Source organism: Stegostoma tigrinum, chromosome 19 (assembly GCF_030684315.1).
Source record: "Stegostoma tigrinum isolate sSteTig4 chromosome 19, sSteTig4.hap1, whole genome shotgun sequence".
NCBI lineage: Eukaryota > Metazoa > Chordata > Chondrichthyes > Orectolobiformes > Stegostomatidae > Stegostoma > Stegostoma tigrinum.
The window spans coordinates 11,099,708-11,364,583 of NC_081372.1; the positions used below are offsets into that span (position 1 = coordinate 11,099,708).

Genomic DNA, 264,876 nt, shown 5'->3' on the forward strand with positions numbered 1-264,876 from the left:
AATTAAGTGTGTAGCTGGATGAACACAGCAGGCGAAGCAGCATCTCAGGAGCACAACCTGAGATGCTGCTTGGCCTGCTGTGTTCATCCACCTAAATACTTTGTTATCTAAGGTCGGCAGATATCCTTCCCTAAAGGGCATTAGTGAACCAGAAGGGTTTTTCCAACAATCAACAATGGATTCATGGTCATCATTGAACTCTTAACTCCAGATTATTTTGAAACTGAATTCAGATTCCATCATCTGCCAAAGCAGTATCAAACCCAGGTTTCCAGAACATCCCCTGGGTTTCTGGAATAATAGTCCATCAATAATACGCTAAGCCATTGTCTCCCTTAAAATCTGTTCACTTTTATACTTTAGGGAGTATGTCAGGTGAACTAGTGCATCAACCTCTCGCATACAGCAATGTATTATTGCCCAGGGGGATAAACAGCAGGCAGGAGGAGACTTGGAGTAATTCTCCTGCTGTTCTTAGAAGTAGTGCCAAGCGATCTTTTTCCACCTGAGCGGGCAAACTGCAGCTCAGTTTAATAGGAAACAAAAACAGGCATTGCTGGAAAAAGCTGTTATGGGGAAGAAGCAGACTTAACATTTTGGGTCAGTGATTTTCCAGCAATTTCTGTATTTGTTTCAGATTTCCAGCATCTGTATTCTTTCCATTTTTTTCTCAGTTTAATGTCTCAACTTAACTCAACAGAGCAATGTTCTCTCAGTACACCACTGATTTGTCAGCCAAAGTGTGCAAACAGAATTCGCCGTCACTCCCTCGTCCGCTCCACACTCCCCACTAGCCCCATCACCCCGGCACTTTTCCCTGCAGCTGCAGGAACTGCTACACCTGCCCCTACACCTCCCCCCTAACCTCAGTCCCAGGCCCCAAGAAAAGCTTCCACATTAAACAGATGTTCACCTGCACATCTGCTAATGTGGTATATTGTATCCGCTGTTCCTGATGTGGCCTACTCTTACATCGGGAAAAACAAGTGGAGGCTTGGGGACTGCTTTGTGGAACACCTACACTGTGTTCCTGACAAATGACAACACCTCCCAGTCGTGAACCACTTCAACTCCCCCTCCCACTCCTTGGACGACATGTCCATCCTGGGCCTCCTCCAGTGCCATAACAATGCCACCCACAGACTAGAGGGAACAGCACCTCATATTCCCCTCAGGAACCCTGCAACCCAATGGTCTCCATGTGGACTTCATAAGCTTCAAAATATCCCCTCCCCCTACTGCACATCCTTTATGTTCATTGCTGCAATCTGTAATTTGGGAAGAAATGGTTTAAGAATGTAATACTTCTGCTAAAGTCTTCAGTCACCTATTTTTAATTTTGGTTTTACATTATAATAGTTCTGAAGAAGAGTCACACCAACTCAAAACTTGTCATATGAGGAATGGTTGAGGACTCAGGGTCTGTACTTAATGAAATTTAGAAAGATGAAGGGTGATGAACTCACTGAAACTTACAAAATACTAAGATGCCTGGATAGAATGGCTGTGGAGAAGGTGTTTCCACCAATAGGTGAGACTAGGACCCCAAGGCACAGCCTCAGAGTGATGGGACAACTTTTAGAACTGAGATGAGGAGGAATTTCTTCAGCCAGAAAGTGGTTGTCTATGTAACTCACTGCTACAGAAGCCTGTGGAGACCATGTCTTTGAATGTGTTGATTCTTAATTTGTAAGGAGATAAAAGGTTACAGGGAGAAGACAGGAGAATGGATTTAAGAAACATATCAACCATGATCAACATGGGTTCAATGGGTTGAATGGCCTAATTCTACTCCTGTGTCTCATGATCTTTTCTCTCCATTGATAATTCCAGACCTGCTGAGTTTTTTAAGCATCTTCTCAGTTTGTTTCAGATTTCCAGCATCTGCAGCATTTTGCTTCTTTTTAATATTTATCTTTATTTAATATTTAATTTTTAATTTTTTAAAAAATTAATTTAATCTTTGGTTCAATTTGATGTTTGTCCAATTTTGCCGCTGTAGAATCATCTTGGAATTCTTCTGACTTGAAGGGTGCTACATGAATGCTATTGGAAAGAACTGAAAGTTAATGTCAAAATACTCGAACGTAATCTAGCAATGTTAGAATACAGAACTTTCTGACAACCAACAGTCTTTCAAAACTTTTCAACTTGCGGTAATCGGGATGAAGAGACATGCATGATCCTGCCCTGATGAATGCAAGATGAATAGTTTGACAGCTTGGCTCATTTCACTGTAATATTCCAGTTCTGTATTACCATGGACAATAAACTTTCCTAAAATAACTTTCAGGAATGCACCACATTGGCACAGTAATGGTTAAAAACAGACAAATGTCACAATCCATAGTTGGTTCCATTTGAAGGTGCAACTTGATTTAACCAGATCAGTCAGGCTGGAGGCCTGTGTTTTTAAACGACCAATGTCCCTAGATGTTTTGCAGGAAATGATTCAAAGTTTCACCCCATGCCAGATCAAGAGATGACAGACGACCAACAGGGAGTTAGATTTGACAAGTGCCTTAAATGAGGAGATAGAGCAATAGAATGTGGCCGGTTTAATGTCTTATTCGAACAATGGCATCTCCCAGGTATGTAGCACGCCCTCAGTACTGCACTGGAATGTGAGCCTAGATTTTTACACATGGGTCTCTGAAGTTCCAATTGAACCATAATCTTCTGGTTAAAGTGCCACGAGTGCTATCACCCAAGGCCTGATTAACATGGCAGGCATTGCACTTATTAATGCTTCTGAGTTCAGATAACAGATGACACTAATGTAACCAAGTCCAAATTTCAGGTCTGAAAGAGAGGCATAATTGAAACCAGAAGTGAAATATTAACTCTTTCTCTTCATAGATGCAGCCAGACCTACACAGTTTGACTAGCATTCCCTGTGTTTATTTCAGATTTCCAGCATCTGCGGTATTTTGCTTTTATTCATTCTTTAATGAGTTGAAAGCATGGTTTTCCTGTTGGTGCTCTAGTTACTTCACTCAGTCCAGGTTAGGTGGATTGGCTGTGCTAAACTGCCCCATAGTGTTCAGGGTAGGGAGATTCGCTATAGTAAAGGTCGGGTGATGGGGATGTGGATGGTGATAGGGTGGGGGAGTGGGTCTGGGACAGATGCTGTTTGGAGGGTCAGTGCAGAGCCAATGGGCTGAAAGGTGTTTATCTGCAGTGTAGGAATTCAATGGAGTTAGTGATGGGAGGACTACAGCAATAGGGGTATATGTAGGGGGGCAAGAATATGTGGCCATGACCATGGGACATTGTGTTTGAAGGAGCTCCTAAGGTAATTGTGTGTGGGGAAGAAGCCAGCAGGAATGTAGCCAGCAAGAGTTAGCAACACAATTTTCCACAGACCTTCATGAGGGTATGGAATCCACTGCCTGGAAATGTGGTAAAAGCAGGTTCAGTACATTGGATCGTTACTTGGATTTAAAAAAAAATGTGCAAGGGCTATTGGAACAAAGCAGGAGATTTGGACTAGATAACAAAGTGTGGAGCTGGATGAACACAGCAGGCCAAGCAGCATCTTAGGAGCACAAAAGCTGACATTTGGGCCCGGCTCATTCCTGCCTCCCTAACCTGTTCTTCCTCTCACCCATCCCCTCCTCCCACCTCAAGCCGCACCTCCATTTCCTACCTACTAATCTCATCCCACCCCCTTGACCTGTCCATCCTCCCCGGACTGACCTATTCCCTCCCTACCTCCCCACCTATACTCTCCTCTCCACCTACCTTCTCCTCTATCCATCTTCGGTCCGCCTCCCCCTCTCTCCCTGTTTATTTCAGAACCTTCTCCCCATCCCCCTTTTCTGATGAAGGGTCTAGGCCCAAAACGTCAGTTTCTGTGCTCCTGAGATGCTGCTTGGCCTGCTGTGTTCATCCAGCTCCACACTTTGTTGTCTCAGATTCTCCAGCATCTGCAGTTCCCATTGTCTCTGATCACGATTTGACTAGATGCCCATTTAACATGTTGGTGCAGGCAATATAGACCAAATGTCTTTCTGTGGTTCAGTAAAGAAAACTACAGGAACAGATGGCAGTAGTGGAAGGGGGTGGAAATGTCAGCAGTACAGAGAGTTTTGCTAGACAGTTTTGTGCATACACTTGTGGAGCAAAAGAACAGATTTTTACATTCAATTAAATAACTTGACTGATATATGTCAAGATAACTCACTTGTTTAACAGACTGAACACTGGCATAATAAAACTCCAGGTTAATGAAGCATTCAGCATCCAGACAGATCAAGGACACACTTTCAATCCCTAGCTTTTCAATCTCCTTCCAACAATGGGTCTCACACTAATCAGTATATCCCATTTACTACGTATTTCCTAACTGCCAGCCTTAGTCCTCATATCGCTGACAAAGACATGTTTATTTGTACTAGTCTTTGTTTTTAATACATTTTCATCTCTTTTGATCTACTTCCTCCCAAGTCTGTTAGCAGGAAATCGTTGAACAGAAAATATATGCTGAGAGCAGATCTTTCTCCTGCCTGCTAAAACTGAAGCCTGTTAGCTTGGCATGGTGGCTCAGTGATTAGCACTACTACTATTCTGGGTTCAGTTCCAGGCTTCGGTGAATCTGTGGAGCTTGTACATTCCTCTGGGTGCTCTGCTTTCCTCCCACAGCCAAAGGTTTGCACATTAGGTGATTAGTCATGCTTAAATTGCCCTGTAGTGTCAGGGGATGTGCAAGCTAGGTGCATTAGCCTTGAGAAATGCAGGGTTACAAGGATAGGATGGGTCTGGGCAGGATGCCCTTCGGAGGTTTGGTGTAAACTGGATGGGCTGAATGGCCTGCTTCCACACTATGATCATAAATCATAGAATCCCAACAGTGTGGAAACAGGCACTTCAGTCCAACAAGTCCATACCGACACTTGGAGCATCCCAACACCCTGCCCCACCCATTCCCCTGTAACCCACCTAATGTGCACATCCCTGAACAATACAGGCAATTTAGCATGGCCAATCCACCTAGCCTGCACATCTTTGGACCTTGGGAGGAAACCTGAGCCCCCAGTGGAAACCCACACAGACACAGGGAGGATGTGCAAACTCCACACAGGCAGTTGCCCAAAGGGGGCATCAAACTGAGTCCCTGGAGCTGTGGGGCAGCAGTGCCAACCGCTGAGCCACTGAGCAAGGAAGAAGAATTAGTCAGGGATAATGGGATGCTGCTTGGCCTGCCGTGTTCATCCAGCTCCACACTTTGTTATCTAGAATTAGTCAGAGTTTATTTTGAGTCGTGGCTTTGCAGTAGCTGCAGGGGTCATGGCATGAGAGGATGTGGTTGGAGTGTGCAGTAATGGGGGGGTGGGGGTGGCAGAAGACAGAGAGCTGGGACACAGTCTTATGTCCTGCCCCATGGTATGTTTGGTTGGGGGGGGGGGGGGTGATCAGTTAATCAAGTGGAAGAATGCGAGACCTCATTTTCTTCCTACGTCTACTTCCAATTGGCCTTCCTTTCCCACTACTAACAGAGTCCATTAAGTGAACCATTGATAACACTGCAGGGCCTTGACTTTGCTGCTGCTTTACCCAGTGGTGAAGGGGAAGGGTATGTGTGAGCGGATGCAATAATTACAGGCTCACAGTGGGGGCAGGTCCCTCATTCAAAGGGACTCAGTGCCTGATTGAGGGACCTGACATTGGGAAGTAGGGGGTTTGGAAATCCATGAAAAGCAGTACACCTGCCCTTATTACCTAGCCCAGCACTCAATTACCCTAAGGGAAAGGTTTGCCTGAAGGACTAGGGCAAAGCATTTCTGCTGCTCTTGTCCCACAAATAGTTTAGAAGGGTACCAACCTGAAACATCAACTTTCCTGCTCCTCTGTTGCTGCCAGGCATGCTGTGTTCCTCCAACTCCACTCTGTATTGTCTCTGACTCCAGGTTCTGCAGTTCCCACTATCTCTGAACAACACTTATAATCAGTTCTGATAGAGGATCTGTGATCTGAAAGATTAACTCTGTTTCTCTCTCCCGCTGCCAGGCCTGGTTATAATCATATTGAAATATAGAACACAGGAGCAGGATTACACCATTCAGCCCCTCAAGCCTGCTCCACCATTCAAAATTATCATAGCTGCTTTGGTTGTTGTCTCAACTCCATTTTCCTGTCAGCAACCTCGCTTCATAACTAATGACTCCCTGGTCTATGGAAAGTCAATTGAACTTAGCCTTGAATTATTTTAAAGACCCTGAAACCACTAAATTCTGGGGAAGAGAGAAGAAATCTCCTCACCTCTGTCAAATCAACGCCATTGCAGCTGCCTCTCGACAGTGTCAAAACTCACAATTCTCCGCAACCCGTTAAAACCTTAGATTACTTTAATAATAACATTGACATACCAGCTTTTGCATACTAAAGCATCGCCAGGCACCACACAGGAACCTTATTAAACATAATTTGACACAAAGCCACACAAGAAGAATACAACACGCAAGCAAAGCCGTGGTCGAAGGAGGATGTTTTAAAGAACATTCTCAAGGAAGACAGGGGTGGAGAGGTGTCAGGAGAGAATTTCACAGCTCAGGTGTCTGAAAACTGTGGAGCTGAAGGCAATTGTGGAATGATCCAAATTTGGGATAACATGGTGTGGAGTTGGATGAACATGGCAGGCCAAGCAGCATCAGAGGAGCAGCAAGGCTGATGTTTCGGGCCTAGACCCTTCATCAGAAATGGGGGAGGGGAAGAGGGTTCAGAAATAAATAGGGAGAGAGGTGGAGGCGGATAGAAGATGGATAGAGGAGAAGATAGGTGGAGAGGAGACAGACAGGTTAAAAAGGCGGGGATGGAGCTAGTAAAGGTGAGTGTAGGTGGGGAGGTAGGGAGGAGATAGGTCAGTCCAGGGAGGACGGACAGGTCAATAGGGTGGGATGAGGTTAGTAGGTAGGAAATGGGGGTGCGGCATGAGGTGGGAGGAGGGGATAGGTGAGAGGAAAAACAGGTTAGGGAGGCGGGGACAAGCTGGGCTGGTTTTGGGATCTGGTAGGGGGAGGGGAGATTTTGAAGCTTGTGAAATCTTAGGTTCACCTGGACTATCTCTAACACCTCCCTCACCTTCCTGGACCTCTCTGTCTCCATCTCGGGCAACCACCTAGAAACCGATATCCATTTCAAGCCCACCAACTCCCACAGCTACCTAGAATACACCTCCTCCCACCCACCTTCCTGCGAAAATGCCATCCCCTATTCCCAATTCCTTCACCTCCGCCGTTTCTGCTCCCAGGATGAGGCATTCCATTCCCGTACATCTCAGATGTCCTCGTTCTTCAAGTACCGCAACATCCCCCCCGCAGTGGTCGAGAACGCCCTCGACCCTGTCTTCCGCATTCCCCCGCAACTCAACCCTCACACCCCGTCCTCACAATAACAACCAAAAAAGAATCCCCCTTGTCCTCGCATACCACCCCACCAACCTCCAGATCCAAAGCATCATCCTCCGACACTTCCGTCATCTACAATCCCACTCCACCACCAAAGACATTGTTCCATCCCCACCCTTGTCTGCCTTCTGGAGTGATCACTCTCTCCGCGACTCCTTTGTCTGCTCCACACTCCCCTCCATCCCCACCACATCCAGCACTTTTCCCTGCAACCGCACCTCCTCCCTCACCTATACCCCAGGCCTCAAGAAGACTTTCCACATCAAGCAGATGTTCACTTTCATATCTGTTAATGTGGTATATTGCATCCGCTGTACCTGTTGTGCCTTCCTCTACATCAGGGAAACTAAGCGGAGGCTTGGGGTCACTTTGCAGAACACCTACGCTTGGTTCGCAATAAACAATTGCACCTCCCAGTCGCGAACCATTTCAACCACCCCTTCCCATTCCTTAGACGACACGTCCAGCCTGGGACTCCTCCAGTGCCACAACGATGCCACCGAAGGTTGCAGGAACAGCTTCTCATATTCAGCTTTGTACTCCTGCAGCACAATGGTATGAATGTGGACTTCACCAGCTTCAAAATCTCCCCTTCCCCTACTGCATCCGAAAACCAGCCCAGCTCATCCCCCTCCTCCCAGCTCAAGCCGCACCTCCATTTCCTACCTACTAACCTCATCCCGCCCTATTGACCTGTCCGTCCTCCCTGGACTGACCTATCTTCTCCCTACCTCCCCACCTACACTCACCTTTACTGGCTCCATCTCCGCCTCTTTAGCTTGTCTGTCTCCTCTCCACCTATCTTCTCCTCTATCCATCTTTGATCCACCTCCCCCTCTCATCCTATTTATTTCAGAATCCTCTTCCCCTCCCCCACTTCTGATGAAGGGTCTGGGCCCGAAACGTCTGCTTTCCTAGTCCTAAGATGCTGCTTGGCCTGCTGTGTTCATCCAGCTCCACACCTTGTTATCTCGGATTCTCCAGCATCTGCAGTTCCTGTTATCTCTGATGCAAACTTGGGTCTTGCAAAAGGCCAGAACTATCATAGGAAATTAAAGTGCTGGAAGAGGTTACTAATATTAGGTGAGGAAAACCAAGCAAAACTTCTGAAAAAAATTGAATGAGAACTTTTAGAAGTTTCAAACTGCTTTCAAGAAAACAGGCATGTGCCTGTAGTCTACAACAAAATGTCATCAAGAACTCTTTTGGGCAATCCAAGGAGGGCATTTGACTGAGTTGATGGGTCCTCCAGCGGCAGTTGACATTTATCTTGGTGTGCATTCCAGGGAAGAATGTAGCGAACCCAGAGTCATGTGTCACAGAGTTACTCAGAGTTACACAGAGTTACTTCGCCAGAATGCACAATAACTGATTCCAGACTGACTTTGCAAAGGATACATTCCAGAAGCAGGTTCCCTCCCAAAGCCACCTTGAAGGCGAGGTCACACTCTGAGAAAGAAACTGATGGGGAAGATGCATTTTTACCAAATAAAAACCGAAAGAACTACGGATACGGTAAATCAGAGACAAAAGTAGAAATTGCAGGAACAGCGCAACAAACCTGGCAGCATCTGTGGAGCAAAGTCAGAGTTAACATTTCAGGTCGAGTGACCCTTCCTCAGAACTTGACCCCAAGCATTAACTCTGATTTCACTCCACAGATGCTGCCTGACCTGCTGAACTTTGCCAGCAATTTCAATTTTTGTCCCTTTTTTAACCAAGATTGCCAAGCAACATCTTAGCACTTGTTGCGATGAAATTATCAAATGAGTCTTAACAGTTTATTCGGGGAACCAACCAACAGACTTCACTGCTTCCATCTCCCTCAGAATTTTGAGGATGTTATGTGTGGACTTAATGCCCGACTTGCTGCTTCTCCACACAAATCTGTCAACAAGAGACAAACAAGGATAGAATGGTCCAACAGAATGGAGCAGAATAGGGGTGGTACAGTGGCTCAGCGGTTAGCACTGCAGCCTCACAGCACCAGGGACCCCAGTTCAATTCCACCCTCGGGCAACTGTCTGCGTGGGTTTCCTCCGGGTGCTCTGGTTTCCTCCCACAGTCCAAAGATGTGCAGGTGAGCTGGATCAGCCATGCTAAATTGCCCGTAGTATTCAGGGGTGTGTGGGTTATAGGGGAATGGGTCTGGGTGGGATGCTCCAAGGGGCAGTGTGGACTTGTTGGGCCAAAGGGCCTGTTTGCACACTGTAGGGAATCTAATCTTAAAAAGTCCATATCAACACCAGAGGCAAGTTGAACCTCAGCACATAGTGAAATTTGGCGCGTACATACCAAATGTGTATGTACATTTTTTATGTCACTGGACACAGACATTCTGAGTGTTGCAAAACCAGAGCAACACAGCCTTATGTTAGTGAATAACGATTTCCTAAGAAAATTGATCTGTGTTCTTTTTGAACAGTCTCGATAATATTGGTGCCTGAAGAACAGTTTCACCTGGCTATCCTATGCATCTTGGAATGTGACAGTAATATCCTGGGACTTGCTTCTTACATCCCAGGAGAATTGCATCTTTTAATTTCTGCGCGCACATAGATTTTTAAGGGCAGTTATCTGGGCCTTGATAGAATCAGATGGAGTAATTGGAGTTTGCAGTGTACGTATTTTAGGTAGTTTCTGACAGGTTCAGGGTCAGTGCAAATTTACATTAGTTCATCGCTGTTTCTCGTAGCTGTCATAAATGCATTAAAATAAAGTCGGTACAGATATGGTCCTAGCCAGTGGAGACTTTGTGCAGAGCACTGCTGCCTGAAATTGGCATGCACGTAAGCCAGTGCAACCCATACAATTTCACACTAAGCTTCTCCAAATATCTTTTGTTGAACGTAGCCAATCCTGAGTCAAGGTGGTTGATCAGGCCAACTGCGTAAATTGAAACTGACACCCGTGTTCTGGAAATGATCTGCCCATAGCATTCTCAGATAACAAATCCATATGTTTGTTCACCTTCAGTTATCAATTTCTGGCAGGTGCATTAGTTGAAAGTTTCTCTCACCCTGTTGTTTGTGTAATATTTTCACATACTTGAAAATCCATACTGAATTATGTCACAGGACTAAATGGATGTAAAATTCTGTCCAAAATAAGTGTCTTAAATACAGAAATGGTCCTGTTCCTCAAGAGACTGGATGGACTGCAATATGGAAATAGTCCACTCAGCCCCTTGGGCCTATGTCAGTTTTCATTCTCCACACTTTTTCTTCATCTAATCCTATCAACTTTGACTTGATTTGATTTATAGTAGTCACATGTACCTAAGTAGAGTGAAAAGCTTTGTTTTGCGAGCAGTACAGGCAGATCACAGCAAACAAGGACACACAGATCGTAGGGTGCTTAGACAGAGCGGGGCATACAAGGTTATGGCTGCTTAGGAGGGGCTCAAAGCAATATTAACATTACTTGGAGTTGAAGAGGTCCATTCATCAGTCTAATAATAGCAGGGAAGATGTTGTTCTTGAACCTGTTAGTGCATGTGTTCAAGCATCTGTATATTCTTCCTGACAGAACTGTTTCCTCCTGCTGTTTTGGTATGTGATTATCTGGATTCCCCTTGAATATGTCACACAACTGGTATCAGAGGCTCTTACAGAGTGCTGTAAAGCTCCTTTGATGCACCTAGCTGTGTCACAGGTGCAGGCATAGGAACACACAAATGTATGAACAAGAATAGGCCATTCAGCCCATTAAGCCTGCCCCACCATTCAATACAATTATGGCTGATCTTCAGACACCTCAATGCTTTTCAATCACCCATACTCATAATACTTCTGCCACTATCAAACAGAAATCTATTAATCTCTACATTAAACATACACAAAGACTGAGTGTCCACAAACCGATGTGGTAGAGCATCCTTAAGGTTTACAACCTTTTGCAAAACAAAGTTGTCCTCATCTCAGACCTTTATTTTGAATTCTGCCCCTGGATCTAGGTTCCTTAACCAGGGGAAACATCTTACCTACATCTATGCTGGCTAACCCTTTAAGTATTTTGTATATTTCAATGTGATCACTTCTCATTCGTTACCCAATCTTTCATCATATGACAATCCCACTATCCAGGAGCAAGCCTGGTGAACCTTTATCTCACTCCGTCTGTGGCAATAATATTGTTCCAGAGGTAAGGAGAAGAAAACTGCACACAGTACTCCAGGTGCAGTCTAACCAAACTCCGATACAAGACTTTACCGATCCTTTCCTCAACTAATGTTGCTGTGAAGGATGATATTCCAAACCTTCCTAATAGCTTGCTGCACCTGTATATTTGCTTTCAGTAACTTACTGATGAAGACACTAAGGTCCCTTTTTACATATAAACTTTCCAACTTCTCACCATTTCAGAAATACTCTGCAAAATGTATGAATTAAATATTAATTATCATTGATTGGTTGAAGTACAGTGAAAGCTTTGTTTATGAGCAGTACCGGCAGCTCATACTCAGCAAGGATGTATAGATCAAAAAGACTTAGGTAGAGAGATATAGGTTACGTTGCTCAGGACATACATTAGGCCTAATAATGGCTTGGAAGAAGCTGTTCCTGGATCTGCTGGTGCATGTGCTCAAGCATCTGTATCTTCTGCCTGATGGAAGAGGTTCTAGAAAAGCATTACCGGGATGGGAGAAGTCTTTGATGATGTTGGCAGCCTTTCCACAGCAGGGAGCCATGTAAATGAAGTCCATGGATGGAAGATAACAAAGCTGTATGAACACAGCAGGCCAAGCAGCATCTTAGAAACACAAAAGCTGATGTTTCGGGCTTATGAAGGGTCCAGGCCTAAAACATCAGCTTTTGTGCGCCTAAGATGCTGCTTGGCCTGCTGTGTTCATTCAGCCCCACACTTTGTTATCTTGGATTCTCCAGCATCTGCAGTTCCCATTATCCATGGATGGAAGGTTGCCTTCCGTGATGGTCTGGGCTGTGGTAGTGAATTCCATATTCTGACCACTCTCAGGGTGATAATTTATAGCTATAGTTTTGATGTGCTCAGTGAAAAAACCTAATCCACAACTCATTCCCAAAGTTAAACATGATGACTGGCCTGCCAAGTGTTTTCTATTTTAGCTATGTCACAGTGGCTGCGGCTTATGTGGGTCTGAAATCAGATTCCGAGACACAGTTACCACAATCACACTGTAACCACTATAGTATAGAGACTGGAAATCAGCATCTGTGAGATGGCAGATAATAAAATGTGAGGCTGGATGAACACAGCAGGCCCAGCAGCATCTCAGGAGCACAAAAGCTGACGTTTCGGGCCTAGACCCTTCAGCAGCTCTCTGATGAAGGGTCTAGGCCTGAAACGTCAGCGTTTGTGCTCCTGAGATGCTGCTGGACCTGCTGTGTTCATCCAGCCTCACATTTTATTATCTTGGATTCTCCAGCATCTGCAGTTCCCATTATCATCTGTGAGATGGCTCCAGGTTGTTGACATTGTTAAATTCAGCTCTTTTGTCCTGGCAATCAACTCAAAGATCTGTGAGAAGTTGTGTCTCTGGGTCTGTTGTTGAGATAAGTGAATGGGATTTAGGAGTGGGAGTGTAAAGAGGTAGACAGCACATTGTTACCAGATTCAGCAGCTTAACACCAGCAATCAGCTCAAGAATCCTGAAGTGTGAAGTGAAACAACCTCAGTGCAAAAGCATTAGTAAATGCAAAGCATTTGAAGTATTCAACACTTTGCTTGCACTGTAGTCTCAGTTATTTATGAGACAGACTGATAAGGTGGGTGGGGGAGTCAGGCATCCTCTCCATTCAAAACAAACTGTGTAGCTGGATGAACACAGCAGGTCCAGCAGCATCTCAGGAGCACAAAAGCTGACGTTTCGGGCCTAGACCCTTCATCAGAGAGGGGGATGGGGAGAGGGTTCTGCAATAAATAGGGAGAGAGGGGGAGGCGGACCAAAGATGGATAGATGAGACGATAGGTGGAGAGGAGAGTATAGGTGGGGAGGGGATAGGTCAGTCCGGGGAGGACGGACAGGTCAAGGAGGCGGGATGAAGTTGGTAGGTGGGAAATGGAGGTGCGGCTTGAGCTGGGAGGAGGGGGTACTAGAATATACTTGAAAACACCTCCTGCCACCCACCCCTCCGCAAAAATTCCATCCCCTGTTCCCAATTCCTTCGCCTCCACCGCATCTGCTCCCAGGATGAGGCATTCCACTCCCGCACATCCCAGATGTCCGCGTTATTCAAGGACCACAACTTCCCCCCCGCAGTGGTCGAGAACGCCCTTGACCGTGTCTCCCGCAACACATCCCTCACACCCTGCCCCCGCAATAACCACCCTAAGAGAATCCCCCTCGTCCTCACATACCACCCCACCAACCTCCGGACACAATGCATCATCCGCTGACACTTCCGCCATCTACAATCTAACCCCACCACCCAAGACATTTTTCCATCGCCACCCTGTCTGCCTTCTGGAGAGACCATTCTCTCCGTGACTCCCTTGTCCGCTCCTACTTCCCTCCAACCCCACCACACCCGACACCTTCCCCTGCAACCGCAGGAAGTGCTACACTTGCCCTCACACCTCCTCCCTCTCCCCCATCCCAGGCCCCAAGATTACTTTCCATATTAAGCAGATGTTCACCTTCACATCTGCCAATGTAGTATACTGTATCCACTGTACCCGGTGTGGCTTCCTCTACATTGGGGTAATCAAGCGGAGGCTGGGAGACTGCTTTGCAGAACACCTCTGCTCCATTCGCAATAAACAACTACACCTCCCAGTCGCAAACCATTTTAACGCCCCCTCCCATTCCTCAGACGACATGTCCATCATGGGCCTCCTGCAGTGCCACAATGATGCCACCCAAAGGTTGCAGGAACAGCAACTCATATTCCGCTTGGGAACGCTGCAGCCCAATGGTATCAATGTGGACTTCACAAGCTTCAAAATCTCCCCCTCCCCCCACTGCATCACACAACCAACCCAGCCTGTCTCTGCCTCCCTAATCTGTTCTTCCTCTCACCCATCCCTTCCTCCCACCTCAAGCCGCACCTCCATTTCCCACCTACCAACCTCATCCCGCCTCCTTGACCTATCCGTCCTCCCCGGACTGACCTATCCCCTCCCCACCTATACTCTCCTCTCCACCTATCTTTTCCTCTATCCATCTTCGGTCCGCCTCCCCCTCTCTCCCTATTTATTTCAGAACCCTCTCCCCATCCCCCTGTCTAGGCCCAAAACATCAGCTTTTGTGCTCCTGAGATGCTGCTTGGCCTGCTGTGTTCATCCAGCTTCACACTTTGTTATCTTGGATTCTCCAGCATCTGCAGTTCCCCTTATCCTCTCCATTCATATTAGTTGGTCTTCCTGCAACCTTCGGGTGGCATCATTGTGGCACTGCAGGAGGCCCATGATGGACATGTCATCTAAGGAATGGGAGGGGGAGTTAAAATGGTTCGCGACTGGGAGGTGTAGTTGTTTATTGATTCAACTGAATTTGAATCAGTTCTGGTAACTTACCAAAGGGCTCAAAATGCAAGTTTCTGGCCCAGCACCATTTCTATGCAAGAGTAAAATCCACCTCATGCTGCCCAGAAACCATAGAGACCATCAGTAACATCATTGGTAACATCAATGACGATTACTTTCAAGAACTGGCTGGTGAAAACTGGGACTATGTGGGGAATTTAAAATCAGGGATAGAAACAAATTACTGCAGATACTGGAATCTGTACTGAAAACAATAAATACTAGAGATCACAGCAGGTCAGACAGCATCCAAAGAGACAGCAAGCTAATGCTTCAAGTCAAGATCACTCTTCATCAGACTCTTCTCCAAAAGAACTACAGATGCTATAAATCAGAAGCAAAACCAGAAATTGCTGGAAATGCTCAGCAGGTCAGGCAGTATCTGTGGAGAGAAATCAGAGGAACAATTTGGCGAAGGGTCATACCGCCCAAAACGTTAACTGTGGTTTGCCTCCACAGATGCTGGCAGACATATTGAGCATTCCAGCAATTTCTGTTTTCTTTCAAGAAGCAATAACAGTTTCTCTCAATTGATACAGTATGCTCTGCTATGTGCTTCTAGCATTTTTTATTTCAGATTTCAAACATTTGCCAAATGCTGGCAAATGGGACTAGATTAATTTAGGATATCTGGTTGACATGAATGAGTTGGGCTGAATGGTCTGTTTCTGTGCTGTACTCCATGAATCTATTTGTAGCTGAGGGACTAGAGTCTTGCCACTGAGTCAGAAGGCTACGGGTTCAGGTTCCACTCCAGAATGCACCATAGGCTAGTTGATACATTAGTACAAATGTGAGGGAATGCTGCACTGTCAGAAGCGCAATCTTTTGGAAGATGTGTTAAACTGAACCCCCTTGGCTGGAAGTGAAAGATCTCACAGCGTAAATTTATAGATCAGCATTTCTCTTTGGTATCTTGACCAATATTTATTCTTTAATATCACTAAAATAAATGATTTGTTCCTTCATTATATTACTGTTTGTAGAATCTTGCTGTGCACAAATTAGCTGCTGTTTTTGTACATCAGAACAGTGAGTGGTCTTTCTTCACAAGTACTTCTTGAAATTGCAGAAGGTCCTATAAAGTCTCTACTTTTGCTGCACTGAGGCAAGCTGAGTAGGAGAATGCGACACTTGTGTCAAGCTACTTATGTCTTCTTCACGAATGCAGATGGGCTCCAATGAAATTAATGGGCGCTCGTTTGACACCTACATGCAAGCTGTGGGTTACCCTTAACTTTGATTTCCCTGCCCTTCCCCAATCACCCTCTGTGAACTGGATTAAGAGTCTGAAGGATAAGATAGACTGCAGGATATGTTGAGCATTCAGCAGCTGAATTCCTCAAAGGAAGAGAATTTCATTCCATTAGTGCACAATCATCCGTGATCGTCAACACCACATTTTAGATCTCTGTACCAGGTACTCCAGGAGGTGCCATCTTATGTAATCCTTGAGAACTTCCCTGTTCCTGCTTCATTTCAAGGCTGGATACCTTATCAGGGTGGTTACTGTGTGGCCATGTCGGATGACTTCATTATGCAACCCATATCGTTCCTTTCTATTTAACTGTTCAAATATCTTTTAAATGTTGTAATTGTACCCACCTCTATCACTTCCTTGGGCAACTCATTCCATATACACACCATCCACTGTGTGAAAACATTACTCCTCAGTTTCCTTTTAAATCTTTCCCCTCTCACTTTAAACCCATGACCCTCCAGTTTTGGACTCTGCTGCCCTGGGGAAAAGTCCCTGGCTATTCACCTTATCTATGTCCTCATGATTTTATAAATCTCTTTAAGGTCACTCCTCAGCCTCCTATGGCCCACAGTAAAAGTCCCAGCCTATCTAGCCTCTCTCTATAACTGAAACCCTCCAGTTTTGGTAACATCCTTGTAAATGTTTTTTGAACCTGTTCCAGTTTAATAACACCTTTCCCAATAGCAGGGTAATCAGAATTGTATGCCATACTCCAAATCTGGCGTTACCAATGTCTTGTATACAGTAACATGACATCCCAACTCCAGTACTCAATGCTCTGACGGATGAAGGCAAACATGACAAACACCTTCTTCATCACCCTGTCTACCTGTGATGCCACTTTCAAGGAACTATGTATCTGTACCCCTAGGTCTCTCCATTCAACAATACTCCCCAGGGCCTTACTGTGAAAGTCCTGACTTGGTGTGTCTTACCAAAACTCGCTTTTATCTGAATAAAACTCCGTCTGGCATTCCTTAGCCCACTGGCCTGCTTGATCAAGATTCTTTAGTGCTCTTAGATAACCTTCTTCACTGACAACTATACTGGGGGCCAAACACAGGCAAATGGGACTAGTTCAGATTAGGAAACCTGGTCATCATGGATGATTTGGGCTTGTTTCCATGCTGTATACTTCCCTCTGACTCTCTAATCTGCTGACTGAGACCAAATGTCAATACAATGCAGCTCATTCTTCAACGCTGGTGGAGCAGACAATATGTCTCCTGAAGATGAGGTTCCGATCTGGAGGGTCTGTCTTCCAGAACACTTGAGACATAATCCTTGTGTGCTGGGGTCTGCCCAACTGGAGCAGGCAATGATGGACCCTGAAGACATGGAAGAGTGGTGGCAGTCTTATATTGAAGATGATGAGAATTTTAAGCTTGAGGAACATCACCTCCTGCATCATAGAGGCAGTATCATGCACAAGACTACATTGACACCTGGTTCCAATCACAGAATCCCTAAAGCATGGAAGCAGGCCATTCCATCCATTGATTTCATACCGACTCTCCAATGAGTATCCCGTCCAGACACAACCCCCCCCACCCTATCCTTGTAACCCACATTTCCCACAGCTAACCCACTTAACCTGCACCTCCATGAAAACTATGGGCAATTTAGCAAGTCCAATCCACCTTAAGCAGCACATCTTTGAGCTGTGGGAGGAAACCAGAGCACCCACAGGAAACCCACACAGATGCAGGGAGAATGTGCAAACTCCAGACAGATAGTCACCCCAGGCTGGAATCGAACCCAGGTCTCTGGTGCTTTGAGGCAGCAATGTTAACCACATTGCCAAATCAATGTGAGCTGGGTACAGTGATCAAACCTTGACTGTACATTTGCTGGTACTTCAAAGGCTGGCAGTCTCTGTTTGCCCAGAAGCAAATATAGATTTTGTTCTTTTTTTCATTTTTGTTTTGCAGTCTCTGAATGAAAACGAACTTCTTCAGCTATTACAAGGCTTCCCAGTATGTGATGCAACCACATCGAACAATGAGAAGATGTTAGGCTGCACTGGGCATGAAGCAGAACCGTATACACTTTTTGAATTCTCCTTTAAGTAAGAACGTAAATACATTTGTGGTGGTTCAGAGAATGTACTTTTTTTTGTGAGGAAGGTTTGGACAGACTGGTCTTGCTTCCGCTGGAAGTTAGAAGAGTGAGGGGAGACTGGGTTGAAGAGCTAGAGTTGTCTCGACAGGGTGGATGTGGAATGGAGACTTCCTTTTGTGGGAAATTCCAGAACAAGGGAGTACTACTTAAAAATGTGTGGCTTCCCTTTTAGGACAGAATTAGGGAAAAAATTTTATCTCAGAGAGTTGTACTTGTTTTGAATTTCCTGCTTCTGAAGGCAGTGGAGGCTGGATTATTGAATATTTTAGGGGTAACTAGGGGTAAGTGGGAGTATGAAATTTGAAACATAAACAGATCAAGAATCAACAACAGTTTTTTTTTGTTGAACATTTTGCCACATCTCTTCCATCTATTCCCATCTTGAAGAGGTTCTGCTCCTCTTTCCAACAGGATTACCATTCTAATGCTTCCTCTTGTGCAGAGTCGTTACTTTCTGTTGTTTGGCAAGATAGTTTTTAAAACTTGCTTCCACAGCCACAACACGTTGCTTAGTGATAATGGGAACTGCAGATGCTGGAGAATCCAAGATAATAAAATGTGAGGCTGGATGAACACAGCAGGCCCAGCAGCATCTCAGGAGCACAAAAGCTGATGTTTCGTGCTTCATCGGGCTCTCTGATGAAGGGTCTAGGCCCGAAATGTCAGCTTTTGTGCTCCTGAGTTGCTGCTGGGCCTGCTGTGTTCATCCAGCCTCACATTTTATTATCTACACATTCCTCAGTGACTGCCTCCAGCTCAGACACATCCCACGTAGATTTCCAACTCCAGTTTCATCTTAAACATAGAGCTGGAAAAGCACAGCAGATTAGGCAGCATCCAAGGAGTTGGAAAGTCAAAATTTCAGGCCAAACCGTTCGTCAGGACATTAGTAAAACAGATTAGATTAGATTCCCTGCAGTGTGGAAACAGGCCCTTCAGCCCAACAAGTCCATACTGCCCCTTGCAGCATCTCACCCAGACCCATCCCCCTCCCAGACCCAACCCCCTATAACGCATACAACCCTGAACACTACAGGCAATTTACCATGGCTGATTTACCTAGCCTGCACATCTTTGGACTGTGGGCGGAAACCGGAGCACCCGGAGGAAACCCACGCAGACACGGGGAGAATGTGAAAACTCCACACAGACAGTTACCTGAAGCTGGAATCGAACCCAGGTCCCTGGTGCTGTGAGGCTGCAGTGCTAACCACTGAGCCACCATGCTGCCCTAATGATTGTAAAATTCTTAAAAATGACCAAAAAAGACCAAATATCATGGCGAAATCATGCCTGACAGATTTACTAGAATTCTTTGTAATTACAGTGCAGGTGGGGATCCTTAGTGATCAAGAACGTAGTCTTTGTGTTGATGTCCAGGAGATGGGAGAGATACTAAATTAATAGTTTGCTTCAGTTTTTACTCTGGAGAAAGAAATGGAGGCTAGAGAATGCAGGGGAATAAATTTTGGTGTTTTAAAAACAGTTCACATTACATAAGAGGAGATTCAGGAAGTCTTTGAGAATATAAAGGTGGATAAATCTTCAGGATCTGTTCTAATATATCTCACAACACTGGGGGAAGTACGGGAGGAAATTATGAGACCACTTGCAGAATATTTGCATTATCTGTAACCCACAGGTGACGTGCCTAATGACATGGGGGTGGCTAATGTAGAATCTGAGATTAACAAGGTGAGAAGTTGGATGAACACAGCAGGCCGAGCAGCATGAGAGGATCAGGAAAGCTGAGGTTTCGGGCCTCAACTCTTCTTCAGAAATGGGGGAGGGGAAGGAGATTCTGAAATAAATAGGGAGAGAGTGGGAGGCAGATACAAGATGGATAAAGGAGAAGATAAGAGATAACAAGGTGTAGAGCTGGATGAACACAGCAGGCCAAGCAGGATCAGAGGAGCAGGAAGGCTGATGCCTTGAGCCGAGACCATTCTTCAGAAGATAGGTGGAGAGGAGGCAGACCAGTCAAAGAGGTAGAGCCAGTAAAGATGAGTGTAGGTGGGGAGTTAGGGAGGGGATTGTTCAGTCCAGGGAGGATGGACAGGTCAAGGTGGCGGGATAAGGCTAGTAGGTAGGAGATGGGGGGTGGGGCTTGAGGTGGGAGGAGGGGATAGGTGGAAGGAAGAACAGGTTAGGGAGGCAGGGACAAGCTGGGCTGGTTTTGGGATGCTGTAGGGGGAGGGGAGATTTTGAAGCTTGTGAAGTCTGCATTGTTGTACCTTTGTTTAAGAAGGGTTGTAAGGAGAGACCAGGGAATTATAGACCTTCAAGTCTTACTTTGGTTGTGTGTAAATTGTTGGAGGTGATTTCAAAAGTTAGGATTTATGGACATTGAAAGAGTTGATTAGGGATAGGATGGTGTTGTATGAGGAAAATCGCATTTCACAAACCTCGGCTTTGTCTGAAGAAGGGCCTAGGCCCGAAAGGTCCTGCTCCTCTGATGCTGCTCGGCCTGCTGTGTTCATGCAGCTCTATACCTTGTCATTTCACAAACTTGATCGAGTTTTTTGACCAAGTTACCAAAAAGATTGTGGAGGGCAGAGCAGTAGATGTTGTTTACTTGGACTTGAGTAAAGCCTTCGACAAGGTTCCACATCATAGACGAATCTCCAAAGTTAGGACACATGGGATTCAGCGTGAGCTTGGCAATTGGATATAAAATTTGCTTAATGGCAGGCAACAGAGAGTGGTGGTGGAGGATTGCTTTTCAGACAGGAGGCCTGTGACCACCGGTATTCCACAGGGATCGGTTCTGGGTCCTCTTTTTGTTTGTCATTTATATAAATGATTTGGATAAAAACATAGAAGGTGTGGTTAGTAAGTTTGCAGGTGACACCAAAATTGGTGGCATAGCAGACAGTGAAGAAGGTTTTCTAAGATTACAAAGGGATCTTGGTCAAATGGGTGAATGGGCTTAAACATGGCAGATGGAGTTCAATCTGGAGAAATGCAAGGTATTGCATTTTGGTCCAACAAACAGGGATAGGACTTATACAGTTAATGAAAGGGCCTTAGGTAATGTTGTAGAACAGAGGGACCAAGGGTTCAGATACATAATTTGAAGTTTGTGTCACATAAAGACATGGTGGTTAAAAAAGCATTCAGCACGCTTGCCTTCATTGCTCAGTCCTTTGACTATTGGATTTGGGAAGTCATGTTGAGGTTGTACAGGACATTAGTGAGGCCTCTTCTGGAGTATTGTGTGCAGTTCTGATTGCCCAGTTGTAAGAAGGATATTATCAAGCTGGCGAAGATTCAGAAGAGATTTACCAAGATGTTGCTTCGTTTGGAAAGTTTGAGTTGTAAAGAAAAGCTGGATAGGCTGGGACTTTTTTCTCTGAAGCGTAGGAGGTTGAGAGGTGACATGATAGAAGTTTATAAAATCATAACATGTATAGATAGGGTTAATGGTAGGTTGCCTAGGATGGGGGAATTTCAAGATGAGGGGATACATTTATAAGGTCGGAGGAGAGATTTACAAAAACATACGACGGACAACTTTTTTGCACAGATAGTGGTTAGTGTCTGGAATGAACTTCCTGAGGAAGTGGTGGATGTGGTTGCAGTTGCAACATTTAAAAGACATTTGAATAAATAATAAGTAGGAAAGATTTGGAGAGATATGGGCCAGGAGCAGGCAGGTGGGACTAGTTTAGTTTGGGATTATGTTTGGCATAGACTGGTTGGACTGAAGGGTCTGTTTCCGTGCTGTATGACTCTATGACGTAACAAGCAGGATATACAAATGGGAAGTGATGGATGTAATATTTGGAATTTTAGGAAGATATTAATAAGGTTTTACAATTTAGGATACTTAATTTAAAAAAGCCTACTGTGTTGGAGGCAGTTTATTAGCATGGATAAATAAGTGGCTAACTAATAGAAGACAGGGATTTGGTATAAAGGGCTTATTTTCAGGATGGCAATCTGTAATTAGTTCAATGCCAAAGGATTGGTGCTGAGGTCACAATTATTTACAAGATGTATTAACAACTTGGATGGCGAAGGTGAATGTATAATAACCATAGGCAGATTTTTAATCAGTCAGAGAATCAAGGATGATGGGGAAAAGGCAGTAACGTAGATTTGAGGTTTACGGATCAGTCACGATCTCAATGAATGACACAACAGACCATACAACCATGTAAAACTAAGACCATAAGAAATAGGAACAGAAGTAGGCCATTCGGCCTCAGGTTTGCACCACCATTCATTGGGATCATTTGCTGATTCGATGTTTGTCATGTCCACTTCCTGTTCTGTCCCCATAGCCCTTTATTCCTCTACTGATAAAGAATCTATCTATCTCGGCTTAAATATACACAAGCACTCTGCCCATGCACATTCACCTTGTGTCTGCGTGTGTTTCCTCCAGGTGATCTGGTTTCCTCCCACTGTCCAAAGACGTGCAGATAGGGTGAATTGGCCATGTCAAATTGCCCTATAGTGTCCAGGGATGTGCAGGCTAGGTGGATTAGCCATGGTTAAAAGCCCCATGTGGATTCACAGGGATGGGGTGGGATGCTGTTTGGAGGATCATTGCAGATTTGATGGGCTGAATGTCCTCTTTCTGCACTGTGGGAAATCTATGAATCTAATATGTATCAATGAGATCACCTCTCATTCTTCAATTCTGCTGTTCCTATTTCTTCATGATGTGGAGGTGCCAGTGTTGAACTTGGGTGGACAAGGTCAGAAGTCACATGACACCAGGTTATAATGCAACGGGTTTATTTAAAATAACAAAGTGTGAAGCTGGATGAACACAGCAGGCCAAGCAGCATCTCAGGAGCACAAAAGCTGACGTTTCGGGCCTAGACCCTTCATCAGAGAGCTGCACTCCTAAAGCTTGTGATTTCAAATCAACCTGTTGGATTCTCACCTGGCGTTATGTGACTTCTGACCTATTTCTTCATTAAATCAAATGCCACATGACACCAAGTTAGAGTCCAACAGGTTGATTTGAAATCACAAGCTTTCTGAGTACAGCTCCTTCTTCCGGTGAAATGACAGAGACGAACACAGACACAGAATTTATAGGCAGAGAGATCAAGGGCAGACAGATCAAGAGATCGTACAACTGGTGTGAGTGGAGTGTCAAATAATAAGTCGCTGCAGATGACCAAGAGTGTTAGACAGTAAGTAAAGTGTCAACAGCTGAATAACAAGTGAAGGGATGACAAATAATCTGATTAAATGAGACAGAAAGATAATTATAAAAAAAAATAATAACGTGGTGCTGGAGACAAACCAAATAGCTAGTACAACATGCTGACGGTCTAACCAAAGTGATAAGTAGTCCAAAGCTGCCCAAACCAATTAAGGTAGAGAGATCATAACAATTTAACAAGGTGATGGTGTCAAAACAGAACAGCAAGTAAAGTTTTACATAATACAGAGGTGCTGTGTAGCACAACACGATCCCAAAATCGCAGGTGAATCTGTTTTCATGGGTACGGAGCTTGGTTATCTGTTTCTGCTCACTGATTGTGCATTGTTGAATATCTTGTTTGTCTTGGAGGATGCTTACCAGAAGATCAGAGGCTGAATGTCCTTTACCGCTGAAGTGTTACCCAACTGGGAGAGAATATTCCTGTCTGGTGATTGTTGCACAGTGTCCATTCATTCATTGTTGTAGCGTCTGCATGGGCTCACCAATGTACCATCCCTTGCCGCATCCTTACCTGCAGAGTACGAGATAGACAACATTGGTTGAGTCACATGAGTATCAGCGGTGTACATGATCGGTAGTGTTCCCATATGTGATGGTGGTTTCCAAGAGGGGTCCTGACCCAAAACATCAACTTTCCTCCTCCTCTGCGTTCCTCCAGCTCCATACTATGTTATCTCTGACTCCGGCATCTGCAGTTCATGCTATCTCTGGATAATCTGATATGTCTTGCAGAGGTTGCCACAGCAGGGTTGTGTGGTGTTGTGCTGGATGTTGTCCTGAAGGCTGGGCAGTTTCCTGCCAGCAAAGGCCTGTTTAAGGTTTGGCGGTTGTTTGAAGGCGAGAAATGGAGGCGTGGGGAAGAGTTTGGTGAGATGCCCGTCATCATCGATGACATGTTGAACGCTGCGAAGAACATGGAGAAGTTTCTCCGCTGTAGGGAAGTACTGGACAACTCGCTTCACCTGAAGAAGGAGCTGTGCTCCAAAAGCTTGTAATTTCAAATAAACCTGATGGACTATAACTTCCCTTCCACAGCAGTTGAAAACGCCCTCGAACATGTCTCTCGCAATTCCCGACTCATCCCTCACAATCCCTCCCCGCAATATCAACCAAAACAGAATCCATTTTTTTCCTCACCTACCACCCCACCAACCTCCGGATCCAACGCACCATCCGCCGACACTTCCGCCATCTGCAATCTGACCCCACTACCAAAGACATTTTTCCTTCCCCATCCTTATCTGCCTTCCAGAGGGACCACTCCCTCCGTGACTCCCCTGTCCGATTCGCACTCCCCACCACCCCCAGCACAGTTCCCTGCAACCACAGGAAGTGCTACACCTGCCCCTACACCTCCTCCATCACCCCCAACCCAGGACCCAAGAAGATCTTCTACATCATACAGATGTTCACCTGCACATCTGCCAATGTGATATACTGTATCTGCTGTTCCCAACGTGGCCTCCTCTACATCAGCGAAACCAAGCAGAGGCTTGGGGACCGCTTTGCAGAACACCAATGCTCGGTTCGCACTAACCAACTGCACCTCCCAGTCATGAACCATTTCAACTCCCCCTCCCATTCCTCAGACAACATGTCCATCATGGGCCTCCTGCAGTGCCTCAACGATGCCACCCGAAGGTTGCAGGAACAGCAACTCATATTCCGCTTGGGAACCCTACAGCCCAATGGTATCAATGTGGATTTCACAAGCTTTAAAATCTCCCCTCCCCCCACTGCATCCCAAAACCAGCCCAGTTCTTCCCCTTCCCCAACTGCATCCCAAAAACCAGCCCAGCCTGTCTCTGCCTCCCTAACCTGTTCCTCCTCTCACCCATCCCCTCCTCCCACCCCAAGCCGCACCTCCATTTCCTACCTACTAACCTCATCCCAACCCATTGACCTGTCCATCTTCCCTGGACTGACCTATCACCTTCCCACCTCCCCACCTATACACACCTTTACTGGCTCCATCCCCAGCTCTTTGACCTGTCTGTCTCGTCTCCACCTACCTTCTGAAGAAGGGTCCAGGCCTGAAACGTCAGCTTTCCTGCCCCTCTGATGCTGCTTGACCTGCTGTGTTCATCCAGCTCTACACCTTGGTATCTTGGACTATAACCTGGTGTTGTGTGACTGCTGACTCTGAGCACGCCAGTCCAACACAAGCTCCTCCAAACTATTTATTCGTGATATTTCTCTGAACAGCCTCATTGCCTATGGCCCAGGCAGCTCCCTGCCTCCTATAGGTCATGCCAGCCTGAGGTGGCGCTGTGGGACATTTCCAATCACATTCTTCACCTGGTGCCGACGGGAGAAGGACGGCGGCACCGTCTCCATGGCAGCTTGACGTGAGGCGCGCGTCCCTCTGCCTGCGGCATCCGGGTCGCCTGTAATTGGCTAGATGAGGTGTCAGTCACGGCCCGGGGCGGGAAAGGGCGGGAGCCGGGTTCACCTGTAAATGGCTCCAATTTCTGTCAGTCAGGCGGCAGGGAGGCGGTTCTGATTTCTGGATCGTAGTTGGGCGCCGTGGTGGGCGGGGATCGGATTTGACCTAATGATTGACGGCAGAGCTAGCCAATCAGACGCCGGCCACCTGTCAGGTGCTCTGACAGGGTGACGAGCACGGGGCGAACGGTTCACCTTTCATTGGCTGGAGGCGCCAAGCGTCCGCGCTGTCTTTGTAGGGGGCGGGTACAGAACAGAAGTCGAGGCCGGGACTGGTTGCGGGGTGACGCGGTTAGGCCAATGAACCATCAACGATGGGCCGCAGGCGCCGTCAGTCTGGGGCCGGCGGGGCGGGGCAGCGTGGCCGGGGTCCGTGATTGGCGGAGGGTTTCCGCGCGGGGAAGCCGGAGCCAGCTGCGATTGGCTGCGGCGGCTGTCAGTGAGGAGCCGTTCAGGTGTTGCCAAATATTGTAGCAACATTGGGTGGCGAGTTCTTTGGGAGCTGCTGGCGGGAGCAAGATGCACGGGAGGCTTCCCAGTTTGACCGTGCCCAGGAAGGCAGATAGTGAGGTAACACTTATTACACCTTTAATATCTCCTACCCTTTCCCCAGCACGCCGATGTGGGGTGCATGCTTCTGTTTGATTTAAAGCAACCAAAAACTTTTGAAACGAGTGCGACGAATGCCTTAAAATGAAGCAGGAGAACTGAAACCAGCAAGGGGCAGAAATTGCTGCAGAAACTCGGCGGGCTTGCCTACTGAAGGGCAGAATAGCGTGGTGAAGCGTTTCGTTTGCAGCTGTAAAGAGGGATCCGCTGGGACTCGGAGCTGCTTTCTCCCCGGCAGCGGTTGCCGGGCCCCTGCTGAGTTTCTCCGGTAAACTGTAAAAATGAAGGGGGGGGGGTGCGGTGGTGGGGACTGGTTATCTGACGCTTGAGCGGGTCCGACAGAGAGAGTGTGACCCAGGGAGGGATGGAGAGCTGCCGCGGCGCGGCGCGGAGGGCCGAGTCTGCAGACTGGAGCCCTTTTCGGTCCCGTTTCCGAGGTCTTCCGCTCAGCTGCCGTCGGCACACTGGCCCCGAAGCCGGCCCGACCTTTGCACCCGGGGCCTGCCGAGTGCGAGGGTGACCGACCGCGCGGTCAACGAGGCCGGCTCCTCCGTCTGCACCGCCCTGCCTTCCCGAAGTGTCTGCTGCGATTCCTTCAACAAAGCCAAGCAACCCTTTCTGTTGGTCCCGATGATCGTCCTGTGGGCTCCTCAGCGATTCTGCTCTTTGCTGTGGTTCACCCGCATGTTAAACTCGGTTGGGCCCGGACTGTTAGCAATTTGTAATCAATGACTTTGACGATGAGTGTTCAGTTGCTGAAATGTGCTGATGGCACGAAGATGAGCGGGATGACAAGTTGTCCTCAGGAGCCTGTACGTTGAGGGGTTATAAGAAATGGGGGAGGGGGATAGGTAGGACCGACCAATCCCAGTGATCTCCTCCTCCTCCTCCGAGATAAGTGTGTGGAGCTGGATGAACACAGCAGGCCAAGCAGCACCTCAGGAGCACAAAAGCTGACGTTTCGGGCCTAGACCCTTCATCAGAGAGGGGGATGGGGTGAGGGAACTGGAATAAATAGGGAGAGAGCGGGAGGCGGACCGAAGATGGAGAGAAAAGAAGATAGGTGGGGAGGTAGGGAGGGGATGGGTCAGTCCAGGGAAGACGGACAGGTCAAGGAGGTGGGATGAAGTGGTAGGTGGGAAATGGAGGTGCGTCTTGGGGTGGGAGGAAGGGATGGGTGAGAGGAAGAACAGGTTAGGGAGGCAGAGACAGGTTGGGCTGGTTTGGGGATGCAGTGGGGGGGAGGGGATGAACTGGGCTGGTTTAGGGATGCAATTGGGGAAGGGGAGATTTTGAAACTGGTGAAGTCCACATTGATACCATTGGGCTGCAGGGTTCCCAAGCGGAATATGAGTTGCTGTTCCTGCAACCTTTGGGTGGCATCATTATGGCACTGCAGGAGGCCCATGATGGACATGTCATCTAAAGAATGGGAGGGGGAGTGGAAATGGTTCGCGACTGGGAGGTGCAGTTGTTCATTGCAAACCAAGCGTAGGTGTTCTGCAAAGCGGTCCCCAAGCCTCTGCTTGGTTTCCCAGATGTAGAGGAGGCCACATGTCCAGCAGATGCAGTATACCACATTGGCAGATGTGCAGGTGAACATCTGCTTGATGTGGAAAGTCTTCTTGGTGCCTGGTGTCGTGGCTTGGAGACAAAGTAAGAATTTGGCATTGAGGTCAAAGATCAGCCATGATCATATTAATTGACGGAACTGAAGGGCCTATCCCTGTGTAGAATTGCAAACTATAAATGACTTTGGAGATAGACTGGGTATGTACTTGATAGAAATGAACCTGTGGGGCAGGAGGGATAGAGCATGCAATTGGGGCTGACTAGATTGTTTTGTGAGGAGCTTGTGTGGCCCTAATGGGCTAGATGACCTCATTCTGTGTTGTAAGTGCAACAAATTGTAAGTTTCCAAATTGTGCCTTTCATTCTTAAAGGAATCTGATGTTTTTACCTGTCATTTTCCACCAGGAATTTTAAGTTGAAAAGGAATTTTCCTCATACAATCCTAAATTTTTCGGTTTGTACCTGTATCTCTTGGGTTTTACTGATGCCATTTAATTTCAAGTAACTGGGGTGATGACGTTTCTGTAGTTACGTTACTGTACTAACAACCCAGAGAACCCAAACCCCGTGCTGACTAATACTGTTCAGACACGGCTTCAAATCCCCCCACAGCAGGTCGCCAAATTTGAACAGTAAATAAAGTTAAATTATAAAGTTAGCCTCTGTAACATTGACCATGACTGGTTTTACAACAATCAGCTATACAATCTAGTTCATGAATGCTCTTTGGGAAGGAAATCTTATCTGGTTTGGCCTACATGTGACTCCAGACACAGTGTGATTGATCTTTAACTGACCTGAAAAATGGCTAATTCGACCACTCACTTCAAGGAGAAATTATAACGAGCCACTAATGCTTACCTTGCCATCAATGCCCACAAAAGAATAAAGTACAACAGGTAATGACAACAGGCCACCGACATCCGCATGGATCAAGCTATGCATTCCTCTTTGTAGGGTATGTGGAACACTCCCTTTTCCACTGTTACACTGGCATTATCCCCCACCTCTTCATCTGCTACATTGATGACTGTATCGGCGCTGCATTGTGCTTCCATGAGGAGGTTGAACAGTTCATCGACTTCACTAATACCTTTCATCCCAGCCTCACGTTCACCTGGACCATCTCCGATACCTCCCTCTCCTTCCTGAACCTCTGTCTCCATCTCTGGTGACTGCCTCGAAACTGGCGTCTATTTCAAGCCCACCAACTCTCATAGCTACCTGTACTACACCTCCTATCACCCACCTTCCCGCAAGAATGCAATACCATACCCCCAATTCCTCCACTTCTGCCACATCTGCTCCCAGGATGGGGCGTTCTGCTCCCACTCGTCCCAGATGTCCTCCAATTTCAATGAGCATAACATCTCTCCCCTCCAGTGATCAAAAAATGCCCTCGACCACATCGCTTGCATTTCCTGCACCTGTCCTCACACCCACTTCCTCCAACAAAAACAAAGACAGAATCCCCTTGTTCTCACAAAGCACCCCAACAGGCTTCACATCATTCTCCACCACTTCCACCACCTATAATCCGACCCCACAACCGAAGATCTATTTCCCTCCTCATCTCTATCTGCCTTTCGTAGGGATCGCTCTCCCTGCGACTCCATCATTTGCTCCACACTCCCCACTAACCTCACCACTCCGGCACCTTTCCCTGCAACCGCAGGAAGTGCTACACCTGTCCCTACACCTACCCCCTCACCACCTACCCTCGCTTCTATCCCAGGCCCCAAAAAAACCTTCCACATGAAACAGATGTTCACCTGCACATCCATCAACATGGTCTATTGCACCCGTTGTTCCCAATGTGGTCTCCTCTACATCGGAGAGACCAATCAGAGGCTTGGAGACCGCTTTGCAGATCATCTGTGCTCAGATCATGACAAACAACATCACCTTGCAGTCGCGAACCACTTCAGCTCCCCCTTCCACTCCCTGGGTGACATGTCCATCCTGGGCCACCTCCAGAGTCACAGTGACGCCACATGGAAACTGGAGGAGCAACACCTCATATTCCGCCTCGGAGCCTACAGCCCGTTGGCCTAAACATAGGATTCACCAGCTTTAAAAACTCCCCACCCCTGGTCTCATCCCATGTCCAACCCTCCCTCACATCCCTGCCTCCTTAACCTGACAAAACCTTTTCATCATCTCTCCCGTAGATAGTAGGAACTGCCGATGCTGGAGCAGAGGTAGCTAGGGAGGTAATCACTGATGCAGTGAAGAATGGCATTATTCACACCTGGAGATAACAAGAACTGCCGATGCTGGAGTCAGAGATAACACATTGGAGCTAGAGGAGCACAGCCAGTCAGGCAGCATCAGAGCAGAAGAGTTGATGTTTCTGGTCAGGATCCTTCTTCAGAAATGGGGGAGGGAGAAGGGAGCTCAGAAATAGAGAGAGGAGGAGTGGGGATGGAGAAGGTAGGCAGGGTGGTGATAGGCGAGTGCAAGTAGGCAGTGGTGGGGATTGGTTAGTGATGTGGGCAGAGCAGATAGCTGGGAGAGAAGATGAACAGGCCCAGACCCAAAACGTCAGCTTTCCTGCTCCTCCGATGCTGCTTGGCCTGCTGTGTTCATTCAGCTCTAGACCTTGTTATCTCAGATTCTCTACCATCTGCAGTTCCTACTATCTCTCTCCAGCAGAACAGTCAGCTGTGCAGATTCACCGCTGAGGCAGGCAGCAGTGCAGGTTTATTTCTCCATTTGATTCACTTCCCATGTGACCATTGCCTTTTTTCTGTCTTTCTCCTTTTTAAAGTGCTGTTGTTTGGAAATTTAGGGGTCAAAATCCAGAACGATACAGCAGCTTATGAAGCAGTAATTACTGCTCCTTGGATTTAAGGAAATCAGCTCCAACACTGAAAAGTGCCTCAAAAAAGGAGCAGTTCTTGCAGCTGCAAGAACTGTGTCAAATCTATATCACCAATTGCAAAACACTTGGATGGTACAGGCTCTGCTTGATATACTTAAGGAAGAGATTGAGGAAAGGAACTGAAGGAATTTCCTCAATGGGCACGCAAATGATTTTGTCTAAAGACAAAGGAAAGTATCTTATAATGAATGAATGTTTCAATGGGTTTTTGTTGGGTAGCTAACAGCAGATTTTACCTCAATTCCTGATATCGCCAGGGCACTGCCAGAGGGCTGTGAAAAGACTGTGGTCATGTTTGATCAAATCTTTTCAAAGATATGAAAGCTCTTTGGAAGCGTTGTGCAATCAGTTTGGCAGCACACACCCCCTGCATCCACCTTTCCCAAAAGCCTTGAAGGTTCTTGCATGATTTTCTGACAGGGGAAACAATCTACCTGACCCATTCAAGCCATGCACTCCAAATTACAACTTGCTGTGGAAAGGACTGTTCAACTCTGCTAAGTTTGTCCCAACAAGTCCCCACCATCCCTCTGAAGAGTGTTCCACCCAGACCTATCCTCCAACTCTATCCCTGTAACCCTGCATTTCCTGTGAGCAGTGCAGCTCACCTGCACAGTCGAGGCGGTTTCGCACAGACAGTCCACCCAGCCTGCTCATCTTTGGACAGTGGGAGGAAAGGAGGAAACCCACACAGACAGTCGCCCGAGGGTGGGATCAACCCCAGGCCCCTGGTGCTGTGAGGCTGCAGTGCTAACCACTGAGCCACTATGCCACCCCTTTGCCGAACTTACGAAAACCTGAATTTTGTGAAGGAGGACATAGGAGAGAGTGAGAAACAGTATATCTGACTTAGCCTTAAAGAAATTGAGGCACATGACCTAGGTACAATGGGAGACTCTTGCTGCCTATTTAAGTAATTAGTCAGATCATGTTTGACTTGCGTTTCAGCTTGATTTTCCCACCTTTGCTCCATACCCCTTGATACCTTTATGATGTGGTGATAAGTTTGCTGAAGGAATCTGAGTTGCTTATAGTAACATATAGTATATGTCATGCTTTGAAACTATGGGCAGTGGTGGCAGGGTCTGCAATGGTCTGTTAGCCACATGGCTGACCAGGAATCTCTCCTACAAGCAACAACGTGATAATTACCAGACGGCCTGTCTTTCTGTTGCTGGCTTAGAGATAAATATTGACCAGGAAACCTGGGTAACTAACCTGCACTCTCTGGAAATAGTGAGGACGGTTGTGTCAATCTGAGAAGGAGCTGGGAAGCTGTTGTTACAGTCGGACCAACCTGCCTGAACAGTTGCTGACAGGAGTGCTGTCTTTTGTGTTGAGCTTTAGTGGTGGTCTGCCCCCAACCCCACTTTTACCATTGGCCCTGTTATTTCTATAGTGCGGCTTCCTATAACACGATGTAGCACTGGAACGCAACTATCACATTAGAGTAGAACCCCCTGTACACCTATTCTCAGAATTCAGAAATAACCTCTTTGTTGACTGCGACTACTTCGATCTCCTAGCATGAGACTGTTTACCCTGTTTCCAGAACTCATCAGTCAGAGGAATATCCTTAATGTCCAGCCCAAAAGTATTTGGAAGTTTCAATGAGATCTCAGCCTTTGAAAGCACAAACCCAATAAATTCAGTCTCTCCACATAACACAGTGTTCCCATCCCATTTTTAATGTTGCCTGGCTAACGTGCGAAAAGCAGTCTGCTGTAAGAGGTTTTCATTCCCCTCTCCATGGTTCTAGCTTTTTTGCGTGTAGAGTTTGATTTTCAACTGCTGGTAAATTATTTGAAATTCTTTCTCTGAAGTTGTGAGGATTTGCAATGTTCTACCTGGAAAGTAAGAGGAACCTGATTTCAAGTCATAGATTCATACAGACTGGAAACAGCCCCTTTAATCTAGCCCATCTGTGTCAAACAGACATCTTAATCTGTCCTAGTTCTGTTTGCCAGCATTTGGCCTGTATCCCTCTTAAACGTTTCTTTTGATATATGCACCCAGACACGTCTTTAAATGTAATTTTAAAAGCTTTGAGTGTTGAACAGGTACTCAAGAATAAAAGACTTAGTGTTAAACACCAAGTGTATTCATGTGGATTCAAGTGTGTCAGCTTCCTCCGCAGAACCAAAAGCAGCAATGCCAAATTTCAAATGAGAGAATCAACTTACCAACCAAGCATCATACTTTGACGTGATCATTTGGAATTTTGTTTTCTTGCATTTAGCCATGTCTCAACCAATCCAGGTGTACGTGTTAATCAGTCAGCGCAGTCGTCTCATTCAGGATTTTTTTGTTGTTCCCTCTGAGACTTGGCATTCTCGTGTGTGTCCTGACGAGTACAGGACAAAAGGCTTCAGCGACAGGTTACTCTCTTGGCAGTAGTGGCAGAGGTCAAAGTTCCAAGTGACGTGATTTGAGAGGAGAAACAAGCTGGAGATGGTGGGAACATTGGGGAAAAACAAATACACTGACACATTGATATTCCAGTATTGCACTGTTTTCTTGTAGGTACTTATGACTCCAGTTGCTGCAGATGAAGTTCTGCACAACAGCAGTCTTATCCAGCAGCTGACTATGGCAGCAAAGGATGCAGCTCTTCTCCATGGAGTTCTCATGAGGACGAAAGAGGAACCATCTAGCAGTGAGGTTGGTTCTTTTGTTACACAATCCAGAAGCAAAACTATTAGCCTCAAACATCAGCTTTTATTTGTCTTGTTTGCTCGCTCCCCACCCCTGCCACCTCCTGCCTCTCAAATCCCAGTTTGCTTGTGAGAAAGAACCTGCATCTATGTAGCACCTTTCGCAAACCTAAGAAGCCCCAAAGCATTTTACGCACCATGGTCCTTTTTGTTTGAAATTGTAGTACTGTAACGTAAGAAGTTTGGCAGTCAGATTGTGGACAATGACCGGATGAGCTGTATTTTTAGACATTTTGGTTGATTGCTCGCAGTGGTTATGTCACTCAGTTATGCAAATAAATGTAAAACTCAGTAAAAACGGGTTCCAGTGTTATCTTTCACCACCTGACTTTCTAGATTAAAATGTGCTTGGATGTGTCCCAGTTTGAGGATGATATCTATTCGAGGCCACTCTTTTCTGCCAGTGGTTTCCGTGTGACAGAACAGGCCAAGTCTTGACCCACAGATGCATGAGCATGTGGGGTAGTGTGGCCAACTTGGTGGCTGGATTTGGAGCGTAGGCTTTGCTTCCTCTGCAGTCTTCACTGTTGCTGTGTTGGCCTAATTTTGAAATTCTGTTATGTTGCGGGCAGTGTGAAAAGTTTTGACATGCAAAACAAAACCCATTTGTTTCGGTGTGTTGTGATACAGACTTCCCATGGCCATCACATCCCGAGATTGGAGTGGGCCCTGGACTTTCTAGGCTAGAGATAGGGACTAAGCCCCTATCAATGCTGACAACTTCACAGTAGTCTGATTGTTATCACAGGATTAGTGACACTCAGCTTCCTGATTGATTTGAAGAGAATTTTCCTTGCACTAATACCTTTTCATTATGGGAGGTGTTCAATTTTAGCCACCAGGTCTTGAACGGTAAAGGCAAAAAACAGAAATTAACTGTAACACATGTAAAGGGAAAGAGAGCTGATGAACCTGTTGATGTTAGACATGTTTAAAAGCTGTCTTTTTACCTGAAACACACAATTAGAGGCTCTTTCACTTTTACCCTGTATTCCACAGGTCCCCCTTAACCCTGATGTACCAATAAAAGTTGATCCACACACTCTTCAGTACTTTAAATTTTGAAATTTCGTACAAATGTTCAGATTCTGGTCTGACCTATCCCTATTTTTCTTCTTTCTCAGCTTCAGGCCTCTAAGAACTCCACAATCTCCCAGTTCTGACTCTTCTTGCAACCCACCCCAAACATTTTCTTTTGTTCCATGACCTGTAGCTGTCTCTTTGGCAGGCTATGTAGCTCTGGAATTACCTCCTGAAATCTCTCTGCTGCCCTGCCTGTCAGCATATAAATGTTTACTCCTTAAAACTGATCACTGTTTGGCTGGAACTGGATCAGTTGATCCAAATATCACTTCCTCTGGCTTCGCAATGTCTGTTCTGTGCTATGTGCTGTGGGATGCTTCAATACATTTTAAGGAGCAATGTAAATGCATGTAAATAGACTTTCCATTAGAATGAAGTTAGCACTCAGGATGCCTTTTCCTGCCACAGGCATTAATGGAACAGCTTTGTTGTTCTCTTGTTATTTTCTTTGATTCCCAGCATTTGTAGTTTGTTTTTTTTGGTCTTTTTATTTGTCAATTTCTGATGTGTGCCAGATGCAAAATTATTTGATCCACAATGTTTTTCTTCTCTTTCTCAAAAGACAACTAGCTATGCGCCATTTAGTCTCTTCCCATCACCTGTACCGAAGAAACTGTTCACGCAGGCATGTGAGGTTCAACAAGATTTTAATTTGCTGGTTGACCGAATAAGCCAGGACTCTGAATTTCTAACCAAAGTGCTAGCAAGGTAAGGTAATTGTACTGTCTTGTATCAAGCTGTACATACTAGTCTTGTAAGTCTGATTTCTGTTTGTTGGATTAAAGCTATTGTACGGTAAGTCACCATTTTGGGTTTTTCTGTTTTGTTTCACTTGAGCAACTTGGATGTAATGGGGCTGCTATGTGTACCTGGCCTGGGGGTTTCTGTTTTTGCTATCTTTTTCAATGTCACCATTTTGAAACAACTTCTCCCATCTGCCACTTTGCTCCCTACCCCCTTACCATTTGCTCTGTCCCTTCCAGTGACGGTGCAGGAGAGGGTGGCGGTGAGTGGGAGATGCTTACAAAGATTTAACTTGTTCCTCTTACATTTTAAAATTTATTTTGAGTTGTTTACAGAACATGGAAACTGGGAATGAACAGCATTTTCAACTTAAAAAGTAAAATTTTTAAACGTTTATTTTCTGATGAGCTTGCTCGAACAGCAGCTTTTGTATTGGATACAAAGAGAATTTGATTCACTTATGTGATTGAGAAGTATTTGATTATATTCACATCATTTTTTTAGATTTTGGAATTCAATGACACATGGATGTTGGTTACTCTTGTGAAGGCATTAATAACAGCGATCTAATGTAATATGTGATAGGAAGCAGACACCCCCTGAAGTGTTAATGGAAGGTAGTTAGTGTTGTGCTGGGTTTCTGACTGAGAGGATAAACATGGAGCGTCATTAATTGATTTTGGTTTAGGGTAATCAAACATTGACATTAGTCTGGGAAACTTTGAAATTGAAAGACTTTGAGCACTTTTATAGGATACTTGACTAGGGCCAGAGCACAATATATTTTCTGTCCTAGAAAGGATACAGTAGCTCAGTGAGTAAGTTACCTCAGGAAATTAGTTTGTGCAGCTTCCAGTCTAGAAGTGTCTGGTTAAATATCTGCATGTTATTGAAAGCTAAGGGAATCTAAGCTGTCAGCTTCATGAAAAGCTTGCCTCTTACGGGAAAGAACTGGGAAGGATCAAATGAATCAACCACTAAAAATTTGTCACAAAGGTTTTTTTTTCTGAATGGTGGACGCATCGTGATGATATTGTGGTGTAGGTTGAAAACTGTTTTTTCTGTTAGTTTTAAGATTTTTCAAATTGTGTCCTATACTTAGATTGATTTGCTTTATTATTTCCTCCTTTTAGTTGTTAGAAAATGTCTGTTCCATTGTTAAAAAGAAATCTTGCAGCCTTGTGTGCTTATAGCTTTGAATGACCATAACATTAAAACAAAAATACCTATAATCCACCAAACCAGGTTTCATTCTGGGATCTGTCCCAGTCGATGGCATTACTGGCCCAGAACACTGAACACGTTTGACAGTGTTTCAGTTCAAGTAGTACTTAGCAGGAACGCAACTACAATGTTAAGCAAGGAGTTACTTTACCGGGGGTTCTCCCTTCTCCGTACTGTTCTGTTTTTCCCCACCTACTCTTTAGGAAGGCAGTCTTTAGAACTTTGTGTGTCTCCAAGTGAGGGTACATAATGAAATTGCAAGTACTGAATGCTTGTGAACTGCCAGCTGACAATGCTAAGCATGTTGCAAACCACAGAACATTCTGGTCAAACAACACTGCATTGTAGCAAGGGCAGATTGTCCTTGACTGGAGTGTCACTAGTTTACTTAACAATCACCCTTAAGATTTAATATGTTACAGAATTTATTAATACTGGATATGTATTTGAACATGTAGAGCCTTTGCATAAATAATTCTGTAGTCTGATGGAACATACTAAATTCACTGGGGATTGTGAATGGAATAAATTGTGTGAAGCGTTTCCTATTTATGGGCGATCCTGCGACAATCTTGTAACTGTTCCACCTGAGACGTAGTTCAGAAATGGCACTCTGTTCAAAGGGTAACAGTAATGTGAAAGCTAATGCCATGGTGCTAATGTCACGAGCCTAGCAATACAGAGGCCCAGGTTAATGTTGATAGGACCTAAGTTTGAATCCCACCTTGGGCAGATGGTGAAAATTAAACTTAGTAAATTTCTGGAATAAAAATTTCACCTAATGGTGACCATTTGAGCATTACTGACTGTTGTGAAGAATTATCTGGTTTACTAACATCCTTCAAGGGGGGAAGAATTGCCACCCTTACCCGTTCTGGCCTTACATGTGACTCCAGACTCTCAACAATGTGGTTCACTCTTTACTACTCTCTGGCTAATTAGGGATGGGTAGTGGATAGCACTGCTGTCTCAGTGCCAGGGACCTAGGTTCGATTCTACCCTCTGGTGACTGTGGAGTTTACACATTGTCCTCATGTTTGCATGGTTTCCACTTGGTGTGCTGGTTTTCCTGCACAGTCCAAAGATGTGCAGATTAGGTGATTTGGCCATGCTAAATTACCTGTAGTGTTCAGGGATGTGCAGTCTGGGTGGATTAGCTTTGGGAGGTCGGGGTGATGGTGTTGGTCTGGGTGGGATGGTTGGGATGGTCTTTGGATGGTTGGTGCAGACATAGTGGGCAGAATGGCTTCTACTTGTTTGTAGGGCTTGATGATACATTTGTCACACAGGTTTTTTTGTTTCTGGATAGTGGACACATCATGATATTGTAGTGTAGGTTGTTTTAAGATTTTAAGAACCAGCAAACAGCCTCATTACACAAACAAATTTATAGGTAGTAATGGATGGTAATTCAATAACTTTGCACTTTAATGATGGGCCGATTTTTGCTGACCAAGGGACAAAGGAATATGGAGTTGAGGCAGGCAGGTGGATATAGAATCATAGAATTCTTACGGTGTAGAAGCAGGCCATTCAGCCCATCGAGTCCACACAACCCTCCGAAGAATGACCCACACAGACCCTGTAACCCGGCATTTCCTGGTCCACCTAGCCAGCACATCCCTGGACACTGGGAAATTTTGTATGGCTAATCTACGGAATCTGCCCATCTTTGGACCATGGGAGGAGACCAGAGTACTCAGAAACCCACACATACACAGGGAGCACTTACAAACTTCACACACTAGCAGTAGTGCGAGGGTGGAATCAAACCTAGCCCCTGGTGCTGTGAGGCAGCAGTGCTAACCATCGTGCTGCTGAGTAGGACATGGGACAGCCTGTATCCGGGGGAGATGATCGCATAGTGGTAATATAACTGGACTGGTAATCCTGAGGGCAGGCTGATACAGAGGACATGGATTCAAATCCAGGCAGCTGGTGGAAATTAATTTGGTTAGTAAATCTGGAATTGAAAGCTCGTTTCCATAATTGTGACCATGAAACCTATTATTAATTGTCATTTGAAAACCCATCTGTTTCACTAAATCCTTTTCAGGCAAGGAAATCCGCCATCCTTACCTGGTCTGGCCTACATGCAACTCCAGACCCAGAGCACTGTGCTTGATTCTTGGTTGCTCTTTACACTCAGTTGAAGGGATAATTGGAGATGGGTGGTAAAGATGACAGCCCACATTTTTCAGCAGGACATGACTTCACTGAATGGCAGAGCAGGTTGAAGGGATTGAAATAATGTTCCTCACTCAGCTCTGGAGCGGGGGAGAAAGAACCCTGGCTAAATATACTACCCAAATAACTGTTTTGGACCTGGAAGTGTCAGGCCACTTTAAACTCTATCTTTGCAGAATAGTGTGCTTGAACAGATGGTATGTCTTTGAAAAAACAGGAAATTTGCTATTGTTAAAAATGTACAAACTTAAAAAATGAATTCAGAAACCTGTAAATTCATTCAGCACTTTGGGGGAAAAAAAAGTAGTAAGCTGTCAATATGACTTTGTTAGCCAACTATGGGAATTCCAGAAAGATGCAATCTTCAGCTCATCTTAAAATTGTATATTGTGTTTCCAGCTCTCCCAGTGATCTATTGTAGACCATTTTTTAATTTAAAAGTTGCTGATTCTTGGATTCTGTTGGGACGTGATTTCCAATAGTAGGGACTCTTGGGCTGGAACATATTTCATAAAATAATGGGGCACTCATTTCAAACGGAGAAGTGAAGGAATTCTGTTTGCTCAGAGGGTAGTGGATGTCCAGCGTTCTCTACCCCAGAGAGTTATGATGGTTGTTACTATTTTCCGGTCTTCTGGAACTCTTGCTGACTCCGGTGATTCCTGAAAGATCACCAACAATCTCCTCTGCCATCTCTTTCAGACCTTGAGGTGTAGTCCATCTGGTCTGTTCAGTCCAGGTGAGTCATCCACCTTCAGACCTTTCAGCATCTCTCAGCACCTTCTCCTTAGTGATGGCCACTGCACTCGGCTCTGACGCCTGACTCTTGATGTCCTTCTGTGCTGTTGGTGTGACTGACGCAATGTACCTATTTAGTTCCTGTGCCATTTCTTTGTTCCCCATTGCTACTTCTCCATTCTCATTTTCCAGTGATCCAATGATCATTCTTGGTGGCTCCACCGTCTTCTCTGCTAGGCTCCCCTTCCGATCAACTCTGGTCACCTCCTCCTTATCTTTGCAGTCAATTGTAGCACCATTACACCTGATTCGGCCTTCTCCCTCTCAAACTACAGTGTGAATTCTATCATATTGTGGTCACTGCCCCTGAAGGAGTCCTTCACTTTAAGCTCCTTACTCTTGTCAGCCTCATTGCATATCACCAAACTCGGAATTGCCTGTTCCCTAGTCGACTGTTCAATCTGCTCCAAGAAAAATCTCGTTGATGTTCCACGTACTCCTATCCCTGGGATCTGCTCTCAACCTGATTTTTTTTCCCCAAGCCCGTCTGCATATTGAAGTGCTCTGAGTAATACAGCAGTACCTTTCTTGCATGCCTCTTCTATCGCCTAATTTTTCACTTCTTTCCCACATCCTGACTGCTGTTAGGAAGCCTTTATATAGTGCCTGTCAGGATCTTTGTTTTTTCGTTGCAGTTCCTCAAATCAACCTGCACAGGTTCTGTGCCTTCCAAGTATATATGGTTTCTTGTTATCAGTTTAATTTCATTTCTTACTCATAACCTCATCTGTCTGTCCTTTTACCAGGATGCCTATCCTTGGGTATTTACTTTGCAGCCTTGATCCCCTTGCTGCTATATCTGTAATGCCCACAACATCGTACCCACCAATTTCCCTCTACACTACAAACTTGTTTATCTGCTGCTTACCCTGCACTCATCTTAAATACAACACCCTCAGCCCTGTGTTTACTGTCCCTCTTCTCATAGTCGTTCCCTTATCTGCTGTGCATGAAGTTAGATTCCTGACACCTTCCAGAGTCCAATTACTTGTTCCGGAAGCTTTAATAACGTCTCACTTGACCTTTCCACAATTTTACGTGCAACTGAACCCCTACTTAGTTTAAAGCCCTCTCCACAGCCCTGGTTACGTGATTCAACAGGACTTGGGGCCCCAGTATGATTCAGGTGGAGCCTGTCCCATCGGAACAGCTCCCTCCTTCTCTAGTACTGATGCCGGTGTCCCATGAATTTCAGCCAGTTTCCTCCACACCACACATTGCTCAATGTGTTTACCTCTTTAATCTTGTTGACCCTGTGCCAGTTAGTTTGTGGTTCAGGTAAGTGATCTGGAAATTATTACTTTTATTTTTGGTTTTGCCTTTCAATTTAGCCCCTAGCTGCTCGTATTCCCTCAACAGAACCTCTTTCCTCTTTCTCCCTTTATCTTTGGTGCCGACATGGACCATAACAACTGGATCTTCCCCCTCCCACTCCATGTTCCGTTGCAGTCTGGATGAGAGATCCTGAACCTTTGGGAGTCTTGATCCCAGCCACGGAGAACGCTGTCTTTCCCTAACTATGCTATCCCTGATTACAACTACATTTCTCTTCTCCCACCCACCCACCTACCCACCTACCTACCTCTGCTCTTGAATGGCTCTCTGTCCCACAGTGCTATGGTCAAATTGCTCAACCTCCCCTACAGCTCCTGCTCTTGTCCACACAGAGAGCATGAACCTTAAACCTGTTAGACAAGCTTAAGGGCTGTGGCCCCTCTGCATTACTTCCTGGATCTCTCTACCTGCCTCACTCATAGTCACACCCTCCTGTCCCTGCCTGCCTGCTGAAACAGTGTCCAGCTAATTCTTGTCCCCCCTCCCTGAAGCTCAGACTCCAGCTCATCAACTCTGAGCTGGAGTTCCTTGAGCAACTAACACTTTGGTACAGATGTGGTCACTGCAGCCCAACAGCTCCCACATCACATAGCTACAACACATCACCTGCTGAGGCATCTATTTTGTTTACTTAATAATTATTTTTAAAGTTGCCTGCTGGTCTTTTAGTTGCAACCTGCAAATATTTCTCCTATTTACCTTCAATCTCTCAGCTTAAAAAGTCAAATTAGCAACTAACACCAATTGATTTGAATTATAGTTTTCCTGTGATATCACTGTGTTTTGTGTTGGGCCCCTGATCCTGGGATTCAGTTTATCCTGATAAGCTGTAATGTGGAAGACCTCAGAAGCCAAGTCCTTTGTCCGTGTGACTGAATGCCACTCGCTCTGCCAAATCAACGTGCAATCAAACCACTGGGAACAGTGCTTGAAAAACTCGAGAGCATTAACGTGGCTGTGTTCTGGTTGCAGCACAGCCTCAAAGCTGCTCACTATACAATCGCCCCTCACCACCCTGACTTGGAAATATACCGCCATTCCTTCACTGTCTCTAGGTCAAAATCTAGAATTCCCTCCCTAAGGCAGCGTGGGTCCACCTACAGCATACAGACTGTAACAGTGCAAGAAGGCAGCTCACTGTCACCTCAACGGCAACTAGGGACAGGCAATAAATGCTGGCCCAGCCGGCCGCCCAGTCCTACTACAGATGAGAACAGTAAATTGCCAAATAACTATTCTCTGCCATTTCTCTTTCAGCACTGTGGAAGTGGATGATTTTACAGCGGGCCTCTTCAGGATCTATAAAGAAGTGCTGAAAGAAGGTATTGCCCAGGTAGTAATCTTGTCTTATTGTAATGTAGCTGGGTTGCATTGGGAAAGTGAATCTTTCTAAAAAAAGGTCTTATTCTAGTTTTGTTGGATTTGATTTGAGCATCTGCACATCAACTGTTGTGTGAACGAGAGGTCGTCTTGAACTGTGGGACACTTACAGTAATATCGTTTATAGGACCTGGCCTTTAACTTTGGGTCATTGTGGGCAGGAATGTAAACTGTGTCACCCCACTATACCGGCATCTTTTCAGCAATCAGCAGGGCAAAATGTGAACTTATGGAACAGGAGCATAGTCCCTCTAAATTTGATATTCTGGGAATGCCGTGAGCCTCTCTTACTGGGTTTATCATCTCTCCTTTTACCTGATACCATTGTGAGCTGAGCATTCTGACCATTCCAGTCCCTGACCACCTTTCCTTGAAATTGTCAATGTGAGCGGTTTTGGGCCCCATGTGTAAGGGATGAAGTGCTGGCTGTATGTAAGACCCTTATTATATTTACATATATCTGAGATCTCTCTACATATTTCTTTCTCAATTTTCCTCTTGCTATTAGTGGGACTGTGGTACAACCCCATTTGTGATCTTTCCTTTCTTATTTGTAACTTCTATCCATATATTTTTCACTGGATGATTTTTCAGAACAATCTTCCCTAATTCAGCAGTAATGTATTTCTTAATGAAAAATGACCCCTCCCCCCGCAAACACTTGCCTCCTTTTCTATCCTTCCTGTAGCATCTAAAACACAGAACTTTGAGCTACCAGACTTGTCCATCTCTCAGCCAAGTTTCTGTAATAGCTATGATGTCCTACATACTCTGACTCTCTCTCTCTCTTGTCTTTCTTTCTACTTGACATTCTCTCCTCACATTCAGAACCTTCCCCATTAATCCTTCTGTTTACATTGCTACCTCGAATTCTTCCACTCCCCCTCTCAGTATAAAGTCTTCCAAACTGGAATGAGCAAATCTTCCTGCACAGGTATTGATTCTCTTCCAGTTCAGGTGAGACCCATCCTTTTTGAACAGATCTTTTCTATCACAAAAGACATCCCAATTGTCCAAAAACTCAAATTCCAGAACAGTACACCAGCTCTTCAGCCATTGATTTATCTCCTTTTTTTTTTGTCCTTCCCTCATTTGAGTTTGGCGTTAGGAGTAAACCAGAAATGACTACTCCTAACCTGAAGAAGTTACCCTCCTGCCTCCGGACCAACCTCAGGGAATCTCTCTCCCATTGCAACTCTCTTGTAATCTCTTCGGCCTTGCCACCTATCTTCTTTACTCTCCATCTTCGGTCTGCCTCCCCCTCTCTCCCTATTTATTCCAGTTCCCTCTCCCCATCCCCCTCTCTGATGAAGGGTCTAGGCCCGAAACGTCAGCTTTTGTGCTCCTGAGATGCTGCTTGGCCTGCTGTGTTCATCCAGCCTCACATTGTATTATCTTACTTTCGAGGTAGTATTTTTTTAATCTTCTACCTAACCTGTTCAATTCACCTGCACTGTGTTGATCTGTCCCCTAAAAATGTCATTTCTATAATGGGTACAATAATTTCTGGCTTCTCGATCTCACCTTTAACAATATGCCTGAAACATTTAGAGACATCCTTAATCCAAGCGCCCATAACAAGAATTCTATTAAATCTTGCCAAATGCTGCCTGACAAAAGAATCATTCCAAATGTCTAATAATCGACTGGCCTCTCCATTTTTCCACACTCTCAGCAGTTGTAAAAACTGAATGACGATCTGATAGAGGAATAGCCACCAGAGACTTTTGAACTGCCGCCTCACCTTTCCCGGCAGTCACCCATCTATCTGACTGGTCCTGCTGTTTAATAACTTTTCCAAATCCACAAGCCATCTCGCACTGTTCCTCATATATGCTCTTAATAACATAGAGCTTAAAAAAAATTGAATAACACCTTATGGAATAAACTCGAGATCAGAGATAATTGGAACTGCAGATGTTGGAGAATCCAAGCTAACAAAGTGTGAAGCTGGATGAACACAGCAGGCCAAGCAGCATCTCAGGAGCACAAAAGCTGACGTTTCAGGCCTAGACCCTCCTCCAGAGCCCGAAACGTCAGCTTTTGTGCTCCTGAGGTGCTGCTTGGCCTGCTGTGTTCATCCAGCTTCACACTTTATTATCTCATAAAATAAACTACCTTGCATTACCTACAGAAAATAATGTTAAAATGGAAAAAATAATTGAAAACATAGATATATGCATCAAACATATAAAATGTAAATAAATTTTTACGATTGCTGAACCATAACCTGAGTAGTGTGGGATGGTGACCTGCGAATACGAAGGAGGACGTAGGGCTGTTCTGCTGCTGTTTGGTTTGATTAGGTTTAATACTTGTCAACTCCATCTACTTTGCCACGTTTCTCTCCCCCTAATCTGACTGTATCACTGCGTTTTACACTAGAGATCTTCTCTTCAATTGCAACTCCCAATAAACACAGCAGCTATAGGAGGGAATGATGTGATGTGTGAAAATGTGCTTCCTGAAATCACCCCAAACCAACCCGGCTCCAATGTTAAGATTATGACCCCCTTTCTAGACTTGCCAAGTAGCAGAAATGATTTCTTCCTTTATGTACGCTATCATCTTAAATGTACGGTTATGTCACTCCTTCACTGTCTTCTATGTTCTTCAAAATACAACTGTCTCCTATATAATCTTGCCACATAAATTAACCCTTTGTAGCCTGTGTATTGTTTGGTGAAACTGTAATACGCTCACTCCAATGTTAAGGAATACTTAAGGTAATGTAGTGCCCAAAACACTGCCTACTATAAAAGTGATCTATATAATAAGTCAGATATTTAGTTAACTGTATCAAAATTTTTACTTCACTTGTGTCCCTATTTGGACAAAGGCAGTGCTACTTTTTTTTTGTAGCTATCCACTAACGTTAAGTCATTTTGTGCATGGATTCCCAAATTCTCCCTGCTCCTTTGGCTTTTCAAGATTTAGAAAATACCCTGACCTGTCTCTGGGAGTACAGGTACCCTACGTTCTTTCAAGGTCTCACCCACGTGGGCCATTTAACATGCCAGCACGAGGTAACACATCCTAGCCTGATACTGCCACCTTCTCAATTGTGCTTTTCCTCTCAAGTATTGAGGGAGGTACATGTAGGATGTTATTAAACGTGAGATTTACAAGGATGTTGCTGGGACTGGGGGGTTTGAGCTATCAAGATACAGTGAATAGGCTAGGGCTTTTTTTCAGTGGAGCATCGGAGGCTGAGAGGTGACTTTACATAGGTTTATTCAGTCGTGAGGGGCATGGATAGGGTGATTAGTCAAGGTCTTTTCCCCAGGGTGGAGGAGTCCCAAACTAAGGACATAGGTTTAAAAGGGACCTGAGAGGTCTTTTTTTTTCATGCAGAGTGATGCGTGTATGGAACAAGCTGCCGCAGGAGGTGGTGGGGGCTGGTATAATTTTTAAAAAAAAATTAAAAGTCATCTGAATGGGTAGATGAATAGAAAGGGTTTAGAGGGATATGGACAAAATGTTAGTACATGTCAGATTGGACTGAAGGGTCTGCTTCTGTGCCATATGACTCGAGTGCAACACCACAGGTCTTTGTCATCGTTTAGCCGAGTGGGTGTGGGAAGGGGAATTTGGATCGTGAAAGTGAGGAAAGTCTTTTTTTTGTTTGTTTTTATTTGTTCATGTGGTGAAGGCTTCACCAGTGTTTATTGCCTGTCCCTAGTTGCCTCCTTGAGAAAGTGATGGTGTACTGTCCTCTTGAACTGGTGTAGACCATGTATTAGGGGAGGGAATTCCAGGATTTTGACCCAATGACACTGAAGGATGTGTGATATTCCCATGCATCTACTTGTTCTCTGTGATAGTGGACGTGGGTTTGCAAGATTCTGCGTAAGGAGTTTTTGTGAATTTTTGCAGCGCATTTCACAATGATATGCATCAGCGATAGAGGGAATGAATGTTTGAAAAATGCATTCCAGTTTTTTGGACAGGATGCCTGTGACCAACAGGGTTTCACAGGGATCAGTGGTGGATCTGTTGTTGTTTGTCATTTGTATTAATGTTTTGGAAGAGAATATAAAAGGCATGGTTAGTAAGTTTGTGAATGATATCAAAATTGGCTTAGTAGACAGTGAAGAAGGTTATGTAAGATTACGAAGTGATTTTGATCATGTGGGCCAATGGACTGAGGACTGGCAGATAAGAGTTTAATTTAGAAAAATGCGAGGTATTGCAGAGAAATCCGGAACGAGATGATATAGCATCAAAATGAGAGCCAGGCTATTTATGTCTGAAATCAAGATGCACTTTTTCATAGACCCATGGAAATATAAAAGTTCTCAGAGTGCTGTGGATGCTGGGTTAGTTAAAATTTTTGAATCTAACAAAAAGTGAAATTGCTGGTGGACCTCTGATAACAAGATGTAGAGCTGGACGAACACAGCAGGCCAAGCAGCATCTTTGGCGCTACTCGGCCTGCTGTGTTCATCCAGCTCTATACCTTGTTATCTCAGATTCTCCAGCATCTGCAGTTCCCATTATCTCTTGCTGGAGGACCTCAGCAGGAATTGCAGCAACTGCAGAGAGAGAAACTGAGTTAATGATTCAGACCCTTCTTCGGATAAATAGAATCCACGTGTGAGATCAGCCATAATTCAAGTGAGTGATGGAACAGAGGGAATCAAATGAATAAATAAATGCTGTTCCATGTCTCCCCCCCCCCCCCCCTTTTTGTCTGTCGTAATGGAGAGCTCCTGCTGATGGTTTGGAGCCTCACTACTTCTCTATAATATTTTGCCACAGTTTTCTATTTTGAAACTGAGTCATTTTAAAAAAAGAAATTATCTCTAAAGTATTTGAACATAAGAGGCATCATATTTTGTCCTCCCATAATGTTTTTTTTTAAAAACAGGGGGCTGAGATCCAAATAAATCTCTCCCTTGCAGTTCAGACAGATGCTTCACACATTGGACTTGAGATGTTTTGCAATGCTGAAGGTGTTATATAAATGGAGGGGGTTGTCGAAACGCTTTTGGCTTTGATTACAGTCAGTATGAAATTGGGCAGCTTTAACTATCAGGAAGGGTGTGCTAGATTTGTCCTGGGTACCTGTAGATGAGAAGAAAGTAAAATAACCAGTTAGGTTGAGCTCTTTGGAAAGTGAGGTCGGGAGGTCAAAGATTAGGGATACATGGGAGGACAAAATGGAACTATGTTAAATTCTTAACGAGGTGTGCCTGTCGTAAAATTTCTGCTATGTAATTAGTGGTGTTATTACAAAGGAAGCATTTTATGTTGAAGTGTTCTTTATATCAACTGAGATGTGTTTTTCTTTTCCCTTCCCTTTCCTTGTTCAGCCAATTACTTTAGGTATAAACAGATCTGACTACATGTTTGACAGAGGACTTGATCACAATGTTTCCTTAAAACAAATAGAAATTAATACCATTGCTGCTAGTTACGCAGGACTGGCTGAGCGGGTCCCAGATGTGCATAGGTAAGAGCTGAACAAGAAGTTTTTTGACAGATGAATCGAAATTTGATCTTTTCTTTGCATGAGGGTGAGGTGAGAGTGCTTGAATGGATTGACATTGAGAAGCCAGAATCCATGGGAATTGGGGGGTCAGTGGGGGCAGACTCTCCAATGGTTGGACTCATATCTGACACATAGGAACGTGGTCGTGGTTGAAGGTTGGTCATCTCAGCTTCAGGGCATCTCTGCAAGAGTTCCTTGGAGTAGTGTCCTAGGCCCAAACATCTTCAGCTACAATGATCTTCTGTCCACCCTAAGGTCAGAAGTGCGCACGTTCATTGTGTAGGCTTCTATGTTCAGCGTGGTTGGTGACTCCTCAGGTACTGAAGCAGTCCCTGTGCAAATGCAGCAACATCTGAACAATGTCCAGTTTTGGTCTGGTAAGTGGCAAGTAACATTGCTGCACAAATGCTAGGCAACAACCATCTCCATTAACAGACAACTCAATGACGTTACCGTCACTGAATCCTCCACTATCAACATCCAAAGGATTACCATTAAGCAGAAACTGAACTGGACTTGGCTTGGTTAGATGTTTGGAATCCTACAGTGAGTGACTCACCACCTGACTCCGCCAAAGACAGACCACCATCTGCTTGCCTGAGATGGGCTCCGACAAGACTGAAGAAGCTGGCTATTATCCAGATCGAAGTCATTACTCTGCGCGTGTCTCTCGCTCTCGCTGTGTCTGTGTGTGTGTCTCTCTTTTGCATACAATCCTTACACATTGATCCACCCTGACCCACCCCCATCCTATCACTGTAACCCCACATTTCGCCCAGCCTGGACACAAACACGGAGAGAATGTGCCAACTCCACACAGTCACCCAAGGCTGGAATCAAACTCTGGGCCCCTCGCGCAGAGGCAGCATTGCTAGCCACTGAGTGATAAAGTTATTGTAATCCCCTTGCTTTTGTATTCCTGACTTCTCCAAATTGATGCTGGAAGCTAGTGATGGTAGATAAGGAAATAGCTGAAGAACTTAAGTACTTTGCATCAGTCTTCACAGTGGTAGACACAAGTAGTATGCCAACAGTTAGGGAGAGTCAAGGGGTCAGAGTTGAGTGTGGTAGGCATTACAAAAGAGAAAGTGCTAGAAAAGCTAAAAGGTCTAAAAATTGATAAATCTCCTGGCCCCGATGGGCTACATCCTAGAGATCTGAGGGAGGTGGCTGAGGAAATAGTGGAGGCTTTGGCTGTGATCTTTCAAAAGTCACAGGGAAAGTCCCGGACGATTGGAAAATTGCTGTTGTAATCCCCTTGTTTAAGAAAGGATGAAGACAAAAGATGGAAAATTATATGCGGATTAGCCTAACCTCGGTTGTTGGTAAAATTCTAGAATCCATTGTTAAGGATGAGATTTCTAAATTCTTGGACGTGCAGGGTTGGGTTAGAACAAGTCAGCATGGATTTAGTAAAGGGAGGTCATGCCTGACAAACCTGTTAGAATTCTTGGAGGAAGTAACATGTGGGTTAGACCAGGGAATCCCAGTGGATGTTATCTATCTAGACTTCCAACAGGCCTTTGATAAGGTGCCTCACGGGAGGCTGCTGAGTTAGGTGAGGTCCCGTGGTGTTTGGGGTGAGCTACTGGCTTGGATTGAGGATTGGCTGTCTGACAGAAGGCAGAGAGTTGGGATAAAAAGCTCTTTTTTGGAATGGCAACCAGTGACGAGTAGTGTCCAGCAGGGTTCAGTGTTGGGCCGCATATATTAATGATCTGGATGAAGGGATTGGGGGCGTTCTGGCGAAGTTCGCCGATGATACGAAGATAGGTGGACAAGCAGGTAGTACTGAGGAGGTGGGGAGGCTGTAGAAAGATTAAGACAGTTTAGGAGAGTGGTCCAGGAAATGGCTGATGGAATTCAACGTGAGCAAATGCGAGGTTTTGCACTTTGGAAAAAGGAATACAGGCATGACTATTTTCTAAACAATGAGAAAATTCGTAAAGCAGAAGTACAAAGGGATCTGGGAGTGTTGGTCCAGGATTCTGCAAAAGTTAACTTGCAGGTAGAGTCTGTGATTAACAAAGCAAATGTAATGTCGTCTTTTATCTCAAAAGGGTTGGAAAATAAAAGCAGTGATGTGCTTCTGAGACTTTACTAAGTTCTAGCTAAGCCCCATTTAGAATACTGTGTCCAATTTTGGGCCACACACCTCAGGAAGGACCATACTGGCCCTGGAGCGTGTCCAGTGATTCACATGGATGATCCCTGGAATGGTAGGTTTAACGTACGATGAACGGCTGAGGATCCTGGGATTGTATTCATTAGCGTTTAGAAGGTTGAGGGGAGATCTAATAATAGAAACTTAGAAGATAATGTACGGCTTAGAAAGGATGGATGCTGGGAAGTTGTTTCCGTTAAGCGGGAGACTAGGACCCGTGGGCGCAGCCTTAGAATTAGAGGGGGTCAACTTAAAACTGAAATGAGGAGACATTTCTTCAGCCAGAGAGTGGTGAGATTGTGGAATTCATTGCCACGGAGTGCAGTGGAGGCCGGAACGGTAAATGCCTTCAAGGCAGACAAATCAAGGGCTACGGGGAGAGTGCAGGGAAGTGGAGTTGAAATGCCCAACAGCCATGATTTAAATGGCGGAGTGGACTCGATGGGCCGAGTGGCCTTACTTCCACTCCTGTGTCTTATGGTCTCTAATGCCAGGTAGTCTGTATGTTTGCCTAAACACCCCTATTGACTTGCCCTTCAAAGGTTTGTATCTGTGAGTTTCCAGATCTTGTGTGTCCCTTAACGTTGTTTTAAGCAACTTGATGAAAAAGTGGGCATTTATGTTCCTTTTTACTTTCTGCTTCACACAGGCATGTTCTGAACTTTTGGGGAAAATCCGACGAAGCTGCTAAGATCTTGAGTAATCCTGCTGTAAAAGGCATTGCTGAAGGAATCGCAAAAGCGTGGCAATTATATGGATCACCAGAGTAAGTAAACTTTAAACTTGAAGACTGACTGGAGAGTAACTAGGTTTGCAGTATCAGTGATGAAGGAAGAAATTTGAACTTTTAGAAAGAGGGAATGTTGCTCAATGGGGTACCTGCATATTCCTGTACCTACATATTGTGTATGTTAGTTTTAATTTTCACTTCTTTACTGATAGAACCACACTCGAGTATTTGTTAGCCTTTGGTATCTTGCTTGGAAGGCCTTTTATTTATGGGAACTTTGACAGTTTGAGCCTGATTTTTACCTAAAATCTGGCAATACTTGGTAACACAACTCAATCAATAACACTCTCCCCACAGATTCAACAGGTAGTCCTACTTCAGGCTGACAATGCAACACTCGCTCAGTTCAGCGCTGTAGTGTTGGAGGTGCTGTCTTTCAGATGACATGCTAACTGCTATGGAGGAAGAATAGCCAAACCTCCCTGATAGTCAAACCAAAACACTAACCCTAAGCTGCAATGACCGAAATAGGGGATCCACTCTAATAATTGCCCCCTAAACACCCAGAGGAGTGCTTTCCCCTCGTGATCCATTAAGCGTGGTTAAAAGAAAGAAAATTCCTCATCTCTACTTTACAAGTAACGAAAAACAATTTATTTATTTAACCCAACAATGAACAAATTTAGCAGAATTACAAACAAACTGACAATTCCTCCCTAGGCTACTAACTACTTCCAAACTGGGCTAAATTCTACTACAGTACTGTTCAAATAAACACGTCTCACTTAATAAACCTAATTAATAAGAGAACAGTAAATTACAACTTAGTCTGTGTGAACTTGGGGAGATTGTTGTCTGGAATATTGTCATCTCTGCTCTCTTCACAAATGCCTTTCTTCCACTAATTCTTCTGTTGGAGATGTTTTATCTCTGTCATCTTTTTAATGGGTACCTTGAGCTAAAATACTGTGGTGCCTTTGATTAATTTAGATGGGCTTTCTCTGAGAGCTAAACAATGCGAAGTCTGGCAGGTGGGGGATGGCTGTCCCTGATTTTAACCAAATACCCTCGTCTTATATACCCGTAATGACATAATAAAATGATTGGCTTCGAGTTGTCAACAACATCTGATTTAAATTCAATTGGCTCTCTGTATCTAGGAGTTTCTTTTAAATTAACTGGTCAAATTCAAATGTGTTGTCTTGGAAAATGTTTGCTTGGCTGTTCTAAAAAAAATGTTTCTTTTTGGGGCCCTCTTTGTGCACCTGCATTTACTGACTTCCTAGCACAGTCAAAGCACAAGCTCTTAAAGGGACCACAGTACTTGGTTTTTTTTCCCCACAATCATTTTTACCATCAAATTCTAACTTCCTGCCTTCCAATTCACGAATAATATACCCAACTTTGTAACACTAACCCAAAACCCAATGTGTTCTTAAGCGGATATAAAAGATCCCATGGGACTCTGCCCGAGAGAAGGGAATCCCAGCATACAGCATTATTAAATCACATTATTGGGCCGTTACAATCTTGCTGTTTATGGGAGTTTACTGTGTACAAATTGGCTGCTGTCTCCAATGTGACAGCAGTAGATATTCACAAGCGTTTTGTTAGGACATATAAATTGCATTTGATATCTTTATGTTAAGAACAGTTTATAAATGCAAGTTATTGTGGCCACACTTCATTGACCATAAAGCTCCTTTGGGAAGGAGTAACATAAATAGTTCTTACAGCAGAGAAAGAAGCCATTCAGCCCATCCAATCCAAACATACAAGATATTTTTCCCATTTCTTTACACATCTAACAATAGTTTGCAACCAGGAGTGGGACTATAAATTCATTTAGAGAGTCAGAGTTTTACCATATGTAAACACCCCCTTGTCCAAGCCGAATATATTCCCAAGCCAAACTAGTCCCACCTGCTTGCGTTTGGCCCATTATTTCTTTATTTCTCCAAATATTTCTTTATTTGTGTACTTATTCAAATGCATTTTACATGTTGTAACCATTTGCGTCCACCACTTCCTCTGGTAATTCACAAACCACTCTGCTTTTCAAAAGCAAAGTTGCTCCTCATGTCCTTTTTTTAATTTTTCTCCCCCACCTATTTTTAAAAAAAAAGTCTCGTAGTTTTGAACTCCCACCACCCTAGGAATAAGACCCTTGCTATTCATCTTCTCTACACCCGTCATGAATTTATAAAATTCTATAAGGTCACCCCTCGATTTCTTCTACACGAGAAACTGAGACCAAAGGCGCAAACTGAGAAGGAGAGCTCCAGAATTTGTCTCTTCCCATATTTGCCTCATGTTAAGCTGGCATGTCAGAGTATGTGTCATTAACTATCTTTGTACCATCTAAGCTTTCACTTTGTCAATAATCTTTACATGTTTGAGTTTTACTAAGTTTTGTAATAAATCCTTGCAGAAGGAAGAAACCTGGCCGGATTATTATCAGTACTGAACTAGGCACAAGTCTGCAACCAACAAAATTGGCTGCACAGTAAATTTTGTTATAACCGGCACTCTTGATAAGCCAGCAAAAATTATATATCTCAAATACCACAATTTACTGTTTTATTCTGTCTAATTATTACAATTTTAATTCATTTACTTCGGTGTAAATATAATTCTTCAAACGAATGGCCGCACAAAATATTAGCATCGAACATTATAGCGCAGTACAGGCCCTTCGGCCTTTGATGTTCTGCCAACCCGTGAAGCCAATCTGAAGCCCATCTAACCTACACTATTCCAGTATCATCCATGCAGTTGATTAAATGATGTTATACCTCATCAAAAACACCACCCCCATTCTCTCTCGCTCCCCTTTTGATCCTTCCTGTGGCATCTATACTCTGGAACATTAAGATTGCCTACAGTGTGGAAACAGGCCCTTCGGCCCAACAGGTCCACACTGCCCCTTGGATCATCCCACCCAGACCCATCCCCCGAACACTATGGGCAATGTAGCATGGCCAGTCCACCTACCCTGCACATCTTTGGACTGTGGGAGGAAACCAAAGCACCCGGAGAAAACCCGCACAGACACGGGGAGAATGTGCAAACTCCACACACAGTTGCCGGAGGCTGGAATCAAACCTGGTTCCCTGGCGCTGAGAGGCTGCAGTGCTAACCACTGAGCCACCGTGCCACCCCACCTCTGTAACTGCTATGATCTTCCAGTAAGGGACTACAGGTAAGCAGATGAACTCATGCCATGGTTAGGAATATGGGACTGGATGCAAATTACAGAAATATGGCTCGGGGATGAACAGGACCAGCACCTTATTGTTCCAGGGTATAGGTGCAATGGGAAGAATGGAGGGGGGCAAGAGAAGAGAGGGAGTGGGTTTTTGATTAGGGATACATTACGCTGTATTTAAGGAGGATATTCCTGGGAAAACATACAGGAACTTATTTGGGTGGAACTGAGAAATAAAAAGGGGATGATCACCTTATTGGGATTGTTCTATAGACCCCCCAAATAATCGGTGAGAAATTGAGGAACAAATTTGTAAGCAGATCTGTTATTTGTAGGAATAATAGGGTGGTTATGGTAGGGAATTTTAACTTTCCAAACATAGACTGGGACTGCCATAGTATTATGGGCTTGGATGGACAGGAATTTAAGTGTGTGCAAGAACATTTTCTGATGCAGTATGTGGATGTACCTGCTCGAAATGGTGCAAAACGTGACCTCCTGTTGGGAAGTAAGGCAGGGCAGGTGACTGACGAGTCAGTGGGAGAGCTCTTGGGCCCAGTGACGATAATTCTATTAGTTTTAAAATAGTGATGGGAAAGGATAGACCGGATCTAAAAATTAAAGTTCTAGATTGGAGGAAGGCCACTTTTGACAGTATTAGGCAAGAATGCTCAAAAGTTGATTGGGGTCAAATGCTTGCAGGTAAAGGGATGGCTGGAAAACGGGAAGCCTTCAGAAAGTGAGATAATGAGAGTCCAGAGACACTGTGTTATTGTTCGGGTGAAAGGCAAAGCTGGTAAGTGTGGGGAATGCTGGATGACGAGGGAAAAAAATGAGGTTTTGGTCAAGAAAAAGAACGAGCTGTATGCCAGGTATAGACAGCAGGGATCAAATGATTTGGATGTGAACGTAGAAGCTATGATTAGTAAGTTTGCAGATGACACCAAAACTGGAGATGGAGTGAACAGCAAAGAAGGTTACCGCAAAGTACAACAGGATCTTGATCAGATGCCTCGGTAGGCTGAGGAGTGGCAGGTGGAGTTTGATTTAGGTAAGTGTGAGGTGCTGCATTTTGGAAAGGCAAATCAGGGCAGGACTTATACACTTCATGGTAAAATGTTGCGGAACAAAAATAATTTGGAGTGCAGGTTCACTTTTCCTCGAAAGATACGATAGTGAAAAAGACATTTGGTATGCTTGCCTTTATTAGCCAGTGCATTGACTGTAGGAGTTGCGAGGTCATCTTGCTGCTGTCTAAGACAATGGTTAGGCCACTGTTGGAATATTGCGTCAGTTTTGGCCTCCCTGCTATCGGAAGGATGTTGTGAAGCTTGAAAGGGCTCAGAAAAGATTTACAATGAAGTTGCCAGGGTAGGAGGGTTTGATCTGCAGCGAGAGGCTGAATAGACTGGGACTGTTTTCCCTGGAGCACTGGAGGCTGAGGGGTGACCTTTTACAAGGGTTTATAAAATCATGAGTGTGGACAGGGTGAATTGACAAGGTCTTTTTCCTAGGGTGGGAAAGTCTAAAACTAGAGGCCGTCGGTTTAAAGTGAGATGGGAAAGATATAAAAGGGATCCAACGAGCAGCCTTTTCATACAGAGGGTGGTGCACATATAGAATGAACTGCCAGAGGAAGTGGTGGAGGCTGGTACAATTACAAGATTTATAAGGCATCTGGATGGGCACTTAAATAGGAAGGGTTTAGAGGGATATGGGCCAAATGCTGACAAATGGGACTAGATTTATTTGACGCATCTGTTTGGCTTGGACAAGTTGGACCAAAGGGTCTGTTTACATGATGTATATCTCTGAGTCTATGTATGCTGTAAATAAAGTCTAACAGTGATGCATTGCATTCTCTATTATCCAGGGTTTGTTTTTTACGTTGATTATGTGGATCTCTTGATTATCCAGAATATTTGGTCAATTGGGGCACACTCCTGTTCCCATAGGTACCAGATACAGTAAGCATTTTACTATAATCATTCTGGTTAAATGTTACCTATTATGATCAGCAGGGGAGTAGAACTGGAAAGGAATCCATGCATCCTCCAACCTCAAGCATAACACTATGGGTGGCTGGAGCTTGCTGCTTATGGCTTGATGTGACCTTCTCTGTGTAGCCAGCTGCACAAATAACAAAAAAACATGTACAGGTATTTCTCCTATAATGCGATAGTTGTGTTCTTGTGTAACCTCACACTATAGAAAATCGCATTGTAGGGAAATCACTATAAAGTAGCTGTACCTGGACAGCAGAAAGTTCATTTTATCCATAGTGTCCACTGTTCATCCATCACATTACAGCCAATTCACGTTAACAAAACACACGTTATAGAAGAAATACCTGTGTGTGTAATGAATTTTTCAGCCCTTAAACCATTTTTCCCAATTTCAGTAGGACCTCTAAAGTTAGCTGGCAGCGCCAACTGTTATTGTCGAATGTTTAAACCTTTGCCATTTTTCATTTTAGAAACAGAAAGAGAAATTGCTACAGAAACTCAACAGGTCTGGTGCTCTCCGTGGAGAGAAATCAGAGTTAATGTTTCGGGCCCAGTGACCCTCCCACAGAACCTTCTGAGGAAATGTGGAACCTTCTGACCCAAAATATAAATTCTGATTTGTCTCCACAGATGCTGCCACACCTGCTGTGCTTTTCCAGCAGTTTCTGTTTTTGGTTCCAATTTTACAGCACCCACGGTTCTTTTGATTTTTTTTTCCCTTTTTTGATATCATTTTATTCGGCAGTGGGTGGAATATTTACTCAACTACAGTGAAATGGTTGAGGCATGATATGGTTTAAGTTAGATGTAACGAGAAATGGAATTAACTTCCGTGGTCCAGCAGTGGTCTGTAGCCTCTGCTTTGAGTGTTCTACGGGTCATCCTTGGTTTTCCCTTCTGTGTAAAAGGAGAGACCAGCCGGTCAGAGATCATTGATGAATCCCACACAGTGTGAGTAAATGTGTTTGGCATCCTTTGTCATAAGAACTAAATTTGGTTGCTGTCAATTTGGGACCTAATCAGTACATTTTGGTTTCTTTAGACCACAATTTCAGACCAAGACTTCTGTTCATTGGCTGCCTTTGAATTGCTAATGATTGCATGATGTGTAAACCCAAGCCTTACTGTACTTGTCTCCCTCTTTCTTCTCCAGGGCAGTGGTTCTCTTCGTAGTTGAAAAGATCTCCAGGAATATCTTTGACCAGCGATGCTTGGAAATGGAGCTGTGGAATAAGTATGTGTCAGCTGGTGTAGGTTAGTTAGTTTGGCACAATGTCTCAACCGTTTCATTGTGAAAACGGGTACGAACTTCATAGGGATATGATTACTATCGTCACTTATTCCCATTTCTGATCACAAATCACTGACTGTACTACTTTTCTCACCATTTTTGGCAAAGTCTCAGATTATTTCAAGTGCTTTTGTCATTTTGGTCAGAGGAAATGTTAACTTTTTCTCCTCTTAAGGAGACCAAAGTAGCAATACTACACCAGACCTGGCCCCACCAGTACCCTGTATAACATGGCAGACTAGTCTAATCAACACTGCGTAACCCTTAAAAACCCACAAGGTTTGGTAAGAATGGTAGAACCCCGACAGTGAGGAAGCAGGCCATCCAGCCCATCACGTCCACATCTCTGAAGAGCATCCGACCCTATCCCTTAACCCTGCATGTCCCAGCCTCTTCCACCTAGGACTACAATCCCTATTCACTATGGGGCAATCTAACATATCCAATCCACCTAACCCACACATCTTTGGACTGTAGGTGGAAACCGGAGCACCTGGAAAAAACCCACAAACACGTGGAGAACGTGCAGGCTCTCAGACAATCACCCGAAGGTGGAAGTGAACCCAGGTCCTTGGGGCTGTGAGGCAGCAGTGCTAACCACTGAGCTACCATGTTGCAAATTAATGCCTTTTTAGGGAAGCATGGGTTCAAATCCCAGTAAGGCAGCTGCTGAATCTTCAATTCCAGATTTACTAATTCACATTAGAGCTAGTCATTACCCACTGTGGCCCTACGTGTGACTCTAGACCCGCAGGTATGTAGTTGACCCTTAACTGCCTGCTGGGCAATTCAGTACAGCCAGCAGCTACCTGTCTTTTTGGCAGCAAGGAGAGAACCTAGTTTGCCTTGCAATCATGCAGGCTGTGCCCCACAGTCGTACAGACTATATACCTGGCGCTGAAACTGTTGCTGAAATTGTCTTCGGGGCAGAAGGTCTTTCTTTTTGAACCGACAGAAAATTTCTCTAATGGAAAATACCACGCTGTTGCATGTTAAGCAATGTCAAATACTTTGTGTTCAGCCTGTTTTACACTTGTTTTGTTGAGATGTTTTGTCTTTCCTTACTCTTTCCAGAGTAATTTGTGTTTTTCAGATTGAAACTGCATTGCAGGGTGAAAAACTTTTTTGTGACCTGTCTCCCTTCAGCAATTTTTTTTTGATCTTGTAAAATTTTTAGAATTGTGTCTGTGCTATTTTCTCCTGTTTCGCCTGTAGGAGAATTGCTGTTAAAAAATGCTCAATACAGCGTGGGGCTGGAGGAACACGGCAGATCAGGCAGCCTTATTGAAGGGTCTCAACGCAGGACTCAAAATGTTAACTGTTTCTCTCTCCACTGACACTGCCAGACCTTCCGAGTTTCTGCAGCATTTTGTTTTCACTTCAGATTGCCACCGTCCTCAGTCTTTTGACTAATTACTTTGTTAATTTTTCTTTACCCATACAGAAATATTCGTGTAATTAGGAGACAGACTGTGGACATACACGAGAGAGGGTCCCTGAATGAAGAGAAGAAACTTTTTGTGTAAGTTTTAATTCCTGTCTGTGATGTTAAGGATTTAGCCTAGCTGACTCAAGGCAACCACTCGGCAGGTCCGAAAGCAATATCTTGCCAAAGTTAATGTAATTTTTATTTACTGTGTCACCATTCTATTCCTATATGGTATGAATAGAATCAAAGAATTATTACAGCATGCAAACAGACCCTTCAGCCCAACTAATCCATGTCAACCATGTTCCCAAACTAAACTAGCATTTGGCCCATATCCCTCCCAACACTCCCTATTCATGTACTTATCTAAATCTCTCTCAAATGTTGTAACTGTACCTGCATCCACCACTTTCTGTGGAAGTTCATTCCACACACGAACCAGTCTGTGTGTAATGAAGAAAAACAAAGTTGCCACTCGTCCTTCTTATTAAACTTTTTGCCCTCACCTTAACAACGTGCCTCCTACGTTCACTTTGAGTTTAGTTTTCTCTCTGGGTAATTGTAGTGCTGGTGTACCTAGGCGAGTAATCCAGAGGCCCAGGTTAATGTTTTGGGGGTTAGGGTTCAAATCCCACTGAGGCAGCTGGTGAATCTTCAACACCAAATTCACTAATTTACATGAAAGCTAGTCTGAGCAATAATAGCTGTGACAGCTGTCACCAGTTGTTAAAAACACAACCTGGTCTCTCCATGAAAAGACATTTTGCTGTCTTTACCTGGCCTGCTTTACATGTGACTGCAGTCCCACAGTCTCGTTGGTGGTGAATTGCCTCTGAAACAGCTGAGCAAGCTGTTAAGTTCAAGCGAAATTGGGATGGGCAACGCATCTGTGTTGGCTACATCCTTGTCCCATGAAAGAAAAAAGCAATAAAGATGGGCCCTTTCTTTAGACAGGACAATTCATGGCCCAGTGCAAGCTGCAGGAACACACCTCATTTTCTGCTTGGGGGACCCTACAGCCTCCAGACTCAATATTGAGTTCAATCATTTTGGGGCCTAAACTCCCCCATGTCCCAGGCCCCCCACCTCACACACCAGACCTTGTTACCACACAGCCTGCCACTACACACACCAACCCCCCACCACCAATTGTTCCTCACTAACAGTCCCCATTAACAACTATTCACTCTCCCAGCCTGATCGTTAGCAACTCATTTGTCCAACTGTCTGTCTCTCTCTTTGGGCTCTATCCTATCGTTTACTCCCTACCCCACCCACCTCCCTATTTTCTGCATATAAACTGACGTTTTCCCAGCCACCATCAGTTCTGAGGGAGGGTCACCGGACCCGAAACGTTAACTGTTTTCTCCTCCACAGATGCTGCCAGACCTGCTGAACTTTTCCAGCAACTTTGTTTTTGTTCCCTAATTCATGGAACTAGAAGCCTTTCTAAAAGGTGCTAATGCCTGACTTGAAAGATGTTATTTTACGTAGTTTTGAAGCAATATTAATTGTCCCTTTGTGCTAATATTTAGAGATGGATATGAAGTTGCAGTGGCTTACTTTCGCACTGGATACAGCCCAGAAGATTACCAGGATGAAGATGTGAGTGTGCAATTCCTTTTTTGTGCTTTCCATTTTTTTTTTGCTCAATGGCCAGTTCGTTGGTACCACCTTTGTTCAGATGATCTGATGCCACACAAACCAGAGTTCAAATGTAGGACACCCTGAGTTTACATAGTCTGCTTTTGTCTCTGGATAAACACACTGAACAAAGAGTTAGTGATACAGATGAAGCCCTTTTTCAGGCTTTTGTCAAATACCGCCACACACACCCCAACTTTTGGTTCTTTACTCACTCTCTCTCTCTCTCGTATTTTTTTTAAAGTTACTGTTGAATCGGCTTCAAACCCCTTCAGACCGTGCTCCCCCAACCATAACTGAATTTCTGACCTGAGGGAGGATAACTGCACCTGAAATGTTAACTGATTTCTCTCTACAAATGCTGGCAGACCTGCTGAGCTTTTACCACCAATTTCTGTTTTTGTTTGATTTATGGAATCTGCAGTTCTTTCATGTTTTTGAGTTTCTGTCTCATATATTTATTATTTCTTTGGCAATTGCCTTAGACCAATCCAGTAGAATTACCAAGCTGTGTGTAAAGTTATACTATAAACTAATTTCAGACATTAACTTTGAGCCAGTCTTAGCAGACAAGTTCTTTGGCAAGTATACAAAATACACAAGTAGTGAGGCACTTGCTTAATTTCTGGAGCGGAGGGTCCATTTTCAGACAGGTGTTAGAAATGGTTTTGCTCGAGTCTAGCTCCACTGAGTGCACAGATCAGAGGGGCCAAGGCCATGACTGGAGGCTTGAGGACAGAACCTAGGTTTTGAGAAGACTTGTAGCTCAAATTGAGGTTTTGGATGTAAGTTTGCTTCGGAGGCTTCGGAGGCTCACTGATGATGTTACCTAGAATGGTGACGAAACGTCTGAAAACTAACCTTCCAGCTCAGCGAGCAAACTCACATCCAAAACCTAGGTTGACGCGCTGATGCAGTACTGCACTGTCAGAGGAGCTGCCCTTCAAATGAGAGATGAAACTATGTCTACCCTCACAGGTGGATGTAGAAAAGAGCAAGGAGGTTTACTGCAGTATAATTCCCAATTCATCGCCCTGTCCTCATATCTATGAATTAATCTGGTCCTTATCGTATTGACTATCTGCACAGTTTTGAATAACGGCTGCTGCCTTCCGAGCCCCAGTGACAGAAGCACTTCAGTCCGTGTAGAGAGTTGTTCTGAGGTTACAAACGGTGCTATGTCAACAGTATAGTGGGAGAAAGGCTTTCTTTATTTTCCTTGCCCTTCCAACACAATCTGTAGGTCAATTAATAAATAAAACAAAGATGCCGAAAATTTGGAACTGGAACAGAAATGGCTGGAGAAACTCAGCAGGTCTGGCAGCATCTGTGGAGGGAAAGCAGTGTTCACCGTTTCAGTGGCCCTTCTTCTGAAATGTGATCTTGTAAAAAGCTGATATGTGGAGCCACCGGGTACTCTCAGTCTGCACCATCCATTTCAGTTGATGGTGGCAGAATTGCATTGGAAATGTCGACCTAACTATTTGCAAAGGGCAACTCCTCTGGTACAACCCAGGTACAGTGCCCATACTGGAGCTGGGTATTGAGGGGAGACATCGGAGGGAAATCTTTCCTCCACGTCACCCATGTTTCAACTGAGGCAGGTGCACTTGACTGAAATTATGACGACCGGGTGTAGTGTTTGTGCACAGTTCGATGCGTGGTTTATACCTGATGAATGGTAGTGTGCTGTGTTGAAAGGCAATGGCTGTACCTGTTGAAATTTCTTCTTCCTTTTTGTTTTGCTCCAGTGCTGGGAAGCACGGTTATTGATAGAACTTTCCAAAGCGATTAAATGTCCCGATATTGCCACCCACCTCGTGGGAACGAAGAAAGTCCAGCAGGAGTTAGCACGCAGTGGCGTGGTAGAGAAATACTTAACCGAGTGTCCAAAATCCGTTGAGCGAATCCGTGCTACGTTTGCTGGCCTGTACAGCATCGATGAGGTAAACAGAATATACATGCTAAGAACGCTAAATGATTTCTCTTAAGGAGAGTTGTTAGGAAGCTCCCTGTGACCAGTTCCACAAATGGTAAATGTAGCCACCCTCTGCTGTTTGGTATATGTTTAACAATAATTTCTGCAGCAAGACTTCTGCTGTACAAATATTGCCGTGTTATTTGAGATGAATGGCATGTATTTGATGCAGCAGCCCACACTGCTTTTTGATAAGAACTCTCTGTCACTTAGTTTACTCTAAACTGTGACACAGAGACTTGCCTGTTCATCTCGTGGGAAAGTAAAACTTGACGACAATGTTCTGGCCAACATTGCAATGCCAGAAACACTTGATTTGTTGTAATGAAAGATCCTGATGTTGTAAATGGTTTATGGAAGCATAAATAAATCTTGAGTGCATTGGAAGAGAGGGTATGTTAATAAGAAGTAGAAAATGTTATCTTTTACAGTGCTAGTTAAGGCATTGGCCAACTGTTCCATGCATATTTACAGCCCATCAAGCTTTTTCTGATGAATTAGACCGGGGTTGATTCATATGTTAACTCCTTCTGCTTCTGTTGCGTGTGTATCCTTCAAAACAGTCTTGAACAAGCATCTATTCATCTCCATCTTGAAATTTTCGATTGACCATCCTGTCCTCAAATGCATTTTGGTTTTTGAAGCTTGGGGTTCCAGATTCTGTTTGCCTACTTTCAGCTGTTATCCCTTTTTAAGACTTCCTTGCTGCCTTTACCCCACACCCCCTGCAGAAAAACCCCAGATACTAGAAATCTGCATGAGTAGGCTATTCATCCCATTGAACTGCTGTACTTGAGCAGATTATGCTGATTGTCGGCCTCCACCCTATCTCCCTGTACAATTCCCGTATCGCATGATACCTTCAGCATCCAGAAATCTAACAATTTCTGTCTCAGACGTGACAAAGGCAGAACAGTTTCTCTTCACCTAAAGCAGCTGAGAGATTTGATTGGAGGCAGGGGAAGCAGGTAAACTCTGTTCTATTTCAGTTCAATCACCAATGCTCGAGAGAATACAAACACAGTTAAACCATCACCCACAGCCCAAGCTGTGGCATCGAAGTGATAATAGGCTCAAGGAGCTGACTGACCTTCTGTTCCTTTTTCGTAAACTTCTTAACAGCAAATGTTTGGTATTGACCTGTACTCTACTCGCTATTCTCGAGGACAGGAGCAGACTCGATAGTGATGCCCCTCAAGGAATCATGAAACTTTTATAATGCACCATGTAAAAAGAGTGCCCTCTCAAGGGCAACTTAGGACAAATTGAACTAGTGTGAAGAAAGGGAAAGGGAATCTCATTTACTGATGAAGATCCTGGAGGTCAGTTGGAGCACGCAGAACACATCTTCATTCTGAGTGAAGGAACGGAGGGTGTAAAGGCAAAATATTGAGGAGCAAGTCTTGATAGAATCATAGAATCCCTACAGTGTGGAAGTAGGCCGTTCGGCCCATCAAGTCTACACTGATCCTTCAAAGAGCATCCCATCCAGACCCACCCCTCCCCTACCCTGTAGCCTTGCATTTACCATAGCCAATCCACTTAACTTGCACATCCCAGTGGGGACCCATAGAGACACGGAGAGAATGTGCAAACTCCACATAGATAGTTGCCCAGGGCTGGAATCGAACCTGGGTCCTTTCGCTATGAGCTGACAGTGCTAACCACTGAGCCACGATGCAGCCCGGAATGCAGTGAGTGTGAAGAATAAACTGGGATATTCCCAACAGCACATGGCAGAAACGTAGCTACCTGAAAGCAAATGGTCTTGTACATTTGATGAATACTTGAATAGCGAAGACGAGAAATGTCTTCACTCCCGAGAATGGTAAGCCTGAGGACGTCTTTGCCCTTGAGGCCAAAACACTGACTGTGTTCAAGAAAAAGTTAAATATAGTTCTTGGAGCTAAATGGATTGAAGGGTGTGAGGAGAAATGGGACCAGGGTTGGATGGCAGAGCAGGCTCGAAGGACTGAATGGCCTACTGCAGCTTCTATTCACTGTTTAACTGGGACTTTCTTTGTGGTGACAGGGTCCTGAAGGTGATGAAATAATAAAGAAAGCGGTGGATGATCCGGAAGGATTTGTGCTAAAGCCACAGCGGGAGGGAGGAGGTAAGGTGATGATTTTAAACTTCAGAGCAAGTCGTCCTCTTGTACTTGGGGCCCGATGGTTGCCCGTGAGGGGAGAACCTGGATATCGGAGAGCCTGGCTGGTATTCCACAGTGGCCCAGAGTGCCACTGAAGTTTCTTTAGAATGCTGGATGTCGGCCATGGCTCCGCAGGTAGATCAGGAGTTTACGGGATCAAGTCCCACTGTCACGAATGAAACACAAAATCCAAAATGACACTGTTTCGCAACAGAGTTCAGATGACATTTTTCAGTTGAGACGTTAAACTAAAGCCAGTTGACTATGTATCTATATGCCCCATCTGTCACCTTCAGACTAAACTATCCCACCTTCTAAACCCCTTTTTTGCTGCACTGTGAGCTTCTAAACACTGACTCAGTGTATTTTATTAAAGCAATAAAGCAGTTTTCATTTATTAACATCTTTAACATCAGAATGTCCCAAAGTACTTCATAAAAGTGAAAACCGACTTGATGAGTGAGTGTGGAGTTGGATGAACACAGCAGGCCAAGCAGCATCTCAGGAGCACAAAAGCTAACGTTTCGGGCCTAGATCCTTCATCAGCGAGAGGGGTCTAGGCCTGAAACATCAGCTTTTGTGCTCCTGAGATGCTGCTTGGCCTGCTGTGTTCATCCAGCCTCACGGTTTGTTATCTCGGATTCTCCAGCATCTGCAGTTCCCATTTATCTTTGAGTGAAATGGTTGCTAGTTAAGGGTTATTAAGATAATAGGAAAAGCTAGACAGAGAAATGAATAACCAGTGCTACATTTAGACTGCCATGGCTACTATAGTAGAAGCCATTCTGGGAGCCTTGGGTAAAAGATCAGACAATGGCTGTAGGAAAACAAAGATAATGAGAGGCACGTGATGCCATGCTGTGATCTGTGTAAAACTTGACAGGGTTCTGTAACCTACCAGAGCAAACTTTAGGGGCGGCACGGTGGCTCTGTGGTTAGCACTGCTGCCTCACAGCACCAGGGACCCAGGTTCAATTCCACCCTCGGGTGACCGTGTGGAGATTGCACATTCTCCCCGTGACTGCGTGGATTTGCCCCGGGTGCTCCGGTTTCCTTCCACCAGTCCAAAGATATGCAGGTTAGGTGGATCAGCCATGCTAAATTGCCCGTAGTGTTCAGGATGTGTAGCTTAGGTGGGTTATAGCGAGAATGGGTCTGGGTGGGATGCACTGAGGTGCGGTGTGGACTTGTTGGGCCGGAAGGCCTGTTTCCACACTGTGTAGGGATTCTAATTCTAATACTCTTCCTGGTGACAGTTTTCCTGTCTACATACATCCACATGAAATAAAATTATCCTGATTTCCTGAAGTCCTCTAATCGTTTTCTCAAGTTGACCTCATGACAAACAGCCATGTTAGGATGGGTCTGATGGAGACAATTAGGAAACGCATTCTGGAGCTTCAAGCGTAAGCAGCTGAAAGTGCTACCAACAGTAGAGTGTTGAAAATCAGGAGAGTGGACGTGGCCAGAATTGGAAGAGAACAGATACTTTGACGGGTTGTGGGCCTAGAGACAATTACAGAGTTAGGGCAGGACAGTAAACAGTTATGGCTGGAATTGAGAAACATGCAGGCATTAGCAGACTGTGTGTTAGTGGAGGTCAGCAAGCAGGAATGGGAAGTGTGAGATGAGTTATGATAGAGCTGTCAGAGATCTGGTCCATTCGCAGAGATGAAATTGATAGCGAGCAGTGGTGAAAACAGCTGCAGGAATGGGGACTGAAACCTTTCAAGGAGTTTGCATTAAAGAGAGAGGTTGTTTCAAAGGTGGTGGATTATTTGTTAATTCATTTACTGGATGCAGCCTTTGCTGCCCGGCCACTGGTTATTGTCAGTCTCTAATTAACCAGTTGAAAGTGGACCACATTGCTTGGGTCTGGTGTCTCATGGAGGCCAGACCAGGTAGAGTCTAAAGGAATTGGACAAATGGGCTTTTTCAACAATTGACTATGTTTTCATGGTCATCCAGATTTTAATTGAATTCAAATTCCACCATCTACCATGGTGGGATTTGAACCTGGATCCCTGTTATAAAGCAGAGGTCACCTCCCCTTCTCTGATAACTAAAACCAAAACATCCAGAGAGGCGCGTCTCGCCTTAGTATTTTCAGCTAAAAAGGAGTGTGAAAAGTGGTGTAATGAGCTGCCAGTTTGTTATAAAGGAGTGGTTAAATATAAACAAATCCCTGACACCCACTTTACAATCAATAAATAACAATCAGTGAACAAATTAACTAAATTATTAACATTCCCGAATAAAACAAGTTTCTAATGGTGTCCTGTTCTGATAAAATCAAGACCCACTTCTTTTATAAACCAAAATAATTTTAAAAATTTAATTACAGCCAGGATATGTCTTCCAGAATGTTCTGTACCTTCTCTGGTGATCTTTAGTCAGGAGTGCCTTCCTCTGACGAATTCTTGATTCAGGAACATTAACTGAGTGCTGCTGTGCCTTTAGTTAGATGATGGTTACTCGGAGAGCTTAGAGAATTCTGAGAGAGCCAGTGATTTTGTTTCTCTCTTTAGAGCTGATGGTTGATAACTCATATAAGACAGCAGTTGCACTCTCGCTGATTTTCAGATGCCTTTTTTTTTACACCCTCTGACATCAATTTCTTACAATAGGATTTTTTCAATGTTGTCAAAACCATCAGATTTAATTTTTTTTGTGTCTAAGTGCCTGGTTTGTATTAATTGGCTGATATTCAAGCTGGTTGCCTTGCTAACAAAACAAAATTCCTTCCTGGATTGTTAACTGTACAGCTTTTAATACAAATGTCTCAATATCAGGAGTTCTCTGCGCCCCTGCAGCCCACAAGTTGCCCGCAGACACTCTTTTTTGAATTTCCAAGCACAGAAAAAGCATATCATCTTTTAAAGGGGACCACAGACATTTCCCCAACCCCCACCAATAATTTTACAAATATTAAATTCTAGCTTGCTGCCTTCCAATCCACAAATACTCTACCTAACTCCACATCAGTCCCCAAGACATTGCGTGGGTCTCTGGATTAAATAGTCTTGTGATAATTCCAATTAGATATCACCTCAATTGAGAATAGAAAGCTGTACTGTTGAAGTTGTGAAAGAAAACAGAGGAGACAAGAAGGAAGAGTGTGTCCATGAATGTAGGATTGATGGTGGCTGCAGAGCTGGAAGGGAGGGGGCAAAGACAGGGAGCTTGCAAACCAATGCAGAGGGGATGAGGATGCTCTTAAAGGATGATCTGCACTGAAGTCATGGGAATTAGTCCGCCGATTTGAAGCTTGGTTCAGGGTTCACACTGAGGCTGTAAATTTATTGGTCTAGGGAATCTGTCTTGGAGTTGGAGGTTTATTGCAGAATATTTTGACCAGCGACGAACAAGTGTAGTTTTATTCTTGAGGATGTTGTGTAGTTTGAACATTCTCGTTGATCCAGGCTTAACTCTGGTCTTAGCAGGACTTATAACTTGGTATTTGAGCAGTATTCTGAGAAGTAAAATTTGGTTTTTCTAATCCAAAGATCAGGACTAGGAGGGAGTCAGGAACCTATTTGGTTTGGACCATGCTAAATATGATCCTTTGGATCTCGATGAGAATACAGAGCATGTTAACTATGTTAGGACAGGTATACATAGCAGCTAGCTATGATACTATCAGAGGAAGATTACACTGTTTACTTCATTTCTGTTTTCAGTTACCACCCTGAGTTTTTCCGTGTTCATTTCTCACTTGTCCATCCTCGCTCTGTCACTCTTGCACTGTCACTTTTGCAACAAAAAAAAAGCAAGCAACTCTGAATGCTGGAAATGAGAAACTAAAGCAGGCATTGCTGCAAAGACTCAGCAGGTCGGCTAGCATCTGTGGAAAGAGAAAATATAGAGTTAACATTTTGGGTCCAGTTCTGAAGAAGAATCACTGAACCTGAAACGTTAACTCTGCTTTCTGTCTACAGATGCTGCCAGACCTGCTGAGTCTTCCCAGTCATGTCCCTTTTTTATTTGTGAATGCAGTCCATTAGTTGGCAAATCTTGATTTGCAGTTGTTCCCTCCTGCTGGAAGTACTGTTTTTGATCCTCGCTGTTGGTGCTTCTCCCATTAGGAAATAATATTTTTGGGGAAGAGCTGCGGCAGCTCCTTGGAGCCATTAAAGATGGACCAAAGAGATCAGCTTATATCCTGATGGACAGGATCAAGCCTCAGACTGTGAAGAACTATCTACTACATCCAGGAGCACCTTTGAAACTGTCAGACTGCGTGGTTGAGCTGGGTGTATTTGGGGTCTACATCAGGTGAGTTAAGGCCCTGAACTCTTCATCACATTTTCATCACATTGCCATTTTCCCATGCACCCCCGCCCCCCTCCATGTTCTGTTGAACATGCTGACTCCATGAGCTCCTTCCCAAGACTGGAGTCCCCTAGAACGTTCTGCAATTCAGTGCTGTGCAGCAGAAGCCAGCAGCTATCAGGTAGGTCTGTTCCAGTGGGTCAGGGACATCAAGACGAGCAGAGAGCTCACGCTTTTCCCAGCACTTGTGGGATCTTACTCTGTGAAATAAATCAAATCCCCCTGAAATAACTGCGAAAAGGCCAGTATCCCCTCACTAAGTCACCCTTTATTTACACCTATGTGGTACTGACCCAGCTAGCTCAGAGCCAGCTCCTAGAGTGAGCAGGACCCTTGACATTCCTGTTCATATCTGTTGTGTAAGGGCTGCCTGATTGGGCTGTTAACCTGGTCCATCCAGGGAAGTCATGCTCACACATGGCTGATCTCGTTTCAGTCATTACATCCTGACACAGCATAATAATTAGAGGTGCCACGACATTCATTCAATTCTTCTTGTCTAAAGTTGGTGGAAGCAGAGTGTTGCTTGTGTGGTTGAAGTAGAGTTTTGGTGAGCAAGAGTGTGAAAGGTTATCAGTGACAGATGGGAATGTGCATCCGTCTGATTGGCTGTGAGCTTAGTAAGGAGCAGACTTGAGGGGCCAAGTGGTGTGTTCCTGCTCCTCATTTTATGTTGCCCCTGTACTTTCTCCTCCACCCTCCAAACCATACCTCCAGCGTTGCCGTCCCATCCTCCATTCCTATCTTGGGCCTTGGGTTTCTTCTCCATGCTGCTCCTGGTCTCCATCTAGTGGCAGGCATTAGTCATTGCAGGCAGTACTGGGCATTCAGCTGCTGATACCAATATTGTGCAAAGCTAATGGAACCTGGTCAGTGTAAAAGTACTATATTCTGGTTATGGTTTATCACATGTTAAATTTTGGCAAAGTCTCCCTCACTTTGACCACCAGACTTACACTGACCATGCATTTTGAACAGGCCTCTTGAATATAGTACTTTTGTGAGTCACTTTTTTTTAAACTTAGTTATCAAAACCTTACTTAGGCAAGAAATTTCTGGTATTCGATAGCAACCCATCACTGAGGCAGCTTTATGTTTAACTGGGCTATTTTATGTTCCTTAAATGCAATTGGTTTGAGGCCTAATCTGACTTTTATACTATAATTAATTAAACTACCACTTTAATTAAATTATTCAAATTTCGATTTTAACCCGTATTCCCAATTACTTACTGACACCAGTGAAGTCTCCGTTATTCTGACTGTGCAGCTTGCTCTGAAAGGTTTTCACAGGGTTATTGTTACATCTTCTGGTGTATTTCCTGAGAGCGAGCAAACTGAGGACCCAGAGCAATGATATGTATGTGTTTTTTTTTGTATTGAGCTTCCCTGGACCACTGCAGTAAGCCTGAGACACAGATGTTGGCCAGGGAACAAACTGGTGTGTTAGTACGCAAGGTGGAAGAACAACGCTTCATTTTCAGCTTGGGAATTCTACAGCCTTCTGGACTCCACATCAAATTCAACAATTTTAAGGCTTGAGGCACCTTCTCCCATGTCATTACCCCAACCCCGCCACATGCCAGGCTTTGTTATCACATGAACAAAAACAGAAGTTTGCTTCAAAAGCTCAGGTCTAGCAGCAACTACGAAGAAAAAAGTCAAAGTTAATGTTTCGGGTCCAGTGATCCTTCCCAGGGCCACTGGACCCGAAACATTAACTCTGATTTTTTTTTCTTCACAGATACAGTCAGACCTGCTGAGCTCTTCCAGCAACTTCTGCTTTTGTTCCTGATGTACAGCATCTGCAGTTCTTTCTGTTTTTACTTGTCATCAGATGGACTGCTATAACACAAAACCCATTGTTAGCCACTAATTGTTCCCACTGATAGCTGAGATAACAAGGTGGAGAGCTGGATGAGCAAAGCAGGCCAAGCAGCATCAGAAGAGCAGGAAAGCTGACGTTTCGGGCCTGGACCCTTCAGAAACTTCTGAATTTGTATTTCTGAAGAAGTTCCTGCTATCTCCCACTAATACCTATTCATTTTCCAGTCTGATCGCTATCTGCTTCTTTGTTTGTCCAACTGTTTGACTCTGTTTAGGCTCTACCTCCACCTATCATTTACTCCTCACCTCCTCCCACCACCCTGTCTTCTGCATATAAACCAACATATTCCTTGTGCCATCAGTTCTGAGGAAGGGTCATTGGACCCAAAACTTTAACTCTGATTTCTCTCCATAGATGCTGCCAGACCTGATGAGCTTTTACAGTAATTTGTGTTTTAGTTTTCCTTTATTTAGTTGGCCATATTCTTTTGTGCCCTCATTTTTGCTCTCCTTTCTTCCTTGAAAAATCACCTTGCATCTGTACACCTCTAGGGTGTTGAGTATTTTGATTTATTTTTGTAAAATTCTGCCAATATTCCTATATGTGGAGTTCTTTAATTAGGGCAAGGTGTTGGAAGAGAGGTATACCTGATACTCGCTCAAAAGAATCAACATCTTCTTTAGAGGAAGGGGGGAAATTGGGGCAATAAGGTGGGGCAAAGAGGAGGAAATTTGAAGGCCGTGGTGCGTTACGTAAATGTGTGTGTAATCCGTGTCTTTGTTTCTCTTTGACCCTCTGTGTGTTTCTATCCTGCAGGAAGTGCCGGAAGCTGGTCATGAATGAAAGCCCTGGCCATCTACTTCGCACAAAGAGCACAGAGTTTGCAGACGGAGGAGTATCTGCTGGTGTGGCAGTTCTGGATACACCCTATCTCATCTGAATTACAGACGGTGTCAAAACAGAATAATATCATTATTGGGGTAGAGTGCTGACAATTCTAAAGTACATTCCACCGCCTCCCAGGCCTTACCCCTCTGCCTCCACCTCCCACCAAATTCTGCACCCCAGTCAATGAATGGACTTTCCACAATCCACCCAGGGTGTCTTTTCCTCAGAACTGTGGGGTGGTGGGGAGTTGTGAACAATAAAACTGAATGCACAAGCAAGTGATTTATCCATCATTCTTCCTTCTGATCTTCCTTACCTAATTTCTCAGGGAGAAACAGTGAGCTGTGTGCCAATGCTCTGTTCCTCAGACTGCATTCTACTCAACCTTAGCCGTTTCTAATCACGTCATACAGCACAGAAGCAGACCCTTCGGTCCAACCAGTTCATGCTGAATGTAATCCCAAACTAAACTAGTCCCACCTGCCTGCTCCTGGCCCACATCTCTCCAAGCCATTCCTATTCATGAACTTATCCACATGTGTTTTAAATGTTGCAATTGTGCACATATCCACTAATTCCTCTGGAAGTTCATTCCACACGCAAACTATCCTCTGTGCAAAAAAAAGTTGTCCCTTTTGTTTTTTAAATACATTTCCTCTCACCATAAAAACATGCCTCCTATTCCTGAAACCCTAGGGAAAAGACCTACCGTTAACCCTAACTATACCCCTCATAATTTTACAACGCTCTGGAAGGTCAACCCCTGACTCCACACTGAATGAGATCCCATCATGCGATTTGTTGATGTCCCAAATACATAACAATGTCACTGACATCACTCTGTTTCTGTTTTCTGTTGCGTGACCTATCAGCAGACTTAATTTATTTTTCAGTAAATCCCTAATCCTCCCAGCTGGTCGTTTTCATAATTCTGTCCAATATAATTATTTCTTTCTTTTGATTTACTCTCAGGCAATGGAGTTATCTAGCGCTGCCAGTGGTTAAGAATTGACTTTTTAAAAATATGGTGCTTTAAACTGAAACGAATTTCAATGTGCAGAAGGAGCAATGTTGGTGGAGGGAGGACCATAATGGAAGAAGTGAGATGGTCATTTTTAGACTAAAGAACAGCTGAAGTGTCAGTTATGACTTACGGTAATCACACAATAGTTCCATTTTGTTTCTCTCAATGTTTGACCACTATCCCGTTGATTAAATCTGTAAAGATGTGTTAATTACTCAGCTATAGAAAACTGGATTGAGAGGTAGTCAGTTTTAGCTGGTCATATGCGGTTTTACCTCTGACTGCTGTTCTTCAACTCTGGTTCCTTTTTGTCAACATAATTCAGACAACAATGCTGACCTAGCCACAGTATAAAACAAGTGTAAGGCAACCTGCAACCTTTTGAATCATTAATGGAATTTTTAAATGGACTACTTTCTCCAGGAAGTCACAAACAGGTTTGAGTTTGAGTCTGTGGGCAGCAGTAAGCCTCTTGCTTAACCCTCACCAACCTATTGTACAAATTAGGAGATTGCACTGAAACTAATCTCGCTCGCTGCTTCACCTCATTCCTGTCCCCCCAACCCCTTTTTTAAAAAAAAAGCTTTGCAGCAAAGTTTAATCTTGTGCTTTTAGTATAACCAATTGACAGCAGCATTTAAGCATACTGGGATCAGGGGAAAGAATGGCCTACTTCTACTTTTTTTCATGTAGAAGAGCCTCGTTCAGCCCAATTTGCCCTTCCAACTTTAATCGCTTTTGAAACTTTGTACTTCCAACTTTTCAAGCAGCATATTCCAATAACTGCTCATTCTGCTCATCTGTCTCTGCCTGTTCCTTTAATTATGCCTCTTGGGTTATTGAGTATTTCCTAGTGAAAGAAGCTTCTTACTTTATTTCTTTCACTTTTTGTCTCTGTCACATGGTCGCGCTCTCTTTCCCCTAACTGGGGATTTGTGTGTCTTTACCATGAAGGTGTTGTTTTTGCATTCTGTCTCTATTTATAAAGTCATAAATTCTGTGTGTTTTATATAATAACCTTCTCAACTGATCCTGTCATGTTAAAGTATTTGTAAGTTAACATTCTCCACCACTACCCCCAAAGTCCCTCTTTAGCTGCAACCTTTTAAAATTGTTAGTGAAATTTTTAATATTTTCTTCAGGAAGTTATGAACAGGTTTGAGTTTGATTCAGTGGGCAGCCATAAGGTTCTATTGCTCAACTCTGGCCAACAGATTGCAAAAATAAAAAGTAGGAGATTGCACTAAAACGCATCACACTGTCTCTCTGCCTCACCTCATTCCTGCCCCACCACCCTTTTCTTAAAAATAGTCCTCCAGTGTATAAACGTTGTGTGACATAGCTAATGGAAATCTGCACTGTTTTGAATTTCGGTGTATAAACAAAATAGCTGTTGTTCATATAAAACCTGTGTTGCTGAAAGACATTTTGTCAAGCTTTTTGTCTTGCACTTATCAGGACAATTCACAAGAATGCCATGTCAAAGGGAAAAAATCTGCATGAGGAAGTGACAAGTGGACCATGGTAGAGGTGTTACAATGGAGATTGCACCCCTCAACAGTGGTTGACAGTTAACTGCCAAACTTTTGGTTTAAATTTTAAACCATTCAGAATGGCTTTGCTCAGGGTTTCACCCTGGGGAATGAACCGGGGAATGAACTGGCTGTCACCTATTTCATTTGAGTTGAAATGGGCTCTGTGTGCACTTGTTCTTTCGGTTTGCCTGTATATTAACACGGGTCGGGAATCCTTAATCTAAAAACCAGGTTTTCAGGTAAACAATATTTTTGGTTTTTACTTGCACTTAAATGTTATAGATCCATTTGAGTTGGTTTTTAGGTTCATTCAATTTTCAACATGTGGATAAAGGATACCTGACCTGTATTTGCAGCTTCCAGTCTGTAGTTAACTGTCTGCCATAAATAAGTGGCACATTCTCAATGGCAAATCTGCCAAGTCCGCTTATTCACCAGTCAACACCTGCCTCTCGTGTAGCATAGGTGTTGGCTTCCCCGTTGAGTTGGTATTCTTGCAAATGGTCCTCATGAGTACAAGACTAAAATGTTTCAACAAAATGTACCCTGTCTTTGGCAATAACTAAATTTTTCTGTCAAACTCTGTTTACCATTTGAAGTGACTCTGACAAGATGCCTTCCCCTGAGCAATTAATGGAGCTCAAACTGGAAACCTGCACGAATTGAGGCAGAGTCAGTGGGGTAGGCTGCATTGTTTCAGATTATTACACCAAAAACATGTTAGATATTTTATATGAAAAATTGTTCTAGATCTATTAATAAATACACAGTTGATTTACAACCTTTGCTGTTGTTTTCTGCTTTGCATCGCCATCAATCTGACCACTGAGGAACAAAGTCAGAAGTCACGTGTATCCAGGTTATAGTCCAACCGGCTTATTTTAATATGCAAGCTTGGTCAGGGTACCTGACAAAGGAGCAGCGCTCTGAAAGCTTGCATTTTCAAATAAACCTGTTGGACTATAACCTGGAGTCATGTAACTTCTGACTTTATCCATGCCAGTCCAGCACTGGCACTTCCACATCATTGCTGAGGAACAGACATGGACTTTCGTGATTTTGTTTTTAAATTCTTGCTCTCTCTGGGTCACAAAACGATAGGAAAACCACAAGCACTGAAATGCAACACAAAACCATTTCTGGATATGAGTTTACTCGCTGAGCTGGAAGGTTAGTTTTCAGATGTTTCGTCACCATTCTAGGTAACATCATCAGTGAGCCTCCGATGAAGCGCTGGTGTTATGTCCCGCTTTCTATTTATCTGTTTAGGTTTCCTTGGGTTGGTGATGTCATTTCCTGCATTGGTGATGTCATTTCCTGTTCTTTTTCTCAGCGGGTGGTAGATTGATTTGGAGCCAGTGTGTTTGTTGATGGAGTTCCGGTTGGAATGCCATCCTTCTAGAAATTCTCGTGTGTGTCTCTGTTTGGCTTGTCCTAGGATGGATGTGTTGTCCCAATCAAAGTGGTGTCCTTCCTCATCTGTATGTAAGGATACGAGTGATAGTGGGTCATGTCGTTTTGTGGCTAGCTGATGTTCATGTATCCTGGTGGCTAGCTTCCTGCCAGTTTGTCCAATGTAGTGTCTGTCACAGTTCTTGCAAGTATTTTGTAGATGACGTTTGTTTTGCTTGTTGTCTGTATAGGGTCTTTTGAAGTTCATTAGCTGCTGTTTTAGTGTGTTGGTGGGTTTGTGGGCTACCCTGATGCCAAGAGGTCCGAGTAGTCTGGCAGTCATTTCCGAAATGCCTTTGACATAGGGGAGAGTGGTTATGGTTTCTGGGCATGTTTTGTCTGTTTGTTTGGGTATCCACTGAACACAGTCCGCCGATTTCTCAGCAACAAACCCAAACAAACAGACCAGGATCTAGGGTCCTCTATTAATCGTGCTCTCCACTCACCCTAACTCTTCAATAATTTGTATTCATGCACTCCTCAATCCAATCCTGAAGAACACAACAGGGGTGGCAGAGCGGCTCAGTGTTCAGTACTGCTGTCTCATCATGCTGTTTCACCATCCCAGTTAGAATGGGGCTCTGTTTCATATTTCTCATTTGCACAAAAAGGCCAGCATTTGTTGCCCATCCTAAATTGCCCCTAAACTAAGTGTCCTGCTGAGCAATCTTGCTAGTTGTGCAGCCTACGTTTTGCTGTAGGTGTGGAGCCACATGTAGGTCGGAGCCACATGTAGGTCAGACCCATGTAAAGATGACGGATTTCCTTGCCTGAGGGACCACAGTGAACCGGACTGGTTTTTACAACAATTGATGATTCTTACAGAGACTTTGTTTATATTCAATATTGTTAATTTAGTTGAAATTAAATTTCACCAGCTTCCCAGGTGGGCTTTGAACCCATCCACCAATCATTAACCTGTGTTTCTGGATTACTGGTCTGGTGTCGTTAGCAAATTGAATGCTTTGTACCTCCCTGCATTTGGTTACCCCTGCTGCTTGCCTGTGCATTCCACGTTTGGTGATTCGTTTGAGGTTTCTTAGCATTTCAAAAAAATTGTTATGCTAGATAGGCCAACGAGACCTTTTTTTCTTTCCTGGTCTGTAGACCTTTATCACTCTAAGGGAGTTAGACATGTGGATCAATGATTTTTTTTTGTGGCATGGTGGCGGTATCCCTACCTGTGAGCCAGAGGGCCCAGGTTCAGGTCCTACGTGCAATAGAGGCGTCTCACAGCATCTCTGAACAGGTTGATCAGAAAAACATCTGGAAGTATAGAACACTTGCACAAGATATAATTGATGGAATCCTAAAATTAAGTTTAAAAGCAGTAGAAGCAGACAAAGATGCAAGACAGGTGGTTGGAGTTGAGATACAGGTTTGAACTAGTCACAGACTGTGGACTAAGTGGCTTACTACTGTTCCACTTCACTAACCAAACCTTAGCAGAGCCTGGAATGTCTGCCATCTGTACAACTTGCAGGCTTCAATGCAGCAAGTTGCCAAGGTTGCTTCAGCAAACCGGAAGTTGTTAACTCCACCACCGAACTCCGAGGCAACCACTTCATTAGAACATTACCATGCAGATATGGTGGGACTGCAGCAGTTCAGGAGAAAGCTTGTCAGCACCACAAAGACAGTTGTGGGCGTATCATAAATGCCAGCCTTGACATTGGCTCACACTGACGGTTACGTTTTTAAAAACCTTTTTTGTTTTTACAAAATTCTTTTCAAGGCAGTTACCTTCTATTTAATTGTCCCTAAATCATAGCAAAGAGGCAAGTCTTAAAGTCTTTCCTGCGCTTCAGTGAATCAGGACACCATTGTCTGATGCTACAACCAAGAAAAAAGTGAAGTTCTATAGCTGATTTATACTTGCACAGGGAATCTCAGTAGAGGCATTTCTCAAGAATCTAACCTTAGGCTCTTGCTGTTCAATGGCATTACCTTCCCAGAATTCTTCCCCCCCCCCCCCCCCCCCCGCTATCAACATTCTGGGGTAGACTATTGACCAGAAATTGAACCAGACTAATCATCAAAATACTGTGGCTGCAAGAGGAGGTAAAGTGCTAGGAATCCTGTTACAAGTAATTCACCTCCTGGCTCCTCCTCCATGTACAAAGCACAGAGGAGTGTGATGGAATACTCCCCATCTGCCTACACTGATGCAGCTCCAGCTACATTGGAGAGGCTTGACACCCTTCAGTACAGAGCAGCCCATTTGATTGGTATCACTTTCCCTCCTCCATCATTCAATAGTGGCAGCTGTGTGTATCATCACTACAATGCAATGCAAAAAAAAAGTTCTTTTGCATTTTCCAAAGCCAGGGCCTTTGCCCACTGCAAGAAGTGTGGCATGATACAGGGGAGCACAGTAATTTACATAGTCCTCTCCAAGACATTCATCATCCAGACTTGGAAATATATCGCTATTCCTTCAGTGTCGCTGAGTCAAAATCCCAGAGCTCATTCTTCGATGGCGCTGTTTGGGTTTACCCATGCTGAATGGACTGCAGCAATTTGAGAAGAAAGCTCATCACCACAACCTTAAGGACTGAAACATCGAAAATAGCCTGTTAGATCAGAAAATACTGACCTGTTCCTGCCCTGATGGAGGGTCCCGACCCATAGCGTCAACTTTCCTGCTCCACTGACGCTGCCTGACCACCTGTGTTCCTCCGGCTCTACATAAGTACAGTGAAAAGCTTTGCTTACAAGCAGTACAGGCAGATCATAGGGTGGATAAAATACTTGGACAGATTACGTTGCGCAGGGCACGTGCTAGACAAGATCAACATTTGCAAGATCAGTATTATTTGAAGTTAGAAAATCTGTTCATCGGTCTAATAATGGCAGCAAAGAGGCTGTTCCTGAACTTGCTGGTGTGTGTGTGTTCAAGCTTCTGCGATACTTTGATTATATTTGTAAATTTAGAATGTGCAACTTGCTTCCACATGAAATAGCTGAGATGAATAGCTTAGATTCTGGCAATGAATGGCTAGATAAAAAGATGAGGAAGGAAAAAAACATAAAGGGACATCTTGAAGCATTTGCAGACAGATGGAGGGCATGTCAGGTGTTTGTTATCACTATGTGATCCTTGGAAAGGGTGGGAATTGGATAAGAAGCTTTAGAGACTGCTGTTCTAAGACTATGCATTGATTTAATATTTTGGGAAGCATTCACACTATTAAATTCAGCATAAGAATGTACATTAAATTATTTCTCACTAAAACTCGTTGTCATGTGATCTCTTAGATCATTATTGACAGATACTATTTGTGGGTTTGTGTATTAACCCTTTACTTTTCATCTTACCACAAATCTCTGACGTAATGCATTATTAATATCTTAAATGATACACCCTGCCTGAGGCAAATTTGTATTACCTGTTGGTAGTGGTGCTAATGTTATTTCCCATAACATCAGTGATTAAATATGGATAAAGTGGAATTGAAGAATCCAAAAAGTCTTGAACAGCTAACTGTTACAAACGTACATTACTGTCTGCAGACACATTACATTACACAGAGCAGCATGGTTTCCAATAGTTGTCATCAGGTTTCAAGTGATCCTGGGTTAAGGTGAAGCATGAGGCTTTTCTCAGGTCAAGTGCTATGATACAATGATCATATCATGAGCATGTTACTTAAAGGAATTCGGGCATGCTGACTGTGAAACACAACACTATTTCCCCTTATTCCAAATAAAAAAGTATCCCAAACACACACACATGGTTTATGTAGGCACGTGTTGTCGCTTTTATAATTATAGAAGCAGGTGTTTACAAGAAAAGTAAATTTAATGTAACACTTCAGACGTTTGACAACTCATCCTGATAGACGCAGCTGGAGAGCTACATATTGGTTTCTGTTGTATTTGTTTGACTAATTTGTCTTGGTGCTGCCACTTAACGCCGCGTTATTACAATCATTATTACAATTTTTACCTTGGTCTTACTGGATAATTGCTGTGTCGTACACTGGACTTCACTAGTTCATTGGTCAATCATTGGTTTGTCTAATGGTTTGAATGTTCTTTCACATTGTAGCACCACGATCAATAATGATTTCTTATGATCTGGTGTGATTGTGTACTTTAGAAACCTCTGCTACACTAATCACCTAATTATTGTTGGTCTGCCAGTATGGCTTCATACTTGCGTCCATCTTCAAATATGCAAAAATGGTATGGCCCTTTTACTGGCCCAAAATATCCTTCCTAAAGATTTAATCATCGTTGAGGTGATGATCAACTCAGTAAGCCTCTGATAGTTCCTGTTTGTGAAAGTCACGTTGAGGTCCTTTGCTGTACCATCTTCTAACAAACTAGGCACTAGACCCCCCTCATGAAATTATCACTTCATTTTCTGGCATTAATGAGGCTTTCAAGCAGCAAACTACTACAAACCTGCAAATTGTTAAATTACAAACCTGCAATTCTATAAGGAGCAGCAAGAGGGAAAACAAAAGTGCAGCAGAAGCATAAAGCAGGGATTGCTGTCTGTCTGACATGAATTGAAATCTGTTAATCCTGAAGTTAGTTCTTACTTTGACCAGATTTTTGAGAACTTTCCTGATATTTTGTGGAACTTTGTGATCATCCATAGAAACAAACAGCTGTGTTAATTCTGTGAAGACCCCCTTTGCCAATGATAAATAAAATTTTTAGACCTCTTCTGGGGGTCATTTATTGTTTGATCTGTAAAATAAAATTGCATATGTTAGTTAAATAGTTGTAATTCACTAAATGTATCCCTGCATGCTCAATCCATAATGAGACTTTACCTTTAATTTTTCAATGCTGTTATTTTCATTACTGAAGAAGTAGAGTACAGTGCAGGGTTTGTTTATTTATTTTACTAGTTTTGTTTAGTTTTGTCTTTCCTTTTGTTTTACATTTTTGCTTCTGTTGTACTTTTGTTTTTCCCTGTTGCATCTCCTAAAAGAATTGCACGCTTATAATTTAATAATTTGCAGGTTTGTAGTAGTTTTCTGCATGAAGGCAGCATTAATGCCAGAAAATGAAGTGATGACTTTGAGGGCATAGGGTCTAGGCCCGAAACGTCAACTTTTGTGCTCCTAAGATGCTGCTTGGCCTGCTGTGAAGCTGGATGAACACACTTTGTTATCTCGGATTCTCCAGCATCTGCAGTTCCCGTTATCTCTGATCATAACTTTATGAGGGCTATTGTTTTATTTTTGTGTCAATTTGTAGAAAGAAAATTGTGGAACCTCCCAAATGTTGGAATCAGATCAATTTTCTTGCTGCAGAAAACCACTTTAGCTGCTTTTAAGCAGGGGCTGTTTGGAGTTGTGCATTTGGGTCTATTTAACTGCTGTTTGTTTACACGAGATCAGAAGCGTTACCCAGTTTGATTTTATTTTAATGAGAGGGAGAAATGTGTCATACACAGTATGCTTCAGTACAGGTCTGTAGCTTTTTCCTTGGATTTGTAACTGAAGCATTTTTAAATAAGGCACTCTTAGAAATTTGTTTGTGTCATGAAAGAATTTACATTCTAATCAATAAGAAATCACCTCTAAAATACAGCACCAAGAACTACAATCGCTGGAAATCTGAATGAAAAGCAGATATTGCTCAGCAGGTCTGGCAGCATCTGTGAAGAGAAAGTTGAGTTAGTGCTTCAGGACCAATGAGCTTTCTTTGGAACTGATTGTCACTTCGAAAAGCTTGCTATATAGCAGTACAGGCAGATTGTGACATACAAATCACTCTACCATCTATATGGTATGGTCTGCTTATACTGCTCACAAAACAAAACTGTACTCAGAAACATGTGACAACAATAAATCAAATAAATAAATAACTTGAAGATGAGGTGGGGGAGGAGTAAATGGTACATGGAGATGGAGCCCCAAGCGAGAGAAAACAGGCAAACAATCCAAGAAATGGGATAAGGCCAGCCTTGGAAAATCAGTGGCTGTTACTGGGGACCATGAGCAGGTGAAAATGGGTTGTTTGTGGTAGCATGTGATGACATGATCCTGAGTGTGGATGTTGAGGTAAGGACACGGAAGAATAAATTACCTCTATTTTCTTGCTGAACAGTGCCATATCTACACACCACATTCTCCAGATAAACTGATGCTGAAAGGTGTGTAACTGCTCCTTTGTCCAAATTCTCCAGACTTCCACAGCTGTTATCTTTCTTTGATTAGTTTTCCAAATATCTGCCATTTAAAATATTGCAATCTTTTCTTAGATATTTTACTAGTACCAAGATATGAGTTTGTTTGTACTTGATACAACAATGCTTATGCTATCTCCTGTAACATAAGAAACTAGGCATCGATATTCATGACTTGAAGAATCTAACAGACATTTATTACAAGTAACATTACATTCTTAGTCACATCAGTGTCTGAGCTAGTGTTAAACTATTGCATTACTCACAGTAGCTTGCCTCCAGTAGCATGTCGTATTTCTGGTGATTCCAGGTTAAAATGGCATATGAGACATTTACGTCAACAGGTCACATGCTATGACACACAGCGATGAGAGCATGAATGTATGAGCATGAGACACCACATAATCTTACATCAGCTTAATTAGTGAGATGGCCGGTTTGTAACGCAGTGACATAAACAGCATAGGTTCAATTTCTGTACTGAGATCATCATGAAACTGCTACTTTCCTGACCTCACTCTTGCCTGAGGCATGGTGGCCCTCTGGTTAAACTCACCACTGTCATCTCTTTCTAATGAGAAAACACAGCCCTATGGTCTCTGGGCCATGCTAGCATTTACATCTCCCTCATCCTCCTAAGTCTCTCAATGTCTCTGGCTCACATAGCTAAGTGACGTGATAGTTTTGCCAATCACCCTGATCAGGAAGTTGAAGGTCTCTAATCTCCAATGTTTTGTTTGCATGTGGTGAATCAGAGTTGGACTCATCACAGAATTCTAATTTACAATCGGGTTATCAAGGTGTAGAGCTGGATGAACACAGCAGGCCAAGCAGCATCATAGGAGCAGGAAGGCTGATGTTTCGGGCCTAGGCCTTCATCATTCTTGATCTTCTGCATATCTCCATTCCACTAGGGGAGGGTCTCCATCTAATGGAAATAAGGGCACTCTGTTTCTCCGTGGATTCAATTTTTTGTTGGAACGATATAAGACCTCAGTTGCCGCAGTTTCCAGGACCTTGCCTTCATTGGTCTGCTCCTGTATCCATAGCAACTCCCCTGTTTGGAGTTCTGGGAACTATATGGTGTTGGTTGTAGTTTCTGGTTGACTTGTTTGGTACTGTCTCTCTCTTACTGTTGACATAATAATTAGTGTGTATTTGTAAAAGGGCTGGGATTTGAGTCAGTAATTTTCTGCCCATTGAGAGTTTGCATAGAGCAAGAACTCTTTTGTCATGGCACAGAACGATCACTCAGTCATGCTAAGTTGAAATCCTTGCCCTTTTTTCAAACGGCTTTAGTTGACTCCTCTCTTGGCCTTCCATTAGCCTATAAGTATCCGGGCTAACTGGTGATATAAACAAACTCCTTGGTTTCTGTGATGTTTATTTGTAAACTGTGGCTGTCATCAGAAACGACAAAGTGTGAAGCTGGATGAGCACAGCAGACCAAGCAGCATCTCAGGAGCACAAAAGCTGACGTTTCGGGCCTAGACCCTTCATCAGAGAGGGGGATGGGGAGAGGGTTCTGAAATAAATAGGGAGAGAGGGGGAGGCGGACCGAAGATGGAGAGAAAAGAAGATAGGTGGAGAGAGTATAGGTGGGGAGGTAGGGAGGGGATAGGTCAGTCCAGGGAAGATGGACAGGTCAAGGAGGGGGGAGGTAGGGAGGGGATAGGTCAGTCCAGGGAAGATGGACAGGTCAAGGAGGTGGGATGAGGTTGGTAGGTGGGAAATGGAGGTGCGTCTTGAGGTGGGAGGAGAGGATGGGTGAGAGGAAGAACAGTTTAGGGAGGCGGGGACGAGCTGGGCTGGTTAAGTGATGCAGTGGGGGGAGGGGATGAGCTGGGCTGGTTTTGGGATGCAGTGGTGGAGGGGGAGAATGCTGTCTGTTGCAAAACATTTCTTGAGTCAGGTAATAATGGCTCTGAATGTGAGTCCATGCAAGTTTTTAACCTCATGCCACCTTGTGTAATAGTGGATGACCATGATAAATATGTTAGGTCACAAAAGGTCCATATCAAGGTTCACCCATCGCCTGGATGAAAATGAAGAATCCTTCATTTTATTCTTGACAGTAGATGGCATAGTTGATATGATTCATAATCATTTCTCCCTGTGATCCTGAAATTCACGACCAGAACTTGGACTTTTCTGTTCTGGCATGACTTGTTGTTATACACCATGAGTGTGTCTTCTAAAGAGTGGTGAGTCTGAGGACCCCTGGGCTCAGCAATCTTTCGATGTTGATTAGGAAATCATCAATGACATTCAGATGTCTTTGTCGCTTGAAGTATTGTTTAAGTACTGGATTACTTAAAATATATCCTAGCCATCCCTCCTGTCTAGTAACCATTTTCTTGCTGTATTTTCTGAGCATTCTAGATTATTTCGAATCACTTTGATGCAGTGGGTAATATGTAGCTCTAGATGCGTATGACTATTTATAAACTAAAATTCTTGACAGAATAAAATTCTGTGCTGGTTGTTCAACAGGAATGTCTGACAGTGCATTTGGTGTCATTTGAAGTTTTCCTTGGACCTAATTGGTTCCTTGAATCTAATACAAACGAAATCAACAGGAAAAGCTCAGCAGGTCTGGCAGCATCTGTAGAGAAAGAAACAAAGTTAACATTTTGGGACCAGAAGCCCTTCTTCAGAACACCCTTGAATCTTGCTATCTCATTGGTTTCAGGATTTTCAATTTGTTGAATGTTACTCGTTGTGGTGGAGTTTCCTTCTTATTTTTGAGTTAGACTCCTTTTCCTGTAGCAAAAAGTTTTAAAATGTCTTGTCTTTATGCATGTTGAGAGTTGGCTGTACTTGCATTTCTCCAAAGAGGCTTTGAACTGAAGACTGTGCTTAGACCCTTCATCCAGACAAACCTCAGGGGATCTCTCTCCCACTGCAACTCTCTTGTATCCATCTTCGATCCGCCTCTCCCTATTTATTTCAGAATCCCCTCTCCATCCCCCTTTTCTGATGAAGGGTCCAGGCCCGAAACGTCAGCTTTTGTGCTCCTAAGATGCTGCTTGGCCCGTTGTGTTCATCCAGCTTCACACTTTGTTATCTTGGATTCTGCAGTTCCCATTATCTCCAGGCTGAAGGTTCATGATGATTAAACTTCACAATGATTTAAGCATGCTGTGCAGATGACAGCTTTGTAGTTTGAAAGGAGGGTTGACCATTATCTGTTGAAGGTAATAGAGCAGGTTGATGAGTATAGTGCGGTTGATGGAGTGTACATAGACTTTCAAAGGGCACCTGATAAAATGCCACATGACAGACTTGTCAGCAAAATTGGAGTGTATAGAATAAAAAGAACAGAAAACTGGATAAATTGGGAAACAAAATTAGTGATTAAGAGAAGTTTTTCAGACAACAGAAAGGTTTACGTCAATGACTTTGGTGAACAAGGCATATTTTCAACATTTGCTGATGATACAAAACTTGGAAGAATTATGAAACATGAAGGGGACAGCATGGAACTTCAAAAGGACGTTAATAAGTTATTAGAATGGGCAGACAAGTGGCAGATGAAATTCAATGTAGCAAAGTGTGAATTGATGTGTTTTGTTAGGAAGAACACTGAAAGGCAATAAAATAAAGTATACACTAAGCTGTTAATGGGTTAACATCCCATGAATTTTTATGCTCCTTATCAGCTCATACAGGTGTGAACACTGTCTCAACTTCCTTACCCGAATAGACTTTGGTGTGAAACATCTGTAAACGCAAAAAGTATTAAGCTTTGTAATCTTTGTGGCTCTACCCACACTGCTGCCTACCCCTGTTTCTGCTGAAATGGCCAGGTCAGTGACCTTTGATCAAGGCAGGCAGTCGTCGCCACTTGAAATCGCATCCTGTCGTTATCATACACGTTGTGACGATCAAAGCTGTATCCTGTTCTCGTTATAGCGACGTGACCACATACTCGTGATGGTTCGGATGTAGTAATTGTTTTATGTATCTGCCAATTCCAAGGGTATAAAAGCGGGGACTGTCCCCTGTTCGGACAGAATTGCTCACAGTACTCTGTGCCGGGGTGCGTACAGCGATCCTCCGCAGCTTGTACTTGCTTAATAATAAAGGATTGTGTTTTTTTAACCAGGTCAGTGTCTTGCTCTTGCATCAAGTCCATGAGGGTCTCTGAAAAATGAACCTAACAACACCTACCAAGTGGGTACTGGAGCAGAGCAGAGTGACCTGGATGTACACATGTAAAGATCATTGAGGGTGGCAGGACAAGTGAAGAGAGCAGTTAATAAACAGTAAAGCTTCCTAGTGTTTATTAAGAGGGGCACAGAGTGCAAAAGAAATGAAGTTATGTTAAACTTGAGTGGCATAGGAGGTTGAGGAGTAACCTCATAGGGATTTACAAAATCATGAGGAGTGTAGATAAGGAGAATGACAGGTATCTTTTCCTTAGGGTGGGGGAATTTCAAAACCGGGGACACATTTTTAAGATGAGAGGAGAAAAACTTTAAAAAGACATGAGAGGCAACTTTTTCACACACAAGGTGGTTCACGTGTGGAATGTGTATCCATAGGACGTGATGGATGTGGGTACAGTCACAACTTTTAAAAGACATTTAGATAAATACGTGAATAAGAAATCTTTGGATGGATATCAGATAAGTTCAGGCAGATGGGACTAGTTTAGTTTTGGATTTTGGTCAGCATAGACTAGTTGGACTGAAGGTCTGTTTCCATGTTGTGGGCTCTATGACTGGCACTCAGCATTTTTGCACTGATAGAGGTTTTTCCCAGTAAAGCAAAACTACTGCATAAAGGCAGCTGGCACTCTCTTTACATTTTCCTAGACCTGATGTAACTATGTTTCTCTTTTGTGTCCCACAAACTGCTTTAATTTGTTTTCTCACCAACACCTCCCTGAGGCCTTAAATAAAACCCTGTTCTGTTAACTCACATCTACCTGCTTTTGCAAGTCTCAAAAATTCCCATGTCTGTAAAAATTCCAATAAATTCTCTTCCAAGACTCCAGCCACAATGTGGCCTCTAATTCGGCCATCTTTCAGATTTCCAAACTGGCAATTCTAATCGATCAAGAGCATTAATGCTCTCTTCCAGTTTTTACATAGGCAATAAATCTCATGCTTTCTAAAATTATATTTCTTCAAAGATTGTCATGAGTACCAAAAGCCCCAAAAGCAAGTTCCTAAATGACACTTCCTTCATTTCTACATTGTCTCACTGAAAAGTTGTCTGTATGCTGCTGATTGCATAGAGAACTGGTTTTCCTTAGCTGCTAGCCCTGGACTGCTCCTGTACATGGTGAAATGTTTACAAGAGTTTTGCTACTTCTTCGACTTATTTTGGGCTTATGATATTCTTGAAAGATTTTGTGACCAGTAAGTGTGAATTCTATTGCTTCTTTTTGCTGGAGTTGCTTCTTGTGCTGTCCTGTGTGCTTAATCACTCTACATAAACTGCTTTCAAATCATAAGATAACAAAGTATGGAGCTGGATGAACACAGCAGGCCAAGCAGCATCTTAGCAGCACATCATTCTTTTTCTTCTGCTTCTTCTCACTGATCTTTCCTATTCCTTCTGAGTTTTGGCTTCATTGCTGTTTCCCACTGCCTTTCACCTGCTGGAGGGTCGTTTACCAATTTTCACCGTCTGTTACCATGATAACAGATCTTACAAGAGGTAGTGTCCTGTGCCAGGGTCTACAGAGACTGTTGATGCTAAGCTCTCGGTAAGATTATCTTGTTTTTTTTTTAATATTCTACCATTGTACTATCGGGCTTAGGACAAAATTCTACTCAGAATCATCTCTCTGACGCAGCCTGTGGTTAGCACTGCTGCCTCACAGCCCCAGGGACCTGGGTTCGATTCCAGCCTTGGACAACTGTCTGTGTGAAGTTTGCACATTCTCTCTGTGTCTGTGTGGGTTTCCTCCGTGTGCTCTGGTTTCCTCCCACAGTCCAAAGATGTGCAGGGTTGGTGGATTTGCAATGCTAAATTGCCCATAGTGCCCAGGAATGTTTAGTTTGGATGGGTAGGCCATGGGAAATGCAGGGCTAGGAGAATGGGTCTGGGTGGGATGCTCTGTGGAGGGGTGGTTGTGGGGCCAAATGGCCTGTTTCCACACCGTAGGGATTCTATGAAAATATGAACCCTTTGCAGGATGCATCATTTAACAATGGAATGTACCCATTTGGCCAAATGGAGGGATGCACAGAACATACCGCGGATATCAAGAAGAAGTGGCCATAAATATAAGATGGACACAAATATGTGCAGAAGGATATTCAGGAGAAACCTGTTGATTTGGGCAAGAATCTATGTTCCCTGTAATTTGTTCTGCTGCTGCCTGGGCCTACAAGATCTGTATGCGACCATGGGTGGAGAAACTGGAGGGGAATGAATTATTGTACTGTTGGCATGCCAATCGGTGTATATGGACCCTTGGACACTGCACAACTGCTTAGTGGGAATGTTAGTAAGAATATGGGATTGTTTGGCAGAGCATAGATACATTTGAGCAAATAGCTAAACTTGAGGCAACAACAAATAGAAGCTTTTCTGAAGCCAGCTGTGAAGAGTCAGTCCTATTGGATTTGAAACATTTAACTGTTTCTCTCCCCCACACGTGCTGCTCGATCTTCTGTCTGTTTTCATTCCATATTTCTAGCATCTGAAGTGATTTCTGTGTATTAAGTAATATAAGGGTGTTTGAAGATAAGGCTAGGAGGAAGGTTGTGTAGGACATAAACACCAGCAAAGGCCAGCAGAGTGGGGATTTTGTATGTACAGTGGTAGTGCCCTTACCACTAAGAGAATTCAAGGGTTCAAGGCCCGCCTGTTCCACAGGTGTGTCATAACACATCTGAATTTAAATAAGCAAAACAGCATAGGCTGCATGCTGTCTGTGTTGTAACTGCTTTGAAATAAGACCATTAAAAATAGGAACAGGAGTAGGCTGTTCGACCCCTTCAGCCTGCTCCACCATTCAACAGGACCACATCCACTTTCCTGGCCTTTTCCCATAACCCATGGTTCCTCCACAGATAAGATGATTGATTGATCTCAGCCTTACGTATGCACAAGGATTCTGCCCCTATAGTTCTTTGTGGCAAGGAGCTCCAAAGACTCTCAATCCTGTGACAGAAGAAATTCCTTCTCATTTCAGTCTTAAAATGGCACTCCTTTATTCTGACTCTATACCCTGTTGTCCTAGAGGGGAATATTTTACTCCGTCAAGCCCTTTAAGAATCTATGTTTCAAAGAGATCATCTCTCATTCTTCTAGACTCCAGTGAGTAGAGTCCCAACCTGTATAAGTCTATGACAAAGACTAAAGAGATATATGCCAGGGAAGCAAAGCCGTTGGTCCAACTCATCTATGCTGACCAGATATCCTAAATTAATCTAGTCCCATTTGCCAGCATTTGGCCCATATCCGTCTAAACCCTTCCTGCTCATGTACCAATCGAGATGCCTTTTAAATGCTGCAATTATACCAGCAATTACCACCTCCTCTGTCAGCACATTCCATACAAACACCACCCTCTGCATGAAAAGGCTGCCCCTTAGATCCTCTTTAAATCTTTCCCCTCTCACCTTAAAACCATGCCCTGTGGTTTTGGAAAGGACCTTGACTGTTCACCCTATCCGTGCCCCTCATGATTTTATAAACCTCTGCAAAGTCACCCCTCAGCCTCCAATGCTCCAGAGCCTATTCAGCTTCTCCCTGTAGTTCAAACTCTCCAAACCTGGCATTGTCCTTGAAAGGGTACAAAAAGGATTTACAAGTTTCACAACATCTTTGCCATTGTAGGAAGATCAGCATTAAACACGGTATTCCAATAATGGCCTAACAAAAATCCTGTTCAGCCACAACATGACCTCCTAACTTCTATATTTGGCCCACTGACCAATAAAGGCAACTGTACCAATGCCTTGATAACAAAGTGTGGAGCTGGATGAACACAGCAGGCCAAGCAGCATCTCAGGAGTACAAAAGCTTTTGTGCTCCTGAGATGCTGCTTGGCCTGCTGTGTTCATCCAGCTCCACACTTTGTTATCTTGGATTCTCCAGCATCTGCAGTTCCCATTATCACTGTACCAATGCCGCCTTCATTACTGCTAATGGACCAGACCAGACCCCCTCAAAATATTTTAAGAAGGTAGCCTTGACCCTAACCTTTTTCTTATTTTAAAGTTAGATGTGAAGTGCACGTTCCAGATGTGATGCAACTGGTCAAACTGCATGATGTTAAGCAAAACATAATTTTTAAACATTGCAGTTAAAAATGCAAACAAAAGAAAGATGAATTTAGAATAACTTAATTATTGGGAACCTTAACTGAATAAAGGTACCATACCTATTACTAATTAACTGTTCAAATGTAGTAACATCCCATAAACACGCCCCTTGGCAAAAAGCTAAATTCCGACACAGATTTGTACGTGCAATTCTGCAATCCAGGAGGAAACAACATCAAGAGAGATTTCCGAGAAAGTAACAGCTTTACTGAAGCCCCAACTCTTATGGGAACCAAACGGCTTCTGACCGCCAAAGCTAAGAAAACCCAGAAGTCTGATCTGTGTGAACTAGCCACTCCCGTTTCATTGTTACAACTGTTTCCAAAAACCTAGCCTCCTAAGTTATTGGCTTAAGCCATCTCCATAGCCCCTTTAGTACCTCTGCCATTACAGCCTTTCTTCAAAAAAACCCAGGACAAATAACCTTTTTAAAGTGACAGAATCATTACACTACCCCATCTACCTGCGATTCCACTTGCTAGGATCTACGAACCTACACTCCAAGGTCTCTTCGCTCGGGAACACTCCCCAGGACGCTACCATTAAGTGTATAAGTCCTGCTGGATTTACCTTACCAAACTAGAAAACCTCACATTTTATCTAAATTAGACTCCATCTGCCACTCCTTAGCCCATTGGCCAATCTGATCAAAGTAACATTATACTCTGAGATAACTGTTTTTGCTGTCCACTACACCTCCAATTTTGGTGTCATCTGTGAACTTCCAACCCATATCTCCTATATTCACAAGAAGACCGGAAGGCCAGGCTCGCAAGACAAGGGATGACCCTACTGAACCTTGTCTGAACGTCCTCCAAAGAAGTTATATTTTTCATTAAATAAGGGGGCCAAACCTGCTCATGATTCTCTGGGGTGGTCTCACCAGCACCTTGTAGAGTTACAGTAAGATCTTCCTATCCCTGTGGTCCAACCCACTTGAAATGATGTTGAGAATTTTTCTATCCAGTCACAGAATAGAGGTGCTGTTGGCCAGGTCAGCATTTATAGCTCATCCCCTATTGCCTGGAGGACAGTTAAGTATCGACCACGTTGCTGTGGGTCTGAAATCATACGCAGTCCAGACCAGATGAAGATGGCAGCTTCCTTCTCTAAAGGACGTTAGTGAATTAGATTGGTTTTTCCTAAAAATTGGCCATGGTTTCACGGTCAGCATTCGACTCTAAAATCCAGACATTTTTTTGATTTCAAATTCCACCACCTGCCATGGCAGGATTCGCACCTGGGTTTGTATAAATTATCTTGGTTTCTGGGTGAATAGTCTAGCGATAATGCCGTTGCCTCCCTGGATTTGGAATTCGTACAGTTTTAAAAATAATTGGGAAGGTGCAGCAGTATGCTATGACAGTTTACTGAAAACAACAAGTGCTGGCGATCACAGCGGGTCAGATAGTAGCCACGAAGACAGGGCAAGTCTTCAGTTCTGATGAAGAGTCATCCAGACTTGTAACGTTAACTTGCTCTCTCTCCAAGGATATTGTGCTCATCCAGCTCCACACTCAGTTATACTATCTGACCCGCTGTCATTTCCAGTATGTGTTGTTTTCAGTACAGATTCCAGCATCTGCAGTAATTTGCTTCTGCTATGTTTGTACAGGCGCTCCCATCGAAGTAATGGAAGAACCTGCGGGTCTTCAGAACCATAACAGGGAACTGGTCCACGTGCGCCCTCTGCCCACCTTGGCAACATCGCCGGGGATGATTGACGTCCGCGCGGACCAATCGACGCGCACCGGCAAAGACAGGCGGTTTCCATGACGTCGGCGGCCAATGAGAGCGGGTCAAGAGGGCGGAGCCTGGATGACCCTGTGGGGGTGGAGGCAGAGTCCATCACGTGAGCAGGCGCTGCAAGATGGCGGCGGCGTTGGCGAAGGTGGGAGCGTTGAAGAAGAGCCCGCGGTTGTCTTTCTGAAGCGGGTCTGGCTGTTATCCGGGCCGGCTCCTCCAGTAAGAAAACTTTTTCGGTTTCCCGTTCTCGTTCGAACGTTTATGTGGCGGGGGTAAGGAAAGTGGCGGTTGGGAACTGCTCCCAGGCTGGGGTCTTTGGTTTTGGGGGGGGTTGCGGCGGATGGAGAGAGGGGGATGGGGTCGCCTAATGTCGTGGGAGAGCAGTCTGTCTCGCTCACTCGGCCTGCTCTGGTTTCACCCACTGGTTTCTCCCCGTCTGTCTGTTGAGGTAGGCCGCTTCACTGCCTATTTAAAAAGCTGGAGTGACCACGGACTTGCGTCGAGACGAGTCCTTGTTCTTTAATTTAAATTGCATTGTGGACACCCAAATGTGGGAAAGTTTCAGAGCGAGGAAACTTTAGGTCTCCCTTCTCTTGGAAGGACGGGCATTTCTAACACCCAGCCCCTGAACTAGTCTTCGTGCCAGGTTTAAAGGTCGGTTTGTAGTTCTACTCGGTCCACTTGCCCCTGCCCCCACCTCCCCAGATTCTAGGACACTATGATGATAGTTGTTTCAAGTCCTCCCTAGTTCCATTGGAGAGGTTAGTGTTCAAAGATCGGTGCTTTCTGCGCTTTGACTGCTCTGACGTACTGTTTATAAGTCTGTCTTGAGATTGGTGGAATGCTCTTAGGTGGTGGAGAATTTTTTTTGGTACTAATCCAACTGCTTTACTGTAACGTCATAAGACAAGGAGCAGGAGGTTGCCCGGCCAATTCGCCTATTGGCAAGATTGTGATTGATCTGATTATGGCCTTCACCCCCCCCCCCCTTTTCTGCCTGACACAGTAAATCCTAACTTCCTTATTGATCAGTGTAACTCAACCTTCAGAATATTCAATGATGATCAATTCTAGTCCCCCCCCGCCTCTGTGGGAAAGATGTTGTGAAATTTGAAAATGTTCAGAAAAGATTTAGATAATAGGTGCAGGAGTAGGCTATTCGGCCCTTTGAGCCAGTACCACCTTTGATTATGATCATGGCTGATCATCCACAATCAGTATCCTGTTCCTACCTTATCCCCAATTACAAGGATGTTGCCAGGATTAGAGGGTTTGAGCTATAGGCAAAGGCTGCAAAGACTGTGGCATTTTTCCTGGAATGTCGGAGGCTGAGGGGTGACCTTTATAGAGGTCTTTAAAATCATGAGAGGCGCGGATAAGGTGAATAGCCAAGATCTTTTCCCTGGGGTAGGAAAATCCAAAACTAGAGGGCAGAGTTGTAAAATGAGATGGGCAACACTTGAAGGGATTTAAGCAGCATCCTTTTCACACAGAAGGTGGTGTGTGTATGGAATGAGCTGCCAGAGGAAGCGATGGAGGCTGGTGCAATTACAACACTTAAAAGGCCAGGAGGGGTGCATGGATAAGAAAGGTTTAGCAGGATACAGGGCAAATAGGACTAGCTCAGTTTTGGATATCTGGTTGATTTAGACCAAATGGTCTGTTTCCATGTTGTGTAATGTTGGCTATATGATACAATCTCTGTGGAAGAGAATTCCAAAATCTGAACTCCCTCAGAGAAGAAATGCCTTTCCTTGTCTGAAATGGAAGATTGTTTGTTTATTTTTAAATGATGCTCCTAGTTCAGGATTTTATTGATGAGGGGAAACATCCTCTCAACATCAACCCTGTCAAATCCCTTCAGAATCTTGTAAATTCCAACAAGATTACTTCTCATTTTTCTAAATATCTATGAATATGTGCTCAACTGTTCCTCACAGGGCAAATTGTTTGATCCCCAAATCAGCCTAGTGTTTCTTCCCTGAACTACATCCGACACAAGTATGTCTCTTCTTAAGGTTGGAGTCCAAAGCTGTACACAGTAGTTGAAGTGTGGTCAAATCGATATTCTGTACAGCTCTAGCAAAATCTCCTGACTTTTACATTCCACTCCGGTTGCAATTAGTTAATATCAATTATTTATCTGATCATGAGGCACTGTATGATGTTTAACTATAAAAGAACTAAATAACTACACGTTGACACAGTAAACTGATGCTATCGTGCAGGTTTGGTTGACCTTTTAATGTATATCTTCACTTTACTGAAAGCAAAATTGAAGAAAATCTGACCTTTCACAAATGAACCAGCATTATGCAAGGTTACTGTTTCTGCTTTAGGCCAGTGTTTCGAGGTCAGCCTGCATTTGTGCGTTAGCTTTGCTTTTGTTATTTAGTTATGCTTTACAGTAGGAAAGCGAAACCCAGTACTTATATAGTATGTCTCATCCTCGCGTTGTTTCAAAATGCTTTATAGCCAATAAGTACCTTTTGCAACATAATTACTGGTTTGTAGACAGATGTGGCAGTCAATTTGAAAGGACCCAAATAACACACAAGATAAATAAAGTGTGGAGCTGGATGAACACAGCAGGCCAAGCAGTGTCTTAAGAGCACAAAAGCTGACATTTTGGGCCTAGACCTTTCATCAGAAAAGGGGGATGGAGAGAGGGGGAGGCAGATCGAACATGGAGAGGAGAGTAAAACTGCTTGATGTCCAAACATGAAGGTGGAGGCAGTGGCTTCAGGACATGGTCAAGCAGTTTCAAGGCCAAAGAGATTACAAGAGAGTTGTGGTGGAAAAGAGATCCCCTGAGGTTTGTCTGGAGGGAGGACGGTAACACCTTCATGTTTGGACAACAAGCAGTTTTACTCTCCTCTCCAACTATCTTCTCCTCTGTCCATCTTCAATCTGCCTCCCCCTGTCTCCCTATTTATTTCAGAATCCTCTCCCCATCCCCCTTTTCTGTGAAGGCTCTAGCCCAAAACGTTGTGTGCTCCAAAGATGCTGCTTGGCCTGCTGTGTTCATCCAGCTCCACACTTTGTTATCTCTGATTCTCCAGCATCTGCAGTTCCCATTATCTCAGATAAATAGTGTTTTGTTTTGGTTGTGTCTTGAGATTTCAGAGCTGGTGAAGGTACCGTGAAAGCTTGTCTGAAGTTTTCAGGTAATAAATATTTTTGACTGGTCACAAACTGAGCTATCAATTTAGCATCTCACTTACTTAGAGGACAGAATGCTTGATTTTATTGTGCTATTTCAATAACCTCACTTGATTCATTTCCTTTTATTCTGGTTTCATCAGTTCTTGAATCTAGTTACTGGCTGGCAGATTACATTTTTCAGTTCACATGTTGAGGTATTGAGTCGTGTAATGTTTGGCTTTTCATCTCCACGCAGAAGTCATGACTCAACTTTACATTGTGGTGGAACATATTTATTAACAGTGCATCCGTGGACGACATAATATTATAATTGTGCATCAACATACACAATAATGTATTTTTAAAGCTGCAATGAATACTTGCACCTCTGGCTTCAGTTTTAAGGTTGACTATGATATTTTTTGTCTGTTAGAATATAATCAGCACCCTATAACCTGTCTAAGTGTTTTTTAAAAAGTGCAGAATTTTCTTGATAGCAAGGTGTGGAGCTGGATGTACACAGCAGGCCAAGCAGTATCTTGGGAGCAGGAAAGCTGATGTTTTGGCTCTCGACCCTGCATCAGGGTCTAGGCGAAAACGTCAGCTTTCCTGCTTCTAAGATGCTGCTTGGCCTGCTGTGTTCGTCCAGCTGCACACCTTGTTATCTCACATTCTCCAGCATCTACAGTTCCTATTGTCTCTGATACAAAATTTTCTTCTAAGTTTTCAACTTCAGAGCTGTAAAAGAAAAGAAAAAGTGCACCTAATATCAGTGGAGTTTGATAGTCTCCTTCACCTAGAGGCACATGAGAGAACCATTTCTTCTACTTTTATCCGTCCAGGGCAAGATATTTGATTCTGATCAGTGTCACTTTCCACCAGCACGTTGTGGTTTTTCCCAGTTGATGTTTATATTTGTAGTAGTGTAACATACTTGTTTTGCCTTTGGTTTTGATCTGTAATGGGCATGTCCTTTTGTGTTGACAGGTTGTTAACCTAAATTTAAAAGCTGTGAGCAAGTCCAGGAACTGCCGAAAGACTGACTTTCACCTATTTCCCTGTCTGTCTCTAGTGGCCCTATCCTGCGCTGCCGTTCTGCCAACAAGTTGTAGGGGCAAAACGCGTAAGTTTTCTCACTATGTTTAGGGGCTGCCCCAAGGGAAAGAATTGTAGACTAGGTTTAGTTTGAGCCTGTAATGTTGCAACCAGTACAAGATGATCCAGTTCACAAGCGTTTTGGACTTTAAAAGATATTGGCTTAACTTTAACAACTGACCTATTAACACAGTCTGATTGCCACACGCCTTCTAAGAGTAGGGCTCAAACAAATCTCTATTATCTGTCTGAACTTTCAATGCATGGGAGTAATAGCTGTTTTATCAAATTGCTAGGGTATGTGTTCAATAACAAATCAAGGAAATTCAATAATATCGTGAAAGGGCCATGACTGTTGCTATTCTAAAGTGTATTAAATCCTTAGAGCAAGGATTGCTCCATTATACATAATGTTATCTGTAAATACAGTTCAGAGACATTTTTGTTCAGTCTTGTAGCTGTTTTTGATGGTGAACAAGATGTCAGCCTCTTAAGTCAAACCATGTTTTATGGACCACAGTTCCATTGTAGTTACGTATGGCATCTGGAATGTCATTATACAGTTTTATTCAATAACGTTTTCCCATATTACAATTAAAATATAGCCTTGTCATTATTCTGATGAACCTCCATTGTGCTGCTAACAGCTGTGCTTTTTTTTTTACTATGGAGCTCCCAAAACTGAATACTATGATATAACCATACTGTGCATGAATTCAGAGATAACAAGGTGTAGATCTGGATGAACAGAGTAGGCCAGACAGCATCAGAGGAGCAGGAAAGCTGACATCAGAAGACTCTTTCTCTGAAGAAGGGTCCAGACTGGAGACGTCACCTTTCCTGCTCCTCTGATGCTGCCTAGCCTGCTGTGTTCATGCAGCTCTACACCTTGTCTCAGATTCTCCAGCATCAGCAGTTCCTACTATCTCTATGTATGAATTCATCCTAGCTTCTTTAATGTGGCATAGTTTTTTTTTAAAAAAGTCTAATTCATTGGGTCATGGCTGTGTTATCTAACAAGCTAATTTGCACTTTGCGAAACATGTATTTGAACCCCAAGGTATCTTTGACCTGTAATGTCTTTCGCTCCTTCAGATTGGAATTAAATTTGTTTTTAAAAAAAAACTTTGTCTCTTGGAGCAGTTTAAAATAACACTAAGTTTAGTTTTGGCTCCCAGTTCTGACTTTGTGAATTTATCCTGGGAATAACTGGGTCATGCAGGTTATCAACATCATTAGCGTCCAGGCTATGCTGTGTGATGGTAAATGTTACACTCTCCAGTGCGACAACAGTTAGTTGAGTTCATATTTATGATTCTCTGCCACAAGCGTTTGCATTAATACATGAGAAAGGCAACCCTGTTGAAACATTCCCCACTGATATTTTGAGGCCTGTGGGTAAATAAGGGGTACAAAGGACATGCACCTGTGGGACCATACACAAGTCAAGAATCAGCACATTTTTCGAAGTTAATGAGAGAAAGCATTAAAGATATTAATGGTAACTGAACCTAAGGCAGTGTTTCCAAGTGGTCTGTCTGCTTCAAGTCACATGTAGGAGCTGAGGCTATATTAGAGAACAGGCCAGGACCCTCATCTCATCCACATATAGTGTTACACCACCAAATTGCCCTCTGAATATATGCTACTCATTAAGTGCGGGATACAGCAGTGTCGTTGTATAAACAACATTTACGTTATTCTTGCAGTCAGCTGATCGGACTTTCAAAATTGTGAAACTGGATTTAGAGCCAACTGTGTTGCTTATGCTTATACCAGTGTTGTCTCTTTCCCTGCAGTTGCTCGTTAGCTGACCAAGCCAGTTGTTCTGTGGTGTGCAGATGTTTCATTACCATTCGAGGCCACGTTGTCAGTGCGACCTGTATTCAAAGCATTGGTGTTCTGCTCCGTTCTGAATTTATATGATCCTCTGGTGTGATAGTCTTGTCCCTTCCAGTTCTGTTTTTTTAGCAGTGCTCTGTACATGGGGTTGACTTCTGTGTGAACATTTCTGTGTATACATAGAAATAGACCCTGTCTAAAGACTGCTGCTAAATGCATTTAAAAAAACCGGAAGTGACAAGACTGTCACACCAGAGGTTCATATAAATACGTAACAGAGCAGAACGCCAACACCTCGAACTAGAGATCACTCTGATGTTGCTTCGAATGGTAACAAAACATCGGCACACCATGGAACATGATGAGCTAACGAGCAACTGCATCCACAACCCATACAAATTTTCGCGAAGACCATATCTCCTTCCGTTTTGGAAACTTCAGTTAAGAACATCACCAGGAGTTGGCAGTGCAACCTCTTGAACCTTCTTGACCATTTGATGTGATCATAGTTGATTCATTTTGACCTCAACTACACTTTTCCGACTACTCTTCCCCAACCCTTCAATTAATTACCAATTAAAAATCTGTCTCCTTAAACTAACTCCCTGTTCTGGCATCCACTGCACTCTGATTCACAAAACTTTAATAGAAGCAATTCCTCTTCATCTCAGTTTTAAATCTGCTACTTTCTCATCCTAAATCTATGACCTCTCATTCTAGATTGTCCTGCAAGAAGAAACATGCTCTTTACATCATCTTTGTCAATCTCCTTTGATGTCTTGATGAAAATGAATTAGATTTCCTCGGTAATAATACAATGCCAGAGGAGAGACACCTGGATTCCCAAGTCTTGTTGAACCATCCCTGTTTCTAGATTTATCTTGTCTGGAAGATTCCTGTTCTGTCCATTTTACGACTGAAGTAGATAGCATTTTGTTTGCCTCATTGAAATTCATTGCCAAATCTAATTTATCAGTAACAAAAACAAAAATTGCCGTAGAAATTCGGCAGATCTGGTAGCGAAAGAAGAGTTATTGTTTTGGGTCTAGTGACCATACTTTTATTTTATTATATCAATGTCCCTGTCTATTTTCTTCTATGTACAATGCTGTCTATCTTTGTCAGCACATGCATATTCAGATTTCTATCCCGTCATCTAAGGGTTTATTAAATTGTTCGATTTAGTAAATAAGTCAAGGCTATGGTATGAATACTTGTGGAGTAGTGTATTTTTGCCAGTTGAGGTCTTACCCAATTACCTTATTCTGTCTCCTTTCGTTTGGGCAATTTTCTAAGCAGGTCAAAAACATGCTTTTGTTTCCATTGTCTTCAGATTTAGCTGGAAGTCTATGATGAGTAATCACATCAAATGTCTTCTGGAAGGCCTTACAGAAGACATTCATAGATATTGCCTTGCATCCATTACTTTAGTTGCCACTACAACAAGTTCAGTCTGGTCGGACCATTAGTTATAGGAGCAGAAGTAGACCATTTGGCTCATCAAGTCTGTTCTTCCATTTCAGTGAGCTCATGGCTGATTGATAATCCTGAATTCCCAGTCTTTTTCTCAACTTTTGATCCCTTTACTGACTTAAATATCCCTCTATCTCAGCCTTGATACTCTCAGATTTAAATTCCGTGGATTCACTACCCCTTGAGTGAAGAAATTCATCCTCATCTCTGTCATAACTGCGCAACCCTTTATTCTGAGATTATACTCCTTAATCCTAGACAAGGGAAATAGTCTTTCAGCATCTAGTTAATTTACCGTGAGCAGTCATTTACAATGCTGTCTCTCCCCGATGGGGTGTAAATGTAAAGTAGTCATCCAAACGTTCATTGTAGATTTTGATGATTACCTGGCATCAGACAGTAAGTTAGCTCAGCTAGAATTCTCTGATCTTTCTTTATCAGTGGAATGACATTTACAGTTTTTCAGTTCAAGAAAACAGTTTGCACATTGAGAATTTTGTAAGTTGAAGTTTGAATGTAATTTTTTAATAGGCTGTTTTGCATCCACTTTAATCTAAATTATTTAGGCATGTTGATTATGGATGTTAGGTGTTCAGTTGCAGAATAGCTGTACTCAATTCATTTCACTTTCACAGCTGTTTTTTGTTTTCTATTGGGGTGCTGTACCACTTTCTTTTTCCGTTCTGAAATGTGACTCCTCTCTCCACCTGTGTTTTTAAATTGTTGAACTTGTAAACTTCTTATGAAATATTTATGCCATTTTGCATGTACATTATCTTTGATTTGGAGTTTTCATGATCTTGACCTTTGGTGAGAACGTGGACAGATTGAGCCAGAGTATTTGGTTTCAGGAAATACTCGGGCAATGATTGTATCAATGATAATGGGAACTGCAGATGCTGGAGGATCCAAGATGATAATAAAATGTGAGGCTGGATGAACACAGCAGGCCCAGCAGCATCTCAGCATCCTCTCTGATGAAGGGTCTAGGCCCGAAACATCAGCTTTTGTGCTCCTGAGATGCTGCTGGGCCTGCTGTGTTCATCCAGCCTCACATTTTATTATCTCGGGCAATGATATTGGTTTCTTTCCTGCATGACTTTTCATATTTCCTGCAGAGAAAGCCGTGTTTGTTCATCCAACGTAGTGCACCGTTCACTAAATGCTATACCTTACGATAAATGTGAACTGCTGATTGGTTTCTGGTTTTGCATTGTTATGCAACAAATTCATTTTTAAATTGTGTTGCCATTGTTATTGTTTCATGCAAATGCAAAACCCCTTGCAGACACTCGAGATTTTGTGAAAGCTTTTCAGTTAAATTATTCCTTTTATATTTTAACCTCCAGAGATGATATTGATGCCTAGAGTAGCATTCAACTTTTACTTGGTACGTGTTGGAATGTTAGTTCTGTGTTGTAGGTTTATGTGGTTGTCATGGCAAAGTTTTTGGAATACGTGTTGAAATATTGAAAATATCTGCAGAAAACTTGTTTACATCAACTTCATTGACATATACGGAAAAAAACTATATTAGTCAGTGCAGTTTTTATCTTATGATTGTTATGTAGTCTGAGTGTATCTGAACAGTTCAGACTATCAAGGGAAAGGTCACCAATTTGAATGAATGACTTCTGCAATGTGTAGTGATTGTCTTGTAAAGATTAGCAGATTAAACTTGTCTATCCAGCTTTCGTAAGGTCAGTAGTTTTGGAAGCCAAACTCTTAAAATAAAAACTTAAGTAAATACTTCACAAAATGTCCCAATCAATACTTACCCCACCAGCAATATTACTGAATGGAAAGTCTGCTTCTTATCATATTGCTGTTAATAGAAGCTTGTTGCGTGCAAATTGGCTGCCATATTTCAACAGTCTCTGCTCGATAACAAAGCACTTAATTGACTCTGAAGTGCTTTGGGGTGTCTCGGGGTTGTGATAACAGCACTGTCAAAATTGCTGGAGAAACTCTGGTCTGGCAGCATCTGTGGAGAGAAAATAGCATTAATGTGGAGTCCAGTAATCCATAAGAAGAATCATTAGACTCAATATTATCTGTTCTCTCTCCACAAATGCTGCCAGGCTTGAATTTCTCTGACACTTTCTGTTTTTTTGTTTCAGATCTCCAGCATCCTCAGTTCTTTGGTTTGCAATATTAATATAATTTTATTTCAAAATGGTCTTCTGATTTTGCGTAGTTGTGTTATTTCATAAACTTTTTTTTTCCAAAGACTCATTTTGGGGCATGACTCCTTTTTATTTCTAATCTTATGTTAAAGGAGTCTTAAAAATAAAGCAGCACTTAAGTTTAGAGGTAATGGGAACTGCAGATGCTGGAGAATCCGAGACAACAAAGTGTGGAACTGGATGAACACAGCAGGCCAATCAGCATCTCAGGAGCACAAAAGCTACTAAGATGTTGCTTGGCCTGCTGTGTTCATGCAGCTCTACGCTTTGTTATTATCAGCTGTTAAGTTCATTCAGCTGCCAGGATGCTGAACTGTGAAATTCCCTTCCTAAACCTGTTCACCTCTGAAATTCTCTTACATCATTTCATGTCTACTCCTTAGAACCTATATCTTTGACCAAGCCTTTTGTCATATGTCTGAATATCGTCTTGTGTAGCTCTGAACTTTATAACAGCCCCTGCAAAGTATCGTGTGATATTTTAGTGACACTGTACAAGTTGCTGATATTATTGTAGTGTTTTTGCAGTACTTCTGACTCACATTAAGAATTGGTTTACAAGAACAATTGCTGACATCAGAACATTACAAACTGGCACCTGGCAGAAAGTATGCAGCTTAATTAACTATGTGTCATTAGAGGAAATGGAAACTGCTAAATAGTTTTGCTTTGACTCAAGCTGGAGTTAATGATTTATACTTAGAAGTCACGTTCAGTTCTTAAATTTTCAAAAAGAAATCTATGCTGCAAGGTGTCAATTTGTTACAGATACTGTTCATGCTAAATGCTTTTTAAAAAAGGCCAGGTCAAATTAAATTAAGCAAAGGTTCCTCAAATGTGTATTAAACAAGTTGCATTTTGTAATGTTCTTCATGGAAAAGTGTTAGCACTTTATAAGGAAGAGAACCGCACAAGGACACAACGAGAGAGTAATTGTGGGGAGTATGGGGGTAACTGAAAAGAAATGTTTAGGCCTTTGAAGGGAGGAAAAGTGGTTTTGCAAGTGTGCAGTCATAATGGATACTGAAAAATAACCCCAAGAGCAGAAAGTGGAGTACAAACTATAATATAAAATCAGCAAAGTGAGTATGTTATGGGTAAGATTGCTGGCCCAAGTTAGAGCAACTGAGGTTGGAATTAAGGGTGAAAATCTTGAAATTAATCAGTAGAACTTTTGGGACAAGAGTGAATAAGATAGATTTGGTCATTGGGTAGGTTGTAATGTACAAACGGAGGAGGGGAGGATTTGGCTGTGGGAAAGACCGTAGAGAAAAAAAAATTGAGCAAGCTTGTGTGCGCAGTTGAAAGTGAAGACCCTGAGTTGGTTGGTAGCCTTGTCTCTGAGGATGGAAACTGGGGAGGAGCTAGCTGGCTATGGAGATGTGGCAATTAGTACTGTTCTTGCCTTTAGAATGATGCTTTAATTTGCCTACAGAGAAATGCGTCAGTACAGAAATAGTTACCACCTGTTACAGTAGAGTTCCCATTTTTCAGATTCTAAGTATCTGGAATTCTCTTGCAGCTGACAATCTGAGTTTCAAAAGTGGAAATCTAGGGACTTGGGATCTAGATTATGGTGACTTTACTGCTATTAGCAATTAGGAACCAATAATAGATCAGATGCTTTGTTCAAGTTTGTTCAAAAGTTGCGTTATTGATGAAGTCAGAATCGCCAGTCATCTACAGGTATACTGGTATTTTTGAGCAGTCGTGGCCCCTTTGTCTTTTAAAAGACACATTCATCCTCGGGCATCAACAGGTTAAGTTCTCCAAGCCGCCACTAGTATTGCTGATACTACCAGGAGGTTCAGCTAACAGGCTACCCCTATTCTCAGTTTGTGCCGCATACCAGGAAGTTTACTAGACAAGATCAGCACCATTTACCTGTTATTGGCAGCTGTTTGGAATAAGTAGGGACAGTAGAGGAAATGGGGAATATACTGTTCTAACATCTGCTCAGAGACGTTGCATGGTCCTGCCTCAATTGTAACACCTCTTGGTGCCGTGCGAAGGGAAGTGGCTGAATTCCTGGAGATTTGGATCATAAATTTGTAATCAGAACTGATATTTAGTTACACCTTCAATTGAGCCATTGTATGGTACTCAAAAATAGTCTTTTGCAAATTGCCTTTGACAAACAAATGTCATTGTATACCTTTTTTCAAATTTTGTGACATTAGTGTTTATTTATCTTTATACATCTTCCTTTGCACTGTTTGGAGTAACTGGCTATTTTAACTTGGCTCTTTGGCATTATTCACTATCTGAAAGCAGTGTGAGTTCCATTTCAATATTAGTTTTATTAAATGCAGAAGGGCATAAAAAAAGCTAGAGTACCATGCTTAATAATGCAAAATGATAAATCCTGGTCTGTACTTGATTCCCTCGTGATCAAGACTGGGAGCTCTGTACAGTGGGGAATTTAAGCACAGTGGCTTATTCTGATATGGGATATGGACCCACCTAAGTACTGCGGTATTGCTGCCTCTTGGAGTAAAGAATGCTGCTTTTTGGAGCCGCGGAATGAAAATGGGAATAATGTGTGGCTTTATACAAAAGAAGCTGTGTAAGAAACAGAAAAACCTGGAGAAACTCAGCAGGTCTAGAACCGTCTGTGGAGCAGGAAACAAAGTTAATGTCTTGAGGCTGAGACAAACTGCAAGTGTCATACTGAGCTGAACATTATCTCTCTTACTCACTCCATAGACAACCAGACTGCTTGAGTTTCTCCAGCTTTGAATGTCATCCAGATTTCCAGCATTCACAGTATTTTGCTTTTATGTAAGCTGTGTAGTAAAGTGTTTGCAATTTAAACAAGTTATTGGAGCAAATTGTGAGTTACATGTACGGAATTACGTTATTGGAGCAGTGAAAGAGGGGTCCTGGCAAATTATCATGTGTACGTGTCCTGGCTTTTCGATTGGCGTCAGTTGTGGGTTGAGGAGAGCCTAGCATTGTACACTTTCTTGATTTGGTTCTTGTGCTGGTTGTGGTAGCCTTGTGTGACAGCAGAAATATCTAACCTACAAAGAGCAAGCTTCCATGCTTATCCCCCACCCTCGTTGAAATAAAAGAAGATCCCTGTCCTCCCTCACCTTTCCTCTCTGGGCTGCTCTCTGCAAATTCCCATATTGAAAGGAAATGGAACTAAGCCACATACAGAGAACCTGAAAAGGTGAATCCTCAACTGGTGAATGAATAACTATGAATGAAAGACTACTTGTATAGGAATTTTTAAAAAGTAAAGTTTGTTAGCAATTCACATTTGTTTTACAATTGCAACTTGTTTTCAATGATAGCTATTTGTTTATGAATAGAAGAAACCAAATGTACATATTCGTTTAACTTTAATTCTGTAGTTGGTAGGATGGGCTATTCTCAGTTTAATTAAATTTTCACATTTCTGATGACTTGAGAAACAGTGGGGCTTCGAGTTAGAGAACATTAACCGCAGTGAATTGTGACACTTGACCCTTGTTTCTGCTGTGTAGTAATCCTGAGTAATTTTAGATAACCATTGTAGCTACCATTTGAAAAGTGACCACCCCATTAGGTTCTCTTCCTGAGCTGAAAGCTGTAGTCACTTCGGGGTTGGAGCGTGGTGGGTTGGTAGTGATGTCTCAATAATTTTAAGATCCTAATTTCAAAGTAGATGAAGAGGTACTTCATAGTGAATACTGCTGAAAATGTGCAGCAATTTTTGCTGTTTCATCCAGCACACAGTGCAGATTTGCCAATTAAATTTAATGTCATTGCAGTAAAACTTATTTGTACATAATTTGCCCTGTCAGACTGGATAATCTGAGTTCCTGATGAATGATGCTGAATAAATATACTGGCCTGGATTTTCTGCTGAGCATTTAGTCATTACTCTAGCATAGATGTAAGTTGCACGTGGGCACCCTGTGGAATCCCCATTATAGCACACTGACAGAATTGCCAGGGAAATTGAATTTTCTTACAGGCGATTCCACTATACTTGGAATCCTCAGTCTCCCTTCAAGTTGAAATTAAGTAAAATAGTTATTCATTAAAAGTTAGACTATGAAATACATACACCTATCTGTTTTCCTCTGTGGACTGAGAGGTCATGTTTGCTACTTTCCAGGCTAATGGAGTCTTTCCTAAATCTAGGGAATTTTGGAAATGTAACTACTACGTTGTTACCTCGTTTGCCACTTATAAGACTTGAGGATGACGTCCATCTGGAGTTAGAGATTTGTCAGTCTTCAGCAACATCAGCTTGCTTAGTATTTCTTCTCTAATGATTATGAAATGACAATGTTTCCCTCTCGCCTCCATCTGCTGATTTACGGTTATCACTGGAATGTTTTCTGTGTCCTCTATATTAAAGTCAAAAATAAAAAGTCTGTTCATTTATCTATCACTTCCTCGTCTGTTAACTCCATTCTCGCTCTCTAGAGGGCTAACGCATGCACTTTTATAAATGGTATCATCTTGCTGACAGCAATGCACTACCCAATATTAAGCTGACTTCTCACAATTGAGAAGTTCAACATTTTTAACAACTTATTTGTGACCAGACATTAAAATTTTATCATTAATTGCTATTTGTAACTATTTGGTACTTTATTTGAGAGATACTACCAACAATCCATATGCTCCTTGGTGTTAGCAAGTGCAGCCTTATAAGTAACTGGAGAGATTCTTGCCACTTCACATTTGTAGCTAGCTTCTCATACTCTTAACTTTCTCTTCTAATTAACCTTTCAGCCATTTTTCTGCCATTTTTTGGCCAGAATACAATCATCCCGCCCAGTACTCAGCTTTGCACAGGTATGTATGTTTTTAAAAATCTGACCCTTTCGTTAACTACTTTAGTTAACCTGGAATGATCAGTCTTAACTTTAGAATATTTCTTTATGGTAGGAAGGTAGTAATAGGGCAAGAGAAATATCGCTTGAATAACAAATGGCAAATGTAGCAAAAGATAACAAGCAATAGGACAATTTAAAACTGAAGTTATTTAAAACACTGACTTAGCATGTGGTGTAGATGACCTAATCAAGCACTGAAAATAAAGTTCTGGAGGCCTTTAAGAAATAATTAAATGTTGGAACTTTGATCTTTCTGAAGAATGAACTAAGATGGACAAATTGCCACCCTTATCTGTAATCATTTTGTGGTTGTGAATTAAGGCAGTCATGATATGAAACATTGCTGTACTGTAATAAGTGGACAAATTACTCATACATTTATGAAATTGCAGGGCTATTCATTGTGAATGCCTATTAAAAGCATGCATATCGTTAGGCAGGTAAAGTACACATTTGCATTTCATACATGTTACTCACTATTATTTCAGCACAGTGGTCGACATTTGAAATGAATTACTACTTTTATTCTGGGACCTGAGGGTAAACACCAAGCTGTTGCTTATTGAGGCTTTACTGAAATGACCCATTTAATGTAGGTCATTAATTTTTGCAATTTGTTTCTGAAATCCACAGTACAGCCATTTACATCGAAATTCTACTATATTCTCAGTGTTAAAAATCTATCAGTGCTGCGTATTGGGTCAATCTAATAATGAAGAGAAAGAGATTGGTACAGTTTCGGTCTGTATTTCACACTGATGAATCGGAGACTTGGGGGTTACCAACTAAAGTGGAATGCAATTTATTTGCATGGTTTGCATATTCTATTCATTATCCAGGCATGAAAGTTGTCAGCATGATCACATCATCATCGGAAATACAATGCATACTGAAGCACATAAATAGGTCCAAACAAGCCCTGAGTAGCAGATGTTTGAGGCTACCAAAAGATCTTTTTGCCAAAACAACTTGTTTCCAGGAATTTGCCAACTGTGAATGGAAAATATGTTTGCCCATTATCTCTCATCAGCAACACAAATGAAATGGCCATGAATTTTAATTTATCCAGCAACTGATCTGTGGAATTTGACAGCAGTTTTAGTGCCAACCGTAGGACATGAGTAGACCAAGTTCACCATGGTTCTACCCTGAATGATGTGACAGAATACAGTTCAAGCCTCTAAGTTTTAAACATAAAGCTCGACTAAGAATTCATTCCATGAGACATTTTTGAACGTGTCTGCGACATCAGTTGGATGGATGAACAGAAAGTAAATTTATGAATCAATAATTTGTTTAATCGGTGTCCCAGTAGCCTATTCAAAGCTTATAGTTTAGTATGAGAATGCTCAGAACTAATGTAATCAAGATCAAGAGGCATAGAAAGGGTACTCAAATTTTAGTTTCATAAGGATTTAGAGACCATTGTTTGAGCTTTGTTTGTGTTCTTTTATCAAGCTATTCAAAGATCACTTCTATACAAATGGAATAGATAGACGGTTGATGGAGAAAAGATTGGAAATGTGCGGTGTTGTCCTGCTTGATTTGAGAGATTTTGGCATTGAATCATAGGAAGCGATTTCTTTGGGAATGTTGACAAAGTACGGAATACCTAACTTACTGGATGGAGAGGAAGATGATTTATTGCGGAGGGATGATTTTGAAAGCCAATTCAGAATACGATCTTTACAACATTACCATGGCCAAAGTGTCTTGATGAATTCTGTTAATTCATTGCTTGAATGCTGAGGATAATGAGTGTAATGATCTTTTTAAAAAGTTTTGTAGTGAAAGGTATTTTTGTATAGTTCATTTTCTCAATAAATATTTTCAATGTTGATTTAATTTGAGTTGCTAATGCTATTTTTAAGCGAAGTTTGAAATGGACACCACCTATAACAAAAGTGTTCACATTATATTATTGGGATATTAGCTTCTTGGACTGATCTTTCAAATTTGAGGAAGTACAATAGTGGTACATTGTGAATGATCTGCTTTCATATAGCATTTATATCATACCTTAGAACTGGGAATTAAACTTCAGAACTCTGTATACTTGACTTAAGGATGTGTATAAATATACACCCATGTGCAGTTGACAAGCAATTTTTCACTTGATTGATCTATTTGTAAGATGTAATCGTAGAAGCAGTACAGTGGAGCTGTCTGCTCATACTGGTAACTGTAAGAAGGTTTTGTCTGAATTGGGAGCTTATTTTGTATGAGTAGCATTTGTTCCTCATACTTTGTCCAATAATCTATTACGTATTTTTGAGGAGACATTAAAAGATCTGTCTAGACAGTATCACGTTGGAGTCTGTCCTAATTTGTAATTCACACAAACCTTAGGGGCAGTTTGCTGAGTTTTGATTGGCCTTTGGAATTCATATTTGGATGTTTTCTTCTGTAACTGTCTGCTGTCTGTCCTCTGTGAGACTTTGTGAAATTAGCTGAGATTTTTCTGGATTGTTAGGAAAGCCTCTGCTAAGTTTTGAATTAAAAAAAAACACCAGTTTGCTTCACCAGTGGAAACAGCAATGATTGTGCCAAATAAAATCATGTAATGACAATGCTTTCATATTCTGGTGATCTATTTTATTATGCCATTTTTATTTATAATGGGGCATTGAAATTCAGGGGTGTGTGGTTTACAGCAATTAATCCTAGCCAGGTAACACTCCTTGTAAACTGCTGAATTTTATTTTAGAACCAAACTGCTGAAAGTTATAGTTTGCAATCCTACAGATCATAAGATGAACCAAATTTATGCCATAGCAGATGGATCAGTGCTTTGAAGAGAGAGAGTCTTGCATAAATGTAACATAATACCCTCACTTCAGTATTTACTGAAGGGAAATCAATTATGTAAACAACAATCTTGTCAGTGGTTAAAGTACAGATTGCTTTCAGATGTGATGCAAAACCCCATTTTGAATCCAAACTGTACATACTGAGCTGTCTTCTGTTCAGCTTCAGAAGTACACTTTAATTCTGGGGCAGGAGTAAAATGTCAAAGTGCTTGTTATATATTAAAGGCTTCAAACTGTATTGATTTTCAAGTGTGGAAGTACCATTGTAAATTGACTGTCCAAAATCACAAGCGGGATGCTCTCTGTTCACCTTCGGAAGTGTGACTGTAGCCTAGGCTATCCACCACTCTTGTGTTAGATTGTAGCTGTGGCTCTGCTTGCGTGCAAGTGTGCCAGCCCTTGAGTCCTCCAACTGTTAATACTTGTGGGCACGCTCACGAACCTGCTCTTTAACTGTTTTGAGAGGGCAGATTGGAAGATGGTTAGATTGCAGTTGGCAGAAGAAAACAAAATAACAAATGGTGTCCATTGGTGAAAAAGCGATACCATGTGTGCCTTGCCGTTATCAAAAGTAACTATGGCAAGTTCGTAGAAAGTACCTGCAACAATCTCATGCTGGCTGGTGGCAGTTGAAGAGAGAAGGAGATAGAAATTGAATTTTTAAATAATAAATCAAGCTGTTAAACTGGCTGTTATACAGTTTGCTGCTCTTTTTCAGTATAAGTGAAATTGGGAAACAGATTAGGAGCTGTAATTGCTGTATTCAGTTATGGGATATGAATATCACTTGTAAAGCTGATTCCCATAAACCTAGATTTTATTTGGGTTGCTTGATGCCACGCTCAGTCAGATGCTGCCTCGATGTCGAGCAGCCACTCCCTCACCACCTCCCAAATTCAGCTCTTTTGTTCATGCTTGGAACAAGGTTGTAATGAGCAAGTCTAGACCAAGTGATTCTGGCAAACCCTAAACTGAACATCGGTGTCAAGGATTTGGAAAGTGCTATCTGATATTCAATGATAGCCTTCAAAGGAAATTTGGTTATTAGTTCAAGCATTTGCAGGTGGATGTGAAAAAGAATGGGGAAGTCGGACTAACTAGAATGCTGTTCAAAACAAAACAGATTTCCTTAACCAAAATCCATTGCCTCTTGTGTTATAGTGTTCTTTGCTGTTCTGTTCTGCAATTGTATATTTATTCTGCAGTCATGTAGTAAATGAGTTTGTCTGCTGTAAATGGTTATTTGGCTTTGTGTGGCAACATCTGATCTACTTTACCAATGGTGAGAGAAACTGGATGCTTTGAAGTCTGCAAGACGTGAAGTCACTTTTGGTGCTAGTTATTTGGGAAAGCTTTCTTTCGGTTAATGTGATAACTGACTAAATCATAAATGTATGTATGAATCATAAATGACATTCTTATTTGAGTAACTGTTGTCATAAGGACTTCAGTAAACATATGATAAGGAAGTGACTATGATACATAAAAGCAAGATGCTAAAGGTGGTAGAAATCTGAAGTGAAGCCAGAAAATGCTAGAGAAACTCAGCCAATTTGGCAGCATCTGTGGAGAAAGAGTTAATGTTTCAAATCCGTGTTGGCCCCTCTTCAGAACTGTTTAGTGAATTAATACTGCCACACAGGGAGAATTGGTGCAGCACTAAAACATACAGTACTGGTTTAAATGCATTTATTGTCTTGATAATGGTTTCATTGCAAATGTTGACCCAGTAAACAATACTACTAAGTATGAAGTGTTCCTGAGAGATCAGTAGAAAGATCCCTCAACCCCAATTAAACACTGATCAGCTATTCTTTCCCTGTTGATACATTTCAGTTGAGTAAACTTATTTTTCCCCCGAGTAGTGCTGAGTAGGCTGTTGTAGTAAACTGAACCTGTACATTATTTAATTTTTATAGGGTGAGCTAAGAAACCAATATCAGCGACACTGAAGGCCTGTCCTAAGAAAGAAATGTCCAGGAAAGATTGAGTAATTGAGTATCATTTGGTAGATAGGTATGTATGACAAAACTATTCGAATCAATATCTCTGAATGCTGTTTTTGAAGTGTACCATATTTTAAAGTTCCCTTTTTAGTTTGTAAATCCATTATATGTCGGCAATACAATAAGTTATGGCACAAAATCATTCTGTATATTGATTTTTCTAAACAGATTTAACATTGGTGGGTAAGAGTGTCAAGACTAGCATTATCTATTGTGGTTAAAAATTGCCAGTGTTCAACCCAAGCTCAAAGCTGAGTTAATGTTTTAAATAAATTTAAATCTGCAAAATTAAACTTCATAACAGAACAGTGAAGCAGTTGGCATGGCTTAGAATAACCCCTAGCATCCATCCCTTCATAACACTTAATGGCCAACCACAAATTTTACAGAAAAATACGATATAAATTGCTTCAGTAGTGCTAACACACTTGGATAACTGAATAAGTAAGATTTATACAGCTTTGATTAGCGCTGTTCCTGTTTTAAAACCACGATAACATAGCTATTCTTGTTCTTTCCTAATTTATTTACTAAATTAGTTTTCTTGTTAACACAATCTAGTTTGAGAATATTCATTCACTCGGTTATCAGTCAAGTTTTGGTTTGTGTACTGGTGCTAATGACCTTGCTTCTTTGACACTGCATTCTGCACTAACTGCAGGAAGCTTGAGGACGTGATTAACCAGTCGAGAGAAAAACAGGAGATTGGAGTTTGTGGCATTGTTTCCAGTTGAGCTTCAACAGTAGCCAGTTAAACTGTTGCAATTTGTATGAATAATCTGGTTTAGATCTTTGGCAGGCTCATGAAATTTTGTCAGTTTTTTTTTAAGGGTATTGAATGGAACTTCTGAAATATTGTTTGTGAACTGAAATGGTGGGTTGACCTGTGTATTGTAGAATGCAAATAGGCAGTATTAATCTATATGCTGAATTGGGCTGGAAACTAGAAGAAAATTCAGTACAAACATGGCAGACGACACGATCAAACATAACTATTGTTGTTTTATAACTCTCTTGATCTAAGTTGCTCCATGTGAACTATAAGGCATGTTAGTTGGCCGATTTGTGACCGTGGATACGGAGTAGTGGGAATTGCCTGATCTTTCTCTGCTAATTATAAGGAATTTGAAATTACTCCCATCCCAATCCTGTCCATTGCCCAGCACCACACCAGGAAAAGGTTGCAATTTATGGAGATAATTTCCTTTGTGTTCATTCTGGGGGTATAGATCAATTGTCACTTTATTTTCAAAAAACCAAAGAACTGTGGCATCTGGCAATCGAAATTCCTGGAAAAACTCAGCAGGCCTGGCAACATCTGTGGAGTGGGATCAGAATTGATGTTTCGGGTTCCTTCTAAAGAACATCATACCCTTTTCAAAGACCTGAAATGTTAATTCTGCTTTCTCTCCGCAGATGCAGCCAGACCTGATGATTTCAGTAATTTCTGTTTTTGTTTCACCTTACTTTCAGTCTGACCTAATCCAGAAGGTAAGCAAAAATGGCACAGGCATGACACCCAAACAGATTTTTTGCATCCTTTGGCACCCCACATTTGAGAATGGCAACTCAGTGGATAATGAATTTTTTCTTCATTTCATGGAGCTTCATGTTGATGTTTAGTCTTTTTACGGGAGCAGGGCCTCCCTGTCTGAAGTAGGCCCTGATCAGGGACCTTGCAGAAGCCATGGAGCCATATTTGGGACCCTGGCTGATGGCAATAAACTCTATTTAAGTATTTTCTTTGTACCTCAAAGTGGCAACAGATTGTGACAACAGCATACTTTTCACTCTGTCTCCCGAGATACGTGACAATAAATCATTTGTTTATTTATTTTAATGTCCTAGGTATATGTGTATGTAGAGTGCACTCTGTACGCTCTAATGCTAATTATACTGAACAAACTTGTTAGAGGCTAATATAGTAATCGCATACTTCATTTTTTAGAATTTCTACTTAACCTAGCTGACTTTATTTTTTAGGTTTCTCGTGTAGCCTGAATCATGGCTGCAAATGGCACAAATTCTGGCTCAGCAAGCAGCCATACAACAAAATCCCAACTTGGAATAAAAGGTGTGTTTTGAAGTGCACTTTTAAAAATTGATTATACAAGTATGTGTCCACCTTTGCTTGATTTGAATTTTCTGACTGCCACTTTCTTTTCCCAGAGATGTGTATCAACATTGAGATCTTAATCTGTGGGGAGGCGTAGGTTTGAATGCTTATCCTAGGCTTTGTGTCTATTAATTCATCTTCCAGCACATGATTATTTTTCTCCTCAGTGCCAATTACTTGTAAGAAAGAGCCTGTCCCCTAAACATTAGTTGTAAACAGATTAAATGTTATGTTTGTACAGAAGCTAACAATATTACTGTTACTAACTATGCTGTACTATCTTGTACTGCAGAAGCTAATTTGAGACTTTTAAAACAATCTTGACAGATACAGTGTACAATAATCTGTTAGTGATCATCCCGCAACCAACCTACAGAACCTATAAATGCCCTGGTTCTGATTTACTGCTCCTTTTAATTACTGGTATAAAGCAGGCTCCTTTCCAGTCAATTCATGAACTCCAGCAAAGTGCAAAATGGCACTCACTTATTTCTTGAGGTGTTGCTATCGTCCGCACTGCCATGATGTATTCAGGCAGGTCATAGTATTTTTAAAATACATGGACACTTATAATTATTCCCATCGATCAGGAGGGAGGTAGTCATAAGACTAATCTACTGGTAATGACAATTTTATTGTTCTTAACCCATACGCAGCTTTGTACCTGGATTGGGACATCAGAGGCAGGGAATTCCAAACTTTCTTCTGTTCATTCTGCAAAGTACACTAAAACTTTGACAAAGAATGTATATTTAGGAAATAGAAGACATACCTAGCCGTGCTATAGTGCAGTATTCTTGTATGCAGTTGAAACATCACATTGGATGTAAAGCACTGTAGTTACTTAAAACCTCTTGCATCCTAAAATTACTACCCTGTAATCATTTGTGTATTTGTTGCCTAAAGTTGGTTGTTTTCTTGGGATGCTGTTTTGCTGGTGCCGGCTGTCATGACGTATACTGGCTGGAGCCCTTTGTTTAATTGGTATATGAATCTCGCAATTATTAGTCTTTTGGATGAATTCACGTGGGATCATGGAGTGATAGTTCACAATTGGCTAGTAATGTTAAAAATGCAAAAATGTTGCATTTCAGTTCAATGATTGTAATTCTTTCTAAAGAATTGTTGCCTGTAAGTTTTTCTTTCTATATTTGTTTTTAGTCATTTGTGCAAAGCTGAAGGAAAATAAGAAGAACTGGTTTGGACCCAGTCCCTATGTGGAAGTGGCAGTTGATGGCCAGTCAAAGAAAACTGAGAAGCTTACCAATACACACAACCCCAAATGGAAGCAGCATGTCACAGTGTATGTTGAGATGTCGAGTATTTACTTGTGCTATCACAGCGAATGTAACTGAATTACATCTGTTCAATGCAACTAGTGCCTGTGACAAGATCTGCAAAACAAAAATGAAATTGTGGTCATGTTTAATCATGGTATTTTGTTCTCATTGAACAGGGGAAAAAAAAAGATACTGACCTCCTCAATAAAATGATCAAAAACTGAGATAACCATGATGTTTGTTTGTCTGAAGTATCCCCCACCTCATGGCACCTCTAGACGTAACTTAGCTATAGCCTGTCTATTTCCAATATTCTCCCATGGTTTTCCTCACTTATAAAGAGAAATTTGTTGGGGCATTTCTCACTACTGGCTAGTATTTTTGAAGTTATTTGAACATGAGCCCTGATCGTTTTCCTCTATTAATGTAACACTTTTTAAACAAGAATACTGAAATTATTAATATCCTTGAGAAACAAATATTACACATTTATTGCTAATGTTTAATTACCCAGAAATAAATTGACTTCAGAGGTCATAGTGAACCACCTTGTGTTAGACTGCAGTTTCATACAAGTCAAACAAGGTAAACGCAGACTTTGTTTAATTCACTTATGGCGTGTAGGTGTTGCCGGCTGGACTAACACATATTGTCCATCCCATGTTGCCCATCAGAAGGTTGTGTGCTGCTTTCTTGAACTTCCACAATCCAATTGATGTAGGTACATCCACAAAGCCAAATGGGCCCATTGACCTGGGGATATGATTCCTGTTTAGAGTGACTTCATAAAGTAGTGTTTTCTTAGGTTCAAATCCTATGTGAGCCTGATCTTGTAGCTTAAGTGGCGTGGTCAGAGTGAGTTTTCTTTCTAGGAGAACATTGGTGAAGCATTTTAATTTCTAATACAATGCAGCAGTTTTGGTGGTTTATTTCTAGTGCTAGTCTACAAATTGCTAGGTTTAATGATTAACTTTTATAACTTGTCATGGTGGGTTTTTAACTCACTATCATTTGGATGCTTCTAGTACCAGAACTGTGACCACATAACTGTATATGGAATGATGAGTAGCAGCTTTTTAGTTGTGGAAAAGTTTCCATTCTTAGGCTTTGACCCTGAATCTGTGTTTCTAATATCACAAATGGAGATCAACTCGACATAGGTTTGAAATCAAGGGCTTCTAGTCAGTGACACATAGCATAGACAGCTGAAGGGTGCAACGAAGGATTTTTAAAGTATAAATCGTCAATTAATTTATTTTCTCCTCCAATTTTTTTCCACTTTCTGTAGAGTTTGTTCTTTCATGATGATCTTTGTTACAGTACTCTTAGATCCTCCTTTATTGTGTGGAACTGAGACTAATTGATCACTGTTTGTCATTTTAGAGTTTTGTGTATAGTTGGCCAGATTAAAAACATTGAAAATGACTGGGTACCTTACAGTGGGGAGAAGATCTAGTTCTGCTTAGTTCTTGGCCTGTTTACCAGTTACAGAAGGTCTAATGACAGGATGTGACATTTTCCAGAACCTTGAGCAAAGATGCAGTATGTGGCTTTTCCCTTCAATTTCCAAACACCGTTACTGGGAAAGAACTACAAATGAGTTTCATTCAGTTGAGGTATCCAAAAGCAGTGATGAAAGACAAACATAAGTTTAGTTTATAATAGCATAATGGTAGGTCTGTTCTGTGCTGTACTGTCCTATGACACTCCAAAAATCTCGTTTTATTAATTACCTTTTGTTTTATTTATGTAGGATTGTAACACCATTCAGTATGATCACGTTCAAAGTTTGGAGCCATCAAACACTAAAATCGGATGTTCTCCTTGGTTGTGCCACTCTGGATGTCTGTGAGACCTTAAAGTCGAATAACATGAAATGTGAGTTTGTTGTGCTTTTCAGCCCTGATGTATTAATTAGGCCACTCCCATGCTCCTCGGAGTAACGTAAATGATACAGGTTAGTTAACCATTTGCTGGCTGAAGGATGAGCTGAGCTGCAGTATTTGGGATCCTGTGGACAGAGCGCAACTATGTGCATGAGGATAGGATTGCACAAGTGTCTTATTTCTGTCATTAAGTCAGAAGTCACACCACACCAGGTTATAGTCCAGCAGGTTTATTTGAAATCTGACAAACTTTTGGAGTGCAACCCCTTTGTCAGCTGCACCTGACAAAGGAGCAACGCTCTGAAAGCTTGAGATTTCAAATAAATCTGTTGGACTATAACCCTGGTGTCCTGTGACTTCTGACTTTGTCCACCCCAGTCCAATTCCAGTACCTCCACATGATTTGTGTTATGCTCTTGGAACAATTCCAAAATGTGAACAAGACGGTTTTCAGAGACTCAGAAGCTAATAATAATGAAAATTGGGCCGCCATTTTAAAATAGAGAACTACCATTGTAAATAGCAAGATGGAAATATATCACACTCTCATTACAATTCAATGTTCATTCGCAGTTCCTTGTTGTATTTTAGCTACTCTGCATCATCATTCCTGATGTTTTTAATAGGCATATTTCATGCATGTAGTTTTTTAACCTTCCTTAAAATGTTTATTCTTCAAGTTCAGTTTTTTAAAGGTGTTTTGAAATATATTTTGATGCATAGTTTCTTTTTACCTACTCACATCACTTTGTCATTTAACACTTAATGGATTACCACACACCTCAGGATCCAAGTAATCACATTCTAAAATGGGATCCGGTAGAGAATAAATATAGGTAGGACTGATTGTATGATCCCATTCTTTTCACCTTCACATGCTGTAAATTAGTTCTACTTTTATTGTTCCTTCTCCCTGGAATTTGTATACCTATTTCTCACTATGCCATATGTGCTGACAGCCTTGCCAAACAGCAAACCTTTTATTAACCAGCACCGATGAGACTAGGAATGTATCAGAGATAATGGGAACTGCAGATGCTGGAGAATCCGAGATAACAAAGTGTGGAGCGGGGTGAACACAGCAGGCCCAGCAGCATCTTAGGAGCACAAAAGCTGACGTTTCGGGCCGAGACCCTTCACCAGAAAACAGGGGTGGGGAGATTGTTCTGAAATAAATTGGGGCGGACGGGGAACGGATTGAAGATGGATAGAGGAGAAGGTAGGTGGAGAGGAGACGGACAAGTTCAAGGGGTGGGGATGGAGCCAGTAAAGGTGAGTGTAGGTGGGGAGGCAGGGAGGGGATAGGTCAGGCTGGGGAGGATGGACAGGTCAAGTGAGCGGGATGAGGTTAGTAGGTAGGAAATGGAGGTTGCGAGGAGGGGATAGGTGAGCGGAAGAACAAGTGAGGAAGACGGGGACGAGCTGGGCTGGTTTTGGAATGTAGTAGTGGGGAGGGGAGATTTTGGAACTTGTGAAGTCCACATTGATGCCATTGGGCTACAGGGTTCCCAAGCGGAATATGAGTTGCTGTTCCTGCAACCTTTGGGTGGCATCACTGTGGCGCTGCAGGAGGCACAGAATGGACATGTCCTGTAAGGAATGGGAGAGGGAGTTGAAATGGTTTGCGTCCAGAGGGTGCAGTTTATTGTGAACTGTTTATTGTGAACTGTGACAACTTGTCCATCCTGGGACTCCTGCAGTGCCGCAATGATGCCACCCAAAGGTTGCAGGAACAGCAACTCATATTCCGCTTGGGAACCCTGCAGCCCAATGGCATCAATGTGGATTTCACAAGCTTCAAGCTTCAAAATCCACCACCCCAGCACATCCCTGCCTCCCTAACCTGTTCTTCCTCTCACCTACCCCCTCTCCCACCTCAAGCCACACCTCCATTTCCTACCTACGAACCTCATCCCGAACTCCCCAGACTGGCCTATCCCCTCCCTACCTCCCAACCTGCGCTCACTTCTACAGGCTCCATCCCCACCCCTTTAACTTGTCTGTCTCCTCTCCATCTATTTTCTCTATCCATCTTTTTGATCCGCCTCCCTGTCTCTTGTTATTTATTTCAGAACTCTCTCTCTATCCCCCTTTTCTGATGAAGGGTCAAGGCCCGTAACGTCAGCTTTTGTGCTCCTAAGATGCTGCTGGGCCTGCTGTGTTCATCCAGCTCCACACTTTGTTATCTCAGACCAGGATCGTGTTGTTTGATCAAATATTCTGGTTGATCCACTTCTGGTTACTTATCAGTTTATCTAGAGTGCTGGATTGCAGAGTGTCGGTTTTAAAAAAAAAGTTTGCTAAGCCATGTGCCACTGAACATTGTCAAACTCGAGTCTTTCTAGATTAGAATATTTCAGCAAGCTAAGTAACTCCATATGGAGTACTGCAACCAAATCAAACCTGTCTTTGTCTGGAAATCGCAAACACACAAATTATACAATAGTCCATAAGACATCGGAATGGAAATAAGGCCATTTGGCCCATCGAGTCCACTCTGCCATTTAATCATGGCTGTGGGCATTTCATCTCCACTTCCCTGCACTCTCCCCATAACCCTTGATTCCTTGTGAGATCAAGAATTTATCAATCTCCGCCTTGAAGAAATTTAATGTCCTGGTCTCCACTGCGCTCCGTGGCAATGAATTCCACAAGCCCACCACTCTCTGGCTGAAGAAATGTCTCCTCGTTTCCATTCTAAATTTACCCCCTCTATTTCTAAGGCTGTGCCCACGGGCCCTAGTCTCGCCGCCTAACAGAAACAACTTCCCAGAGATAATGGGAACTGCAGATGCTGGAGAATTCCAAGATAATAAAATGTGAGGCTGGATGAACACAGCAGGCCAAGCAGCATCTCATGAGCACAAAAGCTGACGTTTCGGGCCTAGACCCTTCATCAGAGAGGGGGATGGAGAGAGGGAACTGAAATAAATAGGGAGAGGGGGGGAGGCGGACCGAAGATGGAGAGTAAAGAAGATAGGTGGAGAGAGTATAGGTGGGGAGGTAGGGAGGGGATAGGTCAGTCCAGGGAAGACGGACAGGTCAAGGAGGTGGGATGAAGTTAGTAGGTAGATGGGGGTGCGGCTTGGGGTGGGAGGCAGGGATGGGTGAGAGGAAGAACCGGTTAGGGAGGCAGAGGCAGGTTGGACTGGTTTTGGGATGCAGTGGGTGGAGGGGAAGAGCTGGGCTGGTTGTGTGGTGCAGTGGGGGGAGGGGACGAACTGGGCTGGTTTAGGGATGCAGTAGGGGAAGGGGAGATTTTGAAACTGATGAAGTCCACATTGATACCATTAGGCTGCAGGGTTCCCAGGCGGAATATGAGTTGCTGTTCCTGCAACCTTCGGGTGGCATCATTGTGGCAGTGCAGGAGGCCCATGATGGACATGCCATCTAAAGAATGGGAGGGGGAGTGGAAATGGTTTGCGACTGGGAGGTGCAGTTGTTTGTTGCGAACTGAGTGGAGGTGTTCTGCAAAGCGGTCTCCAAGCCTCCGCTTGGTTTCCCCAATGTAGAGGATGCCACACCAGGTACAGTGGATGCAGTATACCACATTGGCAGATGTGCAGGTGAACCTATGCTTAATGTGGAATGTCATCTTGGGGCCTGGGATAGGGGTGAGGGAGGAGGTGTGGGGGCAAATGTAGTATTTCCTGCGGTTGCAGGGGAAGGTGCCAGGTGTGGTGGGGTTGGAGGGCAGTGTGGAGCGAACAAGGGAGTCACGGAGAGAGTGGTCTCTCCGGAAAGCTGACAGGGGTGGGGATGGAAAAATGTCTTGGGTGGTGGGGTCGGATTGTAAATGGCGGAAGTGTCGGAGGATGATGCGTTGTATCCGGAGGTTGGTGGGGTGGTGTGTGAGAACGAGGGGGATCCTCTTAGGGCGGTTGTGGCGGGGGTGGGGTGTGAGGGATGTGTTGCGGGAAATACGGGAAACGCGGTCAAGGGCGTTCTCGATCACTGTGGGGGGGAAAGTTGCGGTCCTTGAAGAACTTGGACATCTGGGATGTGCGGGAGTGGAATGTCTTATCGTGGGAGCAGATGCGGCGGAGGCGGAGGAATTGGGAGTAGGGGATGGAATTTTTGCAGGAGGGTGGGTGGGAGGAGGTGTATTCTAGGTAGCTGTGGGAGTCGGTGGGCTTGAAATGGACATCCTTACAAGCTGGTTGCCTGAGATGGAGACTGAGAGGTCCAGGAAGGTGAGGGATGTGCTGGAGATGGCCCAGGTGAACTGAAGGTTAGGGTGGAAGGTGTTGGTGAAGTAGATGAACTGTTCGAGCTCCTCTGGGGAGCAAGATGCGGCGCCGATACAGTCATCAATGTACCGGAGGAAGAGGTGGGGTTTGGGGCCTGTGTAGGTGCGGAAGAGGGACTGTTCCACGTAACCTACAGAGGCAGGCATAGCTGGGGCCCATGTGGGAAACAACTTGCCAGCATACTCCCTTTCTAAGCCATACATTATTTTGTAAGTTTCTATTAGATCTCCCCTCAACCTTCTAAACTCTAATGAATGCAATCCCAGGATCCTCAGCCGTTCATCATACATTAACCCTACCATTCCAGAGATCATCTGTGTGGATCTCCGCTGGACACGCTCCAGCGCCAGTATGTCCTTCCTGAGGTGTGGGGCCCAAAATTGGGCAGAGTATTCTAAATGGGGCCTAACTAGAGCTTTATAAGGCCTCAGAAGCACATCCCTGCATTTATATTCCAACCCTTTTGAGATAAACGACAACATTACATTCGCTTTCTTAATCACGGACTCTACCTGCAAGTTAAACTTTTAGAGAATCCTGGACCAACACTCCCAGATCCCTTTGTACTTCTGCTTTATGGATTTTCTCACCATTTAGAAAATAGTCCATACCTGTGTTCTTTTTTCCAAAGTGCAAAACCTCACATTTGCTCACATTGAATTTCATCAGCCATTTCCTGGACTACTCTCCTAAACTGTCTAAATCTTTCTGCAGCCTCCTCACCACCTCAGTACTACCTGCCTGTCCACCTATCTTCATATCTTCAGCAAACTTCGCCAGAATGCCCCCAATCCCTTCATCCATATCATAATATATAAGGTGAACAGCTGCGGCCCCAACATTGCACCCTGCGCGACACCACTTGTCACCGGTTGCCACTCTCAAAAAGAGCCTTTTGTCGCAACTCTCTGCCTTCTGTCAGACAGCCAATCCTCAATCCAAGCCAGTAGCTCACCTCGAACACCATTAAAATTGAGAGGAAAGATTATTGTCCTGAGATGCTGACAACAATTGAAACATCTCTATCTATCTTTCAAGCAGTCTGAATCTTAATTTCAGGAATGTCCTCCCTCAGACTGTTTGTTTCTCTCATTCATTCGCTGTCTTCCTTTGTGACCCTTCTCAAAAAATTACCTTTTCGATCAAACTTTCAATTATCTACTACTCCTGTGATTTCATGTTGGATTTTGTTTGGTAATATTCCTGTCAAAAATGTTGGCATGTTTTGCCAAGTTAAAAACACTGAATAAATTAACTCTCTTTTTGCGTCTTGATTTTACCTTTTTGCTAGTCTCAGCACAGCCTTAAATTGCAATGAATACTTTTTTTTAAACATTGGCAGTATATAAATTTTGTGGTTTATTTAGTTTTGGCCTTTTATGTTGACAAATGTTGTCAGTCCAGATTTGTAATGTATTGCATAAAATTCACACAAGTGGCAAAGGAGTATATGATGTTCTGAGTGCTGTTTTTATAGAAGACATTTTTAACTTTGATAAAATTTTTAACTCTCTCTTTTTTAATGTATATTCTGTGGTCCACCTAAGACCCACATACCACTGTTTACTACCCCCATTGGGGATTTCATCTGTAGATCTAGAATAAACTGGCTGCAAATGAGCACTAACTTAATTTGCTGGTGCTAACTAGCCAAGCAAGGGTATTGAGGGTCCTACGAAAGTCCAAGTTCTCATATTCTTTATACAATGGGGTGAGGCTTCTAGCCTTGTATTCCTCTTTATAAAATTGCAAATAGGTCAGTGCATAATAAGGTTACAAGAGGTGGATGGGCAAACTGTTAATGTTTCTTTGGCTGTGGAATCTAGAAAACATGGCTCAGAATAAGGGGCTTTGTCGGACTTAGATGAGGAGTTTCTTCAAACTCACTCAGTTTGTGAGTTTTTAGAATTCTGTTCCCAGTTGGATGGTCAGTCATTAAGCATTTTCAAGACAAGAGTTTATAGAAAAGCACAGGAAGTTGGAATGGAGGTAGAAAATAAGGCGTGATCTTGTTGAATGGTGGAGCAGGCTTGAATGTTCAAACACATTACTCCAACTGTAGTTCCTACTTTCTGATGTAGGTATGGATTAAAGTTTGATAACATCTTATGGCAGCGTTCTGATATCCTGTCTAATTACAGGCTTGAATTTACATTTATTTTTGCTCATTTATTTTGTATGTTTCTTCTTGATCAGCAGTGAGTCTCTGGTGAACAATGTTTTTCTGTTGATAACTTTCCAGCTAAACAGTTAATTGAACAAAACATTTCTGGTGCATTTTATTTTTACCTATGTAACATGCATTGATGCATTCTCTCTTGTGCAAAGAAGTAGTAATGAATCATTGCAAGTGTGGTATCCATGACTAATTTTGCATTTAAATCTTTCTTTCAGTTGATGATGTGGTTATAAAGTTGCCACTCACAAATGAACGAGACATTGTGGATGGGGCAAGTGAACTTATTGTGTCCTTGGATGGGTTAACTGTAGATCCGGAAGTCTTAATTAATGGTGACCCTGCAGCTGCAAGAAGTATGTAAGAAAATTGAAATCCTGTTTCATGAACATAATGTGTTGTGGGCAACATGTTCCAGTGGATTAACTGATTTTGAGTCAGAAGTTAGCTTTGAAATGACCTTGTTTGTACCATTGTATGTGAGAACCTTGAGACCTTTGATTAGATGATGTATAAGCACAAGCAGTAAATTGATGCCCAGAATTCGAGTGTTTAGCCTTTGCTCTGGTAGAATGATAAAGAGAGTTTAAAAAAAGACCTGTCTGAAGTTAAGATCTGCATACTCCATTGGAAGAAGTATTTGTCTTCAGGGTCAACTCACTTGTTACTGCAATTACAATTTTTGTAAATATTGCTAATATATACTTAATATGTTATTGGATCAGTGACATCTTGATTGAAAAAATAATCTGAATATGAAATATTTGGTATCATGAACAGCTGTCAAAGCTCAAAGTACGTGCATGCATTCTAGGGAATGATGCATTCCTTTATTTGGAAAGTGAATGCGGTATAGGCCGAGGTTTTCAAATACTGAAATTTGAAACGTCTGTGAATGCGCATTCCTTTGACAACTATTCAGGTAAAAGGGGAAAACAGTGACAAAGTGGTTATGGTAAATCAGAGCTTGAATACATTTTGGGGGAAAAATATTGCTGAAGCATCATGCCATCAGTCCAAAATGATGTCCTATCTATCTCAAGTGAGCAACACTGGAAATCAATTTTGTAGCTCGATCAATGGAAGATACAGAGGCTATATTTTTCAGCAATTAGCTAATCAAATCAAACATGTAACTCTGGCTGTTAGTAATATTGCAAATCATGCTTAGAGCAATGTACATTCTTATGCTGATACTTATTCTATTTTGCTGTGGAGAACGTGCTCAAGCCTAGTGCCATGTTCGAAATAACGTGAAGCGTGAGAATTCTATAGTTTCAACCAATCAGACCTCAGTTTCTTTTCCCCCCTCGAGCTTTTCTTGATAGCTTCTCAAGGGGTACATTTTGACTACCGGGCTACTTTTTTTGTTTGCATTAGCTCCTCTTTTTATATGACAACAGGAATGTATTAATTTCCTATCTACCACAGTATTTAAATTGGGACAAAACAGTGGGCATAAGTTAGCAATTAAGGGTTTTTCCAAAATAACTGACACTTTTTACATTCAAGAGCCATAACTCTCTTTATATATCTGATGAGGTCAAGCATACTGTATTTCAATCGCATGCACAAAGCTGAAACATTTTAAACTGGCAGTTAGACCCCGGCTTACTGCATCTCACATTTCGATTTCAGATTTAAAGTATTCAATACCATAGGATCCAATACTCTTTCTTCCAAGTATGGTAGTTTCAAAACCAATGCAAACTTAATCCAAAGATTCCACGTTCACTTACAAGCAATTCAATAATCTGAGTTTAAATTTCTCTTTAATCCCATTTTAACTGAGTGCTTCTTTGTTGACAGGTTTAAAATTGCAAATCCACTTTTCACACGCCGGAGATGTCTCCTTTGCCCCTACTCTCCCACAACTCACTTGCAGCCCGCTATTCTCTCCGCAACACCCCTTTTTGCACGTACCACACCACCAGCCCAAGTATTTGCTTAGACCCTGCCATTGGAACTCCCAGATCGACAAGATTCCTGATCCTGGCCTTGGCTAAAGGTGACTTCTCAATCTTTACTTTGGTGAAAGATGGTTCCTGAACCTAGCTTTGACCAATGGTGATATTTGCCTATTCTGTCACTGCTTTTTCTCGCTTGCCTCGCTGCCTCTTTCTTCTCTCCTGTTTATTGCTGATCAACTTTAGCAGGCACAGGAAAGAACTGCACTGTGATTGATGGTACAGCTCCTCAGAATTTCCACCCATACTGTTTACTGAGGTGACCTTTTTTGGTACTTTTGGGACTGCATTCATTCACTACCCCAAGTATTTTGATTATTGCAACTGATCAGCTCCCATTTCCCCTATAGTGTATTCTAAAGAACAAAGAAAATTACAGCACAGGAACAGGCCCTTCAGCCCTCCAAGCCTGCACCGATCAAGATCCTCTGTCTAACCTGTCATCTATTTTCTAAGGTTCTGTGTCCATTTGCTCCCCGCCCATCCATGTACCTGTCCAGATATAGCTTAAAAGACACTAACGTGTCTGTGTCTGTGTCTGCGTCTACCACCTCCGCTGTCAACGTGTTCCAGGCGCCCACCACCCTCTGTGTAAAGAACTTTCCACGCATATCTCCCTTAAACTTTCCTCCTCTCACTTTGAACTCATGACCCCGAGTAATTGAGTCCCCCACTCTGGGGAGAAAGCTTCTTGCTATCCACCTCTCTATACCCCTCATGCTTTTTGTAGACCTCAATCAGGTCCCCCCTCAATCTCCGTCTTTCTAATGAAAATAATCCTAATCTACTCAACCTTTCTTCATAGCTAGCACCCTCCATACAGGCAACATCCTGGTGAATCTCCTCTGCACTCTCTCCAAAGCGTCCACATCCTTTTGATAATGTGGCGACCAGAACTGTACACAGTACTCTAAATGTGACCGAACCCAAGTCTTATACAACTGTAACATGACTTGCCAACTGTTGTACTTAATACCCCGTCCGATGAAGGAAAGCATGCCGTAAGCCGCCTTGACCACCCTATTGACCTGCGATGCCACCTTCAGGGAACAATGGGCCTGAACACCCAGATCTCTCTGTTCATCAATTTTCCCCAGGACCTTTCCATTTATTCTATAGTTCGCCCTTGAATTAGATCTTTCAAAATGCCTCACCTCGCATTTGCCCGGATTGAACTCCATTTGTCATTTATCTGCCCAACTCTCCATGCTATCTATATTCTGCTGTAATCTCTGGCAGTGCCCTTCACTATCTGCTACTCCAACAATCTTAGTGTCATCTGCAAACTTGCTGATCAGACCACCTATGCCTTGCTCCAAATTATTTACATATATCACAAACAACAGTGGTCCCAACATAGATCCCTGTGGAACACCACTGGTTACAGGTCTCCAATTTGTGAAACTCCCTTCTACTACTACCCTCTGTCTCCTGTTGCCTAGCCAGTTTTTTATCCATCTAGCTAGCATTCTGTTGCGATCTTTTGAAATTTGGCATTCTTGGGTTTGCGCTGAAATATGTAACACAACAAGCTTCGAGAGCTTGTGTCTTTTCTCAGCAAAATTTAAGGTTCCGTTGCTGAACTAGTAATCCAAAGGTCAAGATTAATGATTTGAAGCAAAAAGTTCATATCCCACCCTTGGCAGCCAGACAGTTTAACCTCAGTAGTTAAACTATATCTGGAAGAAAACACTGGCCCAAGTCATGGTAGCAGTATGATAGAATTTTTTAAAAAATGAAAACCCAGCTAGTTCTGACATGTCTCAGAGCTACCTGGCCTGTCCTATATGTGAATTCGTATGCACAGTTATCTGGTTTTAACTACCCTCCAAAAAGACCTTACTAGCCAATTGGTTGTGCTCAAGAAAGTGACTCACCATCTCTTTCAGTGCAACTAAACTGCCAATAAATACTGAGCCTTTCCAGTAATGTACACAATGAATTGGGTTAGTAAATTTGCAGACGACACTAAGGTCGGTGGAGTTGTGGATAGTGACGAAGGATGCTGTAGGTTGCAGAGAGACATAGATAAGCTGCAGAGCTGGGCAGAGAGGTAGGAGTAACCAGAAGGCAAAGTACTGGGCTAATGGTAAGATTCTTAGTAGTGTAGATGAGCAGAGAGATCTCAGTGTCCATGTACACAGATCCTTGAAAGTTGCCACCCAGGTTGACAGGGCTGTTAAGAAGGCGTACAGTGTTTTAGCTTTTATTAATAGAGGGACCGAGTTCCGGAACCAAGAGGTTATGGTGATGCTGTACAAAACTCTGGTGCGGCCGCACTTGGAGTATTGTGTACAGTTCTGGTCACCGCATTATAAGATGGATGTGGAAGCTTTGGAAAGGGTGCAGAGGAGATTTACTAGGATGTTGCCTGGTATGGAGGGAAGGTCTTACGAGGAAAGGCTGAGGGACTTGAGGCTGTTTTCGTTAGAGAGAAGAAGGTTGAGAGGTGACTTAATTGAGACATATAAAATAATCAGAGGGTTAGATAGAGTGGATAGGGAGAGCCTTTTTCCTAGGACGGTGATGGCGAGCACGAGGGAGCATAGCTTTAAATTGAGAGGTGAAAGATATAGGACAGATGTCAGAGGTAGTTTCTTTACTCAGAGAATAGTAAGGGAATGGAACGCTTTGCCTGCAACGGTAGTAGATTCGCTATCTTTAAGTACATTTCAGTCATCATTGGACAGGCATATGGACGTACATAGAATAGTGTAGGTTAGATGGGCTTCAGATTGGTATGACAGGTCGGCACAACATCGAGGGCCGAAGGGCCTGTACTGTGCTGTTATGTTCTATGAATGAATGAATTTGAAAAAATCTGAAATAATGTGTAAAATCAATAACTCAAACCCTCTAAATTTTCCCTCTAGCTGTGTTCCATCTATATCATTCTTGGTACTGGGATCTATATTTTTGTACTTTTTAAAAAAAAATTGAATGCTCATTATGTGCATCTTAGAGGAAATAATGCCCAGAATATGCCCAGCTTTTAAATACTCAACTCTTCAGGTTCAGTTTGAAGGTAAAGAGCTTCGAACCATATTGTGAATACCTGTTTTAGAGCTTCTGCCTGCATTTATCTCAGCAAAAGTAAAAATATGACAATAAAACAGCGTATTTGATTTAAGAGTAATGAACATGGAATGGATTACTGAGGGGAGCAAAATGTGTGGAAGTGAGCAAATAGTTGCCCAAAAAAATGGGAGAATAAGTGCTACGTTGTAGATAGGGTGGTAATCAGATGTGCCACAATTGTCCTGCTCATCATTGTGTCCCCACGTTATTCTTTATGTACAGTGTGCTTCTTTTGAAGTTAATTTCTCTGTGGGTCTCTCCCCATTCCTGGTCTCAATGTGCATAAACTGACAATTAGTAAGTCAGTCTTGAATCCCTTCTTAAAACAACTTTTATGAGGCTTGTAAGGAGTAGTTTTGTAGTGTTGGAAAGGTAACTTGTGTCTGAGTTTATTGGCGTGGGCAATGGAGATGAACCAATGTCTATCCCTCTAATATATCACTGCACAATTGCATTTTCATAACTTAAGTGTACACTTTGATTTCTTTCAGGTAACACCCCAAATAAGAGTTCCAGGTGTGGCACTGAGGCGTACATACTAAACCCATCAAGGTACGACCAAGCTTTCTGAATTCTTCATTTACTCACTTCAAAATTATTCCTCCTCTATTGCAAAAATGGAAATTATTGCATTCTGGCCAAGACAAGTGCTGTAATGTATGTAGTAGGGCACCAAAGTTAAATTGCAGACTTGTGTACATGAGTGATTCATTAATGGGGCTCATCGTTTTTTAGACGTGAAATCTATCCCGATGAAGCAGTAAGACCTGCTACTCCTGTGCACTCAGTTGTAGAATGATAAATAACCAAATTTCTGTTAGAATTGAGTCCAGTTTGCTGTGGTACAAAACTCACCTTAAACTATTTGTGTCTCCAAAAATCTGTAAAAGCTTTCATTTTCCCAACATTGTAAAAGTAAGAGTGGAAGATGAGCTTGGGTGGCCAAAAACCATGACTTTGCCTTCCTCCTTCTGCTTGGGTATCTGTTCCCATTGCGTATCTTTTGCCTGTTCAACATCCAGAAGACTTGAGACCTAAACTAGCAGTTACCTACTTGCCTTGCTGTGCTTTCTTCATTGTTTTTAACAATAATGGCCTGCACAGTGGTCTTTAGTTTCTTGTGTGGTTTTCATAATTCAAAGGGGAAAAATCCCCTTTCCTGTAGCAGTTTGGAAATGTTTCTTAGCTGCTCTAGATTTATTTAAATTTGAAAAGTCAAAGCATCCTTGGTGTCCTTTTTAACTGGTAGCAGCAGGTATGGTAGCATATCACTGGTGTTGCCCATCTTCTTTTAAATCATGCTATAACAGGGTGCTTCAGCCATGAATACAACTTGTAAACCGAATCTTAAGATATTGTTCAAATATATATTGCATTCCCTGTAGCAGTTGTATTGAACCAGTCCTATTTTCTATTCTTTCATTCTATTAAATTGTGGTTCACTCTATTGGATTGTGTTGTGATAAAAATGATAAAGTTAAGCTAGTAAGAGGATTGATTATGAATGTTGAACTTCAAAAACAAATTGTAATGGGATTATTGACAACAGTTTCTCATTGTATTGTTAATTTTTCTTTAAAGTGGTATTTCCTCCAAGTTAAGAGATAAGTGTGGAGAATTATTTCACCCTAATGCGAAAGCTGTGTCAGGAACTTAGAAAAGGCATCAGTCTTTTTTAATTAGTGAGTTATCAGCATTACATTTTTTTTGAAAATGTAAGTGATCCCAGAATTAGAATTAGAGTTTTTGAGCACAGCAGTGGGTGTAAGGACTAATACATTGCCCATTTTCTTTTCATGTCTCGTCATTCTGAAGGACTTCCCTGGGACATCAAACAGCTAGTTTGACAAGTTTTGTTTATTTTTCTTTAAGTACCACATATAATTGACCTTGATGGTTTGATTTTAAGTGTTGTTTGGGTTCCAACGTAATTCCATTGATATGCCATTAATTCTGATCAGACTTGTGCAATCACTTCTAGTGCAAACGGGGATGCTGTTTCTCAAGAAGGTTCATCAGAAATGAGGTCTGCTGATGAGTGCAGCATGAATGGCAAAAGTACGCCGTCACCATCTCCAAAACCATCAAAGCCAGTGAGACCTCCAAGACCATCACGACCTCCACCCGCCATTCCATCCAGACCTGTCAACACAGGTAAATCAAGAAGTGAATTGACCCTTCGTGGACAGCAAATCATTCGTGTGAGAAAATATATTTTATGACTTGTAATGGATTACGTGATTGGGGTGCTCTTAAGCACTTGAAGTACTTTGAATTCAGATCAATTAAACTTCTTTAAATGGAGATGAGACTGACAGATGTTTTTTTAAAACATAGCTCCTTGGCTAAGCTTTTGATCACCACTGTCCTTTTGATGTCAGTTTTTGTTTGCTTATCCTGTTCTAAAGATTTTGGGACATTTTACTGTATTTACAGGTGTAATACAAATGGAAGCTGTTTTAGACCCTTTGCCTTTGGGTATATTTTAAAATATGTTTGTTTAGATTTTCTTTATGGTCTTGGCTGTCAAACTGTGACAGTTTTACATCTCTTCTTCCTGGCTTTGACTACGTCGAACCTAGGTGTGCACTGCTCTACGATAATGAGATTTCATTCTGTTGACCCTTTAAGATGTTTATTTTTTAAAATTTTGACCTTGGACATCAAGCCAAGAACAACTAGAAACTCCTTGAATAGTTCATTCATCTTGGGAATAAAATGATGCTGAACCTGTCAAAGTATATGAATTTTATTTTGCAGCATTTAAGTGCTGTATTTTTGAATTAATTTTATTTTGTGCTAGCTTTTGGACAAGGCTTATGATGTTATTTTCCATTGATCAATACTTAAATCTTCCCAATTTCAGTTCCTGCCACTGTTTTTCCCTTATCAATGTTTGATTATGTTTTGCATTACTACAATCATGTCAGGATGAACTGCTTATATTATGCCAGTCTGCAAGCCAAAAGTAAATATCAAAGTTCGGTTTGAGGTGATCCCATTGGTCAGTTGATTTGTTTCTAAAGTTAATAGCACTGTACTGAGTTGCAGACTTTGCCATTGACTGAAAAACAGCAAATTCTGAAACAGAAGACAGACATCATTGCCAACTTTTAGTTTTGCCCCATTTTTGCAAAGATGAGGCTAGCAGCAGTTTATTGGTTTGATGTTCATATAATTATTTGGAAATGCATGAGTATACCTCAATAAATACATTTATTGAAGCTTTTCATCATACACAAATTTAGAATAATTTGCAAGATTACAAATGTATACGGGAAGAAGCTGTTATACTGCATGAGAAGAAGGTGCGGGTTGGTTGGCAAGTGTATTTCCATTAGTCAAGGTGTTAACATGGAGAATGTACCAGTTTGATAACTGATGTTAACAGCTAAACTCTGTTTCAGTTTAAATAATGCCAATTGACTCCAATTTATCAAGGCATTGCTCTGAGGAGTCAAGATAATTTGTTGCGATGAAACAGACAGTGTGTTGCAGATGCAAAGAGCAGGCCCCTGTCTATTAGTATTCCTATGGACTGGAAGGTATGAGTGTGGCACAGTGCAGGCCTAACTGACCAACCTAATTGGTATCTTTTTATTTACATGTAGTGGAATTGGACTTTGATTTTTGCCCATTACTATTTACCGAGGAGGAGGTGATGGTGAGCTGCGTTCTTGAACTACTGCAGTCAGTTCAATAAAGGTGCTCCTACAGTGCTATTAAAGGAACTGTATGGTGCAGGAGCAGACGTAGGCCATTCAGCCCATCATCTCTGCTCTGACATTCAGTAAGATCATGGCTGATCTGATTCTCAACTCCACTTTCCCACCTTCTCACTGTAATCTTTGATTTCTTTACTGATGAAAAATAAGGATATCTTAGCCTTTCATGACTGACAGCCTCACATTTATTCACAATATATTCCATCTGCCAAAATTTTGCCCACAAGGCTAAACCTGTTGATGTCGCTCTGCAGACTGTGTCATTCTCACCATTTGCCTTCCCGCCTGTTTGCGTCACTTGCAAACTTGGCTATAGTATGTGTACATTTTCCTCATCCAAGTTATTAATGTATATTATAAATGAACCTGGCCTCAGCACTGATCCCTGTGACACTCCGCTAGTTGCAGGTTTCCGTTCTGAAATTGCCCCTTTTATCCTAACTTTCTCATCTGTTAGTTAACAAATCCTTTGTCCATGCTGAAATACTTACTTTGCCACAGATTTTTATAAATTCCATCGTTTTTGCCAAGTGACATTAAAGAAATGGCTATTCATTTCAAAATCAGCATGGTGTGTGACTTGGAATGGTACTTGTAGTTGGTGGAATTCCATTGTATCTGCTGCCATTGTCCTACTAAGACTGTAGTTGAGAGTTTGGAAGGTGCTGTCCAAGAACCTTCAGTAATTTGTGCAGCGTGTCTTGTAGATGTGTGTCAGTGGTGGAGTAGCTGAATGGCACTGCATTCACAAACAATTAAGCCAGCTGTTTTATCCTGGATGTTGTTGAACCCGTTGGCTGTTGTTGCAGTAGCAATGATCTCGGAGTGGAAACTATTCCATCATGCTGCTAACTATGCCTTTTTTGATGATGGACGGGCTTTAGGGAGTCAGGAGGTGAGACCATAAGACATAGGAGTGGAAGTAAGGCAATTTGACCCATGGTGTCTACTCCTCCATTTAATCATTGCTGATGGGCATTTCAACTCCACTTCCCTGCACTGTCCCTGTATGCTTGATTCCTTGCAAGATCAAGAATTTATCGATCTCTGCCTTGAAGACATTTAATGTCCCGGGCTCCACTGCGCTCTATGGCAACGAATTCCACAGGCCCACCACACTCCGGCTGAAGAAATGTCTCCTCATTTCTGTTTTAAATTTACCCCCTCTATTTCTAAGGCTGTGCCCATGGGTCCTAGTCTCCCTGCCTAACGGAAACAACTTCCCAGCATCCACTGCAGGATTCCTAGCTTCTGACCTGCTCTTGTATCCACTGTATTTATATCGCGAGTTCAGCTTAGTTTCCCCCAGGATGTTGAAAGCTACACTTTTCAATACACGGTACCCTATTTTCTTGCAGACGCCAATAACGCGCATACACCTACCATTCCAACTGAACAAAGTAAGCAGCAATTTTCTAGTGAAATGACTAGCTTTTAAGTATAATCCTAGGTGACTCATTCCCAACTCTGCTTTTGTCATCAGCCTGTGAAAATGGATATCCAGCTCCCTTAGAGAATGGCCCTTCGTCTACAGTTCCACCTACGATGAACACTGTTCCTGCAGCTGTAGCAACGAGTGAACCGGATGCATCACCCAGTAATGGTGCAGTACCACTAAATGCATCCATTTCTCCTGGTGACAGAACGTTAAATACTGTGAACAAGGGTCCACTTCCACCTGGGTAAGATTGTATTTTTTTTTAAAGATGTATTGAATATTCTGTTTAAAGGAAAACAACCTGTCAATTAACACTTTTAAAGGATTTGTAGTTTGAAACACTTTGCTTGTTGTCAGGGCAACCCTGAATATATTCATAGCCAATGAAACTTAATTCAAATAGGTATGCTTCAAGTAGTTTAAAAAACCAAAAGAACTGTGGATACTAGAAAGCAGATTGCTGAGAAGTTTCGGCAGGTCTGGCACTACCTGTGGGGAGAAATCGAAAAGTTAACGTTTTGGGTCCAGTGACCCTTCAGAATTGATGGTAGCTAGGAAAAAGCTTTTTTTGTGCAGAAGATAGATTGGGGTAAGGAGTAAACAGTAGGTGGAGATAAAGCCCAAAGAGAGAGAAGAATAGTTGGACAGACAAAAGACCTTAGAATGAATGGCTGCACTTAAGGACCATTAGTGGCTAACAATGGGTAGTGTGTATTAGCAGACGATGTGATAACAATCTGTTGTGTGGGGTAAGGACCTGAGAAAAGGTGCCTCCAATCCTAAAATTGTATTCAGTACAGAAAGCTGTAGAGTTCCCAAGTGGAAAATGAGGTGCTGAGTTTTGGAGCATGGCAGCAGGCCTGAGACACCAGTGTTGGCTGGTGGAGACAGTGACGTGATGAAGTGGCAAGAAGCTGGAAGCTCGGTCTCTTTTGCGGATAGAATGTCTGTTTCCCGTTCCACCCTACCATCTGAGATTTTTTTAAGCGTTTTGTTTTTGCTCCAGATAGTTTAATTTTATAGTGTTTGCCTTGATTCTTGTATAGTTTAAAATTACATTTCCTAATGTTTCCATGCAGCAGCATATACTGAGATTTACTTGTGCCAAACCAAAATGACAATTTGAGCAGGTTATTAATCTTGTGATTTGCAATACAATAATATTAAATATATTTAATACAAACAAAATTCAATTCAGATGTGTACAGATATTAAATAGCACCAGTTCCGCTCTTATGGGCTCACCCAGACTGGTACCTATACTGATTATTTTTGTGTACTCCCTAAATGATTCATCCCTTCACTCCCTGCTGCCATCAGAGAAATTTCGCCTGTGCTTTCTGACCCCTCCAACATAGTTTCTATTTATGTACAATTTCTAGCCAGCTGAAATATTGTTGATGCAGTATCTGGGCAGAAATCAGGTTGCATGCGAATAATAATGTTGAATCTCATGTCGGCAAAGGGTAAGGACTTGTGAACATTTGTGTTCATCCAGAATTGCATGAATAAGCCTGATCCATTTCTAAGTTGGCGATGCTCATGGTGTGATAGCAATGTTATAAGATGCTAATGGGATGGATATTTTTGACCAGAAAAACAGAATTATCACAGTGCAGCAGGAGATCATTCAGCCTGTTATGCCTGCATCAGCTTTGTTATCTCGTGTCAATCTCCTACCTTTTCCCCATATTTCTGCATACCATTCTGATCCAAAATAAGCATCCAGTGCCCTCTTTGAATGTCTCAATTGAACCTGCCTCTACTACATTTCCAGGTAGTGCATTCCTTGCTGTAACAGTTTGCTGAGTGAAATTGTTCTAGTCTCACCATCTTTTGCTTGCACATCATTTAGTAACTGTGTCCCTTCTTCCTTGTCTCTTTTACTAGTGGAGACATCCTCACCACATATACTCTGTCCAGCTTGTTGTGATTTTGAAAACCTCAGTCAGATCTCCTCTTAGCCACCACTTCACTGGAAAACCAATCCCAACTTCCTCAAACTATCCTTCTAGTTGAAGTTTCTCATATCTGAAGCCATTCAGATAAGCTTTCTCTCCAATACGTTTGTATCTTTCCCATAATCTGGCACCCACAGCAGTGAATGGCGCTCTTGCTGAAGTCTAACCGATGTCTATAAGAAGTTCAGTTCATCTACTTGCTCTTTTATTGTATGCCCTTAGTAATAAAGCTGAAAACTTTGTAGGCTTTAACGTTTTGCATTAGCTTTATTGTCAAGTACTGCTTTCTTCATCTGTTCTGCCATCTTTGATCTGTGCATGAATACAACCATGAATCATGCAGCACAGAAGGGAACCATTTGACTATCAAACCTATGTTGATTTGATTTTAATTGAGTTTTGTAAATTTAAGTCAATTTTTAAAACGTAAATTGCAGCATCCAAAATCAATTTATGCTTCTCTTACCATCATCTCTCCACCTCAGCTTATTCTTAAATATTTTTGACTTGCCAAGGAGTACTTAGGTTTATATAAAAACCTTATCATATTTTTCAATTTTATAACATTGCTTTTTTTAAATCACCCCAGAGAATTGCTTCTACGTGCTGTCCAAGGCCTTGATGTCCTTTCCTAAAGTGTATTGTTTAGATTTGGACATAGTACTCCAGTTAGGACTTTTCCAATGGTTTGTAAAGATTTAGTCTACCCTTGCCTTTGTTATTGTGGTTCTGTTAATTAAACCAGGGATCCCATATGCTTTATTAACATCTCAACCAAACCTGTCAACTTCAAAGATTGGTGTGCATACAATCTATTTTCATAATTGTGCTATTTACTCCATATTCTTTCTCATCAATCTTTCCACTAAAATTTATCATTCACACTTTGCTTATCCTTTTATTTAAGTAGTTAGCAATGTGAAAATATCAAACTATTGATCACCATGTAACTTCCCAGCAGTGATGATTCCTTTTAAGGTCAAAACCAACTGGCCATAATATTTGTTTCTGCTCTAGTGTTGTTGCAGGTCTGTAACTTATGCAAATTTATATTGCATTGAATTTTCCTTCAGGAATGAGCTTTAGTAGCTAGTTCTTAGTGTCAGACATATTCCTTGACTTACTTTCAGAAATACTTTGAAAAGGGCATGGCAAATAAATTTTTTGTACAATTTCCATTTCTCTCCCCTCTTCCAAGACTATGAAAGCTCCACCACTTCACTCGGTCTTAAATGGAGCTAAGGAGGCTGTGCAAGCAGCACTCCCCTTTCATGGTGGGAGGCAGTGAGAGAATGGTTTCTTTTTTAATATGCTGTTTCTCTCTTAGTAATACTGTATATTTTACCTATTTTCTTTCTAAAGCTGGGAGCAGAGGGTTGATCAGCATGGCAGATTGTATTTTGTAGATCACATTGAAAAACGAACAACGTGGGAAAGACCACAGCCATTGCCTCCAGGGTAAGTGGATTGCGATTCAGTTTGGGATGCTCATCAGTAGATGGCTGTTTGTAGGGTAAGTGCCATTAAATTGCAAAATGAATCGATTTTTTTTCTCAGAGGATGGTAATGAAATGGAAGGCAACTAAAATTGTTTGCTCGTGTCTTCAGCCTAGCTGCTTCAAGTGTAATTTCATTGGGTTTTAGGTAGCTTTTTACAGGACTCTCGGAGGAAGCTGAAGTTTGCTCGGAGAAAATGTCTTCTCCAAAATATTCTTGGCAATCAAGTTTTGAGCATGTTTCCAGTACGACTGGTCATGAGTGGTGAGACAGGTCACAGAAAAGTCAATTTCTTCTGCTCTAATGGAGATCACTGAATAGTGATTTAAGAATATGTATACTGATCCTACCTTTTTAATGTCCTGGGAATCTGTGGCCTGAAACCTCCAACCACAAGAAATTGGAATAGGAGGACACCATGTCACCCATTGAGCTGATCTAACATTCTGCAGGATCATGATTGATCTTGGACTTCAACTCTACTTTTCTCTGTTCCCCATTTTCCCCTGATTTCAAGAGATCAAACATTTGTTGGTGCCAACCTTAGCTGTACTCAATGACAGAAAATCCATAACCCTGTTGGGTACGGAATTCCAAAATTCACAACGCTTTGAAATTTCTCCTCCTTTCAGTCCTAAATAATAGGTCCCTTATCTTAAGACCATGCCCCCATGTTCTAGATTCCCCAACCAGTGAAAGCATATCTGTCCGTGACCGGTTAAGCCCATCAAGGATCATGTAAGTAATTTAACCGAAACTTGTTGACCAAAGTTCCAGTATTGAATCTGGGTCCATCCTCAACTGTTCGATGCAGAGACAAAATACTTTACACTGGATGAGATTGCTTTGAAAGACTGTCCTCAACCACCTCTTGCCCGAGAAGCTCCTGTTAAATCACTCCTGGTTATCTGTTTCACAGCCCTTTGGCTCAGTAGGACTATTATGACTTTACCTTTACCTGTTACTTTACATCTGAGCCATTGGACCTGTCAAATGTATCATTATTTAATATTAATGTTTAATCCTGGATGACAGTATGTTTATTGGAACCAGCTTCAGCAGTCCTTATGCCCCATAGTATTTGAAGGACTCATAATCCATGTAGCTAGCTGTTTTTTGTAATTGCTGCACTCATCTCTCACATTGCTTTATCAGATTTTGATACGTCTTCATAGAGTGGTGTGGTTCTGTGCCGAGTGGTTCTGTGCCGAATCAACAAATTCATCATCTTTGTGCTACACCAGTTCATAATATACACTAATAGTTGTGTGGCATATTGTAGAATGTGTTTGGAAATGACTTTGTTGAATTGTGAGAGAAAGTTATGTAACCATGGAAACGATCTCCGGTCTGTTTTTAAAGTCCAAGCCATTCATCATGAACCTCTAAGCTCTTTTGTGCCATTTAAACTCAAAGCAAAAGCAGCCTCAACATTAAAAATCATTCCACTATCTCTTTGTGGTCTATCTACTTATTCTTCTGAGGCCACCAATGAAGCTTGTTCTTCCAGGGCAGTGGATACGTGTAATTTTATCTCTTAGCTGTGAATTATCACAGTTGCCAAGATAGGAACTCTTAATCTCAGTTCTCCTTCTCTACCTGATATACCTGACGCATGTCTCTTATCTCCACAGGGCTAATAATCAATTGCTATTATGTATCACTCCCAAGAAATACTAGTTCTATTGTACTTCTTTTAATACATAACACTTATGTCAAGCATTATAGTGGCTGTTATTACAAAATTATCATTAAAACCAACTTTACATTTGGAAATAATGGACATCACTAACAAATACTGTTCAGTAACATTGCTGGAATGAATAATACTAATCCGTCATTAACCACTTCTTCCTCTGATTTCTTTCCTGATAGCTGGGAGCGGAGGGTTGATGAGAGGCACAGGATTTATTATGTTGACCACATTACCAGGACAACCACATGGCAGCGGCCCACAGTGGAGTCAGTCAGGAACTTTGAGCAGTGGCAGTCACAGCGAAATCAGCTTCAGGGAGCCATGCAGCAGTTCAACCAGAGGTTTATTTATTCGGTAACTAACTTACTACACTATCTTTTTGAATTTTTAAGGAAAGAACTGGAAATCTAATGTGTAGAAAATGAACATTGTGATTTCAGCACCTTTGAAAAATGTGTCCATCTCAATCCAATAGCAGTTGCATTTCCTTTCAACCTATCTGATAGGTACTTGAATAGGATGCATCTGTCTTTATAAATAATGGAATCTTGAAGTAACTCCTTTATCCAAAACGGGAGTGAGGCAACAAGTCACAAACTACAGACCAACTAGCTTACCATCTGTCAAGGAAAACATCAAAAAGTATTTTTACAGCAGGACACATAGTAAAGTTCAAGGTAATCGGGCAGAAACTTGTTTTGTGAAAGGGATCTTTTGCCAATTTACTTATTTTTTTTTAGGAAGGAATAAGTACTGTGCTTAAAAATAGGGAGGTATTGCAAAAGCTGTGCCAGGCAGTGGTCAGACCACAGCATGAATACCAGGAACAGTACATACCTCCTTACCTAAGGAAACGTGCTGGCATCACAGGCTGCCTAGAGAGCGTTCATTAGGCTCTGGAGAGATTTCTTGTGGGTAAAGGTTGGGGTAGTAAGCTGGGCTTGTGCTCATGGATGTTAATGAATGAAAGGTGACCTTAGCGAAGTAAGAATCCTGGACAACTTAGCAGATGAAATGCTGAGAAGTGTTTTTCCCCTTGTGGGAGATTCTAGGGCCAGAGTGCTTCATCTCAGAAGAATGGGTTCTTATTTAAGACCAGGATGAGGAGGAATTCTTTCTCAGTAATGAATCTTTGGAATCCTTTACCGCAGGGGCTTTTAACGATAGATCGATTAAGTATATTTAAGGATGAGAGAAACAAATTTATAACCAGTGTTTAAAAATAAAGAGCTACCCATTTCAGACATGAAATTATTTTCTGACAGGTGGTATTGAGACTTTAGGACTCTCCCTTCAAAAGGCAGTAGAAGCAGTGTCTGAATATTTTTAAGGTCAGAGATTGATAGATTCTGAATAAGGAAGAGAATTGGTTGGAATGTAGGATAATCGGATCAACCAGGATTTCACTGACAGAATAGGCTGGAGAGGACGAGTACCCTCCTCCTCAGTTTGTAGGTTCATCAGTGTCTGTAGATATTTCATTGGAAGTCAGGCTTGATTTTTCCATTAATCTACTAAAACGTGCTTGAGTTGTTGCTCCACAGCTTGTGGGTCCTTGGTCAAACTGAATAAGTTGCTTGTCCACGTGCCCAGTTCTTATTGACTGTAAACAATTGATATTTAGCTTTATTGTTAGATCAGCAAGCAACTAGGCTGGCATCAGCTTGTGTGAATGTGTTTTTAACAATGGAAAGTCATAAGTATTGATTGGTACACTGGAACGTACAATCTACTTAAGTTATACAGTAGAAGTTTAATTATTGGTCACTTACCATGATCTGTTGGTATAACCATGATCACCTCCATTGTAGGGATTTTGGCCATTTCACTCTAAATTTGTTTTGTCTCCCTATCTCGGTTTCTTTTGGATGTTAGTGTACTGGATGGTCTTGTTCAGCTGATGGTGTTAACAGGCAGTCTCTGCCTAGTGCTGGCATGACACAGTAGTTGAGGTAGATGGATGTGGGTGACTTCACTTAAAGCATTTGAAATTAGGTTGCTGCACAAGAAAAGAACATATCATTTCCACTCTGAGCCTCATTGAAAATAGCTGCTGAAATTCATAACTTCACGCCACAGGGAGCGAGTGTGAATCATTGGGTAACAATCAAGCAAAACATTTTAGAATTTCAGCAGTGAGTAGAGAAGGCATGTTGTTTCAGGTACTAATTTAAATCTGCCCAGACCCATTTACAATCTTGCAGAATTTTATCGAAGTTGTCCTTCTGTGTGACCTCTGTCTAACTGTCCCCTTTTTTTTTGCGTCGCTGAGACTTCTAAGACAGTGTTGTTTCGTTCTGAGTTATCTGAAACATGAACTTGTAATAGCTTTTATTTATCATTTTTACTTACTGATGTGTTCGATTATTTTATTGGCATAAGTCATATATTTGAAAAGCCTGATTGCTAATGTTTTCATTTTCAGTATCCTGAACAGGTGGTGCCAACTGAATTTGACCCACTTGGCCCCTTGCCAACTGGATGGGGTAAGTTAGGAAAGCATAGAGATAAAAGATTATGCACATTGCTTTTCAAACCATTAATCCATAATGATGCTTGTGACTCGGGTTTAAAGCTAGTTGGAGATTATTTCTGTTCATTTGGACACAGAACCTCTCAATTTTTTAATAATTTGAGAACTTTGTTATTCCTGTAGAAAAAAGAACAGACAGTAATGGTCGAATGTACTTTGTAAACCACTTGACACGTACCACTCAGTGGGAAGATCCTCGGACAGAAGGGTGAGAGAGAGTTTTAAATATGTTTTGTTTCTATTCAAAGTATAAAATGAATTTGAGAATAATGGATATCGGAGTTGAGTACAAAGTAACCTCACGGTTAAGAGTAAAACACCATTTATTTACTATCATCTGAATCAGGAAACTACATTCCACCTTGATCTTATGTTTAGCGAAAATTGTATTTTTTTGAACTCAAAGTTTTAGAATTAAAGAGTGATAATGATAAAGAAAAACTTAGATTTATGTGGTACCTTTAACAAAATAAAAAGGCGTTTCACAGAAGTATCATATAGTACAAGATGATGTTCGGTCATCAGAAACGTGGTTAGGAAGATAGGTGTTAAAATGTGACCTTGAAAGAAAATGGAGGCGGAGAGATGTATTAAGGGTATTCCAGAGCTTAGCACTTGGTAAATAAAAGTATGGCTACTAGCAATGGACGAACTAAAATCAGGATGTCTGAGGCGCCAGAATTGGTGAAGCGCAGATACCTCTGGGGTTTATGGGCATGGAGGAGATTGCAGACATAGTGAGAGGATTTGAAAATGTGTTAGAATTTTAAAAACAAAAGATGTTGTTTGATTGGGTGCCACTAAGTCACGGAGTACAGAAATGAGGGGTGAACAGGACTTGAAATCAGCTAAAACATTGGCAGTACTGACTTGAATGACCTCAAGTTTACCCAAGTTAAAATGTGATAGATGAGCCAGCGGTATGGCTGAACAGTCATGTTGTAATAAAGGTATGACTGAGAGATTTAGCTACTGATGAGCTGTGGTGGGCAAAATCAAGAAATATTTGGGACATTGATATGGATAGTCTTAGTAATGCTACAAATATGAGATCAGAAGCTCATCTCTGGGGCAGATGTGACAACAGGGTTGCATACAGATTGGTTTAAACTGTTTTTTGCCAAGAAGAGAGATGGACGCAATATCAGGGGAGCAGTGTTTGGAGGGGGTTTGGAAACGGTAGCTTCAGCTTTTTCCCCAACATTTAGTTGGACAAAATTGGTTGTCCAGTACTGGATGTCAGAAAAGCAATTTGATATTTCAGCAAAGGTGGAGGAGTCAAGAGAAGTGGTGATGAAGTAGAGCTGGGTGACATCGACATACGTATGAAAACTAATACTCAGCTCTCAGATGATGCCATAGCATCTAGATGAAAGAAAAGAGCGGGCTAAGGATGGATTCTTGGGAGACATCAGAGGTAATGGTGTAGGTGCAGAAAGAGAAACCTTTTGCAAGTGATTTTCTGGCTTCAATTAGATTAGAAAGGAACAAGGTGAGAGCAATCCCATCCAACTTGATGTCTGTAGTGTGTCTTTGAAGGGATCGCATGGTCAGCAAGGTTGAGGGCTGCGCGTTAGTTGGGATGTATGTGGAAAAATGTGTCTATGAAGATAAATGTAGGATGTCATTCGTGACTGAAGAGCTAATTTGGTAATGTACAAAATGGTTTGATAAAGTGGCATCAAGGTGCCAAGCAATCGGCAATCTTCTGTCAGAAGATTGTCAAAATTTGATCTTTTTGGATGGTAACCATGTGGAAAATGAAGCAGATCATTGATATTTATCCAAAATAGAGCAAACAAGCTAGACTAGGCCCTTTACCTCTGAACTAGGCTCACCCACAGATGCTGACTGAGTTATGTATTTCCAACATCATCATTTGGGTTCCAGTGATTAAATCTTGTTGCAATTCTGGTAGCCACTTTCTTTTGAAAGAAGTCAATAGGCTCTCTGATGAAGGGTCTAGGCCCGAAACGTCAGCTTTTGTGCTCCTGAGATGCTGCTTGGCCTGCTGTGTTCATCCAGCCTCACATTTTATTATCTTAGAATATCCTTCATGTTAAGTCTAACATATCTCCTGAGAGCAATGATTTGCCCAGGGTCAATTTTGTGCAAAGTTTAAACTGTCTTAATGTATAAGGGGAGAAAGTGAGGAACCAACAATGTAGGGCCAGTCTCGAGTCTAAAACACGCTGTGGAGCTCTCAACACATGATAGTGGTTTGCGCCAGATTGAACAAGTTTGCATAATTTTGTTTCAGATTCCTCAATTCCGATCCCTACTTGGCATTGGTCATGCAGTGGGTTAAAATTGTTAATGAATCCTGTCATTGAGCATCTTGCTAAGGGCAAAAGTCAGACCAAGATGGATGATAGATTTTTGTCAATTTTAATGTTTAATTCCTTCATCCTGTATTGGGTTTATGGGCTGTTGCTGGCTCTTTTTGAGATCCAAACAACTCTATATCATTGTCGTGCCCACAGCAACTGCTGCGTTACAAATATATTAGTGCTATTTTTGATTTTTAGCATTTTAAAATAATAGAGCTCTGAAACCAAATATAAAGCTCATTAATTAAGATTTATATTACTGTTGTTTAGCCTATAGTACCATACCTTGTAAAGAATTTTGTCGCTTTTGGGAGGGAACAGAGAAAACCAGTAAGTAATTTGAGAAATAGTTTGGGACGAAGTAAGCTGTAAGACCCAGTATTTATTGAAGTGCATATTGGACTTCCCAATTTAAGCTGTAGTTATCTGTCTTGTGTGCCTGAAATCATCCAAACTGCATGATAACTAACCCTTAAATAAAATGTTCTCGTTGGTTAAATTGGGAATTGTCTTGAATTTGCTGATGTCTTGAGATGCTGTGCTGGTATATGGAATCTATTTGCAACAATTTTGGGTTATGTGGGTAGTTTTCACAGAGATTGCTATCTGAGAATTTTGGGGTTTTAACAATAAATCTATGGACCGGTCTTTACCTTTGCCCTGAGAATAGGGTGTGACTGAATGCTTAATACACGATTCTCTCTCCTTCTGAAAGAAACAGAATTGATCAAATTTGTGGACTGAAACTGTTGAAATGACATAAGATAATAACTTTAGCCAGAGAGGATTGAAAATTGCAATTCACCAAAATCACTGATTTCATGTTTAAAGTTCAGTTGTTAAAACGAGTTTTAACAAAAAATATTAGGCTTTCACCTTTCACAGTAAAGTTTAATTAAATAAGCTAGTTATTCCATGAACCAGAGGAGTGAGGATGGTCTGAAAGACAAGCCGGGCTCTGATAGTATACAGATCCTCTAAAGGATAGATGAAAGCTAAAAGGGCATCATTAATACCAACTACAGCAGGTCCAGCAGCATCTGTGGAGAGAGAAGAGAGTTACAATTTTGAGTCTGGTATAAGTGAAGAGTCACTCATAATTGCTCATTCTTACAGCACTCTCAATGAGAAACCCTTACCAGATGGATGGGAAATGCGCTTTACAGTTGATGGTGTTCCATACTTCGTAGATCATAACAGACGAACAACAACTTACATTGACCCACGCACTGGAAAGTCAGCACTGTGAGTATTTAAAATTTGATCTTGTACATTTTTTGAAATGAAATAAAGTATGACTGTTGAACAGTAGTTATCAGCAATGAGTGGTGGACTGGGTGGAATAACCTTACAATACTGTCAAATCTAACAGATTGTTACTGAAGAAAGGCGTCCTCCGGGCGGGACCTTGAGTTACTGTCTTATCTGCCAGTTCAATCTGATGTTTAAAAGATCTTGTTACTAGTATTTGAAAATAAACACACAGAATTCTCATGGTGTCCTGGCTAATACTTCTCTCACAACATGTATTGCCAGATAAACCATATCAACCAGTCATTAATCTTACTGTTGTTTATGGGATATTGTTAGTGTACAGTGGCTGCCAGGTTAACTTGCATAGGTCATTGCACTCCAGAATAAAGGAGTGACCATTAAGCAAGACAAATGGCTGTGTTAGGGAGCGTATAGATTCTGAGGTTGTACAAGGTCAAAGTGCAGATTGTTCGTAATTGGGTTGTCTTGGGTTGAAAGTAAATATAAAATGACAAATTAGCAATCACATTGGTGCTGCAGGATCTTTCAAGACAGTTTCACCCTATATTAGAAAAAAAATGCTCATCTCAACTTGAAGTAGTCAATGCTGACTGCATTATTGACATGACCAAAAAGTGTAAATGTTCCGATAATTTTAAAGTTGCATGCTTGAGTTGACTGAACTGTGTAATTTCCCACACAACTGGCCATGAGATTATATTATGATTCTTCGCTTCAATGTATTGCTCAAGGCTCATCCTTGCTTTTGTATCTTCTTAAAAAAGTAACCCAAACCCTTGTCGTCCTCCGTTTGAGCACCTTCGATTAGTACTTCTACAAAATATTCGAATGCTGTGCATGCCTTTTACAGGGACAATGACTCCAATTTATGATCTTCAAACCAGAAGTTGTAGATCTTTTAAATTAACTTGTGTAGTTGTATATGGCGCACCTCTGGAGCAGGTGGGCCTTGCAGGTTTTAGTGCTGCAGTGATAGGAACACTGCCATTGTGCCACAAGAGCCCTTATAATTTGGGATTGTGGACTGTGTCAGTGCTGTGTCACAAAGAAACTAATTCATCAATTGATCCAGCCTGTATCTCTTGTAATTTATGCTTAATTGCTTTTAAGAGTGCATCACCTTTTTGATTTTCTCTCAATCTGCTTCTGAGATACTGGCCTAGATACTGATTAGATAAATGCTGAGGTTTTCTTGTGCAGGGCAAGTTTACATTGTTCTGACTGTACAGAAGTTGTATTTAGGATCTGGTGTAATTTGCATAATTTCAGCCCCAGTTGTGAGGGCACTATCTATCCATGTAGGATGAGTGAAATCTAGTTTAGGATGGCATGTTCTGTGACTTGTTAATGTGCTATATATTAGCTTGAGGCGACTGGCAGAGGTCAAGCATTAATAACATTTAAATGTACTTGTGCAACTCAAAGAAACTGCTCTTATATTTTGCATCTTACAACCTATGATTCCACCCCCCCCACCCTCCCCCCCCCCACCCCATACTCTCATCCCAACATTCCCAACCCTGTGTTTTTCAGGTCAAATGGTCCAAACATAGCATATGTGCGTGATTTCAGATCCAAAGTTTCTTATTTCAGGTTCTGGTGTCAGGTAAGCAGCATTTCATTCAGCCCAGTGTGACAACACTGAATTTAAGAAAAGTATTTTGCCCTGGTTTTTATATAAAGAGAGGTTGAGACAAAAGTAATCTGCTTGAAGGCAATAAACAGCTTGTGAGGCCTTGGGTCTTTATTAAGTTGAAACAATAGAAGCTGCCTAAATGGGTGGGGTCAAACTCCCACAGAACCAGGATTTTTCAGCAGTTGCTGAGGTCTTGAAGCTGGATGTGGAAGCTCTTATTCCGCTCTGTGTTTGCTAAAAGTTGGGCTTCTCTTCCTGAGTGTGAGACCATCTATTTCCCTGAATTTGCCTCTGCAAATCAAGGGTGTGTTTATGGGATGTTACTATATTGGAACTGTTAATTAGTAGTAGTTAATCTATTTTGTTAAACATTTTGATAGTTACAGTTAAGCAGATTTTATTCTTATTCTATCTGTATTTCAACTGTAGTGTGAAAATCAAATGTGTTTTGCTTAACATCAAATAGTTTGACCGATCGAATTGCATCTAACATGCAACGCCTTATGTTTACCTTTAAAATAGAAAAGATTAGGGTCTAGGCTACTATAATATATTTTTAGGAGTTTTGGTCTGATCCATAACTCCAGTGTGTGTTCTCCTGGTTCACTGCAATATATTCATCAAAAAAATGGTGAAAAAATTGCTTAAACAGTAGGAATGGCTCTTTAATAATTTATTCAGGGTTTTGCAGAGGTTTAGTTGCTGAACCATTGCAGACGTTCCAGGTCAGCATTTTCAGAAGAATGAACATTGCATTTATGTTGCGGAATTGTTTTGTTTTCTAGCAACTGGCTGCACCTCAGCACATCAAAATAACTGTGACAAGGAAAACCTTGTTTGAGGACTCATTTCAGCAGGTAATTTTGAGTTGGAGAGAGAAGTATAACTAAATAATTTAACCTTAGTGAATGGAGCAATAAACAAAGGATCTAAATTTAAGCCCCTTTTAATGGCCCCTTCTTTGCACTAGACCACCAAGATGCAAATGATAATCAAAGGTTTTCTCATCCTCATTTATTTTTATTTCCCAATGCAGGACAGCTGAACTTAAAATTGTTGATGCATAGTTTTGCGAATTTATCCTTTGCACGGGAGAGTGGTGTAGGAGAGATTTGGAGTCATACAGATGCATAGTACGGAAACAGACCCTTCGGCCCATCTCGTCCATGCCAAGCAGATATTCTATGTAAATCTAGTCCCGTTTATCAGCATTTCGCCCATATTCCTCTAATTCCTTCTAATTCATATACCCATCCAGGTGCCTTTTAAATGTTGTAGACATGCCAGCCTCCTCCACTTCCTCTGGCAGCTCATTCCATTTACACTCCACCGTCTACGTGAAAAAGTTGCCCCTTAGACCCCTTTTATATCTTTCCATTCCCATCTTAAACCTATGCTCTCTCGTTTTGGACTCCCCTATGAACTTTGTGCTTTATATCAAAGAGAAGGGGAATAAGTGAAACATTAGAAGAAAGTCAAAACTCATTAAGATGTACCATGATACAAGAAAGCATCTGCTGAAACTTCAGTTCAAGATGACTTTGAGCTTGCACACATCACGTTGCCAAGAGATTGCAAAAGTTGGTTTTCTGATTTCTTGAGTGATTATAATGGCATATGCAAGAAGTTGTGTCCTTGTTGCTAAATGCAGTTGAACTTGTTTGTTTGGGAAATAAGTGATTCTGTCTCAGACTAAATAAAATGTTCTTAGATTGACTTTTGCTTTGTGCTTCAGATTATGAGCTTCAACCCTCAAGATTTACGCAGACGTTTATGGATCATTTTTCCAGGAGAAGAAGGCTTAGATTATGGAGGTGTAGCGAGGCAAGTATTTCCATTATGCAGACAGGCTGATTCAATGCAACAGTTGTGGTGCTCATTGCATGAAAGCATTTACACAGTACAGAGCTATAGAATGATACAGCACAGAAGGCGGCCAGTTGGCCTATGGTGCAAGTGCCACACTTTTTGAAAAATCCTACACACTTAGTCCTGCTAATGCATTCCCAATAGCTCTGTGGGTGTATTCCCCTTCAAGTATTTATTTAGTTCCTTTTTGGAAGTTATTGTTAACGATTCCACCAATGATCTTCATACAGTGCATTTGAAATGATTGGAACTCGCTGAGTAAAACCTTCTCCCTTCTGGTTCGTTTGGTAGTCATCTTCAGTCTGTGTACTTTGGTTTTCAATGCTTCTACCACAGCTTGAATCAGAACACCTCCAGTCCTGGATAACAAAGTGTGGGGCTGGATGAACACAGCAGGCCAAGCAGCATCTTAGGAGCACAAAAGCTGATGTTTCGGGCCTAGACCCTTTGTCAGAAAAGGTCCCCACCTCCAGTCCTGTGATCTTTATGCGAGCTGTCATCCTTGACACCATTCTAGTATATCTATTCTGTACCCCCTCTAAGGCCTTGACATTTTTTCTATTTGTATGCTGTCCAAAATTGAACATCATTCCCCATTGAGGCTTGGTGTTCTTAAAATGCCATAACTTAATTTTTGCAAAGTACCTTGTTTTTGTACTCTATTTCTCTATCACTAAATCCAGGATCCCATACGCTTAGTTGACAGCACTACCAAGTGGTCTTCCCTCTTGAAATGTCTGCAGCTTCAAGCATCCCTGTTCCTTCCCTCTTTAAAATTGTAATTTAGTTTTACTTTGCCTTATTCTTCTTACCGCCATGTATTACTTTGGACTTCTATATGTTAAGTTTCATTAACCATGTGTCTTCCCACTACCAGTCATGCCTTCCTAGCCAATTGCCACCATCTGAAAAACAACCATTTTGTGATTCTATTTTTTTCAGTTTTGTAGCCATACTATTGCTGTCCATTTAAATCTGTGGGCTTTAATTTTGTGGACGAGTCCATCATGTGCTCTTTAGCAGTCTGTAAACATGTTACAAATTGCACCATATTTATCAATATGTTGCTGCGTAAAATAACTCAATCAAGTTGGTCAAACATGTTATGCCTTTAACAAGCTCATGCAGTCTTCCATTTCTTTTGCTGTACTTTTCCAAATGAAAGTTGATTTTGTTCTTGATTTGTGTTTCTTTTGTAAGTTTTCACACTACTGACATTAGGTTGGAGATATTAAGAACTGCTAATGCTGGAGTCAGATAACACTGTGGAGTTGGAGGAACATAGCAGGCCAGGCAGCACTAAAGGAGCAGAAAAGCTGACGTTTCTAGTCAGGACCCTTCTTTGGATCCTTCCCTGAGAAGGGTCCCGACCCAAAATGTCAGCTTTTCAGCTTCTCTGATGCTGCCTGGCCTGCTGTGTTCCTCCAGCTCTACACTGTGACGTTAGGTTGGTAAGCCTGTAGCTAGTGGATTTTGGCAGACAAATATTACACACAAAGCTCTGCAATTCCCTGGCACCACCTTTATTTCTGTGGAAGATTATGGCCAGAGCCTCAAACAATTTTCAGCCTTAATTCCCTTTGCAAGCTGGGGTGTTTCCCTTCCAGATCAAATGATGTTCCTGTTCTGTGTGCAGCTAACCGTTATCGGTTTTTATTCGATACAGTTTCCTTTATACTGTAACATTATACCATGCTCTCTGCCTCCACTGAAATTCATTTTTAGCTCCTAATTGACCCAAACCTTTCATATTCCCAAACTCAACTCGCCTGTCAAAAGTAAGCTGTTTACATTCTTACTACCAAAGATTACCCAGTAGCTGCCATATTGGTGGGAGAGGCACCAGTTATACAAGCAAACAACAGTACAGGACTGGAGCCGGCTCTTCGGCCCTCCAAGCCTGCACTGACACATTTTGCCCTTCCATACTAAAACTGTCTTCACTTATAGGATCTGTATCCCTGTATTCCCTTCCTGTTCAGGCATTCGTCCAGGTGCTTCTTGACTGCTGCTCTTATCTGTTTGTACCACCACCTCTGACGGCACATCCCAGGCACTCGCCCCCTTTTGTGTGGAAACATTTGCCTCCAGTGTTGAACCTGTGCTCCCTAGTAATCGACACTACCTGGGGGGGAAAAAGCATGGTACTTTCCACTCTGACAGATAAATAAACATCAAAGTGAAATTCATAAATTCTCCCAGTTAGGCAAACAATAAAGCCAGTAACGCTGCCAGTTAGACCAGAAAAGTCTCTGGTTCCGTGTCCAATCTGTGTTGGGTGAATTGATCTTCTGATTCAGAAAGTACACATCAACCAAGGCCACATGCTGTTGCTTTTCAGCATCCTGTTGGAGGTAAATTTTGTATTGGGTAGCCATTGTTGTGATACCTACAATGCTCAAAAGGCCAAGCAGTCTTCACTGCCCAGTGTCTCCCAGGAATAATAGCCCTTTGAGTATGTTATACGTAATATGCCCATGGCACTGTATGTTAAGTTAGGAGTCAATGCTTTCAAGCAAAAATAGATGAGAAAATTGAGGGAAGCAGAATGCTGACCAATCTATAAGTTACTGAAAATAATGAAACGTGATTAGCAAATGTTCTGACTGTACAAATAACTCGTCTCAATTCAAGTTAAAATGTTTTGTCATGTTTAAAATAAAGCATACAATGTAGTTTGGAAATCTTGCAGTTATTGTTTCATGGCTATTATAGAATATTTAACGAATTTTGACTACTACTTGGTCAAGCACAGCTCTATTTGGTCCAGTGACTTGCCTTTAAAAGTGGGTCAGATTGTACGTTGAGAATAGCTGGAATCTTGCTACCAGTGTTATCTAATATCCATCTTTTTTTTTAATAGAGAATGGTTCTTTCTACTTTCCCATGAAGTTTTGAACCCCATGTATTGCCTCTTTGAGTATGCTGGGAAGGAAAATTATTGCTTGCAAATAAACCCAGCATCTTACATCAACCCAGACCATCTGAAGTATTTCCGGTTCATAGGTCGGTTCATAGCCATGGTATGTTCCAGGATTTACTTGAGTCTTAACTTTACTGCTCTTTTAAGTCCTGTATCCAGTTTGAAGCTGGTTAGATCTTATGTAAATCTTAAAAGTCAACCAGATCCTGTAGATCTAGTTTTATGTAGGAAAGCATTTGGCACTTGTGAGCTGTAATGAGATGTTAACCAGAAATTTAGCTAAAGCAACAAGTTTTACAGTTTTTGCAAGTACATGGATTGCCAATGGCAGAAATTAATCAATTGCTTTGCTTCAGTATTTAGTAGGGGGGCTTATCAGCTGGATAATATTTCCGAAGCTGGGATTAAAAACAATCACCTGCATTTAAAATAGAGAAATATTAAATTAATTAACTTGATAAAATGAAGCTGTGTGGTGAGTTGTATATGCATGTTGTCAAAGAAATCAACGGAGGAGGTAGCAGAGACATAAATATTTAACTAATTCTAGAAGGAAAAATATGTTGTGCAAGAGGACTGGTAAATAACTAATCTATTTCTTGTCTTTAAGCGGGACTCGAGAATGTCCAAGAAACTGTACGCTCAGTCAGCTTGTGGTGGGAGGTATAATGAATGCATGTTAAATGGCAAATCTGTAGAAGCTCAAAATATAAATAATCTGCATTGGTTTCACATGTGATTGTCTTATTTGACCAACCTCACTGAATTTTTGAGGTGTAACAGAGAACATAAATAGGAGCATAGTAGTATGTACCATCTACATTTCTAGACAATTATCAATAAATGAATAAGGTCAGAGTGTACAGGGACTAGTAGAATGGATAAGTAACTGGCTTCTAGACTAAAAGCAGAGCAAAGTATGGGAGAAGATGTATACTCCAGAGTTCAGTCTGGGACCACAGTTCACAAGATTTATTAACAATTTAGATTCAACAAAATTTCTAAAGTCATGGGATGACAGTAAGTTGGGGTAAACTGAGGAGGACTGTAACAAATTACAGGAAGGCATTCATAAACTTGCAAAGTGGGCAGACGCTTGGCAAATGAATTTCAACATTAGTGAATGAGGCATTGCATGGTAGAAAAATTAAGGATACCACATTACTGGAACAGTCAAGATCTCAGTGAATTAGAGGTGCAAAGGGATGTTTTGAATGCAAATACACAACTCATTGAAGTAGCAATATAAGTTAATTACAGTATTTTAAAAAATAACAAAGCATTGTGGTTTATTTCCAGAGGGATAGAATTGGAAAGTCAAGATGTTAAGCAAAATCTGTATGAAATCTTAGTGTGAACGACTTTTGGAATGCTGTTAGGTTATGATTGCCATGTTATAAGACGAATGAAGAGGCATAGGAGAGAATGGAGGGGATAAAGGAGATTTACAACGAAGGTACCCAGACTGACCCTGCACTTGCCAGATGAGTAGATTTGGATCTCTCTTGAAGATGATAGAATGGGTTGGGAGGTTAATCTGCTAGAGGTATTTAAACTAATGCAAGATTTTAGTGGAGTAGGTACTGAAAGAATGTGCCCTTTTGTGGGAAGAGCAAAACCAAAGGCACTAAATATAAACTTGCCACTAAACGATCAGTTGTGAATTCGGAGAAATGTCTTTATCATGGGAATTGAAAAATTATGCAGCTTGTTACTGGTCTAATGGTTGAGGTAAAGCTTAGAGGCTAGAGAAGCAGATGAGAAAGAAAGAATAGATAGTAAAGCTGGTAAAGCTGGATGAGTATACATGAGAGCGAGGTTGAGGGAAGGTGAGTGTTTATAGTCTGTGTGGGCCAAGTAACCTGTTTCTGTACTGTTTATTGTATGTAGGTATGGTTAACTGTCATCTTTAATCAGTTAGCCACTGTTTGACTGAAATTTCTTTGTCTTGAAATTACAATTAGTGCAATTTACACATTTTGAGAATTAAATTTACCAAGTGATGTCGACTAATATTTAGAAATTACATAATACATTCTACCTTGCATTCAAGTTAAACAATTACATCATCGTGTCACTTTCCTTGTGTTTTCCACTAGCCCAAATGTCTTTAGTAATCAGGTGTCTTCTACAGCATCTTGTTGACAGCCCTGCACTGATGATTCCATGAAAGTAATGAGATTCAGTAACATTAGCTGCAAAAAACAAATTATCTACAAAATTATGATCTGTAAAACATTCCACTGCTATAGATATATCTGCAATGGCACAGTTAACGTTAACACTTGACACAAACATCATCATATTCTTGGTTTTCTCAATGATAATTAAAGCATCGAACACTGCAAGTACAGATAAACTTACATTTGCAGTTCTTGTTTTACATTTCCATATTATTATCACCACCACAATGTGCCTAACCTGTAGAAATTTATCTCAATGTGTTTCAGTGAAGGATTGTACTTTTCACTGTAATCTGAGCTGCCCTAGGACCTGTCAGTTCAGCTGATATACTCACATGTTCTGTGTCAACAGTGAACACTGTATGTGAGTCTGAGAGAATTTCTAGAAACCAGCTTAGATTTGACTTTGCTTTTTCCTTTTCATTGACAGGCTCTGTTTCATGGAAAATTTATTGACACTGGATTTTCTCTCCCATTTTACAAACGTATGCTGAACAAACCCATTGTAACCAAAGACTTGGAATCTATTGATCCAGAATTTTATAACTCCCTCATTTGGATCAGGTATGTATTTTTATTTTATTTTCAGAGTTGATTGCAAGCTTTTACTAGTAATGCCTATGCAATTAAAGTAAAACAAAGCAATAAAACATAGAAAAAGAGCATGTTTGAAGGAGGAGGCAGCAACTAGTCCATTTGATCTTGCTAATAAAATGTCCCTTTTCCTTTGGTCTGGTACTTATCATTTATGAAACTTAATACGTTATGATGCAAGAAAGCTGCATGTTTTCTATGTAAAACCACTTTGCTTAAATATTTCCAATCTAATGAACTGAACCAGCATGTAGTTAGCATAATACTTGGAACAATCATTTTTTTTTTGCTGGGGGAGGCAGTAGTGGTAACATAGACAATGAATCCATACAGTGTGGAAGCAGGCCATTTGGCCCATCAGGCCCACACCAACCCTATGAAGAGCATCCCATCCAGACCATTCCCCTACCCTAACCTTGTAACCCTGCATTTCCCATGACAAACTCACTTAGACTGCACATCCCTGGACACTGTGGGCAACTTATTAGCTTGACAAGCCCACCTGACCTGCGCATCTTTAAACTGTGGGAAGGAACTGCAGCACCCAGAGGAAACCCATGCAGACATGAGGAGAAAGTGCAAGCTCCACACAAACAGACACCCAAGGCTGCAGTCCACTGTGTGCCTTATAGAATAGGATGTTAGTGGTGGGTAGCTAATGATCAATGCAAACTGAACCCTAGTCCTTCATCTTCTGTTGAGAAGCCATCTACTGATGGAATTGATCTCCAGTCATCACTCTTTGGTGCATTCCAAATGCTGTTCTGGCCTTTTTCAGAGATTGTGTTTCTGTGACCTGGGTTTGGAAAATTTGGGTGGGTAGCTGGTTGACAGTGTGCCTTTCAGGTGGAACAGAGTAGTATGTATGAGATTAATTGTGTGGATAGGTACTGGAGAAATTATTGGTCTGTTGGAAATCCAGATGTCACTTTTTCTATCCTTGAGCAAACACTTCGTAATTGTGAATTGGAAGATGAGTGCGTAATGTTTTCGTAAAAATGCAGAACTTTCGTGGGATGTTCAATCCCCAGAACAATTGTTTAAGTTATTTTGGTTGTATGCAGCTTTGTTTTGCGTACAGTTTCTTTTGAATGCTTGTACAGCCACACATGCTAACCTAAAGGGACAACTTATGAGTAACGCACTGGGGCCGTTTGGGTTACTGTGTGGCTGTATGCAGTTAATGGAAAACGTTGCTCCCCCTAGGATTTCCCTTTTCTCTCAGACATGTACAGCATGGAAACCAGATCCTTGTGGTCCAACTTGCCAATGCCGTCCAGATATCTTAAATTAGCCTAGACCCATTTGTCGCATTTGGCCCATATCCCTGTTAACTCTTCCTATTCATATACCCATCCAGATGCCTTTTAAATGTTATAATTGTACCAGTCTCCTCCACTTGCTCTGGCAGCTCGTTATATACACGCACTGCCCTCTATATGGAAAAAGTTGCCCTATAAATCACTATTAAGTCTTTTTCCTCTCACCTTAAGCTATGCCCTCTAGTTTTGGATCCCTACCCTGGTGAAAAGGACCTTGACGATTCACCCTGTTCGTGCCCCTCATGATTTTATAAACCCCTGTAAGGTCACCCCTCAACCTCCAATGCTCGAGAGAAAGTAGCCCCAGTCTATTCAACTTCTCCCTAAAGCGGAAGCCCTCCAATCCTGGCAACATCCTTGTAAATGTTTTTTCAACCCTTTCTAGTTTCACAACATCTTTCTGATAGCAGGGAGACCAGAATTGCACACACTATTCCAAAAGTGACCGAACCAATGTCTGTACAGCTGCAACATGTCCTCCCAACTTCTATACTCAATGCACTGATCTATAAAGACAACCATACCAAATGCCTTCTACGCTATCCTGTCTACCTGTGACTCTGCTTTCAGGGAACTATGAACCTGCAGTCCAAAGTCTCTTTGTTCAGAAACACTCCCCAGGACCTTACCATTAAGTCCTGCCCTGATTTGACTTTCCAAAATACAGCACCTCAATTTATCTAAATTAAACTCCATCTGCCAAATCTCAACCCATTGGCCCATCTGGTCAAGATCCTGTTGTGCTGTGAGATGATCTTTTGTGCTGTACACTACATCTCCAAACGGATTGAAGAGTAGTTGGCTGCCATTGGGACCTTCGACAAGAACGTGGCTGATCTCAACTCCACTTTTCTGTCAACATACTAGAACCCTTGATTCTCTTCTTTATCAAAGCCAATCTAACTCAGCCTTGCCAATATTCTGAATGACCCAGCCTCCACTGCTTTTTTGGAGGCAAAAGTCCACTTTACCTTAATCTAAACACAGGGACCTCTTAGAGATAATAGGAGCTGCAGATGCTGGAGAATCCGAGATAACAAGGTGTAGAGCTGGACGAACACAGCAGGCCAAGCAGCATCTTAGGAGCCGGAAAGCTGACGTTTCGAGCCTAGACCCTTCAAGGCCCGAAACGTCAGCTTTCCTGTTCCTAAGATGCTGCTTGGCCTGCTGTGTTCATCCAGCTCTGCACCTTGTTGACAGGGACCTCTTATTCTTAATTTGAGCCTTAATGTCCCCTAGTTTTAGTCTTCTCCACAAGAGCAAACGTCCTCGCATTGTCCACCCTATCAAGTTCCCTCAGAATCAGATCTCAATAAGGCCATCTTTCATTCTTCTAAACCTCAGTGCTTACAGGGCCAACCTGTTCAACCTTTCCTCATAATTCCTTTGTTCTGGGGATGTGAGAAGTTCACTTTGCCTGAACTGTGTCCAACAAAACTATATCCTGTTTTCAATGGAATCTAGAATTGTGCAGAGTCCTCCAAGCCTATAGGGCAGTTGTAAAGCTTTGATTTGTATATTGCATCCTTCTTACGATAAACAACATTCCATCCTCTTCCTCATCACTTGCTCCACCTGCATACTTAATTTTAAAAGTTGTGTACCAGCTCATTCTGATCCCCCTCTACCACCAAGTTCTGCTGTTCTGTTCTTCCTGCCAAAGTGAAAATTTTACAACCTCCTACATTATAGCCTATTTCCCAACTTCTACCTATTCACTTCACCTTGCTTTAACCCTTTGTAGACCTGAGTACCTCATCTTGGCAACTGTACTTTCCTACTTCCTTTGGTGTCATCAGCAAACTTTGCTGCCATATATTCAGTCCTGCCATCCAGACTACAAGTATGCATTATAAATAGGAGAGAAACTAGTAGTGACCCATGCCTTCCAACCCAAAGAAGATTCTTGTCCTTACACTCAGCTTCCTGTAAGCTAACCAAATCTTTAGCCATGTTTTATTTGTTAATCTCCACATCATGTGCTCTTTGATTTGGCTCGTAATAATATTACATTTGGACGTCTAAAGATAACATAGCCACCAGTTTCCCTCTATCCACTTTGAGAGTCACAGCTACTTGATTTAACATGATTTCCTATTCATAAGGCAGTGTTGGCTGTGCTTAATCACACCATTTTCTAAGTATCGTTCCATTTTCTGTATTTTTTCATGAGTGAAGAAACATTAGGCATGCCTGCTGCTTAGTTTATACAGATCATGTATGGCTAATTGATTTTGACCATTGCCAGTTGAAAAATGCAGGCTACTCTTAACGTGTCTAATTATTGAAGCTTTTGTTGATTTTCAATCTTGGTTTGTTTTTTGATCACAGCTTTATAAGTAAATGTTGGCAGTTCTTAACATTTTGATATGTACAATATTGATTATGTTATGTCAGTGTAAAAATTTACCTGGACAAAAATTGCTACCTTTAAAAATTACTTTGTGCATTCTAATGCATAATAAGAAAGATAAAATAAGGTAAAGATAAAACAGACCAGGATTACTCTTTTTGAGAAATCTGCTTCAGTTTGTGCAGAATATTGGTTCCTCAGAGGAATAGATCACAAATAGGCCCTACAGTGGTGCTGGAATAGGGAAATGTTGAGGACAGCTTTGGTACAGTACAATACTTGACCCATTATGCAACTGACAGGCAAAACAAAGTTATAGCAGTTGAGAAAGTGGTGTTTTTCTGACCTTGGGTTAAGTTTGTTCACCAGCAGGACTTTGCATTGTGGTTATTCTATAACAAGGCTGCACTGGATCCTGACACTAACTGCTAAAAGTGCAAGAATAAGCTTTCCAGCCTTTTCTCATTTAAGAAATACATTGATTTTATATGCTGCCTTTAGAACTGAGAGTATTACCCTGGGGCAGTTCTAGAAGCCCAGTTGCCGTGTGGTAAAAGCTATTCACTGTTGATGAATATTCAGAATTTATGATAGGCTAGCATTCAGATTCTGATTCTTCCCTTGTTTTTCTCTTCCTCCTATCCTTTTATTGTACTTTGGGGAATTGGTGTTGTTGTGGTAATGTTCAAAGGATTAGTAATCCAAAATCAACATCCTCTCTAAGCTCTGCAGCCACTAGGAAATCTGGCATTGCTGGCTGAGGTGCTGATACATTGCGCATGCAGAACTCACTGTTCACAGATCTGAGCAGGGGGAATAATAAAAACACTTTTAGATGGAATGTTGTCTCGTGGTCCAACATAAAACATGGGGACAAATCCCAGTTTAGCTGATGGGAACTGTATTCATCCTTTCTTTGGTTTAGCTTACTTGTGACTCTAGAACAATTGTAATCTGATTCTTAACTGCAGTCTGAAGTAGCCCAGCAAGCTGCTCCATTCAAGAATGCTAAAGGCTATGTCTCATGAAAGAAGAACAAAATTGAAGGCGATCATCTGTTCCAGAATAAAAGAGATAATAAGGTGTAGAGCTGGATGACGAGAGCAGGCCAAGCAGGATCAGAGGAGCAGGAAAGCTGAACGTTTCGGGTCTGGACCCGTCAGAAATTTCTGAAGAAGGGTCCACAGCCAAAACGTAAGCTTTCCTGCTCCTCTGATGCTGTTTGGCCTGCTGTGTTCATCCAGCTCTCCACCTTATGATCTCAGATTCTCCAGCATCGGCAGTTCCTACTATCTCTCATCTGTTCAAGAATATCCATTTTGCGTAATGGTATTTACTAAACTCAGATGTGCAGCATTCTTTGAGAGCTGCAGTTTATTTGTCAGCTGTATTTTTATTTATTTCTCTAACTTTATCAGCATTTTTGAAAGGTGTCATATTATTTAAGTTGTTTTTCAGAATTTTCATGCAACATGGTGCTGCATTGATTACTGACTTTGCAGGAGTATTGCAGGTGTGAATTGATAAAGCTCAATAAAGGAGAGACTCTTAATATTCTTGGTAAAAGTCAGATTCATACCACAATATTTTCTTCAACCCTTGTCCTGCAGTGATCTTTCAGCCAAGATCAGAAAATTTTCACATCCTTCACAGTGAATATTCAGAATGTTTGAATTAGCTGGTTCATTTTAAGCAGTTTGCATTTGAAGTATACCCAATTCATAATTAGTTTTTAATTTTTTTTCATAATTGTAACTAATGGGAAAACGTTATTTCTAGAGAAAACAACCTAGAAGAGTGTGGTCTCGAAATGTATTTCTCAGTAGACAAGGAAATATTGGGTGAAATACAAACCCATGAACTGAAACCTGATGGCAACAATATATTGGTGACTGAAGAAAACAAAGAAGAATATATTGGGTAAGAAAAAGGGAATGTCTTCAAATGTTAGCTACATTGAACATTTCATATCTCAAATTTGTTTTATCATATTCCAAGTGACACCATTGTGTTATGCTAACCAGCCATCTAAATGATATTTGCTGACTTGACAAGTTGCGTAAATTATAAAACTTAAGCGTTGGTTCTGGTATTTACTGCAGATTAAATCCTTGTTTAACGTTGTAGATGTGTTGCTGAAACATTGATTTATTAACATGGTTTCACTTAAAATTAAATATTCCCCATTAAAGCCTATGTAAAAACTAGTCAGATCTTTCTCTCAGAAACAAAGCTGAAACAAACCTCCATGTTTTCTGTCACTGACTGCTGAACCCTTGCAATCCACAGGAGTTTAGGGATGAGCTTTTAAATTGCAGAGGTAAGGCAGAAGCTGGAGAAGTGGTGAGGCAGACAGTCGGGAGCAGGAAGAATGGGGATTGCTTGCTGGATGACTCTCCCAATGAGGTCAAGTAACCAGGAGAACCTGTTCCAAAATAGTACTGATTGTTTCACAGGCTCCCATATCGCACCCAACACAAAGCAACATTAAAATGATATTAATGGCATGAAACAAAATTCTGCTCCACTAACTAATGGGTGTTAAATTGAAATAACTTAAAACCGGACAACTTAAAGCGAGGGTCTGCAGAATTGTAAACGGGCTGGAGGCAGATAATATTTCAATAAGTTATTAATACAAGTGGTTTGAACTGTATAGGCTTGTAGCTGATTGGAGACTATCACGAGGAGTTGAAGAACAGACACAGGCATTCTTGGAGGGATTTAATGAAGTGCTACCTCTACACTATCTTCAGTCATTTGATGCCAAAGAATTGGAGGTATTGTAATTTGTTGAGTACTTTCTGTTTCATTCTTCTGTTTAACTAGCTAGTGGTGACACTGTGACTAGTGGTTATCCATCCTTTTTTTTCCTGTCGTTCCCTTCCTGTTTTGAGAGGGACATTCCAATGAAGCATTGAACAAGTGAAGGCCACTGGACTGCAAATGAGCTGTGCAAAGCCAGCACCTACTGTTTATAAACTATGCTGTCATTTTCTGTAATCACTTTGATATTGACTCTGAAGGCAATCGTCTATTTCAGAATATCCATTATGCATAACGGTATTTATTTAACTCGTGTAGCATTCTTTGAGAGCTGCCATTTATTTGTCAGCTGTATTTTTATTTATTTCTCAAACTTTAACTGCATTTTAGAAGAGTGCTATGTTACTTAAGTTGCTTTTCACAGTTTTAATACATCAGTTTCTTATTTAGGTCTCTTTCTTTAAAAAATGTATTCCAGCTCTCTATTCCAACGCCTGTGTCAGCTTGATCGGAACTTCATTTCTTGACATTTAATCTGACGTCAACATTTGGATTTCTTCACATTTAGTTTTAGATGTGACCTTGTTTAGAATTGCCAAAAGTCAACGTTAGTATTAGGATTTGCCTTTTAAGTTACCCCTGTATCATTTTTGCCAATGCCCCAAGAAGATTCTTCGAAGATGTGACTGGAAGGGGTTTGTATCCCTTTTGAGGAAGGGACCCTTTTTGCTCCCATGTGTTGTGAAGCAGCTCTGAAGACTGCTGTATTGAGATGGCCTTGTTAAGTGCTGTTTCATTATACTGCATATCCCTCTTAGGAACCAAAATATTTTACAAGTCTGCTATAGCTTTTCGACCTGCCATTACTGTGCCAGTTCTCCAAAAGAGCTACTCTTCAATTTTGCTGCCTTCCTTGCTATTTGCAGACATTTATCTTTGAACTATTTATTCGCTTTGAAAAGCTCCAGCCACGTCTGTGAATACCTGGACAATGTCTGCATTGTGAGCAACGACTAAAATGTTGTTTCGTTTCTTTCTGCCAGTATTTGTTTTCTCCTTAGTCCTGGGTTAAGGCATTCTTTAATTCTGCTCAAATCTTTACAGGTACTTCTTTGTGGAATGCAAGAGATAGACTTGAATGATTGGCAGAGAAATGCAATCTATCGCAACTATACTCGAAACAGCAAACAGGTGGTCTGGTTTTGGCAGGTGGGTAAGGACTCTGCATTCTTCACATTATACTCAGCTGGTCCTATTGGAGGATTTCTCTAGATATTTATTTTAAATAGAGATGTCCATTTCTAAATTACTACATGCTCTCACTATCACAGTGCATGTCAATTAGCAATAACAGCATAATTATCCCATGAGATGCCTTCATTCTTTCACTTTTGAGCTTCAAGAAAGAAAATCTGACATTCCTTTATCTGTTCTGTCCTGTAAATGATTCTAGCTCCATATCCACAGTACATGATTTAAGAACCCCTAGGGGATAAAGCACAGAAAGTCAGTACTGCATTGTCAGTAATGCTTGTATCAGCTGTTGAAGGAGCTGTGCAATTTGACACTACGCCTCATCGTTCTTTGCTGTTACCATAAGACTTAGGAGCAGAAAGAGACCATTCAACCCATTGAGAAGTGATAATGGGAACTGCAGATGCTGGAGAATCCAAGATAATGAAATGTGAGGCTGGATGAACACAGCAGGTCCAGCAGCATCTCAGGATCTTCATCCTCTGATGAAGGGTCTAGGCCCGAAACGTCAGCTTTTGTGCTCCTGAGATGCTGCTGGGCCTGCTGTGTTCATCCAGCCTCACATTTCGTTATCTTACGTTCAACCCATTGAGTCTGCTCTGCCTTTCAGTGAGATCACGGCTAATCTTATACCCTTCAGCTCCACTTTCCTGCCTTCTCATAACAACTGGTTCCCTTGGTGATTAAATATCTGCCTGTTTCAGCCTTGAATATGCTTAATCCAGACTTGACAGTCCTCTGCAGTTAAGAATTCAACAGATTCACAGCCCTCTGAGAGAAGAAATTCCTCCTCACCTCAGTCTTAAATCTGCAATCCCATATTCTGAGATGATGCCCTCGGGTCCTAGATTTTCCCACAGGGCGAAACAATCTTTCCACACCTACCCTAAGAGTCTTTTATATTTCAATAAAATCGCTTCTCGTTCTTCTAACTATCAGTGAGTACAGACCCAAGCCACTCCCTCCATACGTGGTATCAGCCTCATGAACCTTTCTGCACTGCCTCAAATTTCAGTATGTTTCTCCTTAGTTAACAGGCTTAAAGCTATTCACAGTATTTGAGCTGTTATTTGACTAGTGCTTGTATAGTTTCAGTAAAATTGCCAACATTTATACTCCATTCACTTTGATATGAAGGCCAGCATTCCATTTGCCTTTCCTTTTAGCCATTGATTTGGAAGCTAATTTTTTGTGATTTTTGTGCGAAGGCCCCCAAATCCTTCCATTCTGAAGCTTTCTTCAATCTTTCTCCATTTAAGTAATATCTATCTCCCCTATTCTTCCTGCTAAAGTGCATAACCTCACATTTCCGCACATTTAATCTGCCAGATTTTTGCCTGTTTCCTTGCCTTGTCTATATCTCCTGCAGTTTCTGTGTCACCCTCACCATTTGCCTTACCATCTATTTTTATGTCATCCATTAGCTTGGCTGTAGTGCATTCACTTTCCTCCTAGTCATCAACATATATTGTAAATTATTGTGGCTGCTGCTCTGGTCTCTGTGGCACTCTACTAGTTACAGGTTACCACCATAAAAATACCTTTTTATCTCAACTCTGTCTGCAATTAGATAGTCAATCCTCTATTCGTGCTAAGATACAACCTCCAACACTGTGGGCTCCTATCATAACCACGCTGATGTATGGTACCTTATCAAATTCCTCCTGAAATGTCTACACATATTACGTCCATTGCTTCTCCTCTATCCTGCATGTTACCTGCAGAATTCTGTTCAGTTTGTTAGACATGATATTTCCAATCATAAGCCGTGCTAACTCTGCTTGATTATATCGTGGATTTTGAAGTGCTCTGCTGTTACTTCCTTTATAATAGCCTTTATGAAATTTAAATTTTCCCAATAAGAGAAGTTAAACTAACTGGCCTATTTTTATCTGCTTTCTCACCTCCTTCCCTTTTTTTAAATAAAGGTGTTGTATCAACAGTTTTCAAATTGTTTGGGACTCTTCCAAGATCTAAGGATCCCTAGAAAATAATACCAGTGCACCCACTACCTTGGTAGCTACTTTTTAAAACATTGTAGGATGCTTCCAGTCAGGTTCAGGCGACTTGTCAGTCTTTAATTTCCCCTTTAATCCCATTAGTTTCCCTAACAAGTTTGTTTGTAATAGTTATTATGCTTACCTTCTCCCTCTTACCTTTTGCCTCTTGATTTTTGTGTTTCTTGAAATGATAATGATGTCTACTGTGAAGACCTGATGCGAAGAGTTTATTCAATTCTTCTACCATCTCCTGGTTCCACATTATGATTTCCCCAACTTCATTCTCTAAGGGGCCTAGGTTCAGTTGGCTTTCTGTCTTCCTTTTGGTATTTCAAGAAGCTGTCTCTGTCTGTCTGGATATTACTTGCAAATTTACTCCCAAAGTTTTCCATCTTCCCTTCTTCTGGCTGTCTTTTATTAGTTTTTAAAACTCTCCCAACTATCTTGCTTACTACTAATCTTTGCCAAATCGTCTAATGCTGAAAAGTAGCCCTCTTTGCATGCATGTTCCGTTATTTCTTGGAAGCTTATATGGGATCTGATTTCACCACCTTTTCAGCTAGTGCACTCCAAATCATTGTAGTGCTCTTAAATGATATAATTGGTCCTAAGTTTCTGTTTGGTTCTTTTGCCAGTTATTTTAAATCCTGAGCCATGTAGCAGAAGTGGTAGATTCCTTACTTCCTCTATCTAAACCCACAATTTGGAGTTCCTTTTGTTAGATCTCCCCTTAACTTTCTGTGCTGTGAAGAAAGCAAGCCCAATTTCTGCGATCTGTTCACATGACTGAAGCTTCATTTCTAGGATGTCATACTCCTGAATACTGTCTTCAAAGCCTTGACATCTTCCTGAAGTATGGTTCCAGAATTGTACAGTTGAGTACAGTATTCCGATTGAGGACAAATTATTAACTTGGAGAGATTGACCACAATAAAAAGGAAATCATGAACAATGTCTCATGTGTTCTTTGTTAATCTAATGAGCCTGCATCTGTTAAAAGACGAAGCAGGAGTGATCTATCTTCCACAAAGGGTTATTTGCTATACTCCATATAGCATAAGTGGAGGTCACCTTTCTCTCCCACAGACCAATCGCTCTTGGGTGGAAACAGATCCTAACATATTATGACATTCTATCTGATAGATGGGACATATGAGATCTTCTGGTACAGTGGTGGGGTCACTAGACTGTGCATATTATACGTGCCTTAATCTTCTGCCAGTTAATTTCCCAGCTTCTGTTAGTCATTACTCAAACATCCACATATGCACACTCAACTAACACAACCTTTACAATATCAGCTTCTTTAACTGCCTGATCATTTTGTCCTGCTCCTCCAAGGTATTTTGAATGTATAGCCCCAGTCCCACTTCTCATGTCCTTTAGGAAGGAAACTGTCTCCCTTACCCTGGGTCAGACCTAATGGACTCCAAATCCATAGCTTTGTGATTGACTTGTCAACTGCCCTTTGAGGGACTGGGGATGGCAACAAATGCTGGCCTCATCAGCAACGTCCTTTTCCTGTAAATAATTTTTTTTTGAAAACCACCCTTACGCCTCCCTCTATATAGTACCAGCTACGTTGGTTACAGCATCAAAAATTGCAATGTGATTGGTCAGCAGCAATTTACCTTTAACAAACAACATCTGCTCAAATTCCAAAGAAGCAAAATCCTAAGTTTGAAGGGAATTATATTCCTCATTGCAGTGTTGGATGTTGGTGGAATTTACTTGTCTTCTATTTCTTGTAGCAAGAGAAAGTAAGCCAGCAGAGAAACGTGTGCTGCACAGATTAATTGTTGTGAATAACTGTCTTAACTTAGTGGCACTGTTCTCTTAGGTTGTGAAAGAAATGGACAATGAGAAGCGAATGCGTCTGTTGCAGTTTGTCACAGGAACATGCCGCTTACCAGTTGGTGGATTTGCTGACCTCATGGGTAAGTCGTGTTCAAAAGCAAATGCTTGGAGATGGTAAGGAGAAATTGAAGTTCATTCAAATTGTTTGTTTTAACTGCAACCATTCGTTGTCCATTTTAGGGTATGTTGTTATTAAATGCTTTTATCTAATGGGAAGACAATAGTTCCTCTAATGGTTTAGTGAGTAAATATACCACTATGATGTTTAGCAGAGTTCACTTGGAACAACAGCTGCATCCTACAAGTAATTTCACTACTGGTTGTGGAAAACCTGCCAGGTTTTTTGGCTTCTGATTGTTGTTCAGTGATGCTGAAAACTGCGTCTAAAGTTGTTAAATGAGAATGATGTCAGCTAGGTTGTAGTGCCCCATTATAGAACTTATAAAAGCCACGCGACTGTCGAAGACTAGTTTAGTAACGCTATTTTCGAGAAGGAACAGCCATCCCTCCAGACAAACCTATATTTTACCCCATGCCTATTAATTTTAGGATTCTGTCATGTTAATATCCTTCTCCCTGAAATATATCTCAGCATCAAGTTCAAATGCATGATTTTTTTGACTGAAGAAAGAAAATCTAGATTTAGTGTTTAACACATTTATATAAAGATGAAACTCAAGTTGGACTTCAGTATAATTTTTCTGTTTATCATATCTTAGCAATGCGCCTTCATTGAAACTGAATTAGAAATCAGTTGAGTTGGAGCATGTTGCAAGCCTTTGATCTGAGTGTCTTTATCCTAATCTTATTTCTTAGCTGTGCCATGAATGCTAGTGAGTCACACCGTCACTTGATATTCAATGGTGTTACCGTCACTGAATTCCCCCACTATCAATATCACAGGTGTTATCGTTGCCCAGAAACTCAACTGGACTCACTAATTAAACACTGGCTACAAGAGCAAGCCAGAAGCTAGGAATACTGCAGGGAGTAACTCACCTCCTGACTCCTCAAAGCCTGTCCATCATCTACAACGCGCAAGTCAGGAGGGTGATAGAATATACCGTTCAGGACAAAGCAGCCCACTTGATTGGCACTACATCCACAAACATCCACTCCTCTACTACTGGCATTCTGTAGCAGTAGTGTGTATTATCTACCAGATGCACTGCAGAATTTCACCAAAGATCCTCAAAACAGCACCTTCCAAACCTACAGCCACTTCTATCTCGAAGGACAAGGCATCAGACATATGGGGACATCACCTCCACGTTCTCCTTCAAGCCACTCACTATCCTGACTTGGAATTATATTACCGTTTCTTCATGGTCACTGGGTCAAAATTCTGGAATTCTCTCCCTAATGGCATTGTGGGTCAACTCACAGCAGGTGGACTGCAGCAATTCAAGAAGGCAGCTCACCACCACCTTCTCGAGGGCAACTAGGGATGGGCAATAAATGCTGGCCGGCCAGTGCCCGCATTCCGCAAATGAATAGAGGGGGAAAAATAAGTTGAAGATAGTTCATTTGGTGCAGGTACTCCCAAAGTGCTGTTTGTTCTGAGGTTTCGGGATTTTGAGTTTGCAATAATGAAAGAAAGTGATATGCCTATAACTCAACATTGCTTGGCTTGGAGGTGTTGAATCATTTCTTTAGTTTTCTTTGAATGTAGCTGTTTATTTCAGTTCACTCACTGATTATTTGACGGGAATCATTTTGAGTAATTTCAAGTTAGCTTTCAGATTATTGTGGAGCCTGACCTGCAATAACATTAATTGGAATATCAGATATGGGCTCTTGTCCTTCCAGATGGTTGTGGTTGTGGGTTTGGAACGTGCTGTTGAAAGAACAGTTGTGCTGCTGCAATGTTGATAATCACATATTCACTAACCATTTTCCATCAGTAGATCATGAATATTTACGATGATGTTTGGAGTGCCGATCAAATGCTCTAATTTATCTTGCAATGGTTCTAAGACATTATCAGAGCTACGTTCATTCAGGCAGGGTCCTCTCAATACCCTTTAGAAACTAATCTTGAGCCATAGAGTCCTTCGCACGGAGACAGGACCTTTGGCCGAACTGGCCCATGCCAATGAAAATGCTCATCCATGCTAATCCCATTTCCCTGCACATGGCCCATTGTCCAAATGCCTTTTAAATGTTATTTATGTACCTACTGAACCAGTTCCGCTGGCAGCTCATTCCATATGCATACTACCCACTTTTTTTTTAAAATGTGTTGCCCCTCAGGTTCCCAGTATTCTTTCCCTCTCACCTTAAACTGATGTACTCTAGTCCTCAATTTCCCAGCCCTGGGAAAAAGACTGAGTGCATTCACTGTATCCTTGTTTCTCATGATCTTACACACGTTTAGAAGATACCCCCTCAGTCTCCTATGCTCTAAAGAAAAAAGTCCTAGCTTGTCCGACCTCAGTCTTTGATTTGGTCCCTTAAGTCCTGACAACATCCTTGTAATGTTCTTCTGCACTTTTTTTGTAGTTTGATAACATTCTTCAAATAGCAGTGTGACCAAAACTGGACACAACACTCTTAAGTGCTGCCTCACGGACGTCCTATACAACTGCAATGTAACTTCCGAACTTGTATACTCCGGTGCCCTGACTGATAAAGGCCAGTTGGCCAAAAGCTGCCTTCACTGCCCTGTCTACCCCTGTGACTCTACTTTCAGGGAACTGTGCACCTGAGCTCCAAGGTCCCTATCTTCTACGACACTCCTTAAGGCCGTACCATTCACCATGAAACTCCTACCTGGATTTGATTTTCCAAATGCAACACCTCATGCTCATCTATATTGAACTCCGTTTGCCATTTCTCGGCCCACTTCCCCACCTGATCAACAATATCCTGCTGCAATTTACAATAACCTTTCTCATTGTCCCATGATACCATCTATTTTCGTGTCATCCACAAACTTAGTAATCATACCTTGTACATTCTCCTCCAAATCATTGGTATGGATAACAAACAGCAATGGGTCCAGCACTGACTCCTGAAGTGCACCACTAATCACAGGCCTCCAGTCTGACAAGTATCCTTCAACTAATACACTCAACTTCTTATCATCAAGCCAACTGTGTATTAAACTTCAGAGATAATGGGAACTGCAGATGCTGGAGAATTCCAAGATAATAAAATGTGAGGCTGGATGAACACAGCAGGCCAAGCAGCATCTCAGGAGCACAAAAGCTTTTGTGCTCCTGAGATGCTGCAGGGCCTGCTGTGTTCATCCAGCCTCACATTTTATTATCTTGTGTATTAAATTTGCCAGGTCTCCCTGGATTTCATGCAATTTAATCTTTCAGAGCAATCTATCACGTGGAACCTTTAATGTAATCCGTGGAGACTATGACTGCTGCCCTGCCCTGGAAATATCTTGTGTTCCTTCATTGTTGCTTTGTCAATTCCCTGGATCTCCATACCCAGCAATACTTCAGGACTACTTTTGCCATATTGCCAATGACTCCCAAGTTCCATGTGTACATTTTTAAAAAGTATTTGTGTGCAGAAATACTGACTTGTATGTGTGATTTGCACGACTCAATCAAATTGTAATTGAAGTAAGTGACTCACTGCATGAACAGATTTTGTTTTTAAGCTGAGCTTTTCCTTCAGGTGTGATCATCAGTGTTAAATTTTTTAACTCAAAAACCTAGAATTAAATTTGTCAATTGTGTAAAGCAGCCTGCCCTAGCATTGGTGTAAAATGTGCAATCAGTGTGTTAGTTCTTAAACAGCACAAATTATTCCTAAGTTGTGCCAAAGCAGACACAAACATTAAAACCTTTTGGCTTCATGCCCTTCCTCATTTGCATGTCTGTGCTTATTACAGAGTAACTGCCTCTGGATTAATTGCCACAAGCTTGTCTATCAATTTCTTTCACTGGGGAAATTAGAGCTTTGCTTACATTAGCAGTTTCAGTCAAATGCAGCATATGGATTTTCAGCTGTTGATAGAGTGGGCCACCCACAGCTTTCTTTCTGTCCTTTCCCTATCCACTTTATCACCATCCCTGGCTGTCCTTCTCAGGGCATTGGATTTACTTGGCTTTGGACACTTCCTCAGGTCTAGATACCCTCCAATTAGTCAAATAGGTGGCAAAAGTAGATACTTCTGGAAAAGCTTAGCAGGCAGAGCAGCGTCTGTGGAAAGAAATAGTTAATGTTTCGAGACCATAAAACCATAAGACACAGGAATGGAAGTAAGGCCATTCGGCCCATCGAGTCCACTTCGCCCTTTAAATCATGGCTGGGCATTTCAACTCTACTTCCCTGCACTCTCCCCATAGCCCTTGATTCCTTGTGAGATCAAGAATTTGTCGATTTCTGCCTAGAAGGCATCTAACGTCCCGGCCTCCACTGCACTCTGTGGCAATGAATTCCACAAGTCCACATTTATCCCCTCTAATTCTAAGGCTGTGCCCATGGGTCCTTGTCTCCCTGCCTAACAGAAACAACTTTCCAGCGTCCACCCTTTCTAAGCCATACATTATCTTCTAAGTTTCTATTAGATCTCCCTTCAACCTTCTAAACTCTAATGAATACAATCCCAGGATCCTCAGCCGTTCATCGTACGTTAACCCCACCATTCCAGGGATCATCTGTGTGAATCTCCGCTGGACACGCTCCAGCGCCAGTATGTCCTTCCTGAGGTGTGTGGCCCAAAGTTGGACACAGTATTCTAAATGAGGCCTAACTAGAACTTAATAAAGTCTCAGAAGCACATCACTGCTTTTATTTTCCAACCCTCTTGAGAGAAACGACAACATTACATTCGCTTTCTTAATCACAGACTCTACCTGCAAGTTAACTTTTGCAGAACCCTGGGCCGACACTCCCAGATCCCTTTGTACTTCTGCTTTACAAATTTTCTCACCTAGAAAATAGTCCATGCCTGTATTCTTTTCCCAAAGTGCAAAACCTCGCATTTGCTCACGTTGAATTTCATCAGCCATTTTCTGGACCACTCTCCTAAACTGTCTAAATCTTTCTACAGCCTCCCCACCTCCTCAGTACTACCTGCTTGTCTACCTATCTTCGTATCATCGGCAAACTTCGCCAGAATGCCCCCAATCCCTTCATCCATATCATTAATATACAAGGTGAACAGCTGCAGCCCAACACTGAACCCTGCGGGACACCACTCATCACCGGATGCCTTTCCGAAAAAGAGCCTTTTATTGCAACTCTGTCTTCTGTCAGACAGCCAACCCTCAGTCCAAGCCAATAGCTCACCTCGAACACCATGGGCCTTCACCTTGCTCAGCAGCCTCCCGTGAGGCACCGTATCAAAGGCCTTTTGGAAGTCTAGATAGATAACATTCACTGGGTTTCCGTGGTCTAACCCACTGGTTACCTCTTCCAAGAATTCTAACAGGTTTGTCAGGCATGACCTCCCCTTACTAAATCCATGCTGACTTGTTCTAATCTGACCCTGCACTTCCAGGAATTTAGAAATCTCATCCTTAACAATGGATTCTAGAATTTTACCAACTACCGAGGTTAGGCTAATCGGCCTATAATTTTCCATCTTTTGTCTTAATCCTTTCTTAAACAAGGGAGTTACAACAGCAATTTTCCAATCATCTGGGACTTTTGAAAGACCACAACCAAAGCCTCCGCTATTTCCTCAGCCACCCCTCTCAGAACTCTAGGATGTAGCCCATCGGGGCCAGGAGATTTATCAATTTTTTTAGACCTTTTAGCTTTTCTAGCACTTTCTCTTTTGTAATGCCTACCATTCTCAACTCTGCCACTTGACTCTCCCTAATTGTTGGCATACTACTCACGTCTTCCACTGTGAAGACTGACACAAAGTACTTAATAAGTTGCTCAGTTCTGAGGAAGGAGTCACTCAGGCAGAAACATTAACTGATTTCTCTCCACAGAGCTACCAGGCCTGCTGAGCTTTTCCAGAAATTTCTACTGATTTACAACATCTGCAGTTCTTTCAGTTTTTAGGGTCATCTGGATAGTTGTTTCTCTTCAGAGCCTTTGCTGGATCAACATGGTTTAACCACATATATTACTTGATACTCAATTTTCAGTAGGCAATGGTCAATAGTGCTCTGAAACACGGGCTGACATTCTGTCTATCATGAAAACAGTCGTAATATTCAATTTCTGCACCAACCTACGTTGGTTATCTTTACACAGATGTAGATCAAACCTAGGATTTGGGTTTAGTCCTGTCTTAGCTGGCTGTGTCACTTATGTTGATTTACATTCCACTCTCAAATGCAGATGGTCTATTCTATGACAATTGGGAAGTGTAAATTCTTTTTGTACTTTTTAAAAATTAACTACTTAGTGATTGAACACAATGTTTGTTTATTTATAACTGCTTTAATCATTCTTTGTTATCCCAGACTTGACTTAATGAAAATGCACTTGTGCTGCCTTCACTTATTGAAATGCATTCTTTTCATTGCTGCTTTTTCTGGTTCCATCTTGTGCAAGCTTGAGGTTATTCAGTTCTCTGCTACCCATTGTCTATAATGATATCATCCAGCTCACCCAGTCCCATCTAATTACTGCCCTGCATCAGCTTCCACTTAAACAATTTCTCAAGTTTAAAAGGCCATAACCATACAAAATAGGTGCAAGATTAGGCTCCTACTGATCAAGAATCTATTTCAATCTTAAATATACATAAAGACCCTGCCCCCACTGCTCTCCGTGGCAGTCAGCTCTCTAAGAGAAGACATTCCCCTCATCTCACTCTTAAAATTTATTGTCAAGTCCCTTAAGATACTACTTGTTTCAGTGAGCTCACCAGATATTCCTGCAAACTCTTGGGTGTTTTCATATCCATTCTAGGCATCAGTTCCTCCCCCTCTGATTTCATTTTCTCCAACCGTAGACCCCCCACAAGATCTCTGCGGATTCTGACCTTTCGATCATTTCCAATTTTAATTGCTCCACCATTGGCAGACTTCAGTTGCAAAGACTATAAGCTCTGAATTTTTCTTCCTAAATCTGTCTACCTGCCTTCCTTTAAGGAACTACTGAAAATCTACCTCTGACTGAGCCTTTAGTCATGAAGTCAGATGTTGGGCTGCTGATTGCACAATGTTCAACACCATTTGTGATTCCTCAGATATTGAAGCAGTCTGTGTCCATATCCAGTGCAAACTTGTCAACATCCAGGTTTGAGCTGATAACCAGGAAGTAGCATATGTGCCCACAGGAGCCAGGGCAATGAACATCTGCAACAAGAGAGGATTCAACCATTATTACTTGATATTCATTGGCATGACCTACACTGAACCCCCCCACTACCACCATCCTAGGGGTTACTGTTTCCAAAAAATTGAACTAGACACACTCCAAAGTAGAAATTGCTGGAAAAGCACAGCAAGCAGCACAGCATCTGTGGAGAGAAATCAGAGTTAACGTTTCAGGTTGAGTGAACCTTCCTCAGTCTTGGAACAATAACAGAAATCAGTATTGTCATTCCGGGGTAGGTCTGAGGCTAAGATTTCTATGGCAAGTACCTGTCTAACATCAACAGAGCGTAAGTCAGAAGTTAGTTCAAATACCTTCCACTTAATTTGGATTGGTGCAGCTCCAACAACACTCAAGAAGCATGACTCCGTTCAGGATAAAGCACCCTGTTTGATTCACACCCCATCCACCGACTTCACATATTTACCTTGCCACTGATGCACAATGGCTGCAGTGTGCATTGTCTACAAGAAAGACTGCAAGTAACTCAGCAATCTTCCTTCAACAACATCGTGCAATTCCTGTGACCTTTAACAGCTAGAAGGATCAGGGCAGTAGATACATGTGATCACTTCCTGCAAGTTTACCTCAAAACCACACACTTACCTGATTTGGAAGTAGATGATAATTTCTTCACTGTCTCTGGATCAACGTCCTGGAACCCTTTCTTGCAGCTGCATGAGTATCCCTATGCTCCAAGGACTGCTGCAGTTCCAGAAGGAAGCTCACCACCACTTCTTGAGGGCAAATTTAGATGGGCAAGCGTTGGCCTAGCCAATGACAGGCACATCCCGTGAATGAAGAAAAGGTCTAAAATCATCTTATATGATTTAGTGTAAATTTCCAAATGATAATGCTTGTAAAGCATGTTGAAGATGATGTGTAAATGCAACTTGTTCTTGTTAGTCATTGAAAGGAAGTGTTTACTGGTAATTCACTTGTGTTTTGGTTCAAGGGAGCAATGGTCCTCAGAAGTTCTGTATTGAGAAAGTTGGGAAGGAAAACTGGTTGCCAAGAAGCCATACCTGGTGAGTTAAGTATTTCAAGAAATAGCTTTCATTTTTTTTTCAAACTACAAATAGTATTTCTGTTCTTTACTTACCCCCGAACTTCAAATATTTGTCCTCAGATTTAGCAAATGAAGCACCTTTTCTAAATCTATTCCCAAAGTAAAGTAAAATATATTCAAATAAGGTTAAAAAAAAATTTTCACCATGATCCACTTCAAGCCATCTTTTCAGTAAAGGGCAGTGAAGATTTCACCTCCTATACAAATAGCTTTGCAATCTGAGTGGAATTACTAAATCCCTGCCCATTCTTTCAGAAAGACCCTACTTGATCACTGTCAAGTTTTCTTACATGATTCCAGGATACTTTTTCCCTTCCCAGCTCTATATGAAACTCCACTTCATGTGCTCACCTCTCTGTACGAGAGAAATGTGCTGCCATCTGTCCTAAATTTGCCACTTGCTAGTTGACACTTACATTTTCTTGTCCCACTGTCACAGTTTATTGTAAATTACTAGTCTGATTTTGCTCTTTTTCTTCTACCTTATGTGGTCACTCCACGGTCAACATTTTCAACATGGAAAAACCCATGGAACAAATTTTCTTCCAACACTTGGATGTGCATTTTTAGAACCTCTCCCAAATTCCAGTACAGAGATCCCACAATACTATGTCTGTTTTAGACTAATGAGTATTGTCTCTTATTTAGATTTAAAGGGGGGAGACTTTGTTTTGTAAAACATAGGCATCTCTTTAATATTCATATTAATCATTTTCTGGGCTACTCCAGATATCAGGCCAGTTATAGTGATGAAACTCTCTTCCCCCTGCTCTTCAGTGGTAACTGGAGTTAAACGACAGGTTTTTCACTGTTTTGAGCTTAAAAACCCATCACAATATATGTCGAATCTCATTAATTCTACTTGATTTGCTTGGTTCATTGAGTGTGTTCATAATGTTGGTTGAAGAAATTTTTATAATACCTACTTAGCTCTGTTTTGCCTCCATCAGCTTCTTTTTGGTCATTCACCAGCCCCCCCCGCCAAGCCCGCCAGTGAAGCAACAACAGGAATGTCAAATAAGAACCAAAAGAACTGCGGATGCTGTAAATCATTCACAAAAACAAAGTTGCTGGAAAAGCTCAGCAGGTCTCTCAGCATCTGTAGAGGAGAAAAAAAGAGCTAATGTTTCGGGTCCCGTGACCCTTCCGCAGAACTGATGGTGGCTGGGGAAACGTCAGTCTATATCCAGAAAATAGGGAGGTGAGTGGGGTAGGAAATAAATGATAGGTTGAATAACAAACAACAATATAGTTGAATAATTTTAGGGCCTAAACTCCCCCATGTCCCAGCCCCCCACCCCCCACACCAGGCCTTATAGAACATAGAACATTACAGCACAGTACAGGCCCTTCGGCCCTTGATGTTGTGCCGACCTGTCATACCAATCTGAACCCCATCTAACCTACACTATTCCATGTACGTCTTTGTTACCAGATAGCCTGCCACTACACACCCTCTGTTGTTAGTCATTAACAGTTCCCATTAACAACTATTCGCCCTCCCAACCTGATTGTTAGCAACTCCTTTGTCTGCCCAACTGTCTTTTTCTTTGCCTTTGGGCTGTATCCTATTGTTTACCCCCTGCCCCACTCACCTCCCTGTTTTCTGCATGTAAACTGACGTTTCCCCAGCCACCATCAGTTCTAAGGAAGGGTCACCAGACCCGAAACATGAACACTTTTTTCTCCTCCACAGATGCTGCCAGAACTGCTGAGCTTTTCCAGCACCTTTGCTTTTGTACAGGAATGTCAAATACCCTTCCACTGCTTTTGTACTGTAGGAGAGTGGTTGATGGTAGATGCACAGTTCTTTCTGCAATCCGCACTATAAAAAATGTCGATCTGTGATTGTACTGCCTTGTTAAAGCCAGTAGATTAAGTAAATTGTTTAGAACCTGGATATTGTGGTACTGTGGCAAAGAGTTCATTATGCCCACGAAGAACAGTTCCTGACACTGAAAGACGTATATGTTGCTTGTACCGCAAAATACAACGAATGAAGTAACGTTGTGAGAGTACCTGGAGTGAGTTTCTGAAACCTCATGCACATAAATTCATGATCTATCTCCCACACTGTCTTAGAGTCATAAAGTCCGACAACACAGAGACATTTCCCAGCACTTGGCCCATATCCTTCTAAACGTTTCAAATCCATGTATTTATCCAAATACCAATTAAATGTTAATGTACCCAGCTCAAACATTTCTGTTGGCCGTCATTCCATTTGTGTATCACCTTCTTGTGTTTTTAAAAAAAGTTGCCCCTCAGATTCCCATGTATTCTTTCCCCTGTTAGCTTAATCTGATGCTCTCGCGTCCTTTCTGAAGAATGGTCCCAACCTATCAACTTCCTGGCCTGCTGTGCTCCTCCACCTCCACGCAGTGTTATCTCTGACTCCAGCATCGGCAGTTCTTACTATCTCTCTCGTCCTCAGTTTCCCAACCCTGGAGAAAAGACTGAGTGCATTCACCCTATCTGTGCCTCTCATGATCTTATACGCTGCTGGGAGATTCTCCCTCAGTCTCCTACACTCTAAAGAAAAAAAAGTCCTAGCTTGTCCACCCTCTCCTGATAACTCAGCCCTTGGAGTCCTGGTGACATCCTTGCTAATTTCTTTTGCACACTTTCCAGTTTAATAACATCTTTCCAATAGCAAGGTGCCCAAAACTGAACATAATCCTCCAAGTGCTTCCTCACCAACGTCCAGCTTCTGCACTCAGTGCCCTGACTAATGATGGTCAGTGCGCCAAAAGCCTCCTTCACTGCCCTGTCTACCTTGACTCCACTTTGAGAACCGTGCATCTGAATTTCAAGGACCCTCTTTTCCACTATGTTCCTTAAAGCCCTGCCATTCACCATGAAGCTCCTACCTGGATTTGACTTTCCAAAATACAACAATTCACACTTATCTGTATTGAACTCCATTTTCCATTTCTCGGCCCACTTCCCCAGCTGATCAAGATCCTGCTGCAATTTCTGATAAACTTCCTCATTGTCCGCGATGCCACTTATTTTAGTGTCATCCGCAAGCTTAGTAATTGTACCTTCTACATTCTCATCCAAATCATTGATACAGATAACAAACAGCAATGGGTCCAGCACTGACACCTGAAGCACGCCACTAGTCACAGACCTCCAGTCAGACAAGCATCCTTCTATCATTACCCTCTGCTTCCTACCATCAAGCCAATTGTGCATCCAATTTGCCAGGTCTCCCAGGATTCAATGCAATCTAACCTTCCAGAGCAGTCTGTCACATGGAACCTTGTCAAAGGCCTTATTGAAGTCCGTATAGACTATAATCTACTGCCCTGCCCTTATCAACCTTGCTGGTCTCTTCATCAAAGAACTCTAACAAATTGGTGAGGCATGATCTCCCATGCACAAAGCCATGCTGACTATTCCTAATCAAACCCTGTTTTTCCAAATGCATGTGTATCTTATTCTTCAGATTCTTCTCCAGTATCTTACCTACCACAGATGTTAAGCTTAATGGTCCATAATTCCCAGGTCTTTCTTTGCAGCCATTCTTGAATAAGGGCACAACATTTCACTACCTTCCAGTCTTCTGGGTCTTCACACATCGCTAACAATGATGCAAATATATCAGCGAGAGCCCCCACAATTTCTGCTCTAGCCTCTTGCATGGTTCTTGTATATATCTCGCCCAGACCCGGAGATTTATCCACCTTCGTACATTCTAGTACTTCCAACTTCCCCTGTACTGTGATATGGACTGTCTCCAAGACATTGCCACTAGCTTCCACAAGGAAGACACAGTAAACACAGAGAAGTATTCATTGACGACTTGGTCCATCTATTGCAGTTCCACACATAACGTGTCCACTTTGGTCCTTGAGGGGTCCTAATCTCTCTCTCTTGTTATTCTTTCTTCTTTAACATGTTTAAATAATCTCTTTGGATTCACCCTAATCTTTTCAGCCAAAGAGACCTCTGGCAAGTGGGATGCCTTTTAAAGTGTGATAGCTAGAGTCCAACATCTTTATGTTCCTGTGAGGCTGAAGGGCAAGGCTGGCAGGAGTAGGGAACTCTGGATAACAAGAGATTAGATTAGATTAGATTACCTACAGTGTGGAAACAGGCCCTTCGGCCCAACAAGCCCACACTGCCGCTTGAAGCATCCCACCCAGATTCATCCCCCTATAACTCACACACCCCTGAACACTACGGGCAATTTAGCATGGCCAATCCACCTAACGTGCACATCTTTGGACAGTGGGAGGAAACCGGAGCACCCGGAGGAAACCCACGCAGACACGGGGAGAATGTGCAAACTCCACACAGACAGTCACCCGGGGCTGGAATTGAACCCCAGTCACTGGCGCTGTGAGGCTGCAGTGCTAACCACTGAGCCACCGTGCCGCCCTATTGAGGCTTTGACCAGAACAAGGGAGGCATGGCTCAGGAACAGGCAAGTGGAATCCAGGGAACTCCTAAGGGTATATAGGGGATACAGGAGTTTACTGAAGAAAGAAACGAGGAGGGTAAAAAGGGGCAGGAGATAAAGATGTTGGACTCTAGCTATCACACTTTAAAAGGCATCCCACTTGCCAGAGGTCTCTTTGTCTGCAAACAAACTGCTCCAGTCAATCCTTGCAAGCTCCTGTCCAAATCCATCAGAATTTGCCTTGAGGTAACAAGATGTAGAGCCGGATGAACACAGCAGGCCAAGCAGCATCAGAGGAGCAGGAAAGCTATGATGCTGCTTGGCCTGCTGTGTTCATCCAGCTCTACACCTTGTTATCTCAGGTTCTCCAGCATCTGCAGTTCCTACTGTCTCTGAAAAAAATTGCCTTGCCCCAGTTTAAAACTTGAACCTGTGGACCAGTTTTGTCTTTTTCCATAACTGTTTTAAAATTAATAGAACTATGGTCACTGATCCCAACGTGCTCCCGCACTGTTACCTCAGTCACCTGTCCAGCCCTATTTCCCAACAGTAGGTTACGTTTTGCCCCTTCCCAAATAGGACCCTCTAAGAACAGCTCAAGGAAACTTTGCTGAACACATTTAACAAATTCCACCCCATTTATACCAGTCTGTTAGGAAAAATAAAAAATTCCCCAACTATGACAACCCTATTGCTCCTGCAAGTCTCCCCAATCTCCCTGCATATTTGTTCCTCTGATTTCCGTTGACTGTTTGGGGGCCTATAGTGCAAAACTATTAACATCATTGTTCCCTTTTGATTTCTTACCTCTGCCTACAAAGCCTCAATGGATGGTCCTTCAGTTATTTCATATGACTACTGCTGTGATACTCCCTTTAATCAAAAATACAGCTCCCCTACTCCTGTTTTCTCCACTTCTGTCCCATCTGAAGCACTTGTACCCTGGCATGTTAAACTGCCAGTCCTGTCCCTCCCTTAGCCATGTTTCTATAATAGCGTTAACACCCCTGTTCCACCTACCAATCCATACCCTGAGTTTCTTGGCTTTATCTGTCAGCCCTCTTGCATTGAAATAGATGCAATTTAACCCAACAGGCATTCCTCCCTCCCTGTCCTGTTCTATCCTAACCTCTGTCTTCAACTTGCTGTGTCTGATTATTGTATCTCCTTCCAGCCTTGTACTTGCTTCTCTGCTGTTGAGGATCCTGTTTCCCACTACCCCTGCCAAAAAAACTTGAATTCAAACCCTCCCTTGCATTACTAGCACATTTGTCTGCCAGGATGTCAGTCCCCCTCCAGTTCAGCTGCAATCTATCCTTCTTGAACAGGTCACCTCTGCCCCAGAAAAGATCCCAATGATTAAGGAATCTGAATCCTTGCCCCCTGCACTAATTCTTTAGCCACGCATTCATCTGCTATGTCCTCCTGATCTGATGCCATGTGCTAGAGATAAGAAGTAATCCAGAGATTACCACCTTCGAGAGCCTGGTTTTGAACATTTTTCCTAGCTCTCTACCCCACCCTGCAGGACCTCATCCTTATTTCTACGTACGTCATTTGTGCAAATGTGCACACTGACTTTTGGCTGCTTACCCTCTCCCTTGAGAATGTTTCTCAACCATTCTTGAGACATGCCAGACCCTAGGACCTGGGTAGCAACACACCATCCTAGATTCTTGTCTGCAGCCACCGAATCTCCTGTCTGACCCCCTAACTATTGAATCTCCTATCACAAAGGTCCTGTTTACCTTTACCCTTTCCTGCTGTACCTCAAAGCCAGTTGTAGTGCCACCAACCTGGCTATTGGTGCTCTCCCCGATCGGTTGTCACCACCACCTCCTCCACCCCGAAAAAAAAGTACCTAAAATAGTACCAGAGATAATGGGAACTGCAGATGCTGGATAGTACACTTGTTTTTGAGGGGAATGGGTTCCTGCGCATTCTGCCTTACTCCTTTTGCCTTTCTTGGTGGTCACCCAGCTGCTCTGCCTGTACCTTACTTGTGACCACCTCCCTAAAACTCTCATCCTCTCCGATGATCCTGAGTGCATCCAGCCCCAGCTCCCTAATACTGTCTGCCAGGAGCAGCAGCAGTGTGCACTTCGCACAGGTGTTGTCATCAGGGACAATGCAAGTTTCCCTGAGCTCCCACATCTTGCAGAAAGAGCATGTCACTGCCCTAAATATTATCTCAATTGCTTCAAGATTAAGAGGTAAGTTGAAAGGACTTACCTGAGCTTACCTGTACTTGTTGCTGAGCTGCTGTTCACCAAAGCCTATCATGCCAATGCCTACCTTCTCACTCTGCTACCAACAAATTAGCATGTCTCACCCCTTTTTTGGTTACAGTAGGGAGGGAAACACTACATTGATGTAATGTTTGGGGCTTAAGTAGTCCTTGATACTGTAAGTCAGACCCCTATACGACACAGCAATAAGGTTTCTGTCTCCCTCACTCTTGGAGAAAGATATGACTAAAAATAAGAGATGGTGCTTGTGGCAGAAAGCAGTTCGACCCAAATAGGCAAAAACAAAATCTGTGTTTTTGAAGGGGCAGGATCAGATTTTCCAGAGAGAACAAAAGATAAAACTAACTCTCTTTCATAATTGTGGCTGGAGTCACTGACAGATGAGTATCTAAATAAGTTAATAAACTTTGCCTGTAATGAAACTTCTAGAGTTCTGATTTTTTTTAAACCATCTTTTCCTGTAGTTTTAATCGTCTGGATTTGCCACCGTACAAGAGCTTTGAGCAACTGAAGGAAAAGCTGTTATTTGCAATTGAAGAAACTGAAGGTTTTGGACAAGAGTAACTACTGTATAATAATGTCAGGAGAGAGTATTGTGCTGTCATTTGAGAGAGATTCTATAAAGGAGGAATGGATTACACTACTTGGGCTTTACTTTCCAGTAGACATCTGTTTATCCAGACACGTCATGGCTGTCTATTTGTTTTGGAAATCCTGTAAGAAATGGCTGAAAAGCATTTGTCTTGCCTTTTGAAACTCTGTCTTTACAAGCTGAAGAACTTAATATAATGAGGAAATTGTACATGCTTAAATAGAATTATTCTGCTGTAATGAACAGTTTAAAACTAGAACGTTCATTTCTGTTGTACATGTAGGAGCAACCAGGCTGATATTCCACTTTAGACATAAGAATACAGTTAGCTGCTGTTGATGTAGAGATTGTTGGGAATGGGCTTCCTGAAATTTAATAGCAACTTACAATTGGTGAGGCAGAGCTGGAATTACAGTGCTGCTAACCATACATTGATTCCATTGCTGAGCTAAGAAACAAACCTAGATTGTGTATATCCCTCCAATACTTTTATTTCCCCATTTTTGTTTTCACCATGTTAATTGTGTCCTCATGGCCCCCTGCAGCAGTGTCTTCTCCCCACCTGCCCCCCCAATTCAGTCCTTGTCTTTACTAAAAGATGTATTCGTATTTCATTTTAAAGATTAATTTAAATGCATCTCAATGTATTAATTTAATGTAATGTTTTAATTTAAGCAAGTGCAGTGAACTTCAGTGAGTCCTTACCTTGTGACAAAGTTTTTATTAAAATTTTTTCCAGCATTGTTGATACTTGAAAGATAGGTGCAGACTACTGTTTGGTGAACAGATGTCTACTCCACCGTTGCACCTTGCATTAATTATCTTTTAAGCAGTCTGTTAGCAAACCTTGTATCAGTAGTGCTCATTATCTCAGATATACTCTTCCTCCTCTGTACACAGGGTAGCTAAAAAACAGAGGCTTTTGCCCTATATTTTTAAAGGACTGAGATATGTAGATCAATCATAGCTCTAGTTTTATAGAGCTTGATTGGAAAATATTTTTGTGGTATCTGTGCTGACACCTCTGATTCAGGAAGAACTACTGTATAATATGCTTTCTTTTTGGTTGGAGGTTGAACTATTCCCATGTGCAAACACCACCCACCCCCACCCACCTCCCCAGTACAGCTTTGCAATCAACTTCTGAGGATGTTTAAGTGCCCCCACCCCATCCTATCCCCGTATTCAGTTTGAACGTGTAGCACTCCAGGCTACCTTGATCTATCTACTTCTTACCTTGTTTGTTTCTGGGTTTTAAATTTATCAGCAGTGTGGACACTTTGTAAATAAATCAGTGTAAGTTTCGAAAATAGGTGAGGGACACAAAACAAAACGAAAAAAGAATAGTGGAATAGAATGGTAGTTTAAAAGGATAGTAACATGCAAAAGAACATTTTTAGTGAATAGTACCCTGTTATGATCAGAACCAGCTGTATAGAATTTTTTTATAAATCCTCTTTTGACCACTAGTGTTTACTTCGTATATCCATTTGTGAAAGGGTTTTACTTTGTAAAAACCTTCCCGTAGCGGTCCTTGGATAGGAGTTCTCAGATACCCATATGATTTGGGAGACTCACTTTAATAATCCTACCAGTTCCCTGTTACTACTTAGTCACCCATTCTTATTCGCAATTTAGAAAATAGTGTTCATCCCTTCATGACCAAACAAAATGTAAGTGAATTTTGCTCAGGCTTTCTTTCTGTATAAGAAAACAAATTTATAACTTAACTGAGAAACCATCTCCAAAATCACCTCCAGCTGTTTGGGCTACAGATTATGTTTCTATTACAAGTTTGTTTTGTTTATAATCTAACTTGTTATAGATAATTTATGCTGGTACCAACAAGGGTACAGTAAAGACCTCAGCCAAGAGGCTTGTCTTTGGTCACCATCTAATGTGACCTTGTTGGAATTGTTGGGATGTGCATTTGGGTGAGGACAACACTGAGCTTGGCAAAATTTATGCAAATACACATTCTCTAAGCCAACGCATGCATTGCAGTTTGGGAAGGATGATGCCTGTGGTTCTCTACCCCAGAATAAGTTGATGGTTTGAGGAAAGGACGAGGAAGAAAACAATCTTATATTTCAGCAGTATCCACTGTTAACTAAATAGACATCCCAAATTATTCAAGAGACTTTGGTACAGATAAGTTTGGAAATTTGATTGCAACTTCCAAAGACTCACTAAGTCTGCTCTGGGTCAGACTTAGCCTTTTGCAGTATAAAGCAAAAATAAGAAAGGTCTATGTTGTTTACTTCCAGCTATTTCCTGTGGACTGAAATTCATAATTGAAGTCACTCCATCAGTATCGAATATATAAAGTAGTATATACTCTCTAGATGACTCAGACTCAAACCTTTCTTCCCTGGTTGAATCATGTCAACCAGAAGTTTCTGCTGCAATAATCGGTTTATGCTAACTTTACTAATCTGTGAAGAGTAACAAATTTGTTTAGCAATGAACAAAACATTCTGGGATAGCAAGAGGCAATTCACCTGGAATCCTGCTGTCAATTCGTATTCTGTGAATCATGCTAGAAAGTGTTTGTTGAGATCTTTTGACAGTTGGACTGAATCTGGTTTTGACGTACTCCATACTTGAATCGGCCCTGAATGCCTGCTGTCTAAACTCGGGTGAGGTCCACCTGTTTGGGTCAAAACTGGAGCTAGTGCAACTACTCCAGCAGGAGTCAGTACTTTCAGGATAGGGTGAGAAGGCAATGAGGTGAGGGCACTTGGCAACCTGACTTATTTTTAACACAGCCTATTCTTAAGCTTAAATGTATTTGTATTATATTTTCAGGATTTATCAATAGATATTAATTATGTATATAGAGTATCAGAATTTGGTAGTGTTTTGTTTTTTGCTGAAACCTGCCTATTTTAGAAAGTTTGGACTTTGGTTTGTATTTGTAAGTAATCAGAGTTTCCGGTTTTAAGCTTGGTGTTGGAGCATCCCAGTTGCCATGTTAATAGATGCACGTTCCTGTTTAAACTATGGGAATTGGTAAGTCTCAAGTTTGTTAATCCATGTTGGAGTTGAGTACTTGGTCTTTGACCTACTGCTAAGAGAGAAAATTCAGTACAGTTCCTGATTGTTAATCCATTAAAATCCCATACTTGACAGTGTACACATGGCCTTTGGCTGGGAGTAAGACCTGTACATCCTCCACAGTTTGCAGTTTCCACACATACACAGCACCTGTGGAACTATGTGGAGGTGCTTAAACAAACTTAGGAAAGCATGGACTTATTACTGTACTACAGTTGGCCAGAATAGATCAACAGGCTTGCAGTGAGAAATCCCTCATCGTCATCTAGGTAAACTGCATGTCATCTTGGTTTGAGCGTTCTTTGCTCTGATCTTGTATCGAGCAAAGCAGGTCTCCTCTCATTGATTTGTAACATTCTGTTAGATGGATGTTGGGAATGGATTTCAGTGCATAATTGCCACCTGAATGACCAGAAAGAATTTCATTTCAAGAGGTATTGTCTTTGGTGAATCCGTTTTTATGAGATGCGTGTCAGCTTGAATCCTTTTGTGAGCCTGTTAGCAGAATGTATATTTTTCAGGTAGGAGAGGGAATCTTTGACCTAGGCAAAATGTTACAGCCCTTGTAAAAGCAGTTTTTGTTACTGTTTAACATAATCTCGGTAATCCTGTGTGATTATGCATCACCATGGCTTGAATATTGATAATTGAACAACTGTAGTTTATTGCAACACAAATAAATATATTTAGCTCCCAGTAAATGTGAATAAACAATTGCAGGAAGATTTTGGGTTGCAAGGACTGTGCTGCACAACACTCCTGCTCTATTTTTGCTGTGTTCCTTGCCACTAACTTGCTACAAGTACAGTTTCCTCTAAATAGATGAATGGCAGTCTTGCGTTGTGCATTTCCCTGGAGCTCTGCTGACCAACAAGTGGAAGCAAGATGGTAAAGAACTTTGTTCCAGTCCTGTTTGCTAACTTTCCTTCTCAACATCCCTCGTTGTTTCCTTCGAAAAGCAGTGTACTGTCCATGCTCTTCCCTGATGCATTCTTTTTGTTGTGCAGCCTCTAACTGAGTCTTAACTTCTAACAAATAAGCGTACAGATCCATTCAAATGGCACCTCCCCCTAACCTTTCTTTCAGAAGTAAGAAATTTGACTGTTGTGTTAACAACAGCTTCCCTTGGTGTTTCTCCTTTTTAGCCTAACCAGAAAACTGCAACCAAAAAATAATTTTGGTAGGATAATTTATCGATGTGTGATAACACTGTGGGCCTCAACAAACTTAACTGCAAAACGATGCTGCTTAATGCCGTACCTTTTGAACTGTGGAACAGGATGTGCTGATTCAGCTTCTGAAATGCTGATCAAGCAGCAGTCTAGATGTCGGTCTAAACGTTCTCAAATTAGTGGGAGAAAGTACTTTAATGACATTGATTATCACTAGGGGGTTTAGACCCATCCATTCCATCTTGATAATTCAATCCAGTCCCCACAAAGTAAGTTATTTTTTAAATGGAATTAAGATTATTATAATGTAAGAAACTAATTACCCATGACCACGTTTCCCACACATCTTGCATAAAATTGCTTTCCTGCAATATTAGCACTTCTGGTTGGTTAATATCTACCTGACACATTTGGAATATTGGGCGTTATAACTGAGGCTGTCCTCCAGCTTTGCTGCAGGGGCAAGGGAATCAACTTTTTCTGCCAGCTTTACAGGCTTGGTCAAAAACAGCATACACTTCGAGCATTTCATCAGAATTAAACTGTAATCTGTTTTGAACGGACACACAGGAAGCATAATATTTTTCTCGTTCTGCTAAGTTAATGTACATGAACATAAACTGTGTTTAAAATCATGCCGCCTCCCCCACTCCCCACCCATTTCTTACCATGCTTTGTGCAGCTCATTACATTGTCTTCCGCCTACCTCCCCCACAAGAGAAACTTAGACTGTTTGTAAAGAGGCCTGTGATTATAGCTGTCAATGATTCAGTTGATAAAGGGTACACATGACCAATCATGGATTGTACAAGATTTGACTCCTGGTATTTGCCAAGTTTGCTGATTTTTGTTGTGTGTTGCCATAATTATCCTCTGCATTTCTGTTGGCCAGGATACAAAATTGCCTTAAGGTGCTAAAAATTGAATGTGTATCCTGCTGAAATTGCATTTGATAGGGACTGAGTCCCTAAGAATGCCCTGGGGCTGCTGTTTAAGAGGTCTACAGAACTGCATCTTGGCGAATGTCAAACTTTTGAGGAAAGAAGGGTAAACATTGACAGACAGCAGCAATGTATTGCAACTGGGATTCATAGCAAGTGAATGTGTCAAATCATGAGGGGAGAGAAGGAAAACTACTGAATGTCCGCTTCTTTATTCAGGAAATAACTGGAATCCGGAGCCATGGGTGCTGCACTTTGTTTAGATTTACATATAATGAACTTATCCACTGTGATATTAAAAGGAAACCAGATACTTTGACATCTGATTTTAAAATGATTTCTGGGCGAGATAAAGATGAAACCTAGCTAATTATCCAATGGTAATGGTTTACGTTTTTCAAAACAAAACATTATGAAATGTGCTTTTTTTTTCCCTTTTGCTGAAAGTGGGTGAATTGGAAGGAGGCAACTGATTTCTTTACTTTCCTCTTCCTCTCCTCCCTCACCACAATTGCACTCCACTAAAACCAGAAAATGTAAGCAAAATACATGTAAAAGAATTTGAAAGTTTGTTTAAACAGTCTGGGACGTGTCATTTACCAATTTGGTTGTCCTCATTTCAGTTGTCAAACATGACTGAAAATTTCTGACGCTACCTTGATGGGCAACCCGTGTTACATTCACACAGGAGTTGCTGATGTTATTCTATTCATGCTTCCTTCATCCTTTTGATTGGAGTGCTAAATAAAACCTAACATCTGTCACATCATTAGTGACCACATTGATGTTGAGGAACATTGTTGGAATTAACCCGTGGTACAATGTAACACAACACTTTGTATGAATGCAAAATAACAGAGCAACTTTTATTTAATAGAAAACTACGGTTTTCCTGTGAAGCCTTGCTCTTTAAGTCGCCTATTCATGAAAATATCTTCTTTCTCATTGCCATCCAAGTACTCACCCACTCTACATCTTCAGAGAGGCAGCTTAGAACTGAGAGTCATGTCAACCAAAGACCAAACACTTCATTCCATCTTTCTTGGTCTGCTGCCATTCTCACTGTCCTCAACATATCTTCCTTCAACTTTGATACAGGGAAATAAATTCCATTGCAGCATTATACTCACATGGATTGTTGTAATGTCACATCAAGCTTTCATAAATCCATCGGATAACAGCTGCGTAGAACTCTTTCACTCGTCCCCTCCAAAAAGCAGCCCAATGTTATACAAAAGGCACTGATGTTAATTTGATTTCAAATAGTGTTTTTGGTATTTTCCATAAGTAGCATTTGAAATATTTCCAATAAATTCCATAGGAAGTTTGGATGTTATTTCTGAGGCTGCAACATAATTTAAAGAAATCTGGGTAATGTCTCAGACCTTTTGGGCTTTCTATATCGTGTCTAATTTCCATTGTATGATATCTAAGGATTGTAAATCATGTTAATATTTCTGTGTTTAATTCTTTTGTAAAGCTGAATTGTTCCAGAAATGGGTTAAAGCAACTAAGATAATTCTGGCCACTTGGCAAAAGCTTCTTACCTGTTTATCTCTGTAAAAATAGTTAACATTGTAAAAAAAAATAAAAACCTTCTCTTCAAAACTGCAGACGGCAAGATCTTTTGTGAACAATTTTGGGTCAGAATATTATTTCACTGCTTCCGGTACAACACACGTTAATGCAATTCTGAAGAAGCACTCCATTCCGGTTCTATAATTGCAAAATGTTTGACTTCGTTGATCTATATTTCCTCTTGTTTTCAGTGGAGAGATGAGTGAATTTGCAAGAATTTTTAAAAATGTGTTCATGCATTGAATATGGACAAGGCCAGCACTTATTGCCCATCCCTAATTGCGCTTGTGTAGATGCTGGTGAGCTCTCTTTTGAATCACTGCGGATAGTGTGGCGTGAGTAGATCTATGGTGCTGTTAGGGAGAGAGTTCAGGATTTTGACGTGCTAAATCTATCCCATTTAGCAACGTGACCAGACCCCACAACTTAATGAAGGATATCTTCATTGTGAAAACAGGACTTTGTCTCTACAAGGTCTGTGCGTTGGTCACTCCTACAGATACTGTCATGGATAGATGAATTTGTTGCAGACAGATTGGTGAGGATGAGGTCAATTAAATTCTTTCCTCTTGGTTTCTCCACCACCTCCTGCAGAATTTGTCTAGCTGCCATGTCCTTTAAGATTCAGCCAGCTCAGTCACCGGTGGTGCTACTGAGCAGTTCTCGGTGATGGGCGTTGAAGTTTCCCAAGCAGTGTATGTTCTACGTCTCTGCCACCCTCAGTGATTGTTCCAAGTGGTGTTGAGTATTATACTGATTCATTTGCTGAAAGAGGAGGGGGCACTCAGGATTGATAGGTGGAATCAGCTAGACCTTTCCTTGCCCATATTTAACATGTAGCCATGTTGAGATGTCATGTTGCAGTCTGTACAAGATGTTGGTTTGGCCACTTTTTTGGAGTATTGCGTGCAGTTCTGGTCTCCCCATTGTAGGAAGGATGTTGTGAAACTTTAAGGGATCAGAAAAGATTTACAAGGATGTTGCCAAGGTTTGAGCTATAGGGAGAGGCTGGGGCTATTTTCCCTGCAGTGTCGGAGGCTGAGTGGTGATGTTATAGAGGTTTATGAAATCATAAGGGGCATAAGACAAGTATTTACACCAGGGTGGGTGAGACCAAAATTAGAGGGCATAGGTTTAAGGTGCGGGGAGATAGATACAAGAAGACCCTAAGGGTAACTTTTTATGCAGAAGGTGGTGAATACATGGAATGTGCTGCCAGAGGAAGTGGTAGAGCCTGATATGATTACCCCATTTAAAAGACATCTGAATGGGTATATGAATAGGAAGGATTTAGAGGATATGGGTCAAATGTTGGCAAATGGTACTAGATTTGTATAGGATATCTGGCCGGCATGGACGAGTCTGTTTCCATGCTGTACAGCTCTATCACTCTGACTTTGTACAGTTCAGAGTCAATGTTGATTATTCCAAGGACATCTGTTCCTCTACAGTCTCTGATAGTGGTTTCTGGGACATTGGATAGTTAGATTCCTTGACTACATCAGTCTGTTGTTTGACTCATGTGCAACAGTTCTCCCAATTTGATCCAAGCCCCTAGATCGAGAGGACTTTGTAATGTCAACGAGGCTGGGCTTGCTGTTGTCATTTCCTATGTCGGGGTCTATGCCAAGTGGTTCATCCGGTATTCACACTTACCTCTTTGACTTTGTAGTGGTTTGGTACAACTGAGTGGATGGCCATGCCATTTCTGTTCAGTGTCAAAACCGTTTCTGGGTGCCTGGAGTCAGGTGAAGACCAAAACAGGTAAGCACAACAGATTTTTTTCCCCCCTAACAGATGAGTTCTAATGACAATAAATGAGATCTTCATGGTCACTATTACTGAGGCAAGCTTTTAATTCAAGATATATTCATTAATTTTAACTCCACCAACTGCCTTTTGAACTTGTGTCCCCAGGACGTTAACCTGGCCCTCTAGATTACTGGTCCAGTGATAAATTTTAGATTTGTCTGGCTCATCAATTGGTCCTGACAACGCTAATTGAGAGAGTAAATTACTGCAGATACTGGAATCTGTACTGAAAGCAACAAATGCTGGAAATCTCAGCGAGTCAGACAGCATCCTTGGACAGAGAGCAAGCTAATGTATCGAGTCTAGGTGACTCTTCTCTCAATGCTCTGATGTTAGCTGGGTCTTCATTTGGAGTTCTATTTCCTTGTGTACCAATCATAGAACAGAAAACATAAGACCACCTGTTTTTGTAGATAAATTGACAATTTCTTGTCATTCTATAACTCTGAAATAATGCCCTGAGGCCTTTCACGGAGGCATGTTTAGATAAAAATAAACACAAGCTGAAGAAGGAGCTACTGTGGGCAGCAATTGAAAGTTGTACCACAGACAGGTTTCTTAAAAGTAGTAGAGAATTTGGGGACCTAATTTCTAGATTCCACCTTCACCAGCTGTCTTCTCATGATGTAGGCTGATGAAGGGTCTAGGCCCAAAACGTCAGCTTTTGTGCTCCTGAGATGCTGCTTGGCCTGCTGTGTTCATCCAGCTTCACACTTTATTATCTTGTCTTCTCATGAGTGTTAGTTTTAAAAGTGTTGGGTCCTGATTGCAAATTTTTGTATGGCATTCTTCACTCTATCCAGTTGACTTATTTTGATTCACAGATCTCCTTCCGTAAGGCATAGTGACTTTAAAATTGAATTCTTACGCTAATTCTCCTCAATTTGGTAGTTTCTCTCCATCTCCAAAAGCCTATTTAAAACATGTTGCTTTATAGATATTGGGAAGAGTGTTGTTTTATTTTTGGTATCTAGCTACTGACTCCACCCTTCCCTGGCAATAGTCTGAGGCTAAACTAAACCAAACCTAAGAGCTGAGGACACTGGAAATCAGAAACAAAAACATTATTTGCTGGAAAGACTGAGCAGGTTGGCAGGATCTGTGGAGAGAAAGCAGAGTTATAAATATTTTAGGTCCAGTGACTCCGTTTTTGAGGCTAAACTAGTCTGTGCACAGCTTTGGTTCTGCATTTGACCCCTGAGATGATCTTCCAACCCCATTAATAAGTTTGCTTAGTCCTCTCTCTATCATCGCTTGTTAATCACCTCTAAGTTCATCTGCTGTTAAAATTCTTATTCCTGCTACTTTACCTCTCGGCTTAACTATTGTAATTCTCTTCTGGTTGGCCTCCCACATACCAGTGTCCATAAATTTGAAATCATCTGAAGCCCCTTTTGCGGCTAGGTGTCATATTTCATTTTGTAATGCTTATGTAGTGTAATGATCTTAACTGAAGTTATTACGGACAGAACCTGACTTGACAGATCATGTTTTGATTTGATTTTAATAAAGTGGTCTCTCACTGAATCAAAAGCATGCCAAGCTATAGATTTTGTTTTAACAATTAAATGGAAGTTTATAATAAAAGGAATGAAGCTAAAATAGTCTAAACCAAATTGTCTACTTATAATTAAAATTCAAATATTTTTAATCACACATGTGAAGCTATAATCCCAAAACACCGCTTTAGAGACTGAAAAGAAGCAACAGCTTTTCTATAGTACCTATAGAAACAAAAGAAATGAATTAACAACATAAATACAGTAAATGGGTATGATCTTACAGCCATTGGAAAGAATGGTTGTAAGGAAATCAAAGCTGGGAAGTAAATATTCAAGGCTATTTGACTTTCCGAAAGGACATACGGAATGGAAAGGAGGTAGGTTCAATACAGTGGAGCTAGAGGAACAAAGCAGGTCAGGCAGCATCAGAGGAGGAGAGTTGATGTTTCAGGCTTGGACCCTCTTTCAGGACCTGATGAAAGATCCAGGCCTAAAACATTCTGTTCTGCTCCTCTGCTGCCTGAACTGCTGTGTTCCTCCAGCTCCACACGGCATTGACTCTGACTTCAGCATCTGCAGTTCTTGCTATCTCTGGAAATGAGGTGGGGTAATATTTTTGTATAGGATGGAATGAGTACAAAAGCAAGAAATTATCTCTGATCAGAAGGTATAGAATCCGTGTGGGTGGAAATAAGGAAGCGGGGGAAGAAGTCAGTCACTGTTAGGAGCACTCTATTGTCCCTCTAACAGCTATTTGGCCGGGCTCCGAATAAATCGGAAAGATACTGAAGGGGTCACATAAAAAACAAAGCAATGCGTTAATCTTGATGAGTGATTTGGGTGCTGTTAATCTCAGAATGGGATAGTCAGATCGGCAGATGTGTTCATTAGAAAGAATTCATAATGTATAATGGAGTCAAAGTTTCCTAGAACAATATGTTATGGATCCAACCAGGGATCAGGCTATTTTAAATCTGGTGATGTGTAATAAGAAGCTTAACAATTGATTTCAGGGCAAAAGATCCTTTAGGAAGCAGTGACCATTCAGTTTGAGGGGAAGAACTTGGATCAGAAAGAACTGTGTTAAGCTTAAACAAAATTAATTCTCAAGGCATGACAGTACAACTTGCTGCGGTGGACTGCAAAGGGTTTTGGCAGCAAAGACAGTTGAGGAACAATGACAGGCATTTAAGGAAATAGTTCATGGCTCACAGAAGAGGTGCATCCTGGTGAGAAAGGAGAATACAAGGAAAGGGACAAGCCAACCATGGTCAACCAGGGAAGTTAAGGAGCGCACTACATTGAAAGAAAAAAAGTGTGATCAAGATTAGTTTAAGACTGAGGCTTGGGAAAGTTAACTAGAAAAACACAAACCAAAAATAGCAGAGAACCTTTGAGGATTCTTCCTTTTCACATATTTAAAGAAGAACATAAAGAAGAGAGACACCAACATTTGATAATGAGGAATCAGGAAATGGCAGATGAGTTGAATATATATTTTTGCATCCATTTTCACAGTAGAAGATATCAGTAACATTCCAAAATTATGAAATGACCAAGGGCCAAAAGGGGGAGATGAAATAAACATTGTAACTATCACTAGAGGAAAGAATATTGAGAAACTACTGGGAGTGAAGACTGACCTGATGGGACACGTCCTAGGACATTAAAAGTAGTAGGAGGCACTGGTAGTAATCTTCCAGAAATCATTAGATTGTGGAAATGTCCTATAGGATAGGACAACTGCCAATGTAATAACCTCTTACAAGAAGGGACAGTGACAAAAGCCAGAAGATAACTACAGGCCAGTTTGCTTGATCAGGTAGAGTCAGCATGGCTTAACAAAGCCTCGTGTCTTAATTTTAAAACAAATTATCATGGTTACAGAAGTACTTAAAGTTAATTATTAACTTCAGATACTCAAAAATTCCTACCTTTATCAGAACCAGAATCCAAGACTCCAAATTTGCAATAATTCATATTAAAACATAACCATACATCTATCCCACAGGGGCATCAGCACATATAGCTTGGCAAGATTTATAATACCAATGATTATATAGAAATGTGAATTTATAATAAATTATAATCAACAATTTATTCGGTCTGTAAGCCCTACATTTTGCTTGGTATCTGTTTGCGTCCTTTAAAACAACTCAAGCCAGTTAGATCATCCGATTAAATCAGTCAGCATCATTGAATTTTTATTATAGACATATATTACTGATTAATTAAAAATAAAATGCAGTGCAAACACATCACCAGTACAGTTGGTGCTTTTTGTTCACTTATAACTGCAACTGTACTGTAATTGTTAGTTAATCAAATACAATCAGTAAGTTTGACTATATTTTGTTTTTTTTAAATTTAGTTGTTTTTGGGATGTGGATATCACTGGCTAGGCATCCCTAACTTGCCTGGAATCAGTTAAGAGTCAACTGTATTGCTGTGGGACCAAACTGTAGACAGACTGATTAGGGAAGGCATTTAGGGTATTAGTGAAGCAGATGGGTTTTATCCTTAGACTAACTTTTACTTCCAGATTTGATTGAATTCGCATTTCACTATCTGCCATGATGAGATCTGAGCCTATGTCCCCATATTGGTAGCCTGTGATTCTGGCGAGGTAAGCAATGGCACCGTGAAGGCTATGAAAGATCTTATTGTCGAGTTGCACACTATAAATAATGTTCTGATTTCGAGGCCTGAAACGTCAGCTTTCCTGCTCCTCTGCTGCATGGCCTGCGATTTTAAACAGCTCTTCACCCTGTTATCTCAGATTCTCCAGCATCTGAAGTTCCTACTATCTCTGATTTGTCTATTTCAGGTTCCAGTTTAGGCTGTTTTGGAAGTGGCCAAATGTGAAATCCATTGTAAAGTATGAACATAAGATGTAGGACCTTCGGCCCCTCAAGCCTGCTCTGCCACTTCAAACAATTGTGGCTGAGTTGATTACATCTCTGCCTGAGCTCCACTTTCCTGCCTACTCCCCATAACCTACAACCCATTCCTAATTTAAAAATCTGTCTCCTCAAATTTATTCCATGCTCCAGCATCCATTGCATTTTGGGGTAGTGAATTCCACAGCTTAAATACCCTTTGAAAAACGTAATTTTTCCTCTTCCCAGTTTTTAAATTTACCCCCTCCCCCTTCTCCAATCTACTGAAAGTAGCTATGGAAAAGAATAGTTTGATTCCAGGCTTGAGGTAACTGTCTTTCTGTGGTTTGCATGTTCTCATGTCTGCATGGACTCTGGTTTCCTCACATAATTCAAAGGTGTGCAGGTTAGGTGGATTGGCCTGGTAAATGCAGCCTAAGGGGGGATAGGCTGGAAAATGCTCTTTGTAGGGTCAGTGCAAATTCGGTGGGATGAATGGCCTCTTTCTGCAGTGATTCTATGATCTGGTGGCGGCGGGGGGGGAGGGGTGAGTTGATCAGTGAGCAAGACAGTTCGGCAGACAAAAGGAGGGATTATAGTACGGTAGGGAAGGAGAAAAGCTGATCATGGGACACATAAATTGGTGAAAATGCGTTGGTTGTGTCAGAGCAGCCCATGTCTCCACAGGACTAATGCCCCTAAGCAGCTTTTTAAAATTCCTTTGCTCCGACTCCTGCCGTATGCAAGGAATTAGTATCAATCTCTTCAAACAGAAAAGAACTAAACTGGATATCAGAAACAACGTCAGAAATTGCTGGAAAACATCAGCAGGTCTGGCAGTAATTTTTGTGAAGGGTCGCTGGACCTGAAACGTTAGCTCTGCTTTCTTTCTCTCTGCTGAGCTTTCCCAGCAATTTCTGACTATGGTCCTAACGTGCCCTTAGATATCACTCAAAGGCGATTGACAGGTGCCGCCCATTCATAAAAAGTGCGGCGCGGCGCGGCGCTTGCCGCTGATTGGGCTCCCGGTTGAGCCAATCAAGGCCAGTGGCGATGCTGTCATGGGTAAGGTAGCGCGCAGGCGCAGTGGCGCGGCAGCGGGCGCTGGGAGGAAGATTAGCGGGTGACCCGGGGAAATGGTGAGTGCTGAGCATCGCTGGAGCGGGGAGATACAACAGAGAGAGAGAGAGAGCTTTGCGCAGTGGGACCCAGCCTCTTCATTGCAGCCTCACCGAGGGCTGGGTGCTGGCTTCTGGCTTTGCAATTGAACTAGACGTGTCCTAACTGAAACGATCGACTCTACAAAGGTCCACCTGTCTCAATATCGCCCGCTAGCTTTTTCCCCCCTGGGTTCAACGCTGGTGGAGACTGTTTGCACGTCTTGCATTGGCAGGAAATCAAAAGCTTCCCCAGCGTCAACAATAAGAACACTCCCACAATGGGCCGTGGCAATCCGCTCCATTGCATCATGTACAGAGGTTAAAGGGAAGGAGCCCTCTTGGGTCACTGGACCCTCAACGTTAACTCTTATTATTTTCTTAATTGAATGCCCAGTCACGGTGACGCTGAGCAGGTCTGTAGCCTCTCTGATGAAGGGTCTAGGCCCGAAACGTCAGCTTTTGTGCTCCTGAGATGCTGCTTGGCCTGCTGTGTTCATCCAGCCTCACATTTTATTATCTAGGTCTTTTTAGATTTCGGCTTTTGTTACGTTGTCCCGTTTTCAGAAGTGCACTCCCAATGTGAGCATTTTAGATTTTCGTCAGAAGTCGTCGTCCTTCAGTCTGACTGATTGCTGGTGCTGAACCAGAACAAAGAATGCCGCTTGATTTGATTTAATCGGCTCCCCTCAATTCCTTGAATCACTATGCAGTTCTACAGGTCAGCTCACTTATTTTGAAGAGTGTGCAGCGGTCAGGGGGAGTGGCTGTGCTCTCTAATGCTCACAACACGAAACGCTGGGAGGCAGCAAGACCCGGATTCGATTGTACCACTTCTGTGATTGCCCAAGTATTCCTAGGTCAAAAGAAAAGGAGAAAAACAACTCCTTGTGTCTGTATATGTGTGTGTCAGTGAGAGAATGTTAAGTAAGAAGCTTAGGGTCACATAAGGACCACTAGGTGAGATCTAGGAATGCTACCAGCCCGTTTGGATCTGAAGTAGGTGCATCAAATGGGGTGGGGGAGCAATGATTGTTGCTATATTGCTCAATTATTGATAATGTCAGGAGTTAAGATGTACTGTAATGGCAAGCAATAGACAATAGATGCTGGAGTAGGCCATTCGGCCCTTTGAGCCAGCACCACCATTCATTATGATCATGGCTGATCATCCACAATCAGTATCCTGTTCCTGCCTTATCCCCATAACCCTTGATTCCACTATCTTTAAGAGCACTATCCATCTCTTCCTTGAACGTATCCAGAGAGTTGGCCTCCACTGCCTTCTGGGGCAGAGCATTCCATATATCCACCACTCTCTGGGTGAAGAAGTTTCTCCTCAACGCTGTTCTAAATGGCCTACCTTTTATTTTTAAACTGTGTCCTCTGGTTCTGGACTCATCCGTCAGTGGAAACTTGCTTCCTGCCTCCAGTGTGTCCAAGTAGAGCAAATAATATTCCAGTGAGATGGAGATCAAATATTCATAAGGAGAGGCAACCTTGTTATCTCCAGAAAGACCTTGATGGCAAACATACAGCTCACCATCTAGAGTTCCCATTCTCCTTGCTAAGGAACAGTGTCCAGTACATAAGTCAGGCAGCTTGCAATCTCAGCTCTTCCTACCCAGGCTGGAGTTGAGCTTCTGATCTTGTATTTTCTGGTTGCTTAGCTTAGTTGGCTGGACGGCCAGTTTGTGATACAATAACATGGATTCACTTCCTGAACTGGCTGAGGTCACCATTAAAGACTCTCCTTCTCAACCTCTCCCGTTGCCTGAGGTGTGGTGACCCTCATAATAAACCGCCACCAGCTGTCCCTCTCCAATGAGGGAGCAGCCCTATGGTGTGGTAAGAAACTATGACAACATTATTATTCTCACTGTTACAATGATGTGTCACTCTAACATTGCCCACCTCTGACCTGCCCTTGGCCCCTGTGTTTCTGAAACCTCCGGACTCAGCTATTCCAGTGAACCTTTAGTTGGCTTCCCATTTCCCATCATCTGTGACCTGAGCTCATTACCAAACTTCACTGCCTGGAAATGGTCCCAACCACTTGTAACCCCTGTCTTGACCTAGTAGTTCAAACATAAAACTTTAATGGCTTGCAGTAAATCCATTTATGGTTTTTCTCTTCTCTCGCTCTCGCTCTCTCGCGCTCTCTCTCTCTCCCTATAAATAATCACTAATCTTCCAATCTGTTTTCTCATTGAGGAAACGAGGGATGAAGGAAAATATTAAGAGACTCGTGGTATCTCCACATGGACATGTTGATGTTTCTTCTCTTTTCAGGCTGAAGTTGAAGAAACTCTGAAGAGAATTCAGAGCCAGAGGGGTGTGGTAGGCGTTATCGTTGTCAATGCAGAAGGTATTTCAATAATTTGTTGCCTATTGTAAAGGACTGTACCTTTTCCGATTCGTTGTCACACTCGTTTGTTTACAAGCTGAACATTTAAATATCTACATATGTTGGGTGTTTTATTACAGACCCCGCCTCCCCCCGAGTTGAAGTGCTTGCATATTTTGATGAGCTAACATTGTCAGCACTTCACAGTCACTCATTATTTTGGATGCCTTTGTGTTTCACGACATACATTAACAAACTGAATGGTGACAAACATGGATTCTTCATGTTTGAAGGTGGTACTGACCCAAGTGCCATGATTTCTGCCACTGGTAGGGTAAGGAGGGCAAGTTCAGAATGCACCCCATTTGGACCTGGTTGGCACCAATGTGCTCCACACCTCCCTCCAGCCAACCAGGGAGCTGGAGTTGCTGTGACAACCTATGTTTCTACCTGCAGGTCATCACCTGGAGCTGTGGATGGTGATGGTAGTGGTTCCAATTTTGTACCAGCCTCAAGGCCAGGAATCCCTCCCGCTCTTTTCTTTCATTGCTAGTGGCCAGAGGCTTTATAAGTTGATACTTGTTATAAATGCATCTCCCTTTACCATCAGCTCCTAGAAGGGGACTTTGAACCTTGGGCTTCTGGATCAGAGGCTGGACACTGCTACAAGACCTCCACTCTCATGGAATAATTAAACCATAAGGCAGAGTGGTTTCAGTGAAGGCACAGATGATAATGGGAGCTAATACTCCGCAGTGTCTGAAAATTGCAAGTGATTGTAATATTAAGTGATGCCTGGCTATCGACCATCAGGGCTTGTGGCTAGCATAATGCTGCCCCAATGCTCCTTCCTGTGATGATTCCAGAGACGGTTTAGTCATCAGTGGACAGGGCTGGACCCACAAATGAGCCTCATCAGAAGAGGCCCTTAGTCTTTCAGAACCAGATACAGTTTATTACCTAACAGCAACAATATACAGGTTACTTTAACACTGAGGCATAGCAGCTATTACAGTAATCTCCTCATTGTGCAGTACATACAGGGAATGGGGGTGTGAGTTAGATGAAGCTGCCGGTAGCAGGGCCATACTCGTGGTGGCTGGAAGAACTCAACTTGAAGATGACCATATCTTTTAAAAATGAGGACCTCAGGGAGTAGGCAGGGCCTCGGGCTAACATTTCCACCTGCAGGACAGCCCCTTTGACAGTGCCACACTCCTTTGGCACTGCACTGGAGTATCTGCCTAAATTTTCATGCTTCAGTCTTGAGTAGGAATTTCTGCTTTGGAGGTGAGTGTGTTACTCACAGCTGATGCTGACCAATTGCTGTGTTTCAGCCTGTCACTGTGACATGGTCTCAATGCTGATGTGCTGTTTCTCAGGTATACCCATCCGGACCACCATGGACAATGTGAGCACAGTCCAGTATGCGGGACTTATCCACCAACTGTCAATGAAAGCTAGGAGTACCATCCGGGACATCGATCCACAGAATGACCTCACGTTTCTCAGAATCCGCTGCAAGAAAAATGAAATCATGGTCGCACCTGGTAATTTTTTAAAAAATGTGTTCACGCAATGGCTGTTGGCTGGGCCAGCATTTACAGCCTGCTCCCAGTTGCCATTTGAGAAGGTTGTAGTGAGCTGTTGCCTTGATCTGATAGTCTTTAGGGTGTGGGGCCACCCACAATGCTGCTATGGAGGGAGCTCCAGGAGTTTATTCCAGAGTCACTAAAGAAACGATGATATGTTCCCAAGTTAGAATGGTGAGTGAGTCAGATGAGGAGCTTTTCCTTGCGTCTTGTCCTGGCCCAAGGTGGCAGGAGTTTAATGTTTGGGGGTGGTTTGTTTCGATTTGTCCTTTTATGCATATGTTCAATTATTCTTCTCCAGGATAACAGCTATCCCTTCAGATTGTTGTTACCAGCACTCTGGTGACCTGGCTCATCACTGAATGAGAAACTCCTAGGTTTAGTTCCTGCTCTTTGCTGTTTGTTGAATATTTGTTTACGGACAATTTCACATTTTCTCTGTTTGCCAGCTATTTGCTTCTTCGCTTAACCCGCTTTTAAATCTTCTTAAGTCCTCTTCTTGACCTATTTTTCTACCTATCTTTGTGTCACCACTGAATTTAGTGATCACACCTTTGGTCCCAGTGCTCCTATAACCAAAGGTTTTTTCATTAGATTCCCTACAGTGTGGAAACAGGCCCTTTGGCCCAACAGGTGCACACCGACCCTTGGAGCGTCCCACCCAGACCCATTCCCCTATGACCCACCTAATCTACACATCCCTGAACACTAAGGACAATTTAGCACCTAACCCACACATCTTTGGACTGTAGGAGGAAACCCATGCAGTCACGGGGAGAATGTGCAAACTCCACGCAGACAGTCGCCCGAGCGCGGGATGCCACCCAGGTCCCCGGTGGCAGCGGTGCTAACCACTGAGTCACCGTGCCGCTCTCATTAAGATCATAAAGGATATGGGCCAAAGGCATGTATATGGAGTTCAGCCACAGATTAGCCATGATTTCATTGAATGGCAGAACAGGCTCGAGGGGCTGAGTGGCCTACTCCTGTTCCTACATGTTCCAATGTCCCTTTATCCACGCCATTTGTATAAATCACTGAAGTCTAATACCCCTAATATTGGTCCCTGTGGAATACCACTTTTTACATATTGGCAACAGGAAATGACTCTCTACGCCTATTGTTGGTTTCCTGTTGGCCGGCCAATCTTCTATGTATGCCAATATTTTATCCCCCTACGTCATAAGCCTTTGTTTTCTGCAATATCAAATGCCTTCTGGAAATCTAAGTACAATAATTTCACAGCACAAGTTACTTTCTCAAAGAATTCCCCAAAAGTTGGTGAAATGTAATTTACTTTTCACAAAGCCATGTCAACTCTGCCTGATTACCTTGAACTTTCCAAGGTTTTTCAAGATAGTTTCTCACATTTTCCCTTGGACTGATGTTAAACTGACTGCCCCGTGGTTTCCTACTTTCGAACTCCTTCCGTTCCTTTGAACAAAGGAATTACACTTCCTTCCTAATGGAACCTTCCATGAATCAAGGGAGTTTTGGAAACTTAAAACCCATGCATCAATTAATTTGGTAGCCACTTTTTTTTAATAATCCTCGCTCGAAGCCCATCAGTACCTGGGGACTTCTCAGCTCCAATAATTTGTTTGGAATCACTGCCCTTGTGATTGTAATTCTGCAGAGAAGACTAATCCAAAATACATGTTCAATTCATTAGATTGTTTTCCATTGATTAATTCCCAAGTCTCATTTTCTGTAGGACCTAAAGTTGCCATTGTTCCATGCCCCAGGTGGAAGGAAAGGTTGGAAAAGGGAATTCTTTGTGGATTCCCTCGGCCAGTGCAGGAATTGAGCGCATGCTGTTGGTGTCACTTTGCATTGCAAACCAACTATGCAGCCTCCTGAACTGACCAACTCCCTCTTACCAGAGATAGGGGAACTGCAGATGCTGGAGAATAGAACATAGAACATAGAAAAGTATGGCACAGTACAGGCCCTTCGGCCCACGATGTTGTGCCGTGGAATAATCCTAATCCAAAAGTAGGATAACCTAACCTACATTCCCCTCAATTCACTGCTGTCCATGTGCATGTCCAGCAGTCGCTTAAATGTCACTAATGACTCCGCTTCCACGACTACCACTGGTAAACTATTCCATGCGCTCACAACTCTCTGGGTGAACAAACTCCCTCTGACGTCTCCTCTATACCTTCCTCCTAATACCTTAAAATGATGACCCCTCGTGGCAGTCTATCCTGCACTGGGGAAAAGTCTCTGGCTATCGACTCTATCCATGCCTCTCTACCTTGTACACCGAATCCGAGATAACAAAGTGTAGAGGTGGATGAACACAGCAGGCCAAGCAGCTTCTTAGGAGCACAAAAGTTGACGTTTCGGGCCTAGACCCTTCATCAGAAAAGTTTTTCTGATGAAGGGTCTAGGCCTGAAACATCAGCTTTTCTGCTCCTAAGATGCTGCTTGGCCTGCGGTGTTCATCCAGCTCCCTCTGTTACCAGGCTGTTACCAGTGTTTAGCTAGTATCATTTGCTGTCTGAAAGTAAGGCTGGTTGAGCAAGGTAGAGAGAAAACTGGTTGGCAGTGGCATTGATCCTGCAGTTGCTCTATACAGAAGATGGCCTAATGGCGTTACTGATTGACTAGTAATCCAGAAACCCAGGTAATGTTCTGGGGAACTGGGTTAGAATCCCACCTTAGCAGTGAGTGGAATTTGAATTTAGTAAGTATCTAGAATCAAGACTGTATAAATGACCATAAAACCATTGCTGATTGTTGTGAAAAACCCATCTGGTTCACTAATGTCCTTTAGGGAAGGAAATGGCCATCCTTATCTGGTCTGGCCTACACGTGACTCCAATCCCACAGCAATGTGATTGACTCTGAACTGCCCTCTGGGCAATAAATTCTGGCCGGGCCAGCAACACCCACATCCCATGAACAAATTTTTAGGAGAGGCCCATTGACTCTGTTCTGCTAAAACTATACGATGTGTGGTGTTGACCCTTTTCTCTGGACATTGTTAGTAAATAATATTATATTGATGTGGAAGAGCAGAAGGCTCAAGTAGAGCCTATTTACTAATGGCTCCACGCAGATGGTTGACCACTGCGCCCCCCCCCACCCCCCAACTAAAACCAAACACCCAAAGAGGAGCACCTAACCTAATCTGTAAAAGGAGTGTGAAATGTGATGGAACCCTGCCTTTTAGCAACTTCAAGTAGTTAAATAAAATAAATCCCTGGCGCCCACCTCAAATTCAACCAGTAACAATTTAATTATCGAACTCTAACAGTGAACAAATTAACTGAACTAGTAACAAACTGAATAAATTCCTTCCAATTACTAGCTATTTGTGTACAACGCAAAATCCTAATGGTATGCTAGTCCAATAAATACAAGCCCCACTTGTATTAAAAAAATAGAATTTAATCTCTTAAAATTACAGCCAGGTTACGTGTCATATCCAATGTTCTGTGCCTTCTCTGTTGATCCTTCTGTTGGGAATATTAAATAGTGTGCCATTTGTTATGTAGATGGTGCTATCTCTGAGACATTGAGGAGGCTGTGAGAGGCAGCGGTTCTCTCTTGAGAGCTGAGGGCTCTTAGCTCTGGCAGATGGTAGCTATCTCTGGTGACTTTGTCCAGCTGCCCCCTTCTTTTTATTCCTTTGAAGATGTATCGGTATCTCTTACAATAGGATTGGTCCTATGTTGTCAAAACCATCAGACTTAAATTTGATAGGTTTTTGGTACCTAAGTGCCTGGTTCAAATGATCGGCTAAATTCAAAAGCATGTTTTCTTGGTAAAAAAACAAAATGCTGCTGGCCTGATATCTGGGTATTTTGATACAAATATTTCAATTCAGGAGCTGTTATGTACTTCAAAGCTGCTGCTTGTGGACATCCATTTTAATCTCTAAGCACAGACAAAGCACATGATCTTTTAAAGGGACCATGCAATGCTTTCTTCTCTCTCTTCCACCCACCCCCCCCCCCCCCAGCACTTTACAAACACCAAATTCTAACTTCCTGCCTCCCCATCCACAAGTGTTTTACTCAACCTCGCAATGTGTGCAAGTGAAGGCAGTTTGACTGAGCTGGACGCCAGGAGATAGCATGTTTGGCTGCGCCAGAGGCCCCTATAGAGTGATTGAACACGGTGAGAAAAGCAGGTAGTTCACCTCCTCACAAACACAGGGTCACTGTTGTGAGAGATGGAAATCTGATTGGAGGGAACTAAGCATGTGGCAGAAAGGTGAACCCAGAATAATACGTTTTCAGACATTCTCATTCATAAGGCATTACGAAAAGTGGAGGAGTGACCAAAACTCAAGTCCCCGACTCCAACTGACAATCTTGCATTTTCATCTATTTGCTTGCAAAGCGGAAAGCTCTAATTATTCTTTTTTTTCCCTCCCTGACAGATAAGGAATATTTGCTGATGGTCATACAGAACACCAATGAATCGTCTCTGTAACATTACCTGGGGATCCGGGGGGGTACCTTTGAACAGTTTCAAGACTGTATGGAAACACTCATTTACACAATGGTGATTGGAGGCATTGAGTTCTCAGTGCGCCTGCTCAAGACCACAACTATACTCACTGCAGTGTAATTCCTGTGCTTTTGTGATGCTTTTCCTGAAACGAGTGACTGTGGTCTCTTTCTTCCTCAAGTAGTTGACTGACTGTATTGCTCATGGCCCAGTGCCTTGCTGCTTGTAACTGGTCATGTGTTTGTTCATTTGCATTGGACACCGACTATCAAGTGTTGCAGCAGAGGCAGTCTCTATTTTTATTGGTCAAGTTCCATTTTAAACACCATCAATCAGTATTGGAACGAATACTGTGCAGAGCTTTCTCTTGGGAAATTGGAACTGATTCCCAGTGTAATTTTCTGTGTTTAACACATAATGGTGACCTTATTTAAAATTGTAGTGCTTTGGGCCTTCAATAGCTAACCATTTTATTTTCAGCTGTGTAAGGATTGGTTTGTTGTCCTGCCCAGAGTACTCAGACAGAGCTAGGATAAATGTAATTAGAATATATTTAGATTGGGAAATCATTGTCATTAAAAGGATTGATCCTCAGAGAAGGAGAGCGCTGATCTGTCTTTCAGATTTTTAATTATTTCCCAAAATAAATGTTTGGTTAGAAAGATGTATGCTCAGGCTGTAATCGACAGCAGCTACTGGAACTGTGTTAACAGGTGACAGCGTGCAGACTGGATATAAAGATTGGGTGAGGCAGAAAAGGAGGAAAAAAAATGAAAAATTGTTTTACCGAAAATAAAGACTTATTCCATAAACATTTATTTGCTACTTGAACAGTGCATCCTTGACACCAGCCTGCTTGTCGCACCATATTACCAGTCTTGTTTTTAACACAAACTGTGCAGCTAGAGCTTTGGTCTTTCTGTTTACCAAAAGATCATAAGATGTGGGAACAGGAGTATTCCCTTCAGCGTGTATTGTCTGTTGTGCTATTCAGTAAGGTCAGGCTGATCTGATAATCCGCTACTCCGCTTACCTGCCTTTTCCCCATAAACCTTTCTATACTTACTGATTAAAAAGTCTCTGTTTCAGCCTGGAATGTATTTAATGATCCAGCCTAAGCAGCTTTCTGCAGTAAAGAATTCCACAGGTTCACTACTGTTGGAAAGAAAATGACCTTGCTTACATCGAACCTAAATGGACAAACCATACTCTGACGTTATGGCATCTGGTCCTGGACTCTGCACAAGGGAGAAATGGCCTTTCTGCATCTACCCTGCCATGTCATCTAAGAACCTTGAATGTTTTGACAAATTTGCCTCATTCTTCTAAAGGCTAATAGGTGCAAAGCCAATCTATTCAACCTGTCCTCAAAAAGCAGTTTCTCCATACTCGCTGTTTAGCCTACTGAGCCTTCTGGACCACCTGCAATGCCAGTATATCCTTAGATATACTGCTCACAGTGTTCCAACCGTGGTCTGACTAATGCCTTGCACTGTTTTATCAAACCCTCCCTCATTTCATATTCTATCATCTTTGAAATAAAGGCTGATATTCCGTTTGCCGTCCCTATTACTTACTGATCTTTTATGCAAGGACTCCCAAATCCAACTGTGCTTTAGCTTTCTGCGGTCTGCCTTTGTTTAAATAACATTCAACTGTTCTTGTAATCTTGCTGTCAAAGTGCATAATCACATATTATCCCACACTATAATCCATCTGCAAGTTTTGCCCATTCTCTTAACCTGTCCATATCCCACTACAGACTGTGTGCCATCCTCACAATTGCCTCCCTGCCTATTTTTGTGGCATATTCAAACCAGTAGAATAACTCATCATCCCAGTTATGCAATAATTGTAGTCCCAGCACTAATCCTAAATACAGCCTACTATTCTGATAATATCTCCCTTATCCCGACTCGCACTCTCACTCTCTCTGCCTCTCTCTCTCCCCTGTTAGTTACCTGTCCTCTATTCCATTTACATCTAGTGGTTCCCTTTAATCCTGTTTATTACCACCTCAGAGGATTCTATTAAATGTGTCAGGTATGATTTCCTCTTCATTAAGAAGAGATGATCAGCAGAACATTCCTGGTGCTGGGGTGAGTCGAACAACAAAGCACGATATTCCGTTTAATAAATAGTGAAATTCCTTTCTCTGAAAAGAGTTTGTTTGCATCAGTAGGTTAGAATGTGCTGAGGCCGGGACTGCTAGCTATGAGTTGGCCGCTAACGCTCTGTCCTCAGAACCTTGACGCTTGTGGATTCAAGTCCCACTCCAGGGCTTAAACTGAACAGTGAGTTCATTGGAGGGTGTTCTACAGCATAGGTAGCTGCTGCCTTTTACAGGAGCTGTTTAAATGGGTGACCCCTCTGACCTCTGCAGTGAATTATAAACATCTTGGGGTACAATCTTCAAGAGCCGGTGAGTTGTCCCCAGTAATGTACTAAGCTGGCCAGGAACAGTGTATTTTGGCACAGTAAAACTGTTCTAATTTCTGGCTGTGTAGATTGTTAAGGTGTACAGATGGCCTTTAGTAGCTGATGTGTCTTCCTGCCCGATGTGGGGGTTGAGGGATCATTTCCATTGTTTTACAGATGATTATGTCTGCGGGACTTGTGCTTGGTTCAACATCCCATCGGCTCGCATGGATTGGTTGGAGCGGCAGTTAGAGGCAGTGAGGGATTTACAGGAACTGGGGCTGCGATGGATGGCAGTTACAGGAAGGGAGATAAACTGAAGATGCAGTCAGGTAGAGCGGTTACTTCCAAGAAAGGTAGGAGAGGGAGGTAATGCAGGAGTCTCTTGTGACTATCCCCATCTCATACAAGTATGCTGTTTTGGAAAATGTAAGGGGCGGTAGATTCTGAGGAATGTAGGACTCACAGCCGGGTTTCTGGTACCGAGACTGGCTCTAATGTAACAAGGGGTACACCAGGCTCTAAGCGATTGATTGTGACTGGGGACACAGTGGTCAGAGGCACTGACAGACAATTCTGTGGCTGACAGCAAGATATCAGAATGGTGTATCGCCTCCCAGGGGCCAGAATCAAGGATCTGCCTGAGAGGGCGCAGAGTGTGCATTCTCACAGGGGAGAGAGACCAGCAGGAGGTTGTTACATACACATTGGACTGAACGACATAAGAAGAGAAAAGGACGTGATTCTGAGGAGGGGATATAGGAAGTTCCACAGGTGTGGGGAAGGTGGGGTTTAGTAATATCTGGATTACTCTTGGTGCCGCAAGCTACTGAGGGTGGGAATAGAAGGATAGAGCAGATGAATATGTGGCAGAGGGGCTGGCGCAGGGGAGAAGGATTCACATTTTTTGGTCATTGGAATCTCTTCTGGGGTGGAAGTGACCTGTGTAAGAAGGACGGGTTGCACATGAGTTGGAAGGGGACTAATGTACTGGCAGGGAGATTTTGTTAGAGTTGCTTGAGGGGACTTAAAGTACTAAAGGGAGTTGTCAGTGGGACCCAGAGAGATAGTGAGAAAAGAGGAACAAAAACAAAGTTGCTGGAAAAGTTCAGCAGGTCTGGCAGCATCTGTGGAGGTGAGAATAGAGTTAGTGTTTCAGGTCCGGTGACCCTTCCTCAGAACCCGTAGTGACAAAATAGGTCAGTTTGAGACTGATACAGTTGGGAAAAGGAGTAAGTGAAACAGTCAGGAACAAAGCTGAGAACACGGTTGGACTGATAAAATGTATTCATTTCAATGCAAGAGGCCTAACAGGTAAGGCAGATGAATTCAGGGCATGGCTGGGAACGTGGAACTGGGATATCATAGCAATTACAGAGACGTGGCTCAGGGATGGACAGGACTGGTGGTGTGATGTTCTAGGGTATGGGAAGGATAGAAAGGGAAGCAAGAGAGGAGGAGGAGGAGTGGCGTTTTGCTCAAGGAAAAGAAGGAACCGCGCGTCAGGTACAGACAGCAAGGATCATGTGAATCCCTAGAAGAGTATAAAGGCAGTAGGAGCACACTTAAGAGGGAAATCAGGATGGCAAAAAGGGGACAGGAGATAGTTTTGGCAAATAAGGTTAAGAGAATCCAAAGGGATTCTACAAAAACATTAAGGACAAAAGGGTAGCTAGGGAGAGGACAGTGCCCCTTAAAGATCAGCAAGGCTACCTATGTTTGGAACCACAGGAGATGGGGGAGATACTAAGCAAGTATTTTGCATCAGCATTTACTGTGAAGAAGGATATGATAGATAGAGAACATGGGGAAATAAGTAGTGATATCTTGAAAAATGTCCATGTTACAAAGGAGGTGCTGAATATCTTAAAATGGATAAAGGAGGATCAATCCCTGGGACCTGATCAGGTGTACCCAAGAACTCTGTGAGAAGCTAGGGAAGTGATTGCTGGGCCCCTAGCTGAGATTTTGTATCATCAATAGCCAAGGGTGAGGTGCCAGAGGACTGGAGGTTGGCTAACGTGGTGCCACTATTTAAGAAAGGTGATAAGGAAATGCCAGGGAACAGTTAGTCTGACATTGGTGGTGGACACATTGTTGGAGGCAATCATGTATGGAAAGTCAAGGACTGATTAGGGATAGTCAACACAGCTCTGTAAGTGGAAAATTGTGTCTCATTAACTTGACTGAGTTTTTTGAAGAAGCAATGAAGAGGATCAATGAGGGCAGAGCAGTGTTTATGATCTATATGGATTTCAGTTAGGCATTCTACAAGGTGCCTTATGGTAGATTCATTAGCAAGGTTAGAGCACACAGAATAGAGAGAGAACTAGCTGTTGGATACAGAACTAGCTCAAAGGTAGAAACAGAGGGTGGTGGGGGAGGGTTGCTTTTCAGACTGGAGGCCTGCGGCCATGGGTGTGCCAAAAGGATCAGTGCTGGGTCCACTGCTTTTTATCATTTCTCTAAATGATATGGATGTGAACATAGGCAGTACAGTTAGTAAGTTTGCAGGTGATGTTAAAATGGGAGGTGTAGTGGGCAGTGAGAAAGGTTACCATAGAGTACAATGGGGTCTTGATCAGATGGGCCAATGGACTGAGATGTGGCAGATGGAGTTTAATTTAGACAAATGTGAAGTGCTACATTTTGGGAAGGCAAATCAGGGCAGGATTTATATGCTTCGTGGTAAGGTCATGGGGAGTATTGCTGAACCTTGGAGTGCACATCCATAGTTCCTTGAAAGTCGAGTTGCAAGTAGACAGGATAGTGTAGAAGGCATTTGGTATGGTTGTCTTTACAGATCAGTGCATTGAGTATAGGAGTTGGGAGGACATGTTGCAGCTGTACAGACATTGGCTTGGTCACTTTTGGAATATTGTGTGCAATTCTGGTCTCCCTGCTATAGGAAGGATGTTGTGAAACTAGAAAGGGTTCAGAAAAGATTTACAAGGATGTAGCCAGGGGTGGAGAGTTTGAGCTACAGGGAGAGGCAGAATAGGTTGTACAATGTGAGAGAATCCAAAACTAGAGGGCATAGGTTTAGGGTGAGAGAGGAAAATTATAAAATGGACCTCAGGGGCAACTTTTTCACACAGAAGGTGGTGTGTGTAAGGAATGAGCTGCCAGAGGGTGTGGTGGAGGCTGGTACAATAACAACATTTAAAAGGCATCTGGATGGGTGTATGAATAGGAAGGCGTTAGAGGGATGTGGGCCAAATGCTGGCAAATGGGACTAGATTTATGTAGGATATCTGGTCAGCATGGATGAGTTGGACAGGAAAGTCTATTACCATGCTGTATATCTCTGTAACTCTGAAAACAGAAATTGCTGGAAAATTTCAGCAGGTCTGCTAGCATCCGTGGAGAAAAATCAGTTAATGTTACAGGTTCAGTGACCCTTCCTCAGAACTGTTGTCCTTTAGAAGTTGTCGTCAGTGTCCTAGACAATATTTGACCCTCAATCAATGTCACAAAAACAAACCAGCCAATGATGGCTGTTTTTGGGGGCATGCTGTGTGCAAATTGCTATTTCCAGCGATACAGCAGTGACTAAACTTTCAGGGCGATTCCATTGGGCATAAAGCATTTTGAAGACAGCCAGTGGTCATGAAAGACATGATTTAAGTGCCAGTATTTCCTTCCTGTTTGATGCAGACAGGAGTGCTGCTCTGTCTGAAGTGCTGTCTTCTGGATGTGATATTAAACTGATACTTCGCCTTCTCAGCTGGAGAGCAACTGTTTGGACCTGTTTAGAGAGACGACATGATAGTTAATCATGCCTGTTGGCCTGGTCAACATTTCTCCCTTAGCCAGTACAACTGAAAAAAAATCTGATCAGTTGGTGATTTTTCTCATTGCTGTTTCTAGGAGCTAGCTGTGTGCAAATTGTCACCACTATTTCCCTCCATGACTCTGGCTGCTATGCTTCAAATGTACTTTACCGGCTCGGTGGCTCAGTGGTTAGCACTGCTGCCTCACAGTGCCAGGGACCCGAGTATGATTCCAGCCTTGGGCGACAGTCTGTGCGGAGTTTGCACTTCATCCCCATGTCTGTGTGGGTTTCCTCCCACAATGCAAAGATGTGCAGGCTAAGTGGCATGCTGAATTGCCCGTAGTGTCCAGGATTGTGCAGGCTGGGTGGCATGCTAAATTGCCCGTAGTGTCCAGGATTGTGCAGGCTAAGTGGCATGCTGAATTGCCCGTAGTGTCCAGGATTGTGCAGGCTAGGTGGCATGCTAAATTGCCCGTAGTGTCCAGGATTGTGCAGGCTGGGTGGCATGCTAAATTGCCCGTAGTGTCCAGGATTGTGCAGGCTGGGTGGCATGCTAAATTGCCCGTAGTGTCCAGGATTGTGCAGGCTGGGTGGCATGCTAAATTGCCCGTAGTGTCCAGGATTGTGCAGGCTGGGTGGCATGCTAAATTGCCCGTAGTGTCCAGGATTGTGCAGGCTAGGTGGCATGCTAAATTGCCCGTAGTGTCCAGGATTGTGCAGGCTAGGTGGCATGTTAAATTGCCCGTAGTGTCCAGGATTGTGCAGGCTGGGTGGCATGCTAAATTGCCCGTAGTGTCCAGGATTGTGCAGGCTAGGTGGCATGCTAAATTGCCCGTAGTGTCCAGGATTGTGCAGGCTGGGTGGCATGCTAAATTGCCCGTAGTGTCCAGGATTGTGCAGGCTGGGTGGCATGCTAAATTGCCCGTAGTGTCCAGGATTGTGCAGGCTAGGTGGATTAGCCATGGGGAATACAAGAGTTAGAGGGGGTGTGTCTGGGTGGGATGGTCTTAGGAGCGTTGGTGTGGATCAGATGGGCCAAATGGTCTGCTTCCAACCTGTAGGGATTCAATGAGTTTGTTATCTCTGATACTATTTTAAAATCTGTTGGTTCAATCTTTTTGGATTTGAATTCAGCTTAGACATGGTAATGTTATCATGGTTTCCCTGACCTGCTGCTTGTAGCTAACTCCTGCCGGTGATCTGCTGTCTTGGTTTGTCACACTTCTTGCACCCTTCCCACACATCCACTGTTGCTCATTGGCAACTACTTTGCTCTTTCATCATCCAGCGACATCTGATTTTACCCCCCCCCCCCCTCCCCATCTTTCTGCTGCTCCACTTTGTCCTTCCCAGCTCAGATCTAGTCTGCCAGTCTGACATTTTCCTTCCAGGATGTCACATTTTTTTTAAGAGTCCCTTTTTGCTGTTGCATTTTCTAACACCTCTTAGCCGGCTCACCCGAACCAAAGACCCGTTTCCCACCATGGACAGGACCAATGTCATATACAAAATTCTCTGCAAAGACTGCAACAAACATTACATTGGACAGACAGGAAGAAAATTAGCCACAAGAGTACATGAGCATCAACTAGCAACAAAAAGACACGACCGATACGCACTCATCTCCATCCAAAAAGGTAAGGAAAACCACCAGTTTGATTGGGACAACACCAGGATCCTAGGACAGGCCAAACCGAGACAAGCATGGGAATTCCTAGAGGCCTGGTTCTCCACCAAGAAGACCGTCAACAGACACATAGAGCTGGATCCTATATATACTCCACTGCAAAGGAAAACCGGAAATGAGGTAATCCGGCTCAACGGACACCAGAGTTTGAATAACAGGCAGGAAAACACACATCAGCGCCTCATCGCAGGCTGCACTGATGATGTTACCCAACAGGGTAATGAAATGCCTGTGAACTAACAAACCAGCTCAGCGAGACAACCAACCACAGCATCCACAACCCGAGCTACAAATCTATTCTGAAACCTTAGAGGTCCACTTGGCTGACTATGTTCTGATCGTTACAGATAGAATGTTGCATCTTATGAGTAGTTTGCTTGTTACCAGCTAAAGTTTCCTTGTTGCTAATACAAGCCTCATCTTTACAAATTTACTTCCAGCTACCTCTATCCTTCTTCAAACTTCTGTATCACATCTGCCATCTACTGTTGCCATTTGTCCTAAATAGGGAAATGTATTAACTTGTTTCAGTGGGACACCATCCACTTCAATCTCCACTTCAGTGTTTCTGCTAATGTATTCCTTCTGAGAACCATTGATTTGGGTCATATTCATAGAACATAGTACAATACAGCGCAGAACAGGCCCTTCGGCCCTCGATGTTGCGCCGACCTGTGAACTAATCTAAGCCCATCCCCCTACACTATCCCATCATCCATGTGCTTATCCAAGGACTGTTTAAATGCCCCTAATGTGGCTGAGTTCACTACATTGGCAGGCAGGGCATTCCACACCCTTACCATTCTCTGAGTAAAGAACCTGCCTCTGACACCTGACTTAAATCTATCACCCCTCAATTTGTAGCTATGCCCCCTCGTACAAGCAGACGTCATCATCCTCAGAAAAAGACTGTCACTGTCCGCCCTATCTAATCCTCTGATCATCTTGTATGTCTCATTAAGTCCCCTCATAGCCGCCTTCTCTCCAGTGAGAACAGCCCCAAGTCCCTCAGCCTTTCCTCATTAGACCTTCGCTCCAGACCAGGCAACATCCTGGTGAATCTCCTCTGCACCATATTCCAAATTTTCTAGATTTTTCTTCATCTATGATATTTTGCAGGATGTCTTCTGACTCTAAAGGTAAAATTGGATTGTCGGCATTCTGTTATCTTCTTGCCTCCAAATTTTACCCCTGGAAATGCATCTAATTCTCTATTTGTCCTGTGAGCAAGTGAAATCAATTTGGCAACAGAGACCTTGCAGCCTTGCTGTACTCATGCCTTCACTTTGGCACAAAAATTGTGCCTATGTTGCAATTATCAAGAACATTTTCAAAAAAAAGTTAGCATTGCTGCCTCACTGTGCCAGGAACCCGGGTTCCATTCCGCCCTCGGGTGACTGTCTGGGTAGAGTTTGCACATTCTCCCCGTGTCTGCGTGGGTTTCCTCCGGGTGCTCCCAGTTTCCTCCCACGTTCCAAAGATGTGCAGGCTAGGTGGATTGACCATGCTAAAATTGCCCATGGTGCTCAGGGATTGGAAGCTTTGGTGGGTTATTAGGGGGATGGGTTCGGGTGGGGTTCTCCAAGGGTCGGTGTGGACCTGTTGGGCCGAAGGGCCTGTTTCCACATTGTAGGGTTTCTATGAAAAAAAAATTGTCCACTTTGAAAAACATTTGGATATGAATTTCTTTCCCACAATAACCTTGCTCTGGGTCCTTGAGTTGGCCCATTTTGTACTCAGTGCACGGCCAGCAGAGGGAGCCTGTGATCTCCTTTATCTCTTACACAGTCATCACCTTCGGAGGAATATCTAACCCAGACCCCTTGATAGTCAAAGCTAGTGGCAGAGATTAACCCTGAACGTAACTTTGTCCTCTCATGTAGGTCCATTGCTTATTGCACTTGGTGCAATAAGAAAGTTTAAATATTTAATTTGTATAAACCTAACTTTGCCTAGTTTTGTTTGAGGTTGACATTAAACTGAAATTTGCAGTCTAACTTCTGTCAGTGTAACCTTCCGAAGAAGGGTCTAGGCCCGAAACGTCAGCCTTCCTGCTCCTCTGATGCTGCTTGGCCTGCTGTGTTCATCCAGCTCTACACCGTGTTATCTCTAATCTTTAAGCAGTGTTTTCTTTCGAGGCTTGCAGTGCAAAAGTAGGTTAATTAGTAACCAGCTAAAACTGGCTCCTCATTGAGTAATTCAGATACAGCCTTTTTGTATGAAGGTTATGAAAGGGGCAACTTAGTGTGAATTACCATTCAGCCCATCCAGTCTGCTCTGCCATTCGATCATGCCTAACATGTTTCTCAATCCCATTCTCCTGCCTTCTCCCCATAACTCTTGATTCACTTACCAATCAAGAACCTGTCCGTTTCTGTCATAAGTATACTCAATAACTTGGTTTTCACAACCTTCTGCAGCAATAAATTCACAAATTTACCACCACCCTCTGGCTGAAGAAATTCCTCCTTATTGCAATGCTAAAAGGTCGGCCTTTCATTCTGAGGCTTTGCCTTCAGGTCCTAGTCTCTCCTACTAATGGAAACATCTTCATGTTCTTTCTATCAAGGCCCCCTTTATTCTGTAAGTTTCATTCAGATCCCTGTTATCCTTCTAAACGCCACTGAATACAGACCCAGAATCCTCAACTGCTCCTCATATGACAAGTCCTTCATCCCTGGGAGCAGTTCTGAGGAAGGGTCACTGTACCCAAAACTTTAACTCTGATTTGTCTTCACAGGCTCTGCCAGGCCTGCTGAGTTCTTCCAGTAATTTCTGTTTTTATTTCTGATTTACAGCATCTGCAGTTCTTTTGGCTTTTATCCCTGGGATCATGCTTGTAAATCTCTGCTGGAACCCGTCTGGTGCCAGCACATCCTCCCATAGATGTACTGCTCACAACACCCTAAATACGGTCTGACCAGAGCCTTGTACAGCCTCAGCAGTTCACCCCTGCTCTTGTGTTCTAGCCCTCTTGAAATGAATTGTAACATTTCCTTTGCCTTCTTAACTGCCAACTGAACCGTATGAGAATCCTGAAGTAGGACTCCTGCATCCCTTTGTCCTTCAGATTTCCAAAGCCTTTCCCCATTTAGAAGATAGTCTATGCCTCCGTTATTCCTGCCAAATTCACACTTTCCCAAATTGTATTCCATCTGCGCACTTCTTCACCCATTCTCCTGGCCTGTCCAAATCCATCTGCAGCCTCCCCGCCTACTCAACACTCCCTGTCCCTCCATCTATCTTTGTGTCATCTGCAAACTAGCAACAATGCTCTCAGTTCCTTTGCCCAGATCATCAATGTAGAGCATGAATAGTTGACGTCCTCAGTCACACCTTCAATTGACCACTCGGACATTGCGAAGATCACAATAATAACAGTAAATTTCTGCTACTTGAGGTACATTTTTTTTGTGATAACAAAGTGTGGAGCTGGATGAACACAGAAGGGTCTAGGCCTGAAACGTCAGCTTTCGCGCTCCTCTGATGCTGCTTGGCCTGCTGTGTTCATCCAGCTTCACACTTTATTATCTCGGATTCTCCAGCATCTGCAGTTCCTATTATCGCTGATGTATATTTTTTGCGCTGGTACATAAGATAGAACAAGGAACAATACAGCACAGAAACAGGCCCGTCGGCCCTCCAAGCCTACATTGACACATTTTGCCCTTCCATACCAAAATTGGCTTCACTTACAGGATCTGTATCCCTCTATTCCCTTCCTGCTCATGTATTTATCCAGGTGCATCTTTAATGCTGCTATTGGGTCTGCTTCCACCACCTTCCTCTGGCAGTGCATTCCAGGCACTCACCACCCTTTATGTGAAAAACCTGCCTCACACATCTCTTTTAAATTTGCCCCTCACCTTGAACCTGTGTCCCCTAGTAATGGACCCGTCCACCCTGGGGAAAAGCCTCATACTTTCTCCTCCATCCATGCCATTCACAATCTTATAAAATTTTATTAGCTCATTCCTCTACCTCCTGCATTCCAGACAAAACAAACCCAGTCGATCTGAGATGGTAAGGACTGCGATGCAGAGTCTGAAATAACAGAGTGTGGAGCTGGGGGAACACAGCAGGAAGGCAGCATCAGAGAAGCAGAAAAGTTGATGTTTCGGTTCGGGGCCCTTCCTCCTAGACATCAGCTTTCCTGCTGCTCTGATGCTGCCTGGCCTGCTGTGTTCCTCCAGCTCCACACTGCGTTATCCCAGTCTATCCAACCTTCCTTCATAGCTAAAATCTCCCATACCAGGTAACATCCTGGTAAACCTTTTCTGCACCCTCTCTAAGGCATCCACATCATTCTGTTAGTGTGGTGACCAGAACTGATGTTTTCTGAATGAGTGGGTTTGTTAACACAGCAGACAAAGTGTGTGTTTTACACCAAAGCAAAACAAGAAACTAGGCAAAATTTCAGCTTCTGATGTGATACCATGCAATGTGGTATGCCAAGTTTCATCTTCCCCAAGACAGAATGTCCCCGCCTCCCTAACCTGTTCTTCCTCTCGCCCATCCCTTCCTCCCGCCTCAAGCCGCACCTCCATTTCCTACCTACCACCTCATCCCGCCTCCTTGACCTGTCCGTCTTCCCTGGACCCTCCCCCCAAAGCATCCCAAAACCAGCCCAGCCTGTCTCTGCCTCCCTAACCTGTTCTTCCTCTCACCCAACCCTTCCTCCCACCCCAAGCCACACCTCCATTTCCTACCTACTAACCTCATCCCACCTCCTTGACCTGTCCGTCTTCCCTGGACTGACCTATCCCCTCCCTACCTCCCCACCTATACTCTCCTCTCCACCTATCTTCTTTTCTCTCCATCTTCGACCCGCCTCCCCCCTCTCCCTATTTATTCCAGAACCCTTACCCCATCTCCCTCTCTGATGAAGGGTCTAGGCCCGAAACATCAGCTTTTGTGCTCCTGAGATGCTGCTTGGCCTGCTGTGTTCATCCAGCTCCACACTTTGTTGTCTTGCTATGATACTGAATCTCTTCAGGGAAGAAAAGATTTGCATTTCTCTGGGACATTTGCCCTAAACTCAGCCCTTTACAGCCAATGATAGGCTTCTCAAGGTCAATCGCTGATGTGGGATAGCAGCCAAAGTTTGCGCAGTAAGAACCCACAAACAAACAAGTGGACGACGTTGCTGCCCTAGTTGAGGATTTTTTTTTGGCCAGGGCACGACGGAGAGCTCGCCTGCTCAAGTAGGTATTAATGTCTCTGAGTTGGGACATGCAGCCACAACCATCTGACTAAGAGAGCTAGAACAGGAACTGTGTCCGGTCCGAACCCCCATGCTTTGAGAAAGATGCAAGGCCCCTTGAGAGGCTGCAAGGGAGATTTATCAGAATGGACCAAGGAATGAGGGCATTTAGCAACACGGATTATGCTGTGGAAATCGGGACTGTTTTCCTTGGAGCAAAACAGATTGAAGGTGGATTTCATCGAGAGATACAAGGTTATGACAGGTTTTGATAGGTGAATCAACCATAAGCTGCTCTAATACAAGAGGAGGCAAACATAGATTTAAAGCTTTGGATAAGAGATGCATGGTTTGTGTGGGGGTATGTGATGGGGAAAGGGAGTGTGTGAGAGTTTTTTTTGCACAACAAATGTTAATGAACTGGAACTTGCTGCAAATATGACTGATCGAAACAGAAAGAAGGGCACTTGACAGATCTGGGCTAGCAGGGCTACAAGAGATAGACAGAGGGAAATAGAACTCCATCCGTGGGATGTGGGCATCGCTGGCTGGCCAGCATTTATTGCCCATCCCTAGTTGCCCCTTGAGATGGTGGTGATGAGCTGCCTTCTTGAACCACTGCAGTCCACCTGCTGTGGGTTGACCGACAATGCTGTTCGGGAGGGAATTCCAGGATTCCGACCCAGTGTCCCTGAAGGAGTGGCGATATATTTCCAAGTCAGGATGGTGAATGGCTTGGAGGGGAACTTGAGAAGAACCTACTGAATTGCTCTGTGGACAGCTGGAATGGATTTGATGGGCCAAACGGCCTCCTCCTTTGCCGTAATGACTCTGAGTCACTGAGCTAGGAATGTTTTATGCTGGTGTTTGTCTGACGTAGAAACACTTACCCGAGTTTTCGTGCTCCAATTTCCACCAAGATCGTTGCTAAAATCGATCAGCAGACTTCCCCATCATCTCACTCAAATTGGCAAGTCTTGCCCATAGGTGGTGAAATTCACCAGCACAGTAAGTCCTGCCATTTGTGTACACACACTGGGTTTTTCCACCCATTGACTAACTGGGGGAATTTCAATATCAAGGAGCCTATAAATCAGCAAGGGGAAATGCCATTTCTGGTCTCAATGCCTGGAAAGTTTGCGATTCTTCTAGAGATAATGGGAACTGCAGATGCTGGAGAATTCCAAGACAATACAATGTGAGGCTGGATGAACACAGCAGGCCAAGCAGCATCTCAGGAGCACAAAAGCTGACGTTTCGGGCCTAGACCCTTCATCAGAGAGGGGGATGGGGAGAGGGAACTGGAATAAATAGGGAGAGAGGCGGAGGCGGACCGAAGATGGAGAGTAAAGAAGATAGGTGGAGAGAGTGTAGGTGGGGAGGTAGGGAGGGGATAGGTCAGTCCAGGGAAGACGGACAGGTCAAGGAGGTGGGATGAGGTTAGTAGGTAGCTGGGGGTGCGGCTTGGGGTGGGAGGAAGGGATGGGTGAGAGGAAGAACCGGTTAGGGAGGCAGAGACAGGTTGGACTGGTTTTGGGATGCAGTGGGTGGGGGGGAAGAGCTGGGCTGGTTGTGTGGTGCAGTGGGGGGAGGGGACGAACTGGGCTGGTTTAGGGATGCAGTAGGGGAAGGGGAGATTTTGAAACTGGTGAAGTCCACATTGATACCATATGGCTGCAGGGTTCCCAGGCGGAATATGAGTTGCTGTTCCTGCAACCTTCGGGTGGCATCATTGTGGCAGTGCAGGAGGCCCATGATGGACATGTCATCTAGAGAATGGGAGGACCCACTGCATCCCAAAACCAGTCCAACCTGTCTCTGCCTCCCTAACCGGTTCTTCCTCTCACCCATCCCTTCCTCCCACCCCAAGCCGCACCCCCAGCTACCTACTAACCTCATCCCACCTCCTTGACCTGTCCGTCTTCCCTGGACTGACCTATCCCCTCCCTACCTCCCCACCTACACTCTCTCCATCCCCCTCTCTGATGAAGGGTCTAGGCCCGAAACGTCAGCTTTTGTGCTCCTGAGATGCTGCTTGGCCTGCTGTGTTCATCCAGCCTCACATTGTATTGTCTTGCGATTCTTCTAGTTTGCTGACATTGATGCACCCGAGCAAATTGACTTGCACAGAAGTCTATCTTGTTACAGACATTTTCAACTAAACTTGTTCAGAGATGTTATCGTCCTGGAGGAGGTGGGGCTTGAACCCTGGTCTACTGGACCGGAGGTGCAGACACTAGAAACGCCAGAGTGCTCTATTTTGGCTCAGTGGTTGGCACTGCTGCCTCATAGCGCCACAGACCCAGGTTCGAGGCCACCCTCGGGCAACTCTCTGTGTGGAGTTTGCACATCCCCCCCACCATGTCTGCGTGGGTTTGTTCCGGGTTCTCTGGTTTCCCCCCACTGTCCAAAGATGTGCAGGCCAGGTGGACTGGACCTGCTAAATTACCCCTAGTGTCCAAGCATGAGCAGGCTAGCTGCATTAGCCATGGGAGAAACAGGATTACATGCATAGAGTAAGGGGTTGAGTCTGGGGTGGGATGTTCTTCAGAGGATTGGTCTAGACTCGAGGGGCTGAATGGCCTCCTTCCACAATGAAGGGGATTCTGATTATTAGCATTCTTCATGAGCATCCCTTTCTGAGACAGCATAGCCCAGCAGGCTTTCACTCAGGGAGTGAGTCTCAGATTACTGAGGCAACATGCCTGCTGAATTGTAACATCATGTACTCATTCCTGAAGTGTGGGCATCAATGGTTAGACACCATTCATCCCTAACCTCCTGAAGAGCAGTTCAGTTACATTGTGGGTATGGAGTTACAGGCAGGTCACACTCGATAAGGATGGCAGATTTCCTTTATTAAAGATTTTATGACAAGGAGCAGTCACCACGAGGCTAGTCTTTTAAAAAAAATAATTCTGGCTGGCACAGTGGCTCGGTGGTTAGCACTGCAGCCTCACAGCACTAGGGATCTGAGTTCAATTCCACCCTCAGGCGACTGTCTGTGTGGAGTTTGCACATTCTCCCCGTGTCTACCTGGGTTTCCTCCAGGTCCTCTGGTTTCCTCTCACAGTCCAAAGATGTGCAGGCTCGCTGGATTGGCCATGGGAAATTGCCTGTAGTGTTCAGGGAGGTGTAGATTGGGTGGGATGCTCCCAGGATCAGTGTGGATTTGTTGAGCTGAAGGGCCTGTTTCCACATTGTAGGGATTCTATAAAAAAAAATCAAATTTCATCACAATAATCCACATTCCCCAGAACATTAGCCTGCTGTGCTGGGTTACTAGCTGAGTAATATCACCACTGCCTCCTCCCCTTTTTGGTAGGGACTTTATCATCTTTTCCACGCAGCTAACTGGAGATCTCTCACTGCCTTAGTGCTTTTGTGCCTCCTTTATTCATCCACAGAAAGTGGGCATCAGTGTTTATTGCCCATCCCTAATTGCCCAGAGGGCAGTTCAGAGTCAACCACATTGCTGTGGTGACTGGAGTCACATGTAGGCCAGACCAGGTTGAGGATGGCAGTTTCCGTCCCTAAAGGGCATCAGTGAATCAGATAGGTCCCCCGTCCCCATCAGCAATAGATTTGCAGTCATCCGTTCTTAATTGTAGATTTTTTTTAAAATTCAAATTCCACCATCTGCCAAAGTGCGATTTGAACCCAAGTCCCCAGAACATTATCTGGGTCTCTGGATTAACAGTCCAGCAATAATAGCACAAAGCTATCACCTCCCCTACAATAGGTGGAAGGACTTACAATTTAATGCTCAAACTCCTGGGCCATCAAGTGCTGGAGTGGGACCTGGACCCACAGTTTCTACCTCAGAGGCATGGACACCCTCAAGAGAGTCAAGACAATTAGCAAACAAAAACTTAAAGGAAATGAGGGATGTTTTAAGCAGTGAATTGTTTTGATCTGCGATGCACTACCTGAATGCAGATTATTGCTGACTTTAAAAAGAAACACATGAATTTGTTAAAAATTGCGGACCTATGGGCGAGGAGAAAGAAGGTGGGACTAAATAGAACTTTATAAGATAGCTCGAGAGCCGACACAGTTACAGTGGGCTGAATGGCCGCCATCTGTGCTCTGTAGATTTATGAAGGTGTTTCACCATAAATTGGAATTCTCAGGAATGATTTCATACGGAGCGAACAAGTGTGATCTTCTCTAAAAGGGGCCTTGGTCCTGGCACGTTGAAGTGTTAAAATACCCATCTGCCAGCATCTCCTGTTCCTGCTTTCTGCCAGGCTTTGCTTAACGTGTGTCAATAGAATTCCCCACATTTTGTCCCCAAACGAGGCACTAACAAAAGCAGAGTGTGTTAAATCTCTCGGCGCAAAGCAGGTAAGATTCAGGTAGGAGACCGTTATAAATTGCCTGGCATGCTTGCCATGTACTTACGATACCTTCTAAGGGAATAGCACTGACAATACATTTTGTCTTCATCTCTTTGAGAATGTCAAAATCATACAGCACAAAAGGAAGGCAGTGTGGTCTCTCATGCCCATGCAGCTCTTTGGAAGAGTTTGTCCCACTTCCTTTCCCTTTCCTGGAAATACTTGCCCCTCTTGTCCAGTTCTTTTCTGGAAATTGCCATTGATTCTGCTTCCAGCACACGTTCAGGCTGAGCATTCCAGATCCTAACAACTATTGTGAACAACCAGAATGAGAGCCTCTTCCACCATCTCCCATATTCTTCCTGCCACTCCCCACTTTGCAAAGGGAAACTCATACAAAGCTCTAGAATAGCTGTCTGTCCTTATGCCCTACATTCCTATTCTGTACCTTCCAAGACTATCCAGTCCTCCAACTATTCAAAGTCTCCGCTAACCTCCGATATTGACCTCTAGCACATCTTTGGCTTTCATCGCTCTACCATCGATGGCTTTGTCTTCAATCTCCTGAGCCTTTAGCTCTGAAATTCCTTCACTAAATCCTTCCACCTCTCCTTCACTCTTTAAACAAGCTCCTCAAGGCCCAACACCTTGACCAAGCTTTTGGTCACCTGTCCTCACATAGCTGAAAGCCAAATTTTATGAGGTAACACTTAACGTGAAGCACCGTGGGGACTTTTTTTTCTATTCATTTTGAAGTGTTATGCAAATGTAAATTATTGTTGCTGTGTCACAAGGGTTGTGGAAAGAATGAGCTCAGTCAGCAGGAAATAGCTCTGTCATCTTTCACATCTCCTTGTGGGATTGGCCGAGGTGGTTGGAATTTGATGAGAACATGCAAATAAAATGCTGATAAGGATCCGGACGCCATCGCCTGTGCCTGACGCCAAGATAAATGGATTGACTCTAAGGGTGGAGCCCTTCACTGGAATTGAGCCCAACTCTAACAAAGAGTTTCTGTCCAAAATGCAGACTCAGACAGACTTGATATCAACCAGTCATATTAGCAGGTGTGTGTTTTTTTGCTGATCTATCCATAGGTTATGTAAAATGACAACATGCAAATTGTCTACCACACTTATGTCACAATACATAACACAACATTACACTTCCAACAGAATTCCCCTGAAGTCATAGAGTCATACAGCCGCAGAAACAGGCCCTTCGGCCTACCATGTCGATGCCAACCAACAACACACAAAACTACACAGATCCCTTTTACCTGCCCTTCGTCTGTAGACCAATATGTTCTGGTATTTTCAGTGCTCAACCAGATGCTTCTTAAATGTAGCAAGAGCACCTATCTCCACCATCCCCCTGTGCATGTTTCTGTATTTCCATATTTCTATCAGTTTTCACTAAAATAAATTTTCTCAGATCACTTGCTCCCTGTCTTAAACTTGCACTGTCTGCTTCTGTCATTGTCAGGCACTACACAAATACAACTTTGTCTTTAACTTTACACAAGACACCCTCCGACACTATAGGACATCTCTCTAGCTGCTGAGGCCCTAAACTCTGGAAATCCCTCCACAAGCCTCTCTTTCTGTCTCTCTCCACCTTTAAGACCATGCTTACAACTTATCTTTATCTCCAAGCATTTGGTCATCTACATGGACATCTTATCAAGTGGCTTTGTCTCAAAATTGTGCATGATTTTCCTACCTGTGAAACATCTTGGGTCATATAGACTGAGAGTTATATGGCATGGAAACAGACCCTTTGGCCCATCTTGTCCATGCCGACCAGGTATCCTTAATTAATCCAGTCTCATTTGCCAGCATTTAGCCCATATCCCTCTAAACCCCTCCAACTCATATACCCATCCAGATGCCTTTTAAATGTTGTAATTGTACCAGCCTCCACCACTTCCCCTGGCAGCTTGTTCCATACTCACACCAGCCTCTGCGTGAAAAAGTTGCTCCTTAACTTTGTTTTACATCTTTCCCCTTCACCTTAAAGCTGTGCTTTCTGGTATTGGACTGTCCTACCCTGGGGAAGAAACCTTGCCTATTTACTCTATCCATGCCCCTCATGATTTTATAAACCTGTGTACGGCCACTCCTCAGCCTCTGTTGCTCCAGTGAAACTAGCCCCAGCCCTTTCAGCCCCTCCCTGTGGCTCTAACCCCCTGACCCTGGCAACATGCTTGTTAATCTTTTCTGAACCCTGTCAAGCTCTACAACGTCCTTCCTACAGCAGGGAGACCATATCTGAACACAATACTCCAAAAGTGGCCTAACGAGTGTCCTGCACAGCCACGATATGACCTCCCAACTCTTATACTCAATGCATTGTACAATAAAGGCAAGCATACCAAATGTCGTCTTCACTATCCTGCCTACCTGTGAGTCATTTAGTGCATTTAACGATGCCATGTCAATATTTATGAGGATGTTGCCAGGATGGAGAAATATTAGCTGTGGTGAAAAATTGAAAAGAAACCTGTGTTCCTTGAAATTGAGAAGGCTGAGGGAGGATTTAGTTGGAGTGGACAAAACTCTTTTCACCAGTCCTGGCATGTGAGGGTCACAAGCTGGCTCAACACTTACTATCCATCCCTAATTGGCCCAGAGAGGCTTGGCAAGTGCTTGGGCACTGTGGATATGGGAAGGAATTTCTTCTCAGTTTAGCTGCAGTCCAGTTAATAATCAAGAGTAAGAGAAACCATTTGGATTTGGTGATTGGTGGAAGGATCAGAGCAGATTTTCATGGTATCTTCTTTTCCAGAGGAGAATGATGGAGGTCTGGTACTCTCTGCCTGAGTGGGAAATGTAAGGTTAGTTAAGGGAACTTCCGACAGGTGCTTCAGAGACTCTTATCTCTGTCGTCTTCCTTACAGTGCTCAGATTCATACACAAGAGGAGGCCATTCAATCCCAAATGACTGTGCTAGCTCTTCACAGGACCTGTCCCATTAACACCAATTCTTTGCGGTTTTCTTGGAAACCTGTGACTCTTCTTTCTCTTCTCAGCTAAGTGTCCAATTCAGATTTTGTTCCCTCATTCTTTCAGGCAGCAAACAAGAACTCCCAGCTTTAACTGAACAATCTCCTTCATTCCTCTACCTTTCTGCTGCTCTGAGCCAGTCATTCACAGGATGAGGGCATCACGTGCGGATCTGGTATTTGTTGCCCATCTCCAGTTGCCTTTGGGAGGCTGATAGTCACTTCAGGTTGGTGTGGTGGCACAGCGGTTAGCACTGCTGCCTCAGGGTGCCAGGGTCCTGGGTTCGATTCCACGCGCAGGTGTCTGTGTGGAGTCTGCACGTTCTCCCTGTGACTGTGTGTGGGTTTCCTCCCAAAGTCCAGAGGTGTGCAGGTTAGGTGCATTGGCCATGGTGAAAACCCAATGCCGGGTTATCGTGATGGGGTGGGATACCCTTCAGAGGGTTGGTACAGTGACTGTGGACGGAATGACTTCTTGCTGCACTGCTGGGATTATATGTTTTTTTTGACCCATTGTAAGTTGTAGGCTTTTTGATGCAAGTCGGCACTCGCAAGACTATTTCCACCAAAACTCTGCCACCTTGCGGTGAGTATGGAATCACATATCAGTCAGAAGAGATAAACCGAGCAAAATTCTTTTCACTTTCTGGTGAAACTGATGGGTTTTAATGACAAACCAGCAGTTTAATGGTCACCATGACCTACAGGATCATTTTAATCCCATGTGTCCTTAACAAGTAGACTGTCACCATAAGTCCATAAGAAATAGGAACAGGAGTGGGCCATTCAGCCCCTCAAGCCTGCTGTACTTTTCAGTAAGATCATAGCTGATCCAACATTCCTCAGGTCCATCTTCCTGCCCTTTCCCAGTAACCCTTGATTCCTCAACTGATCAACAATCTATCTGTCTTAAATATACACAAGGACTCTGCTCCCACAGCTCTCTGTGGCAAGGAATTCCAAAGGCTCACAGCCCTCTGGGAGAAGAAATTCCTCCTCTTGTCGGCCCTAAATTCACAGTGTATTTCAAACTCATGTTGCCATGTCATTAGGTCCAGTTTTCTGAATCACAAGTCCATTAGCCTGATCGTGACGCTACGTGAACTTTTCCTTGTTGCTACCTTAAAAAGGTACATTCAAAAGGTTCTCCTTCCACCCCAGGCGCTGACTCAGCCTGAATGTGCAAATTTGCAGGCTTGAGGTGAAACCCTCATTCTTCACCCTGTGAGTCACAATGTGGGATTACAGGCAACTATTCAGCAACAGGGGCAGTGTCACTGCTGAGCAGAATAACATCCTCATTCGCCCTGCCAGAACAGGCGCTCTTTTGGAACAAAATCTGTTTTAACATATTTATGAGCTTGCTCTATATTTTTTAGGTGGGGCATGTAATTGACGTGATTAAATAAATAAACATAGATATCGCTGAACTCACTATCTGCCAATTCTCAGGGCTGGGTTTTCGAACCTGTTCCTAGTTTTTTAAGTGTGACAGCATGGTCGTGTCCCTACATCTGAGCCAGGAGGCCTATGTTCAAGCCTCACCTGTTTCAGAGCTTGTCATAGCATCTTGTTGATTTGAAAATTTCAACAGCTTTAAATCTATTTAAAGTTTGGTAGTTTATATAAAGGATATCCTCGCTGATGTACTTTTCTTCCCTTTTTGCTCTGGATTGCCCTGATGCTAATTACAGCGTCCCTTTCCCCACTGCAGCTCAGCCAGTAGGTTTCGGGAATAGCGTAGGTGTGCTGATTTAACTATTGCAAGTGGCTGGATCCGCAGAAACGGATGTGGTGTTTTTCTGCTTTAACCAAAGATGTTTGGGGCTTCCCCCCTCCCTGCAACCCTGTGTTTCCCCTCTATTCCACCCCACTCCTCCCATCCTATCCCAGTCCCAAAGTAGCACGTAACCCAGATGTGTGGAAAGTTTTGGGTGTGAGATTCGGTTTGTGGTGACTTTGTTATGAAACTGATATTTGGAACAGCTCACTAGGCTTGTCTGGGGAAACACCGTGATCGTGTAGTGGGAAATATCCAGCAGTTTGGGGATCTGGAGATTAATGGAGCTGAGGTGGAGATGGTCAATAGCATCAAGCTTCTAGGAGTGACAGTTGCCAACAGTCTGATCTGGTCAAAGCACATTGACACTATGGATAAGAAAACCCAGCAATGCTTGTACTTCCTCAGGAGGCTAAGGGAGTTCAGCATGTCCATAAAGACGCTTACAAATTTTTATACATGAGCGTAGAAATCATCCTATTTGGATGCATAAATAGGGATTGCTGGAAAAGCTCAGCAGGTCTGGCATCATCTGTGAAGAGAAATCAGAATTAAAGTTTTGGGTCTGGAAGGGTCACTGGACTCAAAACATTGACTCTGATTTCTCTTCACAGGTGATGCCAGATCTGCTGAGCTTTTCCAGCAATCTCTAATTTTGTTCCTGATTTACAGCGATTGCAGTTCTTTTGGCTTCTATCTGGATGTATCATGTCTTTGTATGGCAACTGCACTTCCCAAGACCAATAGAAATTACAGAGAGTCATGAGCCCAGGCCAGTCCGTCACACAGACCAGCCTTCCATCCATTGACTCCATCTATACTTCCCGCTGACTCGGGAAAGCAACCAAACACAAACAAAGTCTCCTCCAACCCTGCTCAGGCAGAAGATATAAAAGTTTGTATACTCATACAAACAGATTCGAGAACAACTTCTTCCGTGCTGTTATCAGACTTTTGAATAGACTTCTTTAATGTTATTGTTGATCTCACCCTGCACCTTTGCTGTAACACTGTATCCTGCGCTCTGTTCTGTTGCTCTGATGCACTTGCATAGTACAATCTGCCTGTAAAGCACGTAAAACAACACTTTTCACTGTACCTCGGTACATGTGACAGTAATAAATCAAATCGAAGCGAAAATCAAATCCCATCATAGGATGGTAAAATTACATTCAGTTAATATGCAGCCTATTGACTAGGAGAACAGGGTCAATGGAATTACTCCTCTTTCCATTTCTTATGGTTTCATAACGAATCAATTAGAATAAAAGAGCTAAGTTCTGTTTGTGTGAAACTTGCCAGCTTTCCACATCTGGTTCACTAATGTCCTTTAGGGAAAGAAATCTGCCATCCTTACCTGGTCTGTCCTACAAATGACTCCAGACTCTCAGCAATCTGGTTTGACTCTGAAATGCCCTGGCAGACCCTTCGCTTATTGAACTGCTACAAGAAAGCCTGGACTATGGGTGTGCCTAAGCCATATGGACTGCAGCCGTACAAGAAGTTTGCTCTGCAGTTAAGGATGGGCACCATCTGATGGCCCAAAGCCAGTGACATCAACATTCCTGGAAAAAAATAAACAAGACATCTTGGCTGATGGTTCTCCATCTGTCATCCTGGAAGTTCTGTGTGTGTGTGTGTGTGTGTGTGTGTAGCTTGGGAAGGGCAGGATTGTCATCAGCCTCTCTTAGTGCTGCAAAAGGATCCTCCGCTCATATTTCCAAACTCCTGAGGATTTATAGATCCATTCTACTTTTCTTTATTCCGCCATGGGATGTAGGTATTTATGGGTAGCTCTGCATTTATTGTCCATCCTTAGCTATCATGAAAAAGTGTTGGTGATCTGCCTTATTACAGCACTGCAATCCAGTGGGTCTGAGTCTCAAGGTCATTTCTGGAAGCGGAGTTCATTGTGCCCATACGCTGATTGGCGTGCGTACAACCCCTGAGTCACTGCACAGTTGCATAACTTAATATGCTCGGTGTTGGGAGGGAATTCTATGAAATGGACCCAGCAACAGGGAAGGAACAGCGACACATTCCCAAGTCAGGATGGTGAGCGACTTGGAGGGGAACTTACAATCGGCATTGTTCGCTGGCATCTGCTGCCATTGTCCTTCTGGGTGGTACAGATGGTAGGTTTAGCAGGTGTTACTGTAGGAGCCTGGGTGAATTGCTACAGTGCATTCTGTTGATGCCACATACCTCTCCCATCTGTGTGTTGTTAGTGGAGGGAGCAAGTGTTGAATGCAGCGCCAATCAAATGGGCTGTTAGTTCTGAATAATGTTGAGTTTCTTGGGTTTTGTTGGAGCTACAGTCATCGAGGCAAGTGTGGAATATTCCATCACTTGATGTCTCCTCACAGGACACACCTCTCACCTCAGAAATCAATCCAGTAAACTTTCGCCTTGATGGCAGCAAGTATATTCCTCTTACAAAAGGATATTCCCCTTAGCACTTGGTTGTGGTGTCACCAAGATCCTACATAAAAATGCAATAGGTCTATTTTGCATGATAATCCACCTTCTTTCCATAAAGATTAACATACCATTTGCCTTTCCAATTTCTTGCAGTACTTGCATGCTAACTTTCTGTGGTTCGTGTGCAATGAGACTCAGATCCCTCTGCATGGCAATGTTTACTGGAACATGTCCCCTCTTCATTTTGACCGACTTGGAGTAGGGAATGGGTATCATCTCCTCAGAGGGAGGGAACCGCAGCGCTGTTCTATATGCAACACTTGAGTCAGGCTCCATCTCAGATCTAGTGATGTCTTCTTCTGTTTGTACACTCCCAATGTGTGAGAACAAGCTTTGAGGGTCAGCAGGACCAACACTTACTCTCTTACCTGCATCAATTCGAAGAAAGATCACCAGATAGCAACCAAGACCAGGGTCCTAGGATCACTTTATCTGCCCCATTATTTTTTAACTCATTCATTCATGAGATATAGGCTTTGCCCACATGGTCTGCATTTCTCTCCCAACCCTGAGCGCCCTTGAACTGAGTAGATGCCATCTCCATTTCAGAGGGGTGACCCCCCCCCCCCCCCCCCCACCACCCCACTCCGCGCCGTGTCAGTGCACTGGAAATGAAACTCCACTGTTCACAGAGCTGTTACAAATGTGAAAAGATTTAGTCAAATCATCCAATGCCCCCACTTTCCCCAACTGATAAACTCAGGTTAATATACTCACCAGATTTCTGTAGTCAACAAGAAAATAGCTATTGATTATGAACAACTTTTCTTTGTGCAATGGCAGCTAGAAAATATGAATTGCCAATTTGATAACTCTCCAACTTAAACTCTGCCCTTTTAAAACCGTCCTTGCACTCCTCACATACATACATGACTTGGATATTATTATTATTTATAATAGTTTCAGGTCTGAAGAAGTCATTATAAACTCAAAACATTCCCTGTTTCTCTCTCCACAGACACTGCCAGACCTGTTGAGTTTCCCCAGCCCTTCCCTGCTTTATTCACGTTTCCAGCATCTGGAGTATTTTATTTTTATCAAAGAGGGGCCACTCTCCATTTTGGGAAGACACCAAACCCATCGAGAGACCTCTTCGGTGACGTGCACAGAGAGGCTAAATCGAGATGAGCAAATCTCCCAACAGCTCATCTCCATGAGCTTTAACTCACCAGCTGCCCCGAGGGTGGGCAGGGTCAGCAAACTGCTGTTTGGGTTTAGCAGCCATCTGCGAACCCTTGGACCGTGGTGGAAGAAAGTCACTCAAACTCCTCATGCAACTGGCCGAGAGAAAACTTCTTTCAGTCCGAGTGCCAGCAACGCGGATCTACTGGAGTGGGCCTTGAACCCACAGCTTCCTGGCTGAGGGCAAGTTGCAGCGGGGCAGTTTGTGTTGAGCAATTCAGCGACTGTGTATGAAACCTGGTGATTTACCTCACAGGGTGGCCAGCGGCCTTGGATCGCAGACTGACGCAGGATCTGAAAGTGTTATAGCTTGCTGCAGTGACTTGCAAATTCCACGACCTTTTCCGCACAAATAATGAGCTGAATGTTTGATTAGTCAATCAGAATTCCGTCTTCATCATTAGGGGACAACTCTGAAGGCTTGGGTGCTAAAGGTTAAAAGCTGCCCACTCATCTCGTTGTCCGGGAACTGATAGGCAGCTGCTGCAAAGCTCCTGAAAGAGAACAGCGGCCTCACAGAACAACCTTGACAGTTAGCAGCAGATGGCGGGGGTCAATTGGGCAGACTGCTTTCCCTCTCGCATCTTTTCTCATCAATGACCCTGAGCGTTAATTTTCTTAAAATGCAAACCAATAAAATAGGAGCAGGAGTAGGCCATTCAGCCCTTCGAGCCTGGTCCTCCATTCAATATGATCGTGGCTGATCACTCAACACAGTATCCTGTCCCCATTTTCTCCCCATACCCTTTGGCCCTAGAACAATATTTTAAGTTTCTCTCGAAAACATTCAATATTTTGGCCTCAACCGCTTTCTGTGGCAAAGAATTACACAGGCTCCCCACTCTCTGGGTGAACAAATCTCCCTTCATCTCAGTCCTAAATGGTCTACCCCATTTTCTTAGACTATGACCCTGATTCCAGACTCCCCATTCACAGTGAACATCCTTCTAGCCTATCTAGACCCGTTAGAATTTAATAGACTTCTATGAGATACCACACCCTCATTTTTCTAAACTGCTGTGAAATATAGCCCTCACTGATCCAGTCTCTCTTCATATCTCAGTCCTGCCATCCCAGGATAAACCTCTGTTGCACTCCCTCTGTCACCAGGACATTCTCCTTATCTGAAGTTGCACTCAAAACTGCGCTCAATACCTTGGGTGAGGTTTCATCAAGGTCCTCTACAGTTGCGGTACAATTGCTTCTCGAATCCTCTCAAGAAAGTGTTTTCTAACATTATTTTGAGGGTTTCCCTGTGTTTGTGTGTCTGCTAGCAACTTGTACAGAGCAGTCAAGCTCCCAGATCTGATGACTGAAGGGGCGTGTTGCTCGTTGAGTTTAAGGAGCATTTCGAGTGTGCCTCAATAACAGTTCACCTCTGGATCGCAACCCCTTCCAGGGTTTTGAGCATAAACATCAAGGTGACCAGCAGTGAGGAAATGCTGCAATGTTGGAGGTGTTATCTCTTGGATGAGTCATTACATTGAGACCCATCTGCCCACTCGGTGTACATAAAACATCTCCTCGCAGTATTTCAAAGAAGAGCAGAAGAGATCCCTCCAGTATTCTGGGCCAATATTTATCACTCAGACCTCGTCACAAAAGCAGATTACTCGGTCATTATCACATTGCTGTTTGTGGGATCTTGCTGTGTATAATTTGGCCACTGTGTTTCCTACAGTGCAACACTGGCTGCATGGCAAAAATCATTGTCTGTAAAGCACTTTGAGGTGTCAGGTGGTCATGATAAGTACTATGTAAAGGTAATTTTCTCTCTTCATGGACTTTGCCTGCAGTTCTGTATGAAGGAACAAACAAAATGACATTGGAATCTAGTGCAATTACACAGGCGAGTGTTCCTAGTGCAGTTAGTAACACAACATCTGTAGACAGGTCTACACGAAGAAAGGCTTGGCCAGTGAAGACTGTCATGGTGGAATAGCACAGTGCCACTTATTGACTGGGTAGTGCCCATCTTCCAAACTTCAGGAAAGGTCAGTATCTTTCACGGTGAAGTGGTGAGGTTTTGTGAGGATGGTATAGGAGTGGGACCTCTCTTCGATAGCGTGGCTGTAATTGGCATTTCATGGATGCCACCCAACAGGTCAATAAGTTGTGCATAAATTCAAGCTGTTATTGAACATCAGGGCTACAGAGAGCATAAAAGGGCCTGGTTTTAATGCACAGTTTGCCCAGAGTCAGCTCAGACTGAGCTCAGAGCTCCTCGGCAGGTTGTCCCATAGAGTCAATGAGTCACTACAACACAAAAGGACGCCATTGAGCCCATCAAGTCCTTGTGGCAAGTTGCAAGCCCCACTTAGTCCTATTCCCTTGCTCTAACCTTGTGGCAGTATCCTCAAGCCCCCAGTGTTTTGTAATCACTGATTGTCTCATTTCCACCACCATCAGAGACAAAACACTATCCACTGACCCCTGTTGGTGTCCTCTGTGGCTACCAGTGTTAAGTCAACAAAAGGCTTGACTCCAAAGATTAAATTAGGTTGCCGACAGCCACTGTAGCTCATGGTTGATGGCTATCTGGGTTGCTCGGTTGGTTGAACGCCAAAGAACCATTCCCATGAAAGGAGACCAATGTGGAGGAGAAGAAAACAGCTGAGAAAAGCTGGGCTAATTGTAATCAGCCTACTCCACCAGCAGAGGGGGCTGGCTATCTCCCATTTTGATGGTGATGGCGCAGAAATTTCTAACCTAACCTCATTACGGAGATAGTAGGAACTGCCGATGCTGGAGAATCTGAGACAACAAGGTGTAGAGCTGGATGAACACAGCAGGCCAAGCAGCATCAGAAAGCTGACATTTCTGACCCTGCTCCTCTGATGCTGCTTGGCCTGGTGCGTTCATCCAGCTCTACACCTTGTTGTCTCTAATCTAACCTTGTCTGATTTTGTGCGCATGTGGCTGGGTCATGTACTCTAGAAAGAATTCCTCAGCAACATGAGGGAGAATAGGAGATTCCGCACACACCAGCTTTGACCAACTTTAATATCAGTTCAGGAAGAACTGAGGACAAGATACATCGAAAACCGAAAGAACTGTAAATCAGGAACTGAAACAGAAGTTGCCGGAAAAACTCAGCAAGTCTGGCAGCATCTATGAAGGAAAAGACAGAGTTAACGTTTCAGGTCTGGTGACTCTTCCTCAGCTCTGATCACACAGGAAGTGCCTGAGGAAGTTCTGAGGAAGGGTCACCGAACCCAGAACGTTAACTCTGATTTTTCTTCTTCACAGATGCTGCCAGACCAGCTGAGCTTTTCCAGCAACTTCTGTTTTTGTACAGGATACAATGAGTTAATTTGGAATACAACCAGATGATGCCTCGAGTAATAAGCAGGATTAGGATGCCTTGTAAGAATTAAACCAAACAGATTGAAGGTCTGACAGAAAGCTAATGCTTCGAGCCTCGATGACTCTTCATCAGAGCTGAAGTGAAGTCCACTCAATCTAGACTCGAAACATTAGCTTGCTCTCTCTCTGTGGACGCTGTCTGACTTGCTGTGATCTCCAGCATTTGTTGTTTTTTTCAGCACAGATTTTGGCATCGCCAGTAATTTGCTTCTAAACGGAAGGTTTGTTCTTGTCTTTGGATTGAGTTAGAAATGGAAATCTGAGTCAGTTGTCCTACCTCAGATTAGCTGAATCCAGTCACTCCCTATCTACAAGGCAGCTCAAATTCTGATTATTAATACCAGTAAAATTTTGGAACGTTCTTGAACTCAATGGATGATTGGATTCTGATGTGCCTGACTGCATCTGGCATTTAGAACTGCAGTGGTTTAGGTTCACTTGCTGTGGGCATTGGTTAGCTCAGCTGGCAGGCTTGTAGTGCAGCCACATGCCAACAGCGTGGGTACAATTTCTGCGGCAACTGCAGTTGCTATGAAGGACCCTCCTCCTCAACCTCTTGCCCTCACCTGAGGCGTGGTGACCCTCAGGTTAAGCACCACCAGTCACCTCTCTCTAATCAGAGAGCAGCCCAATGGTCTGGTAAGGCTATGGTGCGTATTTATGTATCAAGCTACGACAAAAACCCAGCATGCATTTACATAGAACCTTCAACATCATGAAATGTCCCCCAGGTGCTTTCAGGGAGTGTTGTGAAACAAAATTTCACACTGAGACACATTGGATGAGCAAAGCCTTTTTTTAGAGAGGTAGGTTTTAAGGAGTGTTTTCAAGGTGGTTAGGGAGAGAATGTCAGAACTTTGGTAACTGAAGGCACAGCGTTTTATGATGGAGTAATTAACATCAGCGAGCCACTGGTTATAGGGATTGGGACACTGGGACTTGTACTAAGTTAAAAGTAGGCTCACAGGTAGGCAGGATCGTGAAGGCAGTGTTTGGTATGTTTGCCTTTGTTTTGAGTGTAGGAGTTGGGAGGCCGTGTTGTAGCTGCACAGGACTTTTGATCTTTTGGAATATTGCATGCAATTCCGGTCTTCTGGAAGAAAGGAAGGATGTTGCGAAATTAGAAAGGGTTCAGAAAAGATTTACAAGGATGTTGCTGGGTTGGAGGCTAAGGCCATTTTCCCTGGAGAATTATAGACTGAGGGGTGACCTTATAGAGGTTTATAAAATCACAAGGGGCATAGATAGGGTAATTCGGCAAGGTCTTTTCCCCAGGGTGGGGGAGTCCAAAACTAGAGGGTGTAGGTTTAAGGTTAGAGTGGAAAGATTTGAAAGGGACGTAAAGGATAACTTTTTCACACAGAGGGTGGTACGGATGGGTACTTGAATAGAAAGGTTTAAAGTGATATGGACTAAATGCTGGTAAATGGGACTCGATTAATTTAGGATATCTATTCGGCATGGACCATGAATGGTCTGTTTCTGTGCTGTACAATGACCGTAAAATTGCCATATGAAAGTAGCTATTGTTACTAATAGTAAAATTTGGGGAGCACTAAGATCTTGGAGGGCTGTGGAACAGAGATGGTTAAAGAAAAAAAAGGCAAGAAGACACCAAGATAACAAAGTGTGAAGCTGGATGAACGCAGCAGGCCAAGCAGCATCTTAGGAACACAAAAGGTGATGTTTCTGGCCTAGACCCTTCATCTGAAATGGTTTCAAGGCCGAAGAGATTACAAGAGAGTTGCAGTGGGAGAGAAATCCCCTGAAGTTGGTCCGGAGGGAGGAGGGTAACTTCTCCAGGTTCGGCATCCTGGAAGAGGCTGGAAGAAGACACCAAGCAGGGATTTGAAAACAAGGCCAAGAATTTAAAAATAGAGATGTCGCCGTGTTGAGTGTCAGTGTACATGCATAGGGCTGATACAGGAACTGGACTGGTATCTATTCCACAATTTCATTCACTATTGAAATGGAGCAGCCTTGTCTCGGAGGTGCTGTTTGAGAGATCCACCAAATGGTTCTCCATTACCATCTGCTGCAAGTCAATATAAGGGTTGGGAGCCATTTAGCCTCATGTGCCATATGACTGACATTATCAGCAATTTTCGAAATTGGCATTGGCTCATCTTGCAAGCTCGATATCAAAACAGAACACACCAAAGCTATCCTGCTGGGCAATAGCTTTCCTGATCAGACCATTGTTCACGTGACCATGCAAGCTCTCAAAAATACCCCTCTTTCAGATCTGAAAAGTGCCCAGTCTCCCTGAAGTTACCCTGAAAAGGCAAAGCATCTCAAAAATTCGAAGAACATATGAAGCAAACCATTCATGTTGCAACTAGCAGTGGTTACACAAGCAGAACACTCTACCTTCTATTCAAAACTGCCTGTGACACAATGGAGCGATGTCATGTGTGCATGTCAGTGCTGTTGCAATGTCAGATATGTAGGCTGTATGTCCCTGCGATTAACTCATCAATTAAGCAGAGTGTTCCTTCAGATTGTTTCTTTCCCCAGAGTACAGACCATGCTTGCAAAACACAGAAGGAAATGTTTGCTGTTACATTTAATTTGGAGATAGGGCAGCACTTGCTAAAGAATCCTGAGTATGCTAATAATAGAATGAGCAAACTCCTTTAGATAATCGTTTGAGCTTGCAACATGGCTCCGTTTTGCTTGCTAGAAGCTGCATACATTTGTAGCAGAGACCTATCTTCTGCAAACAGAAGGAATTAGTTTAAGTCTTAAATGCTATCATTACCCAGGTGCTTGTAGTTCCCTGTTGCTTTCTCCATCGCAGTACTTCACTCAGTCAGACTTGATGCATAAAAAGCAGCATATTTTTATCCTGTAGTATAAATTGTTGCAATTGTTTGAAATTTGTCATTCTTGTCTTCATCCCGAGAAGTGAAAGGAGAAGAGCTCTCTCATCAGCAATGGTCTGGATCATTTCAAGCGAATAATATTGCTAAGCCCAAGATTTCTCTCACATTAACCCTATTCTTTGAGACCAGTTAAGATAAATCATTCCAGATTCGTCAATGTTTTACCATCTGACCTGAGGTTTCTGATCCATTGTCCTGTCTATTTTTAAACTTGTAGAATGGTTTTAATATAAATATTTATAACTTTCCTTGAGGTAATTACATTTTTCTCATAGACATTCAATGGATCTGGATCTGGATACCACATGTAAAGCCAATACAGACACTGTGTAACCTCTATCACCTCACTGTCTCCGGGCCTGAGTCCTGAGTTTTCATATAGACAGTTCTACCAAGTTGATTTATCTGAACACTAACATGCTAAAGAAGTATCAATTATTGTGGTTGTTTGAAATTTGGCATTCTTGCATTTGTCCTGACGAGTTTCAGCTTTTGCAACATGTCTCCACTGAACAATTTTCAAGTTGTAGAATTGGTAATTCCTCTAATGGTTATTGATCACAATGCAGTTGCGATAACAGCAGGAAAGTGACAAAATAGCCAACATTGTCTGTATTATGAATCGGGGTCTAGTGGTAATGTATTTATTCCTAGGAGTAACCTACTGAGAAAGTAAGATAGGCTATGCTTGGGCCTGTAGTCCCTCTGTTCATGATAGATGCCAATGTGTTTTTTATTTCCAATGCGTGCTTGCATACTTCAATTCAACAAGCAATTAGAAGCACAAAATTATAAAAGGAACAAAACCAAAGATGAATGCCATTTGAACCATTTTGTCTATTCCAGCTCTTTAAAAGAATTAAAAATGTGCCCTACTGCTTTGCCCTAAATATTCCAAATTTTCCCTTGAAATAAGTCCACAAGGGCTAATATTCCATCACCAAATCACCCCTCAGATATATGTGGAAGGTCCTTGACACTGATCCATCTTCCTCAGATCCAGCTGTCAGGGTGAACAGAACCTCCGTTACTCCTCAGCCAGGGCTCCCTGATTGGACACATTGATGGCCCCAGTCAGGGAACTCAGATCCTATGATGCCTACTTGGCTGACCTTGTTACAATCACTACATTCCTTTTTGCGTATTGAACCAACTTTCTTTTTATGATGAGACAGCTTCTGTTACCATCGATACTGTCCTGACTCTATCTATTTCCCAAATGCCATCTTTAATTCTTTTGCCAACTGATTGATTGGGTGTAGGTGTCACTGGCCAGGCCCATCCCTAATTGCCCTGAGCGCAGTTAAGAGTCAACCACATGCTGTGATCCTGGAGTTACATGCAGGCCAGACCAGTTGAAGACGGTAGATTTTCCTCCCTCAAGGGCATTAGTGAACCAGATGGATTTTTCTTGACAATCAGCAATGACTTCATGGTCATCGTTAGACTCTTAGTTCCAGGTTATTATTGAATTCAAATTCCACCATCTGCCATGTCAAGATTTGAACACAGGTCCCCACAACATGACCTGAGTCTCTTGGTTAATGGTCTAGCGCAAATGCCACTAAGCCATCAATAACCCCATATCTTTGGTAGCAGTTTGTCTCTATTACTCTTTTGAATACGTCTTTGCCCTGTCAGGATGGGCTAATTCACGGTTCCCTTGCTTACTTGACTGGGGCCTAGTCCAAAGTTTAGAAGCCTCTGTAACACAGATTAGCGCTTCTCCCACGCTAATCCTGCTGCAAACCAACCCCCACCCCCATCCCAACACCACCCGCACGCCGTTTCTGAAAACCTTTCGTTACCATGGGCACCATGCAGTGAAGAACGATGATTGTGTTGTCATGATTACCACTAGCCACAGTAACCATAGCAACACCCTGGGCTCATCAAAATATTAAATTAATCTACCAGTAAAACATATTTTTGAGCAGTCTCAACGATAAACTATAAATGTGTCCGTCATTTCATGAAAGCTTAATTGGGAAACTGTTACTGTTTGAACTTAAATGCATTCTCAAGTAGAATTTCTTCCTGAAGGAAGACTTAACACGATTAAAAATGACCACCTCCCCTCAAATAAAACCATAGCTTTCACACACAATTATATCTTTGTAAATATTTGAGTGAAAGTAGTCAGGAAACGTGAGGTTAGAACCTTAAGTTTATTCCAAGCTTTCAGTTCACACCAAAGAAAGTTTCAATGAAATCCTAACCCCTCTCTGGAGCTCATCAAATATTTCCAATTTAGCTAGGGGTGTGTGTGTGTGTGTGTGTGTGTGTGTGTGTGTGTGCTGGGGGCAGTGGTTGGGGGGTTTGGGGGCGGCGGTGGGGTGGGGGGTGCAGCTCTCTCGCCTCAGCGTTAGATGGCTGTGGAATGCAGCCCCACTCTAGAGAATACAGAACTTTATTAGGGCTGATACTTCAGTGCAGTACTGAAGAGGTGCTGCGCTATCAGCGAAATTTCCGAATAGAAATGAAATCAAGATCCTGTCTGCTTTCTCAACTGGGTGTCTTATTTTCCCCCATTAGTTCATGGGATATAAGCATTGCTGGCTAAGCCTGCTTTCATTGCCCTTTCCTAATTGTTTTTATGCACTCATTGGGGAAGCAGTGATGTAATGGCAATATTACTGGGTTATTCACCTAGAATTCCCAGACTAATGTTACAGAGTCATAGAGTCATACAGCTCAGAAACAGACTCTTCGGTCCATACCAAACATAATCCCAAACTAAACTAGCCCCACCTTCCTGCTCCTGGCCCACATCCCTCCAAACCTTTCCTATTCATGTACTTAACTGAATGTCATTTAAATGTTGTAACTATACTCGTATCCATCACTTCCTTTGGAGGTTCATTCCACGCACGAACCGCTCTCTGTGTAAAAAAAGTTGCTTCTCATGTCTTTTTTAAAATATTCCTCCTTTCACCTTAAAAATATGCCCCTAGCCTTGGACTCCCTCATCCCAGAGAAAAGACACCTGGTCACTCACCTGATCGATACCCCTCATTATTTTACAACCCTCTACAAGATCACCTCTCAATCAGCTACTCCTCATTGAAAAAAGTCCCAGCCTATCCAGTCTTTCTTTATAACTCAAACCTTCCACACCTGGCAACATCCTGGTAAATCTCTTCTGAACCCTCTCCAATTTAATAATATCCTTCCTATAACAGGACGGCCAGAACTGCACACAGTACTCCAGAAGGTGCCCCACCAACATCCTGTATAACCTCATTATGATGTTCTGAGGGCATGGGTTTGAATCCCTACATGGAAAATGGTAAAATTGAATACATAAAGAAGCTGATGTGCAACAACTATTGATTGTTGTAAAGATCCCATCCAATTCATTCATGTCCTTTGAGGAAGGAAGTCTGTCATTCTTGCCTGGTCTAGCCCCCAGACCACAGCAATTAGATTGACTCTTAACTGTTCTCTGGAAAGTCCCTAGCAAGCCATCCAGATGAAGGGGTATTTAAGGAAGGATAATACATTCTAGCGGTGTCAGTGAAGCCTACATCCCAAGTACAAATAAAAGGTCAACAATTTTGTTTATCCTTAGATGTGAAAATGGCGATGAGCTTTTTCTTGAACTGCTGCTGCCCATTGGGATCCCCACAGGGTTGTCAGGAAGGGAGTTCCAGGATTTTGACCCAGCGATAGTTAAGGAATGATGATATTGTTCCATCTCGAGATGGTGTGAGGCTTGGAGGGCAATTTACATCTGTTGCATCTTGTCATTCTGGGTACATATCATAGATCCCTTGGCACTTCTTTCAACAAGGTCAGGGGAGCTATCCCTATTGTCCTGACTAATTCTTACCCCACAATTAACATCATGAAAGCAGGTTATCTATTCATCATCTCATTGCTGTTTCTGGGGGAATTTGATATGTACCAAATGACTACAAGGAACTTAGGACAGAAATAGACAACTCTATCCCAGAACCTTGTTTATTTCCTTATTTCTCTGTGAGATGTATGTGTTGTTGGCAGAGGTGGCATCTCTTGCTCATGCCTAGGTGCCCCTGGGTCATCTAGTAGAGTCAACCACTGTGAGTCTGGAGTCACATGTACGCCAAAACAGATAAGGAAGGCAGATTTCCTTCCCTAAAGGACATTGATTGAGGACTTATATTTCTAACTCCAACTACAGGTGGAAATGACTTATTTATTTCAAATCTGTTAAAGCCCCTTTAAAGATAATCATGCCCTCTTTCAGATTTTTTTTCAGGCAATAGAGAGCCCAAACCAGCTGAATCTTTCTTGATAAGTGTCACTAGTTCTGCAACAATCCTGGTGTGTCTTGCCTCCAGGCTTTCTGCAGATATTTTTATTCAACCATTTCCGAGTGAATGCCAGAGAAACTTAGCAGGTCTGGCAGCATCTGCAGAGAGAGAAACAGAGTTGATGCTTCCAATCCAGTGTGATTCTTCTTCAGAACTGCTGAGTTGCACAGAAATGTAGAAGGTAGAAGCAGGAATAGGTCATTTAGCCTTTTGTCATTGCTGGGCAAATCAATATGATCATGGCAGATAATCCAACTCAATACCTTGTTCCCGCTTTCTCCCCACACTCTTTGACTCATTTGGCCCTGAGAACATCATTAACGCATCACTGGCCAGGCAGGATTTATTGCCCATTCTTAATTGCCCAGAGGGCAGTGAAGAGTCAACCACATTGCTGTGGGTCTGGAGTCACATGTAGGCCAGACAAGGTAAGGATGGAAGTTTCTTTCTCTAAAGGACATTAGTGAACCAAAATTTTCCTGACAATTGGCATTGGATTCATGGCAATCATTGAATTCTTCATTCCAGATATTTATTGAATTCAAATTCCACCATCTGCCATGGCAGGATTCAGTCCTGGCTCCTTAGAACATTATCTGCATATCTGGGTTAATAGTCCAGTGATAATACCATTAGGCCATTGCTCCCCTGTTTGAATATGATTTCTATCCAAAAACAATCCGATGCCCCTCGTGATTGCCCCAGTTGAACCTGCCTCCTCCATATTTCCAGACAGTACATTCCAGACCCTAACTACTCGCTGGGTGAACAAGTTTGTTTTTCTCAGCTTTTCAGTGCCATAGACTCACAAATCCAGACAAAGATTGCTCAAGGTTCCAGAGCTGCAGCTGGGTTGAGCACAAAGAGGCAGGACCCCAATAGTCTTGGAGGAAACAGGATCAAACTTTGGTGCAGGAGTCAGGCTGTAAATGTGTTCAGAATACTTCCAAGAAGACTTACCAGTCTAATACCTGCAATGGGTGGTTGTCTCAAGAAGCTAGAATGGATGATATCTGATGGAATTAAGAAGTGTTAAGAGGTGATTTGATTGAAATGTAAAAGATTTTAAGGAGTATTCACAGGATAGTTGTGGGAAAGATGTTTCTATGTATAGGACAATCTTGAATTAGGTTCAAAAAAAAGGGGTTGTCCAATTGAAACAGCAATGAGCCAAATTTTTATCTCTTAGCCACGCTTAGTGATCTCTTTCTCAAAAGGCAGTAGAAGCAGAACACTTTAATATTGTTATGGCAGACAGGATAATTTCTCATTAAGTGACAGGATGAAAGGTTCTCGGGATGGGCAGAATATGGATTTGAGGTCACAATCAAGTCTGCTATGATCCTATTAAATGACAGAACAGGCTTGATGGGCTGAATGGCCTACTTCTGCTCCTTGTTTACATTGCCAATCGAGCCACGGAAAGACTGGCATTATATCCAGCGTGTTTCACGTCCACAGGATGTCCCAAAGTGTTTTGCAGCTAATGGGGTACTTTTGAAGAGTGCCCACTGACGTGGAGATGGTAAGAACTGCCAATGCTGGAGTCAGAGATAACACAGAATGGAACTGGAGGAACACAGCAGGGGAGCAGAAAAGTTGACATTTCAAGTCGGAACCCTGCATCAGAAAAACTTTTTCTGAAGAGGAGTCCTGACTTGAAACATTAGCTTTCCTGCTCCTCTGATGCTACCTGACCTGCTGTGATCATCCAGCTCCACACTCTGTTACCACTGATGTGAAGTTTTTTCTTTGGCGGTCAATTTACACAGCAAGCTCCCACAAGTTGCCACATGACCATGTGCATATGGACCTCGGTTACATTTCTCATCTGGACGGTGACTCCCTGTAACAACAGGACAGGGCTTCCTCAGTGCCAAAACGGAGCATCGGGTCCCACTGACAGTGCTCACATCTCCACAGCGGGACTAGAACCCATGACTTTTCAACTCACGGACAAGAGTACTACACAGCTGATACCCAAGAGGGAATACCAATCCATTACAATCACTGAATCCCAGTTGAACCTTGCCTGATACACAAAGCATTGTGTGCTGTACACGCAGGGTATTAGTTAACGCAAGACACAATGGTACGTGAGGTAGCACAAAGGGCCTAGGCCCGAAACGTCAGCCTTTGTGCTCCTGAGATGCTGCTTGGCCTGCTGTGTTCATCCAGCTCCACACTTTGTTATCATGGTACGTGAGGCTTTGGATTCATATAATGAGCATATAATACAGGGCCTTTGGCTGTAAGGGGTTGAAATCCCTTTAACGCAGCGTGGGATCCTCTTGTGTAAGTGAATTCCAAAATAACTGGCAGCTGGCCTCATACCGAAGTGAGACCTCACAGATCTGCAGTTACTATGGAAACCAGACAGTTGCAGGTGATAGCATTTAAGATGCAGCATTGTTTAGGTAACAGAGGAGAAGGAAGATGCTTACCATGTACCACAATTAATTAGCGCTGACTCAGATGGCAACTCTCCCAGGTATTAGCTGGGACTCAGCTGAGGAGACACTTCACTGCCAGGGTTACTGCTGACAGCGAATATGGAAGAGCGTATTATTGTTAGCTGAGTTATAATTCCATTTCGAACACCGATGGAAGGGGTTTTAGGCAGTTTCCCCGATTTCTCCCCCTGGCCTCTGCTTTCTTCAGGGTATCCATGCTGGTTTGTGAGCCAAAGGTGCTGGAAGACTATCCCACATTGTTGTCAATCCCAAAGCTGCCCTGCTGCCTTTCTAATGTATTTCCAGACGATACAGTCAGTTAATAATTGGGGGCGTCACTCCTCATAGACCATCCTGTTTTACACTACCCCACCCATGGCCTCTTCGTGGTGCAGGTCTAACAGCCAGGCAAAATGGGATCAATTGGTACCAATATTTCCCTCTTTCTTTGCAGCTTCTTCTCTTCAAATGGCCTCCCCTTTGACCTCAGTGTCTCCAGCACGCACATGTGGGACCTGGAATCTTGTGAACACAACAAGTGGAGCAACAAGAGAGAGAGAGAGAGAGTCTCGTCTTAATTTGCAGTTGCTTTAAAAACAGCGTGTGCTTGTAATGTTATTGAGACATGTTCAATCCTGAGGGGATTTGACAGGGTGAGTGCTGAAAGCACGCTTCCCTCTGTGGGAGACTCTGGAATTAAGTTGCACCGTTTCAAAATCAGGAGTCTCCCATTGAAGACCGAGGTGAACAGGTCTTTTTTCTCTCAAAGGATCATGAGTCTTTGCAACTCTCTTCTCCAGGGACCATTAGAATTTGTGAGGGGGTGGGAGGTAACTGAATATTTTTAAAGAGGTAGGTGTTTTCTTGACTGACAAGGCAATTAGAGACAGCAGGAACTGCCGATGCTGGAGAATCTGAGATAACAAGGTGTAGAGCTGGATGAACACAGCAGGTCAAGCAGCATCAGAGGAGCAGGAAGGCTGAAGTTTCCGGTCTGGACCCTTCTCCTGAAAAAGAGTCTTCTGACGTCAGTTTTCCTGCTCCTCTGATGCTGCTTGGCCTGCTGTGTTCATCCAGCTCTAGACCTTGTTATCTATGAAAAGGCAGTTAAGAGTTTTCAGGGTAGTCAGGAATGTAGATTCGAGGTTCCAATCAGATTTGCCTCGACCTTGTTGAATGATGGAGCCAGATGGAGGGGCTGAATGGCCTAAGTATACGCTTCACCTGTACATTTGTACATGCATTTTGAGAGAGTGCTTTAACATTACTGAAATGTGTCAAAGTGCTTCACAGGAGCATTGTAAAACAACATCTGAGCCACAATGGGAGATATCAGTTCAGCCATCTGAAGGCTTGATCAAAGAGGTAGGATGAGAGGAGTGACATGAAGGAGGAAAGACCGGAAGTGAGAGGTATAGGAAGGAAATACCACAGCTTGGGGCCAAAATAACTGAAAACACAGCCACAGGTTATTGAACAACTCAATGTAAGAATGCTCATGAGTTTGGAATTAGAGGAGTGGGGTGAACTTGCCATGGGTCTGAGGAGATTCCACAGATTTGTTTGTGTTGGGGGGGGGAACGTGTGCAGTTGGCAGTGGTGGTTGCTTACAGAGATTTAAAAACAAGGATAGGAACTTTAAGAACAAGATGTTGTTTGACAGGGAGCCAATGTTCGCAGAGAGTTACAGATGAATTGAAGTTGGCGTGAGAGAGATAGTAGGAACTGCCGATGCTGGAGAATCTGAGATAACAAGGTACACAGCAGGCCAAGCAGCATCAGAAGATCAGGAAAGCTGACATTTCGGGACCCTTCTTCAGAAATGGGGGAGGGGCAGGGGATTCTGAAATAAATAGGAAGACAGGGGGAGGTGAATAGAAGATGGATAAAAGAGAAGACAGGGTGAGAGGAGACAGACAGGTCAAAGAGGTGGGGTTAGAGCCAGTGAAGGTGAATGTAGGTGGGGAGTTAGGGGGGGATAGGTCAGCCCAGGGAGGACAGACAGGTCGGGTGGGGCGGGATGAGGTTAGTGGGTAGGGAATGGGCGTGGGGCTTGTGGTGGAAGGAATGCTTAGGGAGGCAGGGACTAGCTGGGCTGGTTTTGGCATGTGGCCGGGGGAGGGGAGATTTTGAAGCTTGTGAAGTCCACATTGATACCCTTGGGCTGCAGGGTTCCCAAGCGAAATATGACATGCTGTTCCTGCCTCTTTCGGGTGGCGTTATCGTGGCACTGCAGGAGGTTCAGGATGGACATTTCATCCGAGGAATGGGGGGGGTGGAGAATTGAAATGGTTCGCGACTGGGAGGTGTAGTCATTTGTTGCGAACTGAGCGTAGGTGTTCTGCAAAGCAGTCCCCAAGCCTCCGTTTGCTTTCCCTGATGTGGAGGAGGCCACAATGGGAACAGCAGATACAGTATACCACATTGGCAGATGTGCAGGTGAACATCTGTTTGATGTGAAAACTCTTCCTAGGGCATAGGATCGGGGTGAAGGAGAAGGTATAGGGGCAGGTGTAGCATTTGCTTCAGTTGCAGGGAAAGGTGCTGGGTGTGGTGGGGCTGGAGGGGAGTGTGGAGCGGACAAGGGAGTCCTGGAGAGAGTGGTCCCTCCAGAAAGCACAAAAGGGTGGGGAGGGAAAAATGCCTTTGGTATTGGGGTCGGATTGCAGATGGCAGAAATGTCAGAGGATGATGCACTGGATTTGGAGGTTGGTGGAGAGGTACATGAGGATGAGGGGGATTCTGTTTTGGTTATTATTGCAGATAGGAGAGTGAGGGATGAGTTGCGAGAAATGGGGGAGACACGGTCGAGGGCATTTTTGATCACATTTGAGGGAAAGTTGGGGTTTTTGAAAAAAGAGGACATCTGAGATGTTCGGGAGTGGAATGCCTTATCTCGGGAGCAGATGCGGCGGAGGCGAAGGAATTGCGAATAGGGGATGGCATTTTTACAGGAAAGTGGGTGAGAGGAGAAATATTCTAGGTAGTTGTGGGAGTCGGTAGGCTTAAAATGGATATCGGTTTCCAGGTGGATGCCAGAGACGGAGACAGAGAGGTCTGGGAAGGTGGGAGAGGTGTCAGAGATGGTGCAGGTAAATTTAATGTTGAAGTTGGCCTGAGTTAGGGCAGAGGCAATGTCTTTCTTATAACAGGGAATTCAGCAGCAAGCTCCTCTAATGCTAACTGGCCTGCTGTGTTCATCCAGCTCAACACCTTGTTATCTCAATAATTGTTTGATGTTTTTATTTCTACGGGGCATCCTTGCTAAATCTAGAATCCCCTTTAAGGCCAGCCTTGCTCCCAATATTTGACTGTTAGCGAGCTGCTGTTTTCCTAAGACATTCCATTGTAAATGGGAACACTTCAGAAGGCTTTTTATTTTGAACAATGTGGGTGGAATCTTCCTAGGCCCTGATAAAAGTGGGCTGCAGTGAGAAATTTGGGAGAGTTGTGTAACGTGTCGAGTGAGGACCTTCTTGATGTTGAGGCAGACAAGTCATATTGTTCAACCAAGTCCCGGATGTCAAGGTGAGATCCTCATGAGTGATCGGCGAGCAAAAGGCCTGTTAATGAGAATTATTGCTCATTACCACCCTCTTTACTGCCCAAACAACCTACATTCATTGTAGGCTCCCATTCTCCCAACTGAAATTAGCTGTGAAGAATTCCCAACATGAAATTATGAGTGGTTCTCCAGCGATTCCAGCTCAGTGCTTGTTCGTCTGGATCTCCGTCTTGGAAGCCAAGCACAGGATAGGCTCTAGACACTGCAAGCATGGACATTGGTGCCTGATATGTGCAAGTCTTGTCCTGTCATCAGGGCACATCTCCAATCCACTTACAATACTGATGCATGCTTCAATAGAGTACTGTAGAGCACAAATTAATGCAATGTCACTCCAAGGAGACAGTACAGTGCATGGATTGGACCAAGCTGTACCTCAGGACTGCTTTCTTGCTCTCACTCATCTTGAGGTTAGCTAGATGCTCACTCTGCCTTGTCTTGCCTTTTTGCAGATCGTCCCCACAGCCAGACCTTTAATGCTCGCAATACTTCTGCACTGACCTATCTTTTAACACCAACTCAAGGCCGTGCAGCTTGTTTTTGGAACTCAGCAATGAACAGTTAAGAGGCTTAATATGATGCTGCATGGCATTTTGTTGCATCAACCTCACACCCACAAAATACACAACAAACATATAGCATGTGCGTCAACCAGTGTCCTCATAATCAAAAGGGTGTAGTCCTTAGTCCAGTTAAGGTGGGGCATCTGCAATTAGTCAGGGACACTCAGAGCAGTCAGTCAGGTGTTCTCGGTGCAGTTAGTCAGGGGGTCCTTCCATGTAGGGGGTCTCAGTGCAATCAGCCTGGGTGTCTCTGAGCAGTGGAAGAGTCTCAGGGCAATCAGTCAGATCATCCCAATGTCTCTTCCCCTTAGTCAGGGAGTCTCGGTACAGTCAGTTGGGGGTCTTGGTGCAGTCAGGGTCTCTCAATACAGCTGGGGACAGTCAGTCAGGGGATTTTGGGGCAGGGTTTCATCATAAAATGAGATGAGACAGTGATGCAGTCAGCCAATGTCACAGAGCTGGATATAAGCAATTTTAATAAGGTTCCCCATGGTAGGCTCATTCAGAAGGTCAGGAGGAATGGGATACAGGGGAACTTAGCTGCTTGGATACAGAATTGGCTGGCCAACAGAAGACAGCGAGTGGTAGTAGAAGGAAAATATTCTGCCTGGAAGTCAGTGGCGAGTGGGGTTCCACAGGGCTCTGTCCTTGGGCCTCTACTGTTTGTAATTTTTATTAATGACTTGGATGAGGGGATTGAAGGATGGGTCAGCAAGTTTGCAGACGACACAAAGGTCGGAGGTGTCGTTGACAGTGTAGAGGGCTGTTGTAGGCTGCAGCGGGACATTGACAGGATGCAGAGGTGGGCTGAGAGGTGGCAGATGGAGTTCAACCTGGATAAATGCGAGGTGATGCATTTTGGAAGGTCGAATTTGAAAGCTGAGTACAGGATTAAGGATAGGATTCTTGGCAGCGTGGAGGAACAGGGGGATCTTGGTGTGCAGATACATAGATCCCTTAAAATGGCCACCCAAGTGGACAGGGTTGTTAAGAAAGCATATGGTGTTTTGGCTTTCATTAACAGGGGGATTGAGTTTAAGAGTCGTGAGATCTTGTTGCAGCTCTATAAAACTTTGGTTAGACCGCACTTGGAATACTGCGTCCAGTTCTGGGCGCCCTATTATAGGAAAGATGTGGATGCTTTGGAGAGGGTTCGGAGGAGGTTTACCAGGATGCTGCCTGGACTGGAGGGCTTATCTTATGAAGAGAGGTTGACTGAGCTCGGTCTCTTTTCATTGGAGAAAAGGAGGAGGAGAGGGGACCTAATTGAGGTATCCAAGATAATGAGAGGCATAGATAGAGTTGATAGCCAGAGACTATTTCCCAGGGCAGAAATGGCTAGCACGAGGGGTCATAGTTTTAAGCTGGTTGGTGGAAAGTATAGAGGGGATGTCCGAGGCAGGTTCTTTACACAGAGAGTTGTGAGAGCATGGAATGCGTTGCCAGCAGCAGTTGTGGAAGCAAGGTCATTGGGGTCATTTAAGAGACTGCTGGACATGTATATGGTCACAGAAATTTGAGGGTGCATACATGAGGATCAATGGTCGGCACAACATTGTGGGCTGAAGGGCCTGTTCTGTGCTGTACTGTTCTATGTTCTATGTCACCAATGGTGCAGAAAAGACGTTTGAAGCTCATCTCCAGATTAATTATGACTCCTCGTTTAATAGGAGGCAGGTTTAGTCTCAGACTGTTACCAGGGAAAGGGATGGTGCTGGTAGCTGGGGAAACAGCAAGGACCAACCAACCAAGGCTTTGTTTTTCTCAGGACTGAGGTGGAGGAAATTTCTGCTCTTCTGGTCTTGGATGTCGAATGAGCACTGGCCAACTGCAGTGCACCTTTGACGGTGGCAGAAGAACAGTCAAGGCAGTTAGCCCTGAGGATAGACTTGATATCACTCATGCATATGTGGGACCTAAAGGGTTTGCCAAGATCCTGGGTGAACCCAGTCAATGTCTGTCTTCTCAGCTCTTTCCAGCTACCAGGAACCAGTAGCACAAACTGTATTTTTTAAATCCAATTTTATAAGCTGCAAGAACCAATCCAGAGTCAAGCCATGATTATTACCACTCCATGTCAGCTGTTATGCAGTCTATCATCCTCGTATGACAGGTCGGCACAACATCGAGGGCCGAAGGGCCTGTACTGTGCTGTAATGTTCTATGTTCTATGTCTATGCATCAGATAGGGCCATTTAAAGAAAGAGAGAGAGAGAAACATCAAATTAAATTACTTTTGCCCCAACTGCCCCAAATGATAGAATGAGAAGAGAAGGCCATTCAGCCTGTTGTCTCAATACTACCCCTTTGAAAGGCCTGTCTAATTAATTCAACGCTCTTGCTCTTTCTCCTCAGTTCTACTCCCTCCTGTGTGTGTCCTGATAGAGGGCTTTTCTTCTCATACATTTGGTAACTCTACTTTAACTGTTTAAGTCAGTGTAAAGGTGATTGCAATGAGTTGAGGACTATTAAAAATAAGGCTGTGTATCAATGCACTGGCCAGCGTAACACTAACACTTGTAGAGCAGACTGTGTCAAGTCTGGTTCCCTATTTATTATGTGCCTATTCATCTTCAGTGTGATCTAGTGTAATTAGGGAAGGGGTATAAACAATTTATCTCGATTCAGAAATTAATACTGGATGTAAGTAGGGATACATGATAAGTCCCAATGTTATGTTTTAATGAGTTGTCAGTACTGGCGTAGAATCATAGAAAAACCCTGAAAATCAATAGATTTACAGTAAGGAGGCTATTCAGTCCATTGAGTGCACCCACGCTGCCTGATAAAGAGCCATCCAGCCCAAACCCACTTTTCAGCTCTTGGCTTCTTTGTCCTGTTGGCTCCAACACTTCAGTGTCTTTAAATGAAATGAGTGTTTTTGCTTTTTTTTTTGAATACACTTGTGGGAAGTGGATGTCGCTGGATCTCCAGCATTTCTTGGGCCACCCCGGATTGCCTTTGAGAAGGTGATGATAAGCTGCCTTTGCAGCCCATGGCTGTAGGTTGACCCACAATGCCATTAGGGAGGGAATTCCAGGATTTGAGCCAGTAATAGTGAAGGGATGGCAATATGTTTCCAAGGCAAGATAGTTAATAGCTTGAAGGGGAACTTGTAGAGTTCCAATGCATCTACTGCCCTTGTCCTTCTAAATGGAAGTGGTTGTGGATTTGGAAGGTTCTGTCTGAGGACCTTTGGTGAATTTCTGCAGTGCATTTTATAGAGAGTACACATTGCTGCTACTGACGTCAGTGCTGGAGGGAATAGATGCTTGTGGATGTCGATGCTTGAGTGGATGCTTGTGCGAATCAAGTGGGCTGCTTTGGCCTGGATGGTGTCAAACTTCTTGAGTGTTGCTGGGGCTGCACGCATCCAGGCAAGTGGGGAGTATTGCACCCCACTTCTGACATTGCAAACCCTCCGACTCCCACAATAACCTGGACTGCAATTCCTCTCACCCGCCCTCCACAAAAATCCCATACTCACAACTCCTCTGCCTCTGCTGCAACGAGCCTGGGGAATGGGGGAGATGTGATTGACGGCATCCTTAGTAACAGAGGAGCGGAAGCTACAGTCTCTAAAGTAGGTGGATACATGGGACGTTCTAGAGTGGAATGCCTCATCCTGGGAGCAGGTACAGTATTCTATTCTAGAACTTCCCAGATCTCCTCTTGCTTTAGAAACTGTAGTTTCCCCATCTCAGTTATTCAGGATGCCATCAACCACATCTCCCCAATTTCCCACGGTTCTGCCCTCAAACCCCATCCCCCCAACAACAATGATACAATCCCCTTAGTCCTCACATACCTCCCCACCAACCTCTGAATCCAACGCATCATCCTCCAACATTTCCACGGCCTACAATCAGACCCCACCACCAGGAAGATGTTTCCCTCCCCGCCCCTGTCTGCTTTACGTAGGGTCCGTTCATTCTGTGACTCCCTCGTCTGCTCCACACGGCACACCAACCCCTCCACCACACCCCAGTACCTTCCCCTGTAAGGGGTGCAACACCTGCCCCTACATCTCCCCTCTCACCTCCATCCAAGGCTCCAAACAATCCTTCCAGATCCGACAGAGATTCACCTGCACTTCACCCAACCTCATCTACTGTATTCGTTCTCCCAATGTGGTCTCCTCTATACTGGGGAGACCAAACGCAGACGCTGGGACCAGTTTGTGGAGCATCTGCACTCTGCACACACCAGCCAAGTTGACCTTCCGGTTGCTGTCCACTTTAATTCCCCCTCCCACTCCCGTGGGACATGTCCATCCTTGGCCTCCTCCACTGTCAGAGTGAGGCTAAATGTAAACTGGAGGAACAACACCTGATATTTCGCCTTGGGACCTTACAGCCCAAAGGCCTCAATATTGACTTCACCAGCTTCAAAATCTTTCCTCGCCCAACCTGTCCATCTTCTGACTCACCTATCCACTCCACCCTTCCCAATGACCAACCACAATACCCCTCTAGCTGTATCCACCTATCTTCATCTCAGCTACTCTCCCGCCAGTCCCACCCCCCTCCATCTATTTATTCCTGGGCTCCCCTATCCACCCACCCAGTCCTGACAAAGGGTTTTGACCCGAAACATTGACTTTCCTGCTCCTTGGATGCTGCCTGACCTGCTGTGCTTTTTCAGCTCCACATTTATTGACTCTCCTGACTTGTGCCTTATGGATGGTGGACAGGCTTTGGAGAGTCAGGGTGTGAGTTACTTGTGGCAATGCTCCCAGCCTCTGACCTGCTCTTGTAGCCACTGTGTTCATGTGGCCAGACCAAACGAATTTCTGGTCAATGATAAACCCCAGGACGTTGATAGCTTGGGTGGGGAGGGGGGCTGATTTCAGTGATGGTAAGACTGTAAAATGTCTACTGCCATGACAGGCAGTGAGTTCCAGAACCCCACCACTTTATAGGTGAGAAGATTTCTCTTGAATCCTCTCTAAAGCTTCCAACTCTTTCCGTTAATCCGTGTTTCCTAGGTACAGACTGGAACAAAATCTTTTTCTCCACACTAAGGAAACCACTCATAATTTCATCAGTTTCTCCTCAGCCCTCGAGAGAAAACAACCTCTGTCAACTTCATAACTCAAATTTTGCTGTCCATGCCAACTTCCTAGTGGATCATGTCTCTTGTGCAATCCCAAGATGGGGTGACCAGGACATGATGCAGTTCTCCAACGTCAGCCTGACTAGTGTTTTATGCAAAACCTCCCAGCTCTTTCATTTCAGCTGAGAAATGTTCACGTGTGAAGTGATAGAAATGGTGTCCTTTTTAAGTCGCGTCGCAGCCAGCTTCGTAGGAAGGTGCAGGAGGCTGAGAGGGTGAGGGGCCTTATAGGAAACAAGAAAATTAAAATCGACTCAAAGAACGGGCTTTGCAAAGTGAAACTCCCACTCATCTGCTTTCTGGCTGACTTTAGCTGATGCTTCATGGGATCTGAAGAAAATAACATTGCCAGAGTTAGATGAAGGAGGCCTGAGCACCAGCACAGACCAGCTGGGCTGAATGGCCTGTTTCTGCGTTATAAATTCTGTAAAGGGCATTAAAGAGCCTGGGGGATTATATCAGCAGAGAATCAAGCATGCTTTGAAAATTCGCTGGAGCACCACTGCAGAAAAAAAAATTAAAATGAAACAATTCCCTGAAGCAACACACAAAAAAAATCAGATATCAATTTCATTCTGTCAGCAGGCCATGTCACCTTTCACCTTCCCTGTCAAGGCTGTGATTCAAAGCAAGCCCGAGATGGATACAGATATTTTCATTTCACTTCCTTCTGTCGATCTTACTGCTGTCTGCACACATGCCCAGTCTGGACTGCTGTACAATGAAAAGATCGCAGCAGTCTGCTAATTCTCTGCAGAGTTGGAACATCAGCTTTTACCAGGCTGCATCTACATGAGGTTTCCCTTTTGTGTACAGCACCTGTTCCAAGCCAGGCAACATGTTGTGTGATTATTATTTCGCTTTTTTTTCCCTTCTCATTCCTCTGTCCCCGCCTGCCCCACATGGTCAGATGGAAGATAGGCTGTCTGTCTGTCTGCAGGAAAGACCATCCCCCCCCCCCAAGCCATCCAGCTTGTCTCTGCCCTCTGTCTGTGTGAGTTCATCTGCAGTCGCCTGAAGGGAAATCTGTTTTAGCAATGATAAATGACAGGGGGGTGGGGGTGTGAGGGGTTATATTGGGTAGACTAAAACCTGTGGGGGTCACATGGTCAACCAGACCAGTCATCCCATCTGGTCGTGTTTTCACATCTGACCATCGAGCCTTCAGGTGGCATTATTCCTTAAAGACGCAGTTTAAATCTTTCTTCCTCTCACAGTCCATCAGCACCTCTTGCACTGCAGAGAGTGTAGAAACAAGCCCCAGAAAAAATCGAAAAAGATCCCCAACGTGGATTTCTGCCTGACTCTGCTGAAGTGCATGGAGGATGTTTTTAAAGAAGGAAGTCATTATTATTGAGTCTCGTACAACCCGAGGAGCTAATACTGATGATTGGGAACTTCTGACGTGCTCACGTGTATTGGAAATTCGGAAGTGCAGCAGCGAATGTGCGCACAACAAGATCCCACACACAGCATCGTTGATGGGCAACTATTCTGTTTCAGAAACATCGAAGCTAGGAGCTGTAGGCTGTTTGGGCGTTCAAGCCTGCTGTGCCGATCAATATGATCATGGCTGATCCTTTATCTCGATGCCGTCTTCCTGATTAAGCCAAACCCCTTTAAAATATAAACATTTCTTTACCTCTTTATGCTTTAATAACGTTAATTAAGGCATAACTGGACAACAAGACCGGGGAGAACCTCTGTGTTCTTCTTCAGAATAACGCCATGAGATATTTTACTTTCACCTGAGGGGCAGATCCTTAATATTTCATCTGAAAGTTGACGTTTCTGACTGTGTAACACTCCCTCAGTACTGCATGGGGAGCTTTAACTGTCTTATAATTGAGCCACAAGTGATACTGCACATTATAAATGCCTTATTTGCAAACCTCTCATATATGCTAAGTCAGTGCATCTCAGTACTGGGGGTTCCCATGAGCAGAGATCCCTGTCCTCCCCACCCTGTGGAATGCTAGCCAGTTTCCTGGCTGGCAGACATTGCCTCCATCTTGGGAAATGTCATCCTGGATGAGACAAAGTGGTTCAGCTGTGAAACCTTATCACAATACCTAATTGCCCTTGATCCTAGTGGCTAGTCAGGCCATTTAGAGGACATTTAAAAGTCAACCACATTGCTGTCAGTCTGGAGTCCCATGTGGGCCAGACCATTACAGATGCCCTCCCTTAAAGGGCATGAATGAATCAGGTGGGTTTTTAAACCACAATCAGTTCCTGAGAGTGCCTTTCATTGCCAGGTTTACTAAGTGAACTTAATTCCATCAGCTGCTATGGTGGTTGGATTTGAGCCCCTATCCCAATGTGTTAGCCCAGACCACATGTTCAGCAACATTCCCACTATGCTGCAGTCTCTGCCACAATACAGCAAGTGGCCAATAGTTACTGTCTCTGTTCAGTAAGAATTTGATGACAAATAGCCACATAATGTAGTAATTGTTGCCAAAGTCAGAGAGGACCAAAGGCCTTCTCTCTCTTTTTAGCGAGGGAAGACTGGTGGTATGTTTAACCTGAGGGTCACTATGCCTCTGCTGAGGGGAGGGTTTGAGAATGTTGGACCTTTATCGGTGGCACACAGTGGAGCATTCAGAAACTGTCTACAGGACTTTACTTTCTGTAGCTTGAGCTACCCTTTAATGAGAGACGGGCTGGGATACACTAAAGGAATGAAAATATAGGGAAGGCAGTTTTAATTTAGAGAGCGATGAAAATAAATCCCCAGCAACACCATGAGAAAATAAACAATTTTTTTTGAAGTTTTAATGTTTGAGGGATCAATATTGGCCAGGTGACCTGTTGCTCTTCTTCAAATTTGTATCAATAGATACTTGATGTCCATCCAAGAGAACAAAATATGACTTCAGTTTATTATCTCATCTGAAGGCTGAGCCACCAATAGTGCAGTACCTCTTCACTACTGCTGTGAAGTCTCAGCTTGGATTACACACTTAGATTTCTGAAGTGAAGGAATGGGACTCGAATGCTCAAACCTCAGGCCTCAGAGCTGTACTTACTCCCAGACATTACACTGCATTTACACCAGATTGTTTTACAGTGAATTTACAGGTTTGAAATGTTGTGCAAACATGCTTTCTGACCGGTTTGCACCATCCTATCACCAAGCACTATTGTGTGTTCTTCTCCTTAAAAACTTGGTGACTACAGAATTGCATGGAAAGGACAATGTGCCCCTTTAAGCAGAGCCTTTGAAACTAATATCTTTGGTGAGGAGTGAGGGAGTAATGGCAAAGTTCATACATGGATTATCTTAATCTACAGAATGTGGCATTTAATTAGTTTTAAGCACCCCTTAATGTTTCTGCCTGAGGGCTTTTAATTGAAGTGTCGTTTGGTGCCATGGTCAATTAAACATTTCCTATTGAAAGTGCAATATGGGAAACTACAGGGGGTCAGTTTCCAAGATGTCTCCACACTCTGGCCTGAGGCTCCCTCTGCTGCTTCAGCAGTTTTATATAATGAACTTCAAGTCACCCTTTTCTTCTATCAATTTTCTCATTTAATTAGTACTGTATTTGCAAGAGCTGAACAATGCTGTTATTAGATATGAGGGAATTGGAGAAAGCTAAAGGTGACCCAAATTGAGATGACATATGAAAAAGGGACCTCCTTCTCCAAGACCTGATCCTCCACACTGCTTCCACTAGCCCAATACAACACACTCCACACTCTTCCAACCGCCATATCCTCTACTTTGCTTCAATTCTCTCCACAGCTTTGCCCTCTTTAAATTCCCTCTCCAAATCTCTACTCCTTCCCACAACTCTATCCATGATCTCAAATTTTCTCAGACTTATTTCTCTAAGTCACTTGCTCTAATAACTCTTAACTTCAGCTTGGCATCTTTTGCTCCAGGCTTGGTATCAAAATGCCCCTTATTGAACCTGCCTGCACATTAAGATAGGTTCTCCTTTCTTGTTCTTCTCAACCTGTCTGCAGCCTTTCACAGAGTTGATTATACCATTCTCTTCCAATCCCCCTCCACTGCCGTCAGCTTCTTGGGACAGCTCTCACCCATTTTTATCCATTTCATCATAGCCTGAGGGGTCAAAGTCAATGACTTCTCTTCCTAGTCCAGTGCCATCACATCTGGTGCCACCCAAGGATATAACCTTGACCCCTTTTTATTTCTCATCTATAGATGGTCCACCAGTGATAGCATCGAAGATTACAGCATTAGTTTTCTTGTGGGCATGGGAATATAGGAACAGGGAGAGGTCCATTCTCCGCCTCACCATTCAATACAATTGTGGTTAATTGAATACTTCAGTGCATATCCAGCTTTACCAACCCACCACCTCTCTTCAGCCCTGAGTCTAAATGATCAGATTGCCTGTCTGAACCAGTACTGGGTGAACAGGAATTCCCTTCAATTAAATATAGGGAAGATCAAGACACATTGTTTCAACAAACTCCATTCCCTAGCTACCAACTCCATCTGTGTCCCTGGAAATTGTCCCTGTTTGAACCAATCTCAAAATCGTATTTGATCCGGCTGCCTATTTTCACTATCACGAAAGCCTTCAATTTCCACACAATCTCCCCACTCCATCTCTGACCCAGTTTTTGTCTTGGTGAAACTCTCGGCCATACCTTGTTACCTCTAGGCATGACAATATCAATGTATTTTAGGCTGGTCTCCTGAACATTCTACCCTCAATAAATTAAAGGTCATCCAAAACTCTTGTGTCCGAACTCACAGTAAATCCCATTCCCCATTCACCCATGGATTTCCTTGATTTCAAAATTCTCAACCTTGTTTTCGAATCCTGGCGTGGTTTCACTTCCCCCACATCTGTTTTCGCGCTGGATGACTCTATCTGACTTAATATCTTCTTAAGTAGCTCCGAGTCAAATTTTGGTCTAGAATGTTTCTGTGAAGTGCTTCAGGGCATTTAATGATGTTAAAGGTGTACAGGTCATTATTGTTGAAGTCTCTGGAACGTGAAAAAACAGGAACCAAATGTTTACCGGCTGAACCATGACCGACATGTACAACCTTGAGCCTTGGTTGTGGATGCTATGTATATGTTGCAGTGTTTGTTGATGCATTTGAACACAATGTGGGAGATACAGAGAGCTAAACAGTAGATGAAAGAAGGTGCAATGGGATGTAATGACTTGCTAAGTTCTGACTTGGCTAATTGCCTTCACTATATCTAGAATTAATTGAGCTTATTCATTTTAGTCACGACGTGCTTGGGCAGAGGCAGGAGTCCTGTTGGAGTACTGCACAGCAGCAAGAGAGCACCATTTGACCGTGAGTTCCCACATGGAGAATGCCACCAGCCCGCGCAAAAAGAAAGGAGGCAGATGGTGCTATCTGAAGTGGGTGTAAGAGAAAAGGAGCTGCTAACAGCTGCGTGAGAAAGATGGAATAAGAGAGAAGAAGAGATCTGGGCTGCAAGGCAGGGACTGGAAGGATCAGAAACTGAGGTGGAGTGATACAGAGTGAAAAAAAAACGCGGAGGTGTGGGTCAAATAAGGAGCAACAGCAGAGACACAATAAAAGAGATAGAGAAAGTGGCATTAGTATAGGAGAGCCGTAGGGAAGAGAAAGAGACAGATATGAAGAAAGCAAACAAACTGAGATACTCAGAGGGGATTACAGCTCAGTGTGTAATGCATTTCTAGTTTTGAAACCTCTTTGACACCTGCAGTTTTGACATCCCAGAGTTGCTGTCCAAACGGACCCTATACTTACGTCCATGGACATTTTAGCTGCATCACAAACCAAGCGAACCTTCCCAAAACTGCCTCCATTGCAAATATATCCCTCCATTTCATTAACATGTGTTCCAGTTTCATTATATTGAGTACTTGCTGCTCTTGATCAGTGTATAATGTCCCCCTGCTGGGTCTTTGTCTGATAATGCTTGATTACATGGCGTTTGAAGAGATATAAAGGCAACCAGCAGACCAGAAAACTGGAGAAATATACTAGGCCAGCCCAGGATAAGCAGGTTCACCTCAGGGAGATTAGCTGTAAATGAATTAGCTGGGTTAGGAAACAAAAAGTGCTGGAGATCACAGCGGGTCACGCAGCATCCGTGGAGAGAAAGCAAGCTAACGTTTCAAATCTAGATGACTCTCAAGCGTGAAGGGGACAGCATTTATGGACTAGTTGGGGGTTGTGGTAGGGAATGTGGGGAGGATGGAGCTTTGGGGGATAAAGGATGTTGATAGTTCAGTTGATAGCTTGGTCACTTAAATCTGAACTAACAACATTGTTTCTGCTCCAGCACTCCACCCAGCCGCACTTCCTCCCCCACCACCTTACTCCCCCCATCACATAAGTGCTGCTCCTTCCACACATCAGCTCTAATGAAGAGTCATCTAAATTCAAAATGTTAGCTTGCTTTCTCTCCATGGATGCTGCCTGACCTGCTGTGGTCGTCAGAATTTTCTGTTTTCAGTGCGGATTCCAGCATCTGCAGTAATTTGCTCCTACCTGGGTTACGATACTAGTGCTAGGATTGATGAGAGACCTTACGAAGCTCAGTTAGATTGATGCTCATTCAGAGCTCAGCGACTCTTTCAGATAATGTCAAAAAGTACATTTCTAACTGCAGGGGATGTGTATTGGGAAACAGAAAGGGCAGAAAGTCATGGGCAGAAATCTGCCGCTGGGAATTAGCCTTTGTGGCCCCACTGAGTAAATGCTTCATCCTGTATGTCACCGAGCCAGAGGCTGGTTCCTGGTTAAGTGGAGGGGTAACTTCTGAAACAGAAGGATGTTTTGGCTCTAGTCACATGTCAGAGAACTGATCGAGGCTGATATCTGAATGCAGTAGCACTGGAGTTTGGAGTCTTGCAGTGCAGCGGGACATGTCTCCCTGCCTTTGTGTTTGAGTCCTGCACCAGCACCTCATGGTCAGGGAAAGTGCATCTACCATGTACTCAAACAGGTTGGCCATTATTCTGCAAACCCTCCTGGGACATGGTAAGAGAGGGTCAGCTGTTTGACGAAGGGAATGTTGGTGCTTCTGCCAACGCTATCCATATCTCCAGAACTGTAACACGTATGTAAATGTGCATTTCACTGCAGTAATGAACACCTTGGGTTGGCAAGAGGTGTCACAGTAAGTTGTTCCATTCAGAGCCCCACTCTGCTCACCAGTTCCCTTTCTCTTTCATCCTTTGTCCTTCCTTTTTTTTCTCCCTCCTTCTCTCTCCCTCTGTAGTAATTCTAAACCCCCCTCCACCGCTTTAACCATCTACCTGAGGAGTTGGGAAAGTGCCAGGTTGCGAGCGGGTACCATGTGGCAGAAGCTGAACGTGCAGGTTGTGTCCATGTAGTGACGGTAGATCGAGTGTGAGCTGGATCAAGAGTTGGCCAATGAGGGTGGGCCAGTGAGGCAGCCCAGAGTGGGCCAGTGAGGCAGGTGAGGGTGGGTCTGTGAGGGGGGTAAGAGTGGGTCAGTGAGGTGGGTGAGAGTGGCCCAGTGAGGCGGGTGAGAGTGGGCCAGTGAGGCGGGTGAGAGTGGGCCGTGAAGTGGGTGAGGGTGGGTCTGTGAGGGGGTAAGAGTGGGCCAGTGAGGGGGGTGAGAGTGGGACAGTGAGGTGGGTGAGAGTGGGCCAGTGAGGGGGGTAAGAGTGGGTCTGTGAGGGGGTAAGAGTGGGCCAGTGAGGGGGGTGAGAGTGGGTCAGTGAGGTGGGTGAGAGTGGGTCAGTGAGGCGGGTGAGAGTGGGTCAATGAGGTGGGTGAGAGTGGCCCAGTGAGGCGGGTGAGAGTGGGCCAGTGAGGCGGGTGAGAGTGGGCCGTGAAGTGGGTGAGGGTGGGTCTGTGAGGGGGTAAGAGTGGGCCAGTGAGGGGGGTGAGAGTGGGACAGTGAGGTGGGTGAGAGTGGGCCAGTGAGGGGGGTAAGAGTGGGTCTGTGAGGGGGTAAGAGTGGGCCAGTGAGGGGGGTGAGAGTGGGTCAGTGAGGCGGGTGAGAGTGGGTCAGTGATGTGGCTGAGAGTGGGTCAGTGAGGTGGGTGAGAGTGGGACTGTGAGTTGGGTGAGAGTGTGCCAGTGATGTGGGTGAGAGTGGGTCAGTGAGGTGGGTGAGAGTGGGTCAGTGAGGCGGGTGAGAGTGGGCCAGTGAGGGGGGTGAGAGTGGGTCTGTGAGGCGGGTGAGAGTGGGTCAGTGAGGCGGGTGAGAGTGGGTCAGTGAGGTGGGTGAGAGTGGCCCAGTGAGGCGGGTGAGAGTGGGCCTGTGAGGGGGGTGAGAGTGGGTCAGTGAGGCGGGTGAGAGTGGGCCAGTGAGGGGGGTGAGAGTGGGTCAGTGAGGCGGGTGAGAGTGGGTCAGTGAGGCGGGTGAGAGTGGGCCAGTGAGGGGGGTGAGAGTGGGTCAGTGAGGCGGGTGAGAGTGGGTCAGTGAGGTGGGTGAGAGTGGGCCTGTGAGGCGGGTGAGAGTGGGCCAGTGAGGGGGGTGAGAGTGGGTCTGTGAGGCGGGTGAGAGTGGGTCAGTGATGTGGCTGAGAGTGGGTCAGTGAGGTGGGTGAGAGTGGGCCAGTGAGGGGGGTGAGAGTGGGTCTGTGAGGCGGGTGAGAGTGGGTCAGTGAGGCGGGTGAGAGTGGGTCAGTGAGGTGGGTGAGAGTGGCCCAGTGAGGCGGGTGAGAGTGGGTCAGTGAGGTGGGTGAGAGTGGGCCTGTGAGGCGGGTGAGAGTGGGCCAGTGAGGGGGGTGAGAGTGGGTCTGTGAGGCGGGTGAGAGTGGGTCAGTGATGTGGCTGAGAGTGGGTCAGTGAGGTGGGTGAGAGTGGCCCAGTGAGGCGGGTGAGAGTGGGTCAGTGAGGCGGGTGAGAGTGGGTCAGTGAGGTGGGTGAGAGTGGCCCAGTGAGGCGGGTGAGAGTGGGCCTGTGAGGCGGGTGAGAGTGGGCCGTGAAGTGGGTGAGAGTGGGTCAGTGAGGGGGGTGAGAGTGGGACTGTGAGTTGGGTGAGAGTGTGCCAGTGATGTGGGTGAGAGTGGGTCAGTGAGGTGGGTGAGAGTGGGCCTGTGAGGCGGGTGAGAGTGGGCCGGTGAGGGGGGTGAGAGTGGGTCTGTGAGGCGGGTGAGAGTGGGTCAGTGAGGCGGGTGAGAGTGGGTCAGTGAGGCGGGTGAGAGTGGGCCAGTGAGGGGGGTGAGAGTGGGTCAGTGAGGCGGGTGAGAGTGGGTCAGTGAGGTGGGTGAGAGTGGGCCTGTGAGGCGGGTGAGAGTGGGCCAGTGAGGGGGGTGAGAGTGGGTCTGTGAGGCGGGTGAGAGTGGGTCAGTGAGGCGGGTGAGAGTGGGTCAGTGAGGCGGGTGAGAGTGGGCCAGTGAGGCGGGTGAGAGTGGGCCTGTGAGGTGGCTGAGAGTGGCCCAGTGAGGCGGGTGAGAGTGGGTCAGTGAGGCGGGTGAGAGTGGGTCAGTGAGGTGGGTGAGAGTGGCCCAGTGAGGCGGGTGAGAGTGGGCCTGTGAGGCGGGTGAGAGTGGGCCGTGAAGTGGGTGAGAGTGGGTCAGTGAGGGGGGTGAGAGTGGGACTGTGAGTTGGGTGAGAGTGTGCCAGTGATGTGGGTGAGAGTGGGTCAGTGAGGTGGGTGAGAGTGGGCCTGTGAGGCGGGTGAGAGTGGGCCGGTGAGGGGGGTGAGAGTGGGTCTGTGAGGCGGGTGAGAGTGGGTCAGTGAGGCGGGTGAGAGTGGGTCAGTGAGGCGGGTGAGAGTGGGCCAGTGAGGGGGGTGAGAGTGGGTCAGTGAGGCGGGTGAGAGTGGGTCAGTGAGGTGGGTGAGAGTGGGCCTGTGAGGCGGGTGAGAGTGGGCCAGTGAGGGGGGTGAGAGTGGGTCTGTGAGGCGGGTGAGAGTGGGTCAGTGAGGCGGGTGAGAGTGGGTCAGTGAGGCGGGTGAGAGTGGGCCAGTGAGGCGGGTGAGAGTGGGCCTGTGAGGTGGCTGAGAGTGGGTCAGTGAGGTGGGTGAGAGTGGCCCAGTGAGGCGGGTGAGAGTGGGATAGTGAGGCGGGTGAGAGTGGGTCAGTGAGGTGGGTGAGAGTGGCCCAGTGAGGCGGGTGAGAGTGGGCCAGTGAGGCGGGTGAGAGTGGGCCGTGAAGTGGGTGAGAGTGGGTCAGTGAGGGGGTGAGAGTGGGTCAGTGAGGCGGGTGAGAGTGGGCCAGTGAGGCGGGTGAGAGTGGGCCTGTGAGGCGGCTGAGAGTGGGTCAGTGAGGTGGGTGAGAGTGGCCCAGTGAGGCGGGTGAGAGTGGGTCAGTGAGGCGGGTGAGAGTGGGTCAGTGAGGTGGGTGAGAGTGGCCCAGTGAGGCGGGTGAGAGTGGGCCTGTGAGGCGGGTGAGAGTGGGCCGTGAAGTGGGTGAGAGTGGGTCAGTGAGGGGGGTGAGAGTGGGACTGTGAGTTGGGTGAGAGTGTGCCAGTGATGTGGGTGAGAGTGGGCCAGTGAGGTGGGTGAGAGTGGGACAGTGAGGGGGGTGAGAGTGGGCCTGTGAGGTGGGTGAGAGTGGGCCAGTGAGGCGGGTGAGAGTGGGCCTGTGAGGTGGGTGAGAGTGGGCCAGTGAGGTGGGTGAGAGTGGGCCAGTGAGGCGGGTGAGAGTGGGCCTGTGAGGTGGGTGAGAGTGGGCCAGTGAGGCGGGTGAGAGTGGGTCTGTGAGGCGGGTGAGAGTGGGATTCTGGTGGCAGCATGGCAAGGCCTGAAAAGCTTGGAGCGGGACTCTGGTGGAGGCCTAGCAAGGGCTGTGTGGGACTGTGGTAGTGGAAAGGAAAATTTGACTCTCCTAAGTTATTTTGTTTTCTTATCACATTCTAAGTTAATGTGAGTGGTGCCGTTTATGTATGGTGAAGGTGCGCACATTTCATTATATTTTTACATTGAATACACGCGACAATAAATGATTCAATTCAATTCAATATGTCACCACCAATGGAGCGGCTGAGGTTTAATGCTGAGGGAGCACTACCAATGGTAGTGTTTTGAGGTGATTTCCCTTCGTGCCTTGGTCAATATTTACCCATCAGCAAAGTCACTGGAAACAGATTACTTGACCATTGTGACTTTGTTATTTGCAGGAGCTAATTGTCATCAAATAACCATTTTTCCTGCCACATATAGTGATTATTCTTTGTAAAGTTGCTGTGTGATGTTCTGAATTCGCAAAGCCTCAATGAAGCTTAAAGCTTCCGTTTGTGTTAGATAACTGGGATTGAAATTGAAAAATTACACTCAGCCACTGAGCTCCCACACTAAGAGGAGATAAACAGTTACCAAACACTAGCAGAGATCATGAGCTATACTCACCCATGGTATATGGGCGTTGCTGGAAAAATAAGTATTTATTACTCATTCCTATTTATGCTTGATAACATGGTGGTTAATTACTTTCATGTTTTTTGAGCTCAATCGTAGGCCTATGAGATATAGGAGCAGAATTAGGCCATTCGGCCTATCAAGACTGCTCCATTGTTCGATCATGGCTGATATGTTTCTCAACCTCATTGTTCTGCCTTCTCCCCATAATCCTTGATCCCCTGACTATCTATCCCTGTCTTAAATACACTCAATGAGTTGGCCCCTACAGCCCACTGCAGCAATGAGTTCCATAGATTCACCAGCTTCAAGTTGAAGAAATTCCTCCTCATCTCAGTCCTAAAGGGTTGTCCCTTCACTCTGAGGTTGTGCCCTCGGGTCACAGTCTCTCCTACTAGTGGAAACATCTTCCCCATGTCCACTCTACTGAGGTCATTTTGTATTCTAAAAGTTACAACCAGATCCCCCACATCCTTCTAAACTCCTTTGAGTGTAGAGCCAGCGTCCTCAACCACTCCTCATGTCACAAACCCTTCATCCCGCGATTATTTTGGGAACCTCCTCTGGACCCCCTCCAAGGCCAGCACATCCTTCCTTAGATACAGGGCCCAAAATTGCTCATAATGTTCCACATGCGGTCTGACCAGAGCCTTCTACAGCCTGAGGGATGTCTCTGCTCTTGAATTCTCACCTTCTTGAAATGAATGCTAACATTGCATTTGCCTTCCTAATTGCAAACTGAACCTACATGTTAACCTTAAGAGAATCCTGAGCTAGGTCTGAGATAACAAGGCGTAGAGCTGGATGAACACAGCAGGTCAAGCAGCATCAGAGGAACAGGAAAGCTGATGTTTCAGGTCTAGACACTTGTTCAGAAATTTCTGAGAGGGTTCCAGCAATAAGAGGGCAGTTAAATGTCAACAACATTGTTGTGCACCTGAAGCCACCCATATTTAGGACTAACATAGAATCGTAGAATGGTTACAGCACACTTGCTGTTGCATCTGGACTAACTCTTTGCTGAGGACATTAGTGAGCTAACTGAATTTTAACAAAGTCTGTTCCTATCATCAATAGGGATAGAAATTTTTAATTTAATTATTTAATTAACAGAATTCAATTCACAAACTGCTATGATAGGATTGGGAGTTGCTTCAATGGATCATTATTCCCACTAAATACGAACTATGCTATCACAAACATTTGTGTGTGTTTGGTATGTGCGTGCGGCATACAATGTATGCACACACTCAGAAATGCGAGGAACTGTGCATGGAACAGTGAGCATATGTGTGTATGTGTGTGATTGCATGTATGTGTATGTGGGTATGTGATTACACATGTATGTGGAGAGAATATAGCATGTGCTTGGCTGTAAGTGTGTACACATAAAGTACAGGTGTGTGTGTGTGCACATGGGACTGTGCGTACCTGTGTGTGCTGGCTTATGTAAAGGTGAGAGTGCTTGTCTGCCTGTGCGGATAGCATGTAAGCTACATCTGCAAGCTACTTTGTAATGCTTACCCAGGATATGAGAACAATACTTGCACAATATGCAGAAAGGAGACATAAGTGCGTGTGCGCACACACACACACACGCACAAACACACACACACACACACACACACACACACACACAAACACACACACTTTGAACCTGACTCATGTCCTCCTGCATCTTCGGGGGAAGAGAGAAGAAGCTATGGGGATAGTTGGGGTGAAGACTGGGCAGAGATCTGTCAAAAGAACGATCTGTGTCAGTAGATGAACCTGCAGTATCTGCACTGATAACAGGACACAAAAGCTGACATATGGCAGTCCATCTGGACAGGGTGTTTTGTTTCATTTGTTAATTATCATATTTACTCTATTAAACACACCTAGCCTAGAGAAGGAGCTCAGTAAACAGCAACGTCAAACACATGATATTATTGCAGCAGTGGACCAGACAATACCTGGGTGTCATTACCTCAAAAATATGTCACAGCAGCCATGTTGCAGAGTGCTATCTGTCTTTAACATACATTTCACCCATCTGGATACACGGTGACAGTTGTGGTGTAGTTGGAGTCTTTCATTTGTCTGTGAGCGGAGATTAATATTTTAAACACATATGTTTTGTTTATTTGGCCGTATATTTTCCAGTTCCGTGAGTTGCTGATAACAATCAGGATCTGGAATCCTGATTAACTTCCTCTCTCCTAATTGTTGTTTGGCTCCCATGAACTGCCTCCTGAGCTGAGTTCATCAAATCCA

At 43.1% G+C, this 264,876-nt stretch overlaps 3 protein-coding genes and 1 long non-coding RNA gene across 11 annotated transcripts; 3 read left to right on the forward strand and 1 right to left on the reverse strand.

Moving 5' to 3' along the window:
- Positions 1–23,023: 23,023 nt before the first annotated feature.
- On the reverse strand, positions 23,024–26,440 carry LOC132210745 (uncharacterized). Its single transcript, XR_009446916.1, has 2 exons — positions 25,495–26,440; positions 23,024–23,993 (listed from the first exon to the last, which is right to left on the reverse strand). It is a non-coding gene; the product is annotated as an uncharacterized LOC132210745 (long non-coding RNA).
- gss (glutathione synthetase) lies at positions 26,369–74,938 on the forward strand. Its single transcript, XM_048550596.2, has 13 exons — positions 26,369–26,497; positions 33,516–33,653; positions 35,352–35,497; positions 42,335–42,410; positions 47,773–47,912; positions 50,765–50,881; positions 57,213–57,293; positions 58,795–58,872; positions 60,315–60,384; positions 62,175–62,369; positions 64,434–64,515; positions 68,637–68,826; positions 71,527–74,938. Exons 1-13 carry the CDS (start codon positions 26,447–26,449, stop codon positions 71,648–71,650), a joined length of 1,488 nt encoding a protein of 495 aa, XP_048406553.1. The 5' UTR covers positions 26,369–26,446; the 3' UTR covers positions 71,651–74,938.
- Positions 74,939–91,902: 16,964 nt separating this feature from the next.
- LOC125461263 (E3 ubiquitin-protein ligase Itchy-like) lies at positions 91,903–187,500 on the forward strand. 7 transcript variants are annotated; one of them, XM_048549817.2, is made up of 27 exons: positions 91,903–92,016; positions 95,929–96,064; positions 111,105–111,201; positions 112,608–112,682; positions 113,175–113,265; positions 114,469–114,610; positions 116,341–116,465; positions 123,118–123,255; positions 128,436–128,496; positions 129,926–130,098; positions 133,153–133,351; positions 136,431–136,526; positions 138,441–138,615; positions 140,687–140,747; positions 140,918–141,002; positions 144,241–144,369; positions 145,933–146,005; positions 146,821–146,892; positions 147,771–147,859; positions 150,768–150,927; positions 153,441–153,574; positions 159,059–159,199; positions 159,939–160,059; positions 161,150–161,254; positions 165,140–165,236; positions 173,360–173,432; positions 180,595–187,500. In XM_048549817.2, exons 5-27 carry the CDS (start codon positions 113,196–113,198, stop codon positions 180,692–180,694), a joined length of 2,619 nt encoding a protein of 872 aa, XP_048405774.1. In that variant the 5' UTR covers positions 91,903–92,016; positions 95,929–96,064; positions 111,105–111,201; positions 112,608–112,682; positions 113,175–113,195; the 3' UTR covers positions 180,695–187,500. The 7 variants fall into 7 exon arrangements, with proteins under 7 accessions (XP_048405774.1, XP_048405772.1, XP_048405776.1 ...); XM_048549815.2 differs by lacking the exon at positions 112,608–112,682; XM_048549818.2 differs by lacking the exon at positions 95,929–96,064 and having other exon boundaries at positions 91,910–92,016.
- Positions 187,501–194,717: 7,217 nt separating this feature from the next.
- Positions 194,718–204,040, forward strand: LOC125461621 (dynein light chain roadblock-type 2-like). Of its 2 annotated transcripts, none has more exons than XM_048550549.2 (4): positions 194,718–194,802; positions 197,113–197,188; positions 198,550–198,717; positions 203,156–204,040. In XM_048550549.2, exons 1-4 carry the CDS (start codon positions 194,800–194,802, stop codon positions 203,206–203,208), a joined length of 300 nt encoding a protein of 99 aa, XP_048406506.1. In that variant the 5' UTR covers positions 194,718–194,799; the 3' UTR covers positions 203,209–204,040. The 2 variants fall into 2 exon arrangements, with proteins under 2 accessions (XP_048406506.1, XP_048406505.1); XM_048550548.2 differs by lacking the exon at positions 194,718–194,802 and adding an exon at positions 195,130–195,236.
- The last annotated feature ends 60,836 nt before the right edge of the window (positions 204,041–264,876 follow it).

Bases quoted from the DNA above. Each gene is read 5' to 3' on its own strand.
- LOC125461263 (XM_048549817.2), top strand. From the start codon at position 113,196: ATGGCTGCAAATGGCACAAATTCTGGCTCAGCAAGCAGCCATACAACA. The intron at 114,611-116,340 runs GTATGTTGAGAT...TTATTTATGTAG, and splicing joins TGGAAGCAGCATGTCACAGT to GATTGTAACACCATTCAGTA. The intron at 138,616-140,686 runs GTAACTAACTTA...TTTCATTTTCAG, and splicing joins ACCAGAGGTTTATTTATTCG to TATCCTGAACAGGTGGTGCC.
- LOC125461621 (XM_048550548.2), top strand. From the start codon at position 195,210: ATGCCCAGTCACGGTGACGCTGAGCAG. The intron at 195,237-197,112 runs GTCTGTAGCCTC...TTCTCTTTTCAG, and splicing joins GTCACGGTGACGCTGAGCAG to GCTGAAGTTGAAGAAACTCT. The intron at 198,718-203,155 runs GTAATTTTTTAA...CCTCCCTGACAG, and splicing joins TGAAATCATGGTCGCACCTG to ATAAGGAATATTTGCTGATG.
- gss (XM_048550596.2), top strand. From the start codon at position 26,447: ATGCACGGGAGGCTTCCCAGTTTGACCGTGCCCAGGAAGGCAGATAGT. The intron at 62,370-64,433 runs GTAAACAGAATA...TTGTGGTGACAG, and splicing joins GCCTGTACAGCATCGATGAG to GGTCCTGAAGGTGATGAAAT. The intron at 64,516-68,636 runs GTAAGGTGATGA...TTCTCCCATTAG, and splicing joins GCCACAGCGGGAGGGAGGAG to GAAATAATATTTTTGGGGAA.